This window comes from Oryzias latipes, chromosome 2 (genome assembly GCF_053564925.1).
Source record: "Oryzias latipes strain Hd-rR chromosome 2, Olatipes_Hd-rR_3.1".
Classification (NCBI taxonomy): Eukaryota; Metazoa; Chordata; class Actinopteri; order Beloniformes; family Adrianichthyidae; genus Oryzias; species Oryzias latipes.
In genome coordinates, this window is record NC_136238.1 from 42,459,437 (window position 1) to 42,701,169 (window position 241,733).

Consider the following 241,733-nt stretch of genomic DNA (forward strand, 5'->3'; position numbering starts at 1 on the left):
TTCCTTCCTCCTAATTCTTTTAATTCTATAACCCCCCGTCCACACTGACTTTTCTGTTTGGTTCACTCCATCCTGTTGGTTCTGTAGACCCTCTGGTGTCTGGATTTTGGACTGAAACCAGGTTGGGAGCGGTTTTCCTGGATCCGGTTCCCTGCACCTGCGTACGATCAGTTCTGCAGTTTCTCCACAGATACATTGGAGATCCTCTGGACGATCCGCCTCTGTGTTGCAAAAGCTACACCCGCTGTTGGGTTCTTCAAAGAAACAAGCTTCTCAGTGGTTCTAACTCTTATCATCTCAAACTTTTTAATGGCTTTTTTGATTTTCTTTTGAAGTTGTCCGTACATTGGAGTTCGGCCCAAGAAATTTCCTGATTTTTCTTTGTAAAATAAATCAAAACTGTAATCTTTGTTTCGTTTTAGGGTGAATTCCTTTGTTAATAAATTCATTCTAGTAAATTTTCTTCATTTGAACTGAAAAAATTCCTGGTCTTTTCTGTTGAACTTCATCGATCCTTTCAAATTGGAAATGGATGCAGGAACATACCATTCCTGGAGTCCACTGCATGTTTCCAGAGTCTATCATTGGTGTAACTGAGTAGGGGTTTTTTTGTACGTCAGATCTTTCTTTTGGTGGTTAACTATTGAGATTAACATTTGGATAGTCAACCGTTTACATAATTATGGTAATTCAAGAAGTTTGAGATGGAGAAAAACCACCCTGCGCCGACCGATATGCAGCTGAGCAGGGCTGCATATCGGTCGGCGCAGGGTGGTTAATTTCGACTTGAACCACGCATTTGTTTGTCTTGTTCTGTTTTGTGCGTCAAATGTGTAATTGGAATGTGATATGTGCGCCCTGGCCGCGATATAAAAGTTCTAAATCAGTGGTACAAGTGTGAAAAGTCTGTTAGACATATGTGGAACGGTTGTGGAAAGCCACAAATTTGTATGTACCTCTTCCAAAAATCGCCCACAATTGCATAAGATTTACATATTGATTGAGGATAAACTACGTGAAATACGCATGGACTGCGTACAACTAAACCGACCTAACTGAATTCACTTAAAGACCTATCGTCCAAAACAGACGTCTGCACACATCGCCAAACACCAGAAACACTTATCACGGGTGTATCACAGAAGATCAAAATTTGATACCAAAATCTGCAGACTGTGTGTAGCGACTGCGTGACACAACCTTAACTGTGTGGAATTGAAAGAACAAAAAGACTGTAGGAGACGTTGACCTTTTATTTGACCCAAACGGTGATACGATTAGGACTGAATCCAATTATTGTTCTTTTATATCTCAGTTTCTCAGGTTTTATTGCCATTGTTGCTGTGAACTAAAAGACATTGATATTCCGATTGATCCTTTGTTTTGCATTGAATCTTCTAGAAGACTCTGCATTGGGATACAGGTTTGAGCCCAACATCAGTTGTTATTGAAATGTCAACTTTGTGTGGGTTCAACAGTTAAGTTGTTCCAAAACAAAGAAAGAAGGAGTTTCTGAGGGCCAGCGTGGACGGTCCCACTTGTTGCGTTCTTTGTCCTGCAAGGACTTTTGACACAAAATCCAAACTTTTGCTTTATATCTCTTTATATCTTATATCTCAACCTGAAGCCCTTAAAAAGGCTGTACTTAGGACAGATCTCCGCCTCAGAGAAAATGCTTTTACTTTCCTCCACTTCCTGTCTCTCCTGTTGCAGTCTCTGTAGACCGACGAATAAATGGATGCTTTAAAGCTAAATTCTTCTCGCCCAGCAACTGTCTCACACACACACACACACACATCTCTTTCTGAACCCTCCATTCATCTGGACTTCATCCCTCCATCAATGGCAGGTTGAGGAGAAGAGCGAAATATGCTTTCGTCACAACTTCCTGTTTAAGGATTAGTTGAGCCAAAGAACTGTTTGGACGTCTTGGATTCAGATTTTCCGCCTCCTTGTTTGTGTGTGTGTGTGTGTTTACGTACACAGCTCGGTGAGTACCGTCTGTGTGTTTTCCCCCGCGATTGTGTCTGGTGTGTGGCCGGTGCGGCTCCGGGCCCTCATGCGTCAGAGCGCCATTCTCTCCCAGAGGCCCCTCGGCAAACATATTAAGAAGCACCTTATCACCGCTTACACAGACCGGGACACACACAATAAATGCAGGCCTAAACACACAGTGGAAAAAGATGGCCGGACACACAAAGCTCACCAACAAACTCCCCAAATGTCACCAGTCCGCTCGGTGCGAAGGGGCGGCGCCGGAGCGTGCGTCAGGTCAGCCTTTGGTTGTCCAGTCGGGGGCAGAACTTTAAAAAGGCAGCGTTCCCCCCGTGAGACACAGGAACGCTCTTGACAAGCCTTCTTCCAGGGGCGCATTTTCAGAAAATGAGCCAAGAGATGGGTTTTTTTGGTTGACAGACTAGACTGACGGGGATTTTCAAGCCTAGAGGATGTGGAGATAGAAGAAACAAACCTTAGTGTCTAAGACGAGTCAGGAGTTTGGAAGGTGGCGCTTCCTTGAGGACCTCTAAGGACCGACGTCAAACCATCAAATAGTGGAAGTGGACTTGTAGGGTTTGGATGGATCAACTCAGCAGTACCAAAACCCCTTGTGGAGAAGTTTAAAGTTTTGTAAGAGATTTGTATCAAACATCGTAGGCAGTATGACGAAAAGACCAGCATCCCTGTTGGGAATCAATCTAGTTTTATTGGCTCTGGTCATTCTTGGGACTAAAGTGGACTCGGCACCCACGGATTTAGGTAAATGATGATGATGATGATGATGATGATGATGATGCACCTTCATGACCGTCTACCTGTCCGTAGATTCAGTGCAGTACAACTGTTGGGTTGAAAGCTACAACCAGTCTACCGTCAAACGAAAGTACAACTTGTCATAAAAGGCGAAACCCACCGAGCACGAACAAGAACGCGCTGACTGTGGGTTCTTAGCATATGATGTACACATTGTATTGTCGCTACTCTATACTAGCCCATGTACTCACAGTTGGACGTGGTTTGGTTTAAAATTGTGTGAATTTTTCTCCAGGTTTTTTTTTTCGCTCTTGGCCATTCCGTGTTTTGAAATGGGACGTGACCTATATGTCAAATCCAACTCCCTGATTGGTCAACTGGTTTAACTCTTACAGAAACGGTAGTTTGTTTGATTGCATCCAGAGTTCAGCCCAAAAAGGTGCTGTCAGAGGACAGATCCGGTCAGTCATTGTCATCTCATACAGAAAAATGGGTTTTCTTTGCACTTCAAGACTTTTCTACCATGGAAAAACAGCTGTTTACATCACCTATTAGGGTCGAAGTGTGTCTGTCAGGTAGCAGACAAAACCCATCAGAAACTCTGCAGCCTGCAAGACAGAACTCTGGGGAGATTTTGAAAGTTTTTTTTTGCATTAGGAATGAAAAGAAGCAGCTCACAATGAGGAAAAAGTGTTTTTTTGTGTGTGTTCATTTGCTTGATATAAAATCATGAACTATAAAATAATCAGTTCTAGGGACGGAAAACGGCATTTTCGTAATGGCTAAATGTCAGTTAAAGTCTAATTTATTTTAAATTTAGAAAAGAATGTGTTTAGTGTGCACTGTGACCCTATTTTAATCTACTTTTAAAGTGTCCTAAGTGATCTTGTATGATTTTGTGTCGTTTTCTAGGACATAGTTTATGCAGAGCAGCAGGAGTTTATTAGAAATTCATCTCTGAGTTGTGGTGGTTCTGAGCAATCCCGCCCCCACTTCCCGTCCCCATTGCTGAGAGCTCAGAGCACGCAGCTCAGTGGATTTTCTACATCACTTTCTTTTCAACTGCTCCTTAAGTAGAGCAATTAATAAGCAATAACACACCTCATTACTGAAGCATACATTGTAGAATATATTTTAGTTGCTTGTTTTTTTAAAAAATAATACTGCACCATTCTAAATAAGGCAAAAAGCACTACTTCAGGTTTTTCAATGTATTTTCTGCGTTTTTTCTTTTTTTTTTTAATAATGGTGTGTTTGTGTATTTTAGAAAGATGGCGGATGCAAAAAGCAATAGATTAGGATACTTCCTGCAAGATTATGCTACTTTTGTTTTGTAAAACCCCAAAAGATGTTTTGGTCATGGTGTGCCTACCCCTACTTTTTAGCTCACAATGGTTCAGTCCATTACTTCCTGAGCAAGCTGCCATTTATTTACAAAAAAAAAAGGTTAATAAAAAAGGCCTGTAATTAATGATTTGATGTTACTCCCCTTCAAGACATTCATTCAATTGGAAATTTAATGTGCACGTTCACAACTCAACTGACGGGTTTGATTTGATTAAATGTTTGTTTATTTTGACATTTTGATTCAAGATCAATGTTATCGGGTTTTTTTCCCCTGTTCAGGAATTCGTTTTTTGTTTAGACTGGCATTTACGGTTTTTCTTGGTAATTTCGCCGTGTTTAATTTTTTTGCGTCTGCTGGACACACGCAACAGGTGCTAGCTAGGTAGCTAGCTAAGGGGTGCTAGCTAGCTAGCACTACTGCCTGAACCACTTAAGGAGGCAGGAAGTTGAGCTAACTCGTGTAGTACAGGAAGGCAGAGACCTCAAATGACCTTAGTGACATCATTCCACATCCTTCCTGGAAGTAAATCCACACCAACATCTACACAAAATTCTAATAATTCCCATAATGCCCGCTGCAGGTCCTACAGGGGTTCTAGAAAAGGTTTTGAAGACCTTTCTGTTGTTTTTGGTAGATTTTGGGTCTCCATCAGCCCTTTCTGCTCCAGTCGTCCCCCTCCGGTCTTCAGCGTGGAGCCTGAGCGCTCGCCCCAAAGACCGGCTCCTGAACGCCAGAAAAGCTGGACTCGGATCAGCAGAGACGCCTCATAAGACGGCGGGGAGGACTGTCCAGGATGCGTTCAGGGCCGCCGGGAGACGCCGAGTCCTCAGAGACGCTGGAAATCCAGATAAACTGTCCAAGATGCTGCAGATGATCTCGGCTCTGAAGGAAGCGCAGAGAACTTTAAACAGCACCCTGAGCTCCCACATCACCTTCATGCCCAACGGTACAGCAGCTCGCCATTTTAGCGCCGATGTGCCGGTTATGGTAGTTATTCTAAAAGCACCATAAAGAATCTGGTTTGTTCTTCATTTCAGCAAACAGCAGAAGCCCAGGAAGAAAAATGAAAGACAAAGTGGTACGTATTTTATTATATATTTCAGAATATTCAAAGGTCAGCGTGACCCAAAACCATAAAAAATGATTGGGTTAAAAATCTCTTATGGGGCTCAAAAAATATTTCAGAATCCGCTTTTAAAACAAAACACACCAGTCGGGCCACAGGGCCCATGGCTTGGCGGCCATTTTGTGAAAGTGTGAAATTTGCCGATTTTATACAATTTCCCAGAAAATGGGAAAAGAAAACTTTTATTTGAGCCAAAAAGAAATTTTGTCAAGTCTATAACCACAACCGACCTTTGACCTCAGGAAAAGGTCACCAGGTTGAATTTTTCAAAGAGAAAAAGATCAGAAAAGACCACGGAGATCAAAACCAACAGATATGCCGCCATTTTGAAAAAAAGTGTTTGTTTTTTTAGGAATTTGTCACGAGCAGCTTTGAGCAGGCTGTCAGAGGCAGAAGGGGAGGGTGAAGGACCTGAAGCATGTGCCCAGGCAGTGGGGGGGGGGGGGGGTAAAAAGGGGGGTGGCAAGGATGAGGTGGGGTAGCGCCTGCAGGCCACAGAACGCCATCGACACTGATGCAACTCCATGAAAGAAAAGCATAATTTATTCAACCATTTAAAAAAATTGCATCAGTCATTAAAAGCAAGGATATGCAATCAACAGGAGTATTCAAATATTAATAAATTATCCTAAAAAAACATCACATGACCACAGAACAGAGAATGAGCTTTATTCTTTTTATTTTTTATTTTTAAACTTTATTATTCCACACAATAGAACAAATATGTATGACAGCAACAATAGTCATAACAACAACAATGTCAGGGGATGAGCTTTACAAAGACGGCTCTACCTGCAGTTTAAAAAAGATTTTGACGTTGTTGCTTTGATGGTTTCATCCTCATTTTCTTGTCCTTCTGATGTTTGCAGCTCCCCGCAGCAGAGGGCGGGGTCAAGCCGACCACGGCGACCCTATCGGCAGCTTCCAGCACCCCGTCCAGAGCCAGTGCAGACATCTCCAGTATGAGCGGCAGGAACTTCAGGAAGTCTCCACAAGCCAAGAAGACCAACAAAAGAGGTGAGGAGAGTCCAGAAGCAGGACTGGGTGCTGTCCAAGGTCAATAAAAGCATCATTATGTGAGAGCCCACATTTGGAGCCATTCAGCTTATTGGAGCCAAAGTAAACATTTGCCTGTCGTGCAAACTAAAGATCGGCCAAACTCGACTGCTAAATCAGCTCGTAACAGTCGCTCTCGTGGCTGCTCCACTCTAAAACCTTTTCTCTTTTCCACAGTGTGTTTTTGGAAGTACTGCTCCCAGAACTGAGTTCTCCCGCCGCCATCCCGACGTCTCCTTCCACCCAGAGCTCCACCCACTCATCTTTGTGGGGTTTTGACTTTTTGCTCATTGATGCTCACAGCAAACACAACTGACTGACTGGCACCGTCCCGTCTTATATCTTTGACCTCCCAGTGCTTGGAAAGTGTTGCCATGACGACATATGTCCAAGCCCGCCGGGCGGCAGCTTTGATTTAAATCCTGACATCATTAACGACACTCACCGATCAAAGGCAACGATGTGCGCTTGAGGCGCATGAAGAGACGCCCCAAATTAACCCTCCATCAGAAGACAAACACAGTGTACTGTGTGTGTTTAATTGTGTGTGTGTTTGTGTGTGTGTGTGTGTGTGTGTGTGCAAGCTTTAAATAAAGATCACCTCTAACATTGCAAATACCTGCAGTGGCTATGAAAGACCCAGATGTCGTTTTTCTTCAGCTCACCGGCTTTTTACCGGGACAAAGAGTTCAAAATCCTAAACTGAACTGTTGAAGCAAATCAAAAACTGTTCATAAATAAACTTTAGTCCTTCATTTAGTCCTATAGACGAAGGCTGACTGAGTAAAGTTCATGGACGTGCCAACAATTCGTTTTTACCGGGCACTAGGCGCGTAAACATTTTGGTGAGTTTTTGAGCTCGTGGTGGGAGAAATTCTGGCTCAAAGGTGCAGTAGGAAAGGAGCATTGCGAGGAGTTGGGTTTTTCTGAAAACCAACCAATGTCCAGCTTCATTATCCACTAATAGGAAATGAGAAAAAATAGTATTTTGATTGTGTTTTACTCTAGACAGGTTTATTACATAAATCACATCTATAACATCATTTTCATTCATATAATTGTAAGAAAGTCCAGTTTTATAACTTAAATGTCAAAGACGGCGTGTCAGCGAACCAAAGAGAACACCAAAGCATCCAGTCTTGGGTTTCTGGAGGTGGATTGATGTCAGAAAATACCACAGTTATAGTTTACGTTTGTTTATTGCTTTGTAGGATTATACAAATGGTTACATTCATTTACTTAATAGATTGCAATTCAAATGTAAGTGGATTAAAGTTCAAACCAAAATTAAATGAACAGTCAGAAAAATCAGTCTGTCAGAGCCATTTGTAGGCTGGCTATTGAACTGTTTAATCTCTATAGTAACACAAAGACCTTAAATCACTACTAATCTGTTTTCGTAACTTCTGCTGATTGGCAGATTATTATTTTAGATTTTCAGTAAGAACTGATTCAAATATTCTCATGATTTAAAGACTCAAATTTAAATGCTTAACCTTAAAAATAAAAATAAACATTTGTGTTAAAACCATAAAAAACAAAGAATGTGTGGAAAACGTGCTAAAAGTGTATTTTTTATTATGAAATGTAGTGTGTTTGTCTTTAAACTAAGGTAAACGATGCACCTGTGCAAGCCAGCTTCAGCACAGTTCACCTAAATGAGCTGAAGCACAGAGCAGAGCAACATGGCCAGACTTTGGGCTCAAGTGTACTCGGGTGCAGTACACATGGACCCGTGTGAATGCCACTCACATTCCAAGTGATAGTCAGTGTCGTGTTTGCAGGAAACTTGGTTCCACTTGAAGGATAAACATAAAAACACATAAATAAAAAACAAAATTGTAAATCAGTCTGCAAGTGACCTAATCGGTGGTTTTAATTTTTTTTCCTAAAAATGATCATGGTGTTGAGGCTACGTGTACAAAAATCTCATAATAATTGTCAGATGGGCTATGTCTATCTACTGGAGCTGCTTTTCTTCTCTTAGAGTCCCCTAAGGATACTGCAGCTCATTTCTCCTTCTGTTCATTCATTCCTTGTTGATTTTTTGCTCAGTCGTTTCCTTCACGTCTTCGCAGTGATGCATCGAGGAGATGGACGTGAACCGATCCTATTTGATCCTTCTTGCGACGTCTAAATAGGCCCACTCGATCTCCCGGTCAGCAGGGCAGGTTTTGGTAAACTCTTCTTTTTGATAGGCACATTTCAGATACCTCCACACCCCTATCATCTCCGGTGGGATCTCAAAGCCCCTGTACTTCTTGGCCACAACCTGGAAAACATGCAGAGAGGTGTTGGTACTGCTGACAATCCCCTAGTGGGAAAAACCAAATATCCAAATGTACCAAACCTTCAGAATGTGCAGTTTGGGCAACAGGTTGCAGTCGGCCAGGGTGAGCTCATTCCCGTCCAGGAAGCTCCGGGACGACTCGGGCAGGTCTCCAGAGGCTTCTGCGTCAATCTCCTCGGACAGGGGGGTCCTCAGAAAGTCGTCCAGGCGCCACAGAGACTTCAACAAGGTTTTCTCTAAGGCTGGTATCGCAGAGAAGCAGAATGGGAGGTGTTCAAACAGCAAGCAGAGCTTCAAATATTGTGTTTAAACACAGCCAAAAGGTCCTCAAAGTTAAAGTCAAATGCTAATCCTAATCAATGAATGCTAAGCCACATGTGTGGGTCGTGTCCAAATTCCCTCACTAGTCCCTAACACCTAAAAGGCTATGTAGTGCCCTAAATTTTAATGCAATTCAGACACATACTTGCCAATTGCTAATCTAATCACTGATTTCCCGAAGTAAAAATCCCAAAAATCCTACAAATGCAATGCATTTTAGGTTTTCTTTACCAATATAGTGAATTTTTCCCAAAGACATCCCTGAACTTTTTAGGGCACTGCATTTTGGAATTGTAGATTTGGACGAACCAAAAAAAATGGTGAATGGTAGTGAATTTCACGGACAAACAAAAGAAATGAGGATGTATTTGTGTTCAAGTTATCATGTGCTGTTCGGTGACCTGTGTTGGATCATCCAAACATTTGATTTTATATCGCAATGATCCCTGTCAGACAATTGTGGACAAGGTGTTCTAAAAACCTTGTTTTCACTGAGTGGTATGGTCCGACCCTGTCCAGTCCAACTTAGAGAGGTCCAGGCAATTTAGGTGAGGATTCCCACTCCAAGTTGGACCGTCACGGCAGTCTGTTCCATTTGCCTATAGGCCTAACAGGGACCCAAAAATGATACGGTTCGTTTTGACTTAATGGGTCCATTTCATAATAGAAACACTCAAAATACCGGTGTGGTCTGTAGAAGACCAGACCAAAACATGCCGCTCAATGGAAATGAGGCTTGTGTTTCTGCCTTTTTAGTCTGTTTTTCTTCGAGGGGTTGAAGGTTTAGTTGGTTTGATTTGTTTTAAAGTTCTTTGTGTCGGGTCAGTACAACGACACAAGTGGGGACTGTGTAGATCTGTCTACCAGACTAATGGGAGCAGTAGCTGGGTTCATTGTTTTCCCCCCTTAGGTTCACTTTGACACATGGACATGAAGAGTGGGAACCAAACCTTCAACCATTTGATCAGAGGTCGGCCCATAGATTCATTTTGTAGCCTCAATCCATTGTGGTCTTTATCTTACAAAAACTCTTCTTTTAGCTTTAAGGCCCGTACACACCGGGACGAATATTCGCCAGGCGTTATTCGCCAGCGTTTTTCGCCACGTTTTTTGTGTTCACACCCAGGCGATTTTCGCTGACGATGAGTGGAGTGAACATGCAATTTCATTCCCTGACATTAGATGGCGCTTAATGTAAAACAGAAATACTCCTGTACACAAGGTGGCGCTGCGCAACTTTACGCTTCTTAAAGTCGCTTTTCACTCAGAAGAAGAGAGCAAGTATTTACACGCTTGTCAGAATCAAACAAAGAAAACATGAATATTTCAAGCACCAGTAGCTCCAACTGGTGCTTGGTTCGGGGATATTTTAGAATGTCCGTCATTATTGCTTCGCGGCTGTGTAGACGCTACTTGGCGTCTATCTTCTTCGCTGGTATGTGTGCTCAGCAAGGCAGTTTTGTTTGAGCGCCCCCAAGTTGTGTTTTACTGTAACTTCAGAAGCTCCAGACACGTGAGCAAAAGCGCCGTTCTCATTGGTCGAGTAGATTTCGACGCGACGCGTCGAAAAAAAAAAACGAACCCGAGGCGTTTTTTTTTTTGACGCTTTAACGCCTGCCGTTTTTTTCGCGTCGGTGTGCACACTCTCATTGGGGCCCTTTGTTTAGTCACGAGGCGTTAAACGTCGGCGAAAATCGCCGGCGAAATTCGTCCCGGTGTGAACAGGCCTTTAGACCACAACCCAGAACAGACCAAGCCTTCTTTATCTTTTTGTTCTGCTTCTTTGAACCTTCAGGATCTCTTCAGTCGTAACATCCACTGACCTCATCGGAATGGTTTCCTACCGTCATTGGTGTCTTTTCTTGGGTTTTTGATGTAAGCTGAGAATTTGGCGAATATGTCAATTCCAGCTGTGTTGGCTTCAAGGTGTTTGGCAGCTAGTGTGGGGAAGCTGGTACCAAAGAGAAAACAAAGCAGCTGAAGAAACCTGAATGCAGAGTTTGTTACAACGCTGTCCACTCACTAATTGCTACAGATATTGAGATGCTACCCTGAATCCTGACAGATAATAATCAGTTTGGCACGTTTTAAGGAAGCTCAGTCAGAACAGCTCTCTATCTCTGACTCAATTGGGGAAGAACTTGTCTCCTATGGGAAAACCATTTACACAAATAAGTGTTGGGTTGTGCCCGATGACAGACTAGTGACCTCTGTAGGGTGTACCCCATCTTCACCCAACAGTATCTGGGACGAAATAGATATAACAGGTTAGGAAAATGGATGGATGGGTTGTGTACTATTGTCCTAAACAAGGTGCTACACTTTCAGCTCCTTTTTCAGACTGTTTCAAAAACTCAACTACTGCAACCAGAAAAGTTTACTTGGTAACCATTGGGTGGCTTCTTACACAATGAAGTTATTCCCCATTCACTACAATGGAAAACTGTCCTACTTCAGTAGAGGAATACATGCAAACAGCCCTCATGGCTTGATTTAACACAGACGCCAGTTATTCTATGGTTAATTTAGCAAGTTCATCATTAGGTTTCATTTTAAATCATGAAACTGGGCTCAAATGAGGGTGTTACCTTTTGATTTACTGTATGTGACAGAAGAATTGTCAGCCTTTAAATGGTGTAACTGGGAACAGTTCAGCTACTGACAAGCATGTTTTTGTTTTTTGATGACATCATGTCCCGCCAAGTCAATAACAACTAATACAAGCAAGTGATTGCGTGTTTGCAAAGAAGCACACTAAAGCCTTGTTTACACTGAGCGGTGCAGTGCAGTCATAAGTAACCCTAACCCTAACCCCAAAGTCACAAAAACTTTGTATGCCAAAAACCAAAAGCCAAGAGGAAAAAAATAAGCTGCTGGATGATCTCCATTGTTGTTGTTGTTAGCTTCCCCCCACATGCGCCACAGCAGATCCCTCAGTGGAAACAAGGCTTTGTTTTAATGTACCAGTGGAACAACAACTCACCATTCATGGTCTGCCCGATTGTTTACCCAGACAGGCTAACGGTCTATATAACCCAACTTTCCTGAAATCGTCAATCAACTATTACCAAGTACAAAACGCTAGGACTTATATTAAAGGCAATCCTACATGAACAGGAATAAAGATAAGTTCATCCTAAATTGGATCAGAAGCAGATTGGTAAAAATCTGATAAATCACTAAGGTTAAGCTCTTCAGCACTGTATTGTGTACCGGGGTGGGGTCAGTTTCTCCTCCAGGAACTCCTCAATCTTGTTAACATCCACCTTGACTTCCCCATTGTAGGTTATGAAGGGTGGGTTGATGCCTGGAGCAAGGTCCTGTAGGTCAGTCGGCTTCCTGGCAACACCAGTCAAACCATGATGATCAGTTTCATCTAAAACGGCTCTTCGAATACAAAAGTCCATAAAAATCTTTAGGCAGTTTCATCAGAGAGTTTGTTGATATGCACACCAAATGTCAAATATACGTGTGTTTCTTCAGAAATTCTTGACGTGTATCCACCTGTATCCGATGTATTTTAAAGTTTTAATGTCTGCGCACGATAAACGGATTCCAGGAAAATGGCGTCATGACACTCGGTAATGACATTTCTTCCTTTCGGATCATAAACAAAGAATAGCAGCAATGTGGTGCCTATTTTTTGCAAACATATTAGTTCTCACATTCCTACAACTAACATTAAGACCATCAGCACAGGAAACAACAAATGTACAGTTATTATCATCATTGCTAAAAGAAACACACAATGAAATTCAGGTTGGCAGCTCAGTCAAGAATTAGCAAATAAAATAAATGAAAGTTCAAAATTTCCAATAGAATAGAAGCTTATACTAAATTATAATAAAGAGACACCTGAAGAGCTTAATGCTAACAGATGATATTTACAAAGACGAGAGGTTTTGAAAGCTAAGTCATTATGTACACAGATCACCCGAAAGAGTCACGGGATTTCAGAATCACGTGGGCCAGGATTTTCCGACGATTATGTTGATATGGTTAAAGTACAACATAACTCGCATTATTACGATATTTGTTGGCATTGCAACAGACTCAATGTCTCAGAGCCTTCAAAGGAAATGTTGAAGGTCAGTGGTCTATAAGGCCGTGTCCCACACCTACTACATACATTTTTGCATATCGCACAGATGAAAACTGGTCATACATGATCTACGTAGGAAAAGTGAGAACAGTTGTCGTTTTTATGTGAAATTTTCGCAGATGTATCACGAATGATCCAGGTTAAAACCACTGGGTAACACTTTATATTAAGATTCATTAAGAAGCTTTGTTAACACATTAACAAGCATTATAAATGAATTTATAAGGTGTTAGTAAGACATTTATTAGTACAATAAGTCTAATAAGGTTTATTAAATTGCTTAGTTAACACATTTACAAGCATTATAAATGAATTTATAAGGTGTTAGTAAGACATTTATTAGTACAATAAGTCTAATAAGGTTTATTAAATTACTTAGTTAACACATTTAAAAGCATTATTATAAGGATGTTTTCAAGATGCTAATGATGCATTTATTGATATTATAGATGCCTAACAAATGTGTCAGTATTAATAAGCTTAATAAGATTTATTAACAACCTTTGTTAACAAATTAAGAAGTATTATTATTGTTTGGGGTTCTAGTAAGATATTTATTAGCATTATAGATGTCTGACACAAGCCTAAGTGTTCATAAACTTAATAAGTTTTATTGACTAACTTAACAAACTAATAGGCTTTATTAATGTGTCAGATGCTAGTAAGATATTTATTAGCATTATAGATGTCTTGCAAATACCTGAAAGTGTTAATAAGGTTTATTAACATCTGAAGTCAGACCATTGTCTTCAAAATCCATATTACTAAACTGCTTATAAGCTTTACAAATGTATTAATTAACTTTGTTAATAGTTTATTAATTGTTTTGCAGCACCTCATCTAAAGTGAGGACAGATTTTACCACCAACAACCACAATGCATAAAGCTTGTAAAAAGAACTTTATGACATTTAAACAGACTAAACATACACAAATCGTTCTGTAAAAGATATATAATAATTTAATTCAGACAATTACATTTTTTAAAAAACATATAGACTTGTGTTGGATGACTCTAGCATCATAGCTAAGGATAAAGTATTAGCATCTATCCTGAGTGAAACATTCATTGCAAATCCGATCACCAGGAGACAGTTCTCTGCATTCAATGCCAACTGCATTCAACCACTGTTGCCTTGCTTCCGAATCCACTAGAAAGTTGCACAAGCTAGTAATTTTTGAAGACCGAAGACAATAAACCTACAGGAGCCATGCTAAAGCCAACACGCTAACCTGCCCATCTTTGATTCTGAAAGGAATCAAAGAAGGGCAGGTTAACTAATGTCACCATTGGCTAATGAATCTGTCAATCAAACTCATCAGCAATGCAGGAGTGCTCGCTTTCAGCCAATTGAATGGCCTCTTAGACTTTGCTTTCACACAGGTGACGAAAAAAGCCCCGCCCATCTTTGATTCTGTACCAGTCGGTCGTTAGCGTGTTAGCTTTAGCATGGCTGCTAAAGTGGTCTTCAAAAATTACTAGCTTGTGCAACTTTCTTGTAGACTTTGAAGCAAGGCAACAGTGGTTGAATGCAGTTGGCATTGAATGCAGAGAATTGTCTCCTGGTGATCGGATTTGCAATGAATGTTTCACTCAGGATAGATGCTAATACTTTATCCTTAGCTATGATGCTAGAGTCATCCAACACCAGTCTATATGTTTTTAAAAAAAGTGTATTTGTCTGAATTAAATTATTATATATCTTTTACAGAACGATTTGTGTATGTTTAGTCTGTTTAAATGTCATAAAGTTCTTTTTACAAGCTTTATGCATTGTGGTTGTTGGTGGTAAAATCTGTCCTCACTTTAGATGAGGTGCTGCAAAACAATTAATAAACTATTAACAAAGTTAATTAATACATTTGTAAAGCTTATAAGCAGTTTAGTAATATGGATTTTGAAGACAATGGTCTGACTTTAGATGTTAATAAACCTTATTAACACTTTCAGGTATTTGCAAGACATCTATAATGCTAATAAATATCTTACTAGAACCCCAAACAATAATAATACTTCTTAATTTGTTAACAAAGGTTGTTAATAAATCTTATTAAGCTTATTAACACTGACACATTTGTTAGGCATCTATAATATCAATAAATGCATCATTAGCATCTTGAAAACATCCTAATAATAATGCTTGTAAATGTGTTAACTAAGTAATTTAATAAACCTTATTAGACTTATTGTACTAATAAATGTCTTACTAACACCTTATAAATTCATTTATAATGCTTGTTAATGTGTTAACAAAGCTTCTTAAGGAATCTTAATATAAAGTGTTACCCAATTCATTAGTGATTCATGCGTCAATTACATATTTGAATGTGAAAGTCATACATCGGCGGTTCATGCCTGAAAAATCAGTTAGACATACGTGGAACGGTCGTGGAAAGACACAAATTTGTCTATGCATCTCACAAAATTCACATACATTTGCATAAGATTGACGTAATAGTGGTGTATAAACTACGAAAAACAAGCATAAACTACGTAATTATCAACAGACCAAAACTTTTGGACATCTTAAAACCGAATTAATGTAAAGTCCGTCGGCTGAAACCCTCAACGGACATCTGCGCACATCAACGAATGACGATGCAAAAGACACTTTAGAATGTTACGTATGTATCAAGAAATTTTGAAATGACATACATGGAAAATGCACAAAATGTACATCTTGGATGTTTGACGTGGCCTTAAGGTAGTATTTCAATATTGGTGTGTGAGTTTTACCTTTTTAGGTCAACTGTGGTGACATTGAAGATGACCCCTTTTAACCACAGGATCATGAAGAGTCTCTGGGAAAAAGGGCAGTTTCCGATGCTCTCCCCATCACCTCCTGCCTGCAAATACAGACACACAGAGCTGCATTACTGTTTGGAAAGAAACCTGAGAGCCTTTTGGCTTCTCTTCTGGAACTGGACGCATTAGTTATGGGTTATTTTTCTTTTCTCTCAATCCCCTGATATTCTACCTGTACCAAAAAGTAAGGTTGGCTAAATCCAGGCCTGGTGAAAGGAACATCCATCACTTATCTCCTTTCCTGCCTGTGAAATAAACATCCCTGAACATCTAAAATGGAAAAAGAAATGTGGTGAAAACTTGTGGAGACCTTTGAATACGACCAAATAAGATACAGTCCTTTCTATTTCTTTAAATCAGTAAACTGTGACGTACAGCTCACTTGAATTAAACTTAAACTTCATTTCCCATGATGCACAAACACAAAAGGTCAATGGTTCAGAAAGTAGGTCGGTGTTGTCAGTGTTTTCATACTTTCTGTGTTTATAAAGACATTTTCACCAATTTGCCCACCAAGAGTTTATCAACCCTCACCTCTTGTAGCAGAACCAGTTTGACGTTTTTCAATGAAACATAATAAATCCAAGAAAATTAAAGTACTGCAGAACAGAAACCTGCTAAAACCAGGCCAGATTGTTTTGATCTTTTCCTGTTTAAAAAATCATAAAAGTTTTTAGTTGTGTCTAAGGTGACTTCATTTGCCAATGACTTCTCTAAGAGCCAAAAAACGAAAATTAAGGCAGACATCAAAGGTTAACTTAACCGTTTAAGAATCTGCAGCTTTGCACGTGTTTACAGATCTATGATCTTTCTATGGAAAAGTCATCCTTTAGAGACGGTTGATCCGATGCAGAAACAGGAGGCAGAGGGGGAGGCGAATGGTAAATGGTGTAAACTTGTATAGCGCTTTTCTACCTTCCCTAATGGCCCAAAGTGCTTTAAAGTCACAGTTCAATTCACCTATTCTCCACTGCCAAACACTGGCACCAACTTTCCACCAGAGGAAAGGTGGGGTTCAGTGTCTTGCCCAAGGACACATTGATATATGGCGGAAATCAAACCGGCAGTCTTCCTTTCAGAGGTCGACTGGCCTACCAGGATGAATAGAACCCAGAATCTATCAGGGCAGCAGATGAAGATGGTTTTTTAGAGGAATAGTGATGGTGTTGGTAGATGGATGCTGATGTTGGAGCTACCAGGAAAGAGTAGGTTCATGGATGTAAAGAAGGGAGGATGTTTGTTTTCGATGAAGAGGATGAGGAAGGTTGGAAAGACAACAAGGAATAAAAGAATTGATGATTTGAAAACTAAAACTAAAAGTATAAATACATATTCTTTTTGTTAAAAGGGAGGGAGAGGGGCAAAGTGTGTGTGTGTGTGGGGGGGGGGGGGGGTAGAAGAAAAAGAAATAAAGAAATAAAGAGGGAGGGGGATACAGGTGCTGAGTTGCTAATTTGAATAGGTTATTAATTTAAGCTGTGCAAAATGTATGCTAGATCTGCAGAAAGACAAATATTACATCCAAACGTGAAATTCTGACACTAAGATGAGCGGCAGACATCTGTCCATCGATACACTGTGGGTTAGGAGGAGGGATAAAGCAGACAGGGAGCCGTGTGACAGTGTGCATGTACGTGCATGTGGGGGTGGAGATGCATGCATGCTGCCAAAGTGAACCGTGTGATCATAAGAGGAACCAGATCCTCCCCAGCACGACAAGCCAGACCAGGAGAGAGGTGGAGACCCCCGGACCAGGAGTGTCCCCGCTTGGGCTGCACTTGAGCGGGGTAAACAAGCATTTGAAAGAAAATCAACTTAATCTAAGAGGAAGATTTTGCTTTCAGGTCGTAGATAACGGCCACAAAATGAATCAATCATCTGCTCCGTTTTGTCTGAGGCAGTTCAGTCCAGATGGCTCCTTCATGAACTTTTCTACTACAAAGACAGATCATCTTAATTGACTGTCCAGCAAACAGTCTTGACCTTAAATTTCAGATCTGCAACCAGCAGGACAGACAAACACTCCAGACATCATTTGAGGTCCACTTTTGAAATCCTAAAGGAATATCTTGACTTACCTTCACAAACAACTCGATAGAAGGGAAGCCAAGTTTTTTTCTAGCAATGTCAAACCAGGACATGACGATCCGTCACGTCAGGCAAAACCGGGACAGAGAGAAAGTCCGACGGGAGCCACAGCCAGTCAGTCGGTCTGTGACAACAAACCCAGAAGGCTTCTCAAATACACCCAGTCTGACTGTCTGCTCCTCGCCTTCACTGACTCCGCTGACCCACACAGACAATGCCTTTGTGTGTGCGTGTCACAAATGCCAAGCCCACAATGCTGTTTACCATCTGGACACAAACTCTGTCCATTTCTGGTTAGATCATCAAATATACAACTGATAGTTGGCAGTAACATTTGTCATACTGGTTTAGGCTAAACGGAGTTTGTTTGAAAGTATTTGTGTGTCTAAATCTACTAAATGTTTTTCTGTAGAGGAAAACTACTCCTATGTGATGGATATAACCTTTAGCCAATTTCTCCACCCCTATGTCTCCAGAGTGTCAACCTCTTGACTTCTAAGTAACACATGAAGGGTGGGGTCTGGTGTGGAGTAAAGCTGTAGCTCGAAGGATTACCAATCAATCCATATGACCAGACCTGACATTTTCCTATAACAGAAACATTTGTACACTACATAATTTCACCGAGTGTACCAGGAAATAAAGTATAGATTTCCAATTCTAAGTTGTTTATGGGAAGTAGACATTGATCAAGCCTTAAAAGTCAGAAAACGCTTTTTACTACAGTCTGTCTGAATGAAGCGGTGCTGAAACAGAATGTAGAATGACACAACTCTGTGAGCTTTAGTTAGTCAACATTGTACAGTATGTGACATTAACCGTCAAACATAGAAGTGGCAGTGTGGTGGTATGGAGCTACTTTGCTGGATCCAAGGTTGGTGACTTGTACACACCGGCTTGGCAGTTGGCGTTTGAGTGATCACTATCAATGAAAAGTCAATTTAAATGCCTGTAAAAACGGGTTTCGGGCTCCTGCATCTAAAATGATCGCATTTACGTGTCGCTACGAAAGCTTTTAAGTGAGTTTTTGGGCTCTATGTACAAACCATTGAACACATGCTAAACTTTCAACTGCTTGGGCGTCAAACAGCTGAACTTTGACCAGTCAGGGACTCCGTTGGTTGGAGTCTCATCCTCCAACAAAATGATGACCCCCAAACACAAACCCAGGCAATGCCACAATCAACCGAGGTCAAATATGATGGTAACCTTGTAAACATGAAGTGACCAGCACAGTCTCTTGACTTAAAAACCATTGAGTCACCGGTAGTTTGCAATTAACTTGACAGAAGAATGAACAAAAAATGACCTAGAACTGTCCAAACTGTGTGCCAACTTTTGCAAGAGACTTGGAATATTTCCATTTAGTTAAAAAAAAAAAAGCTATTTTCAGTCATGCCATGTGAAGTGTGTCACTCCATTGCAAAAGGCTTTTTGATTGCCAGCAACTACTCTGAAGTGTTGGGTTGTTGACTAGAGTCCGGTGCGGGTGTTACAAAGTCATCGTTTTCGATTTTTCGTCGTCGATTTATGGTAGTAAATTTTAATGACGGGCCCAATGTCTTCTACAACATTAGTTTTAATGATCTTAGTAGTCCAGATATCCTAAAATCCGTCAAGCTCGTTGGTCATACACTCAATGTCTCGATACCATAATGAGGACAGAGGGGGTATGTGATAAAAAAAAATCTTTTAAATACATTTTGGTCCTGCAAAGGGACTGGCGACTTTTCCTGGCTCTGTCTATACCCAAAAGTGGCTGAGATAGGAAGCTCATCCCCCCGAAAGGGATTTGAAAAATGGATGAATGGATGAGTACATGTTGTCATATAAAGTCCAAGACGTATTTTTCCAGTTCCAGTTCTTCTGGTGCCGAGGTAGGGCGGTCAACCTCTGATTGACCGTGTCTGATTTGCGAGAGGATCGCAGGTTTGGTTCCTGCCTAGCCCGGTGTCGAAGTGTTCTTGACCATGACACTGAACCCCACACGGTCTCTGGTGAATATAGGTTGGTGCCAGTATTTAGCAGTGGAGCCACCATCAGTGTGTGAGTGTGTGTGCCACTGGGTGAATGACACTGTGATTGTAAAGCTCTTCTAAGAAGATAACAACGCACTAAGGATACACCATTTCCAGCATTTACTCTAAAAGGAAAGGCTGAATTGTTGTGAATAAAAAAATTGAAACATCGGAGTGTTCTAAAATATTTCACCAGAAATGTTTTCTTTTGGTTCTTTTAATTCATTGATTTTGAACAGGATCCGTTCAGCTCAAGCAGAGCCTATTCACAGTTCCACATTCAGATCTAAGTGCTGCCTAGTACTGTGACAACTAGGCAGCTCCGTTGTAGCAACTGAGGTCATGATCTCTCCAGAGGGCACCACAGTTGGTTCACAAAGGTGGGGCAAACACTGGTGTATCCCTCACCTGGATTTAATCCTGCCATTCTTAGGATGTGAACCAGCAACCTTTCAGTCGAAAGGAAGCATTGCTAATCACTAAGCCGCTACCCTACACTCACAAGTTTTTAAATCATGAGTCTGTGGGGAAAGAACCAATTTCCTTGAGTTAGTGACCGCACAGTAAGACCGGTTTGTACGTGCGGTAACAAGAACAGAGTCTGTTGTCGTTGGTGCTAATACTGGGTCTAAGCTCATGGCTCCAAACAGCAGGCTAATCGGCTTACAGAGTGAGAATGCAGATATTAACCCTGTAGGCACCAGGAGAACACAGGTACTCCACCTTTACCCAATGTCTCATACAAACCAAGCAAACACGACTACATTTGCTGATAACTTTAAAATCTTCCATCTGTTGATTTTCCACACAATGAGACGCTTGAGCTGCTCCAGAACATTCCCTACCGTCCCTGTCTGCAGAGCCAAGACAGCCTTGGACAAAGGATGGAATTGTGTGGAGAGGGAGATTGTTATGGTCCAAGTGAGGTGGTTCTTAGATATTCAATTATCCTCCTTTATCCCACCCACTGGATTTAAGCCACAGAAAGGAATGTGGCGCTGAAGGTTAAGACAGTATGATTCATTGTAATGCTAGGTTCACAATGGGCTCTGAAATGCTCATTTGGAAGATCGCTTCCAACAGAAAGTCTATGTAAACAAGTGTAAATGCGCGTTTTTAGGCTTCCGTGTTCAAAGCTCTCCTATCCACGCGTTGCTACGCAAGTTTTTTAGTCAGTTTTCAGACTCTTCCTACAAAACTTCCATCAAACGCACGATTAACTAGGGACCGGATTTGGTTGTGACGTATGGATAGTAAACGCATGCACAGTGTGTACATAACTTGATACATTACCGATTACTTGGTATTGTTGTTCAAATGCAATCTGTTGTTGTTATTGTTCACTTTTCAGATTATTCTGTCAGGGGTCGCCACAGCACACAGCAGTTTGGCAGAGATTTTAACACCGGATACCCTTCTTGACATAGCCCTGAATTCTATCCAGGCTGGGGACCGGCACAGGGAAACTCAGACTTTGGCCCCCTTGCTAAAAGCATGCCCCCTGTGAATGGTAGCCTGATATTCAATTTCAATCTATAACTTTACAGTATTACACTATGAAAATTGTTATGTCCTTTATTACTTTTTTACACTTTTTCTAAAACAGCTGCAAAAGTAGAACACAGCATCTGAAGCGGCAAATTTACTGCCAGTTGTTTCTCACTTATTTAAGGCTGGATATTGTTTAATGAAGATGACTCATGATACTGTTTATGTATGATGACGTGACAGCATCATTAATCAAAATCAAAATATAAGCAAACAACTGCAAACAATTGGAAAACAAAGACCAAACAGAGCTGTCAGTTTTTGTCAGAGAAAACTAAAACAAAACGACCCTATGAAAGCAGGTTCAAATCTGCTAGCTCACAACAAGACTAGCAGCTTTGTAAAAAGACTGGACCAAACCCAATGAACCCTAGAAATCGTGGAATGTATGTACTGTGGCTTCCTAAGAAAGACTCTGAATTGTCCTGATAGAATCAGGTAATTAAATGATTGTAAAGTTCTCTATCTTGACTGCTCCACTTTCTAAATGTACCTCAGAGCGGTTTGAATCCTGGCTGGGTTGTTTTTGTGCAGAGTTTGTCTGTTCTCCCCGGTCACGTGTGGGTTTTCTCCTGTCTCCTCCTACAGTCCAAAAACATGCTTCATTGGGTGATTGATGGCTCTATGTTGTCCCTCTGGTGTGAATGTGAGTGTTGGTGTTGACTTGCAATGGACTAATGTACTAATAAACCTCACCTTCACACAACAGTAGCATGATAGCCTCCAGCAACCCCATTACCCCAACTAAGACGTACCAACTGCCCCAACTCTGTGTACCTCGCCTTTGCTCCCGCTCCTACACCTGGCTGTGGATCCTGCCTCTGGCTCGTCTCTGGCTCGTCTCTGCTCTGTTCCTGACCGAGTACCTCGTCTCTGCTCCTGCTCCTACACCTGGCTGTGGTTCATGTCTCCGGCTCGACTAGCGCCCCTGACTGTCCCCCCAACCACGGCTGGATCAAGCTCGTCTGCTGGACTTTATATATGTAGTTGTAGATTTAGATAAGTTAATTCTTCTCTAAGAGTTCTGGTAAATCGCCTGTCCGTCCTGGGAGAGGATCCCTCCTTCACCCCTGAGGTTTCTTCGTTTTTTCCGGAATCCGGTATTGTTAGGAGTTTTTCCTTACCGCGAAGGGGGGTCTAAGGGCAGGGATGCCAGTATAGCTTAGTCAGTTTGTTAGTTCATTTTAGTATTTTCCTATTGAACTCTTTGTATTCATGATCCTTTTGAGTTCATGTTTTACTTCGAAGCCCATCGAGACGACTGTTGTTGTGATTTTGGGCTATACAAATAAAATTGAATTGAATTGAATTAAGTGGATTTATAAAATGGATGTGTGCACTTGACAAGTAAATTGGACACAGCTGTACGATTTTTCATGGTCTTTCCTTGTCTACGCCCTTTTGACCTATTGTATTGATAGGTCACACACTGCCTGGAGTCCCCTAATCTCCCTGGAACAACTATAATTTTCATTTATACCTGATAGAACATTTGCTCTTTGCAAGACTTGTATGAAATACTACCGGAATCCAATTTCGATTTAGAGGTGGAGAGACACATCCCCTTTGTGGTGAAAACATTTTTGAATCACTTGTACTTTGTTCTTAACTAAAAGCTCTAGATCACTGATGAGATCTAGTGTCCACCAATAAATTATTAAGGTCTTTGTCTTTGGGTTCAATTGCTGCTTCTGCAGGAGCTACACCCTGTTCATCCGGTGATCCCATGTGTCCTCTCATTAGAAAAAAAACAAAGATAGTTGAAGTGGGCATGAACCCTGACCTCAGACTCAAAGACACTAACATTGACTTCGGTCACGACATTGAAACCCCCCCCCCCCCCCCCCCCCCCCATGCACAATGAAGTTTGGGTGAAGCCAGAAGGACAACATCATCTGCAAAACTGTGGAGATGAAATCCTGTGGTTCCCCACTTATAACTGTTTTTTAGAAGTTGTGACTGGCAACCTGCCCGGGGTGTACCCCACCTTCACCCAACAGTAGCCGGGACAGATTCTGGGACCCCACAAGGGATTCAGTGGGTTAAGAAGATGGATGGATGGCAGCAGTAAAGTGGAAGCTCTTGCTTCGTAACACGTTTTTCACTGCAGACCGTTTGTGAACGTTTTAACAAAACAAAAAAAATTACCCAACATGTCCTAAGAGATGTAATTCTTAAAGGGTCTTTTGACCAACAGTGTAGTATTTTTGGTTTCTTACCTTCACATACAGAGCAATGTTGTGATCCTCCTCTTGGCCAGTCCTGTTGTCCCTCCGCAGTACGGGTGGGGGGCTCTCCACCTTCTTGTGGGAGATCAGTTTGACATCCTCCCGCCTCTCTTGCTGCGGGATGAACGAACGGCCTTCGTCCATTAGCACCACCCGCTTCTTCTTCACCTGCTCCACCTTTTTCTTGGACTCGTCTCTGATCACCGACTTCAGCTCCTTGATCCAGTCCTCCTTCCTCTGCGAGCACATCACCTCCGGCACTACCTCTTTCTTGAACCCCTCTCCCGCCCCCTTTGCGGTTTCCCAAACGTCCTTCCGGACCGGTCTCAGGTCTTTTCTCCAGTCCTTCACCTCCGCTGCGTTTACGCTCTCCAGTTGCTCTTTGATGATCCAGTCGTTGTCCTTTCTCCTCAGTGAGGTCACTCTTGCTCCTGCTTGTTCTTCTTTCCCAGACAGCTGTTGTTGTGGACAAATCCCATTCTCCATCACCTCTTTCAGTCCTTTCACCTTTATTTTGATGTCCAGCTTCATCTTATTGTTTCCTTCCTTCCATGTCACTTCTTTCTTCTCTTCCTTTTGAACACGTTTGTCCTCCTTCGCTTCTTCTTTTTGGACATTTTTCTGCTTCTCATTCTTCTCTTCTTCCACTTTCCTGACATTTTTTGGCTTCTCGTTGTTTGTTTGATCCGTTTTCACGTCTTCCTCCTGTTTCTTCTTTGTGTTCTCGCTCCCATCGTTTCCTTCTCCGGTTCTCCGGCTCTTTTCTTCTCGGACTTGAACGTTCTCCCAACCTTCTTTCTCGTCACGTAAAGGGCCTGAAACAGCAGACAAGTCCATGTCCTCAATCTCATCATCCAACACAGTCACAGGATCTTCTGCCATCTCCACCTCCTCCGGTTCTCCTGCCTCCTCCTTCATTTCCACCACGCCTCTTTGCCTCAGCTCCTCTCGGAGATGTTCTCTCCAGTCTGAACTGAGATCTGTGAGAAGCAGAACTGGATTCTTTTGGTCTGTTTTCTCCTCGGATCTAGATTTCTCCTGGTCCGGGTCATCTTCCACGGTGCCCTCTTTTATCTGACTCAGTTGTCCACCTCCTGGCCCCTCCTCTCCACTCTGCACTTCTGGTTTTGTTTGCTGTCCATTTAGATGCTCTCTTTCGTTGTGTTGCTGCCCAAGATCTTCATCCCCACCCTCCTCCCCCTCTTCCACATCCTTTACATCCATCACTTCATAGGCCTTCACTGCCATCTCCTTAAGTTCAACCCCTCCTCTGGACTCATGTGCTTGCTCAGAACCCGCCACTAACCGCTGCGGCTCTGGATTTCCAGGTGTCACTTCTGGAAGTTCTAACCTTGAATTAGCGGCTTCTGGAACGTTCTCCTGGACAGCTTCGTCCTGCATCGCTCTGCAGGTTGTGGTGCTTCCCTGACAGTTCTCTGCCGGTTCCTGGTCGACTGGAGTCTCCCAGGTGACGTGTGGGGTTTTGGTGAGGTTCACAGCTGCAAACAGATGTTTATCCTCTGAGGTGTTTCCTTCAAACCCTGCAGTGTCGTCCTGAAGGTGATCAGATATCCCTGCAGGCCTGTCTTCAGAGGAACAGTTACTTTCTTCTTCATTCAGTTTTTTCTCCTCAAACTCCACCCTTTGTGGTGCTTCGTGGTCACCACTGATTTGGAGGTCTACTCCATCAGCCTCGACTGATACAAAAAGGTCAGGACATTCTGTCACTTCCACAACCCTCTCCTCCTCCTCAGCTGTTTCCATCTCCGTCTTTCTTCTTACGTTTGACAGCAGGGACATTTCTATACCGTTCTGGTCTTCAGCTCCACCCTCAGCTTCGCCCATCATCAGGACGTCCTCACCCACCTCCTCGGCCAGCTCCACCTCCTCATCCTCCACGTCCTCCTGGGCGTCCAGGTCTGAGCAGATGGACAGCGGGCTGTGTTCGAGCGCTCTGTTTGACACGTCTGGGTTTGTGGTGGAGCTGGACTGAGCCATGAGGGCAGAGGGAGGAAGCCAAATACCAGCAGGGAACCAGAGTCCAGGATGGCAGGTTTAGGGAATCAGGCCGGTGGTCCACACAAGGTTTAAGGAAGCATAGTGAAAAGAATCCAAGGTGTGAATAAATAGAAATCAAAGCAAAAAAAAGTTTAAAAATCTGGAGGGGAAATGCAGTTTTTCATGAGCAGAAAGTACTAAAGGAGAAAAAAAGTCAATGTTCCACTCTTTGGGATGTCTCAAATGCTACGAAAAGCAAACTACGATGTGAAAATCATTAAAAATAAGTCAAAAATAAGAATTGTCCGGTTATTTCCGTGAAGGCATCACGCCGACTTTCCTCCTCTCTGGCTCCTTCTCTCCCTCCTGAGGGGATTAGGTGACGGCTGATCCCCACATGACCAGAGGCTTAAACCCCTCTGCCGCCCTGGAATGAACACCGCCTTCACTCTCACTTCACTGAGGAAAACACCGGCAGGAGTTCAGGACCATCTGGCCCGGTTCCAACCACCAGGAAGGAGCAGCTCTACCGATGCGTCACGCCATGAGCCCCTTTTTCTGTTAAACCTTATCGAGATTTGATCACTCCTTTAATGAACAACATGAACCATTGACTATATGAGAACTGGACTGAGCGACCCCTCCCCCGTCACTTTCTAGTACCCATAAAAATCCTATAGACTTCAATAGAGATCTAGACACCTCATTCCTGGAGGGAAAAGGAATTTTTAACATAGTGAACGACACCCTCCCCCCCCAACAGATGATGACATCACAGCAGGATAAAAATCTTTTAAAAAAATGAATCGAGCCAAAAAATATTGTTAAATCCAGTAAAGATGGGAGGACGGCTGCAGGACCTACGGCTTGGTGGGCGAAATGTAGAATTTGGCCATTTTCACATTTTGCTAAAATATAGGCTGGTTTTTCGCAGAGACTTCTGGGAAATTTCAATTGTGAAATTGTAGATTCGGACAGCTCTACAAAATGGCGAACGCAGCATATGGTCCACTAAGTAGTGAGTAGTGGAGGAATTCCCCATCTGCAATGATAATCATTTACCTTTGACCATGGTAAGAGCCAGCCATCTTGAATTTTCCCCTAAAAAAATGTACATGTAGTACAGTCGCCTTTTAACTTGCCAGGAAAAAATGCTGGTTTTCGAAGTTTCTATAGTGGTTTCTGAATTGACACCAGCAGTCTTTTGTTAATGTTATTCTTCCTTTGTAACCTCAGGAAATGCAGTCTCTGCTGGGCCTTTTTCAGCAGCTCACTGGTGTTTGTACTGCAGGTCAGGCTCTCCTCAACACAGTCCTCGCTGATGAAGAGTTGCAGTATGTCCGTTTTCTTCCTCCTGTGGTCTATTATCATTTCTTTGGTCTTTGACGTGTTCAGGAGGAGGTTGTTGGTTGACGTTCCACCTCATCTCTGGAGGCAGATTCATTCCCGATAAAAAACCTCAGTTGCCAAGGAAATCCCAAAGTTTATTTTTGCTGATTCTTCTGAAAAATTACATAGACACGCTTGTTACCTCTGGGCCAATAAAAAAATCAAATGGTTGCTATGGAGATGAAACAAATGAAAATTCCACTACTATGAGAAAAAAGTAGATTAGTAAAAGTAAATCATGAGGTGTTTGGTTGATGGACTTAAACATTTGGAAAGTGACCAATCAGTGTCTTGTTGTGACAAAAAAAGCCACTTTTTCTATTGATATTTGTATTTTTTCCCTTTTTTCTCCACTGAAGCTTAGTGTTTTGATTACATAGTTCAGGTTTTTGGCTTTACAGTGGTTATGTGAGGTTTAGCAGCTACCTAAGATTCTTTCCATGATGCCCTTGTGCTTTAACACCTTAAAAAGTGTCATAGAGAAAATGCTAACCTGGTTATAGACCTTTGAGTAAAAAATATGTTTGGAATTAAATGTTTACAAGTTGTTGCGTAGATTTGTGAACAGATGAGATCTGCCTTAAGAATACACACCTTTTTACATAGATTTCCCTTTAAACATACTTTTATATGTAAATCAGAAAAAATCGTTTTTAATCTTAAAAAACAACAACATTTCTTTGCTAAAACACAGCACTGCAGTTCATACTCCAGATCGACAGGTGGCGATATAGCCCCGCCCCGTTTGCCAATTGAAAGTCAAGAAGGAGCAGAACCGGAAGTTTATAACCGGAGTCCTCCATGGTGGATGAAAACAGGTTAACGCCGGTTTAAATTAATCCGTCACAGACCAGCTAGCTTGCAGCAAATCCAGCTGACCTCCAGGCAGCTGCACGCGCTCCAACACAGACGGAAGAGGAGGGGCTGGTTCGGCCCCGCCGTCTGTTCTCGCGCAGGTTCGTTTAGACTGACTCGGTTCGGATTCTTCCGCGCCTCCTCGCGGGTGAGTTCTGCACCCACGCGAAGCAGGTTCGTCGGTGCGCGCGCCGTGACTCTCGGGGTCTTCCGTGTTCTCAGGTCCAGAGCGCCGGAATGCAGCAGGCGAAGGTGGCAGACGACAAGAAGGAGGAGGCCGCGGTGGAAGTCCGCTTCACCGACCTGCCGGACGCCCTGATCGCCTGTAAAGTCCCGCCGGACCTGTTCGCCTACGGAGGGGTGAAGGTAAGCGCCGCGAGGCGGGGTTTTTAGCCGGTTCTGACCGCGCTGGCGCCGGCCTGACCCGGGAGAAACAAAGCCGGGAGGTTCAGTTCAGCGGGTTCCCCGCTAGATAGAGCCATTCCGCCGAGATGCATTCATCCTTACGAGACATGCAAATATAGCCCACAATGCATTGCGTTTGAACACAAATGTATTTTTTTTAATTTAACCATGAATGTTTTTATCATCAGAACACAGTGGGTTTATAAATTGTTGCAGTAAAATGCCCATATTGATGAGGGCTGTGTCTGAATTCCCTCCTCCCTCACTAGTAAAACCCTCTACAGTGCAGGACTATGTGTGCTCTAGATTTTAAAACAATTCGGATGGACTACCGATGATATCTTTATAGTTTTTAATGGCAAATATGACAGCACTGTTTTCACAAAGTTAAACCTCTCAACCTTTATAATGTGTTTGGGTCCAAATTGACCTGTTTTCAAACTGTGTAAAGGGGTCAATTTTGACCCAAACACAATAAATAAAAGCAATAACGAAGACTGTTTATTGTGTTCTGATGATTAAAAAAAATAAATTAAAGTATTTTTCTTTACTTGGAAAAAAGGTATTTCATATTTGCCCATCTAGTGGGAATCAAAGCTTTTAGCTATGTTCACTTCAGGCCTGGTAACACATGTTCAAGTGACTTTCAATGAAATCTCGATGTAAATTTGTGTTTCCAGCTTCCGTGTTCGATACACCTGCGTTCACGCGTTGCTACACAAAGTTCTGTCGGTTTGTGGACTCTACCCACAAAACGTGCCCTCTTTATTTTTTGTTTGATTTCCCGCTGTAAATTCTTGCAGTGGTGTGAAAAACCAAACCGAGCAGATTATTTCTGACTGTTCACACTGCATACGTTGTCTTTTCCTGTGTTTACGTGATCAGACTGACGTTCTGACTCCGCCTTTCTGAAACAGTAGGAAAGGGAAGGTAGACGTGCAGATCTTTGGTTTTTCCGTCCGTCCCGCCTGCTTTGATCCATGATGCTTACCAACAGAAAAACGTATTCAGGTGTTGCTTACCAACAGAAAAACGTATTCAGGTGTTACGCACTGCCGTCCACCTACCTCTGCTTTTCAGTGTTTGTTTTTGCCGAATGTCGTTCATTTCCGTTTTTCAGAACGTGATGGAAAAGTCGTATTTCCAAAATAAATGTAGTTTTAAAGCAAAAAAAAAAAAAAACGTGATTTAGCTATAAATGTCTTGTTTTGCTCAAACATCATATTTATTTGATTTTAGCTTTTTGTAACGTTCGTCTTTAGCCGCTCCTCTTCATTCATGAAGCTCCTTTTTGGTCTGTAATAATTACATTGAGTAAACAAAACATTGGAAAAAGGAGCTGAAGCATCATACAGACTGTTATGGAACACTTTAGTTGTGCTGCAAAGCTTTCCATCACTGTTCCTTCATTTTTATCTTATTTTCAAAATAAAGGTGCATCTTTTATTAGATCTGGAGGCTGACGTTTGGTTTAGCCATAACAGTACAGCTTGTTTTTGTAACTTTATTTATGGCATCACATTAAAAATTGGAAAATCAAATAAAAAGAAATGGGAGCTTTACCGGTTTTTGATGACTGGTGCAGGCCTGAACTCACTGATGGGGGTGTTTTTATTTGGTTGAATGGAAAAAGCGGAGTGACTCGAGGACACCGCGTGGTTTAGGTGTTGACTGGCGGGTGAAGCGGATCGTGCCTGCAGGGCTGTAGACCAGCATTAAGAAAATCCACGGCACAACTTTGTTTTTTTGTCTTTTTATTTGTTGTTCGTCTTTAAAGCTGCTCCTTTTCCACGAGGGGTTGGTATCAGCAGGACCATGGGATTCTGCTGTGAGAGGATCGCTTTAGCATTGAGTAGACTTACTTGGCCATGGATCCTGCCTCTGCCTTGTCTTGCACCCCCAGCCATCCCCCAACTCCATCTGGATGAAGCTCATCTGCTGGACTATTAAAACATGTAGTGTTAGCGTTAGATAAACTCATTCTTCTCTGAGAGTTCTGGTACATCGCCTGTCCTTTATTTTACAAATCCCTTTTTTTTTCCCAGGAGTTTTTTCTTACCGGAAGGATGGTCTAAGCAACTGTTTTTCAACCTTTTCTGAGCCACGGCACACTTTAACCTTGACAAAAGTCCTGCGGCACACCAGCATCCAAAAAGTTTTTTTTTTAAATTGGAGAAACTCAAAGTCTTTATTGATCTACAGCCCCTCCACAATCTCACATGCATTTTTGTGATAATTATTGTGGCAGAAAAAGCTGGAAGCTGCAGCTGTTTTTCTAAAAGATGTAATAAAAGTTAAGTTAGAAGATTTAAAAACTGTTGGATGTGCGTTCGTTGTGGTGTCAAGACGTTTAACAACAAAGGTTCATTGTGCGCTGAGATGCTGTCACTTTAACCCAATGCATCATGGGAGATGTAGTGCAAACAGCTGCAAAAGGGCAGAAAGGCTAATGTCTCTGAGCTTCTTTGTTTTGTTCACTTTTTACACAGTCAGATACCGGATTCTGTGGAAAGCTACACCGCTAAAGACGAGCGTTAGCTGGTATTTTTGTTAGAACTGAGCGACTTTACGAGCCAAATTGGATCAAGGAAGCGAGGACTTTAATCACTTCTGATTGGTCAGACTGATGACGTGTGATTCAGCCTTCAAGAATGATTGGTGGAGACAGTTAAAGGGGCGGGACTTTTCCTAAAACAGCTGAAGCTACAGCTAAATCGCAGTACCGTGATTCTTATCTTTCTTTAATAGAATCAAATAAACACAAAGAAAAAAGTATTTTAAGACCTTTCATATTCCTAACTACTCAGTGTTTTATCAGGGCCTGTTTGGATGAACACAGAGCTGATTTCCTGGAGATGGAAAATGTTTTTAGATCAGTTAATGAGGGCAATTTCCCACAGCACAATAATGTGTAGCAGCACACTGGTTGACAGGGGCAGTAGCGAATATACTTAAAATCCCTCATAATTCTGCTTTTTAGAGCAATGATTGCATTGCCTGACTGGTATTGTCCACCATACTCTACTATATTTATAAAGATTGTGGATCAGGAATCTTGATTGTCACAAAAAAATCGTCCGCGTTTTTTCTGAAACAAATTGCGACAATCCCAGAATTTAGAGATTCATTGCAGCCCCATTGACTGGCTTCTATTAATCATCTCGTGTTACCTGAGAGTCACCTAAATGCTGACAGATACCCTCCAGAATCGCTTCAAAGCTCGTTTCTGCCCTTCAAGCCAGATCTCAGGCAAAGCGTTAGCATTATGGGTTAATGCTAACTCTTTGGAAGAGACGGACATTTACTGGAGTTTGTGGTCAGTTACCACCCAGCGACAGTAGATCCCTTCAAACTCTGAAGCAAGTGAATGAAGACCTCCTACAGTGGATCCAAGTCTGGTTCCATGTCTCTCAGTCACCTGAGCTGGATTGAGTTTAGAACCTCCATCAGTAGATGGATCTAAAGTTTTAACCACTTCAGGCTTTAGTGAAAGCACTTCAGAAACGTCAACAGGAAGCTCTTTAATCTAGAGAAAGCCCCACTGCCCTCTGGGATCAGTCGCCACTCAAATCAAGCCGAAACAGAACCACCATTCATTCTTTTAACTAGTGAAAATGTTTGGCCGAAGCCAAATAATAATTAAAACACTTGGCCGAAAAGTGACGAATATCAAATGAGGATGTTGTTTTTCTTTATTTTTGAAATATTGCAGTAATAGCCTAGAATCAATTTTACACAACTTTCATACAAGGCTGTGCCTTCGCACAAAACATCGATCTCTTGTGAATCTTATCGATTTTTTTCAAACACGTCAGACACAGAAAGAGTGCTGCTAACACCGCTAGCCTTCCTTGTAGCCCCCACAGCCGTCTCTTTTTCGTATTCCTCATGCTGTTCTAGGCCTTTAGCTTTTTAATGCCCGATTAACGCACGTGGTTCAGGTTTTGGCCGACGAACCCCCTTGCGACAATGTAGTTCCGCTGTCGCTTCAAACTGTAGATCTGTTATCGCTTTCATTTCCTTTAAGATCTATTTAAAATGGGCTCTAGATTGCACATTGATTGCGTCACGTTCCACTATTTGGCCAATATTGGGTTCTCAAAAATTAGGCCTGCACAATATACCGCAAATTTATCGTTATCGCGACATAAAGCTGTGCAATATGCATATCGCAAAAGACGGCGAAAATTGCAATAAATGGTTACCTTAAATGGAGGGTAATTTGGAGTATAACTTTGAAACTGTTGAAATGAAATGGGAATGATGTTTTTGGTTGTTTCGCTATTTGTTCATATACCGCACGTTATCGTTATCGCAATATTGATCACTAATAACGCATATCGCGATCTTTCCTCATATCGTGCAGCTCTACCAAAAAGTCTGTTTTTACTGTTCCTACTTTCAATGGACACAAGTGCTGCCATGACAGGCCCCTCCCCCATCCACCTGGTACATCAGCACCGACATCTTTGTGATTAAAAGAATCATAAACAGAAAACAAACTATCTCGGCAGATAAACGACTCAAACCACCTTAGTAAGTAGTTCCTGTAAAGCTATTCCAGAAGTGCTGTGTCATGAGTCCCCAGTGGAATAACCGAGTCACTGGAAAATACAAAGCAGATGGCTCTTTCTGTGACAGGGCGGGGGCCTTGTCCGGGATAAAGCCAGAGAGCAGAGAATGAGGATTCATCTCTGAGATGTTTGGATAAAACTATCAAGTTAACCCAGAGCGATGACGACGCATGCAGCATTTTCTGCTGAGAAAGCAGGAAGTAAGAAGAGACGTCCAAGGGGAGACGAGCTAACCAAAGGTTCTGATAAGAGAAGCACTCTCTGCTGCGTTGGAATAGATGGGGATATTTGAACAAAAAAAATTTTTTTTTGGCTCTTTTGGACTAAAACTATATAAATACGCAGTTTCGGAAAGTGCTGCTTGAGTATAAAAGTTTATATTTTAGAAAATTTTAAAAAACTGTTTGCTTTAAAAAAAAACGTTTTTTGACTGACAAAATTGTTTTAAAGTGAATAGAAATATCTATTTCCTAAAAAAATAACTTTGAGTTGGGTTATTTCTGGAAATTCTATATTTTTAAGGAAATATTTTGCATTAAAAGTGTCAGTTTTTATAAGTTAAATTGCCGATTTTGATCATGTTTTATTACAGCCAAATGCTAAAAATTAATTATTATCTAAATGACTGTTAAAAAAACATGGAGGTATAAAATTGCGTTGGCTCTAAATCAAAAACAATTAAACAAAGTTAGTTTTTCTCTATTAAGATTACATTTACAACTCAAAAAAACATATGGAGAATTTAACTGGGTATTAGAATGTAAATTGAAATAAAAAAAAGTTAGTTAGTTGTTGACCTCTTTGTGTTATAAAATAGTTATTCTGATCTGACACATGTAGGATTTGTTTATTCCGTGTTCTCATTGGAAAGTCAACCAACAGTCTGTTAGTTTATATCCATTATTTCACTAAACTATCCCCTTCTATGTGGCGCTTTATTTTGAAAATAATCCATTGGATTATTCAGGATTTGCTACTGTTTTGTCTGTTGTGGGTCTTTTTAAAACAGTTTCTATAGACCTTAAGGAGCGTTTGGCTGCCTTGTCACAGCCTGTTGTACGCGTACCTGGACTGAGTCCTACAGACGGTCCCTGAATGCATCATTTAGGGGAGGCGTGGCGCTTCACCTGGAATGGGAGCGGCAGGCTCACGTGTCCCTGTGTTTGTGCAGGTATCAGCGCTGAAGGAATGGAAAGACGGGGACGTAAAAACATGTGGATGGAAAAAAAAGAAAAGGTTGTGTTCACTGTCAACAAACCGCCAGGACAACACGACGGCACACAAACAAACACACTGACGCAGAACAAAAAGAGAAACATGACAGTGACGTCATGGTGTTGTTAATGCCGCTCTCAGGGAAATAAATATTGCCAGGGAAGTCATGTTGATGATTGAAGTCCTCCATTGACTCAATCTGCATGACTCACGAGGACTTAAAGAGTAACCTGCAGTTCCCACAGGTGGTGCTTTATTTTGAAAATCCTATGCATTTTCTGTGGGGGCAATTCATGAATCAAGATCAACAATTTACAGATTCTTGCAATTCTTAGTGAATAGTATTTTTACTGAATGTATGAAAACTAAAATGAAACGTATGTAATCATCATTTATACCTATATTTAGGAATCAACAAATAAGATAAAAACACAAAGATTTAGATGGAAAGAAATGATATCTGTCACTTTGTCACAAAGCTTTTCTGTCAACTTCCTGGTTAACTTCAGCAGGAAACGAAACACAAACTTGCATTTGCTTCCAATCGTTAGAGCGATAATTAAGTTGCCTAAAGTGTATTTTTTGTTGCTATATTTATAAATGTCATGGATCCCAGATTTCGAACATCATGGATGTTTGAACTTGAATTTGCGGGAACAGATCAAAAACATCCAAGGAATGGAATACTAGTTACAACACTACTATATGAGGAGGAAAGTAGTAAACTAAAAATAACAGGTGGAAGGTTAAAATGTGGAAATTATAAAAATATACATTTTTGAAATCAGCTTTCTAAAAGGAAAAATGTATAATTTTTAAAATATCTACCTTTATCATAAAATTTTATGTATACATATATAAACAATATGTGTGTATGTGTATGTATATAATATATGTGTGACATTTACCTTAAATATTTTCATGGTCAGTAGAAATATGCCCATAAATATATGTGGGACTTTCTTCACGTTGTCTCCAACATCGTTGAGGTATTTTTGGCGGGTTATAGAAAATCTTCTAGATCTCCGTGTGATTTTTTTATGACCCAAATTCCTCCTGATAATAGAACACCAGGCTGTTTTTAATCTGGCTTCTAAGCGACCCATGTGGGTATTTTTCATGACCTTTAATGACCTTTTCACCCTCCTCTCAGTTTGAGCGGCTTCTAGAGTTTTGTGCTGAGCTACAGCTGTTGGTTTGTCCTTATTCAAGAGTTCTGTGGTTCTCCCTGCTGCGTTGGTCCATATTGTTCTGGTATCTTATGTCAGTTGTGGTGCTATAAGTATCGTCAGGGTCCAAAGTTGGGGTTTGGTCGGCTGTGTTCTAACATTTGGAGTTCAGACGGGCGTCGCCCGGGTCCCTGTTGTGGTAGTTGTGTATTTATGTGGGTGGGGGCTGGCAGCAACATAACCTAATTAACCTGTAATCCTCTTCCATAATACGTCTCCTTATCAAACGGCCTTCTTTTCACTCTTATCCATGTCTTTTTCCGTCTTCGTGGGCTGTCCGTCAACGTTGGACTGCATAGTTTCCACCAGCCTCTCCCTCTGCTTTCCTTTCTCCTGCATTCCTGCAGCCCTCCCCCCTCCAGCTTTACCTATTGTCTCTTCGGTTCTGACCCGTCTGACCTGGCAGTCATGTGACGGGAACCTGCTGTGCGCGTTCCTCAGATCAAAGGTCTCACTTTTTCCACTCAAAGGTTTGATTCCCGGCGCAGCACAGCGCTTAGGAACGCCGGTGATGTCAGTGTTTCCAGACTCGACTAGTTTCTGTATCATCAACTGTTGTGGGGAAAGAGGGCGATGGGGGAGGTGAATGGAGCTCCTCCCCCGCTCGCAGCTGATTGGCCGGCGTCGGGCGATGCGTCACTGGGCCGGCAGGGGCCTCCTTTAAGTGTGCGTGGATCAGCAGAGCCTGCAGAAGGCTGGGTGACGTTGGAGCAGTCCACTCCCACATCTAGAACATTCCTGCTCTGCAGCAGAGCCTGTCAGGAGGAAGAGTAGCAGCAGGGGGGGGGCATTTAGGCTCGGCAAAGCCTGCTAACCTTGACGTGGGTCAGTTGGAGAGGAAGCTCTCTTCCGCCGAGCCCAGTCACCCCGGCTAGAGATAGCAGCTGGTGCTCCCGGACCTCCGTCACCCTGGGGAAGGCTACACACCTCCGACCCCCCCGGTTCGCCCCCTCGTCATCGCTCGCCGCCGCTGGTTTTTCCTCGCCGGGGAGGTGTGCGTCACCCTGTGCCATCGCCTCGGTTTTCGGGTGGAGGAGGTTTCGGTTTCCAGGCCTGCCAGAGATGCATATTAAAACCACCAAGTGCAACCGCTTCTGTCTGGTTGCCTCGGTAACCAACCAGGAAGTCTTCCTCTGTCATGAGGCGCGGGTGAGTTGCAGCTCAAGCAGGCGGCTGGCTTTAGCAGCTGCATGCATGAAAAGCGTCATGCTGGTTTTAGATCCTAGTTCCTGTATTCTGTATTGTGAATGAGCGGAGTTGCTGCACTTAGCAGCTTAGGGCCGTGTCACACAGTCTCTACACACATTTTGTGCATTTTCTATGTTTGTAATGTCAGTTTTTCATGATCATTGTGGGATTTCCGTCATTTATAAGCGTTTCTTCCGTTCGTCATGCGTCGATGTGCGCAGATGTCTACTGAGGGTTTTACCGACGAGTCTTTACGTGAATTTGGTTTTGAGCTGATTAAAATCTTTGGTCAGTCGAGAATTATGGAGTTTACGCATATTTGACCTAGTTTATACGCAATTATTACGTAAATCTAACCCAATTTCTGTGTAATGCATACACAAAATTATGTCTATAAGTGTTCCACGGATGTCAAATGGACTTTTCACACATGAACCACAGATGTAGAACTTATATTGCGTGACGCTGCACATATCACGTTCAAATTACTTAGTTACACACAAATCACTAATGAGTTGCATAAAAGCAGCACAGTAATCATGCGGTTCCTTTTCATCACGGTTCATGTTCTACGTTTATTTGCGTGGTTTATTTGTAATAACATTTCATGTAAAGACCACAACTTTGACTCCAACTTCTTGTGGCCCAGATCTATCCAATAGTTACCTTGGGGCCTAGGTACCGTGTCTTTGGGACCACGAGGGGCACCTGATTACAACGTACATTAAATGCCTCGTTTCTATTGAACAGTACGGTACCGTCCGGTTTGGCCTTTTTAGCGTTTCCATTATTGAATACACCCATTAAGCCAGACGGAACTGTACCTATTTTGTGCCCGTTGGTTGTAGGTCCATAGAAAAATGGAATGGACCGGTTTTAGTGGGGCTACTGTTGAAAACCGTTGATTGGCTGAAGGTCATTACGACATAGGCAAGCTCCAAGAATGCGGCTGTATTGCTTTCCGCCGTCTGCAATCTTCTCTTAACCCTTGTGCTATCTGACCCAACTCCCAATGTTAAAGTGCCCAGGATAGCACAAGGGTTACGCAACGTTGAATGCTTTGTTTATTCAAAGAACTAAAAGAAGAGCAGGAACATTTTTTGATGCTGGATTATCTCCATTGTTGTTGTTAGCGTCAGTCCACATGCGTCGTGATAGAAACACTCACCTGAATTGCCTGGACCATTCTAAACCGGACCGGACCGTTCTACTCAGGCTTAAGAGGAACAAAACAGTCTAAATGTGTTATGACTACACTACCCAGAATGCCTATCGGGGCTAAGAGGAACGCCATTGGTCTTCTTGTTTGCCTTTTTTTTTCTTTGCAATATGTAGTCATTGCAGAATCAGTGACACCACAGATAATTAAAACTTTATTGACAATATTTTTCAGTTGTAGCACATAAAATACAAAAACAATACTCTGACTTTTTCATTTTGTTGCATTGAAGCATTGTAATGTATCACTTCACCAGGCTCCTGACTACAGTACCCATGATGCTCCAACAATTGATCAAGTGTTGCAGCTTCATAGTTAAGTTATACTAAAACATTTGGACCAAAGTTTAATTGGCAAGTGCAACCGAAAAACGGTTCAAGGTAAATTAGAATAATCAGAAGGTAAACATTTGAGTTGATGTACACATAAGTGTACGTTATAGTCCATTAAATATGGTATATAGTTTACGATGTACGAAAAGACATCTTTCGATTTTATTGTGTTAAATTGCTTTTGGTTAGGAGCCTTGTCGACTAGATTTTGTCCTTGGTGTTCTAATCTGATCTCTACAGGTGAAGAACCTAGACCAGAGCCAGGTTAGAGAGGGAGAAATTCCCAAGCCATGCTGTAGTTAGGGTGACAGTCTGTAGATTTTATTGTAACGTTACATGAGACGTTACCTGAAGGCATTCCATCCAGACAATGACTTAAAGTTGAGGTTGTGGAGGACTGGATGTTTCTCAAAAGTATTCCTGGACCAATTTAGATGGACCCAATTGTACTATGTCGTCTAAGGGCCCTAAGACTAAAGACCTTGATATCATTCAAAAAGCAATATTGCCGGTAAGGTAACCCTCCCTATTCCTTATCTCCTACCAGGCCAGTTTCGAGTCGCTGTTTCGCTCCTTCGACCCAGAGGTCAAGTTCCAGTACTTCAAGTCCTTCCGGCGGGTCAGGATCAGCTTCAGTGATGCTCTGGCTGCAGCAGAGGCCCGGCTTAGACTGCACAAGACGGACTTCCGCGGCAGAGAGATGAGGCTGTACTTTGCTCAGGTAAGGTGTCCAGACACCATGAACATCACCACGAACATCAAAGCCAACGGGCTTTGATGTTCATGTCTTTACCGTTGGCTAAGCTGCCGTGTTCTGCCCTGCAGTCAGTCCACATCGGCAGTCCTAGTCTGGAACCCCCAAAACCAGAGAAGCAGTTCTTGATCTCCCCTCCGGCTTCCCCTCCAGTGGGCTGGCGGCAGTCTGAAGACGCCATGCCTGTCATCAACTACGACTTGCTGTGTGCCATCTCCAAGCTGGGACCAGGTGGGTAGCACTCGTGTAGAAACGTCCACAATAATCGCTCCTAGACTTTAATTGTTTCAAGAACAAAAATGTCAGTGTACATGACTACAAATGCAAAACAAAAGGATCTTCATGGGAAAACATTGGAATCAATCTGTTAGTTGGTTTATCTGTGATTTCGTAACATTGCATCCGTGAAACCCTTTGTAGTTGTATTCAATGTAAAAATGAACAAACCTGCCTTTGTTAGGTTAAAATCAAAATTTCTTTTAATTATCCAATTCATGATTTTTCCTCAACCGAAACAAAAGGCCTTTGCTTCTTTCTGCCGGTGCATCTGTGACCTAAAGTGAGCTTTTCCCTCCTCTGCCCAAGCAGCTTTAGCGTGACAAAGACGGCCTGTTCTTAGGCGCTTCAACAAAGGTTGACCCACATTTATTTTAGTCTCCTCTGTCAAGAGGTGGATTTGTTTGTTCAAGTTGTATTCTTAGACGGACCTGTTTCCTTTGAGCAGACGCTAGTTGTAGAATTATCGCCCCGATGTCCTACCAAAAACATTTGCACTTGAAGAATTCCATTTTACTTTCAGATAAACTCATTTAGGATTTCTTTGATTTCGTATCAATCTGTGCTTGAAGATTCAGCTGATCTGTCTTTGCTGTCCCATCACTTGTGTTGATCCAAACATTCCGGATCTGACCATTATTTTAGACTAGACCTGTATGCTTACTCGCCAATAGTTGACCTTCCAACCATAAATGAAAAAATGTGAGCTTTAGCTCTAGTGTTGACGTTCTTTGACCCACCGCAACTCTTCAGTCGTTTACCTAACTAACATAAATCCAATAGTACCTGAAGCATAGGAAAGCAGCTTGGCTTCGTTTCATATCGCCACTTTTTTCCCGTGTCAGAATCCATTGGAATTGTGTCAATAGCGTAAACGGTTAAAGAGTTACGGTAGGTCAAAGAATGTTATTTTGTTGTCGTTGGTGACGTCTCCGGTGGTAAAGGGTTAAATATTCCTAAGGGGTTTACATGTTACACTGTGGGTTGAATAGTTTAAAGGCCACAAAAACCTCCAATTAGTAGGTCAGTGGCCTTGTGTCAGAGTGTTCAGCCGGAGATTGAGAAGTTGAGGGTACAAATCTATAACTGGGTCATACCAGAGAATGGGACCTAATGCCTTCCAGCTTGTTACTTGTTACTACAGCGCCCCCACATGGTCAGATGTGGAGAACAGTTTTTGTACACCCAGGTGTAACTTTAGTTTGAACCCATGACCTTCAGGGCAACACTTTTCCTTCCTCCTGGAGCACGGGTGTCACTTCAGGCTTTAGATATTGGCATCATGCTGTTTTGTTGTTGTTTTTTTTGTTTTGTTTTTTAATTCCAGCTCCACCTGCTGGTAGTCACTGGTATCAGGTGTGTTTTATATAAAAAGCTACAGGATCAGGGTTAGTTGAAAGACTAGTGAGTAACGGGCCCCGAAGGACTGAACATTTGTCCTGGAGACTTTCATTTATAATTAACTGGAGCCAAATCAGTTCATCAAGTCACCACTAGGTAGACCACTACCACTACCACCGTCCGATTGCTGATATGGACGGCCACTGTACGCGACATTTACAGATCGTCCAATCAAAACTGCTACTACCACACTGTGGCCACCCAATTTAGGAATGGCGCCATCACCCTACATTTACCCACATCCCGCCGCCGTCTGCATTCATAATGATGGCATCAATTTAATTTAAAATTGGCTGGCGGCAGCTAATCTTGACCGTTCTTCCGGTGCCTCCCCATGGCTGAGGGTTCAGTTCAGACCAGCTGGTCACATGACCTCAGTGTATGTAAACTGTACATCAACCAATTATTGAACCAGGCTATCAAAGTTCATAATGGGTCCAAAAGTGGTGCAAATGTGGACCACTTCATAAATCCTAATGGCCCTTTCTCTTCTCACCAGGAGAGAAGTATGAGCTGCACACGGCCACGCCCACCACGCCAAGCGTGGTCGTCCACGTGTGTGACGACGACCACGGCGACAGCTCGACGCCAGAGGACAGCGACCAGGATGACAATTCCCGCCCGACGCGGCCCAAAATCATCCAGACCCGGCGCCCCGATTACTCGCCGTCCCCCGTTCAGCAGTGAGAAAGTGCGCCGCCGCCAGGGCGCAACACACGGACACAGAACGGTCGTTTTTGATGCTGCATTCAGGTGTCATGGAAAAGAAGGAACTTGAAGTATTCTGTGGTTGAGATGGAGTTCACCATTTCGATGTTTGGACCACACTGGATGCAGGACGATGCCATAACGCTCGGCATGCTGGGACGGTTCTGCGACCTCGTCCACTTTGGAACGACCATGGCACGATCCCGCCGTCCTGCTTGTTTTTCCTCCTCCGCTGGAAAGTGTTTGGAAAAGGAATCAGGACGGCCGGGGATGAGACGAGTGGGGCTGAATTCCCACGGACCTGAATGCAGCACGACTGGGATGAGTCTGTTTCGACCGTCTGGGTCCCGGCTGTGCTGGACAGGATCTCTGGCTTTGACTCTGCTCTAGTCTCTAGTCTTGAAACGTCCCGCCACGACCGCTCTCCCGTCTCTTATTTTATGATTTTTCGGGTTTCCATCCGTCTGGTTCCTCTAAAACCAGAGAACCATCGGGTTCCTCCGATAAAATCCACAGTAGACGGTCTGTTCCACCAAAACTCTTGGGGATCAGGATGTAGACGGCTCCGTATTTAGCTGCTGTTTTGTACTAAAATATGCTGTTAATGCCTGAATGTTGAATAAAAATTTGACCACGTGACCCTCCGAGTGAAATCTTTTCTGAAACTATCAAACTTTGATGGAAAAAGATGTTCAAACAGAAGAACGTTCTTCCCTCTGGAGGCCAAAATCAAGATCTGAACCTTGAAATGCTCCATCACTTCAACTCGACCCAAATTCTTATTTATAGTCAGTTCTAGCCAGGGGCGGAGCTAGTACATTTAACATGGGGGAGGGGGCAGAAGACTTTGGAAGGGTGGCAAAACATTTTATCAATATTAATATTTCCTTTAAATGTTTGTTTTAGTTTTAGATGCTTAATGAAGCTTGTATTGACGTTTTTCTTCATCTAGGTAAATTATGATACTAAAGGGGGCATGAGTGTGTCCCCTGTAGCTCCGCCCTTGATTTAAGCTAAAATGCACTGATTTTTAACTCTAAATTTCAAAATAAAATGACAAACCAGCAAAATGATCAATCTGCACCAAACTATTGTCTTTTCAAAATAAAATAAGCTGGCAGCACCTATCCAAGCTGTCAGTAGCCTTATTTCAAGTCTTGGATGGTACTAAACATTATAGATGATTTTACTGATTAAAATTAGCCAAACATGACAAATATAGGGGAAAAAGAACATACAAAAAAAGGAAGGAAACTTTATTGAAACACTTGTTATTTACATAAATCAAAGAAATAGCCGTGGCTGAAAAAGCTATGAAAAGGACAAGTAAACTGCCAGCAAAAGGCATTTAAGAGCCGCTAGAAGTAAACACCCCCCCCCCCCCCCAAAAAAAAAGATTTTAAAATGAAAAGTGGTCTGAAAATGCTAAAGCACTTTCCAAAGTGGTCCAGCTCTAAAAGAACCCAAGATGAAGTGAAACAGCAGCGCCACCTGGTGGTGAAAACCTCAAATAACTGGAGAGTGCCTTTCCCTCCTCAAGACATCCAATAAACAAATTCACAAAAGCTAAAAAGAAAAAAGCATTCCGTCCAGTCACAATGTTGTTAAATCCACCAGAATCAACAATTCCCACAGCCCCGCCTCTTCATGTTTGGTATCATTGGAAAGGCTCAAATGTCCTAAATGTCCTCTGTAGACACTAAACGACCCAGGACCCAAACGTGTCCCTGACATGTCACAGGCGGCCGTCCTCCGTCTTCAGGAGCTCTTGGGTTATTCGGGTCTTCATGGACCTGAGCCCCCTCCTGCATACGTGAGGCGTCGTGGTCGGACGCCTTTAGATTTATCTCACTCGAAGGGGTGTTTGTTCGACCCCTCGGACTCCGCTCATGAAGTTAGATGGGTGTCAGCTCGGGGGTCGGGTTACTATACTGTACACCGCATGCCTGCACACCAGCCCGCCAGAGGCTCCTGAACGTAAAGACTCTCCATAAATACCCCCACGTGCCCCCGGGTGTCAGGTTCACCTGCTGCCAGCTCAGCACCATGCCAGCTGCTGGTCCCCACCACCACCACCACCACCTAAAGGTCCTCTGATGAGATCCAGAACCTGAACAGATTGGCGAGGCACCTGCAGAGGTTCCACTGAACCCTGTGTAGCTGAAGATCACTCGGTGTCCTTGAAGGTGAGATTTTAGAGCTCCATGTAAACCAAGAGGAGGCAGCCGTGGTAATTTAAGCACCTCCACCGCAGAGGAACCTGCAGACCACCTCCGCGTTCTGTCCTCGCCTCTTCTGAACTCCTTGCTGTAAGTCTTCTTCTCTGCTTTGGTTCTTTTAATAGTCTGGGGAGTCTTTCCTAATGTGCAGCTTTAAAAAAACAAACATATTCTTTTAGTCATGTTTGCAGGCACCTTTTCAGTAAGTAATGACGTTGATTTAATGAATCCTTGTTTTGTGTAAAATACTGGGCTTTGGTCGTGTTTCAGAGGTTAAGATGGCTGAAGCTCCTGTTTTCTCCTTGTCAGATTGGGCTTCATGTTGTCGTGGTGGGCTGTGGCGGTGGTGCTGTGTCTTCCCTGTGGACTGTCCTACCACGGTCAGTCTGCTGTCCATCAGCGTCTCCAGTCTTCCGCTTGTGATCATGAAGAAGGAGTAAAAATCCAGAAAGAGGCTAAAACTATGCACACACAAATGTGATCCGTGTTCAAGAATGTGCTAAACGCGGGTTTTCGCACACCATGTTCTCCACCCAATACTAGCGCATGTACCTACAGTTGGAAGAGGCTTGGTGTGGAATGATATATCTGGTTAATTTTGCTCTGGGTTTTTTCATTCACAGCTCTGTTCTGATATACAGTGGGGTAAAAAAAAAGTCTTTAGCCAGCCACCAATTGTGCAAGTTGTCCGACTTTAAAAGATGAGAGAGGCCTGTAATTTTCATCTTAGGTATATGAGGGACAAAATAAGAAAAGAAAATCCATAAAATGAGCTAAACAGCAGATAAAAGAGCTGCAAATTCATCATTGGTCCACTCCAAATCTCAGGTGAGCTGTCACACCTGCCAGAGGAAGCAAAAGCTTATTTGGATCAAAGAGTAAATGAGTACTGAGGCGACAAAAGCAGCAGTTCTGACCATGATCCAAGGAAACAAGCAGATGTGGATGGGGCAGGGACCCAATCGTTCAGGCTGAAGTTGGGTTTTTCCAGAAAGTATGCGTAGAATCTGAAAGTCCTTGAAGACAGCAGCAGCCAAACTCAAGCTGACAGATGGAATTTAGTTAAACCATGTCAGATCTTTGGTGGCTTTTCAAAAAAAAACAAAAACCATTGGTGTACCATCGCCAAAAACAGAGCGACCACTTTAACAAACCAGAGTAAAACCTTGAACCCTGGTTGCAGCTCAAAGACTGTATACAGATGTGGAGCACGGCCAGTCCCTGCTCCTGCACTGCGACGGATCCGCCTACAGGGACAAGGAGGGAATGGTGCATTGGGAGCAGCAAGGAGAGGTCGTGGTGGTCCTGAGGGGAGAAGAGACCACCGTTGCAGAATCGTTGAGGGTCGGTACTGCCTTACCTCTTTTTTCAGTTACTGTGGTAGCACTGAATTAATGGAACATCTGGAGTCAGATTCCTTAATTAAGCATTCTAACTGACTCAACCAAATCCAATGAAGGCAGAAGATGGATAGACGAGGTTGATTGCCACGTTTTCACTTGGATTTATACAAAATGATTGAAAAATATACTTGATCTGTGATTGATGTCAAGTTTGAAGTTTTAATGATCAGAAATAAACAAGAACATTCTGGGGCTTTTCTTTTTACGCCACTAAAGTGTTCAGATCTTGTTCTTGATGGTTCTGAAAGCTATCCGCTCTTCAGGGTCGGGTCCGGCTGCCTTCAGAGGAGCAGATGAGGAAAGGGAACTGGTCTCTGGTTATCAGCAAAGTAACAGCAAGCGATGATGATGTGTACTTCTGCTTCTTCAACAATGCCACCCTCATCTCATCGGTATGGGTCAGAGTCCTTGGTGAGTGAAAAGCTGTCGCACATGTTCTTCTGTTGATTGAGCTTCGTCTCAAGCTATGACCACAACGCCCTCGGCAGCTCATGTTCACGTGACCACTTCTGATGAAAAGTCAAAGGAAAGGCACTTGCATGTCAGTCTCACATTAACGCCATACTACACAAGTGTTTTGAGACCGTATAGGGGCTCTGCATTCAAAATGCGATGCCATTATCGGGTCACATTTTGACCAATCAGAGACTTGGTAGTGAGGAATGTAGGCTGCGCACCGCACCGCGCACCACACCGCGCACCGCACTGTATCCCAAGTACAGACCCACAAGCTCAAAAGAATACAGATAACTGAAAAACCGGCAAAAATTGTATTAGGTAATTTTAGAATTTTTATAGCTTTTTATGAACCCCCATTACTGAGAAGCTTTCCTACTCAAAACTAAGGACTGAACAGACAAAAAGAGCAATCTGGTCTGCCGAAACCCAAGACACTGAAGAAAAGTCAAAGCAGAAAATGCTATTTGATTGTTTCGTAAGAATATGAGTTGCTGCCATTGACATCAATGGTCAAATCCTGACCTGCAGGATCAGGTCTATATGACGCCAATTCTTCAGCTCTGTGGTCATTACCATATTAGGTGAGTGGGAATCTCACAACAAGCAGTTGTCACATTAAAAAAAACAGGCAGAAAAGGTTGATTGACAGAGTTTTGTTAGTTTAATGCAGCTAAAGTTGGGCAGCAGCAGCAAAGTTCTTTTTGGTCAGGAGCAGCTGTGAAAGCACATGGATTTAAATATTTAGGTTTTACAGCTACTGCATGTCTATGTCTATGCCATTTCTGATTGTGGTGACTCACCTCTGTCTTCTGTGGCAGTAATGGTCCACCAGCAAAAGAGGTCCTTAAGGGTACAAGAACCTTATATTGGTATATAAGTTAAAAGGGGAGATTTAGAGTAGTACTTTTATTATTTGAGTGAATTATTGAAATGGTTTAGGAACAGTTAGTGAGTTCTATTTTTGTACGGGGAAAATATTTATTTTTACAGGGTTTGGGGAAACTTTGAATGTATATATTTTAATATTTTGTGTAAATAAATTATCTGTGGAAACCTGGGTGGATGGTAGCTCCCAAAGGTGAAATCCTGTAAAGGTGGGAGTTGTAACCATTTGGTGATTGTTGGTTAGCGGTTACAGCTTGGGGCATGACTGTGAATGGCAATGGAAGAAAATGGAAAAATAAAGTTTTGAGCTAAACCTGAGTCCTGAGACTCCGCCTGTGCTTCTACCATTATGATGGCCTCCGAGACTACGAGCTGAACGGGACAGGGAATAACCCAATACTATCAGTTTCTCGAGCACTTTACAGATGAGATACTATACGACTGAAGAGATAAACAAAATAAAAGCCTCCGACAAACCATGGGAGACAAATTAAATCTTTAAAGATGAAGGTGAAGTTGATAAAAAAAGGAAATTTAAAACATCAATAAATAAATACAGGCCCAAATATCCCAGAAAATAAAAATGACCCTAAATGATTCTTTGACCGAGTTATTTCTACTTTTGTGATGTCATCAACCTCTACATTGCTAAAAGCCCTCTTTGAAAGTCGTTTGAGTGTAAATTTGTTTTTTTGTTTTGATCTGAGATTGTTTTATTCTAAAATGAATAAAGACTGACTTCATTTTCAACAAGCCTCCTAGTGGTTACCTGCTGAACTGCCTCGGCTCCAGTCAGTTTTGTTTTTGGACCAGCCTCAAGGGACGGAAGACATCCTTAATGTTACTGTACAAGTACAATAATGTTGACGGCATTAAACATGAATGAACTATTTTCACTTTTTCAACACCCTTCAGAAAACGATGAGGCAACGGTTGATGATACGACCAAGAAAACACTGTGGACGATCGACGGGTCTGGAGTTGGAACCACCGACGTTCCTTTTTTAATGGAAGTGTTCACGCAGACGATGAAAGGTAAAGCAGATGTATTCGTAATTAGATTGAAAATAATTGGATTGACGGGAAGGCTGTTGGGTAATGCCGTCTGTATTGGTTTCATCTTTGAATGTTTCTCATGTCCGACCAAACCCATGTGAAAGTTTTGGACATACTTTGCTTTTTTGTGTGTTTTTATCCAGTTTTATTGTGTTTTGTTTGGTAAAGTTGTGACAGATTCCCAGCCGGTAGGGACTACTGACAAATCGACGCCCTGGACAGATTCCCACCTGGTAGACACCACTGACAAATCGACACCCTGGACAGATTCCCACCCGGTAGACACCACTGACAAATCGACACCCTGGACAGATTCGTACCCGGTAGACACCACTGACAAATCGACACCCTGGACAGATTCCCACCCGGTAGACACCACTGACAAATCGACGCCCTGGACAGATTCCCACCCGGTAGACACCACTGACAAATCGACGCCCTGGAAAGGTTCTCAGTCAATGGGCACCACTGACAAATCGACGCCCTGGAAAGGTTCTCAGTCAATGGGCACCACTGACAAATCGACGCCCTGGATAAATTCCCAGCCGATAGGATCTACTGACAAGTCAACACCCTTTTCAGATCGAGGTGAGATACCTTTTTTCTTTTTGCTTTGATACAAAATCATAGATGACTGGGTATCAACACGATTTTTCCCCAACTCCGTTTCTTTTAGACGAGCCCCGGGTCACCACAGACTCTCCCTTGCTTGAAAGCTTCCCATGGGTACGGATTGGCCTCATTGGCGGCGTGCTGCTGGGCACGTTGTTGGTCATGGGTCTTCTCGGAGCCTTACAGCAAATTTAGACCCTATGGATTTTTTGTTTTGCTTTTAAAGACAGGAATTACTGATGAGTAAAGATTCCAGAATCTCTTCTGTTCCATGTTTGGAGCAGACGTACCGCCTGTAATTTTATGTGTAATAACTCCGGTTATGGTGACAGAAAACGTTGGTGTGTCCATAAGTCTACTTGTTTAAATGGAAGATGCCAGAATTGACTGCATAGGTAGGTTCTCCACCGTCTGCTCCTCAGTTGCTCTGTTTTGGGTTACCATTGACTTTTGATTGAAAAAATCTGTAAATTTTGTCAAATCTTTGTTCCAAAGATGAGGAAATGGGAATGGTGCTTGCTGTCAAAAAAGATTGATGGCTTCTTGTTGTTTGACATTTAAAGCCACCAAAAGCTTCCCTATCAACCATGAAAAGGTCAAATCGGCACATTGACATTAGGATGCAAAAGTTGCTCTCAAAGCTTTGGTTCCTAAATGTTTGGTGGCCCCAAACCTTGGTGGAGACGTGTTTGTTAAAATCTGAGACTTATTGTTTGTAAAACCATGTTTGTGTCTTTTTTCAATCTATATTTGTCAATAAAAATCACAAAGTCTTAAAGAAACAAGCCAAATATCACATATTTGTTGTGTAATAAAAGTTCAGCTGTGGTCCGACTGCATTTCCACACAAACTCCTGACAGACATGTTTGGTGTGTTTGAACCACAACAACCTGAAATATTGTCCTTTGTATCTTCAAACAAGTCAAGTCTTCACCTCAAGAGTAGAGATAAAGTTAGTATTTGTTGTTTTTTTGTGTATCTGTGATTTCTTTTGGTTTTTCTGTGGATTTTTAATTTATTTTATTGTGGAGTGAGCATTCTCATTTTTATGAGGATCTTTGTTATAAATTCTGTGACAGAGTGAGTAGTCTTTGTTTTTATGTTTATCTTTGATTTATACTTTGCCAGAGTTGTTTAGTTTTCTATAGATCTTTTTTATGTATTCTGTGACAGAGTGAGTGTTCTCTGTGTTCTAGGATCTTTGTCTAGTACCTTTGACAGAGTTTGTGTTCTTGGTTTTCTGTGGATTTTTTGTCATGTGTTCTGTGATAGAGTGAGTGTTCTCTGTGTTCTGTTGATGTTTGTGATTTATTTGCTCCTCCTCTAGGGGGCGTAAACTGTCAAGGAGATCTAGTTTCCTGCTTCAACAGCAGACAAAAAATTCCATCTTAAAACCACCATGTTCAGGAGCTACTGTTTTCTGGTGGAAAACAGTAGAGATGTTTGCTGGTCGTTCTAGGAACCTCTGAGGGGAAAATAAACAACGAGAAGTTCTCTCAGGGAATTGCTCCGTCAATTCCCCGTTTCTCCAAGGGTTGGTTTTCCTTCCACCTCCCCTTCATGGCTCCTCCCCCTTCTCTCCTCATCGGCTGCTTGGGAGAAGATCCCCTCACCCTGAAGAATGGAAGAGTCCATGAAGGAGCTGCACACCTTCTCTGTGAAGGTCTTCACTCTGCAGGAAGAGGTGGAGGACGAGGAGGCGACTGGAATAACACCTGGACAGGTGAGGCAGGAGCCAGTACTTTTACCGCTCACATGTTTGGCTTTTTCATTTTATTATTTGGAGTTATTGTAAGGCGGCATCTGAGCTCTGTTCAGGAAGCAGTGATGGAATCTGGACGGGTTGGATTCAGAACCTAGACACCACTTTTCTGTCTCCATCTTTGTCACCTGTTGGGTTATTTTGTGTTTGTCAAATTAATCACTACTTCAGAGCTCCTGATGGTGGCGCTGTGCACACAAGAAAGAAACAGGTTTAAAAAACAAAGAAAGCAAACTAAGTCATTTAATATAATAAAAAATCACGGTTTTCTTGTTTGTGAAGCAATAAAAGTCAAGGAGCCCCGAAAATCATGATCTTATTTTTGTTTTTTTGTAAATTTCTTAAATTTTGACTCATTTTTGTAAAGAATTTTTTTAAAACTTCATAATATGAGTTCCACAAAAGCTGTAGCTTTAGTATTAGTTTTATACAGTGGATTTTTTGCTTTAAAAAAAGGAAAATAATAGACATAGCTGCTAATTGGTCATTTCAAAATAAAAGCACAAGTAGTAGGTATACAGATATTTTCCAGACAAACTTTGAATTAGGAAAAAAAGGTGTTTACAACCCTCCAAAATGTCAGTAAGATCAAATTAAAACTGACAATGACAGATGTGTCAGTTTTGTTGAGTCCACCAATGAGAAAAATACCACCTTAAATTTGCAAAGATTTTTGGCTTTCCTGGACTCCAAAAAACAGTTTTATTTATAAGCTTCCTGATGTGGTCATAAACATGAAAACCGTTGAGCATTAGGATGTCAACACATCGATAAAATTCTGGTTGAAAATTTGACTTTTTTAATCAGTGTAGTTTATTCTGAAACCAGCCTCCAGCGGTCACTTAGGGAACTGCAGCGTTTGCTATGTCCAGGTTGGTTTAAATCAGAATGGAATCTAAATATAATATATAATCATTGTAAACATATTTCAAAACAATCATTTCAGTTTAAATTGAAGAAAAGTTCAAAAGAAGCTCTCTGTAATCCTCGAGTAATAATCTGACAGGAAATCTGGTAACTTGTTTTATTCACTTATTGATTGTTGGATCAATAAAGCTGTAAATGTGCCGATAAATGTGCCAATAACTGATAAAGTCATTTTAATTACTAAAGAAAATAGAAATCATTACAATAATTATGGTAACTTCTTATAGTGGGAAAAGATGGAGACCAATTAAGTTATACATCGGTGGTACAAGCGTGAAAAATCAATTAAACATACATGGAACTGCGGTGGAAATACAAAAATTTGTGTATGCATTTTGCAAAAATTAAGCACAGTTGCATAAGATTTAGATTATGATTGCGTATAAACTACACAAAATACATAGTTTTTGTAATTAAAGTAAAAACTGTGTAATTCTCGACCGAACCAATATTTTAAACAGCTTAAAACGAAATTCCGGCGGAAACCCTTGACTGACATCTGCGGACATCAACGAATGATGAACGCAAGAAACACTTGTGAATTATTACGCATGTATTATGAAAAACTGTAATTTCACATGTGGAAAATGTGCGAAATCACGTAGCGACTGTGTGACATGGCCTTGAGGTGTAAGTAGCGATACACAGCTGTGTCGTAGAGATTTATTATAAAGACAACAAACAACAACATCAGCCGTACGTAATAAGTGTGTGAAATTTAAGTTATCATAACGGAAACTCAACGATATGTTTACCGTACCCATGAAAATGGTACATTCCTTTTTCATGAGGACCCTTGAGGTGGCTGTACGAGCCTCAAGGGAAACTGCAGGACTCACCTGTGCTCCCCTTTAATCCTTGTGCTATCTTGTGGGGTCAAAATGACCCCACCCTTACATTGACGTGTTCTCCCTACCATGACAAAGGTGGGTAGAGGTGAAGAGGATTTCATGTAATCCATGGTGAAGATCACAAATCATCATCATTGAATAAATGGTTCAGCGTACTGTCTTATGGGGTCCAGATGACCCAACTCCCAACGTTAGAGTGCCTTGGATAGCACAAGGGTTAAGATGTGGGCACTCCTTTCGACGACCCTCCACAAACCTGGACAACCCAAAAACATGTCGACCTTCAGTTTCCGACTGAACAGGACCTTCACCTTACTGTCATGGGGTGGGAGTAGCGTCTTCCCTGGGACTTCCCCCTGGTAGGGTCTTCCATGACAAACCCATCCACAAACAAGACATGTCCTGTCAGATTTTCAAAGCAAAATTGATTTTTTTAAGAAATGCTGCCAATGTTGTTGTCAGGGCAACCGTTCCAAAACAATCAAATGTACGCCTAAACTTGACAGGACGTTTGGTTTTAGGTGGACACTGTTATGTTCAAGGAGAACGAGGCTCAGACGGAGATCCGTGGTGGGCAGCATGTGAGCATGTGCAGCCAGGCGAATGGACAAGAGCTCACCCTGATCCTCACCTCGGGCGCCAGGCCACAGCACCTCGCCGTTCAGGACGGTGAGTGCCGCTGCCACGTTCAACTGTTACCATTTAAATAAAGCACCACTGTTGAAGAAAACAATAAATATGAATAGATTTTCCATGACTGGCTGGGATCGACACCCCGACCTGATGCCCCCCTGAAGCTAAACCTGACTTAGATTTACCTGAGTATCATCTTTTGGTGTTTTCTCAGCCAACAGAGCTACGGTTTTCCAGCTGACGCTTTGTGAGAAGGTGGATCAGTGCCGCGTTGGAGGACGGTCTTTTCTGGTTTGTGTCGGCAAACTCAACCTGCTGCTTCAGTTCACATCGTCCACCGGTCAGTTTGAAGGAGTTTTGACCCTCGTTAACCTGTTACGGTCGAGTCGTGATGTCATGCAAATGATACATAAAACACACGCACATGTTGATGGTCGTGGTTTACGGCAGAGCCTCCAGAGAACGGTAAACGCTGCCTCAGCAGAGGGGCTAGTATCTCCACTGACTCCACCCATCCTGCTTTCCCTCTATTCAACCTGCTGCCCTCTGGAAGGAGGTACAGGTCCATCAGAACCAGGACAAACAGACTGAGGAACAGCTTCTTTCCACAGGCAATCACCATGAGAAACACACATACTTCCAACTAACTACACCCTACTCTGACTGTTTCACACACACTACACTACATACTTTTATTTAATTGTTTCTTGTACATATTTTGATTAGATTTACAGTATTTTTATCACTCCAAGGCTGCTACAATTTCATTGTATCATTACGAACACTGACAATAAAGGATCCTGATTTACTTTACAACCCGAGGCCTATGGGTGACATGGTACAGGGCAGGCATAGAAAACAAAAAACATGACTCACTTTCTCTTTGTCTTTTTTAATCCTGAAGAAAATTTTATTTTGAAAACCTCTCCACATTCTTGTGACTCAAGTTGTTCTTGGGTCTTTAATTCATTCACTTCCTCCATTAACCGACTGCTCCAAGCGCTAAATTGAAATCCTCTAAGCTAGCAAATGTATTGAAAAACAAATGTTTTTATAGAAAATCTGTTCTTTTAAAATAAATGATTCTTTTCCACATTTACAAGAGAAAAACACAAGTTTCCCCTGAAAAAGGTCTATCTCTACATTTGTTCCCACACACCAAACCCACTCTGCAGCTAACCAATCTGTTGTGTTGCAATGCTGCTGCTGCTAATAAAGTTGCAAACGCTTTGGATTCCTTTCTGTTATTATATTTGGAGTATACTAATTTCATGACATTTTTATCAACTTCTTTAGTAGTTTTCATCCACCACACTTAAAGTCGGATAAGGCTGAATTTGGTACCTGATTTTAGCTTCCACAAAGACAGTAAGGGTAACCTTAAGGGGAAACTCTACATCAGAGTTTAGAAGAAAAACTAAATTAAGAAAAAGTTCATTTACTAAAGAGAAATACACAAAGAATCAAGATTTAATCAAGATTTAATTTTTATTGCGCTGTCTTTTTAAACTACATTTGATGATGAACCATCAAATAGATTTTTCCTTAACTTTCCCCTTAAATGTTAATGTACATCCATACCAAATTTGGCACTTGTACAACGATTTGTCTGAAATACCACCATTATTGGATCTGGTTGTGATTGCTGAAAGCTGCCAGGAGTCTGATTTGTTTCTCTATCACAGCTGGACTGTCCCTCCAGATGTAGGACAGAATTAGTCAGAGCCACGAGTTAAAAAGGAAAGTTATACCTGCCCATTGGGCCCTGCGACAGACTGGCAACCTGTCCAGGGTGTACTCCACCTTCACTTAGCCCTTGTGCTATCTTAGGCACTTTAACATTGGGAGTTGGGTCATCTAGACCCACTAGACAGTGCTCTGAACCTTTTTTCTTCAATGATTTGTGATCTTCACTGGTGTCCATGGATTACATGAAATCTTTCCACCTTTATCCACCTTTGTCATGGTAGGGAGAACACGTCTAAGTAAGGGTGGGGTCATCTAAGATAGCACAAGGGTTCACAGTAGCCAGGACGGGCTCAGGCAACCCCTTGACCCTGCAAAGCATATAGTGGTAAATGGATGGATCTGCCTGGTGGTTTTTATGGTCTACCACCATTGCTCTAGATCTCACCATATTTCCTTGTTGACTAAAGAATGGCAATCGTCTTCCACTTGGAGACATGAACATGAATTTGGGCATAAAACCCTTCTGATAGCGACTGTACTCTTCCAGTGGACACCTTCCAGATGTCTACCGTCTTTCCATGAGAACTTCTATCAACCAGCCAGTGTACTTCTGTGAGAAACAGACAACCACCAACAAGTCGTCAACTCTCCTTTAAACCCATTTTGTTGTCTTGGACTCAACAGATCTAAAAAGCTTCCAGGAGAAGCTGAAAAGACGTGATGATGGAGAAAGTAGAGAAGGACGCACAGAAGAACCAAAGCAAGGAAGACAGAGCTCTGATAGGAACCAGAACGCTATGGAGATACATCCGCTTTTAAATGAACCGAAGGCTGGAGATCTGAATAGTGCTTGGGTAAAATGATCAACAGTTGGTATTGAACGGTGGAAGGACGGTTCTAAGTTTCTAACCATGTCCCTGCAGGTCCACAACTACTTGTGTCAGCAGCAGAACCTTCTACGGGACTACCTCAGGACCGCCACTTATCAGAAAGCCTTCTTGGCCAATGAGGACGACTTTAAGGACAAGGTGAGATGCCGATGAACATCTGTCTCCTGATGGAGTCTTGAAGTTTGCTCTTATTTGATATAATTGATTCATAGGATAACTTTGTCCCTCTTTGTGTAAGGATATTTTGAAAACAAAAGTAACTCAAGTCAGGTAAAAGGCCGTAGGTCAAAAATAAAGCCATTGGACTTGTTTGCTGTAGGACACACAGGACCAATTATTAGGACAAATTATTATTAGGACAAATTATTGTGAGTGGTGGTTGATTTGTTCAAATGAAAATATTGTTCCATTTACCCAGATTTTATGGAAATGTAACCCCATTCTCTCAAGCATTCATGCCATCGTGTCCCACTATTTTATCTTTAAGTCAGTAGTGGTTGCAACTGATTGACATGTAGTTTTTAAACATTTCTCAATCTGATGATCTTTTCTGAATGGAGTTGTTGGCGAATAACTGTGACTCCAACGTGGAACAGTTGTTTTTTTTCCTTCCCAATCTTGAGAGGGTGCTAGTAACTCAGCCCCTCCCACAGATAACTAAATTCACTCTTTTTTTGTTGTTACACTGACCGCACTTAAAATATCCTTTTTGTTTTTTATTGACTCTTCTCAATCTCCTTTTGGTTTTTATTCTTCTCAATATAACCCTGGTAACTCAGCCCCTCCCACAGATAGCTAAATTCTGCAAATTTATTTTGTCGTTACACTGACATCTGAGTAGAGACAACATTGATTATCTTATTTTTTAAATCATCCCAACTGAACTTCAGTTCTCCTTTTAACTATTTGATTTGCTCCAAATATGTATGCAATGACGTTAATTTTAATAAACAAAATATTTTAAGTGATAGCGTCTTTTTTTTAGTTTAGCTCTAAATCTGTTCCTCCCTCACTCTATATCACAGGTTTTTTTTTTGTCTCCAGCATGTCCAGACGTGCAAAGGATTGTGGGTAATATTCAAATAACAATTTCTGGAAAACATTCCCAAGAACTAAAATAGATACAACTGCAAAAAAGGGCCTGAGCCCAAATGATGGTGTGGAACTAAACACCACACCAAAAATCTACAACCAACAAATACTCCGAGCTTCAAAATAAAACAATAGCATTGTTCTTTACCTCATGAAAGTTTCTATTTCTTAAATTGTGTAGCAGTCGGTCCATTCATCCATGTTTCCAAGGACATTTCAATGGACCAAAAAAGGTTTTGATCTCTTGAACACCGGTGTGTCTCTGCCTCTACAGGTAGTTCTGGATGTGTGCTCTGGTTCTGGCATCCTGTCCTTCTTTGCCATCCAGGCTGGAGCCTCCAGAGTGTACGCAGTTGAGTCCAGCCCTGTGGCCGAGTACATCCAAGTTAGTTCTATTCAGTCCTTCATCAGTGTGTTTGAATCCCCGTGTTTGAATGCGATTCGTCTGTACTAGACGATACGTCCATACAAGACAGACTAGTATGGACTAGATGATGTATCCATCCATACTAGATAGACGCATCGTCCTGATGCTTTTCAGCTATGCCTGCAAGACTCATTGATGATTTATTGATCACTTAGGGTTCTGATTGGCTGAACTTTAGCTAATCCGCAGTAATGACAGAAGAACTAACAAAGTGGTAGATCTTAAGATGTACAAAACGTTCTACAGTGGTGATAAACAACCCATCCAGTCTACTGATGGTGTGTAACTGAGTCAGGGTTTAAACACGTGTGTGCATCAGCAGCACTTTAAACCCACCGCTCCCACGCAGGGTTCTGCAGAACAGTCTGGCCGTGCACACTGCCTCGCTGAAATCCACTGAACACATGGAGGTCATGAACTGGCTGTGGAGCGTGGCATTCTGGGGAGTTAATGAGTTGAGACAGGGTCTGGGCTCAGGGTGAAGCAGGAAGGAGCTACAGCTCAGACCTCAAACCCAAAATCCTCTTTGGGTTGTTAAATGAAAGATCTGCAGTAAATGTCGTTTGAGAGCGAAACTTTCAACGTGAGACTTATTTTACATGGAAAAATGTCAATCTTTACTGCTTTTAGTTTCTAAAGTGGTTTCTTAAATTTATCACTGGCACCAGAACTCATTTTCTCCGCTCATAAATCTGCCAACAAAGCGGAACTTTTCGCGGCAGACCGCATTTGTCCATCGTTTGCCATCGTCAAACCGCTTAACTTCTTCTTTAGGGGGACAGAGATCCCGGTCCAGGTCTCTCTGGAACTACCATTGAAAAAAGTAAAACTAAAATTTCCTCCAATTTGAGATTCATGCACTAGTCATCTCCAAATCCAAAGTTCTGGTCTGATTCTGGTTTAGACCAGAGCCAAACAGTGACAGCAGTCCCGGACCACAAGGGCCAGATGGTGCTTTGCAGTTCTTAATTGTAAGTTTGAGCAAAAATGTCGCCCCTGCTACACAAAAGATCACCACAATTTGGGAACACTTAGTACCCTGTGAATGTAGATTTTGGGCAAAGTGAGCAACCCCACCCCCAAAAATGTGATCATCAAAGCGGACTAAACCGTGAACAAATGAATGGGACCAAAATCTCTCATGGGGCTCAAACAAATATTACAAAATCTATTAACAGAACCCAAACTGTTGGGGATATCCAAAGGAAGTTTTAAAATTATCATGGGATGACCACATTTTTTTAGCAAAGTGTCAAATTTGGCGACTTTCACATATGTGCACAAAGGAAACTTTTGTTCGAGTGATCTTTGCACAACTTCACAGAAATGTTGACAGGTCAAATCTACAAGCATAACCAAAGTTTTGTTGAACTATGACCTTGAGAGGAGGCCGCCATCTTACTTATTTATTTTTATCTTAAACAAATGTAAACTCCTCCCTGGTGTTTTCATCTACTGTATTGCCTCCGAACTCATCGTACATCGCTTGGAAGCTACTCTGGGTTTGTAGATTTTGAATGGCGCAACGTTGCGAACTGGCAAAAGGGGCATTCACCTGTTGCTCGCACAACTTTTAGCAAAGTACTGTGAGAATTTAATACGTGAATCATCGGCTCAAGTTGAACAAAAAAAATGCAACATATGATATAAACTTAAGAATGTGGCCACGGTCAACACAAAACTTTAGATTCTTCTAAGAATGACATAGATCTGTTTGTCACTCCCAGGCAACCAAAAAAATAAAGCGGTTGCCACGGAGATAAAAAAAAAAACGCCATTTTGAAAAATCGTTCGGGTGATGGGTGGGTTCAGGTAGCCCTCGTGACTTTATTTACATCAAAGCCCCATTCTGAACAATACCGTCCTTGAGGCTTGAGGCAACGGCTGTTTTGTTTTAGACGTCAATCTTCCTAACACAAATTTCCAATGAAACTCCTTCAGGAGGGACTCTCTCATCTGTTTCATTCCTCTCCGTTTTCTCAAGAAGGAATTTTTGGAGCTTCTTCTGGGTTTTTCTGGGTTCCATTTGCATCTCTTGGTACCTATCTTTGATAGATCCTGGTCCGAGCCAACAGACTCTCGGAGCAGATTGTGATCCTGGAGGGCCAAGTGGAGCAGCTCAGCCTCCCCGTCATGGTGGACATCATCGTGTCTGAGCCAATGGGCTGTCTGCTCCTCAGCGGAAGGCTCATGGAGCGGTTCCTGCATGCCAGACGCTGGCTCAAACCCAACGGTACACTCTCGCACAGGAGCTCTGCAGATCTGAGCGTGTCCTCGTGTCTCACGCGTCTCCGTCCTTCAGGCCTGATGTTTCCCTCCTGCGCTGATCTTCATCTGGCTCCCTTCAGCGATGAGCAGCTCTACTTGGAACAGAACGCTCGAGTCAACTTCTGGTGTCCAGAGCACACACACACAGACAAACACACAAGAACAAAAACACACAACCGAACCGCACACATGCACAAAATGCTACGTTCACAGTGGGCACTTGCATTCAGCAGCTTCTTTAAGCATTTGATGTTTGCACTGGACTGTCACTACCCGTCCATGTCTGCCACCACGAAGGAGGGTCTAAGGGCAGGGATGCCAGTTTAGTTTAGTCTGTTTAGTATTAGGGCTGCAGCTATCGGTTCTTTTTGTAATCGATTAATCTAACACTTGATCGATCGATTAATCGAGTAATCGGATAAAACGATTTGTGTGTGTTTTTGAACGACCAAAACAAATAATGCATAACAAAAATGATGTGGTTGTAAAATGAACAAGCATTTGATTTTAAAGATCCGCTCTGATGCAAATGTTACTTTTGGTGTTTTTAAGTTGGTCTTGAGAAGTGGCGGAGCTAGAACATTTTGTATGGGGGGGGGGGGGGGGGGGGCAGAAGACTTTGAAAGGGTGGCACAACACCAAAATGGAAGGCCATTAAAAATAAAAGAATCAGAGAAACATATTTGATCATTATCATTGTTTATATTTCGTGTAAGAATAATGCTTTTGTTATTTTTGCAATGCTTAAAGAAGCCTCGCGGTCCGCCGAAAGGCGAGCTACCGCCTGTCCAAGCCCCTGCCTCTCGGCGCCCCCTCGATGCTCTTAGCTGAGTGTCCCGCGGGGTCCGAAGCGTTTACTTTGAAAAAATTAGAGTGTTCAAAGCAGGCCCGGTCGCCTGAATACCGCAGCTAGGGGCTCTCGCCGCCCGCTGAGGCGGCCCGCGCTGGTCGTCGGGGTTCCAGCGGTCGCTCAGATGTCTTCTGTTCAGATGCTGTTGTGGTATGCCAGTTCTATTTTGCAGTAGAGACACTGCACCTTGTTCTCTTCTTTATTAAGTGTGTAATGATCCCACACTTTAGACAATTTCTGCCGTTTAGATCTATTCTCCGCCATCGCGCCAACTAAATTCAAAAGGTCCGTGTGAATTAGCGGGCCGTGTGACACAATCAAATCCCTGCGCCGCGCGTATAGTGCGCGTCATAGGAATTTAACGAGGCTTCGAGGCAGAATTTTTGCCTCGAGGAATTTTTGTAATCGAGTAACTCGAGTAACTCGAGGAATCGTTTCAGCCCTATTTAGTATTGACAACTCATCTCGTATGTCAGTGTAAAAGCTGTACATGTGACAATAAAAGCTATTCATTCATAATAATAATAGATACTTTATTTATCCCTCAATGGGGAAATTCTTCTCTGCATTTGACCCATCCCCTGGGGGAGCGGTGAGCTGCAGCCTAACTGCGCTCGGGAGGCAGCAGCCTTAAGAGTCTTGCCTAAGGGCCCTCTCTGGGTGATGTTATTTACTCACCATTGATGTGGTAATTGACCCAGTACCATTGTTTATCCCCCTCCGGGAATCGAACCCTAGATTCCTGCATTGTAGCCTCTCACTTTACCAACTGAGCTACCCAGCCGCTATATTATCAATATTATCCTATTGAATTCTATGCATTTACGATCCTTTTTGATTGTATGTTTACCTTACAATTACCCATACAAAGCCCATTGAGACAACTGTTGTTGTGAATTTGGGATATACCAGTTAAATTGAATTGAATTGAATTGCCACAGACAGTTGGAAGAGCTTTGGCGCGAAATGTGGAGGTGGTGGAAATCTGGTGAATTTTGCTCTAAGCTTAGTCTTTCACAGCTCTATTCTGACAGATAAAGACTTGTTGTTCTAAAATTTCATCTCATTAGCTGCTGTAAAATCAAAGAGATCAAAGTGGTGGTTGGTGTGTTCCATGGTGTAAATGATCACTTTTTCAGTGGTCTGACCCAATGTTCTTTATGAAGAACAAACACCAGCTCCTGCAAAAGAAGCTCAGGGAGGTCACCACACAGCACTGAGAACAGGAACCACGTTGCCATGACGATTAGCTTTTTTTGTTTTTTATTATTCTTAAACTAGCATACCTGTTCTTGTTCTGGTGCCATAAGCAGTAAAAATGCCTGAAAAGAACATTTACAAACTGCAGTTTGGACACAGCGAGCTTGATGTTTGCTGTTTTTCCTGCACGTTTGACCTCCTACATGCACGAGTGCCGCCACGCTCTGCGCCCCTCACTGCTCGCCGTGCACGTCAGGCTCAGTCGGGCCTGAGGAATGACAGTAAACTGAAGCTCATGGGCAATATTCTCTGCTGAAAGACGTTAGGAAAGTTAGAATGTTGGTAACACACTCTTAAGTACTTTTTGCGATTTGTATCAAACAACGAGTAACCATTTTCTGTTTTGAAGCTCTAAAATGGCTGCATTTATGTAATTCGAGCGTACAAGCAGAGAAAGTTGGGACAGCAGCTCGTCAGGAGCTGGTCCTTCATGATCTTCTCCTCTCAGGCAGCAGAGGAGCTTCTATGGTGTGGACCTCAGCGCCCTTCACAATGCTGCAGCCGACGAGTTCTTCCGGTATCCCGTAGTGGTAAGGCGGCGCTCTCACCGCTCAGATCACATTGCTTCTATATCCCCGCCCCGTTGATACGACTTTGCACATCTGACAACGCGCCGGTGGGGGTTTGCAGGACACTTTCGATGGACACATCCTGGTGGCCCGGTCTGTGAAGCACCGCATCAACTTCCTGGAGTTGAAGGAAGAGGACTTGCACAGGTGAGAGACGCGTCTCATCTGCAAAATGTGTGGTTCACAACGACAGGAGGAGGAGACAACAGCAACAACATCTGTCGTTTGAGGTTTTTAGTTCATAGCTTTTCAATGATAACCTCATGAAAAACAGGATAGCTGAAGATTGGAGTTCGATGTTGGAAAAGTCAAAGGAGGAAACAAAGTGGTTTTTCTCTACAGTGTTGCTACGGTGTTCAGTCACAGATTGTGTATTTCCATTTTTATGACTCGCTATCTACGAAGGCTTGTGGAAGGGGGACGACTCCAGATACAATGGTGTTCCTCAGGGGTCTGTCCTCTGCCCTCTTCTCCTTCTACACCAGTGTTTTTCAACCAGTGTGCCGCGGCACACTAGTGTGCCGTGGGAGATGGTCAAGTGTGCCGTGGGAAATTGCCCTCATTGGCTGATTTAAAAACATTTTCCATCTCCAGGAAATCAGCTCTTTGTTCATCCAAACAGGTCCTGATAAAACACTGAGTAGTTAGGAATATAAAAGATCTTAAAATACTTTTTTCTTTGTGTTTATTTGATTCTATTAAAGACATTTTGATAAGAATGACGGTAACGCGATTTACCTGCAGCTATAACTGTTTTCTGAAAAGTCCCGCAGCTTTTACTGTCTCCACGACTCCACCAATCATTCTTGAAGGCAAAATCACATGTCATCAGTCTGACCAATCAGAAGTGTTTGAAGTCTTCACTTCCTTGTTCCAATTTAGGTCATAACTCTCTCAGTTCCAACAAAAACACCAGCTAAAGCTCGTCTTTAGCGGTGTAGCCTTCCACAGAATCCGGTATCAAACCGTGGAACAAGTGAACAAAACCATGAAGCTCAGAGACGCAAGTCTTTCTGCCGTTTTTTCGCAGTTTTCTTTCTCAACTTTCTTTCTCTCTGGATGACACGACTGCATCACCAGATGTCTTTGCTTGTCACTCTAGCTAACATCTCCACTTGGATGAAAGAACAACCTCTCCAAGGCTTCTGGTGTCTCTGTTCAGGACAACTTCGCACTCGTCACTTTAGGATCTTGGATAATCGTTAACAAAGACTTTGGGAGTCATCGGTGAAGCTTCAGAGAAAACTTTTCTGCTTTTTTTCGTGTCTGCAGATCGTCTCTGTGTAACATTTGGAAAATCAGATCTAACCTCAGAGTTTGTGCTACGCAACCTCATCATCGCTAACACACTTTCAGAGCTGCCAGCCTCTGCAGAACTTAAAGAAATAGAACCCAGTGGCGGTGTATAACCAATGCAGAAACCTAAAATCCACTTTGCTTTCAGGATAGAGATCCCTTTTGTGTTCACATTGCTTCAGTCCGGTCTGGTCCACGGTCTGGCCTTTTGGTTTGATCTGGCCTTTGTGGGATCTAGGTGAGTCAAGCATTCCTACTCTTGGCACTAAATAAATGTATTAGTGGTTTTTCTTTTCAAAATATAGGAAAGCCAATAGGAAAACCCAACATCTGGACCTGTTGGGTCAGTCCTTAGAGAGTGTAATTCAGTTCTTTGTGTCTCTCCTTTAAGAAAATTCCTTTTTTGTTAACAGTATCTTTCTACCATTCAACCATATTCACACTAATGGACTTTTAGAATCAGCTGTATCGTCTTAAGCCCCTCCCACTCTCCTTTAGCTGTGGATTCTGCTGTTTCTGTGGACTGAATTCATGGGGAAAGTGTAACACATGTGGGGTTTCCTTCACTCTGATGCTGCAGGTCCACAGTGTGGCTCTCCACAGCTCCCAGTGAACCCCTGACCCGCTGGTCCCAGGTCAGGTGTTTGCTTCAAACCCCGCTCTTCACAAAACTCGGACAAACCCTTTCAGGGACGGCTCTGCTGACATCCAACAGCAGGTACGTGGTGGTCACCAACATCCTGTTCCGCTGTGGCATTTTTACCTTAAGTTAGGTGAAGTTGAGTAAAGATTGTTGTTCTACTATCGTCTGCTTTGTTCCAACGTTTCTAAAGGCCGTGTCAAACAACCGCTACGTGCATTCTACACGTATGAAAGTTCGGCCTTTCATGAAACATGCGTGATAATGTCACAGATGTCCGTTGAGGGTTTCAGTAAACGGGTCTTTACCTGAATTTGGTTTTGAACTGTTCAGAATTTTGGGTCGATTGAGAATCGGACGGTATATTTTACGTAATTTATACGTCTTTGTTCTGTAAATCTCATGCAATCGTGTGTTTTTAGTGAGATGCATACACAAATTTATGTCTTTCCACCACCGTTCCACCGTTGTCTAATGGACTTTTCACGCACGAACCACTGAGGTATAACTTTGATATCACGCATACAGCGCACATATCATGTTCAAATATTATAAATGACACACGAATCACTAATGAATTGCATATAAACAGAATAATAATCACGCACAGTTCATTTTCTACGTTGGTTTATGTGTTCTTTGTGGGGTTTATTCGTACTTCTTCCGTGGTTTTGACGTGGTTCATTCCTGATACATCTGTGAAAATGTCACGTAAAGACCACGACTTTTCACCCTTTTTCCACGTATTTTCACGTATGACCACTCTATCTAAACGTGCGTAGCGGCTGTGTGACACGGCCTGAACGCCTCCATGTCTCGTTTCTTACAGCAAGGAGAGCTATGACATCCAAATCACAGCCACTGTGGACCAATCAGGCTTCAGATCCGGAAACACACTGGATCTGAAGAACTCTTTTTTTCAGGTCGCCACTACTTCATCTTTGATTTGATGCTTTTTTGACGCCGTTGTAACCAAAACATGAACGTTTCAAAGATTTTTGCAACCCATAAGGGAGGTGGTGGAGCAGAGAGATGCATGAAGAGTTGAAATAAATGGGAATTTCAGCCATTTAGGAGAATCGGCTGTGATCACCAACCGACCAATCAGCCGATGTGCTCGCTTGTTTGTTGTCATGTTTGCCTGTTGTTTGTACAAAACAAAAAAAGTTCATTTTGCCCTAAAATTGTAAAATGATTAAAAAAATTCTTTTGTTTTGTTTCTTGGTTTGTAAGTTTTGGTGGTTTGTTTTGGGTGTACAGTTACTTTTTGTTGAGTTAATAAGCATTTATGCATGAGATAAGATGTTACATAAAATCAAACCACTTGACTTTATCAAAAAGAATGGTCGGTCCAGCTCGAGGTCCTTCTGAACCAATCAGCTCCACCTGTGTGTTCGTTCCAAATGCAGACTCAACTTCGGATCATATTGACCCAAAACAGCAAAATTACAAACAACCATTAATTCATTTAAAAAAAAGAATCCCTCAAATTTCCAGGAACACAGAAAATGCTCCACTCTCCTGTCATTTCTGATGATCTTGACGCTCCAGGCGCTTTTGATGGTCCTGACGTTGCTGAAATTCCAGATGTTCCTGACCACATCACCCTTCTTCCTGATGTTGCGATCAAATCAAAGCTGTTCCTGCCTTAGGAAAGCATGGAGGTCTATGAAGCAGCTCAGCATCCTTCTGAGTATTCCATCACTACCAGATGTTCACCACTTGAGGGCGCTGCTGTGCCAAACATTGCACAGCGAGGAGAAGACTTCCGTTTAAAGTGACTTTGTACCCTCTGCTCCTGCTATGCCAGAATAAAACCTGCCTTCAGAGGACAGGAGGTGGGTATAGGCTCCAGCAACCTAGTGACCCTAAGGAGGAAGGAGCAGGTATAGAAATGGATGGATGGTCCATGATGTACAAAACAGTACAGAGATTTTGATAAACGGTGACTTTCTCACTAACTGAAAAAACTCCTCCTGTAAGGCCTGGATTTGAATTCTGCTGCTCAGGAGCCGACTTTCTACTGAAGGGGCTGCTGGGTACTGCAGCTCTGCCCTCCTGTTCAGTTCGGGCTCATGAGGGTGAAACCTGAGCGGGGAAGCTGAGCTGAAGCTGTGGATTATTGATGCTGTGAACTTAAGCAACCTGCCCAGCTCTAACAGACCTGATCACCTAATTCATCGCTGTCTTTGTGGGTGTGGCTGCAAACACCCCAGCTTTGAGCTGGGTCAGTAAGGTCAGACATCCCCTCGTAGGGTTTTTGGGAGGGGTGTGATCGCTGGATTGGAGTTGCTGGGCCTTTATTTTGGACTCAGTGCTGCAAAGACTTGGTAATGAGATCTAGTCTCTAAGCAAGGTGGAGCTCCGCCCCTCCATCTGGGATGACGGGTTGGTGGTGATTCTGGGAGCCACAGCATGACAGTTAGCTCAAACAGGAAGTCACTGGGGTGACAACAGGCGTATAGTTGGATCATCAAGACTTAGGACCAACTGGTTTATTCACACAGTCAGTAGAACCACTGCGCTTCGAACCCTGCTGACATTAGGGGAAATGAACCAAACCCGACCTACAGAGATGGACCAGAGCACAGCATAGAGGACGCTTTGAAGTTTATTGTGTCACATTTTCTCATCTGCTTAAACTGACTGCAAACTTCTACCCAGTTGTTGGTAGATGCTCAACCAGTTGAAAAAAATAATCCACTGGGTTATAAGTAGAATTTGGACTGGAGAGCAATCCTCCATCATTACTCAGCAAACACCTGGAGAGGGAGGGGGGAGGGCCCCACAGTCACACCACCAGGACCCAAATCCTCCAACCTAAATAGAAGCATCTGCTTCCCATAGAGCCCAGCGAGGAGCAGTAGCTGTCTTAAATGTGCCCCCTTCACCAATCATCCACGGATGCCAGGCAATGCCTGCTCCGCAGCGCGTCTCGCGGGGGTGGAGTGCAATTTTCAATTAGCAACACCAATTGAAAATTGCCCCAGAACCTGAAAAAAAGAAGACGGTGGTGTGAGGGAACCTTATGTAACAATCAGCAGAGGAAATCGGTGCGATTCGAAGCTGTAACCTGATTCTCCTCTGTAAAAAAAAAAAAGTAGAAGGGGGGTTTGGAGTTCAGAAATCCCACCATGATGGAGTTTTGATGCATATCTTTGGAGACCCAGGCCCCACCCCATTCCTTCAGTCCTCCAAACAGACACTTATAAGGACGTCAGCACCCTGCTGAGTGTCAGAATGCCCTCCTTTAAAGTTTGGTGTTAACCAATCAGCTCAGCTGGTTGGGCAACGGGAGGGGAGGGAGGGAGGGGAGGGAGGGAGAAGTGTCCCGTGGCGTCGGGCTCAGGTGACCTCTCAGTTCACAGAGGCAGCACCGCAGCAGGTCAGATGATCCGCCTCCGCTCTGCAGTCGATGAGCATCTCAGGGTTAATCCTGCAGCAGGTCAGACACACCTTTACCGCTATTCTGGCTTTAAAGGCGTAATTTGATGTTTTGGGAATGTTTTAACCATTTCTTCTTTAAAATCCTTCATATTTTTGGAGAACAAGTTCAGGAAAATGTGAAGGAAACGGTCATTTGAGTCTTTTGTGTGCTTTTATTTTGATATTTCTTGAAAGAGTTGGTAGGATGGAGGAATGGAGGAGGTGCTTCTGATCTAATGCTTTTACCGATTTTGATTGTTTTTTCAAACTGATGTGGCACATAGACATACAGCCCCCCCCCCCCCCCCCCCAAAAAAAAAAAAAAAAGAAAAAGAAAAAAGCAAGCCACATGGATTTGGGAAGATTAGTGGAACCAGAACTAAAAGTGCTGCACGGGACAGAAAGCATTCATGACTAACGGGGAGCTTTCCTGTCCAACAAAGGAGGAGGTTTATCTCAGGATCCAGGGCCAACAGAAACGCTCGACCGGTGATGGTAGTCAACAATGTCTGGGTTTCCTTCCAGTTTCGCTGAGTCGACATTACCTTTAGCATCATCTACCTGAAGAATTTATGCGCTGATCTTTTTTTTTTAGATGTTCCTCTGCAAATAGGTTGGGAGTTGAGTCTCCTCTGACGTTTTCTCTCATTTACCTTTTCAATGTGACTTTTTTACGTATCTAAATAAGAGCAGATTGACAAAAAAAACCAATTTTATTTTGAAAAATTACATGCTGAAGTTGACAGAAGCTGACTTAATGTGTCACTATGGAATAGGCCAGACAAGTCTCTAGATTTTGGTACAATTTTTGGTTCAAACTTAAAAATGAAGACCTCGGGACAACTAAAAGTGGGAGAGTTTACGACGGGTTGCGATCCAAAGCAGAACAGAGTTGTGTAAAAATGACTTTCCAGAGGAAAAAAGGTGTCCTGTTTTGTTTTTCAGATGGCTTTGTGAGCAGACAACTAATGGCCTCTACACCAAGTACACTCCGTAAGTCCAGTCAAGATTGAAAAGCGGATTTTCTTCAAAGTTTACAGTAAAGTCTGTTTACGCTTCCAGGCATCGAGGGAGACGACAACCTTCAGTCCATGCTGGTGGGGGCGATGATGAGGAAAATCAAGTCTCGAACCTGGAAGAAGCAGCGGTACTTCAAGCTGCAGGAGGATTGCATGACCATTTGGTACAAGTCCAAAAAGGCTGGCAACGCCCATTCCACATGTAAGATCGATGTGAAAACAAAAGGGAAGGCTGAGATATGTGCTATCCAGGTCATCGGGAACCTAAAGTTCCTCACCCATCGAACACTAAAGCTGGTTTCCTCTTGCCATAGCATAGAAACAGCACAGAGTTTGTTTGCATACGGCAAGGTTACTTAAGCCCCAAATGGGCTGGTATACACAATACAGGGGCGTAGCAAACAATTTGAGGGGCTCGAGATTTAATTAAAAAAATTAGCTTTTGTTATTTGTAGGGAGCCAGTTTAGCTCGTGCTGGTTTGCGGCGCCTTCCGTCCGTGAAACCAGGGTTCGACTCCGGGCTGCTCCCTGTTCCCTTCTCTACCTCTGCTGGTTCCAAGCCCGGTTTGAGAAGGTTGCATCAGGAAGGGCATCCGGCGTAAAACATTGCCAAATTTACCATGCGACTTGTTCGCTGTGGCGACCCCTGATGGGAGGAGCCGAAAGTGGAAGAAGCTTTTGTTATTTGTGGAATGCTTAAAGAAGCTTGTATTGAAGATTTCTTGATTTTTGTCAATTATAGTACAAATATTGATTCAAAAATATGGAGTCCCCTTAGTCCCCCCTTTGCTCCACCCTTGGATCATACCAGAATTTCCTACCAAAGTGGCTAGAAGATGCTTTATGTTGTCTATGCTGCTTTTTAAGTCGTGACATGGTTAAAGTCAAAGTCAACTTATTTACTCGTGACCATTGTCCAGAAAATGCAATTTTACAGACTTTTGTTGACCACAACCGGGAATTCTGCAACTTTATTGTTCTCTACAAGCAAACATAAAGCTGAGAATTTGGACCATTAAATTTGATTAACCTTTCTGCAAATAATTGGGTCTGTTTGCTATTTTTGTTGCCTGTTTTCCAATTTTGGTTTTGTGAGGCCTCCACCAAGGGAAAAACTGGAACCCAAACTAAATATTGTTGGAAACTGTCACCAACTGCCTCGACTAAGGCTGTTCTGAGAGTAGATGTCATCAGTATGTGACACTTCTTTGAGGGTGACCCAACTATCAGTGGAATCGATCCACCCATCGCTCAGTCCTGGTCAGGGTCACAGGGTTTGCCTATAGAATGTTGAGCAAAAATATCTAGAAAACTAGAATCAAAGTGGCTCTTAAAGGCTGAAAATAATCTACAGCCATTCTTGCTGCAAAGAAGTTACCTTGTAGATTTCATTTGAGTCATTTGTGTTAGGGGTGTCCAATTCCAGTCCTCTAAGGCAAGTTCCTCCCCTTTTTTTGAGATATTTTTGCCCCAGTTACATCTAATTATCTCAACGTGGTGTTTTCCACCATTGAGAAAGGTAAGCCTTTAAAGATTGGACAACCCAGATTGGACAGTTCCTAGAATCCATGTGTGAACAATCCTGAGTGTGACTGTTGTGTCCTTGGTCTTTGTGCATGACTTCTTTGTCATCCTTTGTCACCTTTGCTGTGTGTTCAGTTTCTGTCAGTGAAGTGGAGGCGGTTCGGGAGGGTCACCAGAGCGAGGTCTTGCTCAGCATCGCGAACGAGTTCCCGGCCAACCGATGCTTCACACTGGTGTTCCGTGGTCGCAAAGGGAACTTGGATCTGGTGGCAGAATCTGCTGAGGAAGCACAGTCTTGGATCAGAGGCATAAGGAAGCTGATTGAGAATGTGGAAAATATGGGGGAGAGGGAGAAGTTGGACCAGTATCCTTTCTTCAAGGTTCTGGATGAGTTGGCTTTTGAAGCAAGTGGCTGTGGTCTCTAGTCCTGGTTCTCCGGGGCTACCGCCCTACTTTTTTAAGTGGCTGGTGATTTTAGACTCTGACTGATGGAACATACCTGTTCAAGGTATTCAATAACAGAGGAAGAGATGGCTGGTTGTTCTTCCGGACCAAGATTGGGGACTGCTGCTACTGGGCATGAGCCTTCCTAGACTCTTTACGTCATTGTCATTGATGGTTGAAGTCCAATGAAACTGTAAGGACATCAATGATTGACAATGAACCTTACTAGTCAGCATTCCTCAACTTGGATTCCCAGGTGGATCAGTGACTGGTTCAAGAAGGCAGACAAGGACCGTGATGGTAGGATGAACTTCAAGGAAGTGCGCGACCTGCTAAAGATGATGAACGTGGACATGAACGAGCACCACGCTCTTCGTCTTTTCACAGTGAGAGCCAGTGGTGAATCATGTGCCGTGATTGAAGTGTTGGGCATAGAGTCGCACTGTGTCTCTTCTGTCTCAGTTGGCGGACAAGTCCTGTTCAGGTTCTCTGGAGGATGATGAGTTTGTACTGTTCTACAAGATGCTGACCCAGCGGGAGGATGTGCTCACAGTCTTTCAGGAGTTCTCATCCGACGGCCAGACATTGTCCCATAGAGATCTGGAGGACTTCCTGAGAGAGGAGCAGCTGGAGGGGGACAATGTCCAACAACATGCCATGCACCTTATTGAGCAATACGAACCTTCAGAAACAGGTATGAACACTCACCAATACCAATATTCAGTACCAGTTTTTGGCTTATCTCACTGGTGCAAGTTCACCCACATCTTTAGCTTCTTGTAAGAAGTTTCTGACGTTTTCCTTTTCAGCCAAAATGTTGAACCTCATGACCTTTGATGGTTTTTTGATGTACCTGGGCTCAACCGAGGGCTCCATCTTCAACCCACAACAGAGGGGAATCTACCAGAACATGACCCTGCCGCTGTGCCACTATTTTATATCTTCCTCCCACAACACATACCTGATGGAGGACCAGCTCAGAGGACAGAGCAGTGTGGAGGGGTACATCAGGTAACAACCGTTTCAATCCAGATGTGCTGGGGCTTCAACAACTATCTTTTGGAGCTTTCCAAGTGTGTGCAACTAAACGCAAGTCTTAGTAAAAGTACTTTGTACTTTGACATTTGAACTAGTTCATCATCCACCCTCTGTCATTCGTCATTTTTGACTCATACATCCCAAATACTGGGAAGTTTGGACATCTTTTAAATTTGAAAAAAATTAAAAATTAAAAAACTTCAAAACTACTCATAGGCCAACCCTTTATGTACAGCGGAGAAATCCAGTAAATTAGTTTATAACATAGAACCTGGTCTTTATTGTAAAGTGTTTTGAAGGATTCTGGGCATATAAAGTTTTCGAGCTTTATTCCCAATTTGGTCCCAACGATAAATGGCGTATACTTTTACAGTTATACTTTTTTAACCTTCATTACTTTAGTCACACAAAGATGCTCAAACGTAACCACCAGGAGCAATGTGGGGTTCTGGCCGAAGGACACATTAACACTTTCAAACCGGCAACCTTTCTGATCAAAGGTTGACCATTCCACCAACAACTTAGTACATATATCCACGTTTCCTATCATTTGTATGCAGACGATACTTTACTTTAGTGTACATAAGCATGCACTCCTCGCTGCAGCCTGACTGATAGAAATGAGGAAAATAGACGTGGGCGTCCTACAGGGACTTACATATCGTGTGCACACCCCATGCCTGCAGCATTTGCACACGATCACTAAGGACCCAGTACTCTCCAGAAACTAGTTAAATGGTATGTTCCATTTTCATGGTGTCCCTTAATGTGGCTCCACAAGACACTTGCACAGGTCAATCCTAATAAGGTCTTTCTGGGTTCCCAACTGCGTCAGTATTTGTTGTTGCTTATGGGGTTTGGTTTTGTTTTTTAAATGATGAACAAAAGTTCTTCACTGCTGACATCCCTGCTGATGTTTCTAGATCATAGACATGCTAGTGCAACAACTCCAGTTTGCATTGTTCTGCTCAAATACAACATTGCCCTAAAAAGCAAGTCACCCACCTCTCAGCAATGGTTACAGTTGCACAGAAAGCTGTTGTACTCTTTGGAGGGTTGCTTTTGCGTTGTGTGATGTCGGGTCTTTGTTTTCCAGGGCTCTCAATCGAGGCTGCCGCTGCGTGGAAGTTGACTGTTGGGATGGGCCCAGCGGAGAGCCAATCGTCTATCACGGACACACCTTCACCTCCAAGATCCTCTTTAAGGACGTGGTCACTACAGTGGGGAACTATGCCTTCAAGGTAGCATCACCAGTACTTCCTGTTTGTTGGGGACATGGTTAGACCGGATCTAACAGCCTTTTTGGTGCCGGTGCATCAGATGCATTCGGGTCTACTTTTTAGTCAAAAGTACCAGCAGTTTATGGGCGTGTCTTTAGAACTTCTAAAGCCACAAACTACTATAATGTACCTCCACAATGTTGTGATATGAAGCCGCAACAGCAAATGGCCCATGAATCCTTCATGATTCATTAATGACGGATTAGAACAGGGTAATGGAATGTATCCAGGCGCTGATAAGGTTGACTAGGAGTCGCGGCAGAGCCATCAGCCGGCAGATTCACATGCGCTTGAAACCGTGCATGAGCATCTGTCTGCAACTGAATATTCCGGCATTGTGACCCCACCTGTTGCTCCCTCGGGTTGCTGGGCGCGGGTGCATGGCAGCTGGCATATTCGTTTTCATCAGTATGAGTGCCCCGCAGGGTTCCATTACAAACTCACTTGCTGCTGCCCTCTAAAAGGTATCTGAATATCCAGTCATCCTGTCCATCGAGAACCACTGCAGCGTGGAGCAGCAGAGAGTCATGGCCCGACACCTCAGCCACATCCTGGGGGAGAAGCTGCTCAGGAAGCCTTTGGATGGACACACTTCCACTGAGCTGCCGTCTCCGGAGGTGAGCCTTTCCCACTCAGTTGCACAAGCCTAGGAGGATAGATTGAGCCTACGTCTGGTTTGAATTTGAAAGTCTTTAAACCCCAAATTTTGTTTAAAAAATTGGGCAAATTGGACAAAATAAGCAACCAGTCAGCTTTGGAAACACCAATGAGGTTTTTCTAGAGTTGATCACTTCTTAATGAAAAGGCGTTGCAAAACTAAAGTATTGATGTTATAATGTAAAAATGTACACACACACATTCCCAGGTCCCACAGCAAGTTATTTCCAAAAATTGTTGGAAGAAAAGTGACACAAAGACACCCAATTTATTCTCATCAAGGCATCAAAGGGTTTGGACAGGAACCCAAAAAGAAGGGAAGTGATCTAGAAAAAGAGAACACGGGTCAGACAGAACAAGAACTTTGATTCAATGGAGGAATCTACATTTATAGTAAAGGAGGAAAATGAGTTGGTAAAGCAGAAATACCTCCAGGCATTAACTTCAGGTAGATGGACACAGAAGGGGGCGGAGTCTGCATTTGCATTAAATTTAAGCACGGACTCGTCTGATCAGTCAAGCCAGTCAGTGATAGAAAGTGGTTGATTTTATAATTAATGTGATTTCTGGACTATGAGGCTCTTATTTAAAACAAAACAACAACAAAAAAACAACATTGTTTGGATTCATTCTGGTTGCGTTTACTGATGTTGAACATGTGTTTCCATCGTTGTCTAAATTAAATTAAATTAAATTACATTTTTCCACTATAAGGTGATTTGAGGCCCATTCATTACACACATTAACATGATAACTTTAAATGATACATGTCTTGTTTGATTTGTATTTAATAATTAAATCAAGTCCTTTTATGGTTCATCAAAGTAAAAACGTGCGGGGGGAAAAATATGATTCAAAAAGATCATCTCAACAACAATTATGTTCACACTGACCAGGTAAACCAAGGTCATCATGTTAGAATTCCAGAAATATTTATAAGGCATTTTGAGAAATACAATTTTGTGGTAATACAACAAGTTAAAATCAAAGTTTCAAAGTTTCAAATATAAATAAACTGTAAAGACATTTAAAGAAAGTGCTAATTAGAATATTACCTGGTAACCTGCTTATTTTGCCAGATTCATTGAGCCTTATAACAGTCTCGATAGGAACTAAGATGCAAAACTTACAAAAGCAGGCAAACTGATATTGAAAAAGCCTTATAAAAACAAGTGGGGAAGGTTTTGAGAATGTTCACTTACCAGTAGATGCATTTTGTCCGAATCTACAACTCCAAAACCGAGTGGCCTAGAAATTTCCCAGAAGTCTCTGAGAAAAACTAGTGTGCCTTTATGCTCACTAGATTGGCAAATATAGACCACAATGCATTGTGTTTGAACAATTTTGCAAAGAAAATGTATTTAACTGTATTTCTTAATAAAATATCAACGTTATCCTCTTCAGAACACAGTGGAATCATAAATGGTTGTCTCAAAACGCTCATAACAATGAGATTTTCACTTTGTGAAATCGATGACGTCATATTTGCCGTTTAAAAAACCAAAGTAGTGAGTTTAGTGTCTGAAATGCTTTTAAAATACAGGGCATTACACAGTCCTGAACTATATAGTTTTTTAGTAAATAGGGTTAAGGGTAAGAATTCGGACACTGATAATTTTTTTTTGGCCACACTGCATGCTACAAGACCTGACTGACGCATCACTGCCACCAAGTGGTGGGAGGCTGCATTCAGGTCCTGCAGCCCTTGCGGCCCACAAATTCAGAATAGTTTTTTTTATGCAGCCCACTGGTTGGCGCTCACAGACCAAGATTGGGCCGCGGCCCCATGGTCAAGAATCACTGGTCTAGATTATGCAGTAAACCGGAAAGAGCAGACATTAAAGAGATCCGAAGCACATAAAGTTCACTTGAAATCCTGGCTTGGTTCCTTCTCTGTGGAGTTTGTGCATGTATGGGCTCTCCATATTTCCCCCACAGTCTGCATCATAGGTCATGGGTCTCTAAATTGTCCCTAGGTGTGATAGTGAGTGTAGCCGCTCCCCTGTGTAAGGAGCTTGCTACTCCATAGCCTTGAGAAGACGTCCACGTCTCCTTTGATAGATAATGATCAGCACTAGAGCCTTGGCAGAAATCTGAATGTATCTACTGTCAATCAAAGTATTGTTCACATCCGTCACCATGTTTTTGAATGACTTATCGTGTGAGTTGTGTTAATTCACATAATTAGGATTTAATTGAAACAGTGTAATTGTGAAATTGTGTTTTTCAAGAATTCTAAAATGTGATGGAGACACAGCTCAGGTCACTAAACCTGATCCAGGTAATTAGCATAGAGAAGAAAGCTGAAAAATGGGTAGAAGGTCTCTAGAGGATGAGCATCCCTGATCAAAGTCCATCCCTGCTAACTACGGTCATCTTCTCCACTCACTGAACTTTCCGGATGTTGTTGGTGACTTCATCGACCAATAGACTCAGAAAATACTCCAGTACTTCCTCACCTACATGATATGAAGATAGCTGTACTCAAATGAATCTACTGTCCATGTAAATTATGCAAAATTTAGACCCAGTTTGGAACTGATGTGATCTCCGTGCCCTTCACTGATACCAGTTGGTGGAAGTATAACTACCAGTGTGCATATTAGTCTCTGAGATGGCTTTAAAACCCAACTTGCGATCGCCTAAAGGGCTATTTCCTGAGACCATTGAGTCTGGTTAATGGTCAAACCAGAGTCCACTCACCCTCAGAGCTTTTTTCAGGTCATGTGATCTGTATGGAACACTGGCTTTCAAACCAAGTGTTTCGTCGCCAAAGTTACAAAAAATCATGAACAATGGTTTTATCTCGCCTCTCTGCCAGAACCTGAAGGGGAAGATTCTGGTGAAAGCCAAAAAGATCGGAGGTCTGGAGGACAACATCGGCGCCCTGGTGGAAGACTCCTTGTCCGGGGAAGTCAGTGATGATGACGATGTAGCTGAAATGGAGGAGGAAAACTTGCACCGGGACAGTGTCCATGGCAGGAGGAAGGTGGGTTGGTAGGTCCACAGCTGAATCGAGAAATGTTTGACACAGGGAGGATAACAGTCCAGTTTGGTCCGCTATGACTACTCCACAGGCCATGAAGAACCAGAACTCATGATCAGGACTTTTTTTTAATGCTAGTACTTTATCATGCTATCCAGAAATAATTGCACCCTGAAAGACGGAACATAAATATTTGTTTTTGTTTTGGTCTTAATCAAGACGTTCTTAAGCCAAAAAAATCAAAAACTACATTTAGTCTATTAGTAAGTACTTTTTTAAAGTAATCTTATTCATATTTTCTTACTCTTGGAAAATTGCCCTAGTTTCATTCACCCCTCCCTCCATGTTCCAAACCCTTCTAATTGTTATTGGGGTTATTGGGTTGCTGGAGCCTATACCACCTATTACTTTATTAATAGTTTGTCAATCCCAAGGCAGTTTTTATTTTATTAATCCTAATTGTTTCACTTTTTCCAATTAAAAAAGTCTCCATCTGATTAAAATTCAGTGACAATAAATCGGAAGAAATTCATTGGAAATCTTCTTGTCTGCCAGAAAATTAAAATTAAGGATTGAAACACTGAAAACATCGACTGTGATTAAGCCACCAGCATAAAACGTTGCAGAAGAACCCAGACATACTTTGCCCGTTTCCATCCGGCTCTGCAGGACTTTCCTGCTGTGAAGGCATCCGTAAGCCTTAAGCACCAGACTTGGTGTGAAATTTACTCCCGGGGGAAATCTGGCTCCAGGCATTTTCTTTCACAGCTCTGTTTCGATGTACGAACGACTTGGTGTCATAGAGTCCCAACCAGCCACAAAGCGCAATTTTTAGGTTTTTCTTCATGATACATTTTTAACCAATTGGCACTTGTGTTTTTTTTTAAAAGGACTGTACTCACACGTCCCTACCAACTTCGACTCTCTGATTGGTCAAAGTTCAGCTGTTGGACATTCAAGTAGTTTCAGCTTGTCTTCAATGAAGACCCGGATTGTACGTAGAGCCCCAAAAGGGTCTTGAATATTGTGTAGCGACGCATAGAGATGAGAGTTTTGAACACGAAACGCGGGTTTATGGACATTTTCATAGACTTTTCATTGGCTCAATCGCCCAAATGCCAGTTGGCAAGACGGTGTGAACATAGATTTAGTCCCAACTGCCCTTACAGGTGGATACGTGCTGTTTGCAGAAGAAAAATGGGCAAATCTATTCAGGGCACACAGATGGCTCCGTTTATAATATCAAGTTTCGTGACCGCTCTGAGAATTTGTACCATGCGCAATTTGGGACTCATTGTCTTGCCCAAGTATTGAGCAAGGCAGGGCTGTTTTCTGGAACCTTTCATCTCTGACCATTTCCCAGTGAGAGGTCGACTGCTCTACTTCTGCACCAGTCGCCCAACTGCCTTTGCCCCCCAGGTCCAATCATCCAGCGTGCCAAAATGACAAGAAGAAACTTCACTAAAAGACGGTTTGAAATGCTACCCACGCAAGACAGAACCAAAGTTATCATCTTTTGAGGAATGCACCACTTGATGATGTTGATGTAGGACAAGCTGTCTTTGCAGTCTGAAGCTGCGAGGTTGAGCACGTCAAGGAATCACGTTGGACTGATGTTTATTTATAAGCATTTGAGAAGTGTGAAACTCCACACCGGGACACCAGTCTGCACAGCCTCCTAAGAGGCCAGACCAGCTGCTAGCTGGCCCTGATGTTAGATGTAATCTGTCTGGTAGACAGCTAGCAGTGGCTCTGGTGGAGTAATGGAGAGAGGGTGATGCCCCAGGGCCTGGTTGAAGAGGCCCGATCAGATTTCATGTGGAAGCAGACGGACAAAAGTTCACTTCTATGACGTGAACGGTGGTGAACGCTGCCTCCTTTGCCATCTCCCACCCCTCCGAACGCTCATTCAGCTTGGCGAAGATCACTTACACAGTTCACAAGGGGATCGTCCCCAGGTTTGGACACGGGCCATCCCTCCTGCTGTGACAGGATTCTTTTTCATCACAAGAGTTCACCCTATCGCGTGTTCTGACCTGAATCAGGAGTCAGCTGGTGCCAACGCAGAGCCAAGGATCTAACTAGGTGGCCCCTTAGGTTACCTTTGTTGCTCACGTGAACAATTGGGTGGTTGGCCCAAAAGGCAGGGGATGAGGCTAATGACAGGAATTTAAACAACAAACGATCAGACATGGATGGTTTGAAAACCATCAACTTAAATTGACTGAAATTGACTGAATATACAAACAGAATCAACTGATAAATCAAAAGCTATGGACTAGGACAAAACAGATAAACATTTGACTGGTGAAAACTTACCAAAAAGGCACAAGCAGGACTTAAGCTTAATAAAATCTTTGGCACCAACAAAGTAGATGTGACCATTTTTAGTAAACAACACTTACCCAGGGAGCTCTACAGCTCACCCAAGGAGCCCGTTTCTCCCTAATGTGGCACAATGAAGAGGGCATTTCCAGGAACCATTGCTGACCAGACGGGCATCGTCTTACTCAGGGATGGACAACTCCAGGCCTCGAGGGCCTGTGTGTCTGCATGATTTCCAGATATCCAATCCGTACTAATGACTGATTACCTGGTTTAGGTGTGTCCAGCCAAATTAAACGTACTAGAACAGGGTATGTTGGAATCCATGCAGGAATGCGGCCCTAGAGGCCTGGGGTCACCCATCCCTACTTATCTGTTCAATTTTTTGCTGTATCCTTTCATCCACAGAAATCCAAGCAGTGCCTTTCCAAGGAGCTGTCGGATTGTGTCATCTACTGCAAAAGTTTCCATTTCAGGAGCTTCAAACACTCCCAGATGCACTCCAAGTTCTACGAGGTGGCCTCCTTCACAGAGTCCAAAGCCCGCAAATACCTCAAAGAATCAGGTGGGTTGTTGAAAACCCTCCAACTCGTATTTGCCTCTGAACCTGTGTGTCTGACCTGTGAACTCCTTTTCAGGAGCCGAGTTTGTGCAGCATAACTCACGGCAGCTGACCAGAGTTTATCCCACGGGCTTTCGGACAGACTCCTCCAACTTCAATCCTCAGGAAATGTGGAACGCTGGATGCCAAATTGGTGATTGAGATGCATTGTTGTTTAGCCTTCCTGTTGGATTTAATGGATCATTGGAACTTTAGCTTTCCAATTTCTTTAAGCCATCTCCAAACTTGTAAAAAAAAACTTAATACTTTGAATTTTACCACACATTGTGGCCTATTTATAAGCACCCTATCCATGTCTGTATCCTGTCTGTAAGCAGCAGAACAGAAGCAATATATGCAACTATGGCAGGAAGACTTCACATGGGGTAGAGAATAAATTAATAATGGAGGGTTTGATTACATAAGTCGTTGGTTGCATTGTCTGTAGAAGGCAGTGGTTGAGCACCCGGGTCTTTGTCCTTATCATCCAAATGTCAACGTATGTTCCATTAATGACGGTTTGGTCTTTCGTGATACATGTATGATGTACAGGATTTTCCCCTATTCGCAGGGGTGAGGGACCACAGACACCTGCAAACACGCATAATCTGCAATTACGGAAAACCACACCCGTGGCCAAAGAATGTCCGTTGCCAATCCTTTCTGATCAAAAACCCTTCTGAAACATTTCTGATGAAACATTTATTAAAGAACGTTGGACTACTGCTCAACATAAAGAGTTTTTTTTAATTATTCAGAGCAATAGACTGCACTGTAGCATGCTTTATGATGCACATGAGGAGAGTCTCTCCTAAAACCAGGAGCCCCTTCTTCCTCCTTCATCAGTTAAGTGAGAGAGCTCATCTTCTTCCAGAATTGGCGCGTTTCATCCATCATTCATTCATCTGGTATTTGTTTGCCATTATTTTCCTCAGTGTTTAAGGAATTTTTCTGTCTGTTTCTGAGTCAGCTGATACCATTTCTCTGTGCAGGGACACAAACTTCGGTTATAGCGATTCAGGAACCGGTGGAACTAGCTGTGAAATATTTTTAGCAGCCACCAAGGAAGTTGACAGGGCAGCGTTCTCTTTATCTCCACTCCCCTCCTCCCCCAAAACACCTCCTTCTGACGCCAAAGTGTCATACAGGCATTTTGAGCTGAGTTTTTGTGATAAACTGGAGGAGACGTCACTGGAAAGAAAATCTGCGAACAGTGAAACCGCTAATATTGAAACGTGAATAAGCGTGGAAACAATATGTAATTCATTTGTCCATCAAGGTTTTTGTATATGAAAATATATTTTTAAATAACGCCCCTCTCACCCTCCGCGGGTGGTTTCTCCTCCAAGCTCGGGTCCTCTACCAGAGGCCTGGGAGTTTGAGGGTCCTGCACTATCTTAGCTGTTCCTAGAACTGTTCTTTTCTGGACTGAGAGGTCTGAGGTCTTTCCAGGTATCTGTTGTAGCCACTCCTCCAGCTTGGGGGTTACTGCCCCGAGTGCTCCAATTACCACAGGCACCACTGTCACCTTCACTTTCCATGCTTTCTCCAGTTCTTCTCTGAGTCCCTGCAGGACAGGGGTATCTGGAAAACAAAGCTTGATAGAAAAGTTGAAAAGAAAAGTTCTTGGTGACCAGAATTGGACTGCATCAACATTAAACTCTATCTCCTCTTCTCCAAAAGTTGCTTTGAACTTCCAGACGGCCGGTGAAGGGATGGATCTGAACGACGGGCTCTTTAGTCAGAATGGCTGCTGTGGCTACGTCTTGAAGCCCAGCTTCATGAGACAGACAAGGTCTGGCTTTGACCCCGAGACACCTCAGAAACAAGAGGACTACCAGCCTGTCTTGCTCACCGTCCAGGTAGCTCAAGGAAGGGAGCCCGAGCATTTCATCTTACGCTACTGTCACATATGTTATGTCACACGTCTGTCTGCTGCATTTATGAAGGTGATCAGTGGCCAGCAGCTGCCGAAGGTCAACATCAAAGAGGGTTCTATTGTGGATCCTCTGGTAAGAGTGGAGATCCATGGAGTCCCCATGGACCAGGCCAAGCAGGAGACCAGATACATCGAGAACAATGGTACGAAGAGGTTTGCACACAGTTACGGTTGAAAGACCCATACACTGGAATCTGATGCAGTGTATGTACCCCAACCACCGGCAATTTGAGCTATTCTCTCTGCCAAACACATCAACACCTGTCAAATATTTTTTGTGGTTAATTGCAGCAGCCATTGTTTGATTTTCTTACAGGATTCAACCCTGTGTGGCAAGACTCTCTGCGCTTTACCATCCACACTCCTGAATTGGCCCTGGTGCGCTTTGTGGTTGAAGACTATGATAAGACCTCCAAGAATGACTTTGTGGGGCAGTACACTGTGCCTCTGACTTGCATGCAGCAAGGTAGTACACAACGATGCAGTTGGAGAATGGCATATAGACGAAAACGGTACATTTGTGTAGAATCAGCTGCTTGATCACATGGTCAATGGAAAACTGTGGATGCAGCTACTGAACCTCACAGATGTATATAACAAGGCTGATGGAGAGCAACTCCAGTCTTTCTGGTTCCAGTCTGAGCAGAGGAATACAAACAGTCCAAAGATGGGAGACTCACAGACAGATTTACTCCAAACTCCTGTCATGAACCTCTAAGTTGGCCTTCTCCAGCAGTTCTTACACTCCAGTCCTCCAGTCCTTAAAGACGGTTCCCAAAATCAATCAGAAAGAAGTATGGAGTTGAAATGAGAGGCAGGGGCAAGGACATTCCAGGGGCGATTCCAAAGGGTGATTCAAGGTGTGACTTTAGGGTCGCTTCTAGAAATTATTTCAGGGGTGATTCAAAAGGTGATTCCATTGGTGATTCAATGTGTAATTCCAGAGATGGTTGGAGGGACGACTCTAGAGGTGATTCTGAGGTGGATTCTATAGAAGATTTCATTGTTGACTTCTGAGGTAAATCAAAAGATGATTAGATAAGTGATGCTTGAGGCTATTCTAAGATTGATTCCAGGGATGATTCCAGGGGTGATTCCGAAAGTGATTCAAAAGGTGATTAGATAAGTGATTCCATGGATGATTTCAGCGGTTATTCCAAGGATGATTGGAGGGGGGATTGGATGGGTGATTCTAGGGCAATTTTGGGAAGAATTTAGGGGTGATCCCAGAGGGGGTTCTACTGGGGATTGGAGTGAAGATTCTAGGGGTCATTTCATGGTCAATTATAGGGATGATTTTAGGAGTGATTCCAAATATCTCCATTCACCTCTCGGATTAAGGTCAAAACAAGAATTCCAGGACTAGAAACAACAAGTTGGAGAGCTGCAGAAACACAAGAGCTTTCTTGGGCAGTGAGGTTGATTGCTGAGGTTGACAAAACAGACATGGGGGAGTGATAAAATGCTGACATGACTGAAGGTTGGAGTCTAAAAGTCTGAAAAAAAAGCCAACTCCTTAACACTACAGCCCCACAATCAAAGTTTTGGGTCATAAATAAGTACAAGTTTTATAAAAAATGGTTTTAGCTCCTAATGACTTTTTGGTCCCTATGTGCTCTTTAGACCATTTTTTGTCGAACTTCTAAATACGCATTTAAATCTTACTAAAGATTTTCTTTAGATTGGATTTTTTTTTCACATCTGTTTTCTTTTCTTATTTTATTTTTGTCCTAAACCTTGGATTGACAGTTTAGTGGAATGTGAGGAACCAAAGATTTGGGGATTTGTTCTGGTTTGGACATCTGAAAGGAAGGCATCCTCTCAGTTTGACGGGGCAGCATGCGGCCATTCTCTGTTCAAACCTCCAAGAACCCTAGTCTACTGTAACACTGGAGCAGAGAACGCCCTTTCTGCTGCTCGTGACCTCTGGTGTGTTTTTCAGGTTACCGCCACATCCACCTTCTGTCCAGAGATGGAACTAGCATCCCGCCCTCGTCGCTGTTCGTCCATGTCCGGATCAAAGAGGTCTAGTCCTCCCAAAGTGCAGGAAACAGCAGCCACCAGGCTTCAAAAAGACAACCCAAAACTCTTGGACAAGCATCATGCCAAATGATTCCAGGCTTCAGAGAGAACTGTGGAGAAACTGTTCTGATCTGGGAACTATTCTGTTGATCGGTGTGGCGAGCTGCCGTCATTTCTAGTCTTTCTTCTAGAAGAATGTGCCACCATCTCTTCCAGTCAGGATTAGTAGATTTTTACTTCGTCCTTCAGTACGCCACCATCTTCAGTTTGTCTCTTCCAAATCAAGGTGGCTTTAGCAGAAACTTCTTTTGGTTCTTGACGCAGAAGGGAAGAGGAAATCCAGACCTTTGGTTCATAGAGCACATTTTTTTGCAGGTTTCCTATATATTTTTTCCTCTTCCAAACTGTGAATGACCAGGATGTCAGGTTCTAAGTTTGACTCTGTGCGTTCCAGGCTGTGGCTCTTGGTAGCAGTCATCCTCTCCATTCACCCTTCCTCCAACAGAGCAGTCATTTCTGTGGCAGAACCAGAAGTAAAGCCTTTGCTATCACTGACACTTGCAATTTTAATTTCCTGACGTACAACCACAACCGAAATTTCTTTGACCTTTGACCTCGAGAAAAAGGCCCCAATCTTGAATTTTCCAAACTAAAAAAAAAAACAAAAAAAACTTTAGTACTGTCAAGAAATGTAAACCCCTCCAAGGGATTTTGATCTATCGTTACCTCACATCATTGAAAAGCTACTTAGCAAAATAGTTGGTTTTGACATTTGTAGATTTTTAATGACGTGAATGTGGCGTTCCCGTGTTTTTCTCATAATTAAAACCGAAAAATAGTGAAAATTAAAGACATGAACCATTGGATCAAGCTGAACTAAATTATTTTGACACGAACATATAAGGAATGTGCGCGAGGCTAACAAAAAAGCTCAGTTGCTAAGGAAATCCAAAAATCTAGTTTTGCAGATTCTTCTAAAAATGACATAGAACTGTTTCTCCCCCACATGACAAAAAATCAACCATTCGCGTGTGGGAGGAGCTACGAAGTGTGTCATAAGGGAGCAAATTCGCAGTGAAGCTAAACATAGCCAGCAGATTCGTACTACTTGCTTGACTAATGTCTGTTTAACGCAACATTAGACTGCAGTCATTTCTTACAGTACAGGACCACAGGATTTAGTCAGTCTTCATCAAAATAAATACCCCCCCTCCTCTCCCCTAGCAGGGGAGGGTGACATGTCATTTCCTACCTTATTATTTCTATTCCACTTGAACCTCTCTCATTTTCTTAGCTGTTTTTCTTTCAAATTGTTTTTTTTTAACCCTTGTGCTATCCTAGGCACTTTAACGTTGGGAGTTGGGTCATCTAGACCCACTAGACAGTGCACTGAACCTTTTTTCTTCAATGATTTGTGATCTTCACTGGTGTCCATGGATTACATGAAATCTTTCCACCTTTATCCACCTTTGTCATGGTAGGGAGAACACGTCAATGGAAGGGAGGGGTCATCTAAGATAGCACAAGGGTTACAAAAGGCCTGTTAAAGCTCTACTGTGTCTGTTTTGTAATTTTGTGTAATTGTGTTTTGATATTCTATTTTTGTATACTGTACAGAACAGGGCACTGCAGTGCTTTCCCCCTCTTTTGTCTCTTTTGTATCATGTTGTAAATAGATGTTGTATTTACTCGTTATCAGTAAAGAAATAAAACATGTTCACGTGAAAACCAAGACCTCTTTCCCTTGACTTTGCTCCCATGTGTGATTTATACTTTTGAAACTGTATTACATGCATTTTTTCACTACTCTAAGAAATAAGAATGGTTTAATAGGGTTATATTTTAATTTCAGTCTTTATATCTCATTTGACGCGTTCTACGAGCTGGAACACTTTCACATTTCCTCGATCTGGTTATTATATTTATTTATTTATTGCCATAGCAACAATTAATAGATTGATTTTATGATTGATATTATTGATTTTAAGGTTTTGGGGGAATTATTTGCTCTAAAACCAAAACCAAAAAATATCCTTGTCAATAACAGGATCTGCGTTTGGCTTGAACCTTTTAGCAAATGTGTAAAAAGTGTAGATTTTGCATCGCTTTCTCAAACTGATTGGTCTCCACTTTTTACTTCCTTTTTTAATTTTCTCATTTTATGCACAAGATAAACCATTTTCAGAGCTCAGAGACAGTCTGGAAGAGACAGGATAATTCACGGCCAAGTAAAACTGGATCAAACTACTTTAACTAATTTGCACCCGTCTTTCCCTATTTTCTCTTTTTATTGTGTATTTTTGTTAGAAGAATTAGTCTTCCCAAAAGTCCGATCTTTTTTAGGATTTAACTTACAAAACTTTAAAAAAAAAACGTTAAATTTGATATAGAACCAATAGAGCATCTTTTTTTTCTGCTATGCTCTTATTAAAACTTGATGATTTAAGTAATTGATTGAAAGTTAAATTTCTACTCAAAATGTATGAATTATTACTGAATTTAAAAAAATCATTTAAACTGTAAACTTTACATACAAAGAGACGATGATGTAAAAAAATTTAATTTTACTTTTTTTTTTCTCTAACGAAACTGAAATCACTTTTTTTGTGCATTTTATGCGAGTGAATCGATATTTTGAAAAAAAAAAAAAAAAAAAAAAGAAGTCTTCCGGTAGTCTGATACGTCACATCTGGCGTCACGTGACACATAGTTCCGGTCTCGCGCATCATGGTCGGGAAGATAAAGCACGTCCGGCAGAAGCTGCACCAGGAGGCGGTGAAGCTCCGCGGACTGGACCGGACCCAGCAGGCGGGACCTGAGCTGGTTCTGCCGGGGGTCGCGCGTCCCGCCGCGGAGCCCGGTTCCGAGAAAGCTCCGCGGGGGGAAAGGGGTCCGGTCCAAACAGCCGCACGTGCACAGCAGCCGGTGAGCTCTGTTTGTGTTTACAGCCCGAACTTTGCTGTGACCGTTAAAAATACTCTCCCGCCAGTTCATTTAACGTCACTGTGAGTTTATGGAGAAATTTACCAACATTGTATCACTTTTGTCCAGGAATAAAAACCAAAAAATCTTAGGAAAACGCTAAATTCCGGATCGTGCATTTCAAAATAAAAGTATTTTCCATGATTAAATCACGTTTCCTGACGTTCAGCTCCCATCAGACCACAGAAAGTTCACTGACTCTACCCGTTCTGTGTGGTCCAGGTGTTATCTGGGAGCTCCTTTCCATCCAGCATCTTCCTGGGTACCAAGATCTCTCCAGAGACCCTGGTCCAGAGTCTGGACCACCTGGAACCAGCGGATGTTACTTCAGCACCCCAAACCACCAGGACAGGTGAGACCAGTTGTTGTTTGCTCTCATTTGTTTCCTTTGGACCAAAAAAAACAACAGAGGTTTAGTCTGATCTGACAGAAGATCCTAGTGATTTCATTTAATAATAGTCTGGATCCACTTTGGTTTCACACTGCACTTCTGAGAGTGGATCAAACCTGTAAGTTGATCCACTCTGCTTTTTCTTTCTGCACTTTAACGAGTAGATCCCACCTGTACTTGAATCCACTTTGCTTTCTCAGTGCACTGCTGAGAATGAGTCTTGAATCAGCCTTAAAGATTAAGATGGGTCCAGAACTGAGGCATGATGGGAAAATGAAGTCACCGATCAGACCTGATGGATGTTTGTTTCTGCTGCAGCTGCCTTAAGTTCCTGTGGAGTTTATTGTAAACAGAAGCCTCTGTTTCTGTGTTTCTGTAACAGACTCTCCAGCAGGGGGAGCTCTCGCTCAGTGTTGGCCTTTTCTCTCCCTCCTCCCCCCTGTTTGGGGCTTGTCCTTACAAAATAAGAGCACAAAAGTGTCACTTTATGCAACATTGTCCCCAAACTTGAATTTATTTTTAATTGTAAGACGTTAAATACTTCTGTATAAAAAGTCTGCAGTCAATAACTAACACAGCTGGAATTTACCCACAATTCAATGTCAGTTCCTGAAAGATGTATTTGCATATTTTTAGTTATTTATCCACCAAACCTTAAAGGTTGTACTAAGTATTATCAATATGAAACCAGTCCAGAGTGCAAATGAAGCTGCTGAAATTTGGTTTGAACTCATGATTATTGTTTTGATGCTCGCCACTATCAGTTCTGTCTGTGCCTAAGAAGAATTTAACATTTTTACCAACTCCTCTTAGAACAACAGAACCTTTGAACTGCAAAATCGAAAGGGATTTCAAAGTAAAAGCCCAGAGAGGGAGTGAAACTTATTTTTTTATTGGTTGAAGGCATTTTTCTTCTCTTTTTAGTAGCTTTAGAACTCTACAAAGTAAAGACTGTGTGAGTGTTGATCCCCTCTGTAGAATACATTTAAGTATATAAATGGTGTATTATTGTAATCGTCCTGAAGAGTTGATCCCGGCCTCTTCGGCACGACTGCAGCTTCAGCGGGTGCCGAGCATCCGTAATCGCAGCTATCCATTTCATCCCCATCTGGAAAGACGATGCTTCCCGTGGGAGTGGGGTGGTGGTAAAGCCCCCTTCCTCCCCAAACACAACAGCAGCCTCCCTCGGATCCGGTTGCTGGCGCTCTGCCCGCATGTGTAGTCAGCAGCAGATGCCTATCTGTGCTGTTATCGTAATGCAAACAGCAGCAGAAACACTTGTGGTGTTTAGCACTGTGGTGGCAGATAAAGGCCTGCGGGGATCTCCGGAGACGGAGGACTCGCTCCAGCGGCAGCGGCGTTTCCTCCGCTCTGCAGCGGCTGGGTTTCAGCTTTTCTTCTCTTCCTTTGTGTGGTGGAACGGGAAAAGTTCTTTCAGTTACCGTAACCCTTCAACCGCCAATCAATTCAATTCCAGCAGATTCTGTCGCGGAGAAAAGCGGCTTTGCTGCGTCGTGTTACAGTGTAGCCGCTACACAAAGTGGTCACAGTTATGCTACATCAAAGAATGTGTTGTTTAGGCTCTTTGCTACCGTAATTCCTCGACCCCTTCCGTAATCAACGTGAATCAGCTGATTCTGAAGTGGAGACGGACTCAACTTTTCACAATCAGCTTTGAACCGATGCGCAACACTTAACCAACTGAGGGTCGTGTGACGCGCAAAGCCACTTTTCTCTGACAGAGTTGGCTAATTTACGTTGGTTACTGTGTTGTTGTGTTTTTCAAACAAAGATCTTTATTAACCAAATAGTTACTCGTACCTCAAGTGTTGGTTTATGATCCTTTATATTCTATCGACAGTGAAAATATCAGGAAAATCTTTTAAGTTACACGAGCAAGGGTAGCATTTTTTTTCTACACATAAATGGCAAAAAGTCCACTAAATATATAATTTTTGACCTGCGAACAACAGAGGACGGCCTCACGTTATTGCTGTAATTCCATAGTTCTCCCATATCAAAATTTAGCTACATGCTAAAAATAGTTGTTCTTTTTTATGGTTATTAGGGCTGGGCGATATGGCCTAAAAACAAAATCTCAGAAAAATTAAATCTCCAATTTTATTTATCTTAATTCGATTTACGATTCTTTCCCCCCCCACCCCACCCCCACACACCTTAAGGAAAGCCAAAGGTAGTGGTGGTGGTGGTGGTGGGGGGGGGGGGGGGATTTAAACCAAATTTGCTTTTATTTAATCAAACGCAAGACAAATGTAACCCCCATTTCTGGGATGAATAATAAATAAATGAATGAACACACTCTTGGAATCAAAGTCCCAGCTGTGTTAAGTCCCACTCTGTAGTCTAGACTAAAAGGAGACAAACATTCACCATTTTCTAAAGGATTAACAATACATTCAAATCTGAATAGTGACATCCTTTCATTGTATCTAGCCCTAACAATGCAACAACACACAGGGATACATGGCATGAACATGCACTGCATCTTCCTCTTAATAAACCCCCTTTTCTCCACGGGGTACCATGTCTCTGGCTATATGCAAAGAGACAGCTTCGGTGATTGTTATCCACCGTGCCCCTTTCCTGTCCTATGCCGTGCCTTGTGCAAAGGATTTGGCTACAGTTAGCTGTTTTTAAGCTATGTTTTTTTTTGGTCACTCTGGTTTTGTTTGCCATGGAGAGACTGGCTTTTTTCACATTCGGCTGGATGTCTCTGTTCCAGGTGTTGGAATAGGTTTGTGGTGCTGCTGCCTTTGACTGCGATGGGCTTCGGTCAAATGTTAAAGCGTGGGGTCTCTTCCTCCACGTCTGTGGCAACAACAGATGAGTTTATTCCTTTCTTGGGAACAAACTTCTACGGTTGTGCCGATGGACGATGCCATAGTCCATCGTGATGGGTGACTGACATCCCGATGGAGAGACACCATCGTGATGTCACGCCCCCGCCACGTTGCGAGTCGACACCATAAGCCGCGGCTACATGTGCAAAATATCTTGATGGGATCAATGGTCTGATTAGAATCCAACCGTGTACATGGGCCCAGAAAAAATGTTTTCAGAATAGAACAAACGTTCACCGGAAAAAAAACGGAAGAGGATATAATTTCCGCCGAGCCGCTATTTTTTTCCCCAAACTGAATGTAACAATTCAATACAAAACAATGTTAAACAGCGCCGAGCGGTTATATAGATTGACATGTCAGCTCGGTAATGTATCCGAGCTGTGCTCAGACACACTTTTAGACCCGGTTCTGAGTTCGGTAGCTCGTACCCCTAGAGCTGCGGGACGGATGGCAGTCCTAAATCTCCCACACATACCGCTCATGTAACAAAGCACCCCCCCCCCCCCTTCCCCTCTGACGCAAAGCTGTAAAAAGTGCGGGAGCCGACCACTTCTTGTCTATTTTGTTTGTTACTGTTTTTTGTTAACGTCACTTCCCTCAGTTTATATTGGATCATCGCGGATGAGTCATTAGTTGGGAAAAAAATAAAAATAAAGTAATAAAGTAAAATAACGAATAGCAATTATATAAGAACGAAAAATGTAAAAATTTCCACGAGTCCTATGTTCAAACTTCAAGGGCTTCTGGGGGAAAAAGTGCAAGGGAGGGACAGTCCAATATACATTATGGGGGTATTTTTGTTTCTGATTTTTAGTTAACTGCTTGCCATGTTTCAGTACTTGTAATGTTTACAGATGATGTTAAATTAAAAACACACAAACACGGGAATAAAAGACAGTAGTGTAACTAAAACAGTCCAAAAAGAATCTGTGCAGACACTGAACTCACAAGATATTTCCTGGAGGAAATCGAAGCGTGTATTCAGTCAGGAAACATGGTCCCCCCCTTTAAGATCCTCGCTGAAAGCTGACAAGTTTAACATGTTGGTGTTCCTGTCACGCAACATAAAGACGGACAAACAAAAGCAGCAGCAGTACGGCTCATTTAAGGGGCACCTGTTCAATTTTTGCTCTATTTTGCACTTTAAAAAAGGTTGTTTATGTTTACCTGTATAGTTACTTCATGGGTTAGTTGTTGTTACTGTTGTTTGTTTGTTATTAAATATACTGCGTTATAAATATTAATTTCCATTGTATTCATTGCTATTGCAAGCGGCCAGCCGCTGGAGGATTTTGTGTTTTTGCAAGAGTCTGGACACCGCGACTCCTTGTCAGCGTGTGTTCGTCTTCCTGTTGCTGGAGCGTGTCCATCTAAATCTCCTCTGTGTGTTTCTGCAGGTTCAGAGGAGAAGAAGATCAAGTCAAAGAAGGAGAAGATGAAAGAGAGGAGGGAGCGTTGGTTAAGCAGTGAGTTTACAACACAACACACCATCTTGGACCTCTAAATACGGTTTACCACTATATACCACCAGAATCCTTAAAGGATGTCATCTTTGTTTCAAGAGTTTTTAGAGAGCTTGTTTTTACGTCAGCTTCACTGAGTGGTTAAACCAGTCGTCTGTATCAGATCTGTGCCGTCACAATTTACTGCTTTGCCAATTAAAGATTGACTTTATGGTCAAATGCTCTTGATAAGAGCTCTTACAAAAACTACAGATTTCCTGAGTTTGGTACTTTTGGTATTCCCATCTTGGGAGCCGTCGCGTCTCACTTCCTCCTGGCAGTGAGGAAAGCGCTCTACCAACAAATTGATAGAAGAAGCTTGAGAGCTCAAAGGAGAAAAAAAAATTGTTCTGGACCATTTTAAATCTTTCAGAATTTGCTTTGGTTAGTAGAAAACAGTTGTTTCCAGCTTGGGTTTATTTTGTGGTGGAGGTGTTTTGACGACCATCCAGGGGTGTTGAGGGACTCCAGAGATTTGCACTCGCACACAAATTACAATCTTAAGTCTGTATTCAGTCCAACAAACTGTGTTCTCGGCCTTTTATTTTTGACTGCCTTGTCACTAGAACCAACTGTAGTCCGTGGTCCAACATCATACGGATGGTTGGATGTCCTTAAGGCTTGAATAAAGAGTTGAATGGTGAAAGGGAAAATGGAACGTCCCTGTTTTAGCTTCAAGGTTCAAGGTTTTATTGCTGTTTGCACCTACGGTACATCGGAATTTTTCTTTGGCATCTCTCTGGTCAGGGTGAATATAGAAGAGGACAAAATGTAAGAAAAGATTAAAATCAAACAAATTAGACAACAAGAGTACAAAGTATAATGTATCAGCATGAATAAATAAATATGAATATTGCAGCGTCCCAATTTTTCAGAAGAATTATTGCACATGTGGAGTTAATTGTTTATTGCACTAAGTGTACAAACTGGATGACATGTTGTAAGATTCAAGTTGAGTGCAGTCTTCCCTCTCTGATGTACAGGAATCCCCCGCCCATTCGCGGTTTAATATTCGCGCCCCGCCCATTCGCGGGTGGCTGCAGATAACGTGACGTCACAAGCGTGAGACGCAGAACAGCGCTCATTCCGCGAATTTTGTAAAACGATTTACTCTGTATTTTACTGTAAAGTATTTTTTACACGTTTAAGACGCCATCCAAACGCCCGACATCATCTCCAGCTTCTGGAAATGAACCGGTTGCTATCGGCAAACCGGAGAGTTCAATGAACTGGTTGACGCCCACTCGCAGCCTCTGACTGATCAAGATTTGGCGGAGGCTCACATAAGGCTCTGGGAGTTTTAAAACAGCGTCAATTATTCGCAGATTTTCGTTATTCGTGGGGGGGGGGGTGAGGAATGTAACCCCCGCGAATATGGGGGGGATTACTGTACTGTGCCAGCATTCTGATCGCTGCTGGGAAGAAGTTGTTGTGGAAGCGTGTGTTGTGTGCGTGGAAGAGCGTCGTAGAAACGTCTCATTTACAGAAACACAATGAACGTTAATGCCACTTCTTCAGAACGTCTTGGTTGTCGTCTTCAGATTTAAAGTCACAAATACGATGTACATCATAGAGTGCTGTATCCAGCATCAACGGCGAAGGGGGGTCTAAGGGCAGGGATGCCAGTATAGCTTAGTCAGTTTGTTAGTTCATTTTAGTATTTTTCTATTGAACTCTTTGTATTCGTGATCCTTTTGAGTTCATGTTTTACTTCGAAGCCCATCGAGACAACTGTTGTTGTGATTTTGGGCTATACAAATAAAATTGAATTGAATTGAATTGAAAATTGAATCTTGACTGATTTCCAGACGTGCTGCTTCTCTTCACCTGGATCAGGTGCACTTGGTCCATAAGACCTTGAATCAGCTGTAAGCAGTCAGTGGGGCAGGGAAAGCTTGAGAACAGGAGGGTCTGTAGATCTTGACGACCATTGACGAAGACCATTGATGTCTGTAAAGGAGACGGAGAATGTGTTTTCACGCGTACCGATTCCTCAGCTTTTTACAAGTCGAAGTCTTTGTTCCAGAAGAAAAACGGTGACGGTTAATTCAGGCCAAAGCTTCACCCTTTTTACGTATGTTTGTCTTTCTTGTGTTTTTTTTTTTTTTTTTGTCTTTTCCTAACCGGCTCTGTAATTATAAATCGTGTCTGTAACCCCCCAATCATTTGAAGTAATGGCCGCTGGTCGTGTAACCGTAGCCGCCTGCTGATGCCATCACTTCCCTGTTTATAATTAGGTGCTAATGGCTGCTGAAACTCTAGAACGCCTCCAAGCGGGACACACTTTACCGAAATAAAGAAGCATTAGAATTAAAAAAATAAAGATATTTCTGACATTTTACCTTTCTGATCACCAAAAGGAACACTTTTTAAAATTAAATTTGAGGTTAATATTGATGTAGAAAACACTACTGCTGGTTGAAAAGAACTTTGAGGGCATGAGGAAAGAACGGACTTCAGAAAAGGAAGAAAAACCTGCCAGAAATGTATAGAATAAAAGAGAAATAAATAACATTTCTGCATCTATGCAGGTTTGGGATAAGTTTACAAAATACAGAATTGAACTCTCCAAAATGTATTTTGTACCACATTTCCCATCAGCACTCTTGAGTTTTGTGTATTAAAAAATACAGATATTTTTGTCAAGTTAATTAGCAACAGAAATGTTCTAGTTTGATGTTTAAATATAAAGAAACGCGTATTTTTATTTGAACAACGAAACAACCCGATGAGAAAATTGCTTCTAATTTTATTTTGAAAATCCAACACTCATGGGTTTGGTTTTGCACTGGATTCCATTTAAAATGTGGTTTTTAGCTTTCAATAAGGGAAACAACTACAAGTTTTGAATCCCAAAAGAGCTTTCCCTTCGTTTCCTGCTAAAAGATTAGCCATCAGGCTTTAAGCTCCCAGATAACTGCATTATTATCTTTATCATATAATGTTCCACTGTGAGACGTGTTGTTTGTGGTTCATATTAAGGCCCCGTTGGAGCTCACAGACCGCTGTTTTAATGTGCAGGAAGACGGACTTGGAGAAAATGTTTCATGTTGCAGCTGGTGTAATGGATACGCGCCTTTACCATAAAATGAAGATAAGATGCTGAAGATAAGAGAATGTCCCCATTGTGGGATGAACAAAGTTTATCTAATCTAAAATAACACCGTTGTTGTTCTGTTTGAATGTTGTAAATGTTCTTGATTATCCAAATGCAGCACAACTGATATCAGCCAGATGGACAGCTCTGTGAAAAACAGCAATAAAGGCCCCTAGAACTTTTTTACGCACGCCGTCAAACTGTTCAAAAAGCTGACTATTTGCTACGTGGTGCGGCGCGTGACAAGGATAAATAGATAAATGCATGCATGCTGATCGTCCCAATGGATTATAAAAAGCATGAGTTCAGAGAGAAAGTTCACCTCTTGCCGCTTGTTTTTGTCCAGATGATGAAGCTAAAGGTTGTTTTAAAGACCCCGGCGCAGTGATACAAAACATTTACCGGTAAGCTAGCTGACCAGAACTACTTTTTTTTTTTTTTTTTTGGCTGCTGGATGTGCGTTATCACTTTTTAAGGCACACCCAGCAGCCAATCAGAATCGAGTATTCACGGTATAACAGGAGATAATTGCTATTAGCTGCGGTTCCATTAACTATGAAATTGCGCAAGTTGCATTCGCAATAATAAATTTGCCTAATGACAAAGGACCATTTTGAAAAATAAACTCATGCATCAAAAAAAAGTTTTGCACTTGGAGGATGTGGTTTTTTAGGCGAATCGAAATGGACAAATTGCAAAACTGCAACAAAAAAAATAAATATATTTTTTTCATATTAAATGAGTCACATGACCAACAACCAGATGTCAATGTGTTTCTTGGTAGAAGCTGGCTGCCTTGGCACGATGTGTATCTTAACAAATGGAAGGAAACCGTGCAGCTGGTTGCTCTAGTGCTGTTTCCAGTATTTTAGCTGAAAACTGGATTTCCATTGAAAGCCTCTAGAAAACAACAGGGCGACACCAAAGCAGCTCAAAGCTTCTTTTTCTCCATCAAACATGGTGATCGCTCCGTCCTTCTGCTGTGTCTGCTGTCGGCTCACAGAGATCAGCTCCATCAAGCGAGTGAAGGAGCAGCAGGCGGCCGAGGCGCGACGGAAAGCCACGCCCGTGGTGGGGGACATGCAGCCGCTGGCCGACGCCCTCCCGCAGCTAAACGAGCTGATCGGTCCTGCAGCTGCGGCGCCGACGTCGCGTCGGAAGAGCCGCAAAAACAAGCTGTGAGTCTGGGTGACAGAGTCGGGGCGTATCGGTTCTGATGCTCCGGTTTGTGCACATAACCCGTTTCTGTCCTGTGTCGGTGTCAGGCCCGTGAAGAAGGCAGCGCCTACGGACTTCAGCCAGATGAAACAGTCCCAGAAGCGCCGGCTCCTGTAAGCCCCGCCTCCCCCTCACAGGCTCCCTCTCTCGCCGTTTCTCTGTGACATTTGCTCTTCTTGCAGGGAGACGGAGAGCCTGGGCTTCAGCAAAGCGGTGAAGGCAATGGCCACCATGAAGAACCCTCTGGCGGACATCGGAGAGCAGCTGAGGAAGAGGATGAGGCAGGAGGAAGAGCAGGCTCCCAGCTAACGGCAGCTGCAGAGGTGAAGGCCCTCCACAGACTCTGGACGCTGCACAGCTGCTCTCGGGACCCCTCACCTCCTCTGGTGATGGGGGTGGAGCTTCTGTTTGTGCTCGGCTCTGACATTCACCCTCCTGTTGCTGTTTCACCTCACAAAGAGGTGGAAGGTGCAAAACCCTCTGGCATCACGGCCGTGGAAGGAGATCGCCACCGAGGGGGTGGAGCTCTCTTTAAGTCACACTTTCTAGGGACATCCGCCTGTATTTGATGTAGAACCCTCAATGGGAGTTTGTCCCGAAGCACTATTGAAATAAAAGAAATCAGAGAAATTCACATTTTCCTTGTTGGACCGACACTTTTTACAACCAAACGGGTTGGACCTGTTCGCAGGATTTCCCAGACCTCCTTCTCCTGAAATGTTCCAAAGACCAGATGACCGTTCCAGCTCCTCACTGGAGTCACTTTGGAGTCGTCTCCTTATGCGGCCATTGATGCAAACCTCAGGAGAGCCGAAGACCAAAGTGGCCCAAACCCTCCCGAAAGTTCTGGTGGTTCCTCTACTCGACGCCTAAGACCACCTTTGGACAGAACCCACATAAGCTGATGTTTTGGGTCAGAAGCAGCACTGGATTTATTAGGCAGAAGAACTGCAATTATTCAATAAATAAAAGTTTAGTTGATAAAAACTGATTCTTGACCAGGGAGGTTGTGGCCCCGCCCACCATATTTTCTATGTCACAAATACAATTTCCTACAAATGGTCTATTTTTAAAACTGCTTTTCTTTATTCATTTGAATAAAGAAATACTCAAATGCTATTTTAATCTAATTTAACAGCATTTTATTTTATTGGAGTGGGTCACTGAGGTCTTGTGTAATTTTTTTCATTTTCTGAAATAACATTAAAATTGTCAAATATTTGGTGTTTGTGAAAAACCACTGATCAATATCTAATATTTAAACAGTTTCGTATTCGTTTCTATGGTATTCCATTTATTTGTTCCATTTATGATAAATTTTTAGTGATTAAATATTAAATCTCTTACATGAATTTGTCTATATAAAAAACAATTAAAAATGTATACAAAACAAAGCATGTCTGACAATGTTTTCCTGATATTTGCAAAATGTTCTAAAGCTCATAGAAGAGACTAAGGTTTTTCAAGACCTACTCTGATTTAAAAAAAAGTTGCTTTCAATGTGTTGTGGCATTTTTCTGATGATGTAGAGAAGTACGATTAGAGTTGCATTTCTGAGTATTTCTTTGCTGTGAATGAAAATTGCTGTGAATCGGGAGCAGACGAAAAAATGCAGTTTGCGAAAGATCGTATTTGTGACTTAGAAAATACTCTGGGCAAGGCCACAAGCAGTAACTCCTGAAAACCAGATTAGATGAATGAGCTGAAATCCTGGAGTTTATATGCAGAAAAATCAAGAGTATCTGAACGGGAGGCGCAGGAGCAGCTGGAGGTCAAGGCACCGGTAAATCCTCTTCCTCCTGCCGTAGCCTTAGCTGCCTCCATCCTCCGACTGATTGAACCCAGACCGCCCCAGCATCAACTCCAAACTTTCACGGACAGATTAGGCGTCTGCGTGGTTTGCTCTCGAACTTTTAATTTGACACCGCTCGCTTCCCGTCAGATCCATTATTAATGAACGCTAATGGCTCACATGAAGCTTTGAGGCACGTATTGATTAGGTTTGTCTTACCTCTCGTCTAATGATAGCAGGGTGTGTGTGTGTGTGTGGGGGGGTCTCTCATTGTCACTTTCTGGAAGGGTCATGAAGAATAAACTTTGGGATTGTCTGTATAACCGAGGCGGAAAAAACTAAAGTGCAGACGTGTCTGAAAGATTTTAAAATTTTTAATATATGCATGAAATAATTAAAACACTTTTTAAAATAAACATAAAGGGAAAAGCAAAAAAAAAAGAATAACATCAACCAAATGCGTGTTTTAGTGGAAATGACAAACTTCCATTATGACAGTTTCAAAATAAAGGGTTAAAAATCAATTGTTAACGATTATTTCCCAAAATAATACAAAAATCTTAAAGGAAACTTTCTTTTAACTAATAATATACAGTATTAGAACTTTTTCTTATGTTTATTAATCCATTTATTGTAAACTCAATATATGGATTAAAAAGTCTGTAAAGGAACAATAAACTCAAAATAATAAAACACTAAATTCAAAGCTTTTTTTCCTGGATCACAAATAGATTAAAATCTGGGGGGGGGGGGGGACTTTTTTTAAAAGTAAAGGTTTCAGTTTATCACTAATTTTTACAATTCCAAATGTGTATGGTGTAACGTTGTGTAGTGAAAGCAGCTGTAGGAAGTAACTTTACTCAAACTGATCCAAAAAAAACGTATTTCTTGTCTAAATATTAACTATAATAAATTTTATTTCTCAAAAACATTTTGGCCGCTGGAACATGACTTTACTTTGTAATTTTGCCATTAAATATGATTTAAAAAAATGTCATCTTTTTAAAATTCAAATAAAAGGAATTACATTCGAAAACGTGTATAAATAAATCTCAAAGGCGTTTGTGTTTTTAAAACGCAGAAAGTTCCAGAAAACCCGCCTGAACGGAGCTGAGGGAACAATAAAGTTCAGCGATTTTTGACTAGTTTTGTTGCTAGTCTGTTGCGCGCACGTGCCGCCGGCTCCTCCAATCAGCTAAACCCGCCGCCGCGCGCCTGTCCGACCCTTATTGCCACGATCAGTGAGCGCAGCTGGCTGGTCTCGTTCCGAGTGTACCTGTCGTCTGCAAACGGCAGAGTTCGGCCTGACTGGGGGTCCTGGGTCAGCAGAACCAGCTGGAAGCCAGAATTAAGGTAAGAACCGGGTCGGGTGGACCCTTTGGAAAGGGCGCGTGACTGAACTCCGGTCTGGCAGGTGCAGGCACGCGCTCAAGAGAGAGGAGATGGATTTTTGTGAAGCCAGAAATTTTCTCATTTAGGGCCCGAGCACGTACTACTACGCACGAACTAGAACGAACTTCTCCAAACTCCAGACTTTGGTTTTGTAAACTAAACACATTTCCGATGTTAAAATTGCGAAGCTTTTAAGTTAAGTTTTTACGGTTGTTTGTGACCGTGGCTGGCGTCGAAATTCGAGTTAGTTTCGAAATCACGCCATGAAAAATGGCCATTACTCAGCCATGCATAATCTAATCTGCTCCCAAATTGATGTGCATGATTGTAGTCTGACTCTGAACACATCTGCAGTGGAAGCATTTTTTAAATTTATTTTATTAATGCGCACATGAATAAACTATTTATAGTTTTAAACACTATAAAGGTTTATGGAAGAAAAAAACATTCCAAATTTCTATTAATTCAATAAATTACTTCATTAATTTACCTTAAAACACTCAATATGTGTTAAATATACAACAGAAATGTTACTACTTTAATAAATTCATCACAGAATAAACTGTAGGTTCTCTAAAACACAAAAATCCTTTAAAGTCATGAAAATATTTGCTAAATACATTAAAGTATTTATTTATTTTATGATCTCATGAAAATAACTGTATAATAGAAAAAAAAGAAATAATACAAATCCTATGAATTCATTTAAATATTCACTAAATATACCATAAAACATTCTTACAATGATATGGATGTATAGCAATGTATAAAAATATGCCATAAAAACTTATGCCTATTCATTTTAAGGAAAATTTAAATGTTTTAATCTTAGGGAACTCCTAAATAATACGAATTTATGAAAATATTCACTATTCAAACCAAAAAACAGCCAAAAAAAATACAGTTAAAGACTAAAATCTTATAAGTTCATGAAAAAATTAAATATATATACATAGGACACTCTACAGTTCTATACATTTATGAAAATATTCTCTTATTCTACATAATTATACACACTTATTCCTAAAAGATTTGTTTTTAATCTTATAACTTCACATGATTGAAAATGTTGACTATATATCTCATAAATTCATATAAATATTTAGCACTTAAAGCTTCTAGAATCTCATCAAGTCGATTAGAAGAAGAAAAGATTTGATTTGATTTGATTTGAAATGGTTTATGTCAAGCAATCAAGGATAATACACAAAAACAATACAATCATCAGTCATACAATAACGTGTCAAACCTAGGATAAATAGACATATTATTAAATATTGCTTGAAAGGGAGTGGAAGGAAGCGAACTTATATAATCCCCCCCCCCCCCCCCGTTATACTGTAACCATTTAATTACTTGATTTATCATTATCCAGTTCATAACTTTTATCAGACAGAATAATAATACTAGGTATCAATAAACAACATGACAAAGATGAATTACTTGATTGTTATGTAAAACAATAGACATGGCTATTTTAGAAATCAACATTGTAAATGCAGATCATTAATATATACAGATTATGTTCATTATGAAAATCAGAGGATCAAAGGAATTGTTTTGAAGACTTATAATGGATTTTCTTTAGCTGTTTTATCCTCTTCAGAACCTCCTCAAATCAAATCAGTCTTTTTTATCGCTCCTTTCCTCCGTTTCCTCCTTTTTCCCTCATTCTCGTCTCGTTTTCCTCTCAATTTCTTTTCCTGTTTTCTTTGTGAACGTCCACACAACCTGTAATCTGCAGTCATACTCCAGTTCATTGGAGGCCGTAGATGTTCCTGTGAGATGGAAGGATTTGCTTTCTGTCGGATTCAGCAACAAAAATCATTTAAACAGATGTTTTCTATGAATTAATTTGTATGTATAGGGTTATTTGGCTCAAATTAGTTGGAGGTACAGAACAGAAACTTTATCGAGCAAAAGCAGAAATGAGCATTTTCTCACCAAAAGCGATGGTTGCCGTGACACTGTAGTTCTTACATGAAAACATCTAGTATCTAAGTATTGTATAAATAAATTCTAACGTCACATGACCTTGTTGATTTAATGGAAACTCTTCCATAAATCGTCGACTTATTTTTGGATTTAGCAAAGTAGAGAATCACATTTTTTTTTCTTTTCACTCTATACACTCCTTTATTGCAATTGTATTTTTATCATGAATATGTGTTCCTGTGCGTGAAACGTGTGTGCTCCCGTGGCTGAAGTCGTAAAGGTACAAAGTGTTGTGTAGATGTTGACGTTTGTTTCCTTCATGGACGACGTTTGGCACCAAGTCTTTCCTGTTTTAGAGTCAATCATGAGCGCCTGTGCATCAATGTTGTGTCTCTACTCTGGGACCAACATTCAGAACAGGCATTTTGTTCTCCTGCTAGGTTCTAGCACGTTTAAGAATCTCCGTCTTCTTTCGTAGCGCTCCTCGCCCGGCGCTCAAAGCAAGAAATCCTCACCCTCAGCGAGGGTTTTTGAGTCTTCTTCTCTAAGAACCGAGCCGGTTCTGCTGCTAGGATCTGTCATTCTGGACCCTTCAGCTGTAGAGAACATCTCAGCTCGGATCTGCGCTGCATTTAAACAAAATCTGTAACGTGATAACGTTGTCCTCCAGACGTGACGGCTGAAGGACTCAGACGTGTTCATAGATCTAAACAGGAGGCGATAAGGTTCCAGTCGGGTTCTGGTTGGTTGTAGAAGGTTTTTTTATTTTTATTTCAGTCTGAAACAATTTGAGGTACGACAACGTTTTCCAAAATTCTACGTAGATGTTTAATTGCCATCTATTAGTGCATGTTGTTGTACGTTGCTGTCGATCCTTTTTTGTTATAAAAATGTATCTGATGTTTCATTTTATGGGGTCAGAGGGAACGGACTCTTCTTTACGGTCCGCTGTGTCGCTGTAGTTTCAGCTCCAGTCTTTAGCAGCTCTTCGTGCTCCACCTTTCTGTTAGGACCACAGATAGATATGTTTGCATTAGATGGAAATCTCCAGGAACTATTGGATGAATTAGACAGGCTGAGTGGAGATTGAAGGAGGACAATGTAAAGGGTTAGGATCCACCAATGTGCTTGGTCACCAACCACGCCCCCTAAATATACACAAGTTACCCTTTAAAAAAGTCAAATCGGCTCATTTATAAAGAAACCTAACCCGTCCCCTTGCAGTTGTTATGAATAAAACAAACCAATAAACACCTAAACAGTTTTTTGACACCAGCTTAACATTAGTTTTAATGTTTTTTTTTTTTCCGTTTATTGTGAAAATTTGAATGGGAAGTAGCTCCTTTCTAACACCAGCGGAGGTCATTGGAGCAACTGCAACTCCTGCTTATCAAACGCATTTATTTCCTATTTTCTACCTTTTTTCAGCTGTAGATTTTAATGGGACAAACATGGATGTGTTGTTTGGGGGATGCCCCCCCCCCCCACACACACACACACACAGCTGACTACAATTTCTTTAGTCAGATTTCTGAGAAGACGCGGGTCAATAAAGTCAGATGCTGACCTGAGTTTTCCCGTCGTTCTCCGTCCACTCTGCATTTTTCTTTGCTTTTCCTGTCTGTGCGGTGTTCCTGGCGTCCAGGAAGAGGACTTTCCCAGCACTGTGAAGCTGTTGAGGGGCCTTTACAATGACACAATGAAGTGCAGAGAACACGCCGGCACTCCGACTTTTGTTCATACCCAAATGTCTCCACTGGTGTTCCACAGAGCTCTGTTCTGGACACCCCTCCTCTTGATGTGTACCACATTTTCAGCAGGTCTATGGGGTTTGAACCAGGGCTGGGCCATTAGTCCATCTAATCGATTGATTCAAATTTAGATGAGTTATTTTTGGGAAAAACTAGATTTTCTTTTCCTGCCCCTCCTGTGAGTAAAGTCGGTCCACTGGTCTCTGGCAAAGCACAGGTGTGAAAACAACAGCAGCAAGTAAAGAGGAGCTACGTTCGTGGAACGGTCGTGAAAAGCCATAAATTTACGTATGCATCCTGCAAAATTCATGCACAATTGCGTAAGATTTACGTAATAAATCCTCCGAAACTAAGGAAAATATGCGTATACTGCGTAATTCTCAACTGTCAAAATTTTTTAAACGTCTCAAAACTGAATTCCAACGCAAGAAACAGGCATGACCTATTACACATGGATCACGAAAGACCGAACTTTCATACGTGGAAATGCAAAATGAAGGTCGCTGCAGTGGGACACAGCCTTTTTTGTTTATTTTAACCTTTTGGATTCACTAACAATGTCAGTCCTATACAGGTTGAATAACTTTGGTCCTAGAACAGACCCAGTAGTGAATATTTGAGCCGGTATACATTTTTTAAAATCACAGAAGTCAGTTGCAGTTTCTGCGTTAAACCACAACTGATACCCTCAAAAAATACAGCAGTTAAAGTGAAATAAACATGTGCATTTGATCAAAGAAACCATGTTTTATTAGATTTAATGAGGTATCTGAACACGATCCGCGTCCCTCAAACCCAACCAGAGAACCTGGATATGTTGGTCTCGTGTGTCCGGTCGATCGGCTGCTCCTATCCGGACAGACATTCCCTGATACTGGCAAAGACAGCCAATCGAATGGCCTCTGCTCCCTGTAACCCAACAGCTCTCTGGGGACTCGTTGAGTTGAGCGCCGCCTCTGATGAAAGCTTCCAGCACTGAGAGAAGAACTTTCAGCAAGACTAAGCCAACCAAAGAACCAGAGATGCCTTTTCTGACTCCCTCCGTCCTCCTGACCCTCAGCTGCTACCTCTCTGAGTTGTTCCTCTCCATTCACTCCTTTGCTAGAAAAACAGATCAGATGCAGAAAGGAATCTAAAAGCATCAATCCACGAATCAAATTCAAAATTTTCAAAATAAAACCGCCACATGCAGAACCCTCATTGGTTCTTTGAGGGTTTTGAACCAACAGCGCCAACAGAACCGCCCAACTTTTCCGAGATTTACCACAACTGCAGACCTTCTGTTGGCAACGTTGATTGTATCTATAAACTGGAGTGAGCGATTGTGATGTCATCCGGTTCCAACGAAATGAAGTCAGTTCAGTCGCCATTTTGTCCCGATTTTGTCATGTTGGTCTAAATCAGTTGAGTATATGTTTCCATGGCAACCACTCTCTCCGATCAGGAGTGGGCTACATGCTGGTTGTGGGCGGGAACATTGGCGTAGCGTAGCCCTGGCGTTGCTAATGTCCGTAGCGGTCTTGTGATTCTTAGCTTCACACATCTCCCCCACAGGTTTCACCAGTAAAGCGCTTCTATAAGTTGCTTTCAAAATAAAACGCATTCCCTCTTTTGGAAATGTCAAAATAAAAGTTTGTCTGTTTCTCCAATGAGAGCCTCTGTCTGCGTTTGACCAGGTGTCCTCAGCGGGGGGCAGACACTCGACCAGGAGGAGCGATGAGTGAGTACGCTGATGGACAGATGTTTAGAGGAAGTGTCCAACATGTGTTGTGAGGTCCTGCAGGAACATGACTGTCTATTCTCTGCAGGTTCCTACATCCCCTACATCAAAGAAGAACCCCTTACAAAGCAGGAAGCCGCAGCTCCTGCTGCTCTGCTCCCAACGGGGATGAAACGACCTTTGGAGGAGGGCAACAGAGGCCACGCCCACTATTACAAACCCAGGAGGAAGCGCCAGCGGCTCTCTCTGCCTAAGAACGCCCTGGAGCAGCTGAACGAACTCCGGCCGGGCCTGCAGTACACGCTGCTGAGGCAAAGCGGGCCGGTCCATGCGCCGCTCTTCGTCATGCAGGTGGAGGTCGACGGGCGGTTTTTCCAGGGGGCGGGTCTTACCAAGAAGAAGGCCAAGCTGAGCGCGGCGGAGCAGGCTCTGCAGTCCCTGCTGCAGGTCTGCAGCACGGCTCAAGCACCCAGACGCCTGTCTGTCCCCACAGACTTTACATCTGACCCGTCAGATATTCCCAGCATCCTCTCCAAGGCCTCTGAGTTGTCCGGCCCAAACGACGACCTTTCCGACCCGGGCCTGCAGACACCTCCTATTTCCTCCAGCCCCAAGAATTCGGTCATGCTGCTCAACAAGATGCGCCCCGGCCTCATGTACCTGGTCTCTAAAATCAGGGAGGGCCACACCCTGAAGTTTGTGGTGTCCTTGACGGTCGACGCCCAGACGTTTCAGGGTTCTGGCAGGAACAAACGGCTGGCCAAAGCCCGGGCGGCGCAGGCTGCTCTGCGGGCGCTCTTCAACCTGCAGCCCGAGCGGGAACCGTCCCGAGAGCCCGTACCCCGGGAGGGGCCGCAGCTCCACCTGCCACAGGTACAAACCCTAGCACGTTGGCCACTCCCTCCTGGGACCTGTGAAAGGCTGAGCGGCGGAGCTGGAAAGAGAGAGGATCTGACCTGATGTTTGGGGGTTTTCAGGTTCTGCTGGGATCCTCCAAATGTTCTCCATTTTCACTGCAAAACAAAGGAACTTTCCCTCTTCTTACCAGTAGTACTAGTTACATTTACTCAAGTAACATTCTAGTCTAAACAAAGGCTCTCATATTGGTAGCTTTAGTGAACGAAAGTGCTTTTATTCTGAAGGAGCAGGATTGGACTAGCTACTGTACTTTTTTCACGTTTGCGTCGTTTCCACCATAAAACGGGTAAATATTTGCACTGGGGTGTACTATTTTTCTGTCATCTTCTGTTTAAAGATTTTGAAGCAGATAAAAAAAAACTACAGAGTGATATTTCTGCCACTATGTTGCAAACAAAACTTTCTAAGTTGCAAATGAAAATATAAAATATTTGCTTTACAAATTTGTTTTTATTTCAATTTTTTTTCTTTCCTTTTTTTGCTAAATAAAAATAAAAGCAGTTTTAAAAAAAGCAAATATTTAATATTTTTATTTGCATCTTAAAAGGTTTGTTTGCAATGTAGTGGCAGACATATATCTCTATAGAAAACACCAATCCATAAGAACCTGCTCGTATTTCAAAATAAAATGCCACATCCAGACTTCTCTCATATCACTGCTGGATATTTATTATATAATTTTAAAAATGTCTGTTTTGTTTTTATTCCTGTCTTTTATTTTTGCTGGACTGTGAATCTGAGTGATTTTGTTTTGAAATGTCGCCGCCCTTCTGGGCGTGACCTCTGATTTCCCTGACGGTCGTCGGCTTCTGTCGCTCAGGTCCTGGCAGACAGCGTCTCTCGCCTGATTCTCCAAAAGTTCAGCCAGCTGTCTTACAACTGCAAGTGTCCACATGCTAAGCGGAAAGCCCTCGCAGGCGTTGTCATGACAACGGGTAGGTCTTTGCCATCGACTGTATCTGAGACGCGTTTGAGTGTGATGTCATCAATTACTTTTGGCTCCGACTCGGTCACCATTTTGTTCACCATGCGGACCAGCCGGACGATGTTGGTTAGTAGTGATTGGGCCAAGTCGGTCTGAGTTTCTATGGCGACCGCTTTCACCAATCAGGAGTTCACACCCCTGCCACTTGAAGGCAGGTCACACAAAATCTGTCCAACGTTTTGAACGTTGGACGTGTTGGCCAGCGGGCTCCGCCAACTCAACGTGGGATTTTGACGTGTTTGAGCCGGCGGGCACTTCCTGTATGGAATGCCGGTAGGGGAGGGGGTCACTCAGTTCATCTCTCGTATACAGTCAATGGTATTTCTTCTAAGTCAGGACGTCCTAGAGACGGTTTCCAAAGTAAAACCTTTTGTCAGTTTATGTTTTCAGCTGTTTGAGTTTTTAGTTTGATCTTCAAAATAAAAGTCTTATAGTTAAAGTCTCATTAGTTATGACCCATCTGGTGGAGCAGTGAACAATCTGGTAGCTGGGTCATCCCACCCCAATCCAAACCCAGAAAAGTTGTGACCCAGCCTTCCAGTCTCAGCTTTAGATGATCTACAACTTGGCCATTGATCTTGTATAAGGTAAAGGAGGATCTAAAACAGTCCGACTGTCAGGTTCACATTCTGTATTAAACAAAACGTTCATCAAATAATAACCCCCCCCCCCTTAGGTTTTGTTGCTACACAAATCGATTTCAATATTTTCGGGGGGATTTGGGCTACAAATGGCAAAAACATAGACATTGTTAGATAAATGTTCTCAGAAGTTCTTCTGTTTAAAGACCTTTTTGGAACCCCAAAGCATTGGGCTATCTGGCCGTTTAAGGGTTGACATAATCGGGAGATTACAAGAATTTGGAGGAATCTCTGTGCGTCAGTGACAAAGTTCACGATGCCTCCATTTTGTTAGGTTGTTTTTGGAACTTCCAGCTTCGTCTCACTATTCAGTTCTATCCAAGTTCCTGATTGAAAACCAAAGGTTCTCGGGGGTTTTGGAGAACCATCTGCTCTACTCCGGGTGACCATCATTCAGGTGTGTTTCAGCCTCGCTATGCTTCCTCCTAGAAAACGTATAACCTTATTGGCTCCTCAGCCATTCCAAGACCAAGAGCAGGAACCACATCTCATCAGGTTCCTTCAGAATGTTATTTAGATGTTGTCAGTGTACTCCATCCTTCCAGGCCTGATTATGATGTTTCACGCTGAGTTATGATCAGTTTACAGTAAACGGATCAAATGCAGGAACATTTTGACGTTCCAACCCGCCTGGGGTTGAAGGTTTGACTCCAGCTGCCGTTTCCTCCAAAGATGAAGGGGTGGAGCAGGCGAGGGTCATCTGCATATCAACGGGGACACAGTGCATCGATGGAGAACACCTGAGCGAGGACGGTTTGACTGTCAACGACTGCCACGCCGAGGTGGTCGCCCGCCGCTGCCTGGTCCGCTTCCTGTACTCCCAGCTGGAGCTTTTCCTGAGGTGATGGTTCAATCAAATGTTATGTTTATATAAATTAGCTTAATTTGTTCATTCGTCATTTTTTTCATATATATTTGATTTTATTGCTCCATCATTTGACCGTTACGAGCAAAGTTACGGAATCGAATACAGACCCTTTTGGCTTTACTGTTTGCGTAAAATGCTATTGATGCTACATATAGTTGGAGAATCCTCAAACGAGTCAGTGTGGTTTTGTATAGTCATGAATGTGTTGTCACTCTATGAGCACTAAGACTCTGAAAGTACTGGATTTGGCTCCATGAAGCTTTGATGATCACACATATAGATATTAATAATCAGTTCATAAAAATATATCCATCATGTACGGCAACCCAAGTTGGACAAACTACCTGTAAATGTTATTTATTTGTCTTTATTTATTGGGTAACACTAATGGAGCGGAGGGTTTATAGACTGAAGCAATAGATGACTTTGAACAGATTTATGTTCAACTCTGTAGGGTTTTGGAGCCATGAAGGCCTCAAGTCCTGAACACCAGCGGCGGCAGCAACACACCAACAACGCACAATTCTGTATCTCTGCATTTTAGACGTCCGTTTCTCAGTCGAATGTTTTGTCAGCCAGAGATGAACTAGTGGATCTGGTTTTACGCTGATGATACAGGTGTCTATGTGAAAGAACAAATACACTAACACACCATGAGGAGACATAAACCCGCCCTTTACACGCCAGCATTGGCTGTACAGATCATATAATGTCAATGTCACACACACCGGTATGGGGTTGACCCCCAAGGGTGTTTTTAGGTTGTCCGTGTCTATGGCGGGTCATAGAGAAGAGTGGCTACATCTGAAGTTGTTCCCTCAAGGCTTGTTGAGAATGGAACATACCATCATTGTGTGTCTGTGTGGCAAGTATATCGGGAAGTATTTGCCCTTGCACTACACCCTAGTCGTTAATTAGAGTAAAGCCTTATGTTATGTTCACGCTGCCCTTGGAAACGCGTGTTCAAGGAGCCAGTTTCAATGGAAAGTCATGTGAACACGCGTATATGTGCATTTCAGGCTTCCACATTCAAAACTCTTGCGTTCAGGCGTTGCTGCACCAACATTTAAGTCAGTTTTCGGCCTCTACATACAAAAACCATTGAACATGCATTGAAAGTTAAACTAGATGAGCTTTGAAAAATATGGGACGGTAGTCACTTATTAATAGTGCCCCTTTTTAATTCACGAAAGTGTCAACTGTCTGAAAATTAATCATGGAAGAAACATTAATAATTGCGTTTTGTGCCCAACTAGAATTCAATGACTCCAAGTCAGAATAGAGCTGTAAAAGAAAAAGCCTGAAGCAAGATTCCCGATCTATGGCCAATTTTCTATTCGTCCGAATCCTTAGAATCAGCGTACTGAAATCGAATGTGGTTTTAAAAAAACATTTAGAAGTCAGAAAAAACCTCATTAATTCATGTCCACGTTTAACAGCGTTTAAAAAAAACTTGCAATGTTTTGTACTTTTAGTTTGGTAGAATGATCTCTCCTCCTAACGTTCTCCACCATTGAAACCTCAGTGAGGATGAGGAGCACCACCAGCAGTCCATCTTCAGAAGAGGCGAGTGTGGGCGAGGCTTCAGGCTGAAGGACAAAGTTCAGTTCCACCTGTACGTCAGCGCTTCCCCTTGCGGGGACGCCTGCATTTTCTCCCCCCACGACACGGGGGTGGAGGGTGAGCTAACATCTCGTCCCAAGTCCAGCGCCGCAGAGTCCACCGCTTCATCCCCTCTGTCCCTTTAGGTTCGGGCGACGAACCCCTGAGCAGAAGGACCCGTGGGGTTCTGCGCACCAAAGTCCAGACTGGGGAAGGGACCGTCCCAGTTCCCTGGAAGGAACCCCTCCAGACTTGGGATGCGCTTCGACGGGGGGACAGGCTGCTCACCATGTCCTGCAGCGACAAAATGGCCAGGTGTGGAACTCTGGTTTGATGTTCCAGGTTATAGGGGAACACTTTCACAATAAAAGCACGCGGATTGTTAGCTGCTAATGGAACTTTGGGATTCTTTATGGGATTAGGGATCTAGTTATCCCTGTTTTCAAACTAGTCCCTGTTTTTTTTTTACTTTTCAGATTCTGGCCCCTGTTTTTTGTGCTATTGCTGCTCCCTTATAAGGGCGGGGCCTGTAAGGGGGCAGCAATAGCGGGGGCAGGGCTCCATAAAGAACGACCCCTTCAGCATGTTCACATTCGTTGCGCTTTTTCTGCGATCTGTTCCTCTTCTGTTGGTTAATTCCAGTTTTGTTGTTTTTTTTCTTCTTTGGTTTTGGTTTTATTTCCGTCAAATTTAAATTTTATTTGTTTTATCAAACTTTTTCATGATAAATTCTTAAAAATTTGTGAATAAAATACCGTCGTGTGTTTGTTTTTTTACTTTTATAAAACCGCTACTCTATAAATGCAGGTGTAGGGTAAACGATTGACCTGTCAATCATTATGAGTTAGTGGTTGGTAACTTGGATGTCTCCGATTGCGTTAAATCGTATTCTTGCGTCTCTGGTGAGGTACAGGTGGAACGTGTTGGGGTTCCAGGGCTCCCTGATGAGCTACTTCACCGAGCCGCTGTACTTCTCCAGCATCATCGTGGGCAGCCTGTACCATGCTGCGCACATGTCCAGGGCCATGTACGGCAGGATCGGTCCGTTGGAGGGCCTGCCGCCAGGTTTCTGCCTCAACCGGCCGCTGCTCAGCGGTGAGACAGATGCAGGAAACGCCCGGTTCTTGGGTCACGGCCTCCATCAAAGTTCCCTGACTTTGGTTCTGCAGGAATAAGTAACCCAGAGGCCCGGCAGCCCGCAAGAGCTCCACCCTTCAGCGAGAACTGGACTGCAGGTGACGACGATGTGGAGGTGATTGACTCCACCACGGGGAAAGAAGAAATGGGTGGACCGTCAAGACTCTGCAAACGCGCCTTTTACTGCCGCTGGATGCAGCTGCACAGCAGGGTGAGCAGATGCTGGCATTATGTTAGCTTTTATTTAGCTAAATAAGAAATTGGATTTGCTGAAAAGATAATCAGCTAAAAAAACAAAAAATAGTATTTGCTAATTTGCTAATAACCCAAATAAATATTTCCTTATTAGCTTAGTAGTTAATAATTGTATTTGCTATCAAACTAAGTAGCTAAAAAAAACAAATACTAGGCTACATCTAAATGATGCACTATGTAGCTCAAGCAGCATTCTGTACAGCTGTCCGAATCTACAATTTCAAAATCGAGAGTCCTGAAAATTTCCCAGAAGTCACTGCAAACAACCACTGTCCATTGATGCTCACCAGTATAAGTATAATATAGTCCACAATGCAATTTCTTCTTAACAATTTTTGTTGAGGGGGAAATAAATGTATTTTTTTAATAAACCATTAACGTTTTCAGTGGTTATATAAAGTCGTATAAAACGCTCAAATGAACTAGATGTTGGTGATGTCATGAACATTTCAGTTTGAGAGAAAAAAAAAGCATTTTTAATGATTTTGATGCTTTTCCACAACCTCATCCCAGACAGAAATACACACTTTACTTTCTAAATCTTTGTTTGAGGCCTCAAACTCCTTTTTTAAGCTATAGATGTGTGAAGCCTTAAATATGAGGAGGATCCTCTTTGGTCTGACAGCAGAAGTGAGAGTTTTTCTCCGTCTTCTTGTCCGTGTAGCTGTCCTCCTTCCTGCGGGTCTCAGCCCCGCCGCCCAGCAGCTACCACCAGGCTAAGCGGGCGGCCGAGGAGTACTGCTCCGCCAAGCACACGCTCTACAGAGCTTTGGCTGACGCTGGACTGGGCATCTGGGTCAAGAAGCCCGCAGAGCAGGACCGGTTCTCCCTGAGCAGCTCCTGACTCCTTTCAGATGAGCTTCCTGGTTGCCATGGAGACGGGACTGGCAGCAGACCCAGCAGTCCAAAAATGGATATCCTCAGTTTTACCTTGTTTCTGACTGACATGTGCAAAGTCTTCTGGCTGACGCAACAGCGCCACCTGCAGGAGGGGAGCCCTCGTACATGGAAATCATTCAGACCATTTGTTTATTAGGAGGAAAAAAGAATTAAATGTTTGATCTTTTTTATGTTCTGTTAAGCTTTGACGCTCAGATGTTGAAATGTTATAAATAAATGAAGAGGAAAAAAACGTGAGTGAGCGAAACAAATTGTTCAATAAAGTTGCATTAAAAAAAATCTTGTCTGTCATTGGCTTATTTTAGTGACGTCATCACGTACGGTTTGAATCTGAGCCCCAAACAGTCAGTTGTGTTCGTGGCGGGTTTTAAAGAGGATTTTTGTTGTTTTTATCCTGTTGAAGTGCTTTTCAGAGGTTTCTACGGAGTCCGGACTGGTTCGGTTCCTTTATTCGGAGAGTTCGAAACGGTGCCGAGAGTCCAACCGAACCTTTTCCACCGGCATTTCCACGGTTCTCATTCAGGAAAGCGGTTCTGTTCCAGGGGACTGACGGGATGTTGCAGGTGAGTCACGTGACACTCCGCTTGGTAACTGAAAACTGAGGAGGGAGGGGGGCTCAGTTTTCAGACGCGCGCGCGCGCCAGAGCACGAGCGTTTTCAGTTGAGTGGAGGTTGTTGGGGTTCAGAGCGGACATGCGGCCCCCGGGGGGAAATGGGACGTTTGTCTACCTGTGGACCTGCAGGCAGTTCCAGGTAGCGCCGCGGTGGGAACCAGGTGGGTCCCGCTTTGACCCGGGCGGTCTGACCCGGGTTGTGTGTTTGTGTGTGTGTCGCAGGAGCAGCAGGCGGAGTGGGAGCCGCTGAACCGGCTGCTGCAGCAGCGGGGCTTCCGGCCGGTGCTCTTTGCGGACCCCGTGGAGAACAAGAACCCTGCAGGTGAGAGCTCAGGTGATGACGTCACCGCCCAGCAGGAAATTCAACCCAAATGGTCCAAAGCTGCCTTTATTTGGTTAAAAACCCAGCAAATGCGGCATTATTGGGACTAAACAGAAACTAGAATCCATTTTTGGTTCTAAATTGATGATCTGGTTCCTGCCTGCTCCTCTGTGCTTCCAGAACTGGGCCTGCTGGACAGGAAGTCCGCAGCGGCGCTCAGGCGGACTCTGGAGACGCTGCTGGCGGACTCGGACAGGAGGCAGGCTCTCCTGCAGGAGCTGGTCGGGTCCAACAACCGGCTCCGGTGAGTGGCGCCCCCAGCTCTGACTGATGACCCCCCCCCCCCCCTTTGCAGCATTGTGGGGGTTCAGGTTTCTCTGTGGTCATCAGTGAGGTCTGGTCGTCTGCAGACCACCTGTCCTGTTATCCAATCCCCCGTCTGCTGTCCAAGCGTAACCGTGGCAACCGCATCTCTGATCCCATCCGATCACACAGAGGCTTTTATTTTGGTAAACGACTGGCGAACATCAGCTGAGGGGAGGACGGCTCCCTCAGGGACAATGTCTCTGTGAGATCCAGGATCAGGATCTCCTGTCAGGAACCGTGAGCTCTGACTGACAGACGGCAGAACCAACTTTTGTCAACTTCTGATCAAACATCCGCACTTCCTGTTAGACTTTTGTTTATCCTGGTTTTATGTAAAAGTTCCTTATAAAACTAAACCCATCAACTTTCATATAAACTCAAAAACATTTAAATTGGTTTAAAGAATATTTACATTTCTTTAAAAATGATGTATTTTTGCATGAAATACCGAAAAACTTTATTTATTCTACAAAAGTCTAAAAAGGTTAAAAAAAAACAAATACAGTTTTAATGATGGGAAATGAAAAACTATTATAGAAGGATTTCAAACTGAATAAAGTTCAAATTGAAATAACAAATGGTTTTAAAAAAATGAAATCAGGCATCCTTACTTTTAGGTTTTACTTGTTTTTTGTTTGCTTGTCAAATGTAACTAAAATGAAAAAATACTCGGCATGTTAATACTTTTTTTTTTTTTGTCATTTAGTATTTTATTGGTAATTTCTTGTTTGATAAATCCATGCTCTTATTTTGAAATATTTTATTGTATTTATGTATTTATAAATTTCAATGGATTTCTTAAATTATATATATATATATATATATACATTTATTTACCACCAGTTTTAACTTGTAGTTTAAAATTGATATTAAAATATATTTTTTACTACTTTTATTTACCTTTTATTCATAGTTTGACACTAAAATGATCAGAATCATCAATCAATCTGTAAATAATCATTTTAGTATTTTGAATGTCAGTTTTAGTTCTGTCCAGCAGGAATGAAGCCTTAAAAAAGGGGGCGGAGTCAGGAAAACAGAGGCTTTTCTCCTGTTGGTCTTTTTTTATTTTTATTTCTTTATTTTTTTTCTCCAGGGAGGAGGTCCAGGAGCAGATGAGTCGCGCCGCCCAGCACTCCCAGAGGGCCTCGGAGCTGCAGGCGCTGCTGGACCAGGTGAAGGTGAAGGTCCAGGACCTGGAGGACCGCTGCATCTGCAGGGCTGCGCAGACGCACAGCCGCACGCTGCAGCTGCAGCGCCACAGCGCAGAGGCCATAGTCAGTCCCTGATCTTTGCCTTCATTCATCTGACTTCCCAGTTTTCATCAAAAACCGTAGAAATTCAGCATAAAAAAAACAAAATTCAATGAAACCTTTTATTTTGAAATGCAGCTACTCTCCCAGTACTGCTGTCCCTCAAACAGATTTCAAAATAAGAGACAAATCAACTTCTACATGCCCCTCTGCCCCTGATACCCTGATCAGAGCTGCGACGTCATGAGATGTGACACTTTCCTTAAAAAAACATTTTTCACAATGGTGCTTTTTGGTTTGTTTTATCTCCATAGCAACCATTTAGTATTTCGATCGATTTTGTTTTTTAAACCACGCCCACATTCTTAATATATTCATATAGCTGATCCATGCTTAAATCAAAAACTTCTAGTTTAAAGGTTTTTTTCTTTTCTAGGAGTTTAAATGTGTAGCTGCTCCTAAAGATGATTTTTACGAAACATTCAAGATGGTGGTCTCTTCCTCGGGTCAAAGGTCAACAAACCTTCAGTTGTAGTCGTATAGGGAGTAAGCGAACTCTACTGTGTTCTTTTGTAAAATATTTTTGTCACTGACATGACGACTGTGAATATCCAGCAGTAGAATCGGTGACTCGACACTTTTTGCTTGGACCTCCCATTCCTGACACAAATGTACGCTGCTATGGTAACATCCAATACCCCAAATCTACGTTGTTTGGATGGGATTTGTTTACAAATGACGTACATTTTACGTTAATAATTATACCCAAATATTGCATAAACATTTGTCATTTTTTGTAGCAATGATCATATACAAAAATTAACTTTGGAAGAAAATTTTTAACGTTAAATATACTTCATAACGTCGATTTTAAGTATTTATTTGTTTGGGAAATTTGCTTACGAATAACGTAAATTTGATGGTATTTCAGTGAAATTTATGTTATTTGTTTGTAAACATTGCATACAATAAATCAAATAATACGCAGATATTTGGAAATAAACATAGGATAGAAATACATCAATTTTAATGTTGTCTGTTTGCAAATATCGAATAGAAACGACGTAAACTTGATCTTCTTTGGTTGCGAACCTCGCAAAGAAAATTACGTAAATTCTGTTATTTGAATGCAATCGTCCCAAATGAATGTCGTGAATTTTCTTTTTTTTTTTTTCAAATAAATTACGTAACTTTGATGCTAACCTAGCATATGAATAACGTAAATGCTGATATTGCGATGCGAGCCTAGCATCCAGAAATCCCTTATATGGTAAAGGAGTTCTGGAAAGTGGTTGGGGTCAAAGTGCGCAGAGCTTTGGTCAACAGACTGCCGTCTTCAGCTCTGGACCTGCGGTCCTTCCTCTGTGGTTCTGGTTCTGGGTTAAGGCCGTGTGTTTGTGATCCCTCTGTGGTTCTGGTTCTGGTTTAAGGCCGTGTGTTTGTGATCCCTCTGTGGTTCTGGTTCTGGTTTAAGGCCGTGTGTTTGTGATCCCTCTGTGGTTCTGGTTCTGGTTCTGGGTTGAGGCCGTGTGTTTTTGGACCCTCTGTGGTTCTGGTTCTGGTTTAAGGCCGTGTGTTTGTGATCCCTCTGTGGTTCTGGTTCTGGTTTAAGGCCGTGTGTTTGTGATCCCTCTGTGGTTCTGGTTCTGGTTTAAGGCCGTGTGTTTGTGATCCCTCTGTGGTTCTGGTTCTGGTTTAAGGCCGTGTGTTTGTGATCCCTCTGTGGTTCTGGTTCTGGTTCTGGGTTGAGGCCGTGTGTTTGTGAACCCTCTGTGGTTCTGGTTCTGGTTTAAGGCCGTGTGTTTGTGATCCCTCTGTGGTTCTGGTTCTGGGTTAAGGCCGTGTGTTTGTGATCCCGTCAGCGCCGCTGCGAGCAGCTGCAGCAGAAGCTGCGCAGGAAGGAGGAGGAGGCCGCCAAGCTCCGCTGGAAGCTGCGCTTCGCCGTGGAGCAGGAGGAGCGGCGCTTGGCCCGGCGGAACCGCAGCTTCCAGGAGATCTGCGGGAAGACGTCCCGGCTGCAGACCGCCGCCGATCAGCGGTGAGGGCGCCGCCCGCCGCCGCCACGCTCTGCTGCGGCTCTCACCACAGCAGCGTTTGTGTCTGCAGGGTTTTGGACGTCATCGACTTCTACGAAGCGGAGAGGAGGCGACTGATGGAGGAGCTCAGGTGAAGCGGGACTCCTCCTCTTCCTCACTTTCAGGAGCCTCAGTGTCAAAACGAGGAGATTAGGATTAGGAATAATCCCAAAGGGGTTTTAGTATGAAACCTTCTCCTCTGCAGGTCTGCTAGAGGAGGAGCCGAGGCCTCGGAGCTGCAGGACGGTGGGGAACGGACCGCCGCCGGCGCTCCTTCATCCTTCAAAACAGACCTCAAGGCAAAAACTCCCAAATCCAAATCTTTGACTTCCAACAGGAAAAGCTGGAAATTCCATTTCCTGGAAGCTGAAGAGGAAGATTGGAGGAAGACCAAAGGGAATTATTGGTCCACCTGACAGGAAGTTCATTTAAGCAAAGACTTTTATTGTCTTAAGATGCCCAGTTCAAGATTAAAGCTAAAGTGTTTTACCAAAATAAAAGTCTGGGTCAAAAAACGTCACGTTGGCAAAAAAAGACTTCTAAAAAATCATTTAAATCAATCAATGTAAACATAAAATATTAATATCCATTTCAGCCAAAGAATCAGATTTTTCTGAGGGAAGATTGATAAAATACAAACGTTGAAGCATTTATCTGAAGTGGGATCGGTTGAGTTTTGAGGTCACATGATCTTTTCTTGGCTTCCTAAAGTTCTTCAGAAACATCTCTTACTTTGAAGGATTTCTTTTTATCTTTAATGAGGATAAAACCAAAAGTTGCCTCTAAAACAGTCTTTAGGCTTATCTTTTAGGGTCCGGCTCTCACCAGGTGGCGCTGTCCTCCTCAGGTGTTCCCACAAAAGGAGAGGCGCACGCAGCTGGAGGCGGAGCTAGACTCCAGGTGGGTGGAGCTCCTGCTGCTCCTCAGGGTTCTGCTGGGAGGCTGATCCTCACGCTGCCTCTGTTCCTCTGCAGACCGACCCGGGAGCAGCCGAAGGGCCGCAGACGGCGCCACCTGGAGGGGCTGCAGCCGGGCGCCGCCAGGTACGGCGGCAACAGAAGCTGTGGGCTCTGGACTCTCTTTGGGATATTTACTCATAGAACTGGTTATAGTCCATTTTTATTTAGATTTATTTATTTTAGATTTTTTTAAACCACATTAAGTTGTAATTTGATCATTTGGGGAAAATAATGACAACAAAAACGACCAAAAACAGTTTCCACCTTCATTCTATTTGCATCGTTTTGACTTTTTACTGCTCAAATGATCCAAATGAATCTGTTTTAAAGAGAAACCTGATCAAATCATTGGTTTTGATATAAAATATTGTCTTCCTATCGTTCTTTTCTGCTCCTTTCAGGCTACAGAAACATTTAGTTTCCCTAAAATACTGTTGGGAGCTGAAAAAAATGAAATCTTGACAGACTTTATATTTGAACGTTTTTGTCTGAAGTCTAAAGCTAGGGACACAAAAACACTCGCTAAAGGCATTTGGGGTTCACACTGGACCAGCAGGGAGGGGCTTCTTCTACTCTTTACCAGCGCATGTCGAAGTGGTGCAGATCTGGCGATTTCAGCGCAAAATGGTTCCGTTTCTTGCTAGTGCCCTCCGTACGCCGAATAGGGATTAGCGTCATGTAAGGGGAGGGGCCTCTTCTTATCTTTGTTTAAAAAAACAAACGCGTGTCGTCGGGTTTGCGATAAACCAAGTACCCTGGAGTTTGGCGGGGTTCTCCACGTCTGTTTGACCTTAACACGTGTGTAATGGCCGTGCCTTTAGTTTGAAAACTGTCGTAGGAATTTGTGTAGCTCCACGTGAACGCAAGAGTTTAGAACGCAGGAGCTGAGACGTGGACCAGCTAAGGACCAGCTGAACGCAGCCTAAAGGTGGTTCTGGTGGAGTTCTGTTGGTTGAGGGTGGAGCTCCTCTGCGTGGTGACGGACAGAGGAGGAGCTACCTACGGTTATTTTCCACTCCTTTCTTGTCTCTGCAGGTTGACCACAGTGGGCGGAGCTAAGACAAAGGGCGTAGAAGAACCTCCTAGGGAGGTCTGGCTGTGCGCTCAGTTCCGAACCGTGAGCGCTCTTCCCCCGGTCTCTGTCCAAGCTTCACTCTGATGTTTTCCTCCTTGTTTTACCGTCTCCTCCCTCTCTCTGCTTCCAGCTGCTGTCTGACATCAGAGCGGTCATCGGGAGCCCCGCCTCCTCCAAAGAGGCGGAGTCAGAGCTGGCTGACTTCCAGGCGCTCCTGCCGGTGTTGGAGGACTGGGCTGGCCAGCGCCGCCTGCTGAAGGTACGGCGTGGTTCTGGGGTTTCCGCGGTGAGGACGTGCCGATGTGTGACACTGCTGTGTCTTCAGGACCTCCGGGACCTGCTGGTGGACCTGTCAGGCGGGCCTCGAGAGGACTCTGCGGCCGCGGTGAAGGTGGAGGACCTGATCGTGCTGGTGGAGGACATGCTGGAAAACGCATCCAAAGACCCTGAGCAGGTCTGCCGGTCTGCCTGTGGGTCGGCGCTGGTCCGAGCGTCAGGTTCTCACTCTGCTCTGTTCTCCAGAAGCTCCGGAACTCCGCCCCCTACACTCTGAGCGCCATAGTGTCCCACTTCCAGAAGCTGTTCGACGTTCCGTCCCTCAGAGGGGTCTACCCCCGCATGAACGAGGTCTACACGCGGCTGGCAGAGATGACCAACGCCATGAGGAACCTGAAGGACGCTCTGGACCTGGGTAGCTCTGATCCCGTCCGTCCGGCGGCTGGTCTGCGCATTCCTGCAGTCACGCTGGAGTCTTTCTGATTGCAGACGGCAGAGCGTCGCCTGCGGAGGTGGTGAACCACGTGTCTGCGCTGGCGTCTGCTCAGCAGTCGGGACTGCGGGACCTGCTGGAGGAGGCGGACATCGACAGGTGAGCACCTGCAGCTCCAGAGTGGCGCTCGGCTGCTTCCCCTCTTCACGCCGTTCTTCTTCCTGCAGCGTCATCCTCAAAGTGAAGCAGCACGACGAGTTCCTGCCCGCCTTCCACCGCCTCATCACCGACATCCTACAGACTCTGGGTGAGGGTGAAGCTCTGATGTTCTCGTCTCATTACTGAACAGCTGCTGGCTGAAGGAAGATCATCTGCTGTCCTGTTTGTGCTGCAGGTGTGACTCACCTGGAGGAAATCCTTCCTGCTTTGAAGTCTCTGCAGCGTTCTGCAGCCTGATCTCCCGATTATTCCACAAAAAAACCACAGGAGAATAAAACCGTCTCGGTTCCTTCACTTCTCGGAAATTCTTCTGTCCTCCACTAAATACCTGTGGGACATGACCAAAGAGCTGTCAATTGACCCTCTGGACATGACCAAAGACCTGTCAAAGGACACTAGGGACAGGACCAAGGGGCTGTCAAAGGACACTAGGGACATAACCAAGGGGCTGTCAAAGGACACTAGGGACAGGACCAAGGGGCTGTCGAAGGACACTGGGGACAGGACCAAGGGGCTGTCAAAGGACACTAGGGACAGGACCAACGGCTGTCAAAGGACACTAGGGACAGGACCAAGGGGCTGTCAAAGGAAACTAGGGACAGGACCAAGGGGCTGTCAAAGGACACTAGGGACAGGACCAAGGGGCTGTCAATTGACACTAGGGACAGGACCAAGGGGCTGTCAAAGGACACTAGGGACAGTACCAAGGGGCTGTCAAAGGACACTAGGGACATGACCAAAAAGCTGTCAATTGACACTCAGGACATGACCAAAGACCTGTCAAAGGACACTAGGGACAGGACCTAGGGGCTGTCAAAGGACACTAGGGACAGGACCAAGGGGCTGTCAATTGACACTAGGGACAGGACCAAGGGGCTGTCAAAGGACACTAGGGACAGGACCAAGGGGCTGTCAAAGGACACTAGGGACAGGACCAAGGGGCTGTCAAAGGACACTAGGGACAGGACCAAGGGGCTGTCAAAGGACACTAGGGACAGGACCAAGGGACTGTCAATTGACACTAGGACAGGTCCAAGGGACTGTCAAAGGACACTAGGGACAGGACCTAGGAGCTGTCAATTGACACTCGGGAAGGAATCAAATAGCTGTCAGAGGATACCAAGGGCTGGGTGATATGGCCTATAAATATATCTCTTAACATTTGTTTTTCATTCTCATTTCATTTAGACACAAAAAGTACAGAAAATATTTAACAAAAACTCTTATTGTTACGTTTCCTTTGTGAAATAAACACGAATGCTGGTAGAACATATTGGCCTGTTTTTAATGAGCTGCCGCAACTTTTTGTTGTTATAAATATGTTTTATTGTCAAACTGTTTGAATTATGGAAGCATTTTTGTATACAGAAAGTCATTATGGTATTTAAGGTAAATTAAAAACAAATTTTGAACATTTTTTTGTAATTGTGTAGTTTTCTGTGTTTACCATTCTTCCTTTCTATATTCTTTAGCTAAGTGGCCTAGTAGTGGAGTGTCTGCGTTGAGATTGGATGGTTGTGGGTTCAAATCCAAGCAGCTCCATCTAGAATTAAAATTTGAGATTGGAAACAAAGTTGAGGTCAGTTTTCTTGTGATTAAAAACAAACAACAAAAATTAAAGTATTTTTAAAATTTTATCAGAATTGTGAAGGATTTGTACACCCCGGTATATTTTTTTCACGCTCTAATAAAACAAAAAAAGGAACGGACCAATGAGTTCTATCGCTAGAGGAGACATCACGTAGTTCCTCATGGGAGGAGAGCACCGCCATCTTGGTGAGGTCAAGTCACTGCTGCAGTGCATGCATGTGAACACATTTTTTGACAAAATGCCAGTTCATTGTGCAAGTTTCAACTGCCAAAATCGAAGAAATTAGTCCATGAAGGAGGAACGCATAACGTTTGACAGTTAAGTCTTTTTTTTTTTTTAAAGCTGCAGGGGCATAAGTAATAGTATAAGTGTTTTTTTAAAAGAACACATGTTGACATGCATGATGCTGTTGGGCTATTATCAACATGCTGCATTATACATATAATTTGCTGTCGACATAAATGTAAACTTTGTGTTAAACTTATACAGTATACAAGGACTAGGCTAATATAGTTATATAGATTTCTACATTCCTGACTCAGTGACTGAACTTTTCTTGCAGGTTTCAATGGATTCAAACTTAAGGAAAAAGTGGGCCTTAGCAATAAAAAGAGCTAACCCAGATGGATCACTGTGGTACCAACTAGTAATACAGTCTGGCTATGTTCAGAACATTTGTGGAAACACATTTTTATAAGACTGGTTGAAACCCGACACCATACCATCAGTGTTACACAAACTTATCACTCACATGAATCAGTAGGTAAATCTATATATATTTTTCTAAGGGTAAATCTGTTAACTTTTTATTTATTGTTGACTTATTATTTATTATCATTGACTTATTATTGATTAATTGTTTTCATTTTTTATTATAATTGACTTATTTATATATTTTTATTTATTATGATTGACTTAGTATTGACTTATTGTTGGTGTTTTATAAATAATTTAAATTACATATCAAAGTGGTCTAAAACTTCTACATGTTTAAAAATTAATTTTAAAATTCTTTGTTATAATTTTTATTTGTAAGAAGTCCTGCAATTATGCATTTTTCATTAAAGTTTGAGCTTTTAAGGCTGCCGGTTTCTCTTATATATATTTATATATATGTAAAAATATATAGAAATAGAAATATATATGAATTATATAAAAGCTACTTAGATGCCACCAAAAGCTATAGAAATCATTGTCATGTGGGCGCCATCGACCTCACCAAGATGGCTTCACACTCCGCCACCGTCCGCCAGGCTTTCCAAGCGGGCGTGTCTCCTCTTGTGATATAACTCAATGGAACGGACGTCTCTGAGGTCAGAGAGCGTTCTTGTTTCCGCCCGGACATTTTAAAAGTGACGCACACAAAACCATGGCGGCCAACATAGAGCAAATCTTCCAGGATTTTATTTTGAAAAAGATCAGAGAAATTGAGGATCAAAGCGAAGACCCCGCGTACGTCACTTTTGTCTTTACCCGTTCGAGCTTTAGGATCAAGCGTTTGGAACGGAACTGCGCATGCTCGCTGCCGCTAACAGGCTTCAGCCGAGAAGCTAGCTGTAGCGGCATGTTTACTCTTTCAAAGCGACCCCGGTGCCGTTAAGCGATGTCCGGACCGGTTCGATCAAGTTTGGACCCGCGGAAAGATGCAGAAAAACCAGACATGATATTTAAGAAAAATATAGCCCCAAAGTGCAAATAAAACCATATGTATTATTTCTAAATGAGGGAGACAGCAGTACTATTTTATGCTAGCATGATGGGTAGTTCTAACAATGATTAGCCTTTATTCCGGTATAGATGCAATCATGAACACTGATTTGATCTGCTGATTGGATGCTGGAGCAGCTCCATCCCTTTGGAGGATGCTCTCCTCTTCATCCTGTTCATCTGAGGTTCTCCTTTTCTGTGTCCAGCAGCGGTACAGAAGAGGGCAACAGGGGCGACGGCGAAGGGGCCAAGGCCGACGGGGCCCCCCTGGCCCCAGAGCAGCAGAGTTCCCCCCCAAAGAAACAGAAGAAGCACAAGAAACACAGGAGCAAGAAAAAGAAGAAGAAGAACCGGGGGGAGCGGAGCAGTTCAGAGTCTGGAACCGACCCGGAGAGGAACAGGTGCGGTTCCAAACTGAAAGGTTCCTTTCTGGACCATCGTCCCGTTTTTCTGAACGGTTGACGTCTGAGTTCTCCGTGGTCGTTGGGACATTAAACTGCAGTTTCCTTTTTTCACAGGAAACTGACATCGTCGTCTGAAAAAAAGGAAGCAGGTAGGAAACCATCATGAAACGTTGTTACGGAAACACCTGAAGGGTTTCCCTTCTTTTGACTTCTGGAAGAACGAATGAAACCTAAACGTGAAGCCCAGTCCAAACGTCAGATTTGATCAGTTTTCTGTCTGTTTTATACCAAAGCTAGTTTAGTGAATGAAACTTTCAGCAAAGATTTCATTTCAACTTCAGTTTGTTCTTTCACCTTCTTTCATGTTCTGTCACATCATTTTACATGCTTTTATATTCTATTTCTTGTGTTCTTTTGTATGCTTTCTTGTGCGTTCTTGTCCGGTCACGTTCTTTCCTGTTCTCTCACTTACTGGTCCTTTTTTCCCCATTTATTTTCTTTCATGTTCTGTCATGTGCCTTCACATTATTTCACCCTCCTTTCACGTTCTTACAAGTTCTTTAATGTGCTATCAAGTTCTATCATGTTCTTTCAGTGTTTCACATTCTTTTATTTCCTTTGTTTTCTTTCAAGTTCTCTCACTTTCTTTTATGTCCTTTCCTGTTCTTTTGTTCTTTCACGTGCTTTTGTATTGTCTCACATTATTTTACGTGCCTTCCTTTTTTCTGTCAGATTCTTTCCTGTTCTTTTAAGTTCTTTTACATTCTTTCATATTCTTTCATGTTCTTTTACGTCTCCATCCTGTTCTTTTACGTTCTTTTATGTTATTACCTATTCTTTTTACATTCTTTCATGTTCTTTCATGTTTTTTCTTTCCATTTCTTTCATGTTCTTTTACATTATTTTACGTTCTCTCCTGTTGTTTTACATTCTTTTCACATTCTTTCATGTTCTTTTATGTTCTTTAACGTTCTTTAACATTTTTTCATCTTATTTCATGTTTTTTCTTTCCGTTTCTTTCATGTTCCTTTACGTTCTTTCCTGTTCTTTTACATTCTTTTCACATTCTTTCATGTTCTTTAATGTTCTTTAACGTTCTTTAACATTTTTTCATCTTATTTCATGTTTTTTCTTTCCGTTTCTTTCATGTTCTTTTACGTTCTTTCCTGTTCTTTTGTTTCTTTAGAAAGCCCCTTCAGCCTTTAAATTAAGCTCTGGTTTAAGTTTGTGTACCGTTTCAGAATCTGTGGGCGGTTTCCACTCAAACAGTTTCATGCTCTGAACATCAGGATCTGGTTTTGGGTAAAAACCAGACCCTCTGGATCCCATCCAGCTGGATGGTATTAGAATGGTTCCGATGCTTTTTATTTCTGTCAAAGCTGAAAGAGCGTCGTTTGTTGGCGGGTGGAGATTGTTCTTTAGACCCGCTTGTGGGCGGGGTCTCGGCCATAATACCTTCCCCTCTCTCTGTCCAGGTGAGGATCATGGCGGCAAGTCTTCACGCCGCAAGCAGCACTCCACGCGGAAGAAGAAGAAGAAAAAGAAGAGAGGCAGCGACAGCTCGTCTGATTCCGATTCTGAATTGGCGCTGAAGCAGGAGGCTTTTGAAAAAGGGCGGAGTTTAGCAGTGGCGCTGCCTGATATAATCCCTAAACAGGTAAAACTGCAGAGTCCCAGCTTTTAGTTACAGGTTCCATTAGTGGTTCAGAAATCCACACAGACGGAAACTGAAAGAAAAACAGGATTCACTTGCTTTGGACGGTTAAGCCTGAGATGTTTGTTTGATTTTTAGACGCTCCAATTTCAGCGACATGGATCGTCATCAAAGAATCGTAAAATTGTTCCGCTTTAACCTGACAGCCAAAAGTGGACGGATGGCGTTTTCACAACTTTTTTAGCATCGGGCAAAAGACGCAAACGGTTACTAGCTAACTTTAACCAAACTCTCCAAATCAACCGGATTCATTCGGCTTTTCGGTTGAGTAAACGTATGCAGCTAACAAAAACAGCCGCGGTTCATTTTTCAGATTTGAAGTCTTTCAGCAGTAGCAGAGAGAGAAGTAAGCTCCGCCCCTTTGTGGTATCAGTAAGCGGGGTCATGTGTTTGAGTCGCATGGGAGCTTAAAGGTGCAAACAAAGAGTAAAAAAGAAGTGTTGATGCCACCGTGCCCCATCTGAGGAGCCAAACATTCCTGTGAAGTGTCGTCCCAGACGCACAGAGATTTCTTCACTTTCTTTCATCTAGTGTTCTTTAATGGTTGTTTTGGGTTGGAGAACCTCCACTTACCTCTGATAGACTTTCATAAAAGGATGTCGTTGAAGTCCTGGAAGGCAATCAGAGTCCGGACTAACATCCCTGGTGTTCTTTGAAGGAACCAGAACCAAGCCAAAATCTCCCAACGGAAGAAATGTTTGGTTTCTTTCAGGATAGCTTCAGCAAAGGCAAACGGAGCGAGGAACGCGTTGGGCGGAGCTCCCGTTCTCCAGCCAGCATCTGTCCTCAGGTCCTGTCCTGCTCCCGGAAAAGGACTCCAGAGCCTCGGTCCAGAAGTGGCTCCCGGTCCGGGCCAGAGTGTCACCTGACCGGCTCTAGGTGAGCGTGGAGACCGCCCTCTTTTGGATCTGAGCGATCCAACTGCGTTTCATGCTCTCTGCCTCCACCTACCTCCAGCTCCTCTGAGAAGAGGAAGGAACAGGACCTCCAGGGTTCCTCCGCGAGCCTCGAGCAGCTCCCGCCTGCTCACGAGAACGCCAAAGGAGCAGAAGAGGAGGGTTCTGGGAGGAGAACCGCAGAGCTGCCGGCGGTGGAGAAAGAAACAGAAAAGCAAGGTGGGACTCGCAGTGTATGACTTACGCGGTCACATGACTCTCCTGTTCTTTTACGTTCTTTCTTGTTCTTTCACCTTCTTTCATTTTCTTTCACATTCTTTCCTGTTCTTTTACATTCTTTTTCTGTTCTTTCATGGTTTTTTTACATTTTTCCCCCATTTATTTCCTGTTCTTTCACCTTCTTTCCTGTTCTTCTACGTTCTTTCCTGTTCTTTCACATTTGTGCGGTCACATGACTTATGTGGTCACATGACTCATTAACCATTACAAGCCTTGAGAACATCCTAAATGAGAAGTTGAGTCCAACATGGCGGTTAGAGAAACTGTTTAAGGGGGAATTTGTGTCTCCTTCTTGGTGGTCAGACTCAGAACGGGCTCCTGAGCCAGAGGCCCTTCAGTCCAGACCGCCTGAGAGCTCCAGGTCCAGTTCTAGCGCCGCCAAGCGTCAAACCAAGAAGAGGAGGAACCGGTCTCCACAGAGGAGCAGCGAAGGAGGAACTTCAAAGAGGCACAAAAAATCCAGGTCGCCCCGCAGAGGGAGCAGGAAGAGATCCAAGAGGAGGTCCAGATCCAGGAGTCCATCTGTCAGGAGGAGGTCCAGATCCAAGAGTCCATCAGGGAAAAGGAGGTCCAGATCCAGGTAGTAGAGGAAACAGTTGCTCACTTCTTCTGTTTCCTGATCTTTGATTATTTTCATACCAGGAATAGATTTGATTTAACATCAGTACTTCATGTTATAGTACAGTATGTTGTTTATTTGTCCTAAATTCTAAAAAAGAAAAAAAAACATTTGTCCAGACCTGGACAGGTCCTAGATGGCCTTTGGCCTGTCCTGGACAGGTTCTACACCCACGTTTCCCATCATTTCAGTGACTTGACCCCCTCGATGTGTGAGCAGGTCAGCGGAACGGAGGCGGCGTTCGCGCTCACGCAGTCGGCGGAGGGTCGGCTATAGCCAGAGGGACCGCTGGAAACGCGAGCCGAGTCGCTCCCCCGTGGTCATCCTCCGGAGAAACAGGTCCCCTGCGCACAAGGAACGGAGTTGCAGCAAGAGCCCCAAGCGGATCAGTGAGCTGGGTCAGAACCTCTCGAAGTTTTCTGAGCTGTTTGAAGGCCACTCCCACATCCAAGGGCATATTTAACACAAAAGATTTTAAAAAGTTTGCTGTTGGTAAACGCAGGAATACTGCAGAAGGATTTCCATAATAACGACTGTCGAAGGATTTGATCGTCTTAATTTTTCTGTCAAAGATTTTATTGCTTTTATCATTTCATAGCTCTGCTCAGCGTCTTTAGTACTAATATAAATCAGACATTTGATTAATTTTCATATAAAACAAATGCTTCTTTTATGAAAGTGAGACTATTAATTAATAGAAGCGTTTGATTTAGATGTAGAAAAATCCTCTATCGGTTTATCTTTGACGGACTAAAACCTTCCTTTTTAGATTGCATGACAGATCAAAGGGCAGACCACAGGACAGATCAAAGGGCAGACCACTGGACAGATCAAAGGGCAGACCACAGGACAGATCAAAGGGCAGACCACGGGACAGATCAAAGGGCAGACCACTGGACAGATCAAAGGGCAGACCACTGGACAGATCAAAGGGCAGACCACAGGACAGATCAAAGGGCAGACCGCAGGGCTGACCACAGGACAGATCAAAGGGCAGACCACAGTACAGATCAAAGGGCAGACCACGGTACAGATCAAAGGGCAGACCACGGGACAGATCAAAGGGCAGACCACAGGACAGATCAAAGGGCAGGCCACAGGATAGATCAAAGGGCAGACTACAGGACAGACCACAGGACAGATCAAAGGGCAGACCACTAGACAGATCAAAGGGCAGACTACAGGACAGATCAAAGGGCAGACCACAGGCAGATCAAAGGGCAGACCACAGGACAGATCAAAGGGCAGCCCGCAGGATAGATCAAAGGGCAGACCACAGGACAGATCACGGGGCAGACCACAGGACAGATCAAAGGGCAGACCGCAGGACAGATCAAAGGGCAGACCACAGGACAGATCAAAGGGCAGATCAAAGGGCAGACCACAGGACAGATCAAAGGGCAGACCGCAGGACAGATCAAAGGGCAGACCGCAGGACAGATCAAAGGGCAGACCACAGGACAGATCAAAGGGCAGACCACAGGACAGATCAAAGGGCAGACCACTGGACAGATCAAAGGGCAGACCGCAGGACAGATCAAAGGGCAGACCGCACGACAGATCAAAGGGCAGACCACAGGACAGATCAAAGGGCAGACCACAGGACAGATCAAAGGGCAGACCACAGGCAGATCAAAGGGCAGACCACAGGACAGATCAAAGGGCAGACCGCAGGACAGATCAAAGGGCAGACCACAGGCAGATCAAAGGGCAGACTACAGGACAGATCAAAGGGCAGACCACATGACAGATCAAAGGGCAAATCAAAGGGCAGACCGCAGGGCTGACCACAGGACAGATCAAAGGGCAGGCCACAGGATAGATCAAAGGGCAGACTACAGGACAGATCAAAGGGCAGACCGCAGGGCTGACCACAGGATAGATCAAAGGGCAGACCACGGGACAGATCAAAGGGCAGACCACAGGACAGATCAAAGGGCAGACCACAGGCAGATCAAAGGGCAGACCACAGGACAGATCTAAGGGCAGACTACAGGACATATCAAAGGGCATACTACAGGACAGATCAAAGGGCAGACGCCTGGACAGATCAAAGGACAGACCACTGGACAGATAAAAGGGCAGACCACAAGAAAAAACAAAGGGCAGACCACAGTACAGATCAAAGGGCAGACCGCAGGGCTGACCACAGGATAGATCAAAGGGCAGACCACGGGACAGATCAAAGGGCAGACCACGGGACAGATCAAAGGGCAGACCACAGGACAGATCACGGGGCAGGCCACAGGACAGATCAAAGGGCAGACCACAGGCAGATCAAAGGGCAGACTACAGGACAGATCAAAGGGCAGACCACATGACAGATCAAAGGGCAAATCAAAGGGCAGACCGCAGGGCTGACCACAGGACAGATCAAAGGGCAGACCACGGTACAGATCAAAGGGCAGACCACGGGACAGATCAAAGGGCAGACCACGGGACAGATCAAAGGGCAGACCACAGGACAGATCTAAGGGCAGACTACAGGACATATCAAAGGGCATACTACAGGACAGATCAAAGGGCAGACGCCTGGACAGATCAAAGGACAGACCACTGGACAGATAAAAGGGCAGACCACAAGAAAAAACAAAGGGCAGACCACAGGACAGATCTAAGGGCAGACTACAGGACATATCAAAGGGCATACTACAGGACAGATCAAAGGGCAGACGCCTGGACAGATCAAAGGACAGACCACTGGACAGATAAAAGGGCAGACCACAAGAAAAAACAAAGGGCAGACCACAGTACAGATCAAAGGGCAGACCGCAGGGCTGACCACAGGATAGATCAAAGGGCAGACCACGGGACAGATCAAAGGGCAGACCACGGGACAGATCAAAGGGCAGACCACAGGACAGATCACGGGGCAGGCCACAGGACAGATCAAAGGGCAGACCACAGGCAGATCAAAGGGCAGACTACAGGACAGATCAAAGGGCAGACCACATGACAGATCAAAGGGCAAATCAAAGGGCAGACCGCAGGGCTGACCACAGGACAGATCAAAGGGCAGACCACGGTACAGATCAAAGGGCAGACCACGGGACAGATCAAAGGGCAGACCACGGGACAGATCAAAGGGCAGACCACAGGACAGATCTAAGGGCAGACTACAGGACATATCAAAGGGCATACTACAGGACAGATCAAAGGGCAGACGCCTGGACAGATCAAAGGACAGACCACTGGACAGATAAAAGGGCAGACCACAAGAAAAAACAAAGGGCAGACCACAGTACAGATCAAATGGCAGACCGCAGGGCTGACCACAGGATAGATCAAAGGGCAGACCACGGGACAGATCAAAGGGCAGACCACGGGACAGATCAAAGGGCAGACCACTGGACAGATCAAAGGGCAGACTACAGGACAGATCAAAGGGCAGACCACAGGACAGATCAAAGGGCAGACCACAGGACAGATCAAAGGGCAGACCACTGGACAGATCAAAGGGCAGACCACTGGACAGATCAAAGGGCAGACTACAGGACAGATCAAAGGGCAGACCACAGGACAGATCAAAGGGCAGACCACTGGACAGATCAAAGGGCAGACTACAGGACAGATCAAAGGGCAGACCACGGGACAGATCAAAGGGCAGACCACTGGACAGATCAAAGGGCAGACCACTGGACAGATCAAAGGGCAGACTACAGGACAGATCAAAGGGCAGACCACAGGACAGATCAAAGGGCAGACCACAGGACAGATCAAAGGGCAGACTACAGGACAGATCAAAGGGCAGACCACATGACAGATCAAAGGGCAAATCAAAGGGCAGACCGGTCTGACCACAGGACAGATCAAAGGGCAGACCACGGTACAGATCAAAGGGCAGACCACGGGACAGATCAAAGGGCCGACCACAGGACAGATCAAAGGGCAGACTACAGGACAGATCAAAGGGCAGACCACAGGACAGATCAAAGGGCAGACCGCAGGGCTGACCAAAGTCCTTTTAAATGTTTGCGAAGAGAGAGAAAAAACATTTTAAATATCTACATAAACCCAAATTTAACATACAAGTGAAGGAAAACTGCAGTCTTTACAATCAAATTCGGTCAATCTACACACTCGAGGGTGAAGCTGGTTGCTACGGCAACAGAGAGACTATTATGCTGTACAACGAATGCAGAGCTGTCAATTTTCCAAAAATTGCCTTCCTGGGAAATTTGTATTTATGCCATTCACGAGGCCAATGAAATGTATAAAAAAAAGAAAAAAGTGGCATAAACAGGATATTGGTTTGTTGAGGAATACAAACTGTTTTTATTAAAACTTGAACTCAGCAGGAAATGTGTTGGAAAGGGGAATTTTAATATCAGGCTACATGAACTGCTTTTATGTGGGTTAGCTTTGAAAAACAAACAGGGAAGGTTCTACTGATGTCTATCTAGAACTTTCTAACAAGGATTTAATGAAACCAGACCTTCTGTGACGTCATGTTCAGAGGAGTAACACGTCTTCTCCATGTCAGAATTTTCCACATTCGTTGTTTGGATAGAATTTCATCCATTTCCATTTTAAACTCACGATGTTTGTGTTTCTGCTTCCCCAGATAAGGAGCAGTTGTTAGAAATTGCTAAAGCCAACGCCGCCGCCATGTGTGTGAAGGCCGGGATGCCGGTCCCCGCCAGCCTGAGGACCACGGCGCTCCCTCTGACTCTGCCCAGCGTGGCCATGAACGCCGCCATGGCCAGCATGACGGCAGGTACCCGCCTCCTTCGCCTCCTTCGCTTCTTTAACAGCGCTCCCACCTGACCATCTGACCTGCTCTGTTGTCTCCTGAAGCCACGGTGACGGCCGCCCTGTCCAACATGGGGACGCTGTCGTCCCTGCTGTCGCTGCAGTCCATCGCCAACAGGCCGCAGATGTTGGGGCCGGGCCAGTGCGCCGCCGCCGCTTTGGAGGAGGCAAAGAAGAAAGTGGCAAAGCAGGCGAACACCCTAAGCATCAAGGAGTTTACAGACGTAAGAATGACCAAGAAAACCGACACTTTTATCCATTGAATGGATGAAAAGCGTCAATTCCTGTCCGGCAAAGCGACTTCTTGTCCCACTCCGATCATCTATGGATCTATTTTGGTCCTTTAGGATTTTACCATTTTTAGCCAACCTCTGCCAACACGTCGTTTTCTGGGCGGGACTACTGTTGCTGAGAGCTCTCTGTTTACACACTTTACAGCTTGTCCTCTACCATTAGGAAAATCCCACGAGAACACGTTAAAAATGCCAAAAACTAAAGCTGCACGATGACAGCGATCTGTGATGTCAGTGATCAGTATTGCGATCAAAATGTAACTTGCGATACATCGACACGAAAAACAGAAAACAATTCAGTCAACAAGTCATTCGCCAAATGACTCTCGTCTACGAGTCATCGGGAAGGGCGATCAAATGATTGGTCAAATGCGTAAAGGGATCCACTTGATTAGCTTCTTACTTCAATCTACCATGTGATTGTTTAGCATGTGTGTAAACCTGTAAGGTAACCATTTATCGCAGTTTACGCCGTCTTTTGCTAAACATGCATCGCACAGGCTGGTGTTGTGATGAAGTTAAATCTGCGATTTATTGTGTCAATCTACCAAAAAACACAATTTTCATCATACTGGGTCCTTAAAAGGACAAAAGAGAAGGAAACTCACGTTCACACCAGCCAGGTGACTTTGCACAAGCTAAAAAGGACGCCATCCCTACGTCACGACCAAATCCAAGTCCCCGATTGATCAAAGTTCATTCTGCTTTAACTCTCAATGTGCCAAGCGTTTCGTACGTAAAAACTTGTGTAGCTACGTGGGAACACCAGAGCTTCAAACGCAGAAGCCCGACGTAGACCTAGAGGTGGTTGTAGGCGGGGTCACGAGTCTGGTGAAATACACAAAGCGGGAGTGTTGCGTTCCTGCTGCAGTCCGAGTTCCTGCAAAAGTCGCAGAATCTGAACTTTGGTTTGTGCTCCAATCCCCACCTTGGTGGTAAAAATGAACTGCTTCACCAGCGGAACGGCTTTGCCACGTTTTTATTTGGTGAGCTAGGGAACACTGAAAAAATTGAAGATATTTGACTTCCTTAGTGGTTTGGGAGTCTTATCTAGATTTGTTCCATCAGGAACCAGGCTAGGAACAAAAGACAAAGTAGGAATAAAAACGTTTTTACTTTCTCCTAATTAAGTGATAAATAAAGGACTTTGGGGCTCATTTCTAAGCCCTGATCTGGTTTTGGAGCAAAGAGACTGAAGCAAAACCAGGAAGTGGCGCAGAAGCCAGCAGGCAGAAACTCAACAGATCCGACTGTTTCCGGTTGCTCCTATAAGTGCTGCTGTCAGAGGAATGAACGGCGAGGACGACTGCGAAAAAGCTTTTCTGTTGGTCCATTTTTTAAATGTAATTCTGGCAGACGACCCTCTTTTTCATCAGAGGTTGAATCTCGTCTTTTTGTTATCTGTTTGCAGAAATGCAGGATGATCGTGGACAGCTCCGGGGAGCTGCCGGTCGCGGTGCCCCACGTCTCTGACGAAGAGGACGAAACCAAACCTCTGGCAGCAATTCGAGAGCAAAAAGTCATCAACATCAACATTAACGTAACGTCCAGCAGAAGCACGCCAAGTGTGTTATTTTAGTGTTTTGACTTGAATACCTTAGTTTTTTCCCCTCTACCTTCAGAACGCCACACTTCGTCCTACGGTACGCAGCGATGCAGGAATGGCCAAAGAGTTCCCGGTGTCTTCAGGGTCCCAACATCGAAAGAAGGTTTGGATAAACATTTGGTGTCTCCGGTCATGCTTGGCTGATAGCTGGAAAAATGGGGGAGCGGGGTTTCTGACTTCCTTCAATGATGATGGGAACACCATCACATCATCTGCAAAGTTGGTAACAACTCCTTGAGCCGGCCTACGATCCTGCTTGGGGAAAAAAGTGGCGACGCCCACAACATTTGTGGCAATAATTGATCGTCACTCCAGAGTGAACGCAAACGATCCAACCAAACAGACAAACACGCTAACCCAGGAATGGGCAACTCCAGGCTTGGAGGGCCAGAGTTACCCACATTACACTTAAACGGTGAGATCGGATTATGCACTTTGACAAATTCCTAGTCATTGTGGGATGGAATCTGCCTCACAACCAAGGATTTTTACTCAAATTCAGTCATGGAAGGTGGATTTTAGCTTCGTTTATTTACATCCATGAGGTTTAGGGGTGGATTTAACCCTTGTGCTATCCTATGGGGTCAAGATGACCATTGATGAGTTCTTCCTACCATGACAAAGGTGGATAAAGGTGGAAAGATTTCATGTAATCCATGGACACCAGTGAAGATCACAAATCATTGAAGAAAAAAGCAGCGCACGGTCTAGATGACCCAACTCCCAATGTTAAAGTGCCTAGGATAGCACAAGGGTTAAGCTAACAACCTAGCAACACATGTGTTTCAAACTGCAGGTGTTGGACGCCTGTGGCTGTTTTTTTGGGACATAAATCAGTTGCTTCAAGAGGCGTTCCACTAACAGCAGAAGCTTAGAAGGTTTACTCACAGTTGAAGTGGCTGCAGGACTGAAACTGTCCAGCAGGGGGCAGATTTTAGCTTAGTTTTCTCCTGCAGGGGAGCGGTGAAAGAAACCATTGGACTGAATCCTTTCAAGTTTTGGATTTGGAACCATACAATTCCATTGAAACGTATTCTTTTCCGGCACATATTGGTCTGTTTGTCTCTGACAAAAACAGAAACAACCATTTATTTACCTTCAATGTGTAGATAAATCAATGAATTTCATTCTATAAAAATGGTCAAGAAAAAACAGCTATAGGTTTAGGCCATGCTTCTATTATGAAATATTTTTGAATTTTCCTGCTTTTATTTTTTAAATTCGGGAGTTTTAAACCTTAGTGAGAAGTGACAATGTTGTCTGTGGTGAAAACTCGTGACTGTAGGGTTTGACTCTGCAGGACTTTATTTTGAAGGGATGGCTTTTCCTGCTGGAATGAGGACTTTTCTTTCCAGTTGGGGCATAAAACGACCAGTGTCTCCCCATTTTTTTAGCTGAAACTTGTTTGATGAAACTTTAAAATCTGATCGAACCCCCTACTCGTCGTTTAGAGACCATTTTTGCTCTTCTCCTACCAGGAGGGGGACGGGCTGAGCGCCTATGGAGAGTGGGTTGAAGTGGAGCGAAAGACCGAAAAAGCCACAGCTGCCCCCAAAAAGCCCCCGGGAAATGTTCCACCGGTGAAGTCCTCCTCAACGCCGGGAGATCCGGCCGCCGTGCCACCGGACGCCGAGCAGGCAGCAAGAAGCGTGGAGAGCGACAGCGTGTTTCCTGAGATACCTGCACAGGTGAGCCGAAAAAACGAATGACCCACCTCATCTGGGAAAATGAGCAGGAGCCTCAAATCCACTCGTCTTTGAGGATCTTTAACGCAGAGATTAAAACCCCTAATGATGGTCTGCCGAAGTCCAGATTAAGGGTTTGACATTTGTGGTTCAAACTGAGGAAAAGTGGAACCGACGTCAACCAAAAATACAAACCGAACAAATCTACTGCTGCAGCTACAGGGAACAAAAAGATCAGGAGATGAAGAAAAGAAGAACCAGATCAGTCCAAAGTAAAATAATCTGTGGGATTATTGCAAACATCTGTAAAGAAAACGCTTAAATGTACAGATGTAGTGAAACATCCAAACGTCATTTTTGGTCGACGTTTGTGCTCCGATGGGATGGCAGCCAATTCCATTCTCTAAAAGGCCGTGTCCCACTGCCGGCGCGTTGGTTTTGAGCGTTTTTGCGCTAAGAAATGTCGGCCTTTCGTGATCCATCTTCGATAACTCGTAGGTGTTAATGGCGTTTGTCATTCCTCGATGTACACAGATGTCCGTCGAGGGTTTCAGCCCAACGGGTCTATACATGAATTTGGTATAAAGCTGTTCAGAATTTTTGGTCGGTTGACAATTACGCAGTTTACGTGTATTTTACGTAGTTTATACACAATTGTTACGTAAATTTTACACAATTTAGTGTTTTTTTGTTTGTTTTTTGCGAGATGCATACATTAATTTGTGTTTTTCCACGACCCTTCTAGGTATGTGTAACGGACCTTTGAACCACTGATGTATAACTTTGATATCACGTCTACGGCGCGCATATCAGGCTCAAATTATCATCCTGTCTGCAGTTTTATTAAAAAGTTCCTTCATTATGGATGTGTGTTATACCTGCTTCTAATATTTCAAGACTTAAATGAAACCAGAGAGTAGTTTCTGGTGAGCGTATTGACGTTTGCCAACCCATAACTGAACATTTGATACAAAAAAAAATTACTAAAATGTATTTCTTGCATTTGTGAATAACCTTTAGTAATAAAATGTGGTTAGAAATCATAGCTTTAAACTGTTGTTACTAGCTTAGCACCTAGTTAGCTAAAAAAAGACATTGATTTAAAAAAAAATGTTGCTAAAAGTTGAAGCTAATCACTTAAAACGATTCAATTGGGCTTAAGTGTTTGCTAAAACTAGCTTAATGATAAACTAGAAAAATGAAAAGTTAGATATATTAAAAAGGAATGTTGCTAAAAGTTGGAGCTAGTCACTTAAAATTGTTACATTTGACTAAAATGGTTGCTAAAACTAGCTTAATGGTAAAAATGAATAAATCTGGCTAAAGTGGTAGCTAAAACTAGCTTAATGGTAAAAATGAATAAATCTGGCTAAAGTGGTAGCTAAAACTAGCTTAATGGTAAAAATGAATAAATCTGGCTAAAGTGGTAGCTAAAACTAGCTTAATGGTAAAAATGAATAAATCTGGCTAAAGTGGTAGCTAAAACTAGCTTAATGGTAAAAATGAATAAATCTGGCTAAAGTGGTAGCTAAAACTAGCTTAATGGTAAAAATGAATAAATCTGGCTAAAGTGGTAGCTAAAACTAGCTTAATGGTAAACTAGAAAAATGAAAAGTTGATATTAAAAAAAGAAATGGTGCTAAAAGTTGAAGCTAGTCAACTAAAACGATCACATTTGGCCAGAATGGTCGCTAAAACTAGCTCAATGGTGAACTACAAAAATGAAATTGACGTAAAAAAAACATTTTATTTCCTGCTTTTCTTAAAAGTTTATCATCATTCAAAATTGATCAAATTTGACTAAAGTAGTTGCTAAAACCGTTTAGTTCCTAGCTTTAGCTAACAAAGAGTTGATATTTTAATGTTGTCATGCTCATCAATAGGATGAAGGTGCACCAAAGTTATAATGGTAGAAAATAGTATCTTTGACTTTCCTCCCTTTTTTAATTGAAGTAAATCTGCATGTTGCATGGCAACATTTTATTTTGAAAGGAACTTGTATTTGCTGCTGTTAAGAGTAAAATAAAAAAGTTATAAATAGGAAAAATGTAACATTGATATACTATTGTACATATTTCAAAGCCACATTTTCTAAATGAATGGCTTAATGGTCACATAAACATGAATTAAGTTTAATTTTCTCAACAGTAACGCTTTTTACTCTAGCTGGGTTTTGGTCCGTAAGAAACTGACCTAAATGGCTCTTTTAACGTGAAAGTTTGCAGACCCCTGAACTTAACAGGAAGTCACTTTTTTGTTGCTGACCTGCACAAATAAGGCTTTAAAAGTGCTGACTGTTGGTTCTTGTCAAATTCCTGACAATTTAAAATAAACGTTTTTAATTCCTGAAGTCATAGTCTAAAATGCCCCCACCCCCCGCCCCCTTATTTTTTGTTGCATTTTTTGCATTTAAACAATTTGGAGGACCTAACTTCTATGGAACAGGGATGAGTTTATGATTTGTGTGGTTTGACTCGTCGCCTCACCGGAACATTTTCCGTCCTCTGGAGGACCCCGGGTGACGGGAGCCCCCGCCCGCTCCCCTCAGCCGGCATTCTCCCCTCCAGCATGGAAACCACACAAACAAATGATTAGTATTCTCCTCCAACACTGGATTATCACACACACAAGAAATCTGAGCGATTTATGGAAGCAGCTTGAAGTATGACAGCCTGACCTTTAGTTTTTCCTCACTCAAATGACTGGCATCCCCCCACCCCCCACCCCCACCATCCTTCTGCAGCCAGTCGACATCACTCAGGCTGTAGCCGAGAGGATAAAGGCTCAGAAGAGGCTGGCCGAGAACCCCAACGACATCAGCGCCATGTGCATGCTGAGCCGGGCTCAGGAGCAGGTAGGACACTCCCACCCGCCCAGGCGCTGGAGGCGCACCTGTGTTTTCTCTCTTTTTAGTTTTTGCATCTGCAGCCAGAGTTCCAGAAACGTTAGACACACAGAGGGTCTACCGGACTATACTCAAGTCGCTACTGGAAATTCTGAAACGTTTTACTCTGATGCAAGTTTACGTCACATTAGCCGATAATATTTTCAGAATAAAACGCAGATCACAGATGAAGTGTTTAAACTAAAACACGTGAATTCCCTACATTAGCTTATTTAAGCAGATCAAAGCAGAGAAAAAATGTGCAAAATCCCAAACTCTGTAGAGTAGAACTTCATCAAAGGATTCTGAGAAATTGAAGAAATCCCTGTATGTCAGGAACAGAGCTAAAGATTTTGTCGCTTATGCTATCCAAATCCTACGTGTTCAAACACAACATGCTGCGATAGTTGTGCATAAATAACTATCATGTGACCACCAGAGTTATTCTAAGGTCGCTGACACCACGACCTTCAGGTATTTCTGATACCTAAAAGTGTTTTACAGTGTCGTCCGCTCCCCTCTATATGTGATGCGTTTATGGTCACATTCTGGTCCACAGTTCGACTAAAGCTACGTTCACACCGCGCTGCGTTCAAGCCATTGCTTCCAGTGAAAAGTCTGTGTAAATGCGAGTTTTGCGTTCAGAACTCTTGCGTATTTATGAAAGTTTTGTACGAACACTTTCAGGCTTTACGTACTAAACATTAAACCAGGTTGAACTTTGACCAATCGGGAACTCGGACTTGGTCGTGACGGTTGCACGGCAACCTTTTTCGTTCACGGAAGCGCTGACCGAAGATATTAATAATTGCGATTTGTACCCAAACGCAAGTCTTTGTTCGGGTAGTCTACGTTTTGCATTCCGTCTACGTCGGAATGCAAAAAGCTTGGCGGTTTGCACCTCTTGGACATTTCACGCCAAGCCTCTTCCAACTGTAGGCGGCGGACGTGCGCTGGTATCAGGCAGCGACGGTTCAGTGCCAAAGTCAACTGCTAAACGCGCGTCGCACGCCCGGTGTGACGGTAGCAGATCAGAAAAGTCAATCTCAGGTCAGTAAACGGTGAGAAATGTGAGGTTTCAGTTAAGCCTTGCGGTAATCAGGACGTCTGGGTCTGCACATGCTCAGATTGAGTTGTGTTCTGACAGATGGATGCATGGGCCCAATCCAGCAGCGTTCCGGGTCTCTTCACCGGATCCACGGGGGCCCAGGTCCTCAGCTCTGAGGAGCTGTCCAGCAGTGGACCTCAGGCGTGGCTGAAGAAGGTAAAGACGTCGCCGCGCGCCTGAGTAACCCTCCGTGTTCTCTGCTTTTCATTCTTCACACTTTCATTCTTGCATGTGTAATGACCTCGGTTCTGGATGGCCGCTTTATAAGTCTGTACTGAACTCTCACTCACGCTATTCTCCTTGGAGGCGGGGCTTTAGTCAGCCGGATTAAAGGTTGTTGGACCTTCAGAGGGCAGCAGCGATATGAGCAGAGATGAAAGGATGGACCACCTCAGCAGCCATATTGTCTTCACGAAGCCAGTAGATCCTTTTTCTAGATGATCCAGTAAAGGACAACTTAACTGGATCTTCTATAAGCATCAGTGGTTCTTGAGTTCTGGGCTTCAAAACATGCGATTCAGGAAGACATCACGACATCTACGACCTCCTACTTGTTGGTTAAAGTAAGGGCCTGAAAGGCCAGCAGAGGAATTACAGACCATCCTGGTCGGGACGGCACCTCTTTGAAGACTGGAGGAAGGATGGAGCAGGACCCGCTCCCTGATGCTTGGCAGTCCCCCTTCTGGCCAGATTCTCTGCAGTGTTGTAAAACCACTGGCATAAAGGTTCTGGTTGGTTGTCTGGAGATTTGGCTTGTGAAATGGACCACGTTGGAGCCGCTTTCTCAACTAGATGGAGCTCGGTCTCTGGTGCTGGGCTTGTGGGCCCTCCCCCCTTTGCCTCAGGGGGGTGGTCCCCCATTACCTCAGGTTTCTCAACCCTTAGTGAGTTTCTGAATGTGGACCTCTTCTATCAGTCTTAGACATTAAGATGGAGGTTAGTCCCTGGTTGTGGGCCTTCCCCTCTCAGGCTCAAGTGTTTTAGGGTGGCGAGCCTTTCCTTGTGTATCGTCTGGAGACCTGGCCTTTGATCTGGATTATTTTAATCCGCTGGGGTAACATCTCTCAACCCATTGGGGTTGTGGGCCCTCCCTTTTTGCATCAAAGGGGCGGTCCCCCATTGTCTCAGAGGCTTCTGACCCCTTTGGGGTGTCTGAGTGTGAAGTTTTTTTTCTGGACTTTCAAAAAAAGATTCTGACCAGAGCAGAAGAACCACAGGAGGGGTTGGACCTAAATTCCTGTCCTGACAGAAGAAGGAACTGTCTTCTCAGACTCAGACTCCCGCAGAGGAGTAAGGATTTTGGCAGGGATCCGTCTCACCACCCTGTGGATTTAGGTTCCTCTGCCATGAGAACCCGCAGCGGTTCTCCACAGTTCCCATCTTTGTCTGAGCTGCTCTCCCATGACGACGCCGCTGCGGCCACCTCCTCTTCTTGGACTCTTCAGATGACATTAATGCTGCTCCCTGAACAACCAGAGACACCTGTTGCCATGGTGACGCATCAGATCAACAGCTGGAAGCAGCAAAAGCTCAAAAGCTCTCCTGGATTCAAAGTGAAAATATCAAAAAACGGTGTCTTGTTTGTTTTTACGTCTGTTTTCTCCTGCCGGCGCCGTTCAGGACCAGTTCCTCCGGGCCGCGCCGGTGTCTGGCGGCGTGGGCGAGTTCCTGATGAGGAAGATGGGCTGGAAAACCGGAGAGGGTCTGGGAAGGAACCGCGAGGGCACCGTGGACCCGATCGTCATTGACTTCAAGGTGGACCGGAAAGGTCAGAGCCGGCGAACGGGCGGCGTCGCTTTGTCTGTACCGCCAAAATAAAAGCTTTTTTCCTGTTTCAGGTCTGGTTGCTGAAGGAGAGAAACCTCAGAAGCAGACGGGGGGGCTGGTGGTTACCAAGGACCTGATGGGTAACAAAAACACAATCATCCATCGGTTAGACTGAACCAAAACAGTTTTCCTGTAATCCTATTGGTTAATAAAAACAGTTACGGTCACATGACCTCACTAACAGATGGATATAAATAAAGTTTTTTATTGGTTTCAGACCTTTTTGGTCATGGACTGAGTCTTCCCAAAAAACTGGAATTGGAATGAAATGGTACAACCCAAAAAAACATAAAAATAAAAATAAATAAAAATAAGGCAAAGTTTTAACCTTTGGATCACAGCAGAGCAAAGAGCATCTCAGCATCTGCTCTGGGTTTTTAAAGGGGCACTGTGGGGGGGGGGGGGGGCTTCAGCCAGGGTTTGGACTGTACCATGTGACTGGGGGGGGGGGGCTTCATCCCTTCTTTCCCGCTCACTCTGCCGTTGTGTTTTCTAGGGAAGCATCCGGTGTCGGCTCTCATCGAGTTGTGTAACAAACGGAGAATCGTGCAGCCGGACTTCGTCTTGGTTCACCACAGCGGGCCGGACCACCGCAAGAACTTCCTGTTCAAGGTGGGACCTTCTGACGGCAAAGAACAATTTCAGTTATTTATGCATACGTTCAGCATTTTGGCGGGACCCTTTCCTGCTCAAAATGCAAATTATTCCCACAATTCGTTTTTATGGTTTCACTTTTTTAGCTACTTTTGTAATATTTGACTTTCAAAATAAAAGCTCTCAATTCAGATCATCTAAAATAAAAGGAAGGAAAACTAAATCAATCCAATAAACAAATTCACGAAAAGATAATTAGTGCCAATTTAACCGTAAACATTTTTCTAGTGAATGTAGAAGCAACAGTGACGGCCCCACACCATCACACTACTACCTCCATGTTTGACTGTTCTTTTGAAGATTCTGTTGTCTTAAACGAACAGGAAGTGACTCTTTTTATTTCTGTACATTATGAAAATAAAAAAATGGTAAATTAATACAAAATAAACACAACAAAAAGTGAACCCGAAGTGAAAGAAAGTTTAAAAAATGTGTACTTAAAGAAAAATAATTAAAGAATAAAAGGATAATGAATAAAAAGAAAAGAAACATTAATTAAAAAAAGAAAGAAGATGGAATCAAATTCAAACTTTCTGTAGATTTTTTTCCTATAAAATAAATAAAATTCTAAGAACCTGAACCTAAAAACGTTTAAATTTAACTTTTAAGAAAATAAAGTATGTCATAAATGTCATAAAAAGAAATTCTAAATATTTTTTTAAAAAATAAAATATAAAGAAACTGAACCTAAATAAAAAAATAATAATAATTTCCACTTATAGTAAATTGGATCAAAGTCAAAGAATCTGAAGTAAAATCTTCATTTGCTGTGAACCTCGTTTGACCCTCTCAGGTCACCGTAGACGGCGTGGACTTCCAGCCTCAGACTGCCAGTCCCAACAAGAAGCACGCCAAGGCCATGGCCGCCACCGTGGCCCTGCAGGCTCTGGGCGAGGTAAGGACCCCCCAGGAGATTTTCAAAATAAAAGCCAACAGAAAAAAGTGCTCTTTTCTCCTGTGGTGGTAGCTGCGTTTTCTGTGGTGAGTCTCTTTCTGACAAGGCGCTGAACGGATCGGGTTGTGGGTTCGATGACCTAAAGTCATGGGTGCTGAGAGGAAGGCGTGTTTGTTTTCCTCACCTGCTGCTCTTTTCTAAAACGGATCCAACAAACACGTTTTTTTCAAAGAACATCACAAACGGAACCGTTTCTGGTTCTGCGAGCTTCAAGCACTTCCTGTCTCTGAGAACCCAATCTAAGCGTTTCCTGTCGTCCTCCAAGGTGTCCGCCGATGGACCGGGACTCTACACCGGCCCGGTCTTCACCGCCGCCTCCACCGGTCCGCTCTTCTCCACGTAATCATGGTGGCGAGGAGGGCGCGGCTCGGTTCTCTGGGTTCTGCGGGGGAGGGCGGAGCCACACATTCCCCATCACCCTTGTTTAGCTTTAGATCCATGAACGTGTGGAGAAGCAGCGGTTCTGACCAACAGGGGGCAGAGCTGAGCTGACCCAGAACTTCAGTGGACGCTGGGTTCTGATGGGCGTCTGCCAAGCCGAGCCGGATCCGTCCCGTGACCCAGAACCCTCAGCGGTTCAGGAGATTTTCAGGAACTCTAGAGAGAGCTGAAAAACCCCTCAGAACCTGGATTTGGTTTCGCCGTTCTAGACAGAAACTTTCTGTGGAGGAGATCATGCTGCCAGAGGACGCCGTTCAGGCGGTACATCGTCCCGTTTGTCCAGGCTCCGCCCACTGACCGGAGAGATCCCAGTGAAGGTTGTTTGTTCATATCAGTGTAAAAACTTTATTCAAAGACAAATAAAGATTCTATTTATGTAAAACAAGCGAGTTTTTTTTCCAATTCAACCATTACAACAAGAAAAGTAAATAAAGAAACTTTTTTGGTAGAAACTGTTATCGTTACACGAATTGTCTCCCCTTTTTTTAAGTTTACATGTTTTTATTTTATTTTAGTAGAAGTATGAAAAGTTTAAGAGTCTGATTTAGAAAATAAAAGCTCCCACTTCCTCCTTTTCAATAAAATAAAATACAATTCAAACAATCAGAAGTTATTTTTGATCAAATATTAACAGAAGGTGAACTTAAGATAAAATAGTTAAAAAAAATGTAATACCTAGTTTAAATGAAATAAAGTAACATTTAAATCATCTGAATTTCAATTTTTGAAAATAAAACTCAAACATTCTGAAGTGAATTTTTATAGAATTAAAAAGAAATCCAATAAACTGAACCTAAAAAATGTTCAAGTTTAAATGATTTTTACTTAAACCTTTTAGAAAAAAAATAATTAAAATTCAAACAATAAATAAATAAACATCTCTAAATGATTTTAAAAGAGAAAGAGTTGGATGATGGATGGATCTGTGTTTCTGACAGCCCTGCTCCACATGTACCTGGAACCAGCTGGTAGAACCTCAACGTCGTTCCTCCTCCTGGTTCCATTTCAGGTTGTTGGATGTTTTGAAACGGAGAACTTAGAAAGAATGAAACTATAAAACCAAAAATGAAGGAACTGTGGTCAAATAGACAATAACTAGATTATAGACAAATAGACAATAACTAACAGAAATGAGGACTGTTGGAGGTTTTCAAAAAGACCTGAAGACAGGAAGTACCTGAAAAAGAATTGGTTGTTCCAGAAGGTTCTGACTGAGGAAACGTTCTACAGACCAGACCGGAGGGTTTCTGAAGCAACTAAGAGGAGGGACTTCCTTAAAAATTAATACCAACTCATCAAATTACCCGCCGCAGCGTTTCATCCATTTCTGCTCGTCTATGGACTCTCGTTGTTTTGACTCGCTTGGATTTTAGGACTATTTATGGTTTATGATCTTCTGTACAGCAGCATGTTGATGAAAAAGGTTCTACAAAGAAAAGGATTGATTGATGGCCCAGAAATGCTAAGACATTTCTCGAACGATTGAACAGATGTAATTTCGTACTTATGTTTTTATCCTTTGATGTTGCGCTGAAATTGTCCTTTGTCCAGTTAGCGCTAACGCTCTACTTTTGTCAACTTTGACATTGGATTTTTTTTACTTAGCAATCCTGTTTAATTACTTTTTTTCTCCTACTTTTGTTATTTTTGTTGACTTTTATTTTCTTAGCTCTGTTAACACGTTTATATTTTGCTAGCTGTTAGCAAAATAAGGAATCATCAAAATGTATCTGTACATGTGAGGGTGAATGGCGTTCGAAGTGTGCGTCACTACTTTTTAACGCACGCCGTGGAAGCCTGAACCGTCCGACGCGTTAAAAGGTAATAACGCACACTTTGAAGGCCATTAACCCGCTTATCCCGTGGTCACTTACAAAATAAATACATATGAACCAGATTTTAGTCCTTAATTCTTGTTTTTTTCTGATTTGGATTGCTTTTCTCACAAAAAGCGGAGTATTTGTTATGTGATGTGAACAAATAGTCCAATATATTTATGCTGATCTTTCCGATAGTTTGAATAAAGCATCAGCTCAGAGAGAAAGTTCACCTCTTACCGTTTGTTTTTGTGCAGATAATGAAGCTAAAGGTTGTTTTAAAGAAGCCGGCGCAGTGATACAAAACATTTAAGCTAGGTGACCGGAACTTCTTTTTTCACCGTGCGGTTACCAGGTTTTAACGCACACCCAGGAGCCAATCAGAATCGAGCATTCGCCCGGACCGTGGTATAAATGCAGAATAATTTATTGTTTGCAATAAAAAAACAATTTACACCAACCTTTATACTAAACTGCACATCAAAATGTACATTTTTGAGGAGAAAAAAAACTTTTTGAAGGGTCCCCTTGTGGGCTTGGGCCCCCTCGCTTCTGCAGAGGTAAATTCCGGCCCTGGTTGGAGGGGAGTTTCGATTCCCAGCAGATAAATCCAAACATTTCTTTGAGCTCATATTGTGACTAAGTGAGAGAAACTGGCTAAACGAACTCCCTTTTTCCCACAACTCCTCCTCCGGCATCGTCCACATCTCAGCCGTCCAGTCGACCACATTCTTCCAAAGCAAACGCTTCAAAGCTCTTCAGTTCCAGTTCATGTGTGTGTTTTTTGAAGTGGTGGAGTTATGTAACGACTGCACCTCCACCATTATGAAGTGAAGTGGAAGGATTTTGACTCGGCCATTATGCTCTCTACCAACCAGGCACACAGAAAATAGCCCTGGAGAGCGCGCTTCCACGCTCTGGCAGTGCTGGAGTGCTTCTGTGGCATCGGGGTCATTTCTATAACGGGCCCTTCCCACCATCGGAGGCTGGAACCATGTGAGCGTGAAAGGAGCCTGTGGTCTGCGTGGCTGATGGTTGATACCTTCCTTCTCGGTCACGGTTTCAGCAGAGTAAACAGCACAACGGCATTATGGGAGATTTTGATAAACAGACGTTACAGTTAGCAAAAGGTGGGGTGGAGAAAACTAAGGGAGATTTTTTTCCAAATAAAAGGTTTCGTGGACACCCCATGACCAGCAGATGAGATCAGGCAGCCTAAAGTGCGCCACAAAACCAACCAATCATAAACCAGGAAGCCTCATCTGCTGCTATTTCCATCCGGTTCCACCAGGTGTACCAGGTAGTCCTAATCCAGGAGGATCGTACCAATAAACCCAACTTGTTCAAATGTACCGCATTAAGTTTTGGCCATTTGACGTCTGAACTGAAGCACAATTGAAAACTGGAACCAGGTCGTCTCATTGTTCATTTGTCTGTCCCGTTCAGGTTGGCTCCTGGATGCTCCGCCCCCTTTCTGTCGTTCTCCGCGGAGCTGTTCCAGCTGCCCGCCCCTTCGATGACGTGTTGAACCCTTTAACACCAGAGCTTTAGATACGGTGTTGACGTTCTTTGAATTATCGCAACTCTTTTACCATTTACGCAATAAATGGAATTCTGGCGGTAGCTGATCCAGAGAAAAGCAGCTTTGCACTGATAGATGACACCGAACAGTAGTGTAGTGTTTACGAAAATCAACGGAAATCAGCTGATTCTGTTGTTCTTCGATATATCGGTACGAAGTGGAAATCAGCTTTTTCTCCATGTCCCAATCAGCAGATTCACGTTGATTGCGTAAAAGATCAAAGACTTCCAATAGGTCAAAGAGCGTGTCTTACAAATGCTACCTTCACGGAAACGCGCGTTCAGGCGACCTCTTCCAATGAAAGGTCTACATAAACTCGCGTGTCAGTGCTTTTTGGACTCCTGCGTTCAAACTGTCGCGTTCACATGTCCTTATGCAAGATTTATGTCAGTTTTTCATTCGAACAAATGTGAGACCATCGAATCCGCCTCGAAAGTTAACTTTGACCAACCATTTGTCGCAAAAGAGCTGTGAAAGAAAACGCCTGGAGCTGAAGATTTGTGAGATTTGCACCGCTTGAACGTTTCGCCTCTTGTAAACGTTGAGTACATGCGCAAGTACACTCAAAAAAATAAGTCATTGGATGAACTCAATTTAATTGTGGGCAGGATTTCCATCCAATAAATATGAGTAGCCCCACCTCAAAGAAAATTCTTCCATGTAATCAAAATGTAATTGGGTTAGTCGAACTCAATTTTATCAAGAAAGGCAAAAAGAAGTCATCTGCTGACTGATCCGCAGAGGTAACAAATTTGTGGCCATTTACAGGTGCCAGTATCCCTTGTGCTATCTTAGATGACCCCCCCTTCCATTGACGTGTTCTCCCTACCATGACAAAGGTGGATAAAGGTGGAAAGATTTCATGTAATTCATGGACACCAGTGAAGATCACAAATCATTGAAGAAAAAAGGTTCAGAGCACTGTCTAGTGGGTCATACATCATTTTTTCTATAAAAGGTTCGTCGTGTATCGTCTTATTGGGAAAAGCTGAGTTGAAACGATTTCAAGCCACAGTACGTTTTTTACGAAAGTTTTCTCTCTTCGAAAAGTCGAAGGATTTGAAGGACCAAAAGTCATAGCAGCCATTAGACGAAAGAGTTAAACATTTTAATAGTTGAATGGTTAAAATAGGTGAAAAATTGTAGCTGTAAAACGGCAGAAGATACTATAAAAAGAATAAATAAAGAGAAACAGGAAAACAGCACTCAACATGCGCACAGCATGCTCCTTTACTTGAACTCAATTATTTTGGATTACTGGAGTTTAGCGGTGAAACTATTAATACAATTTATGTTAGGTCAATTAAATGTAGATAAATTATTATAAAAATCAATATATTTAAATAAAACAAACAGAATTTAATTGTGTTACATGAAAGAGGAGCTTGAATCATTTTTTTAGTGTATCGGGTTGCGACACTAAAGACAGATGCAAAAAACGTGTCCAAGAATGGTCTTGAACAAACAAACACGTAGCATTAGCCGTCATGGGTGACGTCTCAGGGGTTAAAGGGTTAACAGGCTGTTGCAGTGTACTCTCAATAGTTTGTTTTCTATCTTTTTTGGGGTGTTTTTTTTTTTTTAGGATTTTCTGTTTTTTGTGTGCGATTTTGTTTCTCGAGTTTCGAGTACCACATGGGTTTTCGGCTACTTTAAAGCTTCTGATCTACCTTCAAGTTAAGTTCTGCCAATTCTTAAAAACATCCTGAACTAAATTATTTATTGTAAACCCAAAGGGACTCCAAAAAAGGCGGAGCTAATTGAGCTGATGGTTGCTGGTTCAACTGCAGTTAGTTTAGACTTTAGAGTCAGAGAAGGATTCAATCAAAAAGTTTTTTTAAGAGAGGTGAACGCGGAACACCTGCTGTTGAGAAAATTGTTGGACTTGAGACGTCATCACTTTCCCTCCGTTTCTCCCTCTTTTTGTCTCCCTCTCTTTCTCTCTCTCTCCTTCCTTCCCGCCGCTCGCGTGCCGTGGAGCGCGCGCCACTCGCAGGCTGAAGCTGCCGCTCAGGTTCGCGGTACCGATGAGCCGAACGGTGCCGCCGCCGCCACCGCGGCACTAGAGACCCGAAGCATCCCCGAGGACGAGGGCGCGCGCGCGCGCGCAGAAACTTGGGTTGCTGGTTCTCCTGCCATGAACCATGAGTGACGGCAGCAGCGGAGCGGGGGGCGTCCAGCCCCTCTGGAACCTGAGCGGTGAGTCAACGGCTGACACAGGCTCCGCGACCGGGGAATCGAACCTTTTCCCCCGCTGACCCAGGGGGGAGACGCAGCCCCCGTTGATCACAGGTGGGGGGTCAGAGTGGACCCCAGGGGGGAGAGAAAGTCTCTGACTGAATTGCTGTCTGATTTGAGGGCTGGAAAACTTTACATGCGTGGTCAATAGTGTTTTTGTGACATGTGTGTGTAATTGTGTGTGTTTGTGTGTCTGTGTGTGTGTTTGTGTGGGTGGGGTTGGCTGATTTAAGCTTCCTAAAGGCAAATCTAAAATACAAAGGATCAAAAATATTTTTTAAAAACAGTCAGACTGAAGTTTATTCCCTAAAATCCTCCAACTTTTTAATGGATTTTTTTTTCGTATTCATCTTCATTTGTCAAAATCCTACAAAGAAACCAAAGTGTTTGTGTGAATCTGGACATCCTCTGTGAATTTGGTGCATCTCGATCCTCTGATCTGCTCCACACGCCTCTATACGGGTTGAAAAAAAACAACCCACAACACTTTAAATGAAACGACAACGTTTCCACGCCGCCTTTTAGCAGAAAAAAGGGATCCACAAACGAGGAAAGTGGCGTCTCGGCTGGAGAAGACGCCAAAGCGCCGATAGAAACGTCTACAGAAGGGTTGAGCTGGACGATGGTGCAGGTTGGACGGTGCTGGTGGGTGGGTGGGTCAGATCATCTGGTTGTGTAATCTGAGAAGTGGGGTCTGGTTTTCTGGTAAGGTGCTCTGACTGGTTTGTTGATGAACTCGTGGGGTCAGTCACGGAACATCCTGACTAGTTGCCGGTTGATCTGAGGAAGGGTTGTGTTAAGGAGGTTGTTTCTCTCATACGGACTTCTACGCGACCGGCAGAGATCATGGTGACATCATGGTTGTTGTGTGATTTAATGGTGGAGTGAACTGAGGAGGTATTGACATAAAAGAGTGGGGGTCGGGATAAGAGCCCTGTGGGACACCGCTGGAGAAGTGTTTCTGCCATCCAATAATAGTCTCCTACAACTTTTGGGTCACGCTTTCGTTAAGACCTTTAAATGCCCCAGCGACCCTAGGAGTCATGTGTGAGGAGCAGTTTATTCCCGACCACCTGGACGGCCAATTAGAATGCTCACTTCTAGTGTTAACCCTTGTCCTATCCTAGACACTTTAACGTTGGGAGTTGGGTCATCTAGACCCACTAGACAGTGCTCTGAACCTTTTTTCTTCAATGATTTGCTATCTTCACTGGTGTCCATGGATTACATGAAATCTTTCCACCTTTATCCACCTTTGTCATGGTAGGGAGAACACCTCAAAGTAAGGGTGGGGTCAGAGGATAGCACAAGGGATAAACCTGCCGATAGCCTTGTTAGAACCCTTTAGACCCCCTAATCCCACTGGATATCAGTGACGTTCTTCCTAAAATTCCAGTTACACAAACCATGGTCTGTCTTAGATGTCGTCTTTTGTGCCCCAAGCAGTTTTGAGTAATTGACATCCTAGCACAGATTTTAGGGAGTACATGGACATCCTCCTTGACGTAGATCGGACTCCCCAAGTGTTTTCTCTAGCTACTCCCAACGGTTTCTGCTGATCTGCTGGTTCCGGTGAATCGGACTTTACACTCGTGGTCGTGGTAACCACCAGTAAACCGGCTAAAGATTGTGGTTGAACCAGCAGAGTGGTCGCTCTGGTGGCCAACGGTTGACACTTGGTGGAGAACTGTTGATCATCGACCCTTTAGAACACAGAACCGTCATGAAGTCCAAAAATGTTGGAGGACTGAAGGCTATACTTGAGGTGTGGGACTAGAAGGCGTGGCTTCCACGATTGGATGGGGAGTGGCTCCCTGTTGTTTGGAGGCGGTGTCACACAGCCGCTACGTACGTTTTGTGCATTTACATGGATGAAAATGGGTGAATATACTTAAAAAGTGAGAAAAGTTGTGGTCTTTACGTGACATTTTCACAAATGTATCAGGAATGAACCACGTTAAAACCACAAGTACGAATAAACCAAAGGACACGTAAATCAACATAGAACATGAAACGTGTGTAATTATTGCACTGTTTATATTCAATTCATTAGTGCTTCTTACGTCAATTACATCATTTGAACATATGTGCGCAGTATACGCGATGTAAAAGTTATACATCGGTGGTTCATGTGTGAAAAGTCCATTAGACATGCTTGCAACGGTTGTGGAAAGACACAAATTTGCATTTGAATCTTGCAAAAATCATGTACAATTGTGTAAGATTCACGTAATTATTGCGAATAAACTATGTAAAATATGTGTAAACTGCGTAATTCCAAAACATTTTGAATTGTTCAAAGCCGAATTCAGGTAAAGACCCGTCGGCTGAAACCCTCAACGGACTTCTGTGCACATTGACGAGTGACGAACGCAAGAAACACTCATGAATTATCACACAAAGACCGAAATTAATACGTGGAAAATGTGCAAAATGTTTTTTCATTGGAGATGGTAGAGTGCCCACTTCCTAGCTTAACGTAGTATTATGGTTAAGATGAAAAGAAGTCAACTTCGTTTATTAGTACATGGTAGCGAATTGCTTAAATTCGCGCTAGGTCCATGGGATTACGTCTTTCTCGTGGTCTACTGGTGACTGAACTTTTTTGGACTCTAAAGCTCATCGGAAGTTAACGTACGGTCTGTTTTCATAATTTTAGCGCACCGGGTGATAACACGCATGAAGCAAAACAAAACCGTATCACTACAAGGGACTCCTGACTACGATACTCATAATGCAAATCCATAATGCTTCATCCGTAACCAAAGTCGCACGAAAAGACTGAATGATTTTGGAGTGCCGTGTACCAAAGAAAATCAGTGAACAAAACCAAATATTATACGTCAGACGCACCATTGATTTTTGAGATATTGTATTGTATTGGTCAGACTGTTCAGCATCTTGTATGTGGCCGGGTTCTTGGTGGAAAGGACCTCTAAAGCTCTTGTGTTCATATCAAAGCAGAACTTTACCGGTTCCCCGCGTGGGTTCCTGCATGCCTGTTGGGGACATTTGGACTGATGCCCCCCCTGGGTGCTGTTTGTGCAAAGAAGCTGATGGAGCTAATGTTCATCTGGGTGAACACCGGGGCATCGCTGTCTGTTGAGCCAAGAGCTTTTCGGTGGGAATCCTCTGCTGCAGAGTTTAGGTTGTTGAACAGGATTTATGGAACAACGACTGAATTTGCATCGATGTGACCATTTTCTAAAGGACTGTCTAATGCAGACCGGTGCATCAGCTGCATCCATCAGAACATCTCTATATGCTTTATTTCTATGTCATAAAAACACAAAGGAGGTAAATGTTTACCAGATCGTCTTTTACACTGTAAAACATATTTTTGTTGTGTTTAAAGATTAAAAAGATGAACATGAACACTCTGTTCTTTCACCTCAACTCTTCTCCTTTTAAAGTAAAGATCATAAAAAAGCACATTTTATTTATACTCAGACTTTAGATATTATTGACTGGCAGACATAAACATGATTGGTCCCATCAAAAATAGCACAAAGAAATGTCAGCAGAATAAGAGAAAAAAAGTTTCTTTATTATTTTTGTAGCTCTATGATTGATAACAGCCGTTAATTTTACAGAATTAAGTTACCATGACTTCTATTACTACTTTATCTACTATTACAAAGCATCAAGGCCCATTCCACCAATAATTAATGCTTTCAGGGTGTCTTTTTTGTCATGTCCTGCACAAAAAAATCCCCCCATCCCCAGATTTGTTGAGCTTTATGAGGTTTTTAAGGTGTATCTAGGTCATAAAGACTGGTCTATACATGCAGATCATGCTAAAGCTTTGGTTGTATGGGATAAAAGGCAGCATCCTCTACCTCATGGATTCATTAGCAGGGAATCTTTTTGGGCAAACTTTGCCGATGAGCTGCAGTACAGGAGGATGACCACTGGGTGGAGCATGGTGACGCTCCACCAACGGCCTCCGCTCCCTCAGCAGCTCTGAAGTAGGTGCCACTTAGGGTTTTGATGCTGGAACATCCTCAGAGGAACACGATGAGCTGTGTAGAACCCTGTAACAGTTCCTTAAAGGTGGAACCGCAACACATTTCATTATTTATTTTCAAACCTTGTTCTTCATTTACAGGAGAAATCTCCTGGAACATCAGGACTTTGGGGTTTTCCTGCCTGTTGAGAACGCTGTTTACATTTACAGTACCAGAGAAGAACCCGTCCACAGGGGTCGGTAAAAAGCGACGTTTTCAGGCTTCACCATTAACCAGCTGGTTGTTTCGCTCCAACACTCCTCCACACGCCTCACAGTGTGCAGTCTGCTGCAGACACAAGTGATCAAAAGAGTCCAGATGAACGTTAACAACGGAAAAACCTCATTATTGTCCGGTATGACCTCGTTAGGACAGAGAGGCGGATCGCTGCTGGGTCCAAGAAGCGACTCGACATCATGGAGACCTAAAGTTTGTACAGACTGAAGCAACAGTTGAAGGAAGTGCAGTCAAATCCAAGATCTATTAGGATTTACGATAAAATCTCAACTTAAGTGAGTTCAGAAATTTGTTTTTTTTTTATCCTAAAGGATTTCGTTGGTCTTATAGATAACCTAATTATCAATTTTACCCAACAGAGTCAAAGAGGGCTGACTTGCTTGTGTACTCTACCACAGACATCATCCATGGAAGTGGTCTTTAAAGCCAAATCACACAGCTGCTACCTACATTTTGTGCATTTTGCATGTATTCAACTTCGGTCTTTCGTGATCCATGCGTGATAACCGTCATTCCTAAGTGTTTCTTGCGTTTAGTTGTGTAGTTGTGCTCAGATGTCCATCGAGGGTTTTGGTTGACAGCTCTTTATGAGAATTCTGTTTTTAACTGTTCAATATTTTTGGTTGGTTGAGAATTACACAGTTTATGCGTATTTTACGTCATTTATTTGCATTTATTACGTAAATCGTATGCATTTTTTTACGTGATTTTTGCAAGATGCGTACCCAAATTTGTGTCTTTCCACAAACGTTCCATGTATGTCTAATGGACTTAACAGGCATGAACCACCGATGTATAACTTTTAGATTGCGCATACGGCACAGATATCCTGTTAAAATAACGTAATTGAAGCACGAATCACTAATGAATTGCACATTAACAGTGCAAAACTCCCACACAGTAAATGTTCTATGTTGGTTTACATGTTTTTTGCGCAATTTATTCGTACTTCTATCGTGGTTTTAACGTGGTTCATTTGTGATACATCTGGGAAAATTTCACGCCCTAAACTTTTCTCAGTTTTTCTACGTTGACACACGTATGACCAATTCTTCTCCGTGCTATATGCGCTAAATGCGCTAAATGTTGGTAGCGGTTGTGTGACACAGCCTTTAAACTGGGTTGAGTGGTTACTGTATTGACCCTGGTCCTTGGTGTTAATGGTTCATAGAGGATCCATTGTGTGTCACCTTTGACTGAAGTTGAGGTGGTGTAGTATGAAATCAATAGTTTGGTAAGTGGTACTTACTTGTATTGGGATATTTTCATATTTTCATGACTGAAATATTTCACACTAGTTGGTTTTAAGGCATAAGTATGCGTGTGAACACTATCTGTTTTGTGTACATGTCGACAGGTGGACATTTTTGCAACTAACAGGTGTGTTTATAACATTTGAGTGTGTGTGTGGACAGGCTCCGCCCTTTTTTTTTGTTTTTTTTTTCATTTGAACCTTACCATAATGATTAACAACCAGTAAACTTGCTGCTTTATGCTGCTTCATGGTCTTATCCCCCTTCCCCTCCTATTATCACCCCCTACCCCCCCTCTCTCTAACGTCCCTCTCTCTTCTTCCCCTCTTTCCTTTTCCGTCCGGTCCAACACCAAAGATTTTCAGACATGTTTGAAATTAATAAAGTTTGGCCTCAATTACAAAAGGGGTTTATTCAGACATACCTTTGGTTTGTCTGAAGATTAATGACCCCTCTTGTTAAAGTAAAATATGTCCAACCCAAGAGGCCCTCAGCTCTCATCTGTCTGCCTAGCTGTTGGACAGGACAAGTTAAAAAAAAAAAAAAAAAAAAAAAAAAAAAAAAATGAAATCAATAGTTTGGTAAGTGGTACTTACTTGTATTGGGATATTTTCACCTTTGACAATTTGACACAAACGAGCCCATGGCCTTCCAATCAAAGGTCGACCACTCTTCCTCTGGACCACAGCTACCCCATTGAGTGTCATTGATTGCCTTTGCCATTTAAACACCAAAAAATGGCCTGTGTGGTTTCAAATGTTCCATATTTCACCAATGGGTAACGTCTGTCTTCACTCTGATTCTATCCGGACTATAAGTCTGGAAAAGTGAAGTCCTTCGACTTTTGTTGTCCTTCTTTTTGGTTCACCTCCTTTTACTCATATTTTATTCACTGGTAGAGCCTGGTGCTCCAGAAGGAGACAACTACTGTATTTTCCACACTACAAGGCAGACCTAAAAGCCTTAAGTTTAAAAAAACAAGAGAAAAAAAAACCCAGTTGTGTGGGTCTGGGATTATTAGCATCAGAGTTGGGCATTGGCGTAGTCACAGTAACATTTGTTTTATTGATATCAGTCTGTTTTTTTATGAGTTGCAAAAAATGTTGGAAGTTACACATATGTGGCTAACACTTTTAACGCGTAGCATGTTACAAACAGATTCTAGAGTTACTGTAAACACAGTTAATGAAGTCTGACCGATTGACGGACTTATCTCTGACTCTTGTCCCGCTTCATATGGCATATGGCATAAGTCCATTGATTGGTTGACGGTGGGTCATAGAGTCCGTTGCACCCTATAGTGTGGAAAATTCGATATTAGCAAATGGCTCTATAAATAGAGTACGAGACGCCAAACTTCAACGGTTGTCGGATGCCCAGTGTCTGGATCTTAATCCCCATTCAAAACAAAAAAACTGGAGTGGTTCTGCAAATGTGACAATTTAAATCTTTTTTTTTTTCCAATGGAAATCAACTCATTAAATCTAAAACCATCTTGAAGTAAAAGAAGGACCCCGCCCCATATGCAGCATGATATATGGCAACCTAACACATGGATGAATAGGAGGAAACTTCCAGCAGAACCAAGTTCACTTAAGGTCACCATTTGCTAAGAAAAAAAACACTGGATTTATTGGAACAGTCATTCCCAGCCTTTTTTAAGCCACTGACTAGTTTAATGTCAGACAATACTCTCATAGATTGACCTTTAGGAGGCTAAAGTTGGTATTTTTTAAGCTTTCAATTTCCCTTAAATCATAAGGGGAAAGTTAAGGGGAAACTGTTTGTCATGTTAAATTGGCCCAACATGAAACCTAATTTCCAAAGTCAGTTTGAGACTGGATGAAGGTACATTAGAGGAGGAAGGTTCAATTAAAAAAAGTAGATGACTTGAGAAAAGTCCTTAAAGGCAAAATTATAGTTTTTTTTAATGCAATGTCGTCTTGGGGAAAAATTATAGCACTGAGGCAACTTAATTCAGGCTCATATTCACCTTCCTTTGGACAACGGTTTATGTGTAGGACCCATTAAAATATTATTTTCCCTTAAGTTTCCCCTTAACCATCAAAGTGGAAGCTAAAATCCAGACAATACAATAATAATTTGAATCTACCATGTTTGAAATTCTATTAGTAATGTCACTGTCACATTTTAAAAGTTGCTGCAAATTAAGAAGAGCTGCTTTAGGAGCATCTGTCACAATAAATTCATAGTTCCTGGTTTTGTTTACCAGTCCGGTACCAGTCTGTTCCCTGGAGGTTGGGGACCGCTGTGCTTCAGTTGCAAGCCAATAACCGCTTTCAATGAGAAACATTCTTGAATAAGTTTTACTTCGAAGAAGTTTGTAGAGTTAACCCTTTAACACCTGAGATGTCACCGGAGACGCCTAAATAACGTGCACTCGTTGACACGCCGTAAATCTTCAACTAGTCATGAGAACTGTGAATCATGGGAGAATAGCAACGTTGCCCACTCAAAATGTTGCACAATGGCGGAAAGCCGGTTTTCTCCACAACCGAATGCGATGGAATTACGTTAACTGTTGTTAACGTTAACGGTTGGAGAGTCACGGTAGTCGAAAGAATGTGGACACTGGAGCTTCCGGTAGAACTTATGCTGTGGTCACAAATACAACTGCCACTGCGCGATGGGGAGGCATCAGCAGAATCTTCAAGATTTCATGCCGCCACCTGATTTTTTTTTAGGTGGTCATGAATGTAGACAGTGGAAGTCAGGCAGAGATGACACCATTACCAGATTGGTGGCCAAAGGGCGGCAGCAGCACTGAATGGACCATGTGTAAATGTCTCCCATTAGCCTGGCGGTAAATAAAAAACCTTTCTGCCAATGTACTGCCACCACGTAACCTCGAAATGTGCCCGGATGGCCAATGACCAATGTCATCTTTTGGAGAAATTCGTCCGGTTGAAGTAAAGTTGTGACTTTTCCTTAAAACCTTCCCATTCATCGTGCAGCGAGTAGAAATGCAACTGCCGGCGCTCGATTACAAATCCCGCACACTGTCGAATTTGCGGGAAAACTGCGTGGTGGCGTTTTGGAATATGTGACAAGGACGCTCTGGCTCTGAGTAGTACAGCATCAGTGGTGCATTTTGGGGGATTTGCATTTGTTTCAGTCTCTGTTTTTTTTATGGTGCATTTTAACGTTTCTCCCCTGAAATGTTTGGTTATGTTTGGTCTGCTGGACCATTTCTGGGACGTAAACTCCTCTGATGTCATGACACATCTCCACATCCTCAAAGCATTTTCTTTTTGGTACAATCAGTGACATTTCAGTGCAAGGATAGAAGCCTCTATCGGCTTTGCTGTGCTGGATCCCCAACCTGTGCAGCTCCTGGTCACTGGCCTGTAAGAGCTCTGCAGCGAGGTACCTTTGACAATAATTGAGTGCGGCATTCAGGAGGAAGACAGTGGCTTTAGTTCTGCTCTCACAGTTCTGGATCAGCGTTTGAAGGATGCTTGAAAGGATGTGGGAGTTTTCCTAACCCATTGCTATGGGTTTGGTGGATTTTAACAAGGATTATGATGGCACCATTCTCTTTTTGTGGGCGGCATGGCCTCTAAGTTGACAGCAGTGAGACTCAGTTTTTCATGACCTCTTCTCAGGCTGAGTTGAGGAAATGTTTAGTTTGTGCTTTGATCTAAAGCTAAACGTCTTTGTTTTCCATGAGAAGATCTGCATTTTTCCGCTTTTTCAGGGTGGGATGGATGGATGAAACTGTCCTGTTGTGTAGCACACGTGCCTGGCTTGCCACCACCTGCACATCCAGCATATGGCGGATGACATTTGGGGTCAACATGACTACAGGTCTGATACGGCGGTAGAAAACCACAGGGTCCGCCGTTGCATTTACAGAGACACTTGTCATTACCACAAATGTGAAGAACAACCCCACCGTAGTTCTGCTCATCCTTCAGCTGGCACTTTCCAACTGGATTAGATCTCGCCCACTCTTGCCTCAGGAACGCATTTGACTACGGTGCTTAGCGGCTCCAAAGCCACGTTTCTGAAGACGAAGCTGCCACTGACCAGCTTTTGTTTGTGGCTGTTTTTTGTGTTACTGTGTGGAGAAATGTAAACAAGAGCAGGTTAGTGGTGAGCCACGGGCTTCGCATTAAGTCTGCCTGCCGACTCTCAACCGCCTGACCCAGTTTTCTGTTTGTGGAGCGGAGCTGCCAGGAGTGCGCTAACAGGATTAGCTAAGCTAGTAGAACCCGCTAGCAGGACATCCTATCCAAAACTACAATAATATTTAAACAATTTCACAAGTAATTTTCTGTTTAGTTTAATTCATTTAAAAAACGGATCTTCAAAAAAAAGAAAAAAAAACTGCAAATAAAAGCGCAACATCTTAATCTTAACCGGAGATTTAGATTGAAGCAAAGCTAATTTAAGCTAGCACAAAAAACTAGTAAACAAATACATCCAAAATATAAGGGGACCAGTTCTTGATTGACATTAGTTTTTAACAAAAGATCTAACAGCTTAGTTTTGTATTTTCCAATAAATGGATTGTTTTCATTAGTTTAGACTTGAAGTTTATCGCAAATATCTGTTAACTTTGGACATTGTTTGCTTAATTGTTATCTAAAGCAGCTGTTTTTATGTCTGTAAATAAATAAAGATTGGATTGAATTAGTAGCTTATAATTACTTTTTTGACCAATAAATTGTTTGAGCTTTCTTTTGTAGCATGTAAGCTAACTGAAGTGTTAGCTTTGTTTTCATGAAGACAATTAGAGGAAAATACCCTTAGATTTAGAAGATACTTGTGTCGTCTGCAAAGAAATAACAATAAAAGACTCTTTTCAAAATGTAATTTATGGGTTACATTAAAAATTAGGGACAAGGACAGAATCTTGAGGCACTCCTAATATGGTTTTTGCCAACTATATGTCATTTTGACATCCTAAAGCAATCTTTAAGACAACTACAGTTCTAAATTTGACATAGGTAGTTCAGTTGGTTAAGAGGGCCAAAGCCTGGGTCTCCCTGAGTCGGTCCCCAGCCCGGATAAAATACAGTTTTGTGTCTCTTCAAAACCAGCTGTATAAACTGAGTGAAAGCTGATTGGCTGTGGTACTAAATTTCCAATAATTAGAAAATTCTCAAAAATAAATTTTACTGGATTGTTTTCTGATGTGTGTTTGAAGGGGAATGTAAATTTAAAGAGGTTTGAGTACTAAAAAAAAAAAAGATTCAATAGAAATGATAAAAGCGTAATGTGCCATTAACGTTTCTTAAGCTTAAAGCAGCTCCAAACGAACACAAACACATTGGGACAAACAGAACATTTGAATGTTCTTGACTTGAAGAACCTGAGCCTTAGTTATATGAGTCATTTGGGATTTTCTGGGTTGAGTTCAATCTTAAATTTTATTTAAATTTTTTCATTTATTTCTTATTTATACCTTTTCATCAACAACCTGAAGGCCATTAAAAAGCAAATTCACACACAAAATGTTTAAAAAAATATACCTAATAAATGTAATACAACAGTCCTTTCTTGTAGGATAAGATGGGGAGAATGAAATACACGTATCATGAAGAATCTAAACTCTTTGGGTCTTTCAGGGTTAAATCTGTCTGTAATTACCTACAAGTGGTGTGTAGACTGGACAAACATAGCGTCACAGCTGGCATTTCTCACAGTGGGGATGAGCTTATTTGAGGGCTTCAGCGTATCTGACACAGGTCTGGTTCTGGGGGTGTTGTGACATCCCACATTGTTAGGTGGCTGTGGCCTCTGGGGCAGACTGACACCATCTGGATCTCCAGCCTTTTTCTTTTTTTAGGCTGTTGTCTGCCGCTGTCAGGCGAGCAGGCAAGCTGCAGACGCCTAAACTAAAGGAGCAGGCCTGCAGACGGACAGTTCCAGTGAGACAAGGCTGTGATGCTGTCATGGACGTGACAGGGAAGCCGGAGTCTGGAGGAGTTGTTTGGTCCAGGTGACAGCGGGAAAAGTGGGAGGCTGAGAAGAAGGGGACTGAAAGTTTGGGTGAACTCCTCTAAGGTTCATGGCCTCATGCTCTTCATCTGGAAACATGTACAGCCAACATAAATTTAAGTTGGATGACTTTTAGATGACGATATTTCACCCTAAACGACATAAAACCAATCAGGAGATGCGATGCTTTTGAAGACATGGGTTGTCAAGGAAATAATGTCACCGTGGACACACCCACTCACGTCTGACCTCAGAGGCAGGGTTTGGTCGGGTTAGTCCTTGGATGGAAGACTGTAGTGGTCCCTCACTGTGATGTGTTTTATTTTTTACAGTGCACTGGGTTCTGCGTCCTGATTGGCTGGAGACTATTGTCAATAAATCTCTGTACGTGTCAGAAGAGAAAAGTGTAAAAAGTGTGTATGAGGAGTTTTACAGCCTCAAACATCTAGATTTATTGTAAAAAATACAGATGAATACTTTGCGGGTTTCACCTTTCGCAGGTTATATTGTAGATGTCACTCCTGCAATAAACGGGGACCACAGTCTAGCACAGAGGTGGGCACTGAGGGCCGCATTCCTGCATGTTTTCCAGCATACCCTGCTCTGGCATGTTCTGATTGGCTGGACACACCTGAACCAAGTAATCAGCCATGAGTAGGGCAAGACTATCTGGAAATCATGCAGACACACCGGCCCTCGAGGCCTGGAATTGCCCACCCCTGGTCTAGCACTATTCTACCTTGATAATAGTCCAACACGGGCATGTGACGCTTTTACCATATGTTGTTAACACTGAACTAGCACTACCCGATACCAGCGCATGCCTGCCATCTACAGTTGAAAGAGGCTTGGGGCGAAATGTCTAAGTGGTACATATCTCGCAAATCTTTTCTTTCACAGTTCTATTCCGATATTTGAAAGACTTGATGTTGTGTAAAACAGAAACTGCAATTATTAGTATTTTCCCATGATCATTTTTCAAATGGCAGGTACTTACGTATTAGGGTTGTGCCGATGGACGATATCATCGTCCATCGTGATGGGTGACTGACATCCCGATGGAGAGACCACCATCGTGATGCCACGCCCCCGCCACGTTGCGCGTCGACACCATAAGCCGCGGTTACATGTACAAAATATCCTGATGGGATCAATGGTCGGATTAGAATCCAACCGTGTAGATGGGCCCAGAAAAATGTTTTCAGAATATAAAAACGTTCACTAAGGTCACAATTTCGGTCGGAATAAATCATTCGCAAATGCGCAGTATTCGCACATGCGCAGTTTGAAAACCGGAAGAGGATATAATTTCCGCCGAGCGTCTTTTTTTCCAAACTTTATTGAATGTGACAATTCAATACAAAACGATAACAGCGCCGAGCGGCTATATATATTGACATGTCAGCTCGGTAAAATACGAGATGATCTTCTAAACGTGCTTTTAATAATGTTACGGTTATTATGAAACACCTGTTCGCTCATCATTTGAATTTTAATCCGTGTGGTCAGTGCTTTTTCTGAACGAAGCCAGGATTAGCAGTATGCTAACACGGGCTAACAACATTAGCTTTGGGTGGCGCTGCATGCTGTGAATAACATCAGCCTTTATTTAGTGGGGACACGACTGGAAACACAAATCCACGTGATTGTTTGAATGTTTTCTAAGGACTGAGCGACATTTCTGCTTTGATGCTCAAACCGCTGTGTGTCTGCTGACGATCCGAGCTGTGCTCAGACACACGTTTAGACCCGGTTCTGAGTTCGGTAGGTAGTACCCCTAGAGCTGCGGGACGGATCGCAGTCTTAAATCTCCCACACATACCGCTCATGTACCCCCCCCCCCATCAAACACAAAGCTGTAAATCCGCACTCCGCCGGTCCACTCCGCCAGTTAAGTGCGGGAGCGGACTACTTCTTTTCTATCTTGCTTGTTACTTTTTCTGTTAAAGTCACTTCCCTCAGTTTATACTGGATCATCGCGGATTAACCATTAGTTGGGAAATAAAATGAAAAAAGCAAAATAACGAATAGCAGTTATATAAGAACGAAAAATGCAAAAAATACCCCCCCCCCCCCCCCCCCACGATGTCATCGTCCATCCCGATGGTTGACAGCAAACATCGTCAACGGCCAATTTAGGGGACATCGCCCAACCCTATTACGTATACTATCCATACGTCACTACCAAATCGGAGTCCCTGATTGGTTAACGTTGAACTGGTTTAACTTTTAACTTGCGTTCAATAGCTGCGTGTTTAAAACACATTTAAAAACGTGTCTAGCGACACATACACGCGAGGGATTTAAACCCTGAATGCGTTAACATTGACCTATTATAAAAGCCTGGTGTCAACATAGCGTTACAGTCCATACACCCATGCACCCACACCGTCACACATGGATGGAGGCTCAGGGGGTTCAGGTTTTTGCCCAAGGACACTTCAACACATAAGCAGACAAAGCAGGAACCAAACCTTTTGACAAGAGGTTGGCCACTCTACCATTAGACCATGACCTCCATTGTGAGTGACTGTAACCCAGTGGAGGAGCTTTCCACTATTTCCATGTGCTTGTCCCAAGACGCCCCCACCTGGGGGTCGTAATTGGTGCTATGGAATTGACGGTGGCCCTTTTGACTAAAAATTTTGCATGACGCGTTAATGGTTAAAAGTTAGACTTTCTTATTTTCATTTGAAGTAATCAAATAATCAAAATATTTGTCAGAAATGTTTATGGTTTACACTGTTTAAGAGACGTAAACGTTCCGCTTGGATTTGTTTTTTTGTGTGATTTTTGGCCGATGTCTTAATAAAGTCTGTCCAGTCGCATGGATGCGGTTGCACTGATAAGACATGTTTCCAAACGGGGCACTGGAGACACTTTTATGAAAAATAATACTAAAAAAACTCGATAGCCAACAATTGGACCCTAAGGCTTAAATACATGTACATGTAGCTCTCTTTCTTTGACAGTTCATGAACAGATCCTAGTTACACCAGAGTGTTTAGTTGTTACTCATTTTATTTTCTTGGGGCACTTCAGAGTAAAGTATGGGAACAGCTCCTAGCTGTAGGGGCCGATCGGGTCCGTGGTGGCTTTAGGGGGCGGCGGGTAATGGTATGGGTCACATGGGGCCAACAGCGAATGGTAAGGACCTCCGGATACGGTTTCCCTCTATAGTTATTGTTGTTCAACGTGCATGTGGGTGGGAATCTCTGAACGACGAGCACAGCGTGCACGTTTTCTGCCTCAGAGTGCCCCCCCCCCCTGCAGATCTCCCTATGACAACAGCCTCCCTGTGGTTTGGTTCCCAGGCGTGGATGGAAGTGGGAAGCATCCATTCTTTGCAGAGTTGGGATTATTTAAAAGATGCATTAAATGAACGGGTTAAGAGACTGAAATAAGAAACCCTGGAGTTTAGAGATTTTAGAGATTTTCTTCACTTTGTGAAAGGAGTAACGATTCATTGGCAAAGATCGTTGTTCTTTGCGGTTCCCCCTGTAAATGTTGCTATTTAGCAAAATGCTAAGTGCAACATTTGGCTTTTGGTCAAAAATGTTGTTTTCCTTTTAAAAAATGGTCAACGTTTTAAGATTCCAGTTACCTTTTAATCCTAATTCTGCTTTTAGATTTGCTCAGAAACGGTTAGCGTTTCAATCTGGTTGTCATGGGAACAATCTGAAATGAGTGAGGCGGTTTAAGGGGTTAGAGGGGACGCAAGTGAAACCACGACCTGTCGTGTCCAGGTAACGTTTCATCGACGCAAAATGAAAAATTAAGATTTCTGACCTTTTGTGATGCTGCTCTGCTGCTTCTGTTTGTTCAGGGACCTTATTAAGGCTGATTCTAGTGAAAATATATCTGGATAATGTTCATAAATTGATCCTGAAGTTATCAGCGTTCACATGATCGATGCTCTAACGCCTCACCAGGAGCCTCCGATGGAGCTCAGCGATGGTGGATGAACTGGGATTAGAAAAATAATCTGGGTAGAATTTCTCCAAAAGACGTCAACAGTTTCTTCAGACATTACTGTTCACCTTTTAGGCCAGAAAAAAAACGTGTTTTTTTTAATGAAGACTTAAAATCTTCAGTGCTTCAAATTGACCATTTTACCACAGAAGAAACAGATTTTTCTTCTTCTTTGCTGGGATCAATAAAACTCGTCAATAAAAACACCTCATTAAGACGAAGACGCTCTACCGCGATGCACTGCCTGGAAGATTTGAGACGTTTTCTTTATGTTGAGGCATAACATTTTATATGAATCATTTTTTTATAACTACTTTTTTTTCAAAAAGTGTTGCATTCAACACAGTCTGAAACCTGTGTGGAAAAAAGGAGCAATTATGTATTAAATGCAACAAATTGTAAAATAAAAACTTTTTTTTTTACTTTAGGGTTAGAGATTCATTAATAAAAAAAAAATAATTATGGCGAAATGTACTCGGATATAAAGGATAATATTCAACAATTTTTCCCCTCTGCGTTTTAGCACCGATTTCCAGGTCACCTAACCCTTATCGTAACCATCTAAATCTTTGTTCAACTTTCAATAAAAGGCGCTTTTTTTGGGTCATTTATTCTTATGTTTAACTTGCTTTGTCCATCAGCTCAGCACACAGATCAGACCTAAGACTTCTTTTGTTTTTATTGATACAATTATGAACCTTTTAACACACGAGGAGTTTATTTGTATAAACCACTTTTTTTATTTGCGGTTAAATTTATATATACGAATTACATTTGCACAATGTGTAGCTTTAAATAAACATAAAAAAACACTTTTTTCCTTTAAAAGTTGATAGTAAAAAACAATTTATGACTCTAAATTAATTATCAAAAAAATATTTACGTCTTAAAAAAAGGAAAACGAAATTCAAGGAGTTCAAAATGTTAAAATATTGAGATGTTTTGTAATTTTCGTAAAGTTATATTATTGTGTGTAGTTTTTCTACATTTTTGCCTCATAGGTGTCCATAAGTAAACACTCGGGGTCAAAAGTTAACCCTTGTGCTATCCAAGGCACATTAACGTTAGGAGTGGGGTCATCTGGACCCCACTAGACAGTGCGCTGAACCTTTTTTCTTCAATGATTTGTGATCTTCACTGGTGTCTTTCCACCTTTGTCATGGCAGGGATATCACGTCAATGTAAGGGCTGGGTCATCTGGACCCCATAAGATAGCACAAGGGTTAAATGAACTGCGTCAGTTATTTGCTTTAAACAGTACAAACTACGCAAACATGTACAGCATATTTTGGGATAGATTTGTGTTAGAAAAGACCAACACATGCTGGCTGAAGAACAAGCAGTCAACCCACATCAGTGTGTCACCAAACCGTCGAGCATCATGAGGTGGGAGGGAACAGTAACAGAACTTTGATAGAATGTTAAAGAGTCAAAGCAGGATTAGCAGTTTGGCAGGTTTTATAAACGTTCTGATGAAAAGACGGGTCGCCTTATTTTGGCGGAATTCTCACAAACAGTTTCACTTTGGTGACAGAAGAGGTGGGTCCTTGTTTGGTAGCTTTCAAAGTTCACTGACCCTGGTTCTTATGGACTGGTCCCGGCTGTTTTCCTTGGGCTATTGGTTATCTAAAAAACAGATTTTTTTAGTTTAATGAACGTTCATGACCAAAGACAGAGATATCTGCTAAACCAGTAGGTAGATGCATTTTAGGTTCATGGTGAGAGTTTATGGCTCTTTAAAAACTTTTGTTAACTCTCTATGGATTATTATTATATCTACTGGAACAATACCTTATAGAATTTTACCGTAATATTGGTTCCCAGGCCTTTGGAAACCACATCTTGTGTGTAGAATAAATACTGCAGGGATGTCAACTCAAAATCAGAAATTATTTAAGTCAGTTTAGTAAATCCAACCAGTGTTTTTCTCCAACCAGGATTTGAGTTATCCAACAGCCAGTGATCATTTACTCCAACAGAGGCGACATTTTCATCCACAAATGTATCCATTTTTAACATTTTCCCTAAAAAGTTTGGTATAGGAAACATTTCTTTTCTGCTTTAAAAATAGCCCTATTTAAAAAAAGAAAAACGAACAGTGCTCCATATATTTTAGAGCACCTTATATATAGAATAATTCTTGTTTTGCTACTAAAGTTGAAGCGATTTTTGAGACGTAAACGGTGCTCTATCAAAATGTCAATCTGTTTTTTGCAAAACAGATTTGAGTGTTATTATGCAGATGCTAACACGGCTAATATGTAACGCTTCTAAAGTAGCTAACGTTTCTAATATATCTAACGTTTTAATAAAGGTAATGCTTCTAACGTGGCTTATGCTATTAACATGGCTAGCACTTCTAATGTGGCTAATGTGTAGTAGTGTCGGACTGTGTTTTTTAGCAGGTTTTGTAAAACAGATTGTATTATTTTGAAGACGCTAACACGGCTAATGTGAATACTCTTGCATGACAAACGCTTTCTATGTTGCTAACGTTTCTAACATAGCTGACGCTTCTAACGTGGCTAACGCTTCTAATGTGGCTAATGCTATTAATGTGGCTAATGCTATTAACATGACTAATGATATTAATGTGGCTAACATTGTTAACATGGCTGACACTTCTAATGTGGCTAATGTGTGGTGGTACCAGACCGTATTTTTTTACGTGTTGCAAACAAGGTTACAAATTTACAGGTATTGTGATTATGCTAACGTGGCTAACACTTAATGTGGCAAAGGCTTCTTATGTGGCTAATACTGTTAATGTGGCTATCGCTTAACGTGGCTAAGGCGATTATAATGGCTAATGCTTCTAATGTGGCAAATGTGTAGTGGTGTCGGACAGTGTTTTATTTTGCATGACAAAAGGTTAGGAGTTAGCGTAATCACAATAACGTTTGTTTTAGCGTTTTTTTGCAGTATCAGTCTGTTATTTTTTACGTGTTGCAAAGTAGGTTTAAAGTTACAGGTATCGTGAATACACTTTTAACATGGCTAACGTGTAGCAGGTCACCAAGACGTTCTAGAGTCACCGTAAATGCAATCAATAAATTCTGACCGTCGTACTTGTCTCTGATTTTTTTGACAGTCTCCCTTATTATCCAGTATTGCGGAAAATATGATTCTGATACCCCTTAAACTACTGAGCCAATCAGAGGGAGTTAATATAAACTTGTATATGGCATTAACATGAACTATCTTGTCAAACTGAGCTAAATAAAAGGTTGTATCATGAATACGCTATAAAATACCATCACAGTTAAAGCAGAACCTCCAAACCTGTAGATTTGAAAGTGTGCCTGTCTGTGCTGCCACTTCGTTTTTATTTGATTTCATTTGCAGAGATTTTATTGGTTATTATTCAGTTCATTTCCTGCCTACCGGGCCGCTTTCTCCTCGTTTTTGGCTGACCGACAGCATATTCAGAATAACTCGACTGTTGCACTTTTGCAGTTAAAGTTAATGACTTGTTATGACATGCAGCCGGTCGGGGTGTGGAGTTAATGTGGAAATATGAGCAGATTCTGTTTGAGGACTCGGCATCCTGCTGGAAGAACAATACACTGCGCTGAAGCCGTGACCTACATCCGAATGATCCCCCTGGTTGGTTGGAGGGAGGGAAGGCTTTAATTTCCAATATCCCTGTTTGCTTGAAATCTCGTTGGCTCCATTAACGAGCGTGAAAGTGTTTTGTAATTAATTTTAGTCGTCTGCATGTTTTTGAGGCTGTTTTCTGGATTCAGCGTCTCCTCATGTCAACAGAGACAAAGACTGTGTCCGTCCAGCTGATCGACATACAGGAAATAACTAAATATAGAAAAACTGCCGTCTGGAGACGTTTTATTAATACGGTCAAATGACATCATCAATCATCCTACTGTAATGAGCCACAACTATTGTGTCCTCACAGCAAAGACACTTTGTCGTCTTTGTATGAACTTCAGTGGAGTTTCTTTGTGCCTTGTTATCCTAAGATGTGGTTGGGAGGTCAGCAGGTGATTTTGCCTTTCTGTGCCATTAAAGCTGGGACTGACTCCACGACTCTAACAAGAACAAGGCAGGTATAGAAAATGGGAGCATGAATAATTGATTGTCCAGCAGGAGTTTTGTTCAGAGAACTCTGCACACACGCTCCGAGGGCCGGTGTGGGATTTAAAACTGCTCAGAACTCACTTATGTTCCAACGACTGTTGATGAAGTGACTGGTATTAGTTAGGAAAGGAAAACTAAGGCAGAGACACTCATGAGGCTATTCTGGAAGTCCAATTCAATCTCAAGTCTTTGATTACAAAACCAAGTCAGATATCGAGTCTCTAAATACAAATCCAAGCCAAGGTCCTAGTCTTTGTCTTATTATCCTAGTAAGGTCTAGAGTTTTTGGCATTAAATTTATGTCAAGTTTCCAAGTCTTTGCTTTTAAATCCAACTCAAGCCTTGAGTTTTTGGCTTCAAATTCAAGACAAGTCTCTGGTTACAAATCCAAGTCAAGTCCTCAAGTCTTTGATTTCAAAACCAACTCAAGTCTTTAGACCTTGGATACAAATTCAAATCAAATCTCTGGTTACAAATCTAAGTAAAGTCGCAAGTTTTTTATTTCAAATCCAAGTCAAGTCCCAAGTTTTTGGCTCCAAGTTCAAGTCAAGCCTCTGTTCTTTGGTTTTAAATTCAAGTCAAGCCTCAGTTCAAGTCCAGTGTCAAGTCTCGGACAAGTCTTGTAGTGATTGTGATACTGGTAAACCAAAAGAAAACCATTATATTGTAGAATGTACATTGAGCGTTTCACCTGATTTTCTTTCATCTTGTTTTCTGTCTGTCCTTCTTCAGGGTATTTGGTCAACCAGTCATCTGACCTGCTCTCCAACGCCTCGTGTAATGGCTCCACCAACGATTCGGCGTCCTGCTCCCTGGCTGCTGACGTTGAAGGGTTTGGAGGAAGTCCGTACAAAACTCTGGAGATGTTTTTCATCGCTCTAGTGACAGGGTCCCTAAGCTTTGTGACTGTTACAGGAAACATTCTAGTCATGCTGTCCATCAAAGTCAACAGACATTTGCAGACCGTCAACAACTACTTCTTATTTTCCCTAGCGTGTGCCGATTTGATAATCGGTGTTTTCAGCATGAATCTGTACACCGTCTACATCATCGTTGGGTACTGGCCGCTCGGGCCGGTGGTGTGTGACCTGTGGCTAGCCTTAGATTACGTGGTGTCGAACGCTTCAGTGATGAACTTACTGATCATCAGCTTTGATCGATACTTCTGCGTCACCAAGCCGCTGTCGTACCCAACCAGAAGGACCACAAAGATGGCGGGATTAATGATCGCAGCAGCCTGGATCCTGTCTTTCATCCTGTGGGCTCCTGCCATTTTATTCTGGCAGTTCATCGTTGGGCAGCGGACCGTACCACCCGGGGAATGCTACATTCAGGTACAATATGTATTACTGTGTTTTTGGTCCATTCTGGTCCAATCTAGGGTAAGCTTGTTTTGGAGAAGAAACCACTTGTATGAGTGGATGTGGGGAGGCCCTTAAGGTGGACCTCCTGAAGCCTTTGAACCCTCATGTCTCTTAATACAGGTTTTTTTTACAGACTTGGATGTGTTCAACCAAAAAAATGGCAAATTACTCCTTAGATTACAGATTACTAAAACGTAATTGTTCCACAGTGGTGCACAAGCACCAGTTGTATTTAGCTAGAGAGCCAACAGTTGACCATCCATTATATTTTGATGGCAGACAGCTGTCATTATGCCAGTTCAAGAGGCCTTTTTGTCATTGTTTTACAGTATGTAATTACAAAAAAGAATTTGTCTTTGGTTCTATAAAAATGATCTGTACTGAATTGGACTACACCTCCAAATTTTTGCCTCTGACCTTTAAATGACCTTGTTTGCAACTTTGACCTTAACAAAGAAACTGATTGAAATTGCTTTTAAGATTTAAGGTTTGTTTGCTCAGAATAGCTTGTGAAAAACAACTCAGGAAAAAGATTCTGGACTCCCTTTTTGGAAAGAAATTGGTTTAAACCCTTTATGTGCTGTATGGAAAGCTCTGCTTAAAGGTTCAAAATAAAAACAAAACGCTGCTTAGGTGCCTGTTATTAGCGGAAGAAAAATAATTAACTCACAACAATCTAACATCGTCTGCTGGGATTTACAGCTGATGTATGTTCCCACTCAAAAAAACATTGTGTGTAGCTGAAAATAACAATCTATTACCTGCCTCGATGGTTTTCCAGCTGCCTTATTTGCTATTGATAGTGCAGTTGAAGTATATTTGGTCAATAGTAAAATGGAATCATCTGATCCAGGTTATCATTGGTGGGAAGAACTGGAATACAAGACGTTTGTTGGACCAGTTTTGATCTGTTGTTTTTCCCTTTTTACTTTTGCCATAATAAACCGATGGTATTCTATAGTTTTTTATGCGGTATTCTACAATTTTTTATGTTCTATGCTGATTTGTGGATGTCTTTGTGGTGTTGGCCGACTAACGGGTTTGTCCCAACTGTCCTTACGGGTGGACACGGGCCATCTGTGGGTAAAAAAGGGTCAAACCTGCATTAGACACGCAGGTGTTCTGCACGAAATATCAAGCTGGTGTATTTTTTCTCTCTACAGTAAACCTGTAGAGAGAAAAAATACACACTTTTCTCTATGGGCATGAAGCAGGGGACAGGTCGTAGTGTACACTTATACAACACGTAAGGGGGAAGTAGGTGAGACGTAGACGTGTTGTACAGATTCTTACGTTTTTTGACCAATTCTGCAGTCTGCGCAGTTAGCCAGTTAGCACTGTCCATGTGATAAGTCCTCTGGTGCCCTGTACAGGTTTGCCCATTTTTAACCTGCAGTCAGCTAGCTCTAGCTAGCTGAAAGCGCAGTTGTGACGGATGCTTTACTAATGACTAGCAGCGCAAGCATACAATATGAAACGTGACAACACACTTACCACACGCACAACAATGAAATGACGTCCTTTAAGGTGGCCGTATTAGTCTCAAAGGAACTGCAAGACACACCTGCGCTCTCCTTAAGGTGCGGCCCAGACAACCCAAAAACCTGCAGCACCTGTATGGGTCAATGCCATATGGGTGAATTTTTGGGAGTTTCTCTGTGATCAATGAGTTTAGCTGGAAATGTGGACACTTCAGAAAGAATTGATCATTTTGGGATCAATAATATGAACATGTAAAGGTTTCAATCCAGTCATCATTTTCAAGAGTCCAGATCTTCCTGTTTTGATTAGTATTTAGTGCTCCAGTGCTCCAGAGCATACTTTGGAACTCGGCTGCTCATCTTGCCTCTGCTGACTTGTTGAGCTCTTATAATGCTTGAACGCATCACGGGGCGGCGATAAGAGGCTCAAACAAGACCAATTTCTTTCTGGAGATGGTCAGATATTGAGAGTAAGATGAAAAGCTGGAAGGAATTTCGAAGGACTTTGGTTTATAACTTTATCCCTGAGAAGAGTAACCCGTCTGTCTTCCTTTTCCTGTCTCTAGTTTCTCTCCAACCCGGCAGTCACGTTCGGGACGGCGATCGCAGCCTTTTATCTCCCCGTTGTCATCATGACGGTCCTGTACATCCACATCTCCCTGGCCTCCAGGAGCCGAGTCTCCAAACACAAACCGGAAAAGAAAGAGAAGAAGTAAGAAAAAAAAAAGAATTTCATCATTTCTTATTTGAAATAAATAAAATCATAACAGATGTCGTCTCAACCCTCCTACTGAGTTGGGGTCAAACCAAAGTAAATGCAAAATTAACCAAATCAGCTAGCATAATGCAAACATAACAGCTAGCCTATTTCTGAAATCTTTAGGGGCTGAAATATTAGCTAATCTCGGTAAATACCAAAATAGCCAAAAGAGCTAGTATAATGCTAAAAAACAACTAAATCCCAAATTAGCTTTAAAACCCCCGTAGATACAAAATTTTTCAAAAAGCTAGCATGATAAAATATTAGTCAATTAACAAATTAGTAAAAAAAAAAAAAACAGTAGATTTGGGAACTCGTCGCGTCACCTTTTAGAAGTCCTGCTCAGTTCTATAAATGAAGCCACTTTTAAAACTTTGAAAAAAGGCCTTGTGTGAAAATCCAGCTTTGATTTGAAAATACTTTTAGAGAAAAGCGTGCATTTAGCTAAATCCAGACAATCCCGCCCCCTTATCTTTTTAGCTGTCGCAATCCAAACATCTTTATAATATCACGAAGATAGAATGGTGTCCCAGACCGTCGACTGCATGTGAGAACTGGACTGAGTGACCCCGCCCCTCCGGTGATCCAAACAGGAAGTACCCACGAAATAGATTTTAGGCATTTTGGGCCTCAGTGGTAGGGGTGTGGCCTTCCAACAAGCTCACTCCTGATTGGTGAAAGTGACCCAACGATGACCCATGCCAACTCAGACTTGGTGATGTGAAACTAAATTACAAAATGTATGTAAAAAAATGCAGTTTGGCACGTAAACCAACTGCAAGTCCACATTTAATGCTGTACCTTATAGATGTTCTGAAATAATTCACCACTTTAGAGGCTAAACTCCTCCATCTTTATCCCCTCTAGAACATTTTCCTCTACAGGTCCATTTGATTCATGACCTTATGCACAAAAACAGAAAAGGTCAAAACGTCAATATGTTGACTCAGAAATTATGTTTCTGCACTAACACTGCACTACACTGTTGACCTATAAGACCTTTATTCCCAGAAGTTCTGCAATGATCACTTCATATGATTTCATTTAACATATCTGAATCTTTTAAAGAAAAGAGGATTTTAGCTGGGATTTTGCAGACACTTGCTATTTACAACGCCAGGGGGGAGGGGCCCCTCAGTCCACTTCTCATCTACAGTCAGGCGTTGACGTAAATGGTCCGCCTACAAGCAGAAGATGCTTCGCATTTCTGTCTATGGTTTGACGTGGTTAACTGTTTTATTTTTCCAGAACTCCGAGCCTCCTCAAAAGTCACCTGATCAAGCAGAACAACAACAATGAGACCAGCCCGCAGCCCAGCCCTCGCTGCACCCCCAAGCTCAGCGTGGACTCCACCACCACCGCCGTGGAGACCGTGAAGAACGGCAGGGTGGAGGAGCCGAAACCAGCTGAGCCAGAACCTTTGGGCCAGCCCAGCCCCAGGCTCACCCAGGTATTTCCTAAAAAAATCCCATCTGAGAAACCTTCTGGAGTGTTAAACCAGTTTGTGTTTGTACAGGTATGTTTTTGGTTAAAGGTGGAAATGTTCCAAAAGGACAGAGGTTGAGGATGTCCATAAAAACAGTTGGAGATAAAAGCATTACAGGGTGGTACCACATCCTCGCTCCACCATTGCGCTCATCCACTCTCGCCTCCTGACAGACTTAAGACTTTCACCATAATGGGGAGTAATCACACCCACGGAGGCACAACTTTGGAGAAGGAAGATGTTTCTCTCAAACTTTGAACAATTTCTCAAACGACGTTCCTGTCAGTGGAGGAGTTTCCTCGTTTGGAAAAGCGTTTAGAGAACATCGCTGACAGGCTCAGTCGGCGTCTGCCTGGAGCGACGGCGCGTCAAACTCCAGCTTCACATGATGAAAGCGCCTTTCTAATGGAGCTGAATGAAGATGGAGGGGGGATGTTGAGACGGAATCCTCTGCTGAGGGGAAAGGAAACCCCAGTAGAGGAGAGGAAGGATCTGCCACCAAGGGGTTCTGGCTCTGAAGCTGCTGGACAAGAAACGCCGGTTCTTGAACACGTGTTTAGCATAAGGTGTTCACACCGGTCTGACGATACCTGATACTAGTGCATGTACTCACTACGAAATGTAGTGGTGCAAATCTAGTTAAATGATGCTCCAGACTTTCTCTTTTACAGTTCTATTCCTTTTACAGTTCAGAATATAAGTACAGTTCAGAATATCAAAGACTTAATGACGTATAAAACGCAAACTGCAATTATTCATTTCGCCGTCAGGATAAATTTTGATACCATTAGAGCTTCTGTGAATTAAAAGGGACGCCATCCATACGTAGCTACCAAATCTGAGTCCCTGATTGGTCAAAGTTCAGCTGGTTTACCTTTAAACGCGCATTCAGTGGTAGCGCGTTTTGTATGTAGAGCCCAAAAACAAACTTAAACTCTTGTGTAGCGACGCTCAATAATGACAGTTTTGAATGTGGAAACTCAAAATGCACACTTAAGTGCGTTTACATAGACTTTTCAATAGAAGTGGTCGCTCAAACATTTCCGAGCCCGGTGTGATCGTAGCATTATACGCACCAATGACGTACGGGTAATGGTGTCGTATGGTGCCTTAATGCTGCACTCTAGTCATTAGTGAGGGGTGAATACTAACCTTTTAGCTGAAAATCCGCAAATGCCTCACTTATTCATACTTCGCCACTCACGCAACAATGGTGCGTTCCATTTTTGCGACAGCCACACTAGCCTCAAGACTAGGGTTGTGCCGATGGATGATACCATCGTCCATCGTGATGGGTGACGGACATCCCGATGGAGAGACACCATCGTGATGCCACGCCCCCGCCACGTTGCGAGTAGACACCATAAGCCGCGGTTACATGTGCAAAATATCTTGATCGGATCAATGGTCGGATTAGAATCCAGCCGTGTAAATGGTTCCAGAAAAATGTTTTCAAAATATAACAAACGTGTACATGGGTCACACTTTCGGTCGGAATAAATCATTCGCACATGCGCAGTAGGGTTTGAAAACCCGGAAGAGGATATAAGTTCCGCCGAGCGGCTTTTTTTTTTTTCAAACTTTATTGAATGTAACAATTCAATACAAAACAATGTTAAACAGCGCCGAGCGGCTGTATACATTGACATGTCAGCTCGGTAATATACGAGACGATCTTCTAAACGTGCTTTTAATAATGTTACGATTATTATGAAACACCTGTTTTAATTTTAATCTGTGTGGTCAGCGCTTTTTCTGTTGAAGGGCGGAGCTGGAAAGAAGCCGGCATTAGCAGTATGCTAACACGGGCTAACAGCATTAGCTTTGGGTGGTGCTGCAATCTGCATCTTGGCTGCATTTTAACATGTGGGAATAACATCAGCCTTTATTTAGTCGGGACGCGACTCGAAACACAAATCCACGTGATTGTTTGAACGGTTTCTAAGGACTGAGTGACATTTCTGCTTTGACGCTCACACCGCCCCAAAGCCGCTGTGTGTGTGTTGACGATCCGAGCTGTGCTCAGACACACACTTTCAGACCCGGTTCTGAGTTCGGTTGCTTGTACCCCTAGAGCTGCGGAACGGATCGCAGTCTTAAATCTCCCACACATAGCGCTCATGTAACAAAGCACCCCCCCCCCCCTTCCCATCAAACACAAAGCTGTAAGTCCGCGCTCCGCCGGTCCACTTCACTAGTTAAGTGCGGGAGCGGACTACTTCTTTTCTATTTTGTTTGTTCCTTTTTTTGTTAAAGTCACTTCCCTCAGTTTATACTGGATCATCGTGGATGAGTTATTAGTTGGGAAATAAAATAAAAAAAGTAATAAAGTAAAATAACGCATAGCAATTATATAAGACCGAAAAATTAATGATAGACCCCCCCCGACGATATCATCGTCCATCCCGATGGTTGACAGCAAATATCGTCAACGGCCAATTTAAGGGACATCGCCCAATCCTACTCAATACACAAAAGATGCGGCCACTCTTCTCTATGATTCTTGATGGACCTATACAACCCAAAAACCTACAGCACCTGTATGGGACGACACTTAACATACACACAACAATGGTACACTCCATTTCATCGATGTCTCTCAAGGTGGCAATATGAGCCTTAAGGGAACTTCAAGACACACCTGTGCTCCGCTTAAGATGTGGCCACTTTTTTATGACCCTTCACGGACCCAGACAACCCAAAAACCTGCAGCATCCCTACAAATCAACCCCCTGTGTGGGTCATATGACTAATGCTTTACCTGTATATAATGGAGGCCATCTTGGAGAAGATTTAGGGCAAGAGGATATTTTAAATGTTGCAGCTGAGAAATCTACAGCAAAGTAAAAGTTCAGAGTAGCCGCAGGTTGCTTTCACCAAACCTTAGCCGAAACCTGCCCCAGTCCTTAGGCCACTTCTTCAAAGGATTTCTAAAAGACTCAGGGGTCTTCCTGACCCATACCATAGTCATTTACAACCGGAACAACCGGGTCCATAAGAGCCCCTCCCCATGGGAAGCATGTGATGGTTTGACCTGATCCAACTGGATTTGTAAACCAATTGAGAAACAGAACTAAAGATTGATCATTAGCCCCAACAGCGGGGATCTGGGGGTCATAGGGTTAAACCCAGAACCAATCCGCCTTAAATGACAGATTTCAGTCCGACATTCCTGCAGACGTTCCTCCAACCGTATCTGTCTGCTTTGTCCAGGAGGAAAAGGAGAGCTCCAACGATTCGTCTACAGCCTTCATCCCTCCCACAGAAACGAAGAACAAGCTGGAGATCACGTCTGAGGTTTGTGTCCACAGTCTTATTACACATCTCATTAGTGACAAACATGGTGGTTCTACGGAGAACCGGCAGAAAGGGGAACATCTAATTGACCTGCAAAGATGAACCAAATGTCTAAACAGTCATATCTATACAAGCATGTTTGAGTAGATCACAGCAATTAGCCAATTCTGAGAAAATAAAAGGACATTTTATTTTATTTAAATAAAAATGAAAGACATCTTGTTTCCCAACATAAAAGTATTCACTGAAAGAGCTTACTTTAAAGGTGGCGCTACTGTAGATCTCAGTACATTTAAAGATGGAGCAAAAAATGAATCTCATGAGTGTAAATCTATTCAAACATTTATTTGGGAGAAGATCTAGAAACATGTAATTGCAGGCCCCAGGTGCCGCATTCCTGCATGTTTTCCAGCTTAACCTGCTCTGACAGGTTCGGATGGGCTGGACACACCTGAACAGGTAGTCAGTCACAGGTGAGGCTTTGATATCTGGAAATCATGCAGACACACCGACCCTCGAGGCCTGGAGTCACCTACCCCTGATTCTAGAGTTCATGAAACCAGGTCTTTTGGATGAACAATAAAGAATGTGGACATTTTGATAAAAAATCATCGTCTTGTCGTCTCTGAGACGACGCTTCTAACCATAAATGAGTCTACAAAACCACTAGAATGGTCCAAAAACTAATATTTGTGGGCAAACGCTACATTTTGAGGTCACTAAAACAAAGTCAAATTTAAAACCATCCATTTATCCATCCATCCATCGTATAAAATTCGGTCTAATTAGCTTTTTTTTTTTTTGGACTCTTTGTGATAATTAATGACTGTTTCTTGTGTTTGTCATTGGTCGATGTGTGCGATTGTCCGTCGAGGGTTCCGACCGATGGGTCTTTACGTGAATTCGGTTTTGAGCTGTTCAGAATTTTTCACTGATTGAGACTTTACATAGTTTATACTCAATTATTATGTAAATCTTACACAATTGTGTGTGATTTTCTTCAAGATGCATACATAGGACCGTTCCACGTAAGTCTTACAGAGTTTTCATACATGTAACACCAATGTATACCATTTATTTCGTGTATACGGCGCACATATCACGATAAAGTTACGTAATAGACTGACAAATCTCTAATGAATTGTATATAAACAGTGCAATAATCACACACGGTTCATAGCTTAAATTGGTTTACATGTTCTTTGCTTGGCTTAGTGGTACTTCGTCTGTGGTTTTAACGTGGTCCACAACATTTTTCACTCTTACCACATAAATTCATGTACGACCAGTTTTTTTATCCGTGCAATATGTGCAAAATGAACACAGTGACTGTATGACTTGGCCTCAGTTCACTACATCCCTTTTGGCGTGGCGTTGTTGTCAGAGCCTGTCCCGGCTACTGTAGGTCGAAGGCGACGTACACCGTGGAGAGGTCCCCAATCTGTCGTAGAGTCTCATGGAACCATTGTGAAACCAGGAGCTTTAACTTTTAGGGCACTAGGACCCAGAAAGAGGTCCAGCGTTTCCCAAAAGCCCCAACTCTTTGAAATAGTTTTAAATGGGGATTTTTTTTTAACCCCATTGGCCAAAAAAGAGGCGAACTTCTCAATCTTCAGCTCAGAAACCAGCATCTTTCATGATTAGGGCAACTTTTGTGTTTTGAAGGACAAATAAACGTCAAGAAGAACGTAAAGGTTTGAGAGCAACATCTGCTTCCCTCCAGATGGCGTCTATTTTGGGAGGACGTCTTGTGTATTTTCATTAGAGCAATAAAAAAAACTACTGAGTGCAAATTTTTTCAACAGCATGACTTTGTCCCAGAAAATCCTGGGTGCTAAAGTGGCCCACCTTCTGTCCACATCATCTTCAGAAGGTTCGGAAAAGGAGAACAGATGCTGGTCGATGGAAAAAAAAAAGGCCCCAAACTATCAAGAATCCTCTTTGAAACGAGCGAATTTAGTGAATAAAGCTGTGAAATTTTGTAGAAATACTTAAATGATCTCCATATTTACATCTCTTTTTAAAGACAACAAATATTTCTATGAATTAGAATGTAACTCTTGCTCTAAAATAGCATCTATTGGGGAACAGGTTTTGTCAAATACACAAGAAATCCGTATTTTTCTTCCTGCTGTTGTGTTGACTTTAGGTCAACTTAATTTGTAGAGTTGTCCCACTTTTAGGGTAATTATTTTCCCAGAGTTCACCACCCGAGTGATGCAGGAAACACCACCTTTGTTCATTTATAAATGCTGACAAATCGGAAACCCAAACTTCAACTCAAGCAGCAGAGCAGACCAACCTAGAGAACTAAACCGACCAAACTAAAAGACATATTTATCATTTATCAAAGACACATTTTAGTGGCTGATCAAACCACTTTTTAAACATGGGGGGGACCTAGAACATTTAAAAAAATCTGCAGACAAAACTAAACACAAGACTTAGTAGAATTTACACAAAGATAATTAAGTTTTTAAAATATTCCAACAGAAGTAAAAGAATGAAACTTAATTTAGCTAAGTGTACTCATCCTCCCCCGGGAAATTTGGGGAGATGGTGTCTTCCTACCTCCTTAGCACAGGTAACTCTACACAGGTGATAACAATTAGACTGATGACAGACTGAAACAAGAAAACGGGAAAAAATGAACATCAATTCAAAATAAAAGTATTTATCTGAAGTTGTATTTACGGACACAAATAAGGACTTGAAGATCTAAACGTATCAAACAGTCAAGAAATGGTGGAAAAGGGAGTAAGTGGATGGTGGGGGGAGGGGTAACCGCCGTTTTGTAGATTTGTCACACTTTTAGGGTAATTTTTTCCACAGAGATGGTTTCTTTTAAAATAGAGAAGAGCATTTGGGGGAAAATGAGGAACAAAAAAAAACCCTCATAGACCACAAAATAAAAAAATACACATATCTGATTTATGAAAAATAAATGTAATTACGCTTATTTCAAATCGTTCAAATGCAATGCATTGTGGTCTACTTTCACCAATGTAGTGAGCGTGTCTGTGGAAGTGTTTTCATGTGATCGATTACCTGTCAATCCCTAAAGATGCTCATATGAGGTTTAGTGTGTGTCGCAGCCCCAATCTGGGCTCTGTGGGAGAATTAGCCTGTTTTACAGGCGTGTTCATGAGTTTCTCCACACATCATCAGCACCAGCTCCAAGCCAGGACAGAACATTGTCGTTTTGATGCTTTCTAAAGTAAAAATTGGGTTTATTTCAGGATGATTCCTCCTCTGTTGAAAGATGTTTTGGGCAGAAATGATCCAGATTGATCAGGAGTTTGACTTAAACGAGGATCCTGATGTCCTTATGTCTCGGTTTTCACACACTAACCACTAAAAACAGTCAAAAATCCTCCAGAACTCAAACTGAGGACAAAATTCATCTTTTTCTACCTATAAATCATTTGTCAAACTTGTACTTTTAATGGACAAATGACGGTAGACGGGCTAAAATAAACCGGGTAGTGTCGTATTAGCCTATGAAATATATGCGTATGAAAGATTAAACGAGTTTCTCTGGAGGTTTTCTTGAAGTTACAAATATTGTATCTGCATAAAACCCACATGTTTAACAGCTGCAACAAATCTCACTGATTCAGCAATTTATTTTTCCTGTTAAGATAACTTTTTTCCATTTTTTTGTCATTTAAAAAGCAAATATTTTAGTGTAATTTTGAATTGAGCTCAGAGCTTCTATTTGATGAAAAAGAAAATGTTTATTTTTGCCTCGTTTGGTACTTTCTTCCTCCTTAGATGAAAGAATTTTTCATTTCTTTTTGCTTTGAAGCGGATTAATTAATATTTTTTCTGTAAAACTGCAGCTAAAAGTTAGTTTATTTTGGTCTTTTAGATAAAAAAGGTAACATTTTCAAGCCTAAAGGAAAGAAAATTGAGTTTATTTTCAAAATAAAAGTGCTTAAAGAGTTTAAATAAAACAGATTTCTATCTCTAAAGGCACAAAAGGCTCTGGCTGCAGCAATCACCAGCTGATTTAACTTTTTTTTGACCATTTTTTTAATTACCAAATGAGTTTTTTTGTCAGATTTGGAACAGACATTAAAGTCCCTAAATTTCATTTGAGAATAAAAAAAGCAGTTTTTGTAAAAATTAGACAAATACCATCAATGGTTAAAATACCCGTAAGGGTTTAAGTTTATTCTTTTGTTGTTTAAAAGTATGTGTCTCTCTGTTTTTAGGCTCCATCAAATCCCACCCCAGCGGTTTCCACAGCATCCAACTCCGCCGTCCCCAAAGTGAACCCCGCCTCCCGGTGGTCCAAGATCAAGATCGTGACCAAGCAGGCGGGCGACGAGTGCATCACGGCCATAGAGATCGTCCCGCCCGTGGAAGGCGCCGAGAGGCACTCCATCCCCATCAGCCGCCCTCGGACCGTGGCCAGGAAGTTTGCCAGCATCGCCCGGAGCCAAGTGAAAAGGAAGAGGCAGATGGCGGCCAGGGAGAAGAAAGTATGTGAACGCGCCGCTGCGGCGAGGCAGACGGCAGCTTGAATGTGGTTAAAGCAGACACCAGTTTGGGGAGTTGATCATGTTCCAGCGGCGGGAGTCCTTCTAAAATGAACATTTGTGAATGTTGCACTTGTAACTCCGTTCAGCTCCGTGGAAATAATTGATGGCGTTCCCCTAAAGATGTGTGCGTTCCTCGCCTGGCCCTGGCCCGAAAAACCCCTAATTACTCTCAGGAGACGGCGGGCCCTCGGTAGGAAAGATTGGCTGAAACTCTTAGAAAGTGGCGTTCTAGTCTGGATCCTCGCTGCCATCTTTGCACGCTGCTTGCATCATCCCATGACCACCTGGAGGCACCAGCAAAGCCCGAGGGTCCGGGGCGTTTCACAGTTTTACTTCACCGGGCCGGTGCCGGTGTTAAAAAATGAACTCATTTATGAGTTTTGAGGATTACAGTCGGAACTTTTGACCTAAAAAAGTCAAAATATTTGACGTTTTGTTGTAATTATGGGAAAATTGTTTGTCAGGTGGACTTTATGTTCACCATAAATGGAAACCAGGTGAGTTAAGCCCCAAAAAAACCAAAACGTTCCACAGTAGATGACATATTTGGACTGATCGACACAAAATAACATAGTTTAAATGGAAAGTGATAAAGGCTTACTCAATTTGATGCAAACCTTTTTAACATTTTAAAAATATAAAAATTATTTACATAAACACCAAAAAGTAAAAAAAAGACGATGAAAGAGACTGAGATCAAAGAGGTAAACATTTGTTGACCTGATTACGTTCTCAGAGCACCTGAAGTTTGTTTGAGGATGCCCCTCCCCCACCGTCCTATACAGATAATTGATAAATAAATAACAAAATCTTTGACTTGTTTTCGATATGTCTCCTTTAATCCTCGGGTCAATTTTGACCAAAATATCTGTTAAATCATGTTCAGAGTCTGGTGACATTCCGGCAGTGGAATGTACCAACGTTTTTGCTGGTGGAGTGGAACGTTCCGGTGCGATTCTAAGGTGGGGCACCAATTGGGCGTTTTGTTTCTGTTATTTAAGGTTCCGATGCTTCGTTTCTGTTACTGACATGGACAAATTCAGAAAATAACATTTGAAAATGTTTACATCTTAAATCCTAAATAACTGAGAGAAAAAAAAGAAAAAGCTATTGATATAAATAAAAGATATGATTCAAACCATGAAGGTAAACATTAGAAATAAATAGAACTCTAATTCTTGTAATTTAATTAGATTTATGATAAATGAATTGGCCCTTGTGTAACTGCGCTCCTTTCCCCCGTATTCGTGGACAAACAGAATACGGTTTTGTAGCTGCTGCCTCCTATAGGTGGATGTTGGAATGACTATGATTGACTGAGCTGACCTCTTTTTTTGACAAAACTTAGGAAGCAGAGGTGTGCTTTGGTCTTTCTTTCAGTAAATCAGTAAATCTTTTTTATCTCGATAAAATAATACCCTGTAACCTCTGAAGGCCGTGTCACACAGCTATTACGTACATTTAGTGCATATTACACGGATAAAAATTGGTTCATACGTGGATATGTGGAAAAAGTGAGAGAAGTTGTGGTTTTTACATGAAATTTTCACTAATGTTTCACGAATGAACCCTGTTAAAATCATGGAAGAAGCATGAATAAACCACACAAAGAACACGTAAATGAATGTAAAAGCCAAAGTTCGTTAGTGATCCATGTGTCAAGTATGTCATTTGAACGTTTGAAGTCTGTTAGACATACAGGGAACAGTCGTGGAAAGACACATATTTGCGTATTCACCTAACATAAATCATTCACAATTACATCAAATGAAATAACTAAATTTAAACTAAATAAAAACGCAAAAGCTGCGTAATTCTCAACCGACCAAAAATTCTCAACAGCTCAAAATCAAGATATATATGAGGATGGTGCTAGAGTGTGTTGTTTGAATGATTTGGCGGTGTCTAGGCCACCACATATGGAGAACTCAAGTCAGGACTATTCGTCTTTTGGTTTCTTGGGTTTAATTCTAACACAAAGTAAAATTTCATTTGAGAAACGAGTACATTTTCACTTTATTGTAACTGTAAACATAAACTGCTATGTTTTGACGCCCTGGGGTTGTTTGTGTTGTGCGTCATCTCTTGAACCAATGACATGCAACGGTTGGTCAGTAAGGTCATTGTTGACTCTAGGCAACATGTGGGCTGTTCTAATCACACGCGTGAACACCCTTAAAACAACCTGGTGGAGGAGAGTCAAGGAAACGAGGAAAGAGGATCTGGGCCTCATCCTTGGTCAAGATTTTACCCCAAACCATCTGTCCTCAGTGTAGCTTCCTCCAAAGGCGTACCGATAGACCAAGTCTTGACCTAAGAGTTGCTCCCTCGTGCTAAATATCGTGTTTATGAACGTGTTGTCTGTAGGATCCGAGCTCTCCTGATGCTGGTTCCTCTTGGGTTTTTAAATAGACATAAGAAAGCGGAGAGCGTGACTGCTCAATGCATTGCGTGTTCAGGGACCATTTCTGACATCTGATGCGTAGCTGTTGCTTGTTGTGTGCTGCGCCTTGTAAGTTGACTGTCACGTCATTCTTTATTCAAAAGCTGCTAGTTGTAGCAACAACAGTTTACAGGCAAAAAGAATTCGTCAGGAACATCCCGTTTAAGGGACAAACAAACCTGTAATTTTCTATTTGAACTTTGTTCTTTGTCTTCTGCCTTGTTGGTTTACTCTGAAGTTATGATTTAACCTGGTAAAAACAGGTCTTTACCAGGTTTCGTGTTCTCTGACATTAAGGTACTCCCCTCCTCCGTTACAGGACCGGGTTCTTACCGGACCTGTAGAGAAGCCTGCAGTCCATCATCTTTAAACAAAAGCCCCACAGCTTCTACTGCCCCAATGTCAAACCCACTGATACAATGATGGCGTCATCTCTCAATAGTTTGAGTTGGGAATGCGGGCTCAGACGGGTCTCATTGAATCTGTTGCAGCAGTGACTTTCAAGTACGAAAAACATTTGACCTGGTTTGAAATCAGGTTCCTATAGTTAAGTCCCAAGATTTTTAGCAACACATTTAAAAAACAGAATGATGCCTTACTTTACTGAAACAACGCTAACTAGCAACCCGTAAAGAAATACAGTTCAACACATTACACGTTAGCCGTGTTAGTGTATTCACAATGTCTGTAACTCCCAACATTGTTAGTTAAATGTAAAAAAACAAAGTTGTAATTATGCTAACTGTCAAATTTTGCAACATGTTAGCTGCAATAGTGTATTCACAATACCTGTAATTCCCAACCCTTTGTGAAAATAGCATACTGATATCGCTAAAACAAACCTTACTGTGACTATGCTCCGAACCTTGTTGTCAAGACGTGAAAGAAACACAGTGCGACAAGCTACATGTTAGCTGTGTTGGCGTATTCACAATATCTGTAACTCCCAACCGTGTTGGGTACATGTAAAAAATACATTGACACTGCTGAAAGAAATGTCACTGTGACCACGCTAACTACCACTCTTGTTAGTAACACCTAAAAATATCAGTTCACGTTAGCTGCGTTAGCATTTCCTCGATACCTCTAAATCCCAACTTTTTTAGTAGCACATAAAATAATAAGCTGATTTGGCTAAACCGAACGTTACTGGAACTACGCTAACTCAAGAAAACACAGACACAGGTGCCGCTAAACAAACTGTACTGTGAGAGCATTAACTCCCAACACAGTCCGACACCGCTACATGTTAGCTGCGTTAGCCTACTCACAGAATAAATCCATGGTGCTCCGGGACATTTTTTTTAAAGACTAAAGCTTCAGTCATCGTCTGTGCGCCTTAATCCTGGTAGACTTAGTAGATCCTAGTCAAATAACACTTCCTTTTCCTTTTCATGTCATGAACACGATCTTCCTATCATGATTAGTTCTTTTAGATGGTTTTATTTACTTACTTTACTTATCTACTTAATTTATTAGCACCTTGAAACCATCAGAACATCTGGTGGTGTTTTCTGGCATCTGTGGGTTTTTGCTTCACATTTTCTAAAAGTCAATAAAACCAAGAACTTCAGAAGCATGTATGGTTTTTTTCTGAATAGAAGGCCCTGTTTTTTTTAAAAATATGGTTAAAAAAACAAAGAAAGAGGTATGGAGACTCAGAAATCTGTATTTTCTGTTGATGTTGGCTGATGTTTTATCTTGACCCATGCTCTCTGCCGTCTAAATTTAATATGAATACTAATGTGGCCCCAGAGATCTTTTTCTACCAAAGCTAGCAAAGGTGTTGACAGTTAGCATGATAAAGATGTTTCAATGAGGCTATAGGAGGCCTTCCAAGGAGCTGGTGGGTCATTTGAGGCCGGCGCTTAGTTTTCATAAACGTTGCAGTTCAGCCCCAGGATCTAATTTGGAGGAAATGTAACAACGTGCACTTACCGTGAGTTCAGCTAGCACGAGCACGACAAACACTGGAGACAAATAACAGGAGCGCAAACGCCAGCCGGGTAGCAGCTGGATCGCTTTCTGCCAGGCAGCTGTCAGGAGAACGGGAAATATCTGTTGGCTCATCTTATTTACCTTACATCCCACTGATAGTGTGCTACACAGAATCCCGTCTAGCTGTCAGCTGAGGTCTTCCACGGCTCGTTTGGGTGAAACCTGACAGCTGGTTCTGCATTCAAAGGGAAGAATTCCTCATCCCACTTTGATAACCTCACACGAGTCGACTGTTTCACCATTTAATTATCCCCTCCTTAATTGCAGAGTCGAGCACACTCACTACATCCTGCTGCTCGTTGTAATGAGTAGTGCCATGGAAACCAGGCCTGGTCAGGGTTCAACTCTGAAAAATGAACTGTATAGACTGGTCTGTACTCTGAAAAACTGGATTTCTGTACCTTAATGCCACACAGGCAATGTGAGACTTTGTGTTCATGTCCAAAAATGTCGTATTTCTCCAAAGCAAAGATTTACACTAATGCTACAAAAACAGAGCCAAACGGTGTCCTATCGGACAAAGTTTTACCATATTATCTCTACAAATGAACACTTGTTGGATTTCCAAAATAAAACGTGTGAGGATTTCTGGCTTCTTGTTAATGACTGAATTATTAGGCATAGACATAGACATTAGACATAGATACAGACATTTGTGCACTTTATTTTATTTTATTTTTGTATTGCACGAATCTCATTTTCAGGTCGGTCCGTTGCTTCCGTCAATTTCTGATCGTGCACACCTCAAAGCGCATTGTTTGATATATATACCATGGTCATTTACAGGGGAAAAAATGAATTTTATTATTACTTTTTTATTACTTTAATCTTAAGTTTACATTGTTTTTCACCAAAAAGCTTATTATTAAAACCTTGGTGCATTGTCATGGTAACGGCTACAGAGTCTGCTCCGATCACGTTCTGCCTCTCTTCTATATGTCGGTCTTGCGTGATCCATCCGTGATAGTTCGTAAATGTTTCTTGCGTTCGTCATCCGTTGATGTGCACAGATGTCCGTCAAGAGTTTCAGCCGACGGGTCTTTACGTGAATTCGGTTTTGAGCTGTTCAACATTTTTGGTCGGTTGAGATTCACGCAGTGTTCGTATTGTACATACATTATAGGCAATTATTACTTAAATCTCACGTATTTGTGCGTGTTTATTGTGAGATGCATACATAAATTTATGTCTTTCCACGACCAAAGTCATGATTCAGTCAGACTTTTCCCACATGAACCACCGATTTGTAACTTTTATATCACATATGCGGCGTAGGTATGAATCACCAATGAATTGTATATAGACGGTGCAAAATTCACACACTGTTCATGCTCTACATTGATTTACGTGTTCTTTGCGTGGTTTATTGGTACTTCTTTCGTGGTTTTAACGTGGTTCATTTGTGATACATCTGTTCAAATTTCACATTTAGACCACAATTTTTCTCACTTTTTCTACGTTTATTCATGAATGACCAATTTTGATCAGTGCAATATATACAAATTGTACATAGCGGCTGTGTGACACAGCCTTAAGTAAGGCTACGCCATTTTTTAAGACTGTTTTTGGGCTCTACGTACAAATCACGTGGCCAGTGAATGCGTGTTGAAAGTTGGGCTTTGACCAATCAGGGACTCAGATTGTGTAGTGATGTACGGATGACGTTTTCAAAACACTGTAGTGCCAACCGTTTGAAAACTGATCATGAATATCGGAATAGAGCTGGAAAAAAAAAGTCTGGTGCAAGATTTACCAAACTGTTGATTTACCATTTCACACCAACCCTCGTTCATCTGTAGGAACATGCACTAGTACCAGGTAGCGACAGACTTGCGTGAACACCAAAACGCATTCAAGAACCCACGTTTAGCACGTACCTGAGCACGCGACACACGCCTGGTGTGAACGTTTAATCAGAAATGAGGAAATTAGACAACCATGGTGTAGTTTCTGTGGACATATCACATGCACAAGAGTTGGTACTCGCACCTTACTGATTCAATTCAATTCAATTTTATTTGTATAGCCCAAAATCACAACAACAGTCGTCTCGATGGGCTTCGAAGTAAAACATGAACTCAAAAGGATCATGAATACAAAGACCCCTACTCTGATGAGAGTAGGGGTCGGGAACCTATGGCTCGCAAGCCATATATGGCTCTTTTGATGGTCACATCTGGCTCACAGACAAATCTTTAATTAGATTTCATTAGACCAGTCCTTCTCAGGCGCGATTCGATGCCAGAGGGGCGCGCAGTAGTAACGGTGCTTGGAGAGAAAAAATCTGCGCCAGCACCATCAGTTTACTATAATCTATTATTTCACAGTTTGTACCAGTCGGAAACCTGTGAATTGCCGTCCCTGCAACTGCGCGCTCCTGTCTCTGAGAAAGAGCGCGCAGTTGCAGGGACAGGATGTGTGAGGAAGAAAGGGGGGGGAGGGGTAGTGGGCACATTGTCATAACTTAAAACACACAACCCATCACTCACTGCAGTGTGAGTGTGTGTTTGGCTCCACGTATGCATGTGAGCAGTCTCTCACATCTAAAGAACATTCAGACCAACCTAAGATCACGTTTAACGTCTCAACACCTGCATGAAGCTGAAACTCACCAGGTATCAACCGGACTAGATCATCAGCAGAACCACAACACAGCACCAGAAGTCCCATTAATGCTCAGAAATACTAATCATTTATTAGCAACAGCATAATAATGTTATTAAAAAAGAATCCACAGACTTATTGTACTATAAAAGTGTTGATATTACATCAAATGCACACAGTCACTTGTAAGTTTAGTTTTAAACATATTGTAGCAGACTGAGTTTAACTGGGTGGCTGTTGGGTTGTGTTATAAGTTCCGGAGTTCATTGAATGCATCAAGCAGAGATCTGATTGGCTCTCAGTTCTGTCGCTCAGCTTGTCGTTGGAGAGTTTGGACCAATGGGGTTCAGCAATGGGCCGAATAAGGGAAATTGGAGGGCTGTTGCGGCAGTGGGGGAATATAAAGTTGGGAGAAGCGCTCTCGTCTCGTCTCGGCGGGAGAGATTCAGGAGTTGCTGAATTAATTGTACAGCGTTTGTTGCTGGTCTACAGTAACCGGATTAAAGAACCTTAAAAGAGTTTAAGTCTTCGTGCCTTAGTGTGGGAAAGGGACGCTACATTAATGTATGGCTCTTTCGAAATTACATTTAAGAATACGTGGCGTTTATGGCTCTCTCGGCCAAAAAGGTTCCCGACCCCTGGACTAGAGTGTGGCGTAACTAAACTGCACAACAGCATTACCTGTACGTTATCAGTAAGGGTTGGCCGACGAAGTGTGCGGTCGTTACGCAATGGAAGCCTGAACCGTCCGACACGAAGTGCGTTAAAAAGTAATAAACGCACACTTTGTCGGACATTAACCCGCTTATACCATGGTCAGTTACAAAAGCAATACATATTAACCAGGTTTTAGTCCTTAATTCTTGTTGGGTTTTTTTCGATTTGGATCGCTTTTCTCACAAAAAGCGGACTATATGTTACGCGCCATATCACGTAACATATAGTCGCGCAGCACCACCGCTGCAGTCAAGATTCGGCGATATATATATGCTGATCGTCCCGATGGGTTGAATAAAGCATCAGTTCAGAGAGAAAGTTCACCTCTTACCGCTTGTTTTTGTCCAGATGATGAAGCAAAAGGTTGTTTTGACGAAGCCGGCGCAGTGATACAAAACATTTAAGCTAGGTGACTGGAACTTCTTTTTTCACTGTGCGGTTATCAGGTTTTAATGCACACCCAGCAGCCAATCAGAATCGAGTATTCAACCGGACCATGGTATAAGTGCGTGTAACTTACATCATCCTTACAAATACTTCACGATACAATTACCACACACACCACACTAGTACGTTCTATTTTCATGAATTCCTTTGAGGTGGCCATAAAAGTCTCAAGGGAAGTGCAAAACACCTGGCCTCCCGTTTAGATGCAGCCGCTGCCCTCTATGTCCCTCTAAGGACTCAGACAACCCAAACACTGACTATGGCATTAAGTAGAATCATATTTTAGGTGTCGGTGTCAGTACGTTTGTTCGTGTTGTGAGCAGTTGCTTGGTATTTGGCCTTTTTCTCTGCATGTGCTGTATAACAGCTGATGCAGAGAATCTCTTGACTCAGAGAGAAAGTCCTTATGTTCTTTAAAAGGCTGCAAACTCATCTTCGAGAGTTTTGAGGAGTGGAAAAAATTCTCAGTTCAACGTCCCTTTTGATGTCTGCGTGGGATGTGTTGCTTCGACGTGATAAAAGAGGTGCTAAACTCCCAGCATTTCCCACCTCGCTCCATGGGAACGTGTCATTGGAGAACAACAGCGGTAACCGTCTGGCATCGTTGAATCATCCACTGACCCTCGGGCTGCCTTCGTGGCTGTTGTCAGCCCTGGTGACAGCCCTGCGTGGGGTTTGGAGATCTGAATGAAGCCACTGGAACTGCCAGAGATCCTTAGCGTGTGCGGTCCAACTCTCTGGAAGGAAGGCAGTTCATTACAACTTTGGACTGAACTTTCAGAGGAGAACCTGTCTTAAATCGCACCAGGAACTCTCACTTTGATAGTCTGTCAACTTTCCTGAGAGCGGCTGGAGCTTCACGCCGGTGGAAGAAAGTGTCTCAGACTTAACTTCCGTTATGAACAAGACACTGATCTGTGCTTCAGGTTGTTCAAAACATCACGCTACACATGAGTCCATCTTTTAGGACGTAATTTCAGCTTAGAAGTGACGGATCATAGTCAGTGAAAGGTTAGAACCTTGTGATTGATGCTGGAGAGTTTAAAGAAGCTGTGAAGCTATGTCAACGTCCCAAGCTTGGAAACACGTGTTTGAGCGACCATTTTCTAAGAACACTCAATGTAAATACGTGTTTCCGGCTTCCGCGTTCGGTAGTCTCGCGTTCATGCTATGCTGTGAAAGTTTAAAAGTCCGTTTTTTTACCTCTACGTATACAAATCATGCAGCCGTTGAACGCGCGTTTAAAGTTAAACCAGTTGAACTTCGACCAATCAGGAACTTGGATTGGTAATGATGTATCAATGACATCCTTTTCAAAATACGGTCGTACCAACTGTTTCAAACTTGACCATGAAGGAGAAATTAATAATTGCGGTTTGTGCCTGTCTGGAAATATATGACACCAAGTCTTTGGCATTGGTTTGGCATTCAGCTGTTTTAACAGTATGCTAGCTCTTTTTTTAGAGGCTAATTTGGCATCTGGTGAGATATTTTAGACTGATTTTGAGATAAGCTAATATTATATCAATAAACTAACTGTTTTGGCTCATTTGTACAAATTTTCCACATTTTTGTTGTTGCTAATTTGTCGTTTAACCTTTACGTTTGCTTACTCTTTTCAATGATTTGTTATCAACTGATGATTTTTAATCTCATTTAGAGTTAAGATAATATTTTAGCAATGAGCTAGCTGGTTTATCTAATTTATACTTTTTTTTACCTGTTTTTGCTAATTTGTCATTTAGCCTTTATGTTTGCATTATGCTAGCTCTTTTTAATAATTTGGCATCTACTGTAGGTTTTTTAGTTAATATTTTAGCAATAAGCTAGTAGTCTTACTTATACATTTGTCCTTTTTTTTTAAACTAATTTACTGATGTTTTCCAATCTAATTTAGAGTTAAGCTAATGTTTTAGCCATGCTTTAACTGTTTTTTATGCTGTTTTGGCATTTAGCCATTGTATTTGCATTATGCTGACTTGTTTAGCTCATCTTCTTCTTCTGTTTTATCCCTTTTGGGGTCACGGGGCTGCCGGAGCCTATCCCGGCTACTTATGGGAGAAGGCAGGGTTCATCCTAGACAGGTTGCCAGTCTGTCGCAGGGCCACAATCACACACCCATGCACTCTCACACTAGGGACAATTTAGAGTTGCCAATTGACCTATGAAGGTGGCTTCCTCCCACCGTTCAATGTTTTTGAATGGTGGGAAGAAGCCGGAAACTCTGGAGAGAACCCACACATGCATGGGGAGAACCTGCAAACTCCACACAGAAAGGTCCCCCATTGTTGTTCTGTTTCAGGACCCCCAGCCGGGACTTGAACCGGGGGCCTTCTTGCTGTGAGGCAAGAGCGCTAACCACTGCACCACCACCGTGAAGCCCTGCTTGTTTAGCTAATTCAAGTATTTCAATCATAAGATAAGATAAGATAAGATAGGACATTATTGATCCACGGAGGGAAATTCAGTAGTCACAGCAGAAAAACAAGAGATATAGCAGTTAGAAAAAAACAAAGTAGCACTGAAAAAGAACAAAATTGTAATAATAGAAAGTGGAAGTAAATGTCATAAATAACAAGTTAAACAGTTAAATAACAGCAGCAGTTTAAGCAGTCCTAGACCTTGTTGTTGTATAGTCTGATTGCTGTTGGGACGAATGACCTCGGTATCGTTCCTTTTTGCACTGGGCGTGCAGCAGTCTTTGGCTGAAGGAGCTCCTCATGGTCCTCACCGTCACACACAGAGGGTAAGACGGGTTGTTCCGGATGCTGGACAGCTTGGTCAGCATCCTCCTCTCACCTACAGAGTCCACTGAGTCCAGGGGACAGAGCTAGCTCCCTTCACCAGCTTGTCCAGTTTCTTTTTGTCCATGTCAGTAATTCCTCCACACCAGCAGACAACTGCATAGAAAGTTGCTGATGTAACGACAGTTTCATAGGTCTTGAGTAGTGGCCTGCACACACCAAAGGACCTCAGTCTCCTAGGGAAGTGGAGATGACCCTGACCCTTTTTGTGCAGGACCCTTGTGTTGTCTGACCAGTCCAGTTTATTGTTGATGTGAACACCCAGGTACTTGTACACATCCACCCTATCGATGTCCAGTCCCTAAATGACCACTGGAGGACAATGAGAAGCCTTTTTTGAGAAGTCCACTACCATTTCCTTTGTATTGGTGGCATTGATGTGAAAGTGATTGAGTTCACACCAGTCCACAAAGTCCTTGATCACCTTCTGATATTCCAGATCGTTTCCCTCTGACACGCATCCAACGATGACTGTGTCATCAGAGAACTTCTGGATATGGCAGCTGTTTGAGTCATAGTGGAAGTCAGATGTGTAGAGTGTGAAACTATTGTGATACCTTGACTTGTCTTTAAGCCAATTATCTTAAGCATATTAAGGAAACATTTTCAGCTATATGTTAAACATTTTAGCTTTAACTTCAACATTTTCAACTACTTTAAAATCTATTCAAGTGCTTTAGCATTTTAAGCTATCAGCTTTGGCGTTTTCAGCGTCCACATTCCGCTAACAGCTTTGTTTGCATTATATGCATTAGTAATGCATATATCTAGCTGTGGTTTGTTTACGGACGGAATTCTATCTTCATCGGGTTCTTGAACATGCATGGCACCCGTGTGTGTGTTCAGCATGAGGCATTTGGTGGTTTCATGATGGTTTCTGTTTTCTAGAACAGTACAGATCCTCTTGCTCAGTCAGATTCACTAAAACTGTGTTTATGAGGATTTCTGCCCCGCCTGCTTCGTGTTGCTTCAAATACCGGGCTGATGAATGACTTGCCTGATTCCAGGTCTGCAGGGACCTGGAACGTGAGTCCCAGTGGTTCAAATCCGACCTGCTGGAGTTTAGACATTTGTAACACTAGCAGGGCAGAGGTCCAGATGGGCCAGGCTCGCTCCAAACCCCCCGGTGGACCCTTCGTTTCTGTGCAGGTTTGACACCAATTCAATGTAGATGTGTTACTCTTGTTCTATCAGTCAGTTCCTGCTGGAGAAAAATAGCAGGAGGGAACTGCTGGTGCTTTAATGACCTCATGACCCGTGTAGGCTCAGATCCCCGGAGAATGTTAGTCCAACACAATATCCTTCCAGCTGTCCCTCATTCAATAGATTGATGCACTGTTTTTACACTGCAGTGCAGAGAAAACGGGAACTGGTTCCTGCTTGTATTTGCTATGTAACAGATGCTTTCTTATGTTGCCATTTTGACTTGTGATTAATGTTTTGGGGAAAATTACAAACATTTGAATTTATAATCAAGAAACTGAACAGTTCGGTTGTTTTTCTCCATTAAAACCACAGATTTGAGTGTTTTTTCTGCAGTGCAGCGAACAGAAACCTTTAGTAGATGGGGAATTATTTTTCGTTTCAATGTGTGAGCACCTCCTCACTTGCTCAGGAGAGACAAATTACTAATAAGCCTTAATAGTCTTTATCTAATTGTCCCGTAATTGTAAATTGATGTAAATTCAGTTGGCTGGCGTGGGCGTCCTGCACGCCGCCAGCGGTTTTGATCGCTTTTGGCTGATTTCTGAAGACAGAGAGCTGCAGGCAGCGAGGAGCGTTCCTGATGTGCTCGGGCAGAGTTGACGCTCCGACCGGGACGGCGTTCGGTGCGCATGTAATCAGCAGATCGCGAACACCTGTTGGGAGTTTGGTATGTGTTCATATTAACAGTCAGCCTCAGAGGGGGAACGCCGCTGTGTTTGACACCTGAAATTAGGCGTAAACGCACAAACACATTGGAATATGCTATAAATACACGCCTCTGTTTAGATATTTGTTCATTTTTCATGACTACGGATGATATAGTGGGGGTTTTAGAGGAAGTACTGTAGTCTTGTTTGGCCTAAAACCAATAAGTAAAAGGATTATGGTTTTACTAACTTTATAAAGACATGATCTATGGAAAAAGTCTGACTACAGACTAAATCTGCATTAAATAGAGAAAAAAAATCCAGGATTGTTCTGAAGGTGTGAGCTTATAGTTCCCTAAGGTGGCGGCGAGTCACTGACCACCTTCCATCTCTCAAACCGCGGTCCGTCTGTCGGGTAGTCAAAAGGTGAGAGACGGTTCCGCCGTTTTTCTGATCTTCTATTTTTACGTTCCTGTCGGTTTAAGATGCAGAAAAGCCAGAAGGGGCTTATCGTCTATACCAAAAAAAGCTTCATAAATGTGGATTTAATTGGCTTGCATATACTTTTTGATTTATAGTACTATTTAATGGACTATTAAGTAGAAGAAATCAGACTCCCAGCTGAATTGAATCTCTGTTTAACTCAGGGCGTCGTCACAAAAGGCTATAGATTTAAATAAAAACCATTACTCGGTACCACCTCTGGCTAAAGTGGAGCTCTCCTTAAGGTCTAGAATTAGAACAAAGTCTGAAAGGGAGACTGTTGATGCAATTATGTATATTATATTTGATTGCATTGCATAGTCATTAACAAGAGGCCTTACTTTAAAAGTCCAAGGAAAGTTTCCAGTCTGCTTTTAAGTTTAGGTACAAGTCAACTCATAGTTAGAGTTAAAACAAATCTATTACTTAAATTGTCATTAGACTACCTATGAACCCATTATGGGGGAGGCAATATTTTATATGTTCAATAACTCCCTTTTGTCTGTTAGTTTTATTATGTAACCAACAAAAGATTGGATCCAAGGTGTTGGAACCACAGTGCAAACATGTGAAATTGAACAGTTTGCTAGTGGATTGAATGGTTTCATCGGTGTAAAAATCCCACCTGTTGGTTGCTTGACTGCAACTGTTGCTGTTTCCAAACCAGCTTCAAGGAGGAAGCGAAAGAGATGCAATCTTAGTCAATGACGTCAACCCTGAGACTCATGACGCTTGAGATGCTTGAGACACGTTATCGTCCATCTGTCACTGTGACTATCTGTGGAAACCGTTTCCCCCCCCAATAGTTTCATGAACTGTCCAGGCATGACCCTGACAGATGCTGGATAGGCTCCAGCAACCCTGTGACCCTGAAGAGGAATAGGGTTTTGAGGATGGATGGATGGATGGATGGATGGATGGATCTTTGTCAATTACTAAAGCTCGCACCTGCAGACCGGCAAGTGACATTGACACGGCCCACTTCAGGTTCCTTCGGTCCTCTCGGTATGCTTTCAGTTCCAGACGAAATACTGGAGCGCACTCTGAGGAAAAGCATTCCTCTGTTTGCTAAACATGTTTTAATGGAGCATCTGTGGGAGGATGTGAAAGAAAAACAACAGATGTGTTGAGGAGAATCACACTTTGGATTCATGAGCCACCAACCACACACACGTCCCCCTAACATTATGTCACGGTGCCACTGCGATACCTTTATGATCTGTTGTTTCTGCTACTAGTTGAGTTTTTTTCTACAGTCCCTGCACGGTTCTACAAGCCATCTGTCTCCTAGGAGTTCTGCTGTGATGTGTTTGTTGTTTGCACACTAGTTAGAAGGGAAGTTAGAGCTGCCCACCCAGTGTGAACACAATTAAATCATTTACCTCCACCTATATGTATTTAAAAATGGATTCTTTAACAGTCAGAGTCTTGGACCACATAACCTCATGGATTTGAGTGAGAGTCTTTGGTGAAACTGTTTACTTTAAAACTCAAACTTACTGTTGTCTTTATTAAGAGTCATTATTCGGATAATAAAATGCAAGCATTGACTGTACATGAGAACTGGACTGAGCGAGTGTGATGTCACCCATAGTGGCTTCTTGGAGCCAACAGGTACTTCCTGTTTGGAAAGCCGGGGGGGGGGGGGGGTGTCACTCAGTCCAGTTCTCATCTACACAGCTCATTTGTAAAACATCAGTTAGTACTGAGTGTCCATACTGTTAGCAGCTAGCTAACTCTGTTAGAGAGGTTCATCCACAAAACCAACTGTCTAATTTCCCAGCACCAAGTAAGACTTCCCACAAACTTCAGAAAATGTTGATTAAACATCTAATCAGCTGCTCGTCTTCATTTTCTTCTTGCCGGGTCCAAACAGGAAGTGGATAGCGGGTTTTTAGAGAGCAAAAACACTAACAATTCCAAGAGCTGGGGGTGCTTACTATCAAAAACATATTGGGTCAGGGTTCATCAACACTAAACCTTTTTCACCTCAAAAGAACTTGGTGCACACATAAGAGCCGTGTCATTGTCTGACACGCCCTTATACTCCTTAGAGGCTTCTACAAGTACTGCTTTTATCCTTCCTGATGGTTTTCGTGTTCCACCGGTTGGCATGTCCTTTGTTTTTGCAAGTCTACATTTTTAAAGAACCACAGAGAACCACGTTGCCGCTCAACAGAAGCTCAATTTATCCTAAACCTTCAACCATTGAAGACATCTAGGTTCGGCACACAGTCAAAAGGTTTCGGTATGTCAAAAAGTGTGTTATTTTGTTGTTGCCAGCGACATCTCCAGTGTGGTACATGTGTGCTGTCACTACTCAATACTAGCAAGTGTACCTACAGTTGGAAGAGTGTCAAAGCGTTGTAAATCTGGTTAATCTCGCTCTAGACCTTTTCTTTCACAGCTCTATTCTGATAAATAAAAGACTTGGTGTCATATCATTCTGACCAGACACAAACCACAATTATTCATTTTTCCGCCATGATTTATTTTCAAATGGTTGGCACATCCATGAAGAAAGAAGGACGTCATTAATAGTTGGCACTACCAAACCCGCGTCCCTGATGGGTCAAAGTTCAACTGGCTTTACTTTTAACTCTTGTTCAATATTAGTACATTTTTTACCTGGAGCCAAAAAACTGACTTAAAACCGTTTTTGAATGCAGTAGCCTGAAACGTGCGTTTACATAGAGATTTCATTGAAATGGGTCACTCGAAAGCGTATTGGCGAGTCTGTTGTAACAACACGCCTTTATACCCCTTACAGGCCTTTATAAGAACTACTTTCATCTATTACAATGGTTTTTGACTTCCACAAGTTGACATGTCATCTGTTTGTACCAAAATTTTTCAATCAATTGTGCAATTAAGGGAAATCCAGCGGATTGAGTTGCAGAAACATCCAAAGAGTTATGGAAGTTCGTGCTTTTTGGTGTTGCTGACGACGTCTCCGGTATACAATTGTTTTTCAGTGTTTTCAGGTTTGTCATTCTGTCATGTAATTGTGTCCACAAGTGTTGACAGAATGAAATAGATCCTCTTTCTGGCCCAGAATGCCAATGCTCAAGGTGTGGAAAGAACCTTTGATTTAGCTCTAGAACCAGATTGGACGAGTCGTGGTTTTTGAGCCATTGATTCATTTTTTCTATACAAGCAAAGTAAGTTTTTGTGTTTGGCTACACAAACAAGGTGAATCCTTTTCCTCTGTGAACCATCTTCAGAGTCATTTCTAACCTTAAATCCACTCTTTTGTTCTTTCTCTTAAATCTGTAGGTGACCAAGACCATCTTTGCCATCTTGCTGGCTTTCATCATTACATGGACACCGTACAACGTCATGGTGCTGATTTCAACCTTCTGTCACTCCTGTGTCCCTGACACGGTGTGGGCGATTGGCTACTGGCTGTGTTATGTCAACTCCACCATCAACCCGGCTTGCTATGCACTGTGCAATGCCACATTCAAGAAGACTTTCAAAAACCTGCTGCTGTGCCAGTACAAAAACATAGGCACAAGATGAGATTGTAACAGATGAGGATGGGGGGAGGGTGAAAGATGCTGAGAGGTGAGTAGAAAAAAAATACAAACAAACTCCGAAATGAGAATAAAGTCAAATATGATTGAATGTTCTTCCAAGAGACCAGATACTGAAACGGTGTGAAGATAAAAATGTCTTTAAAGTTGAACTAGGGGAGCCCACTCAATGTAATCGAACCCTGAACACGGCTCACTGCTGGACATGAAGCTGTTATTTGCACAAACCAAAGCAAAATCAAAGTTTATGCCTGTAGTATTAAAGTTTTTGTGAACCGGTCCAAGAAAAGGTCAATTTGTATGAATATGTAACGCACTGTTGGCTTTCACGTTGGTTTGGATAGAAGGTACTTCTATTTCTCCAAGAGGGTTCGCTGAGTTTATTCGGTGGATTTGTAACCATTTTGTTTTTCAAACAAGGGCTGTAGTGTGGGCATCCAACCTCTGCTGTGGTCTTTTGGTTAATGACACACTTCCAAAACGCATCCAAGGTTAAAAATGACGATTTGCCCCATCCCGTGTGTGAAATAGGTACCTGGCATTTGATGGAGTGGGGAGTGGAGTCATCCGGGGGTTTTCCTCACCACTCCAAGCCTGACCTTTCTGAGGACTGTCAAGCACGAAGGCATTGGGTCCTAATTTTGGGCCAATTTAAACCAGGCACTCTGACCACACGAGTACATTCGGCCTCAAAGTACGGTTTGTTTGGCTGTGGTGATCAGTCTGTTTTGTGATTGGATAGTAAGCTAAATTTAGGACGTCTATTTCATGACAACCGTGTCAAATTGGCTTAGATCAGCTGGGTGTGAAACCAAACCAAAATGAGAGTTTTTATGAGTCAGACGATAGGCTGCACCTATTTGGTAATTGTCTATTTTTTGTTACTTTGGTACTTTTGGTAATTGCACACACATTCATACACCATGAAAGAGCAGTCTATGATGCCTAAATTAAGAGGTTCAGGGAGTGTTCTTGCTCAAGGACACTGACATGTGACTGTGGTAGCGGGCTATCATTTAACATCTACCAACCCTTTTACTGGTATGGTAAACGCAGGTTTTTCAGCAAATTTGGTAGGTGGCTGGATGATTTGTTAACATTAGTCGGTGACCTCCAGCCCCTATTTTGAGGTCGCGTGGTGGCAGTCCAGACACATAGCGGTGGCAGGAAGGCAGCAGCGTGAAAATGTACTCATAGGAGGGTCTCCAAGGTCCCCAAAATCGTCTGATTTTTGACCTGACCTGTTGACATGAGTTACATTGAGTTGACGTCTGGTGATGACCGGACGTCAATCTTGTGATCCCGGCCACCATGGATCCAAATGGGGAGACGGCTTTGATGCTACACAGAATTCATCATGCCGTTGATAGAGTCACAGCAACTTAGAGACCCGTGTCTTGATGAATTGCAATTGATTCTGAGAAGAACACGAAGACAGAACACTGTGATATCTTGGTGGGCATGTCTAAAAATGTGTACTTTTGTAAATTGAGAAGATCATAATGGTTGCTCAAAATCTGAGTTGCTCATGACCAGTGGTGCAGAATGGCCCGCTTTTTCTACACCCCTGGGGCGGCCGGTGGCACTTGATATGGATGGATGCCGTCCAGCAATCCGGTTGCCACCACCTTGCTGTCCCTTCATTTTATTATGACATCATCCCCACATGACTGCCGCCGTCTATATTCATGACCACACCACAATTTCTCAAGAAATTGGGCGGCGGCAGCTAACCTTGAAGATTCTGCAGAGGCCTCCCCATTGAATGACTGCAGTTGTATTTGTGACCGTAGCATTAGCTCAACTAGTGTTTTGTATTTGTGTAAGGCTGTCTTCTTTTCTTTTCTTGGTAGATGATTGAAAAATGTTTGTCTTCACCAACGACATAGAAGGCAGCATCTCAGTTCACTCAGGGCCTCATGGGTAAAGCCAGATGTCCCGCTGAGCGAACGATCAAGTTCTAGCACAGTTGTCATAGTTGTTGAAATGACTTGAGGGATGATTGGACAAACCCACAATCTTACAGTCTCAGGGGGATAGGGAAAGGAATCGACCGGCTTCTTAAGAACAAGCTCACGCTGTTTCAAATTTTGGAGTTTTTGGCAATTCTTCAAAAGATTCCTTTATTGATTTGTGTCAACACGAATGACGTTACCGGGGTAGCTAGTGTTGCACACACTGAGCAGCAGAAAACACTCAAAAGTTTAGCTACACTTCACGAAAAAAAGATGACAACATGGCAACTTGCAAATGATAAAATTTCGCAAAGGGACGACACCTCAAATATACAAAAACTTCTGCAGTCAAAACATGGGATATTTTTAAATGAACAGAACGTTTTTGATCTGTATCGGACAGGTGGATTTCAACCAAGGACAGCGATTACAGCACATTCAGAGAATAGATGAAGAATCGAATCGTTGAACTAAATCCAGAATGGAATCAAAATCGTAAAAATGGTATCAGTTCCCATCCCTAGGGGGTACGTTCCTTCATTAGAGCATCTAAGCTGGTCCCGACTGACTGAAGAGAACATTAGCAAGATACCGTTTATGGTCAAAGTTTACTTTAGAAAAAAGCAAGGATTTGGAAAAGTTAAGAAACTTTGAAGAAATCAATACTCCATAATTAAATGGGACGTCTGGGATTTGCACCTATGACAGTACAGCACACTTTCAACAATGACCCTCAACAGTGTGGGTTTTTTTTACGTAACCCGTATATCCTGGTGTGGTTCCAAAGTCAGTGATATCCCTGTTCAGTAGTCAATAGAAGCTGACTGTGGTGCTTTGGCCAGCTTTGCCCCCATAAACCGCCCTGAGCCATAAAAGTAGTTAAAATGTCAGTGGTGTTTGTGCTGGTGCCGATCCTTCAGGCTTGCCCTGCGGCGCGAAGGCAGACGGCGTCGTAGGGAAGGAACTGCCTGTGGTGAAATAATCAAGACCCCAGAACAGCCAGTGCTTTTGATCAGTGTTTTTCCTCTTTCTTTTCTCATGTTTTTCTCTACTTCGATTGGGGAACTGTCAGACCCACAGACAGCTCTTTCATGAGCCAGCCTTCTGTAGAGCTGTTAGGAGACGTACACACAAGCCGGCCTCCAGAAGGTTGGTGCCAGGTGAACCCAGTTCCCATCGACTTGAATCCAAACCCAGAACTTCAGAGGAACTTTTACTTGAAAAGTCAACTTCACCCGTTAAGTTTTGAGTTGTTTATGGATTACTCTTTAACCTCTAAAAGACGAGGCCTTGTAATGATAAAGGCCCTAATGCTTTCATCACAACTGTCCTTACGGGTGAAGATGAGCTGTCTGTAGGAGAACATTGGTCAAACCGGTATGCAGGTGACCTCCATGAAACATCAAGGCTGTACACCACTCTGAACACGCTAGAAAATGTTCATGTAGTTTTTTTTCTACATGCATGCTGCGGAATCGGCTTATTTGAAAATCGTTGGCGCGGTCGTGAGTGTAGGTGGGCGGTGACAGCCAGATCGCCAGCCGGCAGCAGCTCTGATTGGACAAAGTGTAAATGTCTCTGGACGGTGGCCGTCCTTTTTAAATGCCTCTGGGAGGCCGCCGGCCGCCCACAGTAATAGAAAAAGCTGGTGCCGGTGGACGACCTCAAAATGTGACCAGATTGGGCCAGATTGGGCTTTTACATTGATTGACGTGTTCTCTGCGTGGTTTATTCTTACTACTTTTGTATGACCGCAACTGTTCTCCCTTGTTCTCACGTTTATTCGTGTATGACCAATTTTCCCATGTGCAATACACACCGTAGCGGCTGTCCGACGTTAGCCAGCAACTTGTGTTTTCTCCCAAAAACTGTCTGTTTTCCGTCCGTTGCTGGTTACTTGCTCTGCCTAACATTAGTGGACGAGGCGCTGTGTGGAGAAGGTCCTTCATTCTGCACACTTTCCTTCTCCTTGGAGACCCCCCCCCCCCCTTCCCCCACTCTCTGATTGTGTTTCTCTCAACACAACATTTGTTAAACTGCTCTCGCCGTCTGGGTCTGAGCGGCTCCAACGAAGGGAAGGCCTGCTTTCTCCTCCCTCTGTGATTTCTCACCTGAAGCCTTTACGCCTCATTAGACAGGGGGGTGCAGGCTGCGCCTCCTTCTCTTTCGTCACATCGCTCAGACCTTTAGGGAGTTTTTCAGGGGGGCTTGAATGAGTCCAAAGTGTGACCTCTATTGTGTGATAAAGGCGGTAATCACTGCTGGAAATCAATCCCTCTAATTGAACTCTTTGAATCAAGCATTGTGTATATTTAGATGAAGCTAAATGCGTGTGTGGAGGCAGATAACACAAGCGCTAAAATGGGAGGGGGGCGCCTCCGTGATCACGAAATGATCAAACCTGAGCTGTAAAAACATCCTCTGAGTGGGTAAAAATGTAAAAAAAAAACTGCTGAATGGATGCCGTTTATTTAAACAGAGAACTGATGCAATGCAATGACAGAGAGGCAGACGGGGGGGCAGGGAATTAGGGAAAAGCCACAACGAGCTCATGGAGGGAAAAGTAGGGCACGAAAGGAGGAGAAAGGATGCAGGAGACGACGTTCCAGTAAGAAGGACCGCATTAGAAATGTTCTCACATCTTTATACAATTAAAATATAGATTTAGGATCCAGTGAACTATTAATGAACACGAACACGACGAGTGTTTAATAAAAAAACAGATTTATTCACTGGTGTTCTCTGAACGACATTTTCACAATAAAATACTATATTTGATCATTCTATTGGAACTGAACACATCTAAATCTGTAAGTAGGTGAGGCTGAAAGCCCCCCTGCTGAAAGAAAAATTAGCATACATGATGGCTGCCTGGCTGGAACGGATGCAAAGACCCAAAGATGTTGGAACATTTTTGCAAAGGCAAACTGTCACTTAAATGAATTGTAATTGAATGCTGGAAATCAACTGTAATGGGATTTAAAATGAGCCACTGCTCAACAGGCTTATGAGCAAAAAAGTAATTTCTTCTAATTGGGGTGCTTTTAGTTGGAAAATTACCCAACTTCGTCAAAATAGGCATTGGTATAAAGCACTGCTGTGCTACAAAATGATGGCATGTGTCTGGTGTGAGAATTGGACCGGGTGGCCCCTCCTACCTGGCGTTCAAAACAGGAAGTCCCCTTAAAATCCCATAGACTTCGTTAGAGAAAAAAACAGCTGTTTCTCAGTCTATTGGTCAGAAGAAACCTTCTGGATCTGATACGTTTAATGTCTGTAGTTCAGTTATAAACCGGCCAATCAGAGGCCTCAATGAAAGTGGGCAGTCTCATGTTGAACGTTCAAAAGCTTTGATTGACTGACTTTCCAGAGTCAGTGGCCTTCCAAGTTGTTGTTGTTGAAGTCGTTTCCATAGAAACGTTCTCGGACTCGGACCAATCACTACTCACTGATGACGTCTGCTACCAACATGTTGGCGTCCATATCGCGAAAAATTGTAGACTAAATTGACTTAATTGGTTGGAACCAAAAGTGGTTTATTTTCTATGGGTGATGTCGTATACAGTCAATGGGTCTAACCACACTACTGACCCTGTGTCTTGGCCTTTGAGCAAACTTCTTGAAATTACAGATATTGTTCAAAAGACTAGAGCAAAAATGTAAATAAAAAAGTTGATGCGTCGCTTTTCCAGCGGGGTCGATGCTAAATGGAGAGGTAGACGGTTCTAAGCGGTCATTTAGAAATCCTGACATAATTGAAGTTCCAAACCAGAGAAAATCCTTTGATGTCCACGTGAATTCTATGTTTGAAGGAAAAAAACAAGTCGTAGCCACTCCACATAGCCACTATGTGGCTTTACCTACAAAAGAGTCGTTGACTCCAACTGTAAAGAGTCCATTTGTTTTAATAGAATGAAAACCTTGAGGGGTTTTGGTTTCTCCTCTGTTCCTACGACCATGTTCAGGTGATACCACTGATCTGTCGCATTACCATCATGCAGCTCGCTACTCCAGCCTGCTACCATTGTCCAGTGTGCGTAAAGAGTGACGCCATATTGAACATGTTACTAAACACCGAGACACGGCTTAGCAGACACAGTCAAATGAGCAGAAGATGCTTCACTTTAATCCGATTTCAAAAAGAAAAATACTCTGATGATCACAAAAATTAGACCCAGCCCGTGGTCAGAATGTTTTTCTTTAGGGTGCAATGACATTTCAAACTTTTCTATAAATGAATACGTCATTATATAGGAAAGGCTATGCATACCTGATGCATGGTTTGGATTTTATTCAAATCTACACACAGACGAAAAGATTTTCGCAAACTGTTGGACTCCTTGGTCCGTGTTTCAAGACGGTTGAGGTGTGTGGCCGACATCACTGCAGGCCCCTTGTGCCTGTCCTACATGTTTCAGCTACCAGAACATTGTGCCCTTGTCGACAGTTGCACCGGGAGTACGGGTCAGAGACGGTGATGAGAGCATTTTGGTCCGGGTGGGGGGGGCGCCGTAAAGCATGCGGTAGCCAGGGCTTGCCGAGCCAGAACTGCTCGTGAATGGTAAATGGTGTATACTTGTATAGCGCTTTTCTACCTACAAAGTGCTTTTACAGTCACGGACCCATTCACCCAGTCACACACACATTCACACACTGGTGGCCTCTCCACTGCCAAACACAGGTGCCCGCCTACCACCAGAGGTAGGGTGGGGTTCAGTGTCTTGCCCAAGGACACTTCAACTGATGGGCGTACAAGGCGGGAATCGAACCTGCAACCTTACGATCAAGGGTCGACCGCCCTACTCCACCACGGCCGTGGTGCAGCTGCTCGTGACGCAAAGGGCCAGGCAGGACAGCATCTATCAAAGGGACTCAGGAAGTTGTGCAACACCAAGTAGGCGGTCTTCCGTATGCCACATGTCCCTCGCCCGCCCGCTGGATGGGGATTCGGCGCTGGGCTCTTCCCTCTTTGCTGGCCGCCACTGATGGAATCCTAGTTAGTTTCTTTTCCTCTGCTTTGTAATCTATTTAAATTCAGCAGGTCGTTTGGTCAGATCTGAGGTCGAACACAGAGACAAATACTAAGGTTAACCCCCACAAGAACAAGAGCAGTGGTCTTTCCAGAAAACGTGAGAATAGTCTAATGCTACCATTAACTTTGAAGGGGCTTGGTTTGTGTTGATATTGCCTTCATCACTACAAGATTAGCATAAACGTTGACTATTCTGGGGGTAAACTCAGTCAGATCTTCCTAAAAATGTTTTCTGTAAGTTGTCATTTATTAGCCGACAGGAAGAATTGACTGATGAAAAGTCACATCCTTGCTCTTCCAGCTCTGCTTGTGTAACTGCAGCACACCGGTGAGCCTCTGGCCTTTGGTAATATGGCGTCCAATGTTGCATAAACTCACAGCACAGCGGCTCTATCCTATATAACTCATTGTCCTGGACAGCCTGTCCTTTTGGCCATAGATCCAGCTTTTCTCTGTTGGTGTCATTCACTCACTGCCTATTAGATTTTTGCACAGACGCATTTCATGACTCACAGCCTTGTAAGCAAACATTGAAAGTGAATACTGTCATTTACAAATGTCCCTTCGAGTGGCAAATAAAAGGTATGGCTTGGGGATGTGAAGTGTACTCTAAACTGTGGTAGAGTGTATGGATCGTAATCTGAAAAGGGGAGTGGGCGTCAGTCGCCTGAGCCACAAAGGAAGTTAGTTCCACAAGAGAAGAGCCCGATAGCCACAGGCTGTTTTTCCTACTTTACATTTAAGAATGAAACCACAAGTAAGGCAGCAGTTAGCCCAGAGCTCCTCTGGAACAAATATGGAACGATGAGATCTACAAGAAATGAAGACGCTCAGTCGTACTCTGTGTAGTGAAAAACAGGACCAAACAAGATAATCTCTTCTACCAATCTACCAAACATTTCCAAGATTGTGTCCAATTAAGGCCTCCTCACAGCGTACCATGACCCTAAAGTATGGACCCTTGTGGTTGCCTTTCATGATTCTACATTCATTCGTGGTCACGGACTCCTGGACTTGAGAAATTGTGTAATTCCGTCCGCATTTGCTGGTTTAACCCCCCATCCAGCTGAGTGTCAACAGCGGATTTTAGGGCGGACACTCTAACATGAGGCCACTGGGTTGTTAACTGCTGGTCTTTACGTGAATTCACTGCAAATACGTCTGGTGACACAATCATCCTGTGGAGAGTCTGACTTCTGACATTGCCTCCTACAGTCCAGGCGTGAGTGTACGACCTGGTAGCAGGTTCTTACCAACGCAGGACCATGCAATGGTTGAATAGTTATTTCAACTGTTACGTACAAGAGGTCACTGCAGCAGACTTTGTGAATGTTGGAAGAGTTTCTAGCAGTGAAGGGATGGAAACGGCTCCTTTTGTTGTCTTCTTACCCAGATTATCACAGACATCAGGGATTGATGACATGAATAAATTTCATCGCCATCAAGTGGCGATGAAATTTCTTTCAGGTTGGTCGACAATTTGGGAGTAGAGCAAATATAGCTTCACAGAGGAAAAGATGCTAATGCTGTTGTTGGTGCCAGGACCAAGTCAAGTGATCCAACCCAACTGCAAAACATTGCAGAAAAGCCTTGTTTAATTAGTACACCATGTACAATTGAAATGAAATGCTTTAAATTGTCATCATTCTTGTCTCAAAAGAAGCACATGTCATACAGTCTTGGCTTTATATTGAAAGCCTTCATTTGATCAATTCTGAGGGACGTTTGGAGAGTTCTTCAGATTACAAGATAGAATTTGTCCTCATCTTTTGTGTCAACACCCACAGAGGATTTATAAAAAACCCACTGGGAGTAGAGAATGCTTGGTAAAGCTGGAAAGGCCAGCCAAATCAGTTGGAATGGTCCAATTGGCCTCAGCATAGAGTGTCTAATGGTGGCGATCCAGGTCTGTATTTTTTTTTTAGCAGCGATTGGCGTGCACGGTGAGATTTTAGGGGTTTGCCTAGCATGTTGGGGAAGTCTGTGAAGAAAGCTTTTAGTGGAACCACCCACGATGTATCCTGCATTTCAATTTATTTGTTTGCCTTATTGATTTGATTGATTTTCCTTTTAATGATTGATTTGATTATTTGTTTTTCGATTGATTGATTGATAGGTTTATTTGATTGGATTTTTTGTGTTTTAAGACATTATTTTAAAAAAATCATACCACTATCCTCCGTTGTTAGGATCGATTTCGTAGTCGTCTTTCGCCAAAATTTTGCTTATCAGCATTAAATGCATTATATGCACTTGTTGGTTCCCACGGTTCAGGATGAAATATGGGTATATAGTGTAGTCACTGAATTTAAGACTAAACGTTGATTCAAAACCAGCATTATCTGTTTTTTTTTATGTTAGTGGAAGGACCTAAAGATTCTTTTACAGTTTAAAAGCAAAATATTAGAAGTAGGAATTTAGGCCAATGTCACCTATTTACTGGAATCCCAGAAAAAACAGGAAATAAATCCACTTACATACATTCATCTGTTGGTTTTAAGGAACTTCACACCAAACCTACAAGTAAACTGTTCTACACCTATGAAGAAGTCATTTCTGTCTGGACTTGGTTATTTGTCCAGTCCACAAATTAATAACTATTTTCTAAGTTGAAGTTTTATAGAGTTAAAAGCCAAAAGTACTTGTAAACCTCGTTCCTTAAAACTCTTCCAGGGTTTCTAACTTTTGACGCTGAGCTCCCTGAAAGAGCGGCACATACTATTCTGTTTTCTTAGAGTTTGTCAATGTTCCACGATGCACTTCTGTACTATTTAAAATCCTAAATTCACCAGACGCAGAATTCCATCAGGAGTAGTCGTCCTCCCTCCAGGTTTAGAGGCCTGATTTACTGGAAGAACTCCGCTTTTTTGTATTTTACTAAAACATGAGAAATCCTCCTTGGATTTACTAAAAATCTGTGAAGTTAATGTAAAAACAGTGAACCAGCATAAACCTTGAAAATCTGTTTCTTCTGAGGTGCAAATGGTTCCGTTAGACGGTGTTGGTTCCTGTTGATGCTAGAAGTCCTTTTACCCTTGTGCTATCCTAGGCACTTTACCATTGGGAGTTGGGTCATCTAGACCCACTAGACAGTGCTCTGAACCTTTTTTCTTCAATGATTTGTGATCTTCACTGGTGTCCATGGATTACATGAAATCTTTCCACCTTTATCCACCTTTGTCATGGTAGGGAGAACACGTCAATGTAAGGGTGGGGTCATCTAAGATAGCTCAAGGGTTAATGTTCCTCCTGTCTGTCTCAGACTTTCCAATATTCTTTTCCAACGACACATCATCTTAAAACAGGGAAGTCAAACAAAAGCTGTGGAGCCGTGGAGCACTTTCTCATGGTTAGTCCTCAGAGCTTGACTCCACCAATTCTCTTTGTGCTGTCGACTTTGGGCGCGCCCACGCGGAACCGTCTATGTGCCAGAGCAGTTAGAACGGTTGATGAAGTTCTATAGTCTTTAGTTTCCTCATAGAGAATCAACGTCACTATATGAACCTAAAACCATGAATTGGGATTAGGAGTATCTAGAACACAGAGTGTGAGTAACTTCCAATAAACAGGGAGACATGATGAGAGAGGACATGCACACCATCCTCTGAAACGCACGTTAAAGCCACCACTTCCAATCAAAAATCTTTATAAATGTACATTTTTTCCCATTTCAGGCTTCCGCGTTCAACATTAAAAGTTAAAACACTTGGCCTTTGACCAATCAGGGACTCGGATGTAATAGTGACATGTGGATGATGTCCTTTTCAAAACATGGAAGTACCAACCATTTGAAAACTGTTCATGGATGAGAAATTATTAATTGTGATGTGTGCCTGGCCAAAATTCTATGACTTTATATTATTTTATTTATCAGAAAAGAAAAAGCCTGGACTTCCAACAACTTCACTCCTGATTGGTGGGATTGGTTGCCATAGAAACATTGACTCAGACCAACATAGATCGATCACTGCTTACTGACATGGTCTGGCGGCCTCATGCAAAAAAATAATGGCAACCAATTTGACGTCACACTGGCTCGTTCCAGTTGTCAGATATTGCGGAAAGTAAAGCTAAATGAGCCCTTTGAGGAACCAAATGGGACATGGGGTTCCCAGCAACTGTCTCCGAACATAAAAAGAAATTTAAAAGCAGACTATCCAGATCTTCTTGTGAAGGCAGAGTATTTTCTAAAGTAGAACTCTGAGACCCAGAGAACCCAGGTGGGTAAAAAACACCCCTCCCATGAACAGATTCATTGAGGCTGATGGTAGAGCCACAATGCGGTTTGCAGTTATTGCTCATGCTTTGGTTTTACACCAATCCACAATTAGAAGTTGATACAAACGAACTCTGAAAGCCATCGCAGTTGACCAGCGAACGGAACTTTGGGGTCACATGTACACAAGGTACAGACTGTGTGGTCTAAGTGGGTTTTGAGGTGGTCCATATGTTCATCCTTTCCTTTGAGAATCCTCTGGTTGTAGATCTAAGCTCAGAGACTGCAAATTATCACCCTCCCACCACTGTGCTTGAAAGTAGCTGCCTGTATTGAACATTTGCGGTTTGATCCTGACACCGGGGTCCGTGTGGAGGTCCAACATCTCTGCTTGTGGTTTGTTCAGAAGCAGTTTGGTGAACTTCAGCCGTGCTTCTACGTTCTCCGTGGACAGAAGAGGTCTCGTCCCGTTAACAGATGTTCCTCAGACCTTTGGAAGCGTCTGCCCCGAGAAGCCCAACCATTGTCTTGAATGTTTTCCACTTGCCAGTGATCGTTTGTACTCGAACCACAGACAAATGGCAATGCCAATGCCACATTTTGTAACCAGACGATCGTTCCGGTGGCTTTCCATGCCTGAGTTGACAGAAATGTTCATTTGTAGCTTTGTTTTTGTAAAAAATGACTGTAGAAATGTACATTATTGAGTAAAACCTGAAGGTTTGTATAAATTAGAGAAGAAGAAGCAACTATAGTGCAGGTTTGATGGTGTAAAGCATTAAGAAAAACCATACCAACTGTATCGTTGAGCATTCAGCCAAACAGTAACAACCAAACCGAAAGAACTCTTTGAAAGCTCTTTTGGGTCCATGAAGGAGTTTCACAACATATTTTGTTACTTACCACAATGTTGGGTCAAAATACATTAAAAAAAGACAAAAATAAATACATGTAAATACTTGTAAAATGATGCAACCAGCCTGATGGAAAAGTGGAGGATGAAGTCTAAAGTGCAACGCCTCGCCTCTGGTGGGGTGTCAAGTGAAAATCTGCTAAAGGACTGACACTTGTGAGGATTCTGAGGGATTTTCCATCCGTTCTGAGTCATTCCAAAGACTTCTCCTTCAGAATGTATCTCCATGTACAGAAGAGCATGTACAGACGTCGATGTAAAGACTTTCGTGGACTTTCGTCCTTGTTTGTCACAAATATTCCTATTAGGTCGGATAAGTTTCAGGACAAATCGGATACACGCTCCAGTGATCTATACTTTTTCTTTTCTAGCGTTTGTGTACGTAGATGGCATGTGTTCTGTTGGGAGGTGTCTTCTTATGAATGCCAAAGTCTAAGGAAATGCTTAGAGTTGTGTTTTTTTTATTACTCCTGTTTGTTGTACGATGAAACAATGTGCTGTATATCAATTTATTGTGTTCACATTTCAAGATCCGAACGCAGACTTTGAAAGGGTAAATCAGCGCTCGGCACTGGCTCGAAAACCTGAAACCCACTGACAGTTGACTGTTCAGAGGTTTCCATTAGAAGACATAAAAACAGGTGAAGTCATAAAAGTAGGAGGAGCCTGAAAACAGGATGGGATGAGTTTTGGGTTCACCTTTTAGCCTCAGAATGAGGCTTAACTTTCTATTTCACACCCGGCTCCCAAGTGCGAATTCAAGGGAACCATTTCCAATATAAAGTCTAGGTTAATGTGCGTTTCAGGCTTCTGTGTTCTAAACTCATAAAGCTCACATAGTTGTACAAGTTTCTATAGTCATTTTTAGTCTTTACGTACATAAGCGTGGCCATTGAACACTTGTATAAAAGACATGGCCTCTAAACGTGGGTACAAAATGTGTGGTTGTTGAATGCGCGTACAAAAAACATGGCAATTAAATGCACATGTTGTACGTGCATTTATTGTGTGCGCATACGAAACGCGTGGCCAATGACCACGCTTACAAAACACATGGCATTTAAACCACGTACAAAACACATGGCCAATAAACACGCATACGAAATGTGTTGATTGTACAAAGACATGGCCAGTGAACGCACGTTTTGTACGTGCGGCCATTGAACATGCCTACAACTCGCATGGCCTCTAAACAAGCGTATGAAATATGTGGCCATTGAATGAACGTGCATTTAAAATAAACCTGTTGAAATTTGACCAATCAGAGGTTCAGATTTTGTAATGACGTATGGATGGTGTCCCTTCTACACACAGAAGTGGCAACTGTTTTTACTCTACCAACTGTACGACCATGTGCTACTATTCGGTATCGACAGGCCTTTGTGAACATTCAAAAAGCGCTTTCAAGAACCAACGTTTAGCGTATAATTTACGCGCACACAGCCAGTGTGAACCTAGCATAACTGCTGTCCCACCTGTCACCCCCGAATCCCCAAGTGTTCTCAAAAGCACTCGTTTGTTCTGGTCTCAGAACGAGGGCACAATCTGGTCAGAAGACTTCCTTTTACAAGAATGGCCTCTGTCCCAATGCCTGACCTCTCAAAAATCACTCCATAAACTTCAATTTGACCAGAACTCCAGTTCTTCATCAAATCACTTTCAGTTTAACCTTTTAACGCCGGAGATGTCTTCAACGCGATCACTGGAGCTAAAGCTCAGGTGGTAAAAGGTGAAAATTGAAAACTGTTTGCCTTTATGGTCAATCCCAACCTCTCTCCCCCTCACCTCTTCCTCCCGTACTCTCAGTCCTTCCTCATCCTCGCAACTTTTGTCCACCTTTACATCCACCGAGGAGCAGAAACTTCAGCCGTTTGGCTGATTTCTAGAGTTTCGGCCTAAACTCTAGAAATCACTTTTACATTTGGAATCAAATCTCCAAACTGTTCAAAATTCAAAAGTGTGTTATAAGAATATTCACTGGTTTTCTTTGTTTTTTTATTGCTATTTTATTTATTCATTTTTTATCACAAATTTAAATTTACTGATGCATTCGAATTAAATTCTAATAAAATTACTCTTAATTAAATATTATTGAATACAGTGTTATTTAAAAAAATATTAAATACCAATAAAATAGTCATAAGTTTAGCTTTTTCTAAACTTTTGCACAGTAATAAACAGGAAAAAAGCAACATTTTGTGTAAAATTGTTCGTTTGAGCTTCTTTACCCGAAAAACAGGAGCAAGTTTGACATAAAACCAAGAGCAAGACTGAAATATTTGCTTTAAAACAGCTAAAATAGTCAAAATAAAAAATATAATTAAAGACGTTGCATTTTTTTACAATAACAGCAGTGGCATGAATGACAAAATGAGCCAAATCATGTGTATTACCCCGAGTTTTTAATCATAATGATGCCGCTTTTAGCCAAAATCTAAAAACCTGTGTTGTTTTTTAGGACATAGAGCATGAGAGCTCTTTGTTTACACTCTCTCCCGCTAGTTTACGGCTCCTCACAACCCCAACCTAACGTAAGCGGTGTGACAAAAATGTTGCCAGATGCCAGTTCGGACGCGGAAAACAAAGACGAACATGGATCTATTTCAGAAAGGGGCGGAGCAGAGACCCTGGGACCCCGCCCAGAGTGTTTTTTACGTCCCAAATAAGCTTTGTTTTCTCGTGATTCACAACGATTTAAAGAAAAAAAGACAACGACGAACAAAGGAAGGAGGTGCAGAGACCTGCAGGAAACCGGGACAAAACTTGTTTTTAGATTCATTCTCCAGGAAACTTTTTTTTACCTTCAATTCAGTTTAATTGCAATTAAATAACAATCTACAACCAGAAATAGTTGGATATTGAACAAAGAACCGGTCGTTAGTGCTTGATTTACCCTTGAAAAGTCTGATTTTCAGCAGGTTCTTCATGTTCTTGGTTTGTAGTGGTGATTTCTGGGAAACCTCTCTGTGATGCTCTTGCTGTGAAACCCTTCTAGTTGTTTGTTCTGTTTGATTCTCTTGCTATTTTTCCACTCAACTCCCAGTCGGAGTCGCCATAGCGCTGCCAATACCTGGCAGAACCGCGGCTGAAAATGCTTTTTCAATGACATGTTTAAAAAAAACCACTTGTGATGATTATTTTAAAAAACTGTGATGCAAATAAACATTTGGTGTGGAAATCTTGGTAATCTGTGGTTTCTGATCACGCTGCGTTCACTGGAGGACATAGACTCGGTCCAGCAAGCCTGCCCGTTATTGATCTTCTTTTAGAACCGCTCCCCCTGACTTTAGGAGTCCCTCAGGGCTCCATTCTTGGACCATTACCGTTTTCCTGTTCCTGCTAAGAAACCGTCAAACTTGTTTTCTTGTCACATTTATGCAGACTGACAGTTCTGTGTGCCAGTTTTCCCTGAGTTTTCCCTAACTTACAGCCCCAAGTTTGACTCCCAATGATCTGTTGTACAGAACACAATCAAGTGTTCCAAACCACTTGATTGTGATCATATAAACCTGTGGTAACTATTGTGGTAATGGATTTTGATCACTTTTTAAATAAAATAAAAAAGTCAACAGCTGGCTTACTCTTTACTCTTCTTTAACCCTTTAATGCATTATCTGATGCATGTATGTGTATGTATATATATACATATATATATATATATATATATATATATATATATATATATATATACATGTATACACACATATATATGTGTATATATGTGTGTATACATATATACACACATATACATATATTGTATATGTGTGTATATTTACACATAGGTGTGTGTGTATGTATAAATATGTAATGTGTGTGTGTTTATGTATATATGTTTTTTTTTCCTCGCATTTTTGCGCTTCTTTTCTTGAGTCTAATATTACTTCTTGACTGAAATTGTAGATTGTACATGTAGCCTTTTTAGATTCAAAGATTTGGCTAAATTTGTCTGCTCTCTCTGCTTCTGAGAACTTCAATCACAGTTTTAAATTGAGTTGATTAGTTCATAATTAGCCATAAAGTCTTCGCAGCAAAAGTTTGTAAAAAATCTATCATATTTTCTGCTGCCAAACAGATTCCCAGATGCAAATATCGCTGCCCGGACAGTTCTGATGCGGCGAGAAGCCTTCCAGCTTTTCCACATCACAGGCTGTTAATGTGACTGCAAGTCCATGACCGGCTCCAGACGAGTAATGAGACACTTCCCGTCCAGGAAACGGGATGATGGAGGGAACCCAAACTCCATGTTTGTCTTTAAGGATCTCTGTTCCGTCAAACACTCGGATCCATCTGAGCCTGACTGTGGAAAACAGAAACGGTGCGCCGGACCGGGGCCAACGTCACATCTGTAACCATGGCGATGCGCATGGAAACCACACGCGTAATTTATTCCAGTGAAAGAATCCATAGAAATGGAGCACGGAGATCAGAACATGAGCTGACCTACATAGGGAGGAGCTGCTTATTAAGAGTGAGAACAACATGATAAAGCTGAAGCGCTCTCGTCCACTCTGGAAAAGCCACCCGTCCACTCAGGACGCAGGAAAAGCCGATCAGTGGCTTCAATTAATCGCTGCTTTGAGGCAAATCATCACATAGAAATCACAAGATATGAGAGACAGAAAAAGAAAACAGATTGAAAGTGGCTTAAATGAAGCCGCTTGTGTCTATGCATCTAATATCTACGTCTGAAAACTTGATTTAACCCATAATAATCTATGGTGACATCAGAAAAAGAACAGAACTGGATTCTGTGGTCCACTTGGTTTGTGCTAAAATACACATCATTTTATTTTCAAGGAGAAATGGGTCAGTATTCCTAAAAAGACCGTTAAATTAAACAAAGACAGTTATAAAGGTTGGAGAAAAATCTTTCAATTCTGAAAGATTTTATTCGTTGCAGTCGACAAAATCAGAACTAACGTACATAATGTAAGTGCGTTGAGAAATCTCTGTGCGCCGGGGATGAGACCAAAGCTCGTCATCTGGCTCTCTGACCTGTGGTTGGGTCAACCACATTAAATCCTTCCAGTAACCAGTATGGTGGAATCAACACTCCCCTGTGGGATCTGCAGGTGTCCACGAATTGGCTGTCAGGAAAACCGGACGCCATATTTGAGCGTCGTCCAGGTGTGTCGTCGTGTCCTGTTGGTCAACCATAAAGTTACTGCAGCAGAATTCCTTCATTCCTGGAGAGTCTGGATTCCAGACACAAAAAGGAAAAGAAAAACTAACAACAGAAAATGGTCAAACTCAGAAGGAGGTCGTTGGGGGGGCTGTTCGATTTTTGGAGGCTCCAAAGAAACTCAAGAGTTTCTAGACATTCTGGTCCTAAGACCAGAATGCTCGGTGTCAGATCGAGTATTGAGTAAAAATACTCTCCTAAACACATTCAAGACTGATGAAAAGTTCCCTTCAATGAGTCTGGATCAGAATCCTATCAAGAACTGGGGAAGAAGTCTGGAGATCACATTTTGATGGAAGGATTTGAAGCAATAAAAAAAAAAGAGAAACAAAGACGATCAAAATAACAATACATAGAAAGATCCAACATATTTGGGATACTAATTCATGCGTTGATTAGAAAATAAATGCTGTCCTCTGGACATAATTGCATCATTAAGCCGGACCGAATCGTACCATTTTTGGGCCCCTGTTGGTTGTAGGTCCACAGAAAAATGTAACAGATCTGTTAGGGCAGAGCTACTGTTGAAACACCAAGAAAGAGTCGTCTTTCCTCTTCGCCGCCCACCATCTTCAAACAACCTGAAATGCTTAGTACCCACAAAGAACCAAAAGCCAACCTTCGAACCGGTTCTCTGAATGACTGTCAGATAGAAACCGTGTTAATGTTGAGCTGATTCAACACTGAATGTTTTTACAGTGAAAGAGCAGCTCATTCAGCATCCAGACAGTCAGTAAACGGACGATTTGTTGCTCTTTTCTCGTCTTCCATGCCACTCAAAGCTCTTTCATCCGTCCACTCTTTGGATTGATCGGGGCCAACGTGGGGGTTAAGTGTCTCCGCCGCCACACGTCCACATGTAAGCCCTGATGGCTTTCAGTTGAACCGCCAATTGACTGCCTGACAGACGGGGGCAGGAGCTTCATGTCCGGTGGAGGATCACACGCCGCGTCAATGAAACTCCACTCAGGAATCAATGTCGGGTGGTCAGCGCCGGCGTGTTTCGGTTGAATGCTTTCCGTCTACCTCTTGATGAGAATCTCCTGACATCAGCTACATCTGACATGTATTTGACGTGTCCAGTTCTTAGAAATGTTCACTGACGGGTCGACTAAAGAACTGAAGACGAGGTCTAGAGTGAAACTGTTGGAAGCAGAACGTCCCTTAAGAACGACAGTGTTCCATCACGGACAACAGACACCAAACGATAACCTTTTAATCTCCAGATCAGTATTCCAGACACAAATCCAAGTGGAAGATGGACTCTTTGGTCACGTGGAACGTGGGGACATCTGGTAAGATTTCCGTTTCTCTGGAGGTGTGTAACCCTTTAACACCTGAGATGTCACCAGTTACACCTACAAAAAACTCATCAACTGTTTACACAATCAACGTCAATTCCACGGATTTGGATTCTGCAACACTTTATGTTAGTAAACTTAAGCATCAAGCTACATTCACATGCACGTTTCAGGCTTCCTCATTCAAATTTCTCACATTGACGCACGTTCTTAAGTAAGTTTTCAGGCTCTACGTACAAAATGTGCAACCATTGGTCGAACATTGACAATTAAACGAACTCATATGTTGACCAATCAGGGACTTACATTTGGTAGCGATGTTTGGAAGGCGTCTCTTTTAAGTGAGAAATACCTTTTAAAATTTCTACAAAAAGTGCAATATAAATAAAGATTTGATTTGATTTGATTTGATTTGACCATGGGGGAGAAATTAATAATCGCGGTTTGTGTTTGGCCAGAATTATGGTTCGTGATATTTGTACCACATCCACATTTCCCACCAAGCCTCTTCCAATGGACACGAGACTCAAGAAGAAGCCCCTCCCTGACTGTCCAGTGTGAACAGCAAAGGTTTTTATGTGTTTAGCAAGTTCCTGAACGCTACTCACCCGGCGTAAACTTAGCTTCTTCAGCTGATTCAATGTAATTTACGTTATGTAACGCCACTTTTCTCCACTTCTGAAAAATAATTCTAGATGCATAAACGGTTTAAAAGTTATGGTAATTCAAAGAACGTCAACATAGACACAAAACTCACAGAGTTGGTACAACAGCAACTTGCGGCGCAAATTCAAAACTACACCACAGAAGGTGTCGCATCCTCTCCACTGTACGGCCATTGGAGTCGAGCGAGAAGCGGATCGTCCATCACGAAACAGATGAAGAGAAGTAAAAGCAGATGTTCCAGATGTCTGGAAGATTTAGCGATTGAACAATTGCAAACGTTTTTCGGTGCGCTGCAGCTAACAATCACGATTTCGGGAAACTGAACTGTATGTCTAGTGGGTTGAATAAATGAGGGAGCGGCTCCTCTCTTTCTCCTGTGTTAGAAGAACGTACCTGCAGTCTTCCTGCGTGTAGATAAAATGTTTTTAAGAACGTTTGTCATGCTAATGCGTTTCATTCTGGTTTCTATCTTCTGGAGCTGCTTCTCTCCACTCGGGGTTGCAGGTGGAGCGGATTGATAAACGGATCTTCACCGTTGGAGGATTTGATTTCAGGTGAGTTCAGATTACATATGCTGTCAACCCCCCCCCCCAAATAAAAAACCTCCAGGTGTTTGTCAAAAGGAAGCTAGAAGGCCTGATAACATTTCAATCAGACATAATCCAATATGCCCGTTTGCAGCTGAAGCGCGACAGAAGCGGAGCGCCTCAAAAGGATCTTTGTAGTGATGGATACAATTCCTAAAGCTGTGTCCCGTCAACCACAGCAGCCGCTTTCAGTGGTTGTGTTGGCGTTTCTAAGCTTCTCCGTTGACACATGTGTGCTGTGTGTGTCGATGACAGAGTATCCATAATGGGAACCTACCACTGAGGGTCACACGGGCTGACGGGGTCCGTCCCATCCGTCTTTGAGCAGAAGTAGGGTACCCCCCAACAGGTTGTCGTCCATCACAGGCCCGGAGGCGGGAAGGAGGAGCAGCAGGAGAACATGAGACCTAGACTGAGTCTGACGGCGTCTGGAACAGAAGACAAACCTTCACCGGTGGGGGGCATCGTTAACGGAACCGGGAGACTCTCACGGTGAGTAAAGTTTGCTTTTTATTGGGTCGCACCCGAAATGTCAAGTCAAGACTCTAAAAACAGAAACTGGTTCAATACCTCAAACGGAAATTAGCCTAAAGTAAAAAAAAATAAATACCAGAAAAAACTGGATCGGCGCCTTAAAACAAAGACCTGCTTATCTGAATGCAAGTTTTCTTCTTTACAAATTTCTGTCTCATATTTTTACGCATAACCATTTATAAATACACTAAGGATGTCAAATGATTGCGTTAAACGGGATGAACGAATTAGCAACCTTTTCTTTTCTTTTTTGAGTCTATAACTATCTAATGATGTCTGATGAGGTGTCTGTTGCGTTGGACAGCTCCTTCTGCAAAGTCATTTCTGATAAAATAAAGATTACAGTTCACATCATGTTGTGGCTCTTGAGTCGCAGTTCGGATCAAAAAGGGACCAAAAAGGTTACAATCCAAACACACACTCATAAATAATACATCAAACATTTGACAATCCATGGCACACGTGTGCGCCAAACCGTGATTCATCGCAGCCCTACTGATGATGGACACCTGGACAGCCATCGTCCCGCCTATATCTTGGTCGCTTATGAAATAGTTAGTTAGTAGTTTAATCTTGTTACATATATAAGTTTAAATAGTCATGCTCAAAGCTATTGGAGACTATTGGCTATAAGACAATTGGAGTGTCAGGCGTTGTCATGGTAACGGCTACAACCCCCTGCACTGACCGCGCTCCACAGCAGCGGAGGGAAAGTGGTATAAATGCTAGACGTGAAGATAAGTTAAAGCCTTTTTCCTGCTTGTTTCTGTCCACACACCACAGGAAAACAAAGTCTAAAAAGTCCTCCTCATGTCTCATCTTCTCCTCCTTTTTTGTGTTCTCTCATTTTTCTTCTGGTTCATCCCAGCCTTCATAATGATCAAATTCAACAAACAGGTTCAAGGAAACTAGAAGATCAACGGCTTATTATATTTATAGTTTTTCATTGTTTGATATTGGAAAAAAATCCTCCTTCGTACCAATAAAATTGGTGTAACAGCAAATGTTTTAAACATTTTTTTTCATAAATCTTCTTTATTAAAGTGTAGTTAACAGCCAGAAAGTCACAACTTTCAATGAAAATACCTCCAAATGAGGCTTTTTACCACAATTATTAGCTTAAATTCATTAGATTACTTAACTGACAGCACCAAACAAACATCAGGTCGTTTCATTTCCATGATTTTTCTGTGTGTTTCTGTTTTTTGGACATTTTAAAGAAGAATGCCATCACTAATAAATGATTTCAAAGAGAACTATCATCCAAATGGTTTTATCTGGGTGTTGTAGAGCCACCAGGTTGGATGTGCTTTGCACCAGAACCTGACTTTCATCCAGTTTTTACAAACCAAACAGAACTTTTCTCCCATGACTGCACGTACGTCTATCAGCAGTGGAATGAAAGTAAACCAGAAATAATTGAAGTATTTCTCTAACCTCTCAGGAGGTAAAGGTTTCCGAGACGAGTCTTAGAAAATCCGTCTTCGCCGGGTCCCTTCAGAAGAGCAGAACGGCGGCGTGGGGGCGTGCGCCTTGAAAGCCAGGGATGGAAATGTGAAAGAATTTTTAATGGAGCGAGGCTCCTATAGTCAGAGTCACATGAATATGTATCAGCGTGTCACAATACATGGAAGGAAAGGGGAAGTTTCTCCTCCGTAGACCTTTAAATCAATTCCAGGCTGACCTTTTAGATGCCAGCCGTGTTTGGGGTCGCTCACTGATGATGATGATGATGATGATGATGATGCCTCACATGGATCTAGCATCCTGTAACCCTTGTTCTATCCTAGGCACTTTAACATTGGGAGTGGGGTCATCTAGACCCACTAGACAGTGCTCTGAACCTTTTTTCTTCAATGATTTGTGATCTTCACTGGTGTCCATGGATTACATGAAATCTTTCCACCTTTATCCACCTTTGTCATGGTAGGGAGAACATTTAAATGGTCATCTGGACCCCACAAGATAGCACAAGGGTTAAGGATGTGTCACACTAGGTAGATTTGGATTTCACATTCCTGAATCTTTGTGGAAAAAGTGAGAAATGTAGTGGTCTTTACGTGAAATTCTCACAGATGTATCACGAATGAACCATGTTAAAACCACGGAAGAAGTATGAATAAACCACGCAAAGAACGCGTAAATCTACGTAAAAGCCGAATCTGGCCCAAAATTCACGAGTCAATTACGTAATTTTAATGTGATATGTGCACCGTATACGTGATATCAAAGTCCTACATCGGTGGTTGATGTGTGAAAAGTCTGTTAGACAAACGTGGAACAGTCTTCGAAAAACACAAATTTGACTATGCATCTCACAAAAATTCAGCACTATTACATAATAATTGCATATAAACTACGTAAAATAAACTGCACAAAAATGTTAAACATCTGAGCACATCGACGAACGCGAGATACACTCAAGAATGACTAAATATTGACATTTCATACAGGGAACATGCATCAAATGTTTGTAGCAGCTGAAAGACACGCACGACTTTTAAGGAAGGCTGTTGGTAAATCTTGCAGAGATTCACTGAAATCATTCTGGAGGGAAAGTATGCAATGGCATCCTTTTCATGCCTTCAGATAGAAAACAAATACATGAAAATATGTTTTCAACCAACATTTTTGCACCATCCATCATTCCCAGACGGCTTGTTGTAGTTCTCGTCCGGTAAGGCCTTGTGCCACAGTCTCAGGAAGCACAAGGGCCAACATTTGATTCATGTTTGATTGAAAAAATGCTATAAATAATGAACTAAGAGAGTTCAAAAAGAATTGGCTCAATAGTGAACTAAATAAAAGGAAAAGTTACAGTGAAGAAAAACGTATCAAACCCATTGCTGTTGTTTAAAAACAACAGCAATGGGTTTGATATGTTTTTTTTTCCACTTTAGTCTCTAAAGGTTTTTAAAACATGAAAGTGAGCCGAACCCAAAGAGACGAGCAGGAATCTCCTGAAGCAGATCAATGTTTGAAAAAGCAGGACGAAGCGCAGAGGAGGGGAGAAATCAGGAACGATCCGTCCGTCCTTGTTGACAAAAATGGTTTTTGGTTTTTGTCAGAGCATCGCCAGTCGATACGACGTTCTTTTACTCTAAAGTCTTAACCGGTACGGATGCTGGGACCTACCTGTCGCTCTCAGGTGAACTCCATCCGCCAAAATGTGCTTCAGATGAGGAAACGGTGGTTGTTGTTGTGTTGGTGGAAGCATCTGTCGATCTGAACGAGCGGTTCCACGTCAGATCAGAGTCTCGTTCAGAAACACAATAGCTGTTCGGCTTTGATGTGGGGGGAAAAAAACAACCTTTCATCAATAAATAAAGAGGCTCTTCCTGCAAAACCGTATGAAAAATTGATCCGTTTCATCTTTGCTTCCAAATAAACTCATTATCAAGGTGTTGACAATGAAAAAAATGGAAATCCATCATTTCATTCATGTACGCTCATACAAAGATGTATGTTGTTATTATAAGTGTCGATTACTCACACTTTTAGTTTTTGAGTCTTTTTCTCCAAATGGATAAAATAAAACATGTTGATTTTAACACAAATTTCAGGAACAATCTTGAACTAAAACACGAGTCAATATGTGACTCAAACCCTCTATAACCCTTTGTATCATATTTGATAAACACACATCTCATTAGTGTTTTTTACATTTGATCTGATTTGAAATGGTTTATTTTAAGCAATCAAAGCAAGAATAATGTACAAAACAATACAATCAGTACAATACGCTCATACAAAGATGTTTTCTGCTGGATTAGACCTGATGGTTCTTCTGTTCTCAGCTGAGTGTCCGTCCATGATGTCGTGACTTTGACTTTCAGCTTGTCTAAAGCTTCACGTCCTCAGTGGTCTGTAGATCTCCAGGAGGGGGGAAGTGATGCTGTGGTACAGCGGATGCCCAGCAGCAGTAGTCCTCAGAAAGTGTGTGGGTGTGTAGAGGTGTGTGTGTGGATGGGAGGGGGGCAGTGGGAGGTACTCCAGGAGGCACTTTCCAACGGAGTTCAAGCGAAATCAATAAATCAGAGATTCAGCAAAGTTTGAGGACTTTCACCCCTGGAAGCTCCAGTGTTGATGTTCTTTGGACTAGCGTTGACTCTGCAACTGTTTTTGCAACTGACACCAACGCAACACACAACAGAATAGCTGCACCTGGTTGTGCGTGTGAACTTCTGCGTGAAACAAAGTTTGCTCCAATTGGTTCCAATGAAACATGACTTTGGCCAATCAGAACCGCTCGTTCCGTTGATAGCTGGATTACTACATTACTGACAAAAATCAATGTTACTGGACGTTGTTACTTTAGGCAACATTTTTCCAAAGAGCGTTAGCTAAAGGCTACAAATTGCAATTTAGAAAAACAATCCAAGAGCAGCTCAACAAAGTGTACAAAAACTCGCAAATATGTTATACAACTATAAGAATATACAGCACGCCCTCAGGGTCTGCTAATGTTCCAGCTTATATCCGGATGTATTAGGCTGCGCGCCTCACGCTGCTGCACAGCTGCCGACATGCTTCCAGCACGCCGCCACCGATGCTCTGAGCTGATGGCGGCTGACAGCAGCCGGTGGAAGAGGCCGCCTGCGCTATCCGAGGATGGACGCGCTGCGTCACTGTCAGCGGGCGTGACAGCTGAGACGTGCGTGTAAACTCTGAGGCGCCGTTTCCTGCGACGCACGGCGTCACTGCAGCACCGCTGTCCCTGCTCTCTGATCTGATTATGATGGAGGAATCACCGCCACACTCGCCGCCGCCGCCGCACTCACCACTGTCCACAAGACCAACAACAACACACACAGTGGCACACACACTGACACACACCACTAAACAAAAACACACACCAGTAATACCAGTACACACACTGTGATACAAACAATACACACCAACACGCGCACACATGCGTTAATCCACTTCCAACCACTCACACAACGACACACACTTATACATAATCAACACACACACATTGCTCGGCTTCGGTCGGGACTCCGTTTCACCAATGAAGCAGCTTTTTTCCAAACACAGTCAATCAGTGAGGCTGGAACATTCTCTCAGAGGCGATTTGAGTTTGATCTGCAGGAGAATCATGTTTAAAACATTAAAGCAGTTCAGCAGCAAACAGTGAAACTCTAAAGCTCTTATTGTGAAGGGATTTCAGAACTAACCTGCTAAAGCATCAGCATGCAGCTGAATCTGCCTCCTCTGGAAACACATTCCTTCTGTGGTTTTAGCACAGATGCTGGTTCTATTCCTGATGACAAACGTCTTCCTCTTTGCTTCATCTCAAGATCTTTTCTTTACGCTAACGTTTCAAACTAAACCATCCGCTTCTTTAGTCTGAGGATCCCATCAAATCTGTCCGTATGTCTGGATGAAGTCCTGATGTCTCCCAGAGGACTTTTCAGCAGAATCCGAACAGATGCAGCTTATTAAGAGGATCCCACAACGTCGGCGGTCCGGCTCATTAGTTGGTTTCCTCAAACCCGTTTCTTCTGGAGCTCTGCTCAAAATGAACAACCTGTCAAAGACCCGAACCAGATGTCTAAAAAGCTGAAGGAACTTGTAAATGTGTGTGAATGACCCGGTGACGGTTGCTGGTCAAACAAGATTAACATTTACTGAACACACTAAAAATAAACTTTTAAACCCTTAAACATTTAAAACTGAACACTATGAAGATAAAAATGAATAAAAACAGACAGGAACATTAATTCAGAATAAATTTAGTTAAACCTTAAATAACTTATGATATTTTGCTCTCCATAAAAAAAACATTCTGTCAAAATTATACAAATATGAAGATGCTGCAGAACAAAAGATACAAAGCCTGGAAATATTCATAATAAGAAATAAATCAAATTATTCCCTTTTTGATTGCTCTTTTGTCCATTTTTTAGAGCTGGACTCCTGCATCATTTTTAACAATAAGTTCATTACTTGGTGTGTGACGTCCTGTGTGTCTTTGTGAAACATATCAGAGGGATTGGATTTTATTAAAAACCTGTCATTGTAAATATCACTTTTAGGTTTTATCAAACATTACAAACTAAATCATAGAACTCATCAGTGGGATTATTCCAAAAATGTTTGTCTTTTTCCTAGTTTTGTGCAACACCAACAGTAAAAATCCTCTACAAACCTCAATCCATTCATAAAAAATTATCTATAGTTTATTTATGAGTGCAGCTGCTTTCCTGCATTACCTGCTGTCTTTATGTCAAATAGGTTACTTAACACCAACTATCACAGGCAGACGTCAAAAATACATTTATATGGAAAATAAAGAATAAAAAAATGTCTCCAAAAGTTCATACAGAATGACATTATTAGCGTGAGCTGAGTCATGTAAAGGCAGCCATGATCCAGGTATTGCGAAATCGCGTCTGCGCTCCGTGCTCAGGTTTCAGTTCACAGATAATAGTAAACCAATAGTGCCGCAGATTTTCTTTTTGTCGTAACACTGAGCCGCCGCCCCCTTTAAACTAGCGCCCCGGGCAATCGCCCGTGTGGCCCGGGCCTAAAACCGCTGCTGTCACTGAGTATGAATGAGGAATAAATTAATAATAGACACATTACAAACGCTTTGAGTGCTGGAAAAGCCCAGATAAATCAAATCCTTTTATTTTTTTATTTTTTGCCGTCCTCCTCTGGTTCTATCTTCCACCGACTTTGTTTTGTGACTCCTGGCGTCCTCCTCTGCAGCACCTAGCAGATAATCGTGTGTTTCTCCAGGCTGTAGTCCGGTCCTCCACCATGACTTTCCTCTTCCAGCTGTTTAATCAAAGCAGTTCAACAATAAATACTTGAATCCATTTTCTCCACTTCTCTATGTCTCTCAAATGTCCTCAAGATTTTTGAAAGTTTAGGACTTGGTCTGAATAGGAAAAACTTGGTCTGTCGTTAAACCGTTTCAACCAAAGGCGTGTGCAAATGGAAGTGCAAGAAAGTTTGAAAAAGATTCTCTTATCTCCTCGTTCCTCTTCTCTTCTGCTGGCGAACTTTACGGGTCCAAAGAGAGCAGACGGTGGAATTCAGCTCCTTCTTTCTATCAGCTGCTAAGCAGCAGGCAGACGTATGGTCACTCCAGGTTAACCACCGATGTTTCCAGAAAGGCCAAATGCAGCGGTGGCGTCCTAAATATCTTCATCTATGCAAACCAAAATGCTTTGTTTCTTTAAAGATCGATGACGGCTCACAAAAAAGAGGAAATTACGCTGTAACCCTTGTGCTATCCTAGGCACTTGAACGTTGGGAGTTGGGTCATCTAGACCCACTAGACAGTGCTCTGAACCTTTTTTCTTCTATGATTTGCGATCTTCACTGGTGTCCATGGATTACATGAAATCTTTCCACCTTTATCCACCTTTGTCCTGGTAGGAAGAACATGTCATTGGAAGGGTGGGGTCATCTAAGATAGAACAAGGGTTAAATTCCAAATATGAGTCATAAACAGAGGAATTCAGCAAGACAAAAGAAATAAAAAAGTTTCAACTGATGCACAACAAATAGAAATACAACTGTGAAGTACAATGAACAACATTTGAACATAAATGATGGTTTTCAAAACTAGAAAACGAAACAAAGCAGCAACAAATCGTTTTGAAGTGACACATTTTTCACTTGTCTGCCTCTTTCCCATCATGCTTTGCCGTTTGTGCGTCAAGTAGTTTTAGGAGACGTATTGAATGTATTTTTTGTCTCATGAAATCCTTCAAAATAAACATAAAATAACTGATGGGTTGTACTGTCACATGGTGTATTCACCAATCGCACCTGCCGCTGTGATTGAAAGGGGTGTGGCCAAGAGAGCCGCTGATCCACACCTCGTACCAACTCCAGTTAGTCCAAAATGCTGCCGCCAGACTCCTAACCAAAACCAGAATGAGAGACCACATCACTCCAGTTTTAGCGTCTTTGTACTGGCTCCCAGTTCGTTTTAGAATAGATCTCAAGATTTTAATGATTGCTTTTAAAGCACTCTGTGGTCTGGCCCCTAAATATATAGCCGATCTCCTCATTCCTTATGTACCTGGTCACAATCTTAGATCTTCGGCAAAAAGCCTTTTAACAATCCCACAATCCAGATTGAAGACCAGGGGAGACGGGGCCTTTGCTGTAAGAGCCCCAACACTCTGAAACAGTCTCCCTGAAGAGGTCAGGCTCACTGAGACCCTACCAGTATTTTAATCTCTTTTAAAAACCTACCTCTATAGGTGTGTTTTTAATGATTTTACTGGTTCTTAAATCTAAACATATGATTTTACTGATCACTTTTTCGTGTGTGTGCTGGGTTTTATTTCTACACACTGTAAACTGTTTTTAATCCTGATTTTGTCTTGTATTAATTGTTCAGCACTTTGTAATCTGGATTTTAAACAGTGCTATTTAAATAAAGTTTTATTATATTATTTACATGTATATTTGTCGGTCTGATGTGGGGGTGGAGGTTCACCGGATTCTTCCTGCTTTGGTTGGACGTCTCTGCGTGTTCACGTTGGCTCAACGTTGGATTTGTTGTTTCTTTCCAGACTTGAGTTGTGTTAATCTTCATTTTTGCGTTTCCTTTTGCAGAAACACTTCTGTTGAACACATTTGCGTCCTCGCACGTCGACTCTCAGCCAAGCCGGTTATCTGTCATTCTGAAGGCCGTCATTCTGTGAGCAGCAGAGAAGTGTGAATCTCCAATAACTCTGTTGTGGGATGTTGTGTGTCAAAGGTTGTGTCAAACATCTGAGCGCTTTGGAATTGAAAGTATTTGTGGTTTTTAAAGCGGCATTTGTTCACTGAATCAAACCCTCACAGTAACGACAAACTCAAGGTCGTCCGTGAAGGTTTGCCGCCTTTCAGCGCTTTCTCAGGAGGTTGTGGACGGGTCGTGACCCCGGAGTCCATCAGGGTCGGAGCGACCAGGAAAGATTTTTTCATTAGTTTGATTGTTGGCACAGATAAACATTTGCAGTGAATATTGAGAGCAGGAATTGATTCAACATTGTGGAGGTCGTCATGGAGATTTAATGAAAAGCAGGAGTGAATCCAAACCATCGGGAGCTTTTAGTGAACCATGAATGGAGGAATCCACTTTGACAATTTAAAAGCAGAACAAATCGTTTTGTGAGAGTCAAGTTTTAGAGCCGTTTAGGATCAGAAGTCAGACATAAATAGAAAATCTAAATTCAGCAAAAATCCTTTAAATTGACTAAATCCAAACGAACAAAGTGGTCAATTTTGATTAAAAAAAAAGTTAAGTCTTGTAATTGTCAGGGAAAGTTGTAAAAAAAAAGTTGTACACTTGTTAAAAAAAGTCATACAGTTTGACCAAAAAAAAATCATAATTTAACGAGAATAAGTCGTACAGTTGTAAGAATAAAGTCGTAACGTTGTTAAAAAAGTCAAAATTTTACAAGAAAAAAGTCATACAAGTGTTAGAGAAAAAATGCAAAATTTTACGAAAAAATGTATTAATTTTATGACTTCCTTTTACTAAAATTTTAATTTTTAACTCTAATTGTACAACTTTATTCTCATACAGTTTTTCCTTTTCTTCTCACGTTCTGTATGCTTTTATTTTACGATGTTAATCTTTTTATTCTTATTATTGTACCATTATATTTTGTAAAACTTTTTATTTTATCATGCTTGTACGACTATTTGCAAACAATATAATGATTTTGTTCTTGTAAAGTTATCATTTTCTCTTTTTTTTTGTTAAATTTTAACTTTTTTCACGCGAACGTACGACTTTATTTTTCTCATAGTTGTTGAAATTTTTGCTTAGAATTTAAAACTTTATTCTCGAACAATTTAGACTTTTTCTCTGTAGTTGTACAACTTTTTACTTAGAATTGTGCGTTTTCTTTTGTTTGTTTTTTATAACATTTTGACTTTTTTCATAGAAATTCAAACCTTTCTTCTCGTGTTTTTGTTTTTCTCTAAAACTGGACCTTTGAGCCGTGGACACCATGACAAAAAAAGTGGATTTTCTTCTTCCTCCATGAGATTTGATAAAAAACGACTCTTTCCTGTGAGGTTTTGAACTTCTCGCCTCACGCTCATCAGGGTTCGGTTGGACGGCGTTCCCTACTGCGGGTTGGAGGGGTCCGGTCAGGACTCCCCTGACGTGGTTGGACGGTCTGGACCGGGAATCTTCCCAGCCTTCTCGCATCCTCACAGGGAATGCCGACATGAGGCGGGTTGCTGGGGGAGCCGTTGTGTTTCTTGGAAAGCGAGTTCCCGCTCGGCTGGCTGCGTCTCCTCCTCCTCCGTCTCTGTATCTGGGTCATGGTTGAGTCCGGCCCGTCAGGAGCTTTCTCTGCATGGCGGGAAAAACCCAACAAGATGTGCGCACGCACACAAACACAAAGAAGCCCCACAACGGGGCGGTTATTTTTTCCAAGCAGCGGTTTCTGCCACGCATAAATTAGCTGCTAAGCTGCTGCGGCGGCGCTGGCGGCGGCGCAGGCTCGCCCCGGAACAGAAATAGGAAGGTGTGATCGCTGCACAACTCTGGCTGTCATGTTTATTTGTGTAACGCGTGTCATCCGTCGCACAATAGTTCCTGATCAAAGCAGGATGACACAAAGACATCCTTGTCACTTCAGAAATTGATTTAATGCAAGACGCCCGCTCGGCGCTTTTTCAGATAATTAGGACTGTCTGTCTTCTTTGGGGAGGGGGGGGGGGGCGACTCCCAAAAGCCTCCAGCACGCCGGAGAACAAAAAGCAGCATGTTGGGGGGAGCGCAGAGACCCCGAACAACTGGGTCTGTTATCTTAATCGCCACCCACAGGATTCTGGGAGCTCCTTATAAAGACCCCCACCCCCACCCCCTACACACAACTATCATGACTAGAAAATAAAGCCTCTATTTTTTGCTGTTTTTGTAGTTTTTGACATGCGAGTCAACGGGAGTTGCTCCCCTGTGGGAGTCTTCTGTAAGTCTGAGGCAAGAAATAAGGGCGGGGCCTATTGATTGACATGTCAGCAGTAGTAGTTTGTTTCTTGGAAGGTGGGGTTTAGTGACATCACATGAGTGGCCCCTCCCAATTGCAAAACCCCATTGACTTCTACAGACAAACAAACATCTGTTATTCCATCATTCTACTGGTCAGAAGAACCATTCTGGATCCGATACTTTTTTATTTGAATATTTTCTTGATAATCCGTTTTTTTTTTCATGATACTTTTACTGTGGTTTGTGTTATTAACTAACCAATGAGATTCCTCGATTGAAAGTAGGTGGAGCCTGCTACGCCTTCAGCCACTTTTGAGGGGTGGGGGTGTGGCCTTCCATCAACCTCACCCCTGATTGGCTAGAGAGGTTGCCATAGAAACGTTGGCCCTTTGTTGATATGCGAGTACAGTTATTTATTTATCCAGCAGGGGGCGCTCTGCATAGTCCTACTGAAAAAACGTTTTAAAATCTTTTGTCTTTAATTTTGTACATTTGAATATTTTCTACACTTTTTACCACATTTATGGGAAAAAAATAGCAATAATATTTAATTTAATAATATTTAATTTTTAAGAGTATTTCAATGATTGGACGACCTGAGTTCAGCTAAAGATTGGAAGAAGCACTTCCTGTTTTCTACTAGAACAGCACATGTGAAGTCAGAACCACAGACAACGAAGAGAGAAATTCAGAAGTTGTTCTGTGTTTAGCTCACTGGATGGTTCATTAGCAGCCAAAGTGGTTTGTTTGTGTGTCCTTTTGTGCATTATTTTGTGTAAAGGTGTGCAGTCATGTGTCATAGCTAATCCTGACTTTTGTTTGCTGGTTCTACACGTCGATGCGGCGTAAAGTCTGAAGAATGGAAGACCGCATTAAACGGCAGTGCAAGGAACTGTCATGCCTCTCGTCTGTGTAGAACTGAACAAACCGGCACCAATCCCTGCCTGCTGGGTCCAACATGGCGCCGTCCGTGTTGCTAAATAATGGCGACTAAATGGACTTCCTTCTGTTGGAGCCAGAGGTCAACTGTTTTCTATGAAGGACGGTGCTCTTGCTCGCTACAGGTTCAGGTAAAACCAACCAACAGGTCACATGACACCAAGTTGTAAAACCTTCATCTTAAATTTCATAGTTAAAATAAATATTTTATGTTGTCATGAATCACCATTGAACTCATTTACAAGTTCTTTGCGGTGTTTTTTTCTGTGGTTTGACCAGTTTTTCCTCCGTGCAATATGTGTAAATGTACGCAGCGGCTATGGGACATGGTCATAACCCTTGTGCTATCCTAGGCACTTTAACATTGGGAGTTGGGTCATCTAGACCCACTAGACAGTGCTCTGAACCTTTTTTCTTCAATGATTTGTGATCTTCACTGGTGTCCATGGATTACATGAAATCTTTCCACCTTTATCCACCTTTGTCATGGTAGGGAGAACACGTCAAAGTAAGGGGGGGGTCATCTAAGACAGCACAAGGGTAAAACTGTGTGTTTGTGTGAAAACATTATCAAAACCGAACCAGTTCAGGTTCTGCTTGGTGTGACGGTCATCAATAGTTCAGTCGGTCGTCCTCCGGGTTCTGCTCACCGTTTCAGGTCGTCTACTGGTTCCTGTTTTAGGGAGAACATAAATAAATCAGAATTTTGTGAATCAATATTGTCCCAAAAGTATGGAATCTTTTTTTCCTGACAGTAGAAACGAGCTCTTAAACTGAAAATCGCTCTCCTTCAGAAAAGCATCTGCGCCCTAAAAAGAGATATAAATATTCCATCGTATTTTGGGTGGGGTGGGGGGGGTAAAATCTGTGCTGTTGTACGTCTCTGTGAACATATTAAAAATCCAGGTATGAGTTTTCTGATCAATATTTCATGCTGCTTCCCGGAGATAACAGCTGATGCACGTCTGGGGGGGGGGGGGTTCAAAATAAATGTACCTCTATTCTGGGAGAGCAATTTCTCTCCACAGATTGTTTTTTCTCCATGAGTGCTGGTAAAGGAGATGGGGGGGGGGTCAAACTGAATCTGGGACAGCAGGTAGAGGCAGAACATCTGCATTTACCAGTTGGTGACGAACAACCACTCGGAGATGAGTGGCGTGGAGCTGGAGGAGAAGCTCTGGCGGCGTGATGAAGAGACGCACCGCCGGTTTGTGGGGAAAATCTCCTGGGAGATGAGTTTGGCACCGACGGCGGAGAGCATGCACCGACGGTTTTCGGGGGGGGATTATTCCTCTGAGGTGGGGAATTAACCCCCTCAGTTTGATGAGTTCCCACCCAACAGCGCACTCTCATCTGCGTAGAGCGTCTGGGGGAGACGTTTGTAACACATCACAGTGTCGAATTTAGTGAAAAGGCGTTTAAAAAACTGCATCTATATATATATTTATATAAATTAAATATGGCCTGTTAAAAACTGTAGTTTTTCATAAACTACAACATGGAACATGTGTTCTTGTGGATCCTTGAGGTTTTTCTTAGCAATGTTTTTCTTCAAAAATGGTAACATTTTATACTTCAGGGTAGGAGATCTGTAGAGTCTTCGGTTTGTGCTGCAGGTTGGAAATGTTGTACCAAACACTCACCTCAGTGACCCCAAAAAATCACATGATTTTGATTGACAAGACCATTTCAGTGACCACTTCGGACACATCTTTTGGAACTCTATGCATTATGCTTCCAGTAGACATCATGGAGGCCTACTGCACAGCACTGTTGAAATATCTAGTAGTCATCTATCCCTCCAGGTCCCATCATGCCTTGCACTTTGTTAATAAGCTGTGCTAAACGACGATGGTGACTAAAAACTAGATAACTTCTGCACATGTTAGCTATGTTAGCCGAGTTAGCTTTGTTAGCGGCATTAGCGTGTTCACAATAACACCCCACCTTGTTTGAAACACGTAAAACAGACTGACACAACTAAAAGAAATGTTACTAAAACTACGCTAACTCTTAGCCTTGTTAGCAATACGTAACAAGGAAAAAAAAACACAGTTCCTCACTGCAACACCTTAGCCGTGTTAGCATATTTACAACAACATACAACATTGTTGTTTGCAGAAAAACAGACTGACTAAAAGAAACGTTTACTGTGACTATGCTAACTCCTAACCTTGTTTGTCATGAATGAGGTCTCAAACCTCACAAGTCTCAAGTCCTTCATCAAGTCATTTGAGAACAATAGTGTTTGGCCTTTTCTCAGCTGCAGTGAAGGCATCATTATTTGAAGTTAAAGTTAAAGTGCCGTGGATAGCACAAGGGTCAATGGTCGATGTGTTCATAAAATAAGACCTCTACATTTGACCAATTGAAACAAAAATATAACCTTGATAGCAAACATTTTTTTTTATATTTGCAGATTCGGGACCTTACTAGGGCAATTTCACCCTCCTTTCCCAGTCAACCAGAGGGAAATGTTATGGATAAGATTTTACTCAAAGATCCATTGAAAAAGGGACCCATTTCTAAAATATGTCATAACCTTTTAAATATTGAATGCACCGCTACATTGGATCATCTGAAAGAAGCCTGGAGTTTGGACTTGACAATGACGATTATGGAAGAACAGTGGATAAAAGCTCAGCAACAAGTTCACTCCTCATCAGTCTGCAGCAGACGTGGTTTATTCCAGTTCGAAATCCTTCACAGTCTCCACCTTTCCAGGAAAAAATGATCAAGAATGTTTCCAGGAGTGGACCCCTCATGTGAACGTTGTGGACATGTTCCTGTCTCTCTGTCCCACACATTTTGGGACTGCAACAAATGTTGTCTCTGATTTTCAAGGATTAGCTTCCATTGGACCCTATAGTGGGATTATTTGGAGTGCCAATTGCTGGAATATGTTTTTTTTTAAAGTGTCTTAAATTATGTTACCCTGTTTGGCTAGACGTCTTATAATACCTTAATTAGAAAAGCAAATTTCCCCCAACATTTGGTAAGAAACATGATGCAATATTTAAATTTAGAAAAGATTTTCATGGAGACACAAAGAAAACTTTTTTTGTGAAAAGTTGGCAACCATTTATTGATTTTTTTCAACGGTACATAAACAAGTCAACCTCTACTTAAATATGTATTTGTAAAATCTGCAGGGTATTTTTGGTTTTGTTTTGTTGTTTTTTGAATTTTTGTGTTGTTTGTATTATTTGCTAAGAAAATAGAATACATAAATAAAACTACTGACAAATATGTTAAAATAATATTAAAAAACAAAAATTTTATAGTAAAAGTGTTAACACAAACGTGTAGATTTTAAACCCAAATCTGAGCAAAAACCTTCAAAAAGTTGATGAGATCCTTTGAAGATAAACTTTGTGTTTTTATGCCGTGTTGGTCAAAAGCGGCGGAGGAGGAGGCGGAGACAGTCCAGCCCTGACAAACCAAAGCTACAGTTTGTCAGGGCTGTGCCACAGTCTTGGTCCAGTTCTTTGTAATTTCAGATGATCAGTGATATCAGTGATATGTGTGGGCGGCCGTGGTGGGTAGGGCGGTCGACCTCTGATCAGAAGGGTGCAGGTTTGATTCCCGCCTTGCCTGCCCATGTGTAGAAGTGTCCTTGGGCAAGAAGCCCACATTGCCCCTGGTGGAAGGTTCGCACTAGTGATCAGCAGAGCCGCCATCAGTGTGTGAATGTGACTGTAAAGCGCTTTAGGTCTTGAAGGAAGGTAGAAAAGTGCTATATAGGTATACGCCATATGCCATATTCTGAAAACAGTTGATCTTCCATCTAAACCATTAGACCATTGTGTTCCCAAACTGAACCACTTCAGGTGTGAAAGTGGTTCCAGCCAAACATGATACTAATCCCTCACGTGAAGCTGATTATTTGTACATTTTATTTTCTTCATGAACAGCGACTGTTCCTGAACGTCCCTAATGACGGATTCTTGCTGGGAAAAGGCAGAACATTCGTCTCTAACAAAGGCATTTCTCTCTGCTACTTTTGGGGCAGGCGTGTAACCTACTTAACGAAGTGTCTCCATGAGGTGGTGGCGGCGGCAGATAGTTCTGCAACATGAGGAGTGATTCCCCACCGGTGAGACGCACAGACAGATTCACGCCCTCTGGGAGCTGAGAATAATTCATGTTTGAGCTGGGTTCCTTGTGGTCGTTTTTCCTCTTTAGGCCCGGGTAGACGGAGCCGATGCAGAACGGCCAAAGCTTCAGAGTTCAAACCCCCACGTTTGACACAAATGTCTACCACCTGCACACAAAAGTTGGTATTTACTCAATTCTGTGTTTGATTATCAAATTATATCCCATCAAACAGTTTCTTTTATACTGTTTTTCTTTTACCAGATTTTTCAGAGTATAAAGGCCAGTTCACACCAGGACGAATTTCGCGCACGATATTCGCCAACGTTTAACGCATCGTGACTAAACAAAGGGCACCAATGTGAGTGTGCACACCGACGCGAAAAAACGCCACGCGTCAAAGCGTCACTTTTTAAAAAACGCCTCGGGTTCGTTTTTTTGGTTTGACGCGCCGCGTCAAAAACTATACGACCAATAAGAATGGCGCTTTTGCACACGTGTCTGGAGCTTCTGAAGTTACAGTAAAACCCAACATGGGGGCTCAAACACAAAACTGTCTTGCTGAGCACACATACGTCACGGCGAAGAAGGTAGACGCCAAGTAGCGTCTACCGTCTACACTGCCGCAAAGAAATAAGACGAAGAAGATGCACTCACTGACGGACATTCTTTTTTTCTTTTTTTTTTACTTGTCCTGTCCAACAGCTGGGCAGACAGACGAGAGCTGAGGGCTTCTTGTGTTGGACATATTTTACTTTAACAAGAGGGGTTATTAAACTTCAGACAAACCAAAGGTATGTCTGAATAAATCCCTTTTGGAATTGAGGCCAAACTTTATTAATTTCAATCCATCCATCCATCCATCCATCCATCTTCCTCCGCTTATCCGGGACCGGGTCGCGGGGGCAGCAGACTGAGCAGAGATGCCCAGACTTCCCTCACCCCAGCCACTTCCTCCAGCTCCTCTGGGGGGACCCCGAGACGTTCCCAGGCCAGCCGAGAGACGTAGTCTCTCCAGCGTGTCCTGGGTCTTCCCCGGGGCCTCCGCCCAGTGGGACATGCCCGGAACACCTCTCCAGGGAGGCGTCCAGGAGGCATCCGAACTAGATGCCCGAGCCACCTCAACTGGCTCCTTTCGATGTGGAGGAGAAGCGGTTCTACTCCGAGCTCTCCGCGGGTGACCGAGCTTCTCACCCTATCTCTAAGGGAGCGCCCAGCCACCCTGCGGAGGAAGCTCATTTCAGCCGCTTGTATTCGGGACCTCGTTCTTTCGGTCATGACCCATAGCTCATGACCATAGGTGAGTACTGGAACGTAGATCGACCGGTAAATTGAGAGCTTTGCTTTTCGGCTCAGCTCTCTCTTCACCACGACGGACCGATAGAGCGACCGCATAACTACGGACGCTGCTCCGATCCGCCTGTCAATCTCACGCTCCGATCTTCCCTCACTCGTGAACAAGACCCCAAGATATTTAAACTCCTCCACCTGGGGCAAGGACACTCCACCGACCGAGAGATGGCAAACTACCTTTCTCCGGTCAAGGACCATGGCCTCAGATTTAGCGGTGCTGACCCTCATCCCAGCCGCTTCACACTCGGCCGCAAACCGCCCCAATGCACGCTGGAGGTCCCGGTTCGATGAAGCCAACAGGACAACATCATCTGCAAAAAGCAGAGAGGAAATCCTGTGGTCCCCAAACCAGATCCCTTCCGGCCCCTGGCTGCGCCTAGAAATTCTGTCCATAAAAACTATGAACAGAACCGGTGATAGAGGGCAGCCCTGCCGGAGTCCAACGTGGACCGGGAACAGGTCTGACTTACTGCCGGCTATGCGGACCAAGCTCCTACTCCGGTCATACAGAGACCGGACAGCCCTCAGTAAGGCTCCCCGGACCCCATACTCCCAGAGCACCCCCCACAGGATGCCACGGGGGACGCGGTCGAACGCCTTCTCCAAATCCACAAAACACATATGGACTGGATGAGCGAACTCCCACAAACCCTCCAGCACCCTAGATAGGGTGTAGAGCTGGTCCACTGTTCCACGACCAGGACGGAAACCGCACTGTTGTTCCTGGATCCGAGGTTCGACTATCGGACGGACTCTCCTCTCTAGTACCCTGGCATAGACTTTCCCAGGGAGGCTGAGGAGTGTAATTCCCCTATGGTTGGAACACACCCTCCGGTCCCCCTTCTTAAAGAGGGGAACCACCACCCCTGTCTGCCAGTCCAGTGGTACGGTTCCCGACCGCCACGCGATGCTGCAGAGACGTGTCAGCCAAGACACTCCCACAGCATCCAGAGACTTGAGGTGCTCAGGGCGGACTTCATCCACCCCCGGGGCCTTGCCACCGAGGAGCTCGTTGACTACCTCAGTGACTTCAGCCCGGGTAATGGACAGCCCCACCCCAAAATCCTCATTCTCCACTTCTTCAAAAGAAGGCGTGTCAGTGGGATTGAGGAGATCCTCGAAGTACTCCTTCCACCGCCCGACAATGTCCCCAGTCGAAGTCAACAGCTCCCCACCTGCACTGAAAACGGTGCCTGTGGAGAACTGCTTTCCCCTCCTGAGTCGTCGGATGGTTTGCCAGAATCTCTTTGAGGCCAACCGATAGTCCTTCTCCATGGCCTCACCGAACTCCTCCCAGGACCGAGTTTTCGCCTCCGCAACAGTCCGGGCCGCAGCTCGCTTAGACTGCCGGTACCTGTCAGCTGCCTCTGGAGTCCCGCAGGCCAGCCAGGCCTGGTAGGACTCCTTCTTCAGCTTGACGGCATCCCTTACTTCCGGTGTCCACCACCGGGTTCTGGGGTTACCGCCGCGACAGGCACCAGAGACCTTGCGACCACAGCTCCGAGCAGCAGCAGAGACAATGGAGGTGGAAAACATGGTCCACTCGGACTCAATGTCCCCAACCTCCCCCGGTACCTGTTTGAAGTTCTCCCGGATGTGGGAGTTAAAGACTTCCCTGACGGAGGGCTCAGCCAGACGTTCCCAGCAGACCCTCACAGTACGTTTGGGTCTTCCAAGTCTTTCCGGCCTCCTTCCCCGCCAGCGAATCCAACTCACCACCAGGTAGTGATCGGTGGACAGCTCTGCCCCTCTCTTCACCCGAGTGTCCAAGACACAGGGCCGAAGGTCACCTGAAACAACTACAAAGTCGATCATTGACCTCCTGCCTAGGGCGTCCTGATGCCAGGTGTACTGATGGACACCCTTGTGCTCGAACATGGTGTTCGTTATGGACAAACTATGACGAGCACAGAAGTCCAATAACAAAACACCACTCGGGTTCAGATCAGGGGGGGCGTTCCTACCAATCACACCCCTCCAGGTGCCACTGTCATTGCCCACGTGGGCATTGAAGTCCCCCAGGAAGACAATGGAGTCCCCCGTTGGGGCACTTTCCAGTACCCCTTCGAGAGACACCAAGAAGGCCTGGTACTCCGAACTGCTGTTCGGCCCGTAAGCCGAAACCACAGTTAGAGACCTGTCCCCCACCCGGAGGCGGAGGGACATGACCCTCTCGTCCACCGGGGTGAACTCCAACACTTGGCGGCTGAGCTGGGGGCTCACGAGTAAGCCCACGCCAGCCCGCCGCCTCTCACCTTGGGCAACTCCAGAGTGGTAGAGAGTCCAACCCCTCTCTAAGGACTGAGTTTCAGAGCCCAGGCTATGTGTGGAGGTGAGCCCGACTATATCTAGACGGTATCTCTCAACCTCTCGCACCAGCTCAGGCTCCTTCCCTCCCAGAGAGGTGACATTCCATGTCCCAAAAGCCAGGTTCCATGATCGGGGTTTGGGCCGCCGAGGCACCCGCCCTCGACCGCCACCCAAACCACATTGCACCGGCCCCTTTTGAGGTCTCCTACGGGTGGTGGGCCCATGGGAGAGTGGTCCCACGTCGCTCCTTCGGGCTGTGCCCGACCGGGGCCCGTGGGAAGAGCCCCGGCCACCAGGCGCTCGCCTGCGAGCCCCGACCCTGGGCCTGGCTCCAGAGTGGGGCCCCGGTGACGCCAATCCGGGCGACGTAATCGGGTCCTCGTTGTTTCTTTTCATCAGGGGTTTCTGAACCGCTCTTTGTCTGGCTCGTCACCCAGGACCTGTCTGCCATGGGAGACCCTACCAGGGGCTTAAGCCCCAGACAGCTTAGCTCCTGGGATCACCCGAGCTCTCAAACTCCCCCACCACGTTAAGGTGGCGGTTCACGGGGAAGTTAATTTCAATCATGTTTAAAAATCTTTGGTGTTGGACCGGACGGAAAAGGAAAGAAGGGAAGAAGAGGGAGAGATGTTAGAGGGGGGGGGGGGGGTTACGAGGGTGATAATGGGAGGGGAAGGGGGATAAGACCATGAAGCAGCATAAAGCAACAAGTTTACTGGTTGTTTATCATTACGGTAAGGTTCAAATGTAGTACAAAAAGGGCGGGGCCTGTCCACACACACACTCAAATGTTATCAACACACCTGTTAGCTGCAAAAATGTCCACATGTCGACATGTACACAAAACAGATAGTGTTCACACACGCATACTTATGCCTTAAAACCAACTACTGTGAAATATTTCAGTCATTCAATCATGCAAACTGTTAGTGCAAAGGTGAGCCAACACCTGTGCTCAGGTGAGTGTTTATGTTCTTCTAAAATGGATGTTGGAACGTGAAAAGAAGGAGGGAGAGTGCCCAGCCATCCCCACCCCCGCCGCAGCAGCAGCGGCAGCCGGAATCCCCCCAACGCCACACGGGAACCGGCAGGGAACAACCGCCCTCCGGGCGACCAAGACCGCCGCCAGGATCAGGGCCAGTAGGACCGCCGCGAGGCCCCCAGAGCCAGAGAGCAGGGAAGCACGGAGGGAAAGAGAGCGCCGCCCCAGCCCAACCAGGAGAGCAGCCCCCCCCGCCGCGCCGGGAGAGCCCAACGCAGGGCCCCACCGGAAAAGGACGCCCACAGCCCCAGACGAGCACCCCACCACCACCCAGGAGTTCCGGGCATCCCCCCGCCCCAACCCCAGGTACGAGCCAGGACCCCCCAAGGGAGACCCGCTCCGCACTCCAGGCAGCCACCCACCCGGCCCACGGTTGGTCCAGGGAGAAGCAAGGCAGGGGCCCGCCGCCCCCACCCAGGAGGGGGGAACCCCGGAAAAAAAAAAGGGGGCCCACAAGGGGTGTTGTAAATATGGCCCGACCAGGCTCGGCCACAGTTGGAGATTTGGCAGGGCCCAGCGCTCAGGGGCAAGGACCAGGACCCACCCCCCAGGGACACGAACACCCCCGGCTCAGGTGTAATGTGAACCCCCCACCGAGCGGAGAGAGCACCGCCGTGCCCAGTGAACCGGCACCCAGGGGACACGGCCGCCGTTGCCAAGGGGCCCGCCCCCCCCACCAGGGAAGGGGTAGGGGACAGATGGTCCTAGGTCCCACCTTCCTTGCAAAATGTGTGTGCGTGTATGTGTGTTTGAGAGGGTGTGTGTGTGCATGTGTGTGTGTTTATGTTGGAATGTATACAACAAAGGGCACCAATGTGAGTGTGCACACCCACGCGAAAAAACGCCACGTGTCAAAGCGTCACTTTTTAAAAAACGCCTCGGGTTCGTTTTTTGGTTTGACGCGCTGCGTCAAAAACTATACGACCAATGAGAATGGCGCTTTTGCACACGTGTCTGGAGCTTCTGAAGTTACAGTAAAACACAACTTGGGGCGCTCAAACACAAAACTGTTTTGCTGAGCACACATACGTCACGGCGAAGAAGATAGACGCCAAGAAGCGTCTACACTGCGAAATAAGACGAAGAACATGCACTCACTGACGGACATTCTAAAATATCCCCGAAAACGCTCATGATACATTTTCAGCTCTTGTACCAGTCGATAAAACTCCCCATGTTCTTCTCTTCTCGTAACTATGGGATGTACCCAAAATCGACGTCTTTTCCGGCGTCTTTCATCATTCAACAGAACAATAATTTCTTCATTGCTAGAACTGGAGCTAGAGCTACTGGTGCTTGAAATATTCATGTTTTCTTTGTTTGATTCTGACAATCGCGTAAATACTTGCTCTCTTCTTCTGAGTGAAAATCGACTTTAAGAAGTGTAAATTTGCGCAGCGCCACCTTGTGTACAGGAGTATTTCTGTTTTACATTAAGCGCCATCTAATGTCAGGGAATGAAATTGCATGTTCACTCGGCTCATCGTCAGCGAAAATCACCTGGGTGTGAACACAAAAAACGTGGCGAAAAACGCTGGCGAATAACGGCTGGCGAATATTCGTCCCGGTGTGTACGGGCCTTAAGTCGCATCTTTTGCGTAGTGTGGCCAGGGGTGCGACTTGTACTCAGAGGCGACTTATATGTGATTAAAAACATAAAACATAAATTGGCTCATATATTCGTTATTTTCCTTCTAACAACCACTAGAGATCGCTGTATGTGACACAGAAGAAGAAACGCCATCCAAAACAAACAGAAGAAAATCTGATCATTCTTCTACTGAACTTTTGTTTGGATCAAGACATTATTACTCTTAGACAAATGCGGGACAGCAAGTCATCAAACTGAGTCACAGAGACTGCAGCGAACATAAATTCCAGGCGGGTCAAAAGAGGCAGCGGATGCGGATGTGAGTGCAGAATTAAGCCGGGCTCGTCGGTTTTGTTCATTAGCGTTACACTTTGTTACCAAATATGCAATTTATGTTATGGAGAAAGCTATATATGATTATTTCTTCTTTATCATGCATTTATTGGCTCCTGCGACTTTTACGCAGGTATAACTTAGATTCAGGTTTATTTTTTACTTCTTCTTGGAAGTCAATAGTTTTATAATTCTGAAACAAACACTGCATGGACCTGATAGTATCACTGGCTCTACTGAACAGGTCCAGGAATACCCATCATCCCATTGTCTTTACAAGCTTATTCCCATTTGGGGTCAGGGCGTCACTGGAGTCTACCCAGCTCTTGTGGGGCGACGGCGGCAGCACCCCGACAGTGTTCTGGTCCATCGCGGGGCCACGTAGACACAGACAGACAGACACGCACTATCCTTCCAGAACCCACAATACTATCATCCAGTCCATCCAGAGACGCCACCTGGGGCTTCCTGAAGCAGACCAGGAAGCCGTGTCATTGTGTTCTGTGGACTGTATCATGTACAAGATAAGGACTGTCCCTAACAACTCTTCTGAGACAGGACATTAAGAAACATGCATTTCCGCGCCTCCCACTGGTAACAGCTAGCCTTTTTTTCCCCAGCAGAATGAAATCTTTAATAAACCTGAAAAGATGATAAAGGGTAACACTGACGCGCTAAACATTACCATGAACTGTTGGTATCCTCCTCTGGGACCCACAAAAAGGCACTAATTCGCACCATTTATCATGCGTTCACTCAGTAAATTCTCACATCAGAGGTTGGAAAATTACCAGCCTGAGTCAACCTGAGGGTTTGTCCATCCAATGCCGATTCATGAGGAGCAACCATTTCAATAAGGACAGACCGTAATACGTGTAATGATTCCTTTGTGATGCAGGAAGACGTAAAGAAACAAATTAATCCATACATTTCTGCACATGGCGGGAGGGGGCGAGGGCCTCACCCACCTGGGTACGGTTCCAACTGAGACGTCACAAAGAGTCATGGCCCAAACAGTTCTAAGGAGTTATTAAATTATTTTTTGTCAGACACGGTTTGTTTTTGTCAAACGTGCCTTACATGTTTCGGCGGAATACCTTCCGCCTTCGTCAGAGTCGTCCCTTTATTGAATAAGTTCTAAGGACTTTCAGCGTCTTAGTTGGTAAATGCTGTATACTTATATAGTGCTTTTATAACTTCTTCAAGGCACAAAGCGCTTTAAAGTCCAAGACCCATTCACCCTGCACAACGGCCGCCCCATAGTTGGCCTAACAACACTTCTCTACCCATTTAGATCAATGGACATGTAAAAGTCAATTATTGCTTAACTTAGGACTCGCACCTTACTAACAAGTTACGGGGGAGCCTCACCTGTAAGTCATAAGTTTAACCTTCATTATCCTTTTAAATACTTTACGATAAACTCACTACATTGATGACAATGGTACGTCCCATTTTCACAATGTCCCTTGCCTCTGTTGCAGACGTAACAGAGGCAATGTAAGCAATCCAATTGATTGATCAACGTAAAATAATTTTCTTTTGTCAACACAACAGAATGGAGATAGAAACAAAGACGCAACACAACAGAGAAGCAACAGAGGGGCAACAGAGATGCAATAAAGGCACAACAGAGGGCACAATGGACACAACAGAGATGCAAGTGAGACGCAACACAACAGAGACATAACAGATGAAACGCAACAAAGAAGCAACAGAGACGCAGTGGACACACAACAGAGATGCAAGTGAGACAAAACACAAAAAAGATGCAACACAACAGAGACCAATGCAACCGAGACGGAATGGACATACAACAGAGATGCAAGTAAGACGCAACACAACAGAGAGCAACACAACAGAGACCAATGCAACTGAGACACAACACAACAGAGACATAACGACTGAAACACAACCAAGATACAACACAACAGAGAAGCAATAGAGACCAATGCAACAGAGACACAGTGGATGCACAATAGAGACGCAACTTGGCAGAGAAGCAACACAACAGAGACATGACAGAAAAAACACAATAAAGATGCAACACAAGAGAGAAGCAACACAAACGAGACGTAACAAAGACGCAATGCAACAGAGACACAACAGAGACCTTTGACACAAAGTTAAGCACTTGAAGCACTTTGTGTTATGTTCTAAATGAAAAGTGTTTGATAAATAAAGATTCATTGGATTTGAATTGATTTGATTTGATTTGATTTGATAACAAAGGAGAAAAAGATTCTGTTCCGCTTCGTCTTCTACATAAATCTAGAAATTCTAGTTTGAGACTGAGAAAATGTTTTGACCATTTCTTTAAAATGACTGCTAATTAGGCAAAAAAAAAGTTAAAGGAGGAGAGAACTTTCAAAATAAAAGACGGATCGTTTGTCAATGCGCCCAGTGGTGACAGCGATGATGTTTAGGCTGTTTTGATTCTGAAATGTCAAAGCAGTGTTGAATTTCGCAGCTTTCATCCATTGTAACTGATGTATAATAGTG

At 42.8% G+C, this 241,733-nt stretch overlaps 11 protein-coding genes and 1 long non-coding RNA gene across 27 annotated transcripts; 10 read left to right on the forward strand and 2 right to left on the reverse strand.

Moving 5' to 3' along the window:
- Positions 1-2,334: 2,334 nt before the first annotated feature.
- urp2 (urotensin II-related peptide) lies at positions 2,335-6,919 on the forward strand. 2 transcript variants are annotated; one of them, XM_004086028.3, is made up of 5 exons: positions 2,335-2,757; positions 4,734-5,045; positions 5,137-5,177; positions 6,095-6,242; positions 6,459-6,919. In XM_004086028.3, the coding sequence occupies exons 1-5, from the start codon at positions 2,661-2,663 to the stop codon at positions 6,488-6,490; spliced, it is 630 nt and encodes a 209-aa protein (XP_004086076.1). In that variant the 5' UTR covers positions 2,335-2,660; the 3' UTR covers positions 6,491-6,919. The 2 variants fall into 2 exon arrangements, with proteins under 2 accessions (XP_004086076.1, XP_078795795.1); XM_078939669.1 differs by lacking the exon at positions 2,335-2,757 and adding an exon at positions 4,458-4,621.
- Positions 6,920-7,463: 544 nt separating this feature from the next.
- LOC101175298 (chloride intracellular channel protein 5) lies at positions 7,464-26,014 on the reverse strand. 5 transcript variants are annotated; one of them, XM_020701376.3, is made up of 7 exons: positions 17,878-18,005; positions 15,972-16,069; positions 15,731-15,840; positions 12,106-12,231; positions 10,737-10,843; positions 8,632-8,813; positions 7,464-8,553 (listed from the first exon to the last, which is right to left on the reverse strand). In XM_020701376.3, exons 2-7 carry the CDS (start codon positions 16,023-16,025, stop codon positions 8,392-8,394), a joined length of 741 nt encoding a protein of 246 aa, XP_020557035.1. In that variant the 5' UTR covers positions 16,026-16,069; positions 17,878-18,005; the 3' UTR covers positions 7,464-8,391. The 5 variants fall into 5 exon arrangements, 4 of the variants coding, with proteins under 4 accessions (XP_020557035.1, XP_078795792.1, XP_004086085.3 ...); XM_078939666.1 differs by lacking the exon at positions 17,878-18,005 and adding an exon at positions 16,760-16,819; XM_004086037.5 differs by lacking the exons at positions 15,972-16,069; positions 17,878-18,005 and adding an exon at positions 23,673-26,014.
- A 1,803-nt stretch (positions 26,015-27,817) lies between these two features.
- On the forward strand, positions 27,818-41,863 carry rcan1b (regulator of calcineurin 1b). Of its 3 annotated transcripts, none has more exons than XM_004086025.5 (5): positions 27,818-28,071; positions 28,146-28,289; positions 38,633-38,806; positions 38,911-39,070; positions 41,016-41,863. In XM_004086025.5, the coding sequence occupies exons 2-5, from the start codon at positions 28,161-28,163 to the stop codon at positions 41,201-41,203; spliced, it is 651 nt and encodes a 216-aa protein (XP_004086073.1). In that variant the 5' UTR covers positions 27,818-28,071; positions 28,146-28,160; the 3' UTR covers positions 41,204-41,863. The 3 variants fall into 3 exon arrangements, with proteins under 3 accessions (XP_004086073.1, XP_004086075.1, XP_004086074.1); XM_004086027.5 differs by having other exon boundaries at positions 27,840-28,024; XM_004086026.3 differs by lacking the exons at positions 27,818-28,071; positions 28,146-28,289 and adding an exon at positions 35,988-36,495.
- Positions 41,864-43,270: 1,407 nt separating this feature from the next.
- Positions 43,271-48,640, forward strand: LOC105358836 (uncharacterized). The gene is made up of 7 exons (XM_011494491.4): positions 43,271-43,533; positions 43,753-43,823; positions 44,627-44,787; positions 45,110-45,257; positions 47,106-47,225; positions 47,415-47,834; positions 47,923-48,640. The coding sequence occupies exons 2-7, from the start codon at positions 43,763-43,765 to the stop codon at positions 48,051-48,053; spliced, it is 1,041 nt and encodes a 346-aa protein (XP_011492793.1). The 5' UTR covers positions 43,271-43,533; positions 43,753-43,762; the 3' UTR covers positions 48,054-48,640.
- Positions 48,641-49,435: 795 nt separating this feature from the next.
- LOC105358839 (histone-arginine methyltransferase CARM1) lies at positions 49,436-64,233 on the forward strand. The gene is made up of 13 exons (XM_011494500.4): positions 49,436-49,582; positions 51,921-52,068; positions 52,247-52,372; positions 54,406-54,575; positions 54,645-54,749; positions 55,978-56,088; positions 58,186-58,363; positions 58,433-58,523; positions 60,957-61,038; positions 61,139-61,224; positions 62,522-62,611; positions 62,954-63,091; positions 63,843-64,233. The coding sequence occupies exons 1-13, from the start codon at positions 49,481-49,483 to the stop codon at positions 63,961-63,963; spliced, it is 1,548 nt and encodes a 515-aa protein (XP_011492802.1). The 5' UTR covers positions 49,436-49,480; the 3' UTR covers positions 63,964-64,233.
- Positions 64,234-66,340: 2,107 nt separating this feature from the next.
- plcd4a (phospholipase C, delta 4a) lies at positions 66,341-84,006 on the forward strand. Its single transcript, XM_020701380.2, has 16 exons — positions 66,341-66,458; positions 67,385-67,432; positions 67,502-67,660; positions 69,118-69,346; positions 69,683-69,812; positions 69,889-70,120; positions 70,236-70,437; positions 71,561-71,705; positions 72,209-72,361; positions 75,223-75,390; positions 78,121-78,277; positions 78,351-78,467; positions 79,997-80,175; positions 80,263-80,395; positions 80,569-80,718; positions 82,195-84,006. The coding sequence occupies exons 1-16, from the start codon at positions 66,404-66,406 to the stop codon at positions 82,281-82,283; spliced, it is 2,346 nt and encodes a 781-aa protein (XP_020557039.1). The 5' UTR covers positions 66,341-66,403; the 3' UTR covers positions 82,284-84,006.
- A 910-nt stretch (positions 84,007-84,916) lies between these two features.
- Positions 84,917-94,962, forward strand: slx9 (SLX9 ribosome biogenesis factor). Its single transcript, XM_004086024.5, has 6 exons — positions 84,917-85,199; positions 85,479-85,608; positions 89,909-89,977; positions 94,114-94,288; positions 94,376-94,441; positions 94,511-94,962. Exons 1-6 carry the CDS (start codon positions 85,002-85,004, stop codon positions 94,635-94,637), a joined length of 765 nt encoding a protein of 254 aa, XP_004086072.1. The 5' UTR covers positions 84,917-85,001; the 3' UTR covers positions 94,638-94,962.
- Positions 94,963-97,240: 2,278 nt separating this feature from the next.
- On the forward strand, positions 97,241-110,235 carry LOC101171892 (double-stranded RNA-specific editase 1). The gene is made up of 10 exons (XM_011494488.4): positions 97,241-97,473; positions 102,875-102,918; positions 103,007-103,791; positions 104,657-104,771; positions 106,135-106,303; positions 107,856-108,010; positions 108,079-108,247; positions 108,846-109,027; positions 109,102-109,280; positions 109,989-110,235. The coding sequence occupies exons 2-10, from the start codon at positions 102,915-102,917 to the stop codon at positions 110,166-110,168; spliced, it is 1,938 nt and encodes a 645-aa protein (XP_011492790.1). The 5' UTR covers positions 97,241-97,473; positions 102,875-102,914; the 3' UTR covers positions 110,169-110,235.
- Positions 110,236-110,539: 304 nt separating this feature from the next.
- On the forward strand, positions 110,540-119,225 carry cep70 (centrosomal protein 70). Of its 6 annotated transcripts, none has more exons than XM_023961592.2 (16): positions 110,540-110,787; positions 111,061-111,160; positions 111,341-111,464; positions 112,623-112,803; positions 114,642-114,817; positions 114,886-114,945; positions 115,060-115,153; positions 115,702-115,754; positions 115,829-115,897; positions 116,849-116,930; positions 117,019-117,147; positions 117,214-117,342; positions 117,411-117,579; positions 117,654-117,756; positions 117,825-117,904; positions 117,992-119,225. In XM_023961592.2, the coding sequence occupies exons 1-16, from the start codon at positions 110,779-110,781 to the stop codon at positions 118,051-118,053; spliced, it is 1,620 nt and encodes a 539-aa protein (XP_023817360.1). In that variant the 5' UTR covers positions 110,540-110,778; the 3' UTR covers positions 118,054-119,225. The 6 variants fall into 6 exon arrangements, with proteins under 6 accessions (XP_023817360.1, XP_078795829.1, XP_078795820.1 ...); XM_078939703.1 differs by having other exon boundaries at positions 112,623-112,707; XM_078939694.1 differs by having other exon boundaries at positions 117,414-117,579; positions 117,992-118,110.
- Positions 119,226-120,706: 1,481 nt separating this feature from the next.
- Positions 120,707-141,616, forward strand: sonb (SON DNA and RNA binding protein b). 3 transcript variants are annotated; one of them, XM_023961478.2, is made up of 21 exons: positions 120,707-120,859; positions 121,321-121,515; positions 121,633-121,667; positions 122,994-123,175; positions 123,945-124,111; positions 124,190-124,347; positions 124,711-124,987; positions 125,246-125,424; positions 129,591-129,743; positions 129,824-130,002; positions 131,483-131,611; positions 131,694-131,780; positions 133,156-133,365; positions 136,106-136,216; positions 137,186-137,296; positions 137,394-137,510; positions 138,975-139,122; positions 139,193-139,261; positions 139,678-139,793; positions 140,629-140,730; positions 141,056-141,616. In XM_023961478.2, exons 1-21 carry the CDS (start codon positions 120,777-120,779, stop codon positions 141,131-141,133), a joined length of 2,886 nt encoding a protein of 961 aa, XP_023817246.1. In that variant the 5' UTR covers positions 120,707-120,776; the 3' UTR covers positions 141,134-141,616. The 3 variants fall into 3 exon arrangements, with proteins under 3 accessions (XP_023817246.1, XP_023817250.1, XP_023817247.1); XM_023961479.2 differs by having other exon boundaries at positions 120,714-120,859; positions 121,324-121,515; XM_023961482.2 differs by lacking the exon at positions 137,186-137,296.
- Positions 141,617-146,590: 4,974 nt separating this feature from the next.
- LOC101174568 (muscarinic acetylcholine receptor M4) lies at positions 146,591-211,513 on the forward strand. Of its 2 annotated transcripts, XM_023961607.2 has the most exons (8): positions 146,591-146,829; positions 167,132-167,733; positions 169,811-169,956; positions 171,253-171,454; positions 174,704-174,787; positions 179,005-179,274; positions 195,960-196,250; positions 207,829-211,513. In XM_023961607.2, exons 1-7 carry the CDS (start codon positions 146,775-146,777, stop codon positions 196,203-196,205), a joined length of 1,605 nt encoding a protein of 534 aa, XP_023817375.1. In that variant the 5' UTR covers positions 146,591-146,774; the 3' UTR covers positions 196,206-196,250; positions 207,829-211,513. The 2 variants fall into 2 exon arrangements, with proteins under 2 accessions (XP_023817375.1, XP_078795854.1); XM_078939728.1 differs by lacking the exon at positions 207,829-211,513 and having other exon boundaries at positions 195,960-198,448.
- Positions 211,514-213,094: 1,581 nt separating this feature from the next.
- LOC144988795 (uncharacterized) lies at positions 213,095-220,087 on the reverse strand. The gene is made up of 3 exons (XR_013652825.1): positions 219,741-220,087; positions 218,043-218,137; positions 213,095-216,499 (listed from the first exon to the last, which is right to left on the reverse strand). It is a non-coding gene; the product is annotated as an uncharacterized LOC144988795 (long non-coding RNA).
- Positions 220,088-241,733: the final 21,646 nt, after the last annotated feature.

Bases quoted from the DNA above. Each gene is read 5' to 3' on its own strand.
- urp2 (XM_004086028.3), top strand. From the start codon at position 2,661: ATGACGAAAAGACCAGCATCCCTGTTGGGAATCAATCTAGTTTTATTG. The intron at 2,758-4,733 runs GTAAATGATGAT...TGTTTTTGGTAG, and splicing joins CTCGGCACCCACGGATTTAG to ATTTTGGGTCTCCATCAGCC. The intron at 6,243-6,458 runs GTGAGGAGAGTC...TCTTTTCCACAG, and splicing joins CAAGAAGACCAACAAAAGAG to TGTGTTTTTGGAAGTACTGC.
- LOC101175298 (XM_004086037.5), bottom strand. From the start codon at position 25,679: ATGGCTCAGTCCAGCTCCACCACAAACCCAGACGTGTCAAACAGAGCG. The intron at 12,232-15,730 runs GTAAAACTCACA...TGGTGTTGCCAG, and splicing joins ACCACAGTTGACCTAAAAAG to GAAGCCGACTGACCTACAGG. The intron at 8,814-10,736 runs GTAGGAAACCAT...CTGCGATACCAG, and splicing joins AAGAAAAGACACCAATGACG to CCTTAGAGAAAACCTTGTTG.
- rcan1b (XM_004086025.5), top strand. From the start codon at position 28,161: ATGCAGCAGGCGAAGGTGGCAGACGACAAGAAGGAGGAGGCCGCGGTG. The intron at 28,290-38,632 runs GTAAGCGCCGCG...ATCTCCTACCAG, and splicing joins TCGCCTACGGAGGGGTGAAG to GCCAGTTTCGAGTCGCTGTT. The intron at 38,807-38,910 runs GTAAGGTGTCCA...TCTGCCCTGCAG, and splicing joins TGAGGCTGTACTTTGCTCAG to TCAGTCCACATCGGCAGTCC.
- LOC105358836 (XM_011494491.4), top strand. From the start codon at position 43,763: ATGTTGTCGTGGTGGGCTGTGGCGGTGGTGCTGTGTCTTCCCTGTGGA. The intron at 43,824-44,626 runs GTCAGTCTGCTG...CCCTGGTTGCAG, and splicing joins CTGTGGACTGTCCTACCACG to CTCAAAGACTGTATACAGAT. The intron at 45,258-47,105 runs GTGAGTGAAAAG...AACACCCTTCAG, and splicing joins GGTATGGGTCAGAGTCCTTG to AAAACGATGAGGCAACGGTT.
- LOC105358839 (XM_011494500.4), top strand. From the start codon at position 49,481: ATGGAAGAGTCCATGAAGGAGCTGCACACCTTCTCTGTGAAGGTCTTC. The intron at 52,069-52,246 runs GTGAGTGCCGCT...GTGTTTTCTCAG, and splicing joins GCACCTCGCCGTTCAGGACG to CCAACAGAGCTACGGTTTTC. The intron at 61,039-61,138 runs GTAAGGCGGCGC...GGGGGTTTGCAG, and splicing joins TCTTCCGGTATCCCGTAGTG to GACACTTTCGATGGACACAT.
- plcd4a (XM_020701380.2), top strand. From the start codon at position 66,404: ATGATCCGCCTCCGCTCTGCAGTCGATGAGCATCTCAGGGTTAATCCT. The intron at 67,433-67,501 runs GTAAGTCCAGTC...TTACGCTTCCAG, and splicing joins CTCTACACCAAGTACACTCC to GCATCGAGGGAGACGACAAC. The intron at 78,468-79,996 runs GTGATTGAGATG...CTTCTCCAAAAG, and splicing joins GAACGCTGGATGCCAAATTG to TTGCTTTGAACTTCCAGACG.
- slx9 (XM_004086024.5), top strand. From the start codon at position 85,002: ATGGTCGGGAAGATAAAGCACGTCCGGCAGAAGCTGCACCAGGAGGCG. The intron at 85,609-89,908 runs GTGAGACCAGTT...GTGTTTCTGCAG, and splicing joins ACCCCAAACCACCAGGACAG to GTTCAGAGGAGAAGAAGATC. The intron at 94,289-94,375 runs GTGAGTCTGGGT...TGTCGGTGTCAG, and splicing joins AAGAGCCGCAAAAACAAGCT to GCCCGTGAAGAAGGCAGCGC.
- LOC101171892 (XM_011494488.4), top strand. The intron at 103,792-104,656 runs GTACAAACCCTA...TCTGTCGCTCAG, and splicing joins CGCAGCTCCACCTGCCACAG to GTCCTGGCAGACAGCGTCTC. The intron at 104,772-106,134 runs GTAGGTCTTTGC...TTTCCTCCAAAG, and splicing joins AGGCGTTGTCATGACAACGG to ATGAAGGGGTGGAGCAGGCG.
- cep70 (XM_023961584.2), top strand. From the start codon at position 110,918: ATGCGGCCCCCGGGGGGAAATGGGACGTTTGTCTACCTGTGGACCTGC. The intron at 114,818-114,885 runs GTGAGGGCGCCG...TTGTGTCTGCAG, and splicing joins CAGACCGCCGCCGATCAGCG to GGTTTTGGACGTCATCGACT. The intron at 117,757-117,824 runs GTGAGCACCTGC...TTCTTCCTGCAG, and splicing joins GAGGAGGCGGACATCGACAG to CGTCATCCTCAAAGTGAAGC.
- sonb (XM_023961478.2), top strand. From the start codon at position 120,777: ATGGCGGCCAACATAGAGCAAATCTTCCAGGATTTTATTTTGAAAAAG. The intron at 121,516-121,632 runs GTGCGGTTCCAA...CTTTTTTCACAG, and splicing joins ACCGACCCGGAGAGGAACAG to GAAACTGACATCGTCGTCTG. The intron at 125,425-129,590 runs GTCAGAACCTCT...CTGCTTCCCCAG, and splicing joins CAAGCGGATCAGTGAGCTGG to ATAAGGAGCAGTTGTTAGAA.
- LOC101174568 (XM_023961607.2), top strand. From the start codon at position 146,775: ATGAGTGACGGCAGCAGCGGAGCGGGGGGCGTCCAGCCCCTCTGGAAC. The intron at 169,957-171,252 runs GTAAGAAAAAAA...TTATTTTTCCAG, and splicing joins CCGGAAAAGAAAGAGAAGAA to AACTCCGAGCCTCCTCAAAA. The intron at 179,275-195,959 runs GTATGTGAACGC...TTAAATCTGTAG, and splicing joins TGGCGGCCAGGGAGAAGAAA to GTGACCAAGACCATCTTTGC.